Genomic DNA, 288358 nt, shown 5'->3' on the forward strand with positions numbered 1-288358 from the left:
CATTCATCTATGGATGGGCATTTGGGTTGTTTCTAGTTGTGGGCTATTATGTGTAAAGCTGCTATGAGTATTCATGTACATGCCTTTGTTTTTGGATACATATTTTTATTTTTCATGGGTAAATACCTAGAGTGCAACTGCTAGATCTTAGGGTAAGTACAGTGCATATTTATCCGTATAAGAAATTGCCAAACTATTTTACAAGATGGTTATGCCATTTTACACTCCCACCATAAATGTGTCACAGTTCCAATTGTTGCATCTATTAGTTATCTATTGATGCATAAAAAGTTACTACAAATGTAGAGGGTTAAAACAACACATACTTATTATCACACAGTTGATGCCGGTCAGGAATTTTGGCAGCATTTAGCTGGGTCCTTTGTTTCAGGGTCTCTCGTGAGGCTGCAATCATGGTGTTGCTAGGGCTGTGGTTCACCAGAGGCTCAATTGGGTAAGGATCCATTTCCAAGTTTATGTGGTTGTTGGCAGGATTCATTTCCTTGTAGGCTGTCAGGCTTCGGCAACTGCTGGATGCTGGCCAGTGGCCACACTCAATTCTTTGACCCATGGGCCTCTTCATGTGGCAGCTTACTTCATCAAATATAGCAAGGGAGATAGCCATTAGAGATGGTCGGCTAGCAAGATAGAAGCTATAATCTTATGTACTGTAAACACACAAGTGACATCCCATCACTTTTGCCATGTTCTATGGGCTCACCCACATAGGTCTCACCCACATTCAAAGGGAGGTGATTACACTGGGCATGAACATCAGGAAGCAGGGATCATGGGGGCCATGTTAGAGCCTGTCTGCCACACTCCACATCCTTGTCAACATTTGGTATTATCAACCTTTTTTATTTTAGCCTTTCTAGTGGATGTGTACTGCTATATTGTTGTGATATTAATTTACATTTCCCTGATACTGATATGTTGAACATCTTTTCATAAGCTTACTTGCCATTTGTATATCTTTTATTACGATTTATTTATTTATTTGAGGAGGGAGGGGCAGAGGGAGACGGAGAGAGAGAGTCTTAAGCAGACTCCACACTGAGTACAGAGCCCAGCGTGGGGCTCAATCTCACAACCCTGAGATCACAACCTGAGCCGAAACCAAGAGTCAGATGCTTAACCGATTGTGCCACCCAGGCACTCCTGTATAGCTTTTTTGATAAAATGTATATTCATAATTTTGGTCCCACCCTTTAAAATTGAATTCTTTTTTAAAAATTTATTTATTTGAGAGAGAGAGCACAAGCAGGGGGAGGACAGCAGAGGGAGAGGGAGAAGCAGGCTCCCCACTGATCAGGAAGCCCGATATGGGGCTCAATCCCAAGACCCTGGGATCATGACCTGAGCTGAAGGCAGATGCTTAACCAACTGAGCCACCCAGGTGCCCCTAAAATTGAATTCTTTTTATTTTATTTCTGAATGTAGGAGTTTTTATTTATTTTGAATATAAAAGTCCTTTGTCAGATAAAGGTTCCATTGAGATTTTATCCTTATCTATGGTTTGCTTATTTATTTTTTTTAGTGGTGACTTTTGATGAAACGTTTTAGATTTTGATTAAGTGTAATGTATAATTTTTCCCTTTTATGGTTATTGACTTCTGTGTCCTGTCTATGAAATCACTGTCTTCTCCCTAATGAGTAAGATATGCTCCAATATTTTCTTCCAAAAGCTCTGTGGTTTTACTTTTTATATTTCGGTCTGAGATACATCATGAGTTTTATTTTGAGTCTATATGTTTATGCTAGGAGGAAGGTAATGAGTTTCTTTTTCACACACACCCCGAATATGAATATCCAGTTGTTCTAATACTATATGTTGGAAAAACTCTTTTTCTTATTGAATTACCCTGGCTCTTTTGTTAAATATCCATTGATAAGTGGGTCTCTATCTAATCATTTTTTGGCCCTATTGGTCTATATAGCTATTCTTGCACCAATACCCGATTGTCTTGATCACTGTAAACTTCATGGTAAGTCTTTAAATCGGGTAATATAGGTACTCTAACTTTGGTATTCTTTTTCAAAATTCTTGGGATAATCTAGATTCTTTGCATTTCCATATACATTTCAGAATTATCTAATTTTTACAAAAGAAATCTGTTGAGAATTTGATTGGGATTGTATTGAATCTATAGATCAATTTGAGAATTGCCATCTTAATAATATTGAGTCTTTTCTCCCATGGATACGGTACAACTATCCATTTATTTAGGTGTTCTTTAATTTCTGTCAGCAACATTTTATAGTGTACACTGTATATTTCTTTGACATATTTGGCTTAAATTTATCCCTAACTATGTCTGTTTTCTGGTGATACTCTAAATAGTCTTGTTTTAAAATTTCAATTTCCAATTGTTTGTTGCTACTATATGGAAATACAATCCACTTTGTTTATTGATTTGTAAATTTCATCCTGTGTCTTTGCTAAAATCAGTTATTCAGTTCTAATAGCTTTTGCTTTTTTACAGATTCTAGTGATTTTCTTTGTATACAAATATGTTGTCTCCAAAAAATGAGAGTTATATTTCTTCCTTTCCAGTCTATATACCTTTTGTATCTTTTTTGCTTTGCCTTTTTACATTGACTATGACCTCCTGTACGATGTTGAATAAAAGCAGTGAACAAGGATACAGCATACTCTTTATCCATCAATACTCTCAAGATAGTATTAGTTGTTTTAAGTTTTTCATAGATGCATTTTATAAGGTTTAGGAAATTCTCTTCTATTTCTTGTTTGCTGAGAGATTTTTCATAAGTGTGTTTTCAATTTTGTCAAATGATTTTCCTAAATCTATTTGGTCTTTATTAATTTTTAGTTTATTGATATAGTGAGTTACATTAATGGATTTTCCAATCTTAAATGAAACTTGCATTCCTGGGATAAACCAAATTGGTCATGATGTGTTATTATTTTTATATATTGCTGGAATTGATTTTCTAAGATTCCTTAAGGATTTTTGAATCCATGTTCATGAATGATGTTGGTCTGCAATTTTCTTTTCTGGTAATGCCTTTATCTGGTTTTGGTATCAGGGTAATGCTGGCCCCATGTATAAGTTGGGAAGTGTTTCCTCCTCTAATTTCTGAAAACAACTGGGTAGAATTGGGGCATTTCTTCCTTAAGTGTTTCAGAAAACTTGCCAGTGAAGTCATCTGTGCCTATAATTTTCTTTGTGCAAACACTGCAATTATGCAATTGCAATTCCTTAAATACATATTCTTTAGTTGTCTGTTTCTTCTGGAGACAGTTCTGATATTTGTATTTTTCAAGAAATTTGTCCATTTTATTTACCTTGCTTGAATTTATTGGCATAAAATTGCTCATATATGCCCTTATCTTTCTTAAAAAGAGGCTTTATTGAGCTATAATTAACATGCAGTAACTGTGCACATTTAAGTGTACAGTTTTTAAAGTTTTGACATATGTATACCCCTGTGATCTCTGGAGTTCTCTCTTCATACAAGTCTCGCCTCTCTGGCATTCTGTCCTGTAATCTCCAGCTGCTTTCATCTCCCTGGACCATCAGCTCTGTGTCCTCCATTCAGTGAGTCACCAGGCTCCACCTGTGCTCTCCATCCCTGCACCAGGGCCTGTAGATGAGGCAGTTATTGGGTTCACCCCATTTGTTTCCTGTCGGTCAGGGAAGCACTGTCCTTTGTTGCCTGCTATCTAATGCCTTGAAGACCACTGTTTCACATATTTTATCCAACTTTTCATGTTTCATGCAGGAAGATATGTCCAGTGTAGTTTTGAATCTGTTACTGAGTACTAACATGTCTAGTATTTTTAAATCTTCTTTAGTATTAAAGGTTTTTAAGTAAAATGAGTCCTTTACCTTTTTGAAATGTTCCCTTTCATCCTTGGTTGTGTGCCTTATTCAGAAGTCTGCTTTGTTTGACATTAATAGAATCACTCCAAATTTCTTATAATTAGTGTTTGCAGTGTATATCTTTTTCCATCCTTTAACTTCTGACCCTCTCCATCTCCACATATGTGTGCACACGCATGTGTGCCTGTGTTTTATTTTGGAAGATACCTCTTGCTTTTCTATTCAGTTTCATAATTTTGATTTTAATTGGAATATTTAGACTAGTCTTTTCCAATAGACCTTTTTCTGATGTGCAAATGTTATAAATTATCTGTTTGATATGCTAGCCACTAATTAGGTGGTTACTGAGCATTTGAAACATTGCTAGTGTGACTGAAGAGCTAAATCGTTTATTTTAGTATATTTTAAACTAATTTAAAGAGCTCCATGTGGCCAGTGGTTAGTGTATTGGGCAGCAAGGGTTAGGCCACTTAATTTAAGGTAAATGATATATTTGGGTTGTTTATCACCTCATTATTTGTTTTCTATATTTTGTATTTTTTCATTTCTCCTTTGTTCTTTTTTTCTTTTCCTCCTTATTTTTTATTGAATATATTTTATTATTCTTTGTTATCTCCACCATTAGCTTATTAGCTATATCTTTTTAGTGTGTAAGTTTGTTCTAACGCTTATCATATTCATCTCTAATGATCAAAACTTACCTTTAGATGATATCATATTTCCTCACACATAAGAAAAATATAGATATACTTCCATTTCTTGTACATTTTTTGTACTACTGTAGTACATAACAGTACTCCTACTCCTACTCATATTATGAACTCTGCTATATGTTGTCATTATGTTTGCCTTAAACAGGTAACTATCTTTTAAGGAGTTTGTTTTTTAGAATAAGAAAGTATTTTATAGTTTCCCAGATATTTAAAATTTCTGTTGCTTCTCATTTCTTTGTGTAGATCCAAGTTCCCATCTGGGATCATGTTCCTTCACCTTTACTACTTCTCATGGTACAGGTTTGTGAAGAATTACCTTAGCTTTTATTTGTCTGAAAAGTCTTCCATTTTTCTTCCTCTTAATGGGTATATAATTCTAGGATGACCCTTTTTTATTTTATTATGTTAAACATTTTGTTCCATTCTCTTATGTTTTTTTATAATTTCTTACTAGAAATCTATAGCCACTCTTTGTTTCTTTGTACTTAAAGCATCTTTTTTGTCTGGCTCTTAAGATGTTTGTTTTATGACTTGGGCTCAGGAATTTATTTTTATAATTTGTCTTTTTTTCTTTAATCACACCTCATTGTGATCTAATTCACATGCCATAAAATTCACATGTCATAGTTTGTAGTATATCCAGAGTGTGCATCAATCACCACTATTGGATTCCAGAACATTTTCAACACTCTGAAAAGAAATCCCATTCCCATTAGCAGTCATTCCCACTTCGTCAACCCTCTAGTCCCTGGAAACCACTCATCTACTGTTTGTCTATATTGATTTGCCTATCTGGATATTGCATGTAAATGGTATCATACAATCTGAACTTTATTCCTTTTTTTGGCCAAATAATATTCCGTTGTATAGATACACCACATATTGTTTATCCATTCATCAGTTGATGGATACTTGGGTCGTTTTTACTTTTTGGCTATTGTGAATCATGCTACACTGAACATTTGTGTATGAATTTTTGTGTGGATCTCTATTTTCAAATCTCTTGGGTATGTACTTAGGAATGGAATTCCTGGATCATATGGTAAATCTATTTTATCTTTTTGAGAAATTTCTAAACTGTTCTCCATAGCAGCCACACCATTTCACATTCCCACCAGCAATGTATGAGAGTTCCAATTTCTCCACATGCTTGTTATCATCCATCTTTTCTATTAGGGCTCAGGAATTTAAATATGGTGTGATTTGGTAGTGGTTTACTTTGTGTTTGTCTTCCTTAGGGTTTCTGATCTTCATAGATCTCTGGGTTTATAAAGTCTTTATAGAATTTGGAAAAAATTATTCTTTCATGTATTTTTCCCCTCTTCCCTCTCCCCCTTCTCTGGGAGTTCTGATTGCATGTAAGTGGGACTGCCTGATTTGTCCTACAAGTCACTACTGTCTGGTTTCACTTTTTAAAGTTCTCCCCTCTCTGTTCTACATTTGGGTAGTTTATCTTGCTATGCCTTCATCTTCCAGTGCATACATCTTCTCTTCTGCAGTGTCTACTCATGGCTATTCCTATCTGGTGTAGGGCAGAGACTGAGCAAAGGCACAGAGATGTGAGGAAGCCAGGGGGGCTTTGGGAACTGCAGGAGTCCAGTGTGGTCTCACCATGCTCAGCTTCAGCTCAGCCCATGGAGAAAGGAAGGCCTAGGTTTTGGTCCCCTGCATGGATCCCTTGCAGGAAACTGAGTGAGGATGTCACTATTTGCCAACTGTGAAATCTCCCCCAGAGGGTCAAATTCTCTTCCCTTTCATAGTGCAAAGGGAGTAGTCATCTTCCCATCTCTCTTGGAGGCAGCCTCCTACTCTTGTCTAATTGGAAATATCTCCAGATCCACACAATGCTGCAGCTGGCAGCCCACCAGTTCCCTCTATGCAGCAGAGCTGCTTAACTTGACTGCTGTGAATGATGAAGAAATCTGAGCTGTGTGAGAGGAAAATCAGAAATGTCCCTTGCCAAATCTATTGTGCTGGAGTCTTTGGGATTTGAATGAAGTTGACTGAGTTCTGATAATTTCGATCAATGCATTTTAAAGTGATGGGATCCAAGAATGAGGCAAAAGGCAATGTTTTTTATTCAATGTGCAAATCATCTGACTGTATCTTCCAGATGACTCTGTACCTTTAATTAATCATTTGTAATTTTCCTGTGAGAAAATGTGAAATTGATGGAGCTGATGACCTTCCAGAAAAAGTGCCATGCTGTTACCCTGAGACCTTCCAGTGCCTATACTAAATGAATGCCTATGCATGGGCTTGTGTGGGAAAAGGTGTGACCCCATGAAGGGTGTTGTTAAAGATGCAACAGCACCCAAACCCTCATGATTCCTGAACCTCCTGTGCTCACAGCAAACCAAAGGGAAAGAGCAACTCAGCCCAGCCCACATCCACATTGGCTCTCTAAATTAGAACTTAGAACTAAAGCTAGAAAAGTGTGCTTACTTTATGCAACCAATCTTCTCCAGAAAATGAATTTCAACTTGTTTTTGTAAATAGTATAATTTTTTTAATTAGGTGCTAGGTGAACAATATATGTTTAATAAACTCATTCAAATTGGGACTATCATGAATGAAGCATTTTAACACAACAGAGAAGGAAAAAAATGTAAATTTTATGATTAAGCACTTGGGAAGACTAAACCAACCATGCTGACACCTACAGAAATGAAATGGTCAGGTGGCAGGATATTGTCAACGGGAATCTGCCATGTAGGGCAGGAATTGAGAGCACTTTGGAGGAAGGAAACCTGGACTCCAGACCTGTTAGTTACAGGTTCAGGGATCTTTGCACATCATTCAATATCCTAAATTTGTGGCTTCTCCCTTTGTAATATGATTATAATATCTGCCTCATTGGGTGCTGAAAATATTAAATGTTGGCACTTTATAAATTGTAAAACCCTATTACTACTCATGGGCCAGATTTCAAAAAAAGGGCCGCTGTCACCAGAGAAGAGGTTTGGAAGCAGAAAGTCTGAAGGTTGGTCAGACTTAGAGAAGCCATGAAGAGTAGAAGAGCAAGTGTTCCAGGCTAGAGGGATAGCATGACCAATGAACTCTGCACGACTGGGAAGCAGCCTGCTTCTCCTGTGGGAATGTTTCTAGTCCCTCCTCCATCATGGCCATCCTCCTCTAAACTCCAGGGACAGAAGTGACAAGCTGGCTCTACAAAGGCACAGCATCTGGACCATTCCTGCCTGGGGGCAAGAAGTGGTCTGTGATTTGGTTTGAGGATGGAAGTTGGATCTGGAACCAGTGGCTTTGAACACTGAGGGCACGTATAAATCACCATGGAACAAGAATGCCTGGTCTCCATCCCTGAGTTGCACTGGAGCAGACTTTCTGGGAATGCAATGGCTTAGGTGGTATTTTTTTTTAAATCTAGACATGATTCTGATAAATAACAGAGTCCTGAGAACTGCTGTTTAGCTTTTGATCCACGAATAGAGAAATTCTTTCTCAGTAGAAACAACCTGCTGTCCATTCAGTTGGAAAGTTAAGTCTATTCTCTAGTGGCCCCCAAAGGGGGCTAACTGTGCTCCCAAGAGAGGGTCAGAAGTTCTGAAACCCTGTTGGTGTACCAGAGACTTCTGCCTCCTGCCCTGTAACTGCAGGGCTCTGACAGGTGAAGGCTTCAGCCATTCTCAGCAATGGAGAACACTTCACATAGAGAGCAGGGCACCTGCCATGGCCCACGAAGTTTTCATTGCACGAGCTCTCCTGTGTAAGTCCTTTCATGTCGTCACTGTTCATACCCACCCTGCCCAGCTCTCTGCATAGACACTGCAGAACTGAGGGAGGAAACTGGAGCCAAACATCCTCACACATGCCCAAGCTATTAGTGTTACTAACAATAAGCCAGTTTCCATCTTAATTTCATCAGATCTACTATCATTTAAAAAATTTTGTTTATTGCCTGTCTCCTCCACTGGAAGGTAAGATCCAAGAAAGCAAGGATCTTTTTTTGTGTCACTCACTGCTATCTCCCCAGTGCCTAGAGATGTGCCTGGCATATTGTAGGTCCTCAACATGTGGTGTATGAATAATCGACTAGCCCCCCATTTCTGAGAACTTATTATGTGATAGGCCCAGTGCTCTAATTATGTCTATCATCACATTTAATTCAAACAACAACCCCATATGGGAGGTGCTATTATTCATTCTCATTTTAGAGCAGAGGAAACTAAAATTCTGAGAAGTTAAGACACCTGCTCAAGGTTACACACATAAATAAGAAGTAGAACTAGGCCTTGAACCCATGACTTTCCAGCTCCAAAGACCAAGCTCTTAAGGATTTTGAACTAATTTCTCTCACTCAAGGTACTACAGGAACATGTCCTCCTCAAGAACTGGTTATAAATCTGGTTTCACTCTGACCCTGAGTAGTAATGTGTTAATGGCACAATCTCCAGGCAGTGGTATTTCCTGGGAAGGGGGGTGGGTATTGAAATCTAAAGGGGAATTTTATCCCTATATCCTCCCTCCCAAATCCAGGATTCTTTAAGAAATCTACACAATACCAGATAAGCTCATTATCTTTGGAAGATTTCTTTTTTTAATGATACCCTACCAGCATATCGAAAGGGCCAAGGTGAGATCAAGGTGTGTCTCGGAGGGTAAGACTCTGGATGACTTTTATTTTACCCTTTATATTTTTCTACAATGAATAATGTGTATTAATTATGGTAAGGATTAAGCTGGTCTAACAAAGGGACTGCAAAATGCATTATCCTACATTAGTTCAAAGTTTCTTTTTCTCTTACCTACCAGTCCAGGGCAGAAAGTTGGGCTCCACTCCATGAGATCACCCAGGTTCCCAGCTGGCCCCACATTGGTCTAAGGTGCCTGCTCCAGTTGTCCTCATCTTTGTGGTTGAGAGTAGCTCATCAGCACCACCTCCAGGAGAAGAGGAAGAAGTAAAGGGAGGGCATAAATTGCCTTTTTTTCAAGGAGGTACTCTTATCTCACTTGGCAAAACCCAGTTACAGGGCTACATCTAGCTGCAAGGGAGGCTGGGAAACCAGTCTCTGGGCAGCCATCTGCCCTCCCAACACTCACAGAGAGAAGTCCATTATTAAAAGGAAGAAAGGGAGGATGGATATTAGGGGACAATAATAATTTCTGCCATAATGTGTATTTATTTATTCTAATTAAAAAAAATCTGTCCCCCAAAAATATGACTTTTTAAAATTAATATACATCAAAATTGACTTTTTTTTGTATGGACAGGTCCATGGGTTTAAGCACACCAACGGAGTAGTGTAACCTCCACCACAATCAAGATACAGAATAGTTCCATCACCCAAAAAGCTCTCTTAGACTGCCTTGCCTTAGTTACACCCTCTTCTCCACTCTTAACCCCTGATGAACACTTATTTGCTCTCTCTCACTATACTTCTTTTTGAGAATTTCAAATCTTGTATAAATGGAATCATATAGTATGTAACCTTTCCAGACTGGCTCCTTTCACTCAGCATAATGCCTTTGAGATTTATCCCCATTGTTATGTGTATCAATAGTTTCTTGCCTCTTAATGTATAGATGTCCCACTTTGTTTATCCATCTACCCACTGAAGGACATTTAGATTGTTTCCAGTGTTTGGCAATTATTCATAGAATAGCTTTAAACATTTGTGGACAGGGTTCTGAATGAACATAAATTTTCATTTCTCCAGGGCAAATACCTAAAAATGGGATTGCTGGGTGAGATGACACGTGTATATTTATTTTTTATAAGAAACTGCCAAACTGTTCTAGACCAGCTGCACCAATTTACATTTCAACTAGCAATGTACACAGGACTTCTGTACTGCTGAATCTTCACCAGGTCCTGGCACTGATAGCATTTCTTATTTCAGCCATTCTGATAGGTACATGGTGATATTTCATTATAGTTTGAATTTACATATCTCTACTGGCTAATGATGTTGAACATCTTTCATGTGCTTATTTGCCATCCATATACTCTCTGGTGAAGGGTCTGTCTAAGTCTTTTGCCAATTTTTCCACTGGGTTGTTTGTTGAGTAAGACAGTTTTTTAACATATTTTGGATACAAGCCTTTTGTTAGATACATGATTTGCAAATGTTTCCTCCAAGTTTTTAGCTTGTGTTTTCATTCTTTAACAATCTTTCACAGAACAAAAGCTTTCAGTTTTGATTAAATCCAAATTATCATTTTTTTTCCTTTTATGAATTGGGCTTTTGCTGTCATGTCTAAGAACTCTTTGCCTAACCTCAGGTCACAAAGATATTCTACATTTTCCTCGAAAAGTTTTAGAGTTGTATATTTTCTTTTTTTTTTTTTTTTTACTATTAGGATCTATGATCCATTTTGAGTTAATTTTTGTATAACGTGTAAGGTTTAGATTGAAGTTCACTTTTTTGTTTGTATGAATGCCAATACCATTTGTTAAACATACTATCATATCTCCACTGAATTGCATTTGCATGTTTGGCAAAAATCAGCCATTCATATTTGTGTCTATGTCTGTACTCTCTATTGTGTTCTATTAATCTATGTATCTCTCTCTCTGCCAATACCACACTGTCTTGGTTATTTTGAAGTAAATCTTAAAATTGAATAGTGGGATTCTTCTAAGGCCAATATTCTTTTGGCTATGCTAGTTTCTTTGCCTTTCATATTGACTTTAGAATCAGCTTGTCAAATATCTATAAAAATTCTGCTAGGAGTTTGGTTGAATTGCCTCCAATCCATGGGTCAATTTGGGGGAAAACTGACATTTTTCCTATGTTGAATCTTCCAATCCATGAACATGGTATGGCTCTACATATATTTAGGTCTTCTTTGATTCATTTCATCAGCATTTCAGAGTTTCAGCACATAGATTCTATGTATATTTTGTTAGAATTAAACCTACATATTTCCTTCTGAGGGGAGTTATTTTACATGGTACCCTTTTTTTTTCCAATTATTCACTACTAGTATTTAGAAATATGACAGATTTTTGTGTTTTGACTTTGTATCCTAGAATGTGACTAAACTCAGTGTTATGGAATGAATTCAATCCCTTCAAAATTCATGTTGAAGCCCTAATACCCAGTGTGAGTGTATTTGGAGATAGGGCCTTTTAGGAGGTAATTAAGATTAAATGAGGTCATAAGGGTGGAGCCCTAATGCAGTAAGAATGTTGTCCTTATAAGAAGAGGAAGAGAAATGCACATAGGAACCTGCACACAAAGGAAATTCCATGTGAGGACACCGGGAAAAGGCTGACAGTCTGCAAGCCAGAAATCAACCTTGTCAACATCTTGATCTTGGACTTCCAGCCGCCAGAACGTTGATAAAGTAAATTCTGTAGTTTAAGCCACCCAGTCTGTGGTATTTTCTTATGGCAGCAGCACTAGTAGACTAATGCACTCGCTTATTATTTATAGTTTTTGGTAGATTACTTGGGATTTTCTGTGTAGATAATCATGTTATCTGCAAATAGGGCAAGTTTTATGTCTTTCTATTATATATGCTTTTTATTTTTATTTCTGATCTTATTGCAGAGCCTAGAACTTCCAGTAGCATGTTGAATAAGTGTGGTGAAAGTAGACATCACTGGCTTGACTTGTTCCCAATTTTAGGGGGAAGGCATTCAGTCTTTCCCCACTCACTATGATGTTAGCTGAAGGGTTTTGTTGATGCTCTTTATCAGGTTGAAGTGATTCCCTTCTATTCATAACCTGCTGAGAGTTTTTATCATGAGTTGGTTTGGGAGTTTGCCAAATGCTTTTTCTATTTCAATTTACATGATCATATATTTCTTCTTAGCTTATTGATATAGTAGATAAATTTAAATTATTTGTTTGAATGATGAAACCAGCTTTTATGCCTAGAATAAATTCTAGTTGGTCATAGTGTATGATTCCTTTTATATATTCCTAGATCCAATTTGGTAATATTTTGTTGAGTATTTCTGCATCTAAATTCATGAGAGATGTTCATCTGTAGTTTTAATTTTTTGCACACTTTGTCTGATTTTGATATCAGGGTAAAGCTGACCTCATAAAACTAGCTGATACATTTTCATTCCTCTATGTCCTGGAAGAGATTGCATATATTCGATTTTATTATATGTTTGGTACAATTTGCCAGTGAAACTATCTTGGCCTAGAGATTTCTTTTGTGGAAAGTTTTTAATTATACATTTAACTGGTTTTATAGTTCTAGGACTATTCAGGTTAACTATTTCATCTTGGGTAAGTTTAGATTCTTTGTGGATTTCAAGGAATTGGCCCATTCTAAATAAGTTGTTGAACTTCTGTATGTGGAGTTGTCCATATTTCTTTATTACCCTTTCAATGGCTATGGGGTCTGTGATTGATTCTTTTTAAAACACATTCCAGAGTCACCTGGGTGGCTCAATCGTTAAGCATCTGCCTTTAGCTCGGGTCATGATCCTAGGGTCCTGGGATCGAGCCCCACATCAGGCTCCCTGCTCTGCGGGAGGCCTGCTTCCTCCTCTCCCACTCCCCCGCTTGTGTTCCCGCTCTCACTGTGTCTCTCTCTGTCAAGTAAATAAATAAAATCTTAAAAAAAAACAAACCACACATTTCATAAGGAAGCATGTTCTATTGATTCTTACGACTTCTCAATTTGCTAATAAAATTCTTTTATGGTCTTTTGATTTTACATGTCTTTAGGGATTATAAAATGGATTTGCAACAGGAATGGCATCTTTAGTCTAGATATAAAATACAAGGTGATGATTGATTTCTCTGGTATGTGGGCTTTTTGAGGCTGTTAGGCCTCTATTCCCCAGCCTTCCACCAGCTAGCTCCCAGGAAAAGACTGATACAAGCTCAACCACCAATCTGCAGTTCTCCCTCCACCCTCTGTTTTGAATCTCCGCCTCCTACCACAGGAAAGAGATGAAAGCACAATACTTCTTAAAAAATCTTCAACCCTGCCTCAATATTGTTTTCAAGTCCTCATTTAGTAATTTGGAAAGAAGCTTGGAAGAAATTAATAACTTGATTATCTGCTATTATGCCCTCTCTGGAGTTGATTACCAGAATAGTTAAGCCTACTTCCCACAGCGAGGAAGGGCCTCAGGGATTGCCTTCCTATTACAGATCAAGAAGCTGTGGTCCTTTAAAGTAGGTATCTTTTATAGAAAGTGTACAATATACCTGGCTGCTATAGATATTACCTTTATCAGTAATAATATCAGGGTGGGCTTTATATTTTCATTTTATAGACAAGAACAATAAAGCTAAGAGATGTTCAGTTCAAGAATGTTTCATGTTTCTGGCTGGCTGTATGACCCTGGGAAAAATAATTAACTAGTAATTAGGCTTCAGTTTCTTTATTTGTAAAATTGGGATACTAATATAACTTAACTCATAGGATTGGTTGAGGATTAAATGTGTCTGGCATATACTAAGCATTCAATAAATTTTGTCATCATCCTTGCTGTTATTACTATACCATATACTATTTCTTTGAAATTTTTCTATAAAAAACCACATACTGAATTTGTACTAAATATTCTTTAAAATTTATAATCATTAAATTAAAAAATAAAGTTAAGGAGGGCACATATTACAATGAGCACTGGGTGTTAAATGCAAATAATGAATCATGGAACACTACATCAAAAACTAATGAAGTACTGTATGGTGACTAACATAACATAATAAAAATAAAATAAAATAAAAAGTTAATTTGTATTCAATTAAGGAAATCTTGACTAACCAGACCACACAAAGTATTCCCTAAGTTAACTGTTTTTTGTTTTTTTGCTGCCTTCAGATCAGGTTCATAAGAAATGAGCAGGGTATATTTAAAATAACAGCCTCAGCATTCTGTGAAGAAGCAGCCATCTCTGTGCCTGCTTACATTCTTGGTCCTGGAGAGTCCCTGGCTGGTCAGAGCCTTCATCACCCTAGACAGCTTTATACAGGTTCATTAGGTTTATCAAGGCAGGAAAATGGGCTAATGTGTTGTGCAAAATTGGATTTTATTTCTCGCCCTCTGACTTCTTTTGCCACATGACCTTGCACTGCTTCTCAACAGAGTAGGTGGAACGTACATCCACACCTCCCTGGACTTGGCCATGTGACTTGCTTCAGCCAATAAAATGTGAGCATATGTGATGCTAAGCAGAGGCTTTAAATGCCTGTGTAGTTTGGCTTGGATGCTTTGCTTCTGCCATCTGCTATCTGCAATAAGAGGAATGTGCCTTGGGGAGCTCCTGGTACTGCAATGAGGAGACACGTGGAAGAGATGTAAGCTCAAACTGTGGCTTGGGGTCAAGTCCAACTGATTCCTGCAGAGCCACAGAGAGCCTGAAGTCCATGGGCAAAGAAAAGCAGCATTTGTTGTTATAAGCCACTATGATCTTGAGTTTGTTATGCAGCAAAAACTAATTACAAATGTTTTGGTAAATTTTCAACAATAAGAATTAAAATCTATTGTGTGTGGTGATGATAGGGAGTAGGTATTTCACACACAGCTTGTCAGAAAATCCATTTAATCAAGTAAAGGCTATAAATTTCCTCCACAGCACTCAGGTGAAAGACACATCAGATTTCCTTACATTTTGTAAATTCACCAACTCTGCTTCAAGCCATCACCTTTAGGGATGGTGGGAAATTCCATCTCAGTTGTATTTTGGAGGTCCTCCACCCCCCCCACCCCCCCACACCCCCGCCCCTGCGGGTTGTTTGGAAACACTGGTGCTTACAACATCCAGAAAATTGGGGGAAGGCTTATGACTGCTGTCCCTGAAGTATCTTGTCCAAGGCCAGTGGGGAGTGTTCCAGTGTTGCAACCCCACTCTCTTCCTTTGTGCAGAGTTTGCCTGGGCATCCCTGCTGAGGCTCCCAAGCAGTAGAACCTAGACAAGTACTCTCAAACTCCAATATGCACAGAAATCACTTGACAATCCTGCTAAAATACAACTTTGGATCCAGTGGGTCTGGATTTCTGATGAGCTCCCAGGTGATGCTGACATTGCTGGTCATGCACAACATGTTGAGTAACAAGACCCTAGAGTCCAGCCTCCCCTGGCATTCCAAGAAGCCATCCTTCCTCATGAGCATTCTGAATAACTGGAGCTCTGGTCTCCAGCACATGTGGGCCACCTGCCCTCCCCCCTTCCCAATACCCTACACCTAATCCCACCTTCTAAGGATGAGCCATTACCTCTGCCCTCTGTCTTTCATTCATTGGAAACATTCCCTTTTCAGATAATGAGCCTCACAGCTGAGTTAAATCTAAACCAGGATTTAGAAATTGAAGTCTGGATCCTTCTCTCCTTTGCCAAGGGCATCAGAGACCTCCAGGACTCAAAGGCCTGGCTGTTTTTCCAAAAAGGGAGTCAAAGGAGAAAATTAACTTGATTGGCACAGTAATAAAACTGAGTGAGTATCTCAATAAGCCATCCAGCCACATTGGAACAGTCCAATTCCCTGGATTGCCAATGAGAGAATACTGTCCTGGAGACAGGTCTTTGGCTCAACCTGGTAACTACACATGCCTTCTGTCAGCTCAGAATTCTTGGTCATTTCACATTCAGGGCCTTGGAAATGCTGATTTTTAGAACTGGCAGTCAAGATAATTAGCATGTAAATGACACCTAAGGGTTCTAAGCAGAGCTGATAGGAACCCAGCCTTCAGGGCAGCCTTCCCAGTCCTGCAAGTTTATGGCCAAGAATCTGTTCTGATTGGTTGCTTTATTTGCTAAATGTTTTGAATTTAACAGGTTACTTGGGGAATAACTTTGCAAGCATGTATTTGCAGTGCCTATTCTTATATACCTCATTTTTTCCCTTACAACAAAAGTATTACAACACTTTTCAAATACTGGTTTAAGCACCCAACTAGTGCATAAGGTAAAATATCCTTCTATCAAGTCAATCTGTGACTGGTTTGCCTGAGAATCCCAAGAAGCCAGCAGCCTTATTTTACCAAAACACTGGGGAGAATTTATCCTGGTGGGTTGGTGAGGCTGCTGAGTCCTAGGCCCACGGAGGAGACCCAGTGGTGGTCTCTGGAAGAGGGTAGGAGGTGTTGTAGAGATGTCAGATACTACATCAGGCTAAAGACCCTCAAACAGCTAAGGGTGTCTTTGTCTCTTTTCTGGCTCTTTCTTTTTCTTTTTCTCTTCCCTCCTCTTCTTCTCCTCTCCCTCCCTCTCCCCGCCCCCCCCTACTTATCCACACATCCTCTTCCTCCTCCTCCTTCTCCTCCTTCTTCTTCTTCTCCTTCTGTCTTCTGTTGGCTCCCCTTGAGAGGCAGATTTTCAAAGACCTGGGGCTGCTCACTGGGGCTCCAGATGGGGGCTGGTGAGCTAAGTGCTGCAAATCATCTGAGTATAAGAAGGCTATTCCAGAGTCGCCTGGGTGGCTCAGTCATTAAGCGTCTGCCTTCGGCTCAGGTCATGATCCCTGGGTCCTGGGATCGAGTCCCACATCGGGCTTCCTGCTCGGTGGGAAGCCTGCTTCTCCCTCTCCCACTCCCCCTGCTGTGGTCCTCTCTCACTGTATCTCTCTCTGTCAAATAAAATCTTAAAAAAAAAAAAAAAGAAGGCTATTCTAGCAAGATGGCCTCCTTAGTCTGGAAAGGGGTGGGAGGTGAGGAGTGCAAAGGGAGATTGGAGATTAAAGGCCTCTGGGGGCATTATGGGAACTCCATGGGCTTTGTGTAACCCCCAGTCTCAGTTTGCCTGTGTTGAACCCCCAAAAAGGTGTTCTTGTGCTTGATGGAATGGGTGGCAGAGAAGTGAGGTGTTAGGGAAACTGTCTTTAACATATCCAGGCTGGGGGAGAGGAAGGAAGAAGCTAGAGAGTCCAGAGTGTGGTGGAAAAGCTGAGAGAAGGTATGGAGGCCTGGAACAAGAAAGAGAGGGTCACAGAAAGCTGGCTGGGCCTGACCAAGGTTTCTGGGGCTGAGCAGCAGAAAGGCCAGTGTTCCCAATCCAGAGTCTGCACTCACAAGAAGTCTTCATGGGCAGAAACTCACCCTTCTTGCTAGCTCTGCTAACCCACTTATCTCATGTTAGTTAAGCCAGGACATGAGTCAGTGTGTTTTGGACACATGGGTGTGAGGACTGGAAGCCATTCTTTGGTACGCCTTCAGTTGTAAGGGAGGAAACAGAAGCCCACTGGTAATTCTCTTCCTTAGCATTTACTGAGCTCCTACACATTCTAGGTACCAGGGTTTCAGAGGCGAATTAGACATGAACTTGGCCACAGAGTTTTCAGTCTAATGGCCTTGTTCATGTGACTTACTCTAAGTCACCTAATAGTGACAAGGGTTAATCCAGAGGGTCTGGCTTCAGTCTCATGACCTTTCCACCCCTTACACTTCCACCTCTAAAGAATATTTGTTCCACCACTCTAAGCATATTCTCTCTGTTTATCAGGGGAAGAAACCCCATGCTTTGCAAAGCTCAGTGTGCATGTGGATTGCCTAGAAACTTATAAAAATGCAGATTTTGATTTGGTAGCTCTGGAGTGAGGCTGATGTTCTGCCTTGCTAAACAGCTCCAGGGTGATGCCACTGCTGAGGGTCCACAGATCACACTTTGATTATCAATGCCTTAATCACCTGTAATCCATTGGTACAACTCTTGATTGAAAAGGATTCAGAATCAGTCCCTTCTCAGCAGTGATGGGGGTAGAGGAAAGAGGAGCTAAGGATCTGGGAGGATTAGTCTGCCTTGCAGAAGTGTGGGAGGGAGATGCATGGCAGAGTGCCCTGTTTGCCATTCCATAATAAGATGATCTCCAAGTTCCCTTCCATTTCAAGGATTATAAGAGTTCCAGCCAGACCCTAAGGTGGTATGGTGGGTGAATTATTATGCAATTCAAGCCTATTAAGTAAACAGCCGAGCTGACAGCCTATGTGGTATGAAATGAGGAGAACCAAGAATGTTTTCCTTTAATTCCTAATTTTAACCTCCTTTAACTCACCCTCTTATGCCCTAATTGGCTAGTGGTTGACAGTTTCCTTTCTCAGTAAAACTTCAGATACTCCAGGATGGCAGGATTAAGCCATTATTAGTCACTAACACCACAGTGTAAATGGATCAGCTCTTCTCCGCAAGGAGAAATCTTAGTGAACCTAGGAATGAGGTCATCTGAGTTCTAATCCTGACCCTTCCACCAACCAGTTGTGCAACCTTACATAGTTTGTATAGCTTCCTTGGACCTCAGTTTCCTCTCATGTACAATGAAGGGGGTAGGCGAGGTCAGCACTAAGGTCCTCTGGGCTTTACCAGCTCAGTATTTTGTTAGAAACAGCAAAAAGGGAACTACCATCAGCCTCTGAGGGAGAGGGAGGTTGGAATCACTAGCTTGTGTCTCATATCTCTGGGCCTGGAGGGTGCGACTCTTAATTCCTAAATGAGATGAGAGGTATTAAACCCTCAGGAGAGTGCCAGGCCATGGTAAGAGCACAATGACTGCGAGATAGCATCGTCACTTTGTAGGACCGTGTGAGGGTTCAGTGGCCTGTCTGCAGTAGGTCCTCGATGAGGAGGGTGCGGGGACACCGAGTGGGAAGGGCAGCTGCAGACAGGGGCTCTGAACATGGGGCCTGGGGGAAAGCCAGAGAATGACGCCTGAGACCAGATGCCAGCTTCTGAGGTTGCCCCAGGCCAGCCCTGCTGTCCAGAGTTCCCACTCCAGGTTTTTACTTTTCTCTCTTTTCCAATCAAATTTTACCTCAGGTTAGAGCTACTCAAGCAAGTTATTCAGATAATCAAGGCTAAAAATACATGACTTTCACCAGGAATATCCAGCTAATGATGTCTAGTGCTTCTGTGTTGGCCCCAGTTAAGCAGCCACCTTCATGCTGCCTTGATCACCAGGGCTCTGAATGACCCATCTCCAGGTCATTCTTTCTCCTATTCTAGAGACCAGGACCAGAGTTTACTGCTGCTGTGGGTCAGTAGCTCCCCTCCTCCTCTGTAGCTCTCCTTCCCTCCTCACCTACCCCTCTCTTCTTCTCTCCAGATGTGCTGGCAACAAGGCTCCTCCCAAACCCCTGCCTCCTCTACAGTTCCCCACCCGCCTTTGAGTCTTTGCGATGGAAGCCCATTAGAGAGAACCACTTTCCTATTTTATGCAGTGCTCTAATATTTCCCATGGTTTCAAAGTGCTTGACTTGCCTGTTGGACTTGCCCCAGCTCTTCCATTACACTCCTAGGACCATGGCTCAGGGGGATCAAGTTGGCTGAGTGCACAACCCTCAGAGTGTATGGGTGCAGATCAATCCAGAACTCTGGTCACTCTAAGGCCCTTTGTGGGTTTCTCTGGGAGTTGGTGTGTGTGCTCACACCTGTGTGCTGGTGGTGCTACTGGGAGGATGGGGTGTGTGGCACACACAAGTGGGGTCTGGGGCAAGATGTGCTTCATGGAGTAACACAGCTCTGTCAGCAGAGCCACCTCCTCTCATACCTGTAGCAAGAAGCCAGTTTGCTCAAACACAGTTGGAAAGAATCAGCTTTCTCCCCAGCAGGCCACACCAGCTCTTGACCCTGACTCTGATCGAGGTCAGAAGCAGGAGTACTGTGGCTGCACCTCTGTCTTGTTTTCCTCGCATCAAGTCCAGCTCAGCAACAAGCCTGTTTGTAAACACAGATCCCCAGCCCCATTTCTGGGTACTTCCCTGCCCAGCTGTGATCGTTAATTTTATGTGTCAACTTGGCTAGGCCATGGTATTCAGTTTCTGGACAAACATGAGACTAGATGATGCTGTGAAGGCATTTTTAGATGAGATTAACATTTATATCAGTAGACTCTGAGTAAAGCAGATTACCTTCAATAATGGGTATGGACCTCATCCAGTCCTGGATGTCCTAGAGGTCCAGGAATTCTGCCAGATGACAGTTTTCAGATTTAAACAGCAACACCAGCTCTTCCCTAGGTCTCTAGCCAGCCAGCCTGCCTGGCAAAATTTGGACTTGCCAGCCCCCACAACCGTGTGAGCCAATATCTGAAATCTCTCTATCTCTCTCCCCTACTATCCATCCATCCATCCATCCATCCATCTATCCATCCATCCATCCATCCATCATCTACAGAGAGATAATAATATACACACACATCTTATTGGTTCTGTTTCTCTTGAGAACCTGACAGATATGCCATCTGAGGTGACCACAGAGTCCTGAGGGATAACCCAGAGGCAGCGCCAATGGCAAACTGATGAGGATTACTCTCTTCATCTGTCTGAGGTGTGACTGGACACTGGCGGTTAAAATTCTGGACAGAAAGGCACAGGGTGCATCCCTGTCATCCTAATAGCATTTTGTTGCAACTAAGGGCTGTTGGGGGTGGGACTGTACTCTCATAAACTCCTAGCTGGGTGTATGTCCTAGGTGTCATTTTGCACATCAAGCTTAAAGACTTAATTTATCTTAAAAGTGGGTAATTTCTTACTTTACTCTTCTTTCAGAGAAGACCATCAGTATCTCTTCCAGGGTTCTGAAGAATCATACCAAATCAATGCAAATTGGGGATTGCTTTTTGTTAAATGGCCATTTTCCAGGAGGAGGCCCAAAGAGACAGGATCCAGGTCTCTACGGAGGTGTGGGTAAGCATCTGTAAGTCCTTGTTTCTCCATCTGTAAATATGGCTGCCGCCGTCATCATCATCATCATCATCATCATCATCATCACCATCATCATCGCTGCCCACTGGACTACTAGGAAGCCACCTATGGAGAGAGAGAAATGATCATAGAAATGTTCTCCTTCCTCCTCATTCTTTATCCTTTCTTGCTCTCTTTTCATTCTTTGCTTCTCAAGGGATGAATAAAGCTCCCCCAGGACTAAGCTAGGAGTTAGCAACCAATACAGTACATCAATTTCAGCGAAAGTGTGAGGTTTTTAGGCCAGTAGGTTTTAATATGTTTGTCCCCTCCAACTTCACCAGTGCCTGAGTAATTCTAGCCTCCTTACAGGGTTTGGAAGGGGCAGAGTGATCTTGCTGATACTGCAGAGACCAATGGTGACTGACAGGAAGCTCAGGCACTGTAGCAAGCCCAAGGTGGGGGTGGTTCTAAGGGGAATGGGGGCTCTCTGCACCTCTCAGACCACACCTCATAGATCAAGGGTCAAGAGACTTGAGTACCTATCCCAGCTCTGCAATTAATCTTCTGTGTGAAATTGCACAGGCCACTAAACAGATCTAAGGCTTAGAGCCTTAGCTTCCTTTTTGTAAAACAGAGGTGATATTACTGCTCTACACACACACACACACACACACACACACACACACACACAATTTTTTGATACCAGCATTAAAAAATCTTCTCCAGTTTTATTGAGAAATAATTGACATATATCACTATATAAACTTAAGGCCTATGGCAGGATGGTTTGATCGACATATATTGTGAAATGATTATCACAATAGGTTTATCTAACATTTATCTTCTCATATAGATTCAATGAAAAGAAAAGGAAAACGAAAAGAGTAAAGGAAAACATTTTTCTATTGTGATGAGAACTCTGAGGATCTACTCCCTTAACTTTCTTATATATCACACAGCAGTGTTTGCTATAGTCATCCTGTCATACATTGCATCCCTTGTACTTATTTATCTTATAACCAGAAGTTTGTACCTTTGACCACCTTCTTGCAATTCTCCCTCCCCCTGGTCCTCACCTCCAGTAACCAAAAGTCTGATCTCTTTTTCTATGTGTTTGATTTTTTTGTTTTGTTGTGTGTTATTTTTTTAAGATTCCACACAAAAGTGAGATCATACAGTATTTGTCTCTCTGTCTGACATATGTCACTTAGCATAATTGCCCTCTAGGTCCAACCATGTTGTCAGAAATGGTAGGATTTCCTTGTTTTTTTTTTTAATGGCTGAATAATATTCCATTGTACATATATACCACATCTTCTTTATCCATCTATCCATTGATGGACACTTAGGTTGTTTCCATGTTTCAGCTGTTGTAAATAATGCTGCTATGAATATGGGACATCAACATTTTTCAAAGCGAGGTTGTTAGAATCACCAGCACCAAGTCCCCTGAGGAGCTTGCTAACATGCAGACTCTTGGACCTTATCCTGGGCTTTACTGAATTAGATTTTCTGGGGCCAGGAATCTGCATTTTAACAAGGGTACCAGGTGCCATATTTTGTCCCAATTATTCATGTTTATGTTATTCCACTGAGAGACTGGAATTCCATCTAATTCTAGTCTTATTAGAATAGTGAACTATCCACACACAGGCCACCTTTTCTTTTTCTTTTTTAATTTAAAATATATATACCTTTATTATGTCCATGGGGAAAAACATGTTTTGGATAATTTGCTCTTTTGAGCAGAAGAATGTTGTGGTAGAGGGGCTAGGAAAAGTCTCCATTTCTCCACTGTTTTTTGTATCCACATCACTTGCAACGTGACATCGCAGTACCTTCCAGCAAAAGGTAGTCTATTTCTTTCCCCCACAAACCTGGGCTGCTCTGTGACTTGCTTCAGCCAATAGAGTGCAGGAAAAGTGATGTGTGTTCCTTCCACTGGAGGCTGGATGAGGTCCCGCCCCCTTCTAGTCTCCTGGATCCCTGCCTCTGCCCTGTGACAAGCCCAGGCCTGCCTGCTGGGGAGTGAGAGATCACAGGAGGGAGAGCCTGGATGCCCAGTCGTGGACATCCCACAAGTTTATAGTTGTAAAGCAGACAGCCCCCAAACAAATGAGGCAGCACAGTGAAGACCAACAGAGCTGCCTGCTGGACCCATAGGTGACCAAAGATGCCCTAAGTCCAGAAGAGCTGCCTAGCTGACCTGTAGACTGTAGTTTTAAAATATGGGTTTTATTCACAAACAATGAATCATGGAACACTACATCAAAAACTAATGATGTAATGTATGGTGATTAACATAACATAATAAAATTAAAAAAATATATATGGGTTTTATTATGATTCCGGTATGGTAAGGCCAAGAGATCATCACCTCCTTGCTGCTTGTTCAGAAGTGGTTCATGGGATGGATTTCAACTGAAACCATTGAAAAGATAGTCTGTTATTCTTACAGATCCCAAGGAAAGGGGGCACACCACCCCACCCCACAGAGGGCCTCTTGGGGAAGCACCAGGGTCATCAGGAGACGGAGGGAGAGGAGAGAAAAGTGAGCAAGAGCCGTTACCGTGGTTTCCATTTGGCTGACGCAGGTTAAGCAGACATAAAGCAGGGTTGTTTAAAGTGTTGTAATTTTAGCAGGCTCTGAGGCATAAGGACTGTCCCTAGTTGTCTAATCCTGGCCCTGGGGTGATTAGGGCTGGTGGAAAGGGGCCCAAGTGTGAAAGCCAGGGAGGTGAACATTTACTCTCCCTATGAAATAGCTAACCCTGGAAGGGCAGTCCCTCCAGGTCAGCAAGGCCCCAAGATGTCCAAGCATCAGAAAAGAAAAGGCATGGTTAGTTCAACTGTGAGTAATAGTAAATAGATATTGTTTTAAGCCACTGAGTTTTGATGTAGCTAGTGATGCAGCAACTGCTAACTCCTACAAATGTCAATGAGGAACACTGACAATGAAAAGGTTGCTACTAACACGTTAATTTGGGCATATCGTGGGGGCGGAGCGGGATGGCGGAGGAGTGGGAGACCTGGATTTCGTCTCCTCTCAGGAATTCAGCTGGATAGGGATCAAACCATTCTGAACACCTACAAACTCAACAGGAGATCGAAGAAAAGAATAGCAACAACTCTCTGAACAGAGAAGCGACCACTTTCTGGAAGGCAGGACGTGCGGAGAAGTGAATCCGAGGCGATATTCGGGAGGATAGACCGCGGGGGAGGGGCCTCCGTTGGCCGCTTCTGACAAGTGATAGAGCCACGGAGCACAAAATCGGAACTTTTATAAGTCGGCTCCGCTGTGGGACGTCGCTCCAGTGGCTAAGCGGGGGGTGGAACCCTCGTGGGACAGTGTGGTCTCAGGACCCTCGGGGTCACAGAAAGACCGGGGGTGCCTGAGTGCGGCAGAGCTCCCAGGTATCGGAGCAGGGAAGCCGGCTGCAGAGACGGAGCCCAGGCGTGGGCTCTCAGCTCGGGGTTGCCATAAACCATGATCCGCGGCACAGTCGGGCCACTGCTCCTCCAGCAGGGACCCAACAAGCGGCAGATCCGGGGAGACTCACCTTCTTCCCCCCGGGGAGGAGAGGTGCGGGAGCGCACCGCGGGGATCTGCTCGGTTTGGAGACTCCACCCGGGGTCGGGTGCCAGATAGAAAGGCGCGGTCACAGGCCGGGTGAGCGCTGAGTGTGGCCGGAGACCGGGGAGACGGGAGTGACTGACTGCTTTTCTCTGGGGGCTCGCTGAGGAGCGGGACCCCGAGTTCTCGGCTCCTCCGGGGCGGAGACTGGGAGGCCGCCATTTTCATTCTCCGCCTCCAAAGCTGTACGGAAAGCTTGCAGGGAACAAAAGCTCCGGAGAGCAAACCCGAGTAGATTACTTAGCCCAGACCCGGCAAGGGCGGGGCAATTCTGCCTCCGGCAAAGACATTTGGGAACCACGGCAACAGGCCCCTCCCCCAGAAGATCAGCGAGAACAGCCAGCCAAGACCAAGTTTACCGATCAATGAGAACGGCAGAACTCCAGCGCTAGGGGAATACTGCACATAGAATTCATGGCTTTTTTTTACCATGATTCTTTAGTCTTTCAAAGTTAATTATTTTTTTTTAACTGTCTTTTTTTCTTTTTTCTTTTTTTCTTTTTTTTTGAATTTTTCCTTTTCCCTTTTTCAACCAACATCTTATCAATCCCTTTTTTAAAAAAAAAAACATTTTTATTTTTCATTTTTAAAGTCATATTCTATCCTTTCATAGTAGTTACCCGTATTTTTGGCATATATATATAAGTTGTTCTCTCTTTAAAATCTTGAGATAGTTTCTTCTAACAGATCAAAATATACTCTAAATCTCTAGTGTATAGTTTTTTTTTTTTTTTTTAAGATTTTGTTTATTTATTTGACAGAGAGAGACACAGTGAGAGAGGGAACACAAGCGGGGGGAGTGGGAGAGGGAGAAGCAGGCTTCCCGTGGATCAGGGAGCCCGATGTGGGGCTCGATCCCAGGACCCTGGGATCATGACCTGAGCCAAAGGCAGACGCCCAACGACTGAGCCACCCAGGCGCCACCGTGTATAGTTTTTTTCTACTCCCCTGCCTGATCACATTCTCTCCCTTTTTTCTTTCTTTTTTTTTTTAAATCCTCTTCTTTCTTTTTTCAAACAACTTATCAAATCCTTTTTTAAAATTTTTTATAATTTCCATCTTTACAGTCATATTCCATCCCTTCATCATATCAACCCTTATTTTTGTACATATATAAGTTTTTCTTTCTTTAAAATTTTGGGAGGCACTTTCTTTTAACAGACCAAAATACACCCAAAATCTAGTGTGTGGCACTGATCTATAATCCAGCCTGATCATATTTGATCACATTCTGTTTTTGTTTTGTTTTGTTTTGTTCTGCTTTTGTTTGTTTTTATCTTTATCTTTATCTTTTTCTTTTTTCTTTTTTTCTTTCTTTTTCTTTTTTCTCTCTTTCCCTTTCTTTTCCCACTGCTTCAGGTCTTTTCTGATTTGTTTAGAGTATATTTTCTGGGGACGTTGTTACCCTGCTAGCATTTTGTTCTCTCATTAATCTATTCTCCTCTGCACAAAATGACAAGACGGAAAAAATCACCTCAACAAAAAGAACAAGAGGTAGTACCGACTGCCAGGGACCTACTCAATACGGACATTAGTACGATGTCAGATCTAGAGTTCAGAATCATCACTTTAAAGATACTAGCTGGGCTTGAAAAAAGCATGGAAGTTATTAGAGAAACCCTTTCTGGAGAAGTAAAAGAACTAAAATCTAACCAAGTAGAAATCAAAAAGGCTATCAATGAGGTGCAATCAAATATGGGGGCGCTAACTGCTAGGATAAATGAGGCAGAAGAAAGAATCAGTGAGATAGAAGACCAAATGATGGAAAATAAAGAAGCTGAGAAAAAGAGAGATAAACAACTACTGGATCACGAGGGCAGAATTCGAGAGATAAACGATACCATAAGACGAAACAACATTAGAATAATTGGGATCCCAGAAGAAGAAGAAAGAGAGAGAGGGGCAGAAGGTATAATGGAGCAAATTATAGCAGAGAACTTCCCTAATTTGGGGAAGGAAACAGGCATCAAAATCCAGGAAGCACAGAGAACCCCTCTCAAAATCAATAAAAATAGGTCAACACCCCGACATCTAATAGTAAAACTTACGAGTCTCAGAGACAAAGAGAAAATCCTGAAAGCAGGTCGGGAGAAGAGATCTGTAACCTACAATGGTAGAAACATTAGATTGGCAACAGACTTATCCACAGAGACCTGGCAGGCCAGAAAGGACTGGCAGGACATATTCAGAGCACTAAATGAGAAAAATATGCAGCCAAGAATACTATATCCAGCTAGGCTGTCATTGAAAATTGAAGGAGAGATAAAAAGCTTCCAGGACAAACAAAAACTAAAGGAATTTGCAAACACGAAACCAGCCCTACAAGAAATATTGAAAGGGGTCCTCTAAGCAAAGAGAGAGCCTAAAAGCAACATAGACCAGAAAGGAACACAAACAATATACAGTAACAGTCACTTTACGGGCAATACAATGGCACTAAATTCCTATCTTTCAATAGTTACCCTGGATGTAAATGGGCTAAATGCCCCAATCAAAAGACACAGGCTATCAGATTGGATTAAAAAACAAGACCCATCGATATGCTGTCTGCAAGAGACTCATTTTAGACCCAAAGACACCCCCAGATTTAAAGTGAGGGGGTGGAAAACCATTTACCATGCTAATGGACACCAAAAGAAAGCTGGGGTGGCAATCCTTATATCAGACAAATTAGATTTTAAACCAAAGACTGTAATAAGAGATGAGGAAGGACACTATATCCTACTTAAAGGGTCTATCCAACAAGAAGATCTAACAATTGTAAATATCTATGCCCCTAACATGGGAGCAGCCAATTATATAAGGCAATTAATAACAAAGGCAAAGAAACACATTGACAACAATACAATAATAGTGGGGGACTTTAACACCCCCCTCACTGAAATGGACAGATCGTCTAAGCAAAAGATCAACAAGGAAATAAAGACTTTAAATGACACACTGGACCAAATGGACTTCACAGACATATTCAGAACATTCCATCCCAAAGCAACGGAATACACATTCTTCTCTAGTGCCCATGGAACATTCTCCAGAATAGATCACATCCTAGGTCATAAATCAGGTCTCAACTGGTACCAGAAGATTGGGATCATCCCCTGCATATTTTCAGACCACAATGCTTTGAAACTAGAACTCAATCACAAGAGGAAAGTCGGAAAGAACTCAAATACATGGAGGCTAAAGAGCATCCTACTGAAGAATGAATGGGTCACCAGGAAATTAAAGAAGAATTAAAAAAATTCATGGAAACCAATGAAAATGAAAACACAACTATTCAAAATCTTTGGGATGCAGCAAAGGCAGTCCTAAGAGGAAAGTATATAGCAATACAAGCCTTTCTCAAGAAACAAGAAAGGTCTCAAGTACACAACCTAACCCTACACCTAAAGGAGCTGGAGAAAGAACAGCAAATAAAGCCTAAACCCAGCAAGAGAAGAGAAATAATAAAGATCAGAGCAGAAATCAATGAAATAGAAACCAAAAGAACAGTAGAACAGATCAACGAAACTAGGAGCTGGTTCTTTGAAAGAATTAACAAGATTGATAAGCCCCTGGCCAGACTTATCAAAAAGAAAAGAGAAATGACCCAAATCAACAAAATCATGAATGAAAGAGGAGAAATCACAACCAACACCAAAGAAATACAAACAATTATAAGAACATATTATGAGCAACTCTATGCCAGCAAATTAGATAACCTGGAAGTAATGGATGCATTCCTAGAGATGTATCAACTACCAAAACTGAACCAGGAAGAAATAGAAAACCTGAACAGACCTATAACCACTAAGGAAATAGAAGCAGTCATCAAAAATCTCCCAAAACACAAAAGCCCAGGGCCAGATGGCTTCCCAGGGGAATTCTACCAAACATTTCAAGAAGAATTAATACCTATCCTTCTGAAACTGTTCCAAAAAATAGAAATGGAAGGAAAACTTCCAAACTCATTTTATGAGGCCAGCATTACCTTGATCCCAAAACCAGACAAAGACCCCGTCAAAAAGGAGAATTACAGACCAATATCCCTGATGAACATGGATGCAAAAATTCTCACCAAAATACTAGCCAATAGGATCCAACAGTACATTAAAAGGATTATTCACCACGACCAAGTCGGATTTATCCCTGGGCTGCAAGTTTGGTTCAACATCCGCAAATCAATCAACGTGATACAATACATTAACAAAAGAAAGAACAAGAATCATATGATCCTCTCAATAGATGCAGAAAAAGCATTTGACAAAGTACAGCATCCTTTCTTGATCAAAACTCTTCAGAGTATAGGCATAGAGGGTACATACCTCAATATCATAAAAGCCATCTATGAAAAACCTACAGCGAATATCATTCTCAATGGGGAAAAACTGAGAGCTTTCCCCCTAAGGTCAGGAACGCGGCAGGGATGTCCACTATCACCACTGCTATTCAACATAGTATTGGAAGTCCTAGCCACAGCAATCAGACAACAAAAAGAAATCAAAGGCATCCAAATTGGCAAAGAAGAAGTCAAACTCTCACTCTTTGCAGATGATATGATACTTTATGTGGAAAATCCCAAAGACTCCACCCCAAAACTGCTAGAACTCATACAGGAATTCAGTCAAGTGGCAGGATATAAAATCAATGCACAGAAGTCAGTGGCATTCCTATACACCAACAAGTCAGAAGAAAGAGAAATTAAGGAGTCAATCCCATTTACAATTGCACCCAAAACCGTAAGATACCTAGGAATAAATCTAACCAAAGAGGCAAAGGATCTGTACTCAGAAAACTATAAAATACTCATGAAAGAAATTGAGGAAGACACAAAGAAATGGAAAAACGTTCCATGCTCATGGATTGGAAGAACAAATATTGTGAAGATGTCAATGCTACCTAGAGCAATCTACACATTCAATGCAATCCCCATCAAAATACCATCCACTTTCTTCAAAGAAATGGAACAAATAATCCTAAAATTTGTATGGAACCAGAAAAGACCCCGCATAGCCAGAGGAATGTTGAAAAAGAAAAGCAAAGCTGGCGGCATCACAATTCCAGACTTCCAGCTCTACTACAAAGCTGTCATCATCAAGACAGTATGGTACTGGCACAAAAACAGGCACATAGATCAATGGAACAGAATAGAGAGCCCAGAAATGGACCCTCAACTATATGGTCAACTAATCTTTGACAAAGCAGGAAAGAATGTCCAATGGAAAAAAGACAGTCTCTTCAACAAATGGTGCTGGGAAAATTGGACAGCCACATGCAGAAGAATGAAACTGGACCATTTCCTTACACCACACACAAAAATAGACTCCAAATGGTTGAAAGACCTCAATGTGAGACAGGAGTCCATCAAAATCCTAAAGGAGAACACAGGCAGCAACCTCTTCGACCTCAGCCGCAGCAACTTCTTCCTAGAAACATCGCCAAAGGCAAGGGAAGCAAGGGCAAAAATGAACTATTGGGACTTCATCAAGATAAAAAGCTTTTGCAAAGCAAAGGAAACAGTCAACAAAACCAAAAGACAACTGACAGAATGGGAGAAGATATTTGCAAATGACATATCAGATAAAGGGCTAGTATCCAAAATCTATAAAGAACTCATCAAACTCAACACCAAAAGAACAAAGAATCCAATCAAGAAATGGGCAGAAGACATGAACAGACATTTTTCCAAAGAAGACATCCAAACGGCCAACAGACACATGAAAAAGTGTTCAATATCGCTCGGCATCAGGGAAATCCAAATCAAAACCTCAACGAGATACCACCTCACACCAGTCAGAATGGCTAAAATTAACAAGTCAGGAAATGACAGATGTTGGCGGGGATGCGGAGAAAGGGGAACCCTCCTACACTGTTGGTGGGAATGCAAGCTGGTGCAGCCACTCTGGAAAACAGTATGGAGGTTCCTCAAAAAGTTGAAAATAGAGCTACCATATGATCCAGCAATTGCACTCCTGGGTATTTACCCCAAAGATACAAAAGTAGGGACCCGAAAGGGTACATGCACCCCGATGTTTATAGCAGCAATGTCCACAATAGCCAAACTGTGGAAAGAGCCAAGATGTCCATCGACAGATGAATGGATAAAGAAGATGTGGTCTATATATACAATGGAATATTATGCAGCCATCAAAAGGAATGAGATCTTGCCATTTGCAACGACGTGGATGGAACTGGAGAGTATTATGCTGAGCGAAATAAGTCAAACAGAGAAAGACATGTATCATAGACCTCACTGATACGAGGAATTCTTAATCTCAGGAAACAAACTGAGGGTTGCTGGAGTGGGGGGTGGGGTGGGAGGGATGGGGTGACTGGGTGATGGACACTGGGAGGGTATGTGTTCTGGTAAGCGCTGTGAATTGTGCAAGACTGTGGAATCTCAGATCTGTACCTCTTAAACAAATAATGCAATATATGTTAAGAAAAAAAAAAAAAGATGATAGCAGGAGGGGAAGAATGAAGGGGGGGAAATCGGAGGGGGAGAAGAACCATGAGAGACGATGGACTCTGAAAAACAAACTGAGGGTTCTAGAGGGGAGGGGGGTGGGAGGATGGGTTAGCCTGGTGATGGGTATTGAGGAGGGCACGTTCTGCATGGAGCACTGGGTGTTATGCACAAACAATGAATCATGGAACACTATATCTAAAACTAATGATGTAATGTATGGGGATTAACATAACAATAAAAAAATTTTAAAAAAATACATAAAACACTCTCAGATGAGAAGGCTATGGGAAAGCCGATGTATTCATAAATTGATTACACTAGTGTATTTGTCACAACTCTTGTGGAAAATAACTTAATATTACATTTTAAGGCTCAAACATTTCCATCTTCATGGGAATTTATCCTTATAAAGTAGACCAAAAAAAGAGCTATACATAAACTTCATCACATAATATTTACAAATACTGGAAACATCACAAATTATCAATCTGTAGGTGAATTCTGACTTAAAATTACAATGCAGTCACTCAGTGAAACTCTAAAATGTAATGCAAAAATGAAAAGCTGCCTATTCTGATTGTAAACACAAACCTGTCTACCCCCAGGCTGATCCACATATCTGTTTATACCTTCAGTTTTTTCTTAGTACTATGTGTTATGATAAAAAAAAAAAATATATGGGCATATCGTCCAAAATTGAAACTCAGGCAGTAGGAAGCAGTGGGGCAGGCTGCAGTGCCCACTGGCCATGGGCAACTCACTCCTGTTCTTTTTTTTTTTTAATATTTTTTTAAAATTTTTTTATTGTTATGTTAATCCCCATACATTACATCATTAGTTTTAGATGTAGTGTTCCATGAGTCATTGTTTGTGCATAACACCCAGTGCTCCATGCAGAACGTGCCCTCTTTAATACCCATCACCAGGCTAACCCATCCCCCCACCCCCCTCCCCTCTAGAACCCTCAGTTTGTTTTTCAGAGTCCATCGTCTCCCATGGTTCGTCTCCCCCTCCGATTTCCCCCCCTTCATTCTTCCCCTCCTGCTATCATCTTTTTTTTTTTTTCTTAACATATATTGCATTATTTGTTTCAGAGCTACAGATCTGAGATTCAACAGTCTTGCACAATTCACAGCGCTTACCAGAGCACATACCCTCCCCAGTGTCTATCACCCAGTCACCCCATCCCTCCCACCCCACCCCCCACTCCAGCAACCCTCAGTTTGTTTCCTGTCACTCCTGTTCTAATACAACTAATTTGCTGATTATTTTCCCAACTTGATCGTTCCAGTCAATTCTGGATGGAGCTGTCATGGCCACTTCCCCATGTGGAGCCCTGCTGTCTCCTCACCCCCTTTTCTCCCTGCAGAAAGTAGAGGTAGTATAGGCTTAAGGATTTGTAAAACCAACGATAAAAACACTAAGCAGTTTTCTCTCAGGAAGTTATTTATTAGAATGATGATTGTCTAAAAGGTGGGGTCTACCCACATGTCACCCCCAATCAGGGACACTTAAGGAGCCACATGTAATACAAAAAAAAAAAAAAAAAAGCATATTTAACAATACAGAACCATTTAGCATTACGAAGTGAAAAAAAGCTATTAGTATTTTTTTGGCAGCACAAACTACCCAAAGTAAAGTTCAACGAAGTTTTTTGGCCAAAGGAAATATGAAAAAGATACAGTGATTTTCAGCTGGGGACCTTTTAGGACTTGAGGGTAAGGTGGGAACGGTGTGAGACTTGTGCATTCACAAGAAGAGGACTGGGTAAAAAAAGTTTAGATGCTCTGTCTTAGAGGAGCAAATGGTGCCCTGTATCCCCATCATGGTAAGACTTGAGTGGTCTTCCAGTGAGGACACTGAGTGGGATCTTAATAATGGAAATTACCGCTTCATATGTAGCATGTGGTTTCTGTGAACCACAGCTCATGCCTTAGTATTATCCCTGAAATGCATTGAAATCCATTAAAAATCCCTTCTGCAAATTCCTAACTAAGAACATTTATTTCAAGGCAGGAGATTTAATGGAATGTAAAGCAAATACCAAACTTGGTCAAAATTAATCAAGTCCTCTGAACATTACTGGCAGATCTCTCTGAAATGAATACATCATGCAAATGACAAATGTGTCTCTAAAGGAAAAACTCAGTTCAGTCTCCTAAGTAGGGAAAAACCCAGTCCTCCACCTCCTTCTGTGTTTCTCTTTCCTGTGTGTCTCCTTCACTACTCACACAGAACACTCACAATACTCCTGACACCAGATGTGTGTGGGGGTTTCCTGTACATCAAGCAACTCTCTGTGACACCAGCTGGGTATCCTACAATATGACTGGCACAATTCTGACACCATTTACCTGGAGATAGCATCACATCCCACAGATTAGGAGCTCAGTCCCACAAGCCTGCTCCCACCGCGCTTCAGATGCCAATTGCAAGTAATATGTCCCCAGGTTACCCACAACTTCCATCCTATTTGGTTACAAATTGGAGGTTCCCATGGCCCTTCCTCGGGTTTGATCAATTTGCTAGATTAGCTCGCGGAGCTCAGGGAAACACTTACTTGTATCTACCAGTTTATTAAAGGATATAATAAAGTATATAGACATACAGCCAGATGAAGAGATACATAGAGTCAGGTCTGGAAGTGTCCCAAGCATAGAAGCTTCTGTCCCCATGGATATGGGTGTGTTATCCTCCTGGTGTGGATGTGTTCATCCACCTGAATGCTCTCTGAACCTCCTACTACTAGGATTTTTAGAGGCTTCCTCATGTAGGCATGATTAATATTAACTTCATTTCCAGCCCCTCTCCCCTCTCTGAAAGGTTGGGGTGGAGCTGAAAAGTCCAAGCTTCTAATCATGGCTTGATCTTTCTGGTGACCAGCTCCCATCCAGGAGCCCACCCAGAGTTGACTCAGTAGAACAAAACATGCTCCTAGTGTTCCTATCACTTAGACATTTACAAGGGTTTTGGGAGCTCTGTGCAGGGAATGGAGAGGCAGGACAAGCATATGTTTTCTGTTATCCAATAGTGTCTCACCCAGCTCCCAGATACTACTCCAGGACAAGAGTTAACACTGCTTCTCAAGTTTACTGCACTGGTGACTGCAGTGGCTCAGGCAGTAAAAAGTTCATCTTTAGTTTTCTGCAACCAGCTGGGAAGCAACTCCCGGTACCTGCAGGGTTTCACATTATTTACCAAAGAGTTCAGTTGAAATCCATCCCATGACCCACTTCTGAACAAGCAGCAAGGGGGTGATGAAGATGGTGTCAGGGGAGGGAAAAGTAATTGCTGGAGCACAGAAGGAAAGTGTAAATGAGTTAAACTGTTCTCGAGAGGGTGAGAGCTGGGAAGGCAGCTCTCCCGTGCCTATGATTCCTGGCAGGTATTTCCATGGGCAAAAAGGCCAGATGCCCAAGGATGCAGCTGCTGTGCTGGGTGGGGGAGGGTGTGGGGACAGGGATGGGGCTGCTGAAGGACAGAAGATACACATATGGCACTGAGAGTCCCTGCGTCAATCAGATGATCTTAGGGTAGCAAGGTTCTTTGGGGCCTGACTGTGTTGCTATATTCAGGGGAAAAATCCAATTCCGTGGCAGTGCCTAGGGACAAAGTGGCTATGTTCCATACCAACAGCCCCGGGCCCCTCCCTTCTTCCTCAGCTCTGTGTGTGCCGGTGCACCACACCTCAGTCAATCCAGACCCTACAGTGACATTCAAGTGGTCTGTCTGGAGATGCAATGAATGAGCATTTGGTCATAAGAAAGTGAGTGTATGAAAGGAAAAAAGACATGGTGTGGCCCCCTCTCCATGTCTTGCCAGAGGTCAGGGGCAGACAATCTCCCCCTGCAGCACTTTCTAGACAGTTTGCCCTCTATGATGAGTCCATTGTAAAAGTGACATCTTCCTAAATCCACATTGTTCGGGCTGTTTCTAGTATCTGCCAATGTCCCTTGAGTAAACGTGATACAGTTGTTTTTCTAGTAGAGGGAAGAATTGGGAGTGTTATCCAGTCCCTCCCATTAGCCCTCCCTTAGGTTGTCGATAGCCTTCTGCGGGGTGGCAAAAATGGGGGGGAAAAGTGTATGGAAACTATAAAGAAAACAATCTGACCTTTCGAGGTCGGCTTTTCAAAGAGTCAATTACAGTTGAAATTAGGAGACGGAAGGAAGTTAAAAGACTAGAAGCAATAGCAAGGCATGAGATTCATCCAGCCTCCAGCTATATATTGAGCACCAACTCGAGCCAAGCACTATTCTAGGTCTTGAGATTACAGAATCTAAATTGGAATTTGAAACTGGATTCAAATGTACATAAAAACGGGCCAACGTAGATAATTGGTGTAGGGACTGAAGATATTTCTGCAGACTTTGAAAACCCTACTGGGGGTGGGGGTGGCTGTGGAGGTGGGGGTGGCAGTCCTTAATATGGATTTTGCCTTTGTCACTGGGGACACCCCCAGTGCCCTTGTCCTGAAGTGCCCAGAGAAAGACCTGTGCCATCTATTTTCAGAATACGAGGACATTTGGTGGGCTGCTCTGACGAATTTCCTCTGCTGTAGAAGGAGTGGGGCTGTTTATGGATTTCTGGAGGAGGGACTGTTGCCTGATTCTCTTTGCTTGCCCTACTCAGAAAAATGTTCAGATTTCTTTTTAAGGCAATACATGCAGGATCATTCTATTGCAAGCTATGCATATGTATCTGTTTAATTTTAACTCAAGCTCTTTACCAAAAAGCAAGTTCATTTACTCAGAGCCTAGACAGAAGGCTTTCCCAGTCCTGACACCTTGCTTATTTGCTACTTAAAGTCTTTTGGAAGAAAAGAACAGATTTTTGCATTTTGTTCCCTTTCTTACTTCAGAAATTAAAAAAAAAAAAAAAAAAAAACCCACACAACTGTCCTAATTGGAAAGGATTCTTGATCTATTTCATTGCAGTCTGTTTATTTCTGGTAAGTGTCCAGAACACTTGGCCCCTACCCCTGCCAAGGCTGCTCTCCAACAACATTTCAACTTTGTTCCAGAGCAGTTGGAGTTTCACAGCAGCCCAGAAATCTCTGCAAAGAGCCCCAGGTGACATGCTGGGGCATAGGTCTCCCCGCCCAGGCCTATCCTCAGCTTCCCTTTAGGCCCACCCAAGTTGCTCAGTCACAATGGTGCTCCTGTCTTCTCCATTCTGCTCACCTCTCCACATAGGGCTGCCCCACCGAGCTGCTGCCATACTCTGGGTGCAGGCATGGGAACTGCGGGGTTGTGGGGATCAAAATCTAATTCTGGAATCAACTAGAGTCCCTGGTGTATGGCACAAGCCCAGGACAATTCCAGCCTGCACAGAGCTGCATTGGGTTAAGGCCGTACATAGTAGGGAGGTACCTGTTAAAGGCAAAGAGATCAGATTGGAACAGGGCCAAAGGTGAGGTTGTAGGATACAGGCAAAAAACAAGGCTTCTCCACAAACACCTGTGACGCAGATGAAGTCATCATCAGGAACAGCCTTAGGGATTGGTGGAGGGCTGGAAAAGCCACCAAGATAATACGCAGTTGTGATAGGGATCCTTACTATAAGGCACCAGAGAAGGACCCTAGAGCTGATTTCGACTGGAGGTGGTGCACCAGGAGCCTGCAGATATGTTCTATTTGGCCCACAAAGTGTGTGTGTGTGTGTGTGTGTGTGTTTTCCCCTTAGTTGAAGTGGCATGTTTTTGGTTGACACATGTGCTCTCTACTTTGCTTCACTAATGTCTTTTACCATTATTACCTGCTGGAACAGTCATGCAGGGACCAGAAAGGGAGATGGAAATTGATGCAGGGAGAATGTACCTCCATCATGCCTCAAAATGCATCCTGCTGAAAGTCTTTCAAAGGAGAGCACAGATGCTTAGTATTAATTCCTCCAAATTATCGGACTTGGAAATGAGCATGGTGGTAGTGTGTCCTTCTCCTCATGGAAATCATAGCTCCAAGGAGTTCCGTATGCTATAGTCTCCAACACATACATATAGGCTGTCAGGAGGAGAACCCTCACAGGAAGAAGTACAGGTGTGTCTAGGGGCCAGTGGCTGCAGGGCTTAGAAAATGCAAAAACTATTAACACTTCTTGAAGGTGAGCTGCACACCTGCCCCTTGTTGCACTGGCTGGTGAAGGAACTAGAGGTTCAAGGGCTGGCCACAGAAGCCCTGTGGACCCAGCTTGATTCAGAGAAGCCAAGGAAGCAGAGTTCTATAAAGAATCACACAATATTTTCAGGAAGCAGTCCGTCTCTGTGGAAACAGAGAGAGAAAGGTCCTTTGGGATCAAGAATTCTAGAAGGCTGCTCCTGTCCCACTCCTATTTAGAGCCTCCCACAGAAAGTTTTATTCGGGAAAGTCCAACCCATACACTCTATAAGAAAAAGAAAATAGAATAGCTTCCATGCAAGCGTGCTGTAAAATACAAAGAACAGCAAATCCTGTCAACAGAAGAACATGCACCAGAAAAATGTGGCCTGGAAGAGATGAATTATGAACAAACATTCCTCCATGAATTAGAGACAAAGCACAACCAAAAAAATCTTAGCAAAACAATGTGATCTCTAGAGGGAAACTACAAAGCATAAATGTAAGAACTCAAATACAAGAAGACAAGGCAAGGAGAGGTGATGAGATAGGAGCAGAAGAATCAGGGAAGAGAGAAAAAAATAAAGCCATCATCACATGAGTGAAGACAAATTGGATGGGGCTCAAAAGGAGTGAAGTCACTGTAGCAAATGCTGTACAGGAAGCAAAGGGAAGAAATATGAAATGCAACTACATGAAATAGAGATAGAGTTTCAAACAATTAAAGGGAACATGACTGTGATAGCAGAAAGTCAAAAGAAAGCCAACATATGCAAAATTGGGGTCCCTGAAGAAACCAAATGATTCAAAGTAACAAATATTTTAAAATATAATTCAAAGCATTTCTTAAAATGAAACAAGACTTGAATCTACTTATTGGATGTTCACACAACTTCCCAGGGAAACCCAATCCAGGACAGTCACTGTATGAGACATAGCCTAGTCTAATTATTGACTTAAAGAGAGTATCCTTTGAGCAGTAAAGCATAAAAAAATCGAGTTACTTACAAGAGAAAAAAAAATCAGATTGAACTCAGACTTCACCCAATAGCATTTAACATTAGAAGAGAATGGAGAGGGGTGTCTGGGGGGCTCAGCTGGTTAAACATCTGACTCTTGGTTTCAGCTCAGGTCACAATCTCAGGGTCCTGAGATCGAGCCCCACATCAGGCTCTGCACTCAGCGTGAGTCTGCTGGAGATTATCTCCCTCTGCTCCTCCCTTTGCTTGTGTGCTCTCTCTCGCAAATAAATAAATAAAAAAAATCTCTATAAAAAAAGAGAGAGAGAATGGAGAAACACTTAGAAGATATTTAAGGAAAGTGCAAACCAAGAATTTTCTATCATCCAAGCTGTTTGACAATTATGAAGCCTATTGCAAACCATTTAAATATGCAGGAACTCAGGAAGTATTGTTTCCATGAACCTTTCTTGAGGAAACAACCAGAAAATGAACTTCGTCCAACTGAGACTCAACTGCAGAAACTTTAGCCAAGAGTGTGACTGTAAGCCTTGATTATATTTAGGTTTGGATCTAAAAGGAAATGTGAAGTGGGGATTGGAGTAACAAAATAGAATGTAAGTGTTGTATGTTCTGACAATGTAGAAATAACACAACTGGCAAACACTGGGATGGGAAAGGGTAAAGATGTCAGGAAGCTCAGCGATGGCTTTATCTATAGAATCAGGGACACAGGGAAAAGAATTTAAAGACTCAAATAGTAGAACATACATTTTTAAGAGTCCAAAGTAAAAACTAATCAAGATAATATGATTGACCAAAGTAGGAAGTGGAGGAGAGATAAAAGAAAGGGAAGAAAATACATATGAATTTTATTACTGTTCAAAATAGTTTAAAAAGCAGATGATTGAGTATTTTGTCTGACAATTATAAAGATAATCATTAAAACAATATTACAATTTGTCTTAAGTATCAGAACTTGTTTCTCTTCCCTTCTCTTGAAACCTTTTCTCTTCTCTTCCCCTTCCCTCCCTTCCTCTCTCCTCTATTTCTCACCCTATGCCCCCTACCCAAGAAAAGGAAACAAACAGACCTTATATTGAAAGATTTAAAACACTGTAATCAGAGAACAAAATACAGACCTTCCAACAAATATTGTTAAAATGTCTATGCTACCCAAAGCAATCTACACATTTAATGCAATCCCTATCAAAATACCAACAGCATTTTTTACAGAGCTAGAACAATCCTAAAATTTGTATGGAACCACAAAAGACCATGAATAGCCAAAGCAATCTTAAAAAAGAAAAACAAAGCTGGAGGCATCACAATTTCAGACTTCAAGTTATATTACAAAGCTATAGTGATCAAAACAGTGCAGTACTGACACAAAATAGACACATAGATTAATGGAACAGAATAGAAAACCCAGAAATGAACACAAAATTATATGGTCAATTAATCTTCAAAAAAGCAGGAAAGAATATCCAGTGGGAAAAAGAATATCTCTTCAACAAATGGTGTTGGGAAAACTGGACAGCAACATGCAAAAGAATGAAACTGGACCACTTTCTTACACTATACACAAAAATAAATTAAAAATGGATTAAAGATCTAAATGTGAGACCTGAAACCATAAAAGTCCTAGAAGAGAACACAGGTAGTAACTTCTTTGACATTGGCAATAGCAACTTCTTTCTTGATATGTCTCCTGAGACAGGGGAAACAAAACCAAAAAAACCCCCTACTAGAACTACATCAAAATAAAAAGCCTCTGCACAGCAAAGGAAGCAATCAACAAAACTAAAAAGCAATATACAGAAGATATTTGCAAATGACAAAGCTGATACAGGGTTAGTATCCAAAATATATAAAGAACTTATAAAACTCAACACCCCAAAAATGAATAATCCAATTAAAAATGAGCAAAAGACATGAAAAGGCATTTTTCCAAAGAAGACATGCAGATGGCCAATAGACACATGAAAAGATGTTCAGCATCACTGATCATCAGGGAAATATAAATCAAAATTACAATGGGATATCACCTCACACCTGTCAGAATGGTTAAAACCAATAACAGGTGTTGGCTAGAATGTGGAGAAAGTGGAACCCTCTTGCCACTGTTGATGAGAATGTAAACTGGTGCAGCCACTCTGGAAAACAGTATGGAAGTTCCTCAAAAAGTTAAAAATGGAACTACCCTACAATCCAGCAATCACACTACTAGGTATTTACCCCCAAAATACAAAAATACTGATTCAAAGGGATACATGCACCCTGATGTTTTATAGCAGCATTACCTATAATAGCCAAATTATGGAAATAGCCCATATGTCCATAGGCTGATGAATTGATAAAAAAAGGTGCTGTGTGTGTATATGTACATATATATGTGTGTATGTGTATATATATATATATATATATGGATATGGATATATTCCATATATATATGGAATATTACTCAGCCATAAAAAGAATGAAATCTTGCCATTTGCAACAACATGGATGGAACTACAGAGTATTATGCTAAGCAAAATAAATCAGAGAAAGATAAATACCATATGATTTCACTCATATGTGGAATTTAAGAAACAAAACAAACAAGCAAAGGGGGAAAAAAGAGAGAGTGAGGCAAACCAAGATACAGACTCTTAACCACAGAGAACAAACAGATGGTGACCAGAAGGGAGGTGGGTGGGGGATGGGTCAAATAGGTGATGGGGATTAAGGAGGGCACTTGTTGTGATGAGCACCCAGTGTTGTATGGAAGTGTTGAATCACTACATTGTGTACCTGAAACTAATATTACACTGTATGTTAACTAACTGGAATTTAAATAAAAACTTAAAAAAAATACAGATCTTCCTCAACTTACTATAGTGCTATATCCCGATAAACCCATCATAAATTGAAAGTAATGTAAGTTGAAAATGCGTTCAATGCACCTAACCTCCCAAACATCACAGCTTAGCCCAGCCAACCTTAAACATGCTCAGAACAATTCCATTTACCTACAACTGGGCAAAATCATCTTACACAAAGCCTATTTTATAAGAAAGTGTTGAATATCCATGTGATTGATAGAATACTATACTGAAAGTGAAAACCAGAATGGCTGTGTGGGTACAGAGCAGTTGTAAGTGTGTTGGTTGTTGACCCTTGTGATCATATGGCTGCTGCAGATCTGTGGCTCAGTGCCTCTGCCCAGCACTGAGAGAGGGTCGGACCACAAATCGCTAGCCCAGACAAGAAAATTTGAAGTATGATTTCTACTGAATGTGTATCACTTTTGCAATATCTTAAAGTAAAAAAATCATTAACCCTAACCATTGTAAGTCAAAGACCATCTGTAATGACACATCTAAGATCAAACTCATACCAAAAAACATAAATGGGATAAATTCAATTATTAAAATAAATGATTTTCACATTGTATCATAAAGCACAACCAAATCTTATGCTGTTTAAAAGCAACATATCTCAAAAAAACCTAAAAAATAAAAGCAACATATCTCAGGCAGTAAATAAATCATAAAGGTTGAAACTGAAAAGGATGGTCAACGTGTACCAGACAAGCACAACCAAACAAAAGCAAGTACTGTCAATTTACCCTCAAAGAAGAGGAAATTCAGGACAAAAACCATTAAATGAGACAAAGAAGGGGATGTTATAATGCTAGAGAATGCATTGCACAATGAAGACAGAGTAGTGAATGAATATCTATGCATAAAACCACATGATAGCAATATTCACAAGGCAGAAATTCCAGAAGATGTAAGGAGAAATAGAAATACACTTGTCATAGGAAACTTTTTAATCCTGTTAATTCATGTCAGAATTAATGTCAAATAACAAAAAGAAGTCAAAACTAAAAAAGTTGATCTGATTAGTATATGTCAAAACTTATATACTGAAAATGGAGACTTTACCTCCTTTTCAAAGGTCAAGGGAACACATATGAAAACTGATCACATGACAGACCATAATGAACATCTCAACAAACTCCCAAAAGGAGAAATGGTACAGGCAAAGTCCTCTGCTGATAATATGGTTAACCTAGACACTGATAACTAAATAGAGAAACAGAAGAAGATTCTTCTATCTGAAAATTTAAAAAGGTAAACAAGTCTCTACTAAACATCTCTTAGGTCAAAAGAGAAATGCATACCAAATTGTAGAGATTTTAGGAAATGACAATTGAAAAAATGATACAACATAACCTGTGAGTTATGGCTGAAGCAGTGCATATCCTTAAATGCTTGTGTCAATAAAAATAGAAAGAATAAAACAAATTATTTAAACATCTAATTCAATTTTTAAAACCCTCACTTTTTTTAAACCCAATCTTCAACCTTAATGTGTTATGTTAAAGTAGACTTAGAGTGGCATAATTGATGTAAAATCAACTGCACACACATTTAAACTGTAATTTGGTGAGTTGTGACATACATAGCCACCTGTGAAACCATCGCCACAATCAAGATAATGAGCATATCCATCACTCCCCAAATGTCTGATGTACTTTTGTAATTCCCCTCTCTTGCCTCTCCCACACCATCCCCAATCACCGATTTAATTTCTGTCAATATAGATTCGTTTGCACTTTCTAGAATTTTTTTTAAAAAATAGAATTATAAAGTATGGTGTAGCTCCTTTCACTCAGCATAATTATTTTTAGATTCACTGAAATATTTCTAGGTAATGATATGATGTATTGGGATATGCCTCAAAACTACCTGGCAGTGGGTAGGGGCAATGGGTAGAGGTGGGATGAACCAAGATCGTCTATAAATGGATAATTACTGAAGCTGAATCATGGACACCAGAGAGTTCATTTTACTATTCCAGCACTTACATAAGTGTTTCAGATTCAAATCTTTAAAAGTTAGTAAAATGAAAATGGCAAAAGGAAACAGACTAAAACAGTGCTCTGACTTCCTCTGGTGTTAATGAGAATTTGCCTGTTAAGGAGAGCTGGCTACTCTTCCCCTTATACTCAATGGGCTCTACGTCTGCTCCACTTTCCTGTCTGAGAAAAGCAGACACCACAATTTGCTTATGGTGTTTAATGTGTGTCAGAGTCCGTTATCCCTAAGGGAGCTGCGTTTGTGGAATGGTTGGTATGGTAGGCTGTCTGTTATATTTGTAGCTTCCAAGGAGCCCTGGCTTTCAGTATTGTCACAGTGTCTCTGGGTTTGGCCATACGACAGCTTTGGGCAAATGGTCATTTGCAAGATGGGTGCAAGCAGAGGTTTGATCCATGCTTGCAAAGTGGGGCTTATCCTCTTGGTAGGCTCACTCTTGGAGTCAGCTGCCACACTGTAAAGAAACTCAAGCTAGCCACATGGAAAGAGCACGTGGACTGAACGAGAGGGCCCAGCCTTTCAGACAGCCCAGCCAGGCACCAGTCATATGAGCAAAAGACCATCTTGGATCCAGTCAACCCAATGAATCATGAGAAATAATAAAATGGTTATTTTAAGCCAGTAAATCTGAATGATTTCTAATACAGCACTAGATAACTGAGTCAGTACATACATGATTGTGTGTGTTTCCAGAAAGTTAGTGAAAATTTGCACAAGTGAGCAACAGGTTAGGAGAATTAGTCATGAAGACAAAACTTCTACAACTACTAAGATAATTATTTGCTTTCAACACAAAGTGAAATTTAGAAAATCCCTCTCACACATAACTTTCCTGGAATACATCTACTGGGTGGTGGTAGCTGCCCAAGAGAAAGCATGCCCAGAGATGCCCAGAGAAGGGGATGTTGGAAAGGTCTGTGGATAATGGGCATTAACCCAGGTGAACACGACTGACCACAGCTCCTTGGCATAATAAAACACCATGGTGGAGTCAGCCTTGTCCTGCTCGGCCCATTTCCCAGAGCCACGCGGCGCTGTTCTGGGCAGTGCTGTAGAGAATAAAACCAGGTCCAGATCCAGAAAGGCTCCGGAGGTGTTGGAACCCCCAGCTCTGGAACACACTGGCTTCCAGACACCAGGTTAGGGAATTGAGCCAAGGTTTGATGGGAGTGCTTCACATCAGTGGAGGCCAGAAACCCCTAACCCATGGGCCTGTGCCACTGTACGGGCAACCCTCACAGCAAGGCCCCCATCACAGAAGGAAGAGCCAAAGAGAATGAAATCATTCCGTGAGAGCCTTGCCCTTGCCTGCATTGCATTCACTTCCCATATATATTCTTTTACGAAGTGAGTGAAATTGTTCTAGCTCACCGCAGTGGGTGAAAACAGACTCCGCCCACCATTTCCTGGGTGTGGGTGCTGTGGGCAGATGCCAGGAGGAATTTAAAAGAAGTCATGCTATTTCGGGTATTATAATTTGCCAGAATGCCAAGGCAGCAATACATCTGCCTGTGTGAGATTCCCACTCTTTAGACAGGGAGCTTCGTCCCGGCATTCACATTGTTCCAGCATGCTCCTTTGTGAAGTCATTCCATGGCTTTTTCCCTTACAGGTCCTGGTTCAGCCCAGGGGCTTGTGCCCTGACCCTGTGCAGCCTCCTGCCTGGCCTGGCTACATTCAAACCTCCAAGTGCTTTTACCTAATGGCTCATGTGAGGGGTGGGCAGGACTGGGGTGGTGTCATCACAGCGGCAGGCAAATCTGAAGTTTGCCAAGAAGGTTCCAGATTGATCAGCTCCATCCCCAGTGGTGACTGGATCATGAATCGAAAGAGAAAACCCAAGAAGAGTGGCTGAAGGGGTCAGGCAAGGCCAGCACTGCCCTGACCAGTGCAAATCAGGAAAAAGAGGTCATTCAGAAAAGAAGGGAAGGCTATTTTGGGGAAATAAAAGGCAAAACGGATGTCACTAGATGACAGGACAGACCTCCAGTAATAGGTATATACATATATTTCATCTTGGAGAATTCTGCGGAGCTCGGAGGCAGAGCCCTATTTTTAGTGTCTATTGTGTGAGGCTTTGGCAGGGATGTGCATAGCTGCAGTTTTCTTCTGACAATGATTACATTTTAAATAGAGAAAGAAGGTAATGAGGGCAAAAATAATAACTATTTTCAGGCCTCAAAATTCAGGGTGTTTGAAACAGGGTTTTCTAAAATGCCAGCCTTGGTAGAAGAACCATTTTTCCTTCTTGCCTTTCATCCAAGACCTCTTAATAGATGACGCACGTGGGGGAGGCAAGGCGGTGTTCTTGTTTTCTTCCCTGTGTCCTGCTCAGGCCCAGTTGTCTGATTTCCACTATTTAACAAGGCAGGAGGAGAGAGGAGGCAGGGACCCACCCACCATGGAGATTCTTCAACTTTGTGCCTCAGAATGCCTGGGGGCTGCTAGAAGTGCAGATTCCTGGCCCCAGCTCCGCCAGGGTCTGATTCCACTGGTCTGGGAGAGGACTAGAAAATGGAATCTGCACCCACCCAGCACCTCCCACCCAACTGAGTGTCTCCAGGGGACTGGGTGTGGACAGTCCTGGACCCCATTTTGAGAAACCTCCCCTTGCAGCTAGTGCCCTATAAATTGTACTCATGAGTTCACGAACTTGAAGGAGTCTGAGATGTTCAGAAGAGGGCACTGACTGTAGAATTAGATGAGGTTGAAAGATGGTGTGGGCAAGACCATTGTGATATTGTGATTTATAATAAGAAATAGATATTTGGTCTTTGTCCCCATTTCTGAATCAAGCTCCTAAGATGCGTGGAATTTCCTAAGTGAGAAGAGCCATCAAAATGTCTTTTGTTATATTAATAAGGTGACTTTTGGAGGCACCTAAGGTTGGGGGCTTGTTGCCAGTGGAACCAAACCTGAGATTAGAGGGTCGGAATTTTCAATCCCAGCCCAGGACCTCCCAGGAGGAGAGAGGGGCTGGCGATTGAGTTCAATCATCATCAATGGCTAATGATTTAACCAATCATGCCTGTGTGATAAAGCCTCTGTAAAAACCCAAAAGGACCGGTTGGGAGAGCTTCCAGATTAGTGAAGTGGAGACTCGGGGAGAGTGGTGCTATCAGAGAGCATGGAAGCTCCATGTTCCTTCCCACATAGCTTGACCCACGTTTCTCTTCTATGTGGCTATTCCTAAGTTACGTCCTTTGTAATAAACTGGTAATCTAGTAAGTAAAATGTTTCTTTTGAGCTCTGTGAGCTGGTCTAGCAAATTAAACCTTGGAACCTCCAATCTATAGCTGGTCTGTCACAAGCACAGGTAACAACCTTAACTTTCGATTGGCATCAGAAGTGGGGTAAGGAGGCAGTCTTGAGGGACTGAGCCCTCAACCTGTGGGATCTGATGCTATCTCCAGGTAGTGTCGGAATTGAGTCAAACTGTAGACACCCAGCAGGTGTGAGAGAATCCCTTGATGTGTGTGTGTGTGTGGGGGGGGAACCCACACATTGGAATTGGGTGCAGAGTTATAACTATGGACCCCAGAGTCCAGCTGAGCTGGTTAGAAGCTGGATAGCTGAGGCCACTACTCAGAGCACCCTCTAGTCAGAACAGGCATGAACAGAAACAGTGCACTTTCCCTTCTTCATCATATACCGAATCACAGCAAAGAGGACTTCCCATCTTTCTCCTTCAAACATGGAAAGGGTTTCGGCTGAACAAAGATGTCATTGGAGTGCCCTTTGAAGAAGAGAGGAGGGGTTGGGAAAAGTCCCCACTGGATGGAGAAAGGCAATACCCCCTGGTTCAGTAGGGGTTGGCCAGTCTCTTCCAGGGACTGAGTGTGGAGGGCTCACAAACAAGACCTGTCTGCAGTTCCTGATATTGTGTGGGCTGACCACAGCAGGGGGAGGAAGCAACCACCATCACACTCAGAATGAACGTGAACCAAGGGTTGATGGAAATGCTTTTGTAGTATTAAAATGCTATATTAAGATATCGCTGGTTGCATCAAACGGAAGATCATGATTATTACCAAAAGAGCCCAATTCTTACCAAATATAAAGGTGATCTCTGACTGCTTTACAGGATTCTGGGTGACATTCCTCATTCTGATGTCAGCCTGACAGCACCAAGCTTCTTTCTCCTCACCATGACCAAGATGCCCTGGATCTTCCTGGAAGTGCCCAGTTCCTCATTCTTTCTTTACTACAACAGAAGGATGCCCAGACCCCCTCCAGTTGGATTGACTCAGAATCTCTGGGGATGATGGGATCTAGACTCTGTAGTGTTTTAAAAGCTCAGTTGATTTGGGTGCATAACTGACAACCAGTCATGGCATTCTCCACCCTGAGTAGGAGGATGGTATGCATTTAGTCAGGTTAGTGGCAAGAGACAGAACACCAACTTAAAGTAGCTTATGCCAAAAGGAGGGTCTAGTGGCTGCCATAATTGGAGTGTTTCAATGGGTGGTGCTGGTGACCGGCTTGGCTGGATCCCAGGTTCTAGACAGGCCTTCCAGATTCTCTCCCTCCATCTCTCAGCTCTGATTTCTCCCTGCTATCTTTAATCTCAGATCAACTGTTTTTAGGAAGAGGCAGGGATGACCCCTCAACATCATGCTACAGAGGATAATTCCAGAGACATAAACATCACTAAATAGGGCTTTCATTGGCCCACCTGACCCATACCTGTGTTACAGGGTAAGGAATGGGTTGATTGGCCAAGGTGGTCAGGTGTCAGATCTGGGTGGGTAACAGAGAGTTATTCACTAGAAGGGAAAGATCTGCAAAGGAAAAAAGCAGAGACAAAGAAGTGATAGTATCTACTGGAGACCAGAAAGATCATGCTAATAGCCAACTTTTTTTTCCTGAGCACTGTGTATGTATATCAGGCACACTGAGATAAGCACTTTACACACTCTATACTTTAAAATTCTATCACACATCTCACAAGATGCATCCCTTGTACACTTTCATTTCCTAGAGGAGAGGAGAAAGGCCTAGAGAGGTTATGTGCCTACACAAGCTTGCCAACTAGTTGCTGGCAGAGCTAGAAATTCAGTGCAGGACCGTTTAATGCCAGAATCAAGCAGTAACCAGAATGGCTCTCAGCCTCCAGGACCAGCATGAGCACATGGCTTCCCCTCCTCCCCTGGCTCCCCCATGGGAACGTAGCTGATCATTACTCCTTTCTTATTCTTTTGACTTAAATAATGCCCTCTTCCTCATTTTGAAGTATCCTGAAGGGCAATTATTATGCTACTGACCCCTTCCAGCAGTTTATGAATTCAACAAACCATCTTCAGTTCTGCACAGAAGTGCATTCTGGCTCCTCTCTAGCAGGCCCTCATGGTCAGCTAGCTGTGGGCCCAGCACTGGATCTGCTCACAGACTTGAAGGTAGTGGAGGCCTGGAGGAACTACCATGTCCACTCACAGATGAAGTATTTCTGGAAAAATTGTTATAGGGGGCTTAAAACCATTTTTTTCATTACAAACCCTGTTTCACAGAAAAGGAAAGAGCGGCAGTAGGTCAAGTGAGAAATTCAAGGGGACTGCAGATTTAGAGAGAGTTCTTTTCTGCCCCAATCCTTGCTTTCCTCAGTTCTCCCCTCCCCCACCCCCGCGAGCCCCAGCATCTTTCTCTTCCCCTCCCCCAATCCCTCCTTCTTTCCCTCTGCAGCAGCTCTATTATTTCTAAAGTACATTATGTGCTTTTATGATTTGGTCTTCCTGCTGTGACGTCAAGAACGAACTTTAATAGGAGTATAAACACCATTTGAAAATCCTTTTGCAGGCTTTCACTTTTTATATTCTACTGTGTGCTTGTCTCTCCTTGAATAAACAAATCATGCACCGACAAGTAGCGAGAGAAAATGCATTTCCTTTGTTGTTACAGCAGTTCTTGCTGGAGGCACTGTGACTTGTAACACAGATATATTTCTACCTTCCTTCCCTCTCTGACATCAACAAGAAAACAAGAGCCAAAGCCCAACCATTCCTTTCTCCACAAGGATGCAGAACAGTAATGTCATCCATGCTGAAGGTTCCCCAGACTCTGGTTGTGACTGACACTCTGTCTGTAAACTCCAAATTGAGTAACTGGGTTCTCCTGTGTGCTGCCCATCAACAGTATCAGACAGGGAGAGGCAATGTGCCTGCAGGGTTTAGATGGGCAAGTTGTTGATGACCATGGAAGAAGAGGGTTGCACAACTCAGAGCTGGCATGCAATAGAGGTGACATGTCCCTGGATCAGTCCCATCAGTTTTATGATTGGGATGATATTTAGTGGTAATATAGTATGTAATTACCTAGAGAAAAGAATGGAGTAGTTTTGAAAGCCTTTAGTCGTGGTAAGTTTTTTTTTTCCATAGTTTTCCAAGTTGCACAGAGAATTCTTGTCTCATTTGGGCTGATCTGCATTGGGGCTCAACTCATCTGTGATTAGGAAGCAGTACTAGTGACACTCTCACTAAATGTAGTGATAGTCCCAAACTGCACACTCATTTTAGAGACAGGAGAGAGGGCATGAGGTTCCTTCCTCTATACCACAATATTTTATTGGAGGGACATATAAAGAAGTTCTATTTCGAACATGTGGAGTTTAAGGTGCCTGAAAGATTGCCAGCCTCCAGAAAGACCTGTCCAGTGGGTAGTTCGAAATCTGCCCTCCAGAGCTCAGCTGCATTTGAGAATAAGATTCTGATTGTACTTCAAGCTGGAAGAGGGAGGAAACACTCTCTAGTAGAGGTTGTCGAGAAAGGGGATGAGAAGTTTTATCTGGAATTTGGGGAGGGTAGCACCATTTGCACACCAGTCAGAGAAAGAGCAAAAAGCAGTGAAAGAAAGAGAACCAGAATGAGGTGCCCTGGGGGAACAAAGGAGAGCAGAGTTGCTAGGAGTGGTCAGTCAAACCCGGCCGAGGATCTGATTATGGTAAAACCCCTGGAGAGAACCATGGATCCAACAGTTTGGAGCTGGCTGTGATTTTGCTGAGGGTGTGTTGCAGGGGGTGTGGTGTAGTCTAAGGTCAAAATCAAGACTGCACTGATTAAAGATGAGGAGAGATGAAGTGCAGAAAACTCTTACAAGAAATGTATTCGTGAAGAGAAGAAAGATGGCCAATAATCTGTTGGAAAGAAAATATTGACAGGTGATTGCCCCTGATGGGAGTGCCTGGACTATGCATGCAAGAGAGGCAATGTAGGAAAGTCTAGAGGTACAAGAGGAGGCTGATAACTAAGGGCACAGGGCATGGGTGAGGTGTGGTGTGTACACGTATATGCTGGGGTGTGTGTGTATGTGTTTGTGTGTGTGTGTAAGGCTTAACCATGGGTGAAAGTAAAGTGAGCTGGCTGGAAGTGAAGTGATGAAGGCTCTGTAGGGCTGGCAGCAGCTGTCTTCCTCTTGGACTCTAGTTCCTGTGGGTGTGTTTGCATCTCCTCAGCTGCTTGGGCGAGCCCTGCCAATGCCAAGCCTGCCAGTGCCAAGTCTGCCAGTGCCCCACATGAGAATGCTGTGTCAGGGATGACAATAATGTCCCCTGATGTTCCCATTGCCTCCTGTCCCTAGGTGCCAGGAGGACCTGGGGTCTCAACATCAGGGTATAAGGGGGGAGAATGGCCCTCTCTCCAAATGCATACCTCACTTTATCTGCTGGTTTGGACCCCTTTGAAAACAATTCTGATACTTGCTGTGAACAGTGCTCAAAGAGGAGTCCACATGCATTTCTTCCTCCTGATAGCAGGAGCCCATCTGTCACATCCAAATTCCTCCCTGAGAAATTGTGGCCTTCAGAGATGCCTGTTGCTGGCCTCTGAGTCTACCTTTAACCTGTTCACCAAGCTTTACTATCTCTGTTCTTCTTGTGAAGGTTTAAATTCTTAGGCCAAAGTCCTAAGGCCGAGTTTAAGCTCAAGGCTTCTGTGCTCCCTCTCCCTGTAGCAGGGACTATGAAAGTGAAGCCCCCTCTCCCACCCCAGTACCTGCCTGGGAACGGAAACCCCTGCTGGAAATGAGGATCAGAGGGTCTATTCTCTTCCATAGCAATGCCTTTCACCTGCTCAGAAGTCTCTGTCACACAGACACAAATGGGTTCCCACTCTCACATATAATGAGACACCTACACATTTTCTCTGAGTTAAATAGAAAGGGAGGCTATCTCCTGGGAGAGAGGGGTGTGTCAAGGGTTGGAGCAGTAGCTGGGAGGAAGGGTAAAGAAAGACAATTCAGGATGGTGTGGGAAGTAATGTAATGAGAACCTGTTAAGAGAGTTGATAGATGGGAGGTCAAGGGATTGGGGTGTGTGGGACACAGAAGAGTAGATTTTGCTTGATTCCACCCTGCAGGTGAGGCCAGCTGTACAGACCAACAGGGCTAAATGGGAAGGCTGGCTAATGAGCGGGATATGGGGATGAATAGAGCCTGAGGGTGCATGCAAAAACCCCACAGAGCAAAGGATCAAGATCAAGTCTAAAAAAAGAGAAAATCTGTGTTCTTATTCAAGGGTAAGGGGCAACCAAGACTGAGGTCAGGGACCAAGTGGACATTAGAATGAAGTTGTGGATAAGAAGTAATGTCTGGCCAGGAAAGTTGGATGCAGATTTGTAAAGTGGACCTTAGCGTCTCAGAGCTCCTTATCCTAAGATGGTTTACTAGTATCTAGGAGGACTAAAGGTGGTGAGATAGAAAGGTTCAGTGGGACTGGGAGGAAGAAGGCCAAGAGGCTGTAAGAGAGGAAATGCCAGAAGAGGAGTAGCTCCCAGTGATGAGGAGTCCAGGGTGTGACCATACTTGCAGGAGCTGAAGTCAGGGGAATGAACCTTGAAGGTCTCAAGGCACAATCAGCCTGGATATTGGAGGGACCAGCAGTGTGGACATTAATTGTATAAAGAGGAAGCCTTGGAACCAGGGGTCAAAAACCTTAAGGAATATGACATAGTGACATAGAGATTGTTCAGTGATGAGAATGAAACTGGGAAGGGACTGGATGCCAAAATCGAGCTGGTCTGAAGAAGAGGTAGTTGAAGAAAAGACAATAGAAGAGAGATCGCCTGAATGGGGTTACAAGGCACCTGGCCAATTTGACCTCATTTTATATTTTATCATTACCCACATAATCACCTTTACTGGGATTCTTTGTTGTTGTTGTTGTTGTGTGTGTGTGAGAGAGAGAGGGAGAGAGATAGAGAGAGAGAAAGAATTTGAATTACCATATGGCATCACTTGCTTTCAGACTGAGGAACTACCTTTAGTATTTCTTGTAGCAGAGATTTGCTAGAAATCAATTTTCGGTTTTTATCTGGGAAATATCTTAAGTTGACTTCGTTTTTGAAAGACAGTTTTGCTGGTTATAAAACTCTTGGTTGACACTTTCCTTTTTCTTTTTGTATACTACCTTCCTGACCTCAATGATTTCTGTTAAGAAGCCAGATGTTAAGCTCACTGAAGATCCCTTGTATGTGATGAGTCATTTTTCTCTTGCTGCTTTGAATACTCTTTACCTTTGGCTTCCAATATATTGACTATTATGTGTCTGGGTGTGAATTTGTGCTTATTCTACTTGGGGTCTGTGGAGATTTGTGCATATGTAGATTAATAGTCTTAATCAAATTTGAGATGTTTTTACTACCTGTTGTTCACATTGCATAATCTCTATTAGTCTGTTTTGTATTTGTTGATTATTTCTGCTTTCAGCTCAAAATACTACTGAGCTCCTCCTATAGAATTTTTTATTTCAGTTATTGTACTTCTCAACTCCAGAATTTCCATAAAAAATAATTTCCATCTCTTTATGATAATCTCTTTCTGTTGAGAACATTGTTGTCAAATTCTCCTTTAATATCTTAGACATGATTTCCTTTCTTTCTTAGAACATATTTATAATAGCCCGTTTAAAATCTTTGTCTAGGGGTGCCTAGGTGGCTCAGTCAGTTAAGCATCTGCCTTCAGCTCAGGTCATGGTCCCAGGGTCCTGGGATTGAGCCCCGTGTTGGGGGTCCCTGGTCAGCAGGGAGTCTGCTTCTCCCTCTCCCTCTGCCCTACCCCCCTACTCATGCTTGCTCTCTCTCTCTCTCTCAAAAATAAATAAATAAATAAAATATAAAAAAAAAATAAAATCTGTGTCTAGTAAGTTCAAATCTGGGTAACCTCAGTTTTACTGACTCATACCTTTTTTACAAGCCTCATAATTTTTTGTTAAAAACTTGATATTTTAGATAATGTATTGTAGTAACTCTAGATACCAACTCCCTGTTGCCTCCCCCTCGCTGGGGCTGATGTCATTGTTGTTTGCTTGGTCATTTTTTCATTTGTTTAGGGACTTGGCTGAATTAATTCTGTGACATCTATTTTCTATGCACTGGGCAGCTTCTAATGTCCCTGCTCCAAATTTTTGCCTGTATCTATCTAGGGGTTGCTCTGGGTCATCACAAAACATTTATTGGTTAAAGGTTGTGCTTAGGTTCTCTTTACCTGTTATATTTTTTAATCCTTTACTATGTGTGTGGCTTGGAGACTGCTATCACAGTTCAAGGGGTTTGTGGTTTTGCCCCTTGTTCAGCCAAAGAGTAGCAGCTTGGATGGTGCCTTCCTAATCACAGCAGAGAGGGCAGAGCATTGGGCATGCATAAAGTCTTCTGGACTGCCAGGGGTGTATACAGTATTTTTTTATGTCTGGCTTTATAAAAGTTGCCCCTGGATCACAGAAGTTTGTTGTTCAGTCAGTGTTTAGTCAGAGACTGTGATTATGCTTCTTGTGATGGTTTCTGCACATTGGTTGGTCTCCTGATCACAGCTACCAGGAACAGAGCTATTGCAACATGGGACTGGAGGAGATGAGAAATGAGAATGACCTGCCCTCTTCCCTGCCCAGGGTGAGACTGCAGCCCCAGGTTGGGGATCTGGGGAGAGAAGGAGCCTCCATCTTCTTGGCTGTGCTGGCCTGGGTAGAGCATTTAAGTAACTGGAAAGAGGATGGAGGAAGAGCAGGTCATGTCTCAAATGTCACAGACTCTTACTTATTCTTGGGATTTAGTAGATTTCTTGAATGAATATTTTTTCATTTTCTGTATGTCCTTATGACAGTTTTCAGAGACTTTTAGGTAATTATTATTACTGTTTTAAAATCTTCTCCAGTTAAATGATGGTTTTGTTGGGAAGAGGGCCCACTGAGCTCCTCATTCTGTCATTTTGGAAGTTCCCAGCTCATGCCTTTTGCATTATTTTCTTATTCAGACAATTTCCTCCCAGTTGGAACATAACCCTGTTCCCATGTAAAGGGCCCTCCCTAGTGTCAGGGCTGGGATAAATCAAGTAACTCCTCTACAAGGGGCATATTAAGTCACATTCTGGAGCTGGCACATTTACTGTCCTGTCTCCTTATACTTGCTTTGCTAATAAGACAAAAGAAAGGTCTGTGTGGCTCAGATTTTATAGACAGGTTTCTTATTTGTTTTTAAATTCTCAGCACAGTGAGATGGCTAAGAGCAGCTACTCAAGCCAGTTTGACAGGGTGCAACTCTGGCTCTACCACAGGCTCTGTAGGTCTTCATGTCCTTGCTATAAACATGTGAGGAGGGCAAAATTTATTCAAAGGCCTCCCCCAAAGAAGGCTATTTCACAACTTCTCTCCATAATTTCCTTTAATGGCTATAGTTCTCTCTTTCTAAGAACCTGGGGGTAATTGTTGGTCAAAGAAAACAAATCAAGTGTTTTGTTTTTTTTTAATCAGAAACTATGTTTTTTCCTATGCTTATATTTTAACTATACTTCCTAATAGCATTTTTCATGATGTAGGGTTTTTAAGAATCAATGGGTTTGGAGGCAGAGTAGTTTTACAAGATTTCCTGGCCTTGGTCCTAAGCAGTTAGATATCTATAAAGGGTCAAATTCTGCTGAACCTCCCCTCCCCAACTTAAAATAATGAGCATAGGGTACATGTGAAAGGGATAGCTGGTTGATTTTTGTAGGCATGTATAAGCAAAAAGAGATGCTAATAAAATGAATGCTAAGGCTTAAAACAAAGTGCTTGCCAGGTTGGGAAACTGGCTTTTGACAAGACTGAAAGCCTAACAAAGAGAATCCTCATGGCCTGAGACAGGTTACACCCTTCAGCTCTTGGATAGTCAGCTCTGCTCCTCTAAGCTGAGTTGCTTCCACAGTGGACTCTCTCATGGTAGTGCCTATCAGTAAGCAGCCTCCAGCATTCACAATGCCCGCACCACTAACCCACCCCCACACCTTTCCTCCGCAAGCACCCTTATCTAGCATTTCCTTAATTATAGAACAGAGAATAAGGGAGCCGGTAATTCATAACTTCATTGCTGACTTACATTTTAGTGAGATAAAGGGAAAAAATAACATAGCTAGAGGAAGTAAAGGTATTTATAGAACTGCATAGTGATTCAGAGATATTAATAATACCTGGGACTCACCAAGGGCTGTTGTTTCAAAATGCTTTCATAAACAAAACAACTCCAGCTTGCCATGTGTATGGAAAGAGATAGAACAGCATTTGTTAGTTGCCAACCCCCAGTTTACAGAATCTAATTGGGGTTGGCTCACATTTACGGAGCATGTCTCCATGCCAGACACAATGCTGAGCTCTGAACACTTGATTACTGTATATCCCTCACTAAGGTGAGTGTTTTTATCCTCTTTATATAAATAAGGAAATAAGGGGATGGATGTGAAGCCCTTAGCTAAGGTCAGTCAGTTTGTACGTAGAAGATCTGATTCCAACTCAGGCCTACAAGACCTAAAGCCTGCCTGGTACACTTAGCCATCCAGTCTCCAAAAGATTGAAGCACTAGTACGGTACATACCAGGCACAATAACAGAAAGCTCCCATTGCCTGAACTGGTATGCTCTGATATAAGGTGAAATGTGGTACAGAGAGATTTGAAAATAAAGGTAGAATCAGGGCTCTGGTCAGGATTCTGACACTTGCAGCTTGAGTGACCTTCATTGGGTAAAAACATATGGAGTTCATAAGTCTCTATGATCCTATCTGTAAAATCAGGACTAGTGGAGGCTTCTAGTTCAGGCCATGATGCAGTACTGGGTATCAGACTTATTTTCCTACCATAAGCCCTATGAAACCTGAAAAAAAAAAAAATTGTAACAACTGCTTTCAGTCATTGGACAACAGAAACTGCAGGGCTGTGGCCCTTGAGAGAAGAACACATGGAATAACTTCACATTTATGCCAGAGAACACTTTCTAAATCATGGCATGGAAGTGGATCTGAAATAGAGAGTAGTGTTCTCATTGGATGGAGAAAGAAGATAAGAGTTTGGTGTTGAAGAGGCAGATGGAATTTGAGGGGCAGGATACCAAGAAGAGGAAGCTATGCAGGGGAAAAAAAATCTCAGAAATACACATAATAGACCTCTTGAGTCTGTGGACAAATGCTACATATGCACAGGTCAGACTCCACAAGGTCTGGCAGAGAACAGCTACTGGGAGCTGGGAACTTGGTGGAGATATCAGAGATGGCACAGGGTTGGTAAATGCTGGAACTCCAACTTGCCAGAGGGGAGAAACTGCACTGAATGTCCTAGGCATTCAGTTAAGACCCCAGAAAAGCCATGCCCTAAATTAAGAGCTACTCTTTCTTATCCTGCCAACTCTTAGTTTCTCATACCAAAGCCTAAAACTAAGCTGTGCTGTCAATAAATTAATTGCCTGTCAAAAAAAAATGCAACACTCTTTAAAGAAAGAAAATATAATTTGGGCCTCTAACAACATTGTATACACTTACTGTACAGCATACAATCAAAAATCACTAGACAAATAAAGAGAAAAGAAATATGTCCTAATACTGGGAGAATAGCAGTCATTAGAAAGAAACACAGAGATAATACAGATAATTAGATTGGCAGACAAGAAATTTAACTGTTACTGGGATGCCTGTGTGGCTCAGTCGGTTAAGCGTCTGCCTTTGGCTCAGGTCATGATCCCAGGATCCTGGGACTGAGTCCTGCATCAGGCTCCTTGCTCAGTGGGGAGCCTGCCTCTCCCTCTGCCTGCTGCTTCCCCTGCTTGTGCTCTCTCTCTCTCTATGGGGCTTTCAACAGAGAAATGACATACATTTCCAACGTGCATAACTGTGGACTGAGAAGGAGAGGCAAGAGATATTAGAGTCCCCAAAATGGAAAACATAATGTCAGAAAACTTTCCAAATTTGATGAAATATGTTAATCCAATAAGTTCAAATTCAAAAAGCTCAACAAATCCTAAATCTCATAAATAAAAATAAGACTACACCTTGACGTAAGTTAGTAAAACTTCCCAACACCAATGACAGAAAATTTTAAAACCAAGCAGATGAAAAATACTCTGATACAGAACAATAAGAATAACTACAAATGGAATGGCATCTTTAAAATGCTGAAGAAAAAACCACCAAACTAGAATTCTATTTCTAGTAAATATATTCTTTTAAGAAAAGTGAAACTATAACATTTTCGAACTAAACAGAGACTGAAAGAATTCATTAATACAATGCACTACCAGAAATGTTAAATGAAGTTCATCTGACTAAAGGTAAATGAAAGCAGATGGGAATCTAAAATCTATGCAAAAGAGTAAAAAGAAAAGAAATGGTAAATGTAACTTTTTGTTTCTTAATTTCTTTGAAGACAATTGACTTTTTAAAACAAAAATACTAAGAATACATTATGGGGCCTATAACATATTTAAAATTAAAATGTAGTAAAAATAGCACAAGGATGTAACAGAAATAAGGGAATATTATTGTAGGATTTTTACATTTATAATATATAATAAATGTATTATTATATATATGACATATATATATAATATTAACAAGATAGTCTACAATAAATAAAGAATGCATATTTTAAACTCTAGAGTAACCACCACAAAACCCAAAGCCAATGGAGGAGATATATTGGTATACTAACAATTGTTCAATTAATTCAAAAGGAGAGAATAAAGAACAAATGACCAGGGAATGGATGGGACAAATAGAAACCAAATAGCAAAGCTGGATAAACATTTCAGTTAATAAGTACAGCTTGTCAGACTAGATAAAAATACAATGTTCAACTATACACTATTTAAAAGATGCACACTTTAAAAAGAAAAGACACAGAGAAGTTAAAAGAGAGGGAAAGATATGCAAACACTAACTATAAGAAAGCTTGAGTAGCTATATTAATATGTCCAGGTAGGTTTTAAGGAATATTACCACAGAGAAAGAGGAATATTTTATAATGATTAAAGGGTCAACTCATCAAGAAAATATAACAATATGTGTGCTTTTAATTAAAGAGCTTCAAAATACATCAAAATACATTCAGAGAAAAAGTGACAGAACTAAAGACAGAAATAGATGAGTCCACAATTATAGTTAGATATGCTAATACTCCTCTTGGCATTGACAGAACAATATCAATCAACTTAATTGGCATTTGGAGAACACAATATCCAACTCCGATACACATTCATTTCAGGCACAAATGGAACATTTACCAAGACAGACAATAAAGTACTGAAATCATAAGGAGTATCATCTTTGACCACAATGGAATTAAATTAGAAATTAATAATAATTTTTAGAAATCTCTAAATATTTAGAAATGCAGCTATATACTTCTAAATATGCTAGGAGCCAAAGAAGAAATCACAAAAGAAAAGAGAAATATTTGGGGCGCCTGGGTGCCTCAGTCATTAAGTGTCTGCCTTCGGCTCAGGTCGTGATCCCAGGGTCCTGGGATCGAGCCCTGTATCAGGCTCCCTGCTCTGTGGGAAGCCTGCTTCTCCCTCTCCCACTCCCCCTGCTTGTGTTCCCTCTCTCCCTGTGTCTCTCTCTGTCAAATAAATAAAATCTTTAAAAAAAAAAAAAAAGAAATGAGAAATATTTTTAAGTGAATGACAATAAAAATACTACATATTAAAAATTGTTGAATGCAATCAAAGGAGTGGTTAGAGGGAAATATAAAGCTTTAAGTGATTATTTAAGAAAAGAAGAAAGATTTAAAACTAATGATATACGATACCACCCTAAGCAGTTAGGAGGGAAAAGAGCGAATTGGCAGAGACAAAGTAGAAAAAAAAAGATAAGAAAGATGAAAGAAAATAATGAAAGAGAAAACAAGCAATAGAGGAAATCAATGAAATAAAAAATTATTTTTAAAAAATATTAATACAATTGATAACTCTATTATCATACTAATAAAGGGGGGAGGGAACTGCAAATCTCAGAAATATAAGTGGAATCATCACTACAACCATCACTACAAACATTACGGACAGTAAAAAGATTATAATACAGGAATGTCATGAAAATTTTACACCAATAAATTCAACATTTTGTGTAAATGAATAAATTCCTTGAAAGACAGATATATTAAACTGAACCTAAAAGAAATAGAAAATCTAAATTTTCTTTTATTTGCCAAAGAAATTGAACTTATAACTAAAAACTTTCCCCCAAAGAAAACACTGATGAACTATATCAAGCATCTCAGAATGCAATAATGCCAATCTTACATATTTTTTTTTCAGAAAATAAAGGAGTAAACACTTTCTGGCTCAAATTATGTAAATACTGAAGCCTGCCTGACAAGTATGCCACATAAAAGAAAAATCTCAGACAATATTACTTGTACATGTAGAAACAAAAATCCCAACAAAAATATGAACAAATAAAATTTGGCAATATGCAAAATGATAACACATTATGAGCAAGTGGGTTTTATCTCAGAAACTCAAGGTTAATTTAGAATTATCAAGAACATACTTCACCACATTAACAGAATAACACTTACATATATAGTGAGAATATGTAGCAAATATGGTAGAATGTGGAGCAAGTGGAACTTTCATTCATAACTGGTGGGAGTGTAAATGATGAAGCCACTTTGGAAAACTCTTTGGCAGTTCCTTATAAAAATTAAACATGTATTTCTCTTACAGCCCAGCATATCATTCCTAGGTATTATGCCAAGAGAAATCAAAAACATATGCCCACAAAAATACCTGCACAGAATGTTCATAACAGTTTTATTCATTACAGCTGAAAACTAGAAACAATTGAGGTATCTATTTAATGGGTAAACAAATTATAGAATATCCACACAAAGAACATGACTCAACAATAAAAAGAACAACTAGTACACTTAGCAGCAGGCATGAATCTCAGAAACATTATCCTGAACAAAAGAAGCCAAGCACAAAAGAGTACATCTTGTATGATTTCATTTATATGAAGTTCTGGAACTTGCAGTGATAAATGATACCCCTTGTGGATGGGGGAATGCATGCTTAACTACGAAGAGAAACGCAAGGTTATTTTCTGAGTGGTGTAAGTGCTCCCTAACTTGATAGGAGTGTTAGTTACACCATTACACGCTTCAAGTCATCTGACTGGGCACTTCAGATCTGTATATTTCATAGGAGGTAAAATTAAAGTAACACAAATTGAATAAATAAGAGAAAAAAATAGTAATTCCTTCCCTGTCTACCTCACATGAGAATGCATGTGAACACACTTTGTCATTATTAAGTATGGTATAAATGCACCTCGCTGCATAGCAATTTTGGTGTCTAGGGAGAGGTTAGTGCTTTCAGAGGATTTTGGAGCCATTGAGAGCAATGTGGCATTTAGAGTTATTGCACCTTACTGAGACTCTTTAACCAACTACTCTGGTAGAAGATGGAACAGCTAAAGAGCACTGAGGTCTCAAAGTGATTACATGCAGAGGTGGCCATTTTGATGGCACTTTTAGAAGCAACCCTCATCTTACCCTGCCAGGTTGGTGACCCTGGCTCCCCACATCACCACCCAACCCCCATCTGATCTTGTTTGGCAAGCCTGGGGAGATGACCACAAGAGCCCTCTAATCTTGGGGGAAAATCCGTTCATTTTATTGGGACTTTGCAGTGGAAGTGAACCAGATGGTGCCTGGATCGTGTGGCTCTTGCCCTCCAATCAGAAAGCTGATATATCCTGCTTGAACTCCCCTCAGTGAAGGACTGACCCAATCACCTAAAATAAATATTTAATGACCTCCTCTTTCGAAGACCCCCTCCAATAAATACAGTTATATTGGAGTAATCTCATGTTCCCCTCTATCTTCATATGTTATCACTGGGCAGTGGTGAAATAGAAGGAGCAGAAACACATAAATGGCTGTGACTTAGGGTGACGATGAGCCTAACAGATGTTAATGTTAAAGGGTTTTGGACATGCATTCCTAAATGTACCCACTGTTCCTCTCTCCCAAACATCCTACCCCCAAACTCCACTTAGACACACTTGTACAGGAAATGTGTATGGGGCACTAAATACAATTCAGTTCTTTTTTGGGAGGGGGTCTAGGTTGACCAGCTGTTGTTGGTAATGAGAATAATGTAATCTTCAAGGGGACATCATGCCTGAAAGCCCACCGTTTGTTATTTAGTATTTGAGGTGAGCAGGTTCTCTTTCCAGGACTCTCTTTTAAGACACACATGTTCCTTGCCAACTCTTTGTGACCCAGTGCAAAAATCAACCAATGCCAAGGTCAGGGATTCAAGGGAGGCTGCCCATGAGCCCACTCCCCTGGACCCATAGCAAACTATTAAACTCCTTTTGAGTCCTTTTCATAGTTAAGCTCTTGAGGTAAAGCCCACGTCCACTGAGCTGTGCCTCAAGTGACAGATTTCCTGATTCCAGGGCCAAGGGGCAGCAGCTTGCTGAGCCACCTTGGCCATTGGCATCTCCATCTACCTTGGGGGAACTGGGAGAATAGCACGGCATGTTAGTCCAAGACCAAAGTCCTGTTTAGTTCCAATTCTCTCTTCTCTTAGAGCTGGGTAGAAGCAGTGTGGGGTTGGGGGAAAGTGCAAATATGGGACAGTTTTGCATTCAATTCCCAGCTTTACCACTTACCATATAGACAGGCTATGTAAGCTCTGAGCCGTACTTTTCTGATGCATAAAATTCAGGGTAATACAACATGTTTCAAAGAATTTGTTGTGAAGATGAAATGACAAAAGCCCTGCCTAATACAAGTTTTTTCAAACTTTTTTGACCACAACCCATATGTTTTTAAAGACACATAGAAAGCATCATAAATATACATATTTGAAGCAAATGCACTATGTATATTACACCGGGATTTTCTTTCTTTGCTACATAATTCTATTTTATTTTATTTTGTAAAATGAAGGTCTATATTCATCTTGTAACCCACCAATGGATTAAGACCCACCATCTGAGAAACCCTAGCCTAGCCAACTCCCAGCTTGTTCAATAGCCCTAGGGGCTCCCAGACAAAGGAGCACAAAAAAGAACAGGGTTTTTGCATTCAGGTCTGCAATGAAAAATCTCAGCCACCCTGGCTGATGCTCATCTTCCCACTCATCCTAAAATGGTAGTGTATTTATTTCCTAGGGCTGCCATAACAAAGTGCCACAATCTGGTCACTTGAGCCAACAAAAGTTTATTTTCTCACAGCTCAGGTAGCCAGAAGTCCACAGTAAAGGTGTCCACTGGCCAGCTCCTTCTTGGAGTCCAGAGGGAGAATCTGCTCCATGCTTCTCTCCTAGTGTTTAGTGGTTGCAGGCAATTCCTAGTGCTCCTTGGTTTTCATCTTCATCACTTCAATCCCTATCTCCATAGTCACATGGCATTTTCCCTGTAGGCCTTCACATTATCTCCCTGTGTGTGTGTGTGTCTCTGTGTCTCTCTTCTCTTCTATAAGGACACCAGTCATATTGCATTAAGGGCCCATCCTACTCCAGTATGACCTCATCTTAACTAATTAATCAACAATGACATTATCAACAATGAGGTTCTGGGAAGGACAAGAATTCTTGAGAGACATCATTCAATCCAGTATAGCCAGTATTTTTGTTTTTCCATCCTGAGCCCATGGCCCGCCAACCTCCCTGATAACACAACCGGTGAGGGTGGGCTAATGGAGACTCTTATCAGGACCCAGATGTGCATTTCAGAGTTATCTTCTGAGGCCCCCTCCCTCCCCTAGGTGGATTGAGGTTTAAAGTTACAAATGTTGGAAAGCTCAGGTCTTGGGAGTTATTTAGAAAAAAGAGTTCTGTGTGCATTCAGGTGGCCACCCACTGAATCTGCTAATCTCAAAGGCGGAGGCAAAGCCCCTTCAGGCTGAATTCACTCCCAGGAAATGCTGCAAAGTAGGCTTCTGCTGGAGCAGCAAGCACAGCAGGTAATCAGCTGCCAGAGGATGAAAGACAGGCTGGAAGGGGCTCGAGGGGGACAAGATGCAGACTGATAGGGAGGAAGGCACTCAGCATTCTGAAGAAGGAGGGATTCCAACAAGAAAGTCTGACCTGCCGAACAGACCAAACACTCCTCCGCTAATTCTAACAAAATGCACAAGCTCCTATCTTCAGGAGAGACAAATGGGCTGAATGTATCTGCAGAAAAGGAGCTCTATAAAATAGGATTTATTCACCTATAACTCACAGAACAGCCAAACGCAAGGGAAGTGGCTAAGAGCTGAGAGCCACTGATGAAGAATTTATTGGAGTGGTTGTAAGACTATCTCAGGATGCAAACCCATTTATTTTCCAATTTGTAAATCACAAATGTTCTGGGTCAGGTAGAAGAGCTAAATCTGATGCTAAGAGCAGCAGTGTGTAAATCAAAACAAAATTTGCTGTCAGAAAATTTAGAAACTCGAGTAAAAATTCCGTTGATATCCTATTTCCTCCAACATCAAGGAGCCTCCTCTCATGTCTTTCATGACTCTGCTGCTGTGGGGACGGCCACTGTGGTGCTGTAGACATCCCTACCAACACCCAAAGGGGCCTCTGAGCTCTGAGCTCTGGGTTGTCTCAAGTGCAAGTGTCCTGGCTTCTGTTCTGGGTTTGGAGATAGAGGCTACATGGTGTTGTTATTACAGACTCAGGGAAGCTCAAATCTATAGGATTTTTCCTACCCAGGGCTACTAGGGCTGGACCTGCTCAGATGAAGTCCACTGACCACCCCCCACAGGCTTCAGCTTGAGGGAGTCAATGGCAAGAAGAGGAAAAAGTGAAGGTTGGCAGCAACAACTAGAGCAAAACCATAATAACAATAAGAACGGTGGCAATAGTAACAGCAGCATTTATCAGGCCCTTACTAGGGGCCTGGCCCTCTTCTAAGCACTCCATATATGTTAACTCATTTCTTCTTCAAAGCCACTTTGGCAAAAGGTACTATTAGTCTTTTTTTACAGATGAGGAAACTGAAGCACAGAGAGGAAAAGTCCAAGGGAGTCCTCTCATTCATTCTGGGGTCCCTCTCAGAGCCTTGGTCATTGGGGGTTCCTTCTTCTTCATCAGACCCCAGTCTTGAGTCATTAGGCAACCTCAGAGCCAGGCCTGGGGGGAAATGGGCCACATTCAATTGGCTGTCTTGTAAATAACTGCAGGAGGCGTGCCTCTGCCCCGATCCCAGAGTTTCTTTGATGTTCAGCTACAACAACCATTTGAGAGCCATTTGCCACTGGTATCCCCTCTGGTTGCAGACCCAACAATAATTCAAGTAGGTCAGGCCCATGACCAAGCATGGGGACCCACAACTTCTGCTGTGGTCTCTGTCTCTGTCCCTCTCTCTCTCTCTCTCTCTCTCTCTCTCTCTCACACACACACACACACACACACACACACACACACACACTCTGGAATGCTCCCCGAGGGCTTCCGGAATGGATACCTACAAGCCTCTCCTCTTAGACAATAAGCTCTCTGAAGATGCTTTTCAAAGATAAAAATGCAGACAACCTGCCTGCAATAAATGCACAATTGAGGGAAGTCCTGACCTATACACCCCACTCAGGAAAGTGCTTGCTGAGTCTGCTATGTCACACGGAACATCATTGTCCATAATAAATAAAAATACTTTGCTTTGTGGGCAACACTTGAGAGCCTTGCCAGGAGTGGAATGCAAACCTCACTGCTGGGGGCTCTTGAGAGACTGCCCTGTGTGAGTTCTGTACTTTTCTGAAAACAAGAGACCCCAGCTGAGCCCAGAACTGCTGCTGAGGACCTAGTCCTCTCTGCCCTCTGCTGAATATACACCCAGTGCCTGGTTCTGCCTGCATGCTGCTGTGTGCTCCCCGCCCTCCCTCCTGCAAGGACCTGGGGCAACTCATCCGTCCAGCCTCCCCTCAAACATTTCTGCCTCAGGGAGGCCTGCCCTGGTCCCAGCCTAGGAAGAGGGTTACACAGCATCCAACTTTCCCCCTCTCATAACACTCAGCATATTTGTGTCTCATTTCATGTCAGTGTTCCCCACCTGCCTTTCTAGCTGCTTTCCATGATAGCAGAGACCAGGTCTGTCCTGACCCTTTCTGAGTCCCTTGTGCCTTGACACAGGTCGTGACACATAGTAGATGCACCATACATGATTGCTGAATTGACTTCAACTAATCAGACGAGCTTACTTTCATTAGACACATACTATATGCCAAACACTGCATTAAATACTATCCCCATGTCATAGGTGGGTAGTTTTGATGCCAACAGACTAGGTCTGGGGGATCCAGAGAGGGTCCCCCAGAACTAGCGAAGCGGGTCCTTGGCTTCATGTAGGATGGAAATCAAATGGGAGCCAGCAGGAAGTGAGGTAAGAGTTTATTGAAACACATAGAGAGAGCAGACACAGACAGAGTGTCCGGGAGACTCAAAAAGGAAAGAAGCATGAGTCTCTTCTTTGTTCAGGGTCTGAGGTTTTCGTTGAGGATAGTATATGTATCCCCTCAGGCACCCAGCAACCAGTTAGAACACAGATGAGGGCCCAGGTGTTATTCCTTGAAGCTCAAGGGCCTTGGCTTTGAGATGTCTAGCACCCGCGATCTGGAATACGCATATGATGGCTTCCTCTGGTCATTCTCACCTGGTCTTTCCTTAGATGTTATCTATTCTAGAGAAATCATTAATTCCTTGTCCCTCACAAGGAGGACATATGCTATTTACATAGGCATGAATAAAGTGGGGTGAGGGTACAGATCCTAACAAGGAAAGAAGCATGAAAAGGAGCAAAAAGCAGATTCTTATGGAGTCTTTCAGTTTCCCCATCTCAGTGTGAGGCACAGAAAGGTCCAGTAATTTGTTCAAAATTGCACAACTGGAAAGGAGAAGAGGTACAAGGAGGATGTGAACTCAACTGGTCTGACACCAGAACCCAAGTGCTAGACCATGACATTTTATATCTTCCTGGACCTCCTGGCTAATACCCTGCTCACTAGACTCCTAGGCCCTTCCATTCCCCGTAAAAGAAGATCTGTCTTAAGAGGGACCACACGGGGCGCCTGGGTGGCTTAGTCGTTAAGCGTCTGCCTTCGGCTCAGGTCATGATCCCAGGGTCCTGGGATCGAGTCCCACATCAGGCTCCCTGCTCAGCGGGAAGCCTGCTTCTCCCTCTCCCACTCCCCCTGCTTGTGTTCCTGCTCTCGCTGTCTCTCTCTCTTCAAATAAATAAATAAAATCTTTAAAAAAAAAAAAAAAAGAGGGACCACACATTCCAGCAGCCCGTCCAGACTCAGAGCCCCTTGGGCCTGAGAGACAATGCCCATTTTATTTATTTATTTATTTATTTATTTATTTATTTATTTATCTGAGAGAGAACGAACAGGGGAGAGGCAGAGGGAGAGAATCTTCAAGCAGACTCCCCGCTGAGCATGAAGCCCCACATAGGGCTCCATCTCACGCCCCATGAGGGCCTGGGAGACAATGCCCATTTTATTTATTTTTATTTATTTATTTATTTATTTATTTGAGAGAGAACGAACGGGGGAGAGGCAGAGGGAGAGAATCTTCAAGCAGACTCCCCGCTGAGCATGAAGCCCCCACATGGGGCTCGATCTCATGCCCCATGATATCATGACCTGAGAGAAAACCAAGAGTCAGACGCTTAACTGACTGAGCCACCCAGGCACCCCAATACTGCCTTTTTAATAAAGAATACCACACTCTGTCGTCACAGGACCTGACCGCCACCAGCTGCCTCAGGCCAGCTACTTAAATTTCTTGGGCCTCAGAATCTTCCACACAGGACCAACACCTTCTCAGGGCATCCTTCAGAAGACCCAGCTAGAATGATTCAGGCTCCACAGGACTGGACTGAAATTTTCCCACACCACATACTAGCTCTGTGACTCTGAGGATAGACAAATGACATTTTGAGCCTCCACTCGATTAATGACTGAAATCTAAAGTCTCTAGTGAAGCCCAGTTCAAAGTTTCCATGAATTCAAAATGCTGCCTTTAAAATTGATATTTTTAAAACTAGAGTTGACCAATTTTGTCTTTGATATCTGTATAAGTTTCCAGAGAGACTGAAAATAGTAAATGCTTTTGAATAAAAGAAACATTACTATAATGGGAACACTAGCAACAACAACAAAACAACAGCAACACCAGCAAATACAGACCTTGAAGGAAAAGGACTGACATGAAATCTCCCTTATCTCCTCCACCCTTTAGCCCCGGTTCCTCACCCTGCAGGGAAAGTTCTCTGACGTCTCTTTTTAAAAGATGGGGTAACTGACAGGGTCAATGCATTCCACCTCTGATTTTAAGTTGCCAGAATTTCTTTAAGATAGCTCACACATTTGCTAATTTTCTAACTCAGATTTGATTTTTCTGATTCTTACTGACTGAACTTTTTTGGGCCAACTTATATTCTATTTCCTGAGGCAAGGTTCATTCTGTTATACTTTTACATCTGAATTCTCATCGGGTCTTAGATCCAGATTTTAGTTTTATATTTGGAACCAGGGGAAGGGAGCTAACATTTATTGTGGACCTACCCTTTGCCCACACTTCACATAATTCCTGTTATTTAGTCAGTGGCTGCGTGAGGTAGACAGTGTTGTTCTCATTGGATGGGGCGAAAAGTGAGGTCCAGAGACATTAAATAGCTAACACAAAGCAACCATGGGATGAATATCTGTGTTAGAACCTATTCAGTTCTATGTGTCAGAAACCCAACTCACACTGGCTTAGCAAGGAATTGGCTTATTGATTCACACCACTGAGTGACACAGGGTAGACTCAGACACAGCTGGATCCTGAAACGCTCCACTTAGGACTCAGTCCTGGCTCTGATTCAGGAGCCAACAGACTGGCCCTCACCTTGTGGAGCCAAGATGGCTGCCAGCATGCCCAGTTTCCACCTGATGTTCTCAGTGACCCCAGCAGGAAGAACACTTCTGTTTTTAATTAATCCATCAAAGGTCCGGAACTGAATCTCACTGGCCTGGCTTGGATGCCGTGCTCACCCCTGGACAAGTCTTGTGGCCATGTCTAGGTGAAGTTCTCACTTCCTTGGGCTCAGGAAGGAGGGTGGGCAACACATCTGAGCCACATGGCCTGAACAGAGGAGGGGTGTGTTTTCAAAGTAAAGCTAGGGGGCTATTTTCAACTCAAGGGGAATAGATGCTGAGAAGGCAGCAACACATGGTAATAGTGCTCGGCCCAATATCCACAGCTGTCCGCCCCCAGGCCTCCCCTGAAGGGGGATGCATGGTCCTGGCCTGGGTAGTCACTCCATCCAGGAGGCAGGAAAGATGGGGTTTTCAAACAAACAGCTCTTTCTCTGCCCTAAATCCTTAAGCTTTCCGAATTATCAGGTAGAAAAAATGGAAAGCAGACCTGTTTTTCCTCCATGCCTATTCCTGTAGTAGAACTACAGCTCCAGAACTTCTCTCCTTTCCAGAATACGCTATGATATGAAGCCCTTGTCAAACTGCTGACCCAGAGGCTCTGAGCCCAGATCAAGCTCCTCCTCTGAGGAAATGAATTACACGGCACACGGTCAGATTTCACCGTCAGCACTGAGGGCCTTTCTTCGAGTCCCTTACATACCCCAGGGCACCCATCTTTCACCCAGGCTGCCCTGGGCAAAGCCCTCAGGCTCTGGAGCAGGGTTACCTGGAGGAGTGTCCCAAATCCTTCACCTTCCTTGATCCCAGGCAAATTACTTAACCTCTCTGTGCCTCAATTTGCCTCTTCCATAAATAAATTAATGTAGGTAAAATGCTTAGCACAGTGCCTAGAGCATACCCAGTGCTAATTAAGCATTAGCTCTTATTATAATTATTACCTCATCCATGTGTTGTAAAAAATAAATGGGTTAACACATGTGAACAGTGACAGGCACATAGTAAATGCTTAACAGATGTTTGTTGTTACTGTTACTTAGAGACCAGTAGGACATAGGGACCTTTACTTTGTGGTCGGTCTCACAACCTCAGCTGGCTGTTAAATTTGGGAAGCTTTTAAAATGCTCATATTTGAGATCTGAAAGTCCACTGGGCCTCAGCCTTGGCAGCTCTGAAACCGCACAGAGGAGCTTTAATAGCTACAGATGCCTGAGCTCTGCCCCAGAGACTCTGATGTAAACAGTCTGCAGTAGCCTGGGCATTGGGACAGTTCACAGGTTCCCAGGTGGTTCCAAGGGGTGGCCAGAGGGGAGAACCACTGCCTTTGAGGGAACTGATAGGGAGAGAGGACATCATAGGTAACCCAGTAGAGACAGAATAGGTGAGAGAAGACATGCCCGGTGATTCTGAGACTGAAGGGGTGCCAGAAACTCTGAGAGTCCTGAATATGGTCCCCTCAAGGACCTCCAATGAGTGTCAAGCCAACAAGCAACCAGTGGTGATCACAGACTCCAATCAAAGGCTTGGCACCCCAAGAGCAGGGCCCTGCTCAGCCGGCTCATGCAAACATCAGCATTCCAGGGGAGGAAGAAGGTACTGTTCCAACCAGCTGCCCTGCCTGATTTGGGAATCTAGAAACCCTAGGTCTGACTCTGGCCAAGATAAAAGACTTCAAGTTTTCTAGATATGATTTCCTGGGTGAGAGCTGTCTCTCTCGCTCATTGATATGTGGGCTGCACACTCTAGAGAGGGATGTGGAAATGGAAACAAGAAGGCCCTGTAGAGGGACCTTGTTTACGCAGTGTCAATGCTGTTTGCTGAGACAGGGTGCAAAGCCAAATCACAGGTTTGGAGCAGGGTGTGTTTGGGGGTGGGGATGTGAAGTACAGAGTCATTCATCTTTGCATCTAACATAATAGCTGTCATCCTTGGCTACACATGCAAAGCCGCCGGGGGCCTTTACAAATGTCTGCAGTCCAATCCCTGCCCCTGGACTTGCTGCTTCCTGCACCAGTTGACCCTTGAACAACATGAGTTTGAGCTACATGGGGGTCCACTCACATGCAGATTTTTAAAAATTGTTATTGTTATGTTAATCACCATGCATTACATCATTAGTTTTTGATGTAGTGTTCCATGATTCATGTTTGTGTATAATACCCAGTGCTCCATGCAGAACATGACCTCTTTAATACCCATCACCAGGCTAACCCATCCTCCCACCGCCCTCCCCTCTAGAACCCTCAGTTTGTTTTTCAGAATACTGTAAGTGTATTTTCTCTTCCTTATGATTTCCTGAATAACATTTTCTTTTCTCTAGCTTTCTTTCTCATAAGAATACAGTATATAATACATGTAACATGCAACATATGTGTTCATTGACTGTTATGTCATCAGTAAGGCTTCCAGTCAACAATAGGCTATTAGTAGTTAAGTTTTAGGGGAGTCAAAAGTTACACACAGATTTTTGACAGCATGCGTGGGGGAGGGGGAGTGTCAATGCCCCTAACCCCCAGGTTCTATTTGGTCCAAGGGTGAGGCCTGGCCCTGAGAATTTAAACTCCTCCAGGTGCATCTTGCATGAAGCCAAACTCACAACAACTGCTGAAATCCTTAGTACAGAACCTGAACAATGGAAGGACAGGGTGTGGCAAGTGGCATGAGAAGGGGTCCTTGTTATGGGGAAATCCAGGGGCACAGCCTCAGGGATGGCTTCCTGAGGGGCACTGCTGTGGGGAGGAGGAGAGGACACTTAGGACTGAGTGTGCAGTAGGGGGAAGGGCTCCTATTTGTGGGGGCTTGTCCATTTTGAACATATTTGTTCTGAACTCTTAGGTGAGACAGGAAGAGAAGGACTAGATTCAGATGACACCCTTTTACTCTGAGCTCAGCTGGTGCTGGAGTTGCTAACCTAAGGATCCTGCACCAAATGACCCTCCCCTATAAACTACCCAAGGACCCCCAAAGTGTCCTGACCTTTAGAAATAGGAGGCTGGTCTTGAGAGCCAGGGGAGATCCTGGATGAATACTTATACAGATGGGCTCAGTCCTTGGGGGGAAGGCAGGGCTGGGCAGAAGCTACAGGCTGCAGACGCATTTTTCCTGAAGCACCTCTCCGAAGGCGCAGGCTGTTCCCATGGTAATTTGAGTCAAACCATGGGGGAAGTAGCTCGTCACTGCATGGTCAGTTAGACATAATATGTGATTTTAAATCATTTTCTTTGACTGCATCTGTTATCAAAAATCACTTCCACCTTTGGAGTTTACATTGCTATTTTTTAAAGGGAAAACTGTGGAAATGTGCATCCTTATCAAAATATCCCCCACTTTCTATTCTGTTTCTCCCTCCCTCTCTCCCTCGCTCTCTCTTCTCTCTGCTTTGAATCCATCAAATTGATTCAGCTCAAGGCTAAATATAGGGATGACTAACAATGATTTCCACAAGAGCCTTAGAAATCGCTTGTAAGCGAGCAAACGGAAAATAGATTATCCAGCAACCACATCAACCAGCGTTTGAGACAACAGCCTAAATCCAGCCACTGAAGCGAAAGGAAAAGTAATGCTCTTCCCTCAGATGGCCCGTCAGCTGCATCACCTGAACAGGAAGAAGGGAATCTATGGATGGTGTGTAATGCCCTCAAGGCTGGGTCTGGCTGTGGTGATAATTCCTGGTCGGAGCTGTCACCTGGGAGGGGCTGGGGGTTGGGGTGAGCGTCCATTTCCACTGTTGGCACCACAGTGAGTTCTCTAGAAATTAGGTAGTTTATGAGATGTGGCTATATTTATCAGAAAGAAAGAGACCCTCCACACATTTCACATCCCTGAAGAGGCCTGGAATATTGGAAACAGCAGGTCAGAGAGGGAAAAGGTGAGTGAATGAGTTATGGCGTAAGGCTCAAGAAGATGCCACTGAAGAGGCTGGTCCAGAATTGGAATCAAAACAGCTCTTGTTGATGGTGGAAGCTTCCCTTAACCAATTCCCCTCATTACCCTGTGCAAAACACCATGACAGTTCATGCCTGGCAGGCTGCTTTAGTCCCACCCTGATACCTGGGCAAGCAGGGCTCCTGCCCTCAGCCCTGTGCCCTCGAGGGCCCTACTCTGTATCCCACAAAGTAAGAGGTCCGGGGCTCAACAGGATATGTCAACCTAGAGGCCCTACTTCATCTTCTCTAAAAAACAATGTTCTCTAAAAGGCTCTCTAAAAACAATGGTTTGCAAACTAAAACTGTGGACCAAGTCACTTGTTTTCATACAACTCATGAGCTAAGAATGGTTTTCAGATTCTTAAATGGTTGAAAAAGCCAAAAGAAGAATAACATGGAAATGACATAAGATTCAAATTTCAGTGTCCATAGGTAAAGTTTTATTGGAACACAGCTATGTTCTTTCATCTACATAGTGGCCGCAGCTGTTCTCACCCACAAGGGCAGAGTTAAGTAGTTACGATAGAGACTGCAGGGCCCACAAAGCCCAAAATATTTACGATGTGCCCATTTACAGAAAATTTTGCAAACCCTGGGTCGACACCATGCTCATGTACCTGGGACCCCATATTACCTGTCCATGGGGCCTGAAGCCCCTTCTGTCTCCAGGCTTCTTCATTGGGTTTTCTTCTTAAGTGTGGAGCAGGCCTCCTGAAGGTGGCCAAGGGGTGACTGTTTGCAGGGAGCATAGACAGAGCTTCGCACCATCAGTGCCAGGCTGCCCTGGCGTGTAAGAAGTGGGGGTGGGAAGATAAAACCGGCAGGTTGGGGGTGGGGGCCTCAAACTGGCCCTGTCTGGATAACAGTATTCCAGGATTCAATATCAAAACTTGTCCTCCTGGGTTCGTCAGGACAGAAAGACTATATTCTGTGTTAGGATTAGCTTGATTTGTAAACTTTAAATAGGGGCCTCCATTTGTGCTCATGTCCTGGGGTTCCAAGTTACTCATGCAATAGCGGGGGTAAGGGTCTCTAGATTACTCCTTTCTGTTCCCACCAGTGGGGGTGCTCTTCACCCAGAGCCACAGGGATTCTTCCCAATCCCATTCTGGGCTGGATGTACTTGCTATTACATTTACATAATTTCTTTCAGTACTTACAAATTAATGAAACATGAGTATCAAGAGCTTTGTTGTTGATGTAAAAAAGGCAAATTTCTAAAAAACAATGGTATTGAAATAAGTGCAGGCAAGACAAGCATACATGATTGGGAAAAAATTTAAGTATTCAGGGGCACCTGGGTGGCTCAGTCTTTAAGAGTCTGCCTTCGGCTCAGGTCACGACCCCAGGGTCCTGGGATCGAGCCCCGCATCTGGCTCCCTGCTCCGTGGGAAGCCTGCTTCTCCCTCTCCCACTCCCCCTGCTTGTGTTCCCTCTCTCACTGTCTCTCTCTCTGTCAAATAAATAAATTCTTTAAAAAAAAAATTTAAGTATTCAAAGGATTCTGCACTTTGTTTGCTTCTTATATGCGTATAAATCTTTGCTTCATTTTTAGAACCCAAACTGAAAGTACAGCCTATTTATTACACTTGCAATTTATATAAGGGAGAGAATATGAAGTTCCAATCAAAAGGACAAGACACCAGGCCATGGTCTTGACCCTATATCAAAAGACAGGCAAATCAGTGTGCATTCATGTGCTTTACATGAAAGGGTTTAATTATCTTTATCATTGCTTGTAATTCCTCACTTAACATTTTTGATGAACACTTCAGTGAACAATTCATATAAGTTGCCATCTTATACTATTACATGGGACACTGTACTAAAAGGTACTAAGAGCTTTACAGGCTTCATTCCAGTTAATTCTCACGAAAGTCCAATAGGATAGATGCAAGCATATAGCCACAGATAATGCAATGAAACTCAGAGAGGGTGAGTCACTTGCCCAAAGTCATACAGCAGTGAGGAGAGATTTGAACTCAAGTCCACCTGACTCAGCCTTCAAGAGCTTAACTTCTATGCCATGCTCCACAGGTATGTGCAGTACATGCAAACAGATGAGTGAGGACCCACAGACCCGAAGCTCCCACTAACTGGGTGCTAGTGCTCTGGGGGAGTCAGGGTGCCATAAAAAAAAGCCACAGGCAATACACGGCACAGTGTCCTGGAGCATTGTTTCTACTTGATGGTAAACAATAGAAAACCAAAAAAAATACTGAAGTGAATTTGTAAACACCATGGAATGAGATGCAAAATACTGAATAACTTCCAAATATAAAACAGGGACTTCCCAGAACTCTGAGGTTCTGGGCTGCTTTGGCCTATGTCCCCACATCCCGAGGGGTCCACTATTGTTATGGGCCCTTGGGTGGAAATATTTGGGGAAGCCCAGTCCTGTGGAGTATTATACAGAATTGCCTCAGGGTCAGGGAGGAGGAGGAGAATGCAGTCGAGAAGGCTTGTTTGAACCTTGTCTAGTGTGCCTAGGTCTTATTTGGAAGGGATAGAGGGGGCTTGTGGAAGGGCATGCTGAACTGTACCATGCCAGGCCCCAGCATGGGCTCACAGTGAGACCTGGAGGATTCGCCATGCATAGGAAGCTAGGAGGGCTGGGATGGCCAACAGCCCACGAGGAGCTAGAGAGAGGAAAAGGTTGCCGAGGTACAGACTCTCTGGAGGCTGCTTCATGATTCTGCTGAATGTGAAGTGTTCTCCAGCAAAGCTAATATCACCCACTTAAAGAAGTGAAATTGGGGAAGGATGACTTTGAGACATGTATGCCCAGTGTGAATCTCATTCTGCAAGTGTAGGCCATCAAATCCAGGAGGACTGGGGCAGCGTTCCCCTAAGCCTTGGTCAGTGGTCAGAGTCCCCATGCTTCCCTCTAAAGCCCCATGTCACCCTGGGCTCTGGTGAGGCTTTAGGGCAACTGGAAGTCCTGACATTGTGCGTGGTGATGCGTTGTTCTGGGGAACCAGTGCATAGGGGCACAGGATTCCCCAATAGGTGAAGAGCCATTGCCTGGAAGAGCCTTGGGGTGGAAAAGCCAGGCATGGGAGTTTTAGGTAAGCCAGACCAACAGCCAGGGCCCACTGTGCCCTGAACCCGCTGGGCCTACAGAAGCCTTTCTAGCAAGTTCTCTGATCTTCACATAGCAATTGGCTCCAGCTTCTCCCATTGACAGAAACTGTTGGATTTATGACTTATGTAAGTGTCCTGACCTCTGTCTCATTTAGTACAGGCCCTGGCAATGCATGTCTGATGAACTGATCAAGGCACAGGGCATGGAGGAATGAGTGCTGAGCTGTTCCTGGAAGTGAGCCAGGAATAGTGATGTCTACTTCTGTGCAGCTGTGGAATACGTTCAGTTATTCAGTGCACATGACAACGTTGTAAAGTCTGCATGAAGAGCCTAGGGTTCTGAGAACTTACCTGTCTGGCTCAAAGTCATAGAACTGATGACTTCAGACTCAAGGCACTTATGAACTCGGCTACCTTGAACAAGTTGGACTGTCTCCAGGACTCAGTTTCCTCATTGAGAAAATGGGATTAACAGGGCTGTTAGGAAGATTCCATGGCACAGTGTGAAGATTAAATGATACAAGGTGTGTAAAGTGCCTCCAGAATGAATGGGGACATCACCGCCTGATAACTGTTAGCTATTATAACACAACTAAAAGCTGCTCTTCTTCTTAAATGCTTCTGAGAGAGGCGGCTGGGGTAAGGAGGAGATACAGTACTGTTAGATATAATCCTACAAGTGGTTTGTAACATGGATCTGACCATACTGAGTAGAGTTACTGACCGAAAGAATAACAATAATAATTCTACACAGAGCTCTTCTGTGCCACCCCCCACATGCATTCATGGAATTATTCCTCTTAATATCCCATCCTGTGAAAGAAAGCTGGGACTCAGAGAAATGAAGTAATTTTCTTAAAACTCCTCAACCTGAAAGAATGGAGGCAGGACCATAACTGCCTCTGTAAGCCTCTGGGCTCCATTGTGGAGACAGAGCTGGGCCTGGACAGCATAAGGGCCCTGGGGTCACCAAGGATGAGCCAGCACCTGCCCGCTGCCAATAACAACTGGAGTTGTATGAGGTGAGGGACTCCGCATAGGGTTGGGAGAGAGCCCATGTTACCAGACTCAATTGCTGAGTCCCCCCACCTCCTTCTTTACCTTAGTAGAAGCTTCCTCTGAAATCGTGTACCTTGCCAGGATGCAGAACTAGAAAGTTCATAAATCAGAGAATCACTGAGTGGCAAACAAGCTCATTTCAGAACTGCAAGAAAGGAAGTGACACTTCCCCAAGGGCTGCAAAGATGCTGTTTGTGAGAGAGAAGTGAGAGGGACCTGGCACCATGCCCACGAAGAGACAGGTTGTGCAGAAGGGCCTGAGTCCCAGTCCAAGTCTGCAAGCACCCTCATTATCCATGGCTCCATGAGCCTCTACGTTGGCCCCCACGTCCGCCCCTTACCCGCCACCTGGCTGCATCACATCCTGCTTTTGTCTGCTCCCCACCTCCTGTCACACGCAGGATGAATTCACACTTTATGCCCACACTGCCCACTTCTCCCTCCCCTTCTCCTGCCACTTTTACTAGCTCACTGGCTTCCACACTTGTCTGAGAAACCCCAGGCTTGCTCCTGCCCCAAGGCTCTGCACTGGGGGTTCCCTCTGTCGATATCCCTCTTCCTCTAGCTCTTCAAATAGCTGATTCCTCTTGTTGTTCAGGTTTCCATTCAACTGTTACCTCTTCAGAGAGTTCTTCCCTGACCTCCCAATTTAAATTATACTCTGAGGTTAATCACCATTTTAAATCTTCTTCATGAAGCCTTCAAATCACCACCTAGAATGATTTTGCTATTTCTTTCTCTCTCTGAGGCAAAGGCCTTGCCTGTCCTGTTTACTCTGTGCTTTAGGGTTAGAACACTGCCTGGAACAGAGTAAGCACTCAATAAATCCTTGCTGAATCAGCAAACAAATCAGCACAGGAATGAAGGTTTCTGGTGCCAACCATGAGTTCACTTTGTTGGTGGGTGCCACATGGCTCTGGGTAGCCCTCATGGCTCTGGTCCATGCTCAAAGCATCCCCTAGGTTTGCTGCTGGGGGCTACAGGAAGGTGGAACAGACGGGTAGGTGGGAGAGGGCATCAATGTTCCTTGAGCTTTGATTCAGTTTTAATTCTGAGGGACTAGCTGTCATCATCTTGAATTAACTGTGTATGTCCAGTAGCCCAAATCCTAACCTTAAAATCCTAACCTATTAGTCATGTGAGATGGGAAGTGATGCAGAATGGAAGCTCAGTTGGCTTAAGACATGAATCTGGGTTCCAACTCCATCTTTACATGCTGGGTGACTCCAAGTAACCACAGAGCATCTGGATCTCCTCTCTGGAAAATGGTTGAGTGTGTGAATTTGGAAGTCAGGCAGCCTTAGGTCTGAATTTGAATTAGGCCACTTACCAAGTGAGTTAGGCAGGTTACTTAACCTCTCTTTGTTCCAGTTTCCTTACCTATGACATGGAAATCTTAAAACAATCTCAGTGTGGGGGCATCAAGATTAAATAAATTGATGCTTGTCAAATGCACTGTTCTGTGACTGGCACATACTGTCTTCACTGCTGTGACCTCTGGATACCCAGCAGAGGATGTGGCTGTCATCTTCTGAGCTGACAAGTAAACCCTCACCATTTACATAATCCTTTAGCTGGGGTAGTTCTCAAAGTGTAGTCTCTGGACCAGCAGTATCAGTATCACCTGGGAACTTGGTATGATAGCAAATTCTCAGGCCCCATCCCGACCTAATGAACCAGAAACTCTGGGGGTGGTACCCAGCAATCTAGGTTTTAACAAGCCCTTGCACATGATTCTGATACCCAAGAAAGCAAAAAACCACAGCTTCAGCCCCAATCTTCTTAACACTAACTTCACATTAGAATCATCTGATGTACTTTAAGATTATGCTACTGCCTGCCCCCACATGCAGTGATTCCCATTTAGTTGGTCTGGGAAAGAGACCTGGGCATTGGTATATCTGAAAGCTTCCTGAGTATTTCATAGGCAGTTGGGCCTGAGCACCCCATCTGCCCCCTGCCCAGTGGAGAAACGGAGCTTGTTTCCATCCCTGGAGGCACATCACTCTGTGACCACTTGACATTCCTTATGATGACAGACTTCCAAATCTTACAGCAGAAACTGGTTAATTCATACTATGAAAAATTATATGCCAACAAATTGGACAGTATAGAAAAAAATGGATAAGTTCCTGGAAACATAACCTTCCAAAACTGAATCGGGAAGAAACAGAAAATCTGAATGGACCAATTACCAGCAATGAAATTGAATCAGTAATCAAAAAAATCCCAAAAAACAGAAGTCCAGAACCAGATAGCTCCACAGATGAATTCTACCAAATATTTAAGAAGAGTTAATACCTATTCTTCTGAAACTATTCAAAAAAATAGAAGAAGGAAAGCTTCGAAATTCATTCTACAAGGCCAGCATTACCCTGATACCAAAGCCAAACAAAGACACCACACAAAAAAACTAGAGGCCACCTATTTCTGATGAACATAGATGCAAAAATCCTCAATATTAGCAAACCAAATCCAACAATACATTAAAGAAATCATTTACCATGATCAAGAGGGATTTATTCCGGAGATGCAAGGGTGGTTCCATATTCACACATCAATCAATCAATACGATACATCCATTAACAAGGGGAAGGATAAAAACCACATGATCATCTCAACAGATGGAGAAAAAGCATATGACAAAGTACAACACCCATTCATGATAAAAACTCTCAACAAAGTAGGTTTAGAGGGCACATAGCTCAACATGATAAAGGCCATATATGAAAAACCCACAGCTAACATCATATTCAGTGGCGAAAACTGAGAACTTTTCCTCTAAGCTAAGGAACAACACAAGGATGTCTATGCTTGCCATTTTTATTCAAGACAGTACTGGAAGTCCTAGCCAAGAGGCATCCACATTGGTAAGGAAGAAGGACAACTTTCATGATTTGCAGAAGACATGATACTATACAGAGAAAATTCTTTTTTTTTTTTAAAGATTTTATTTATTTATTTGAGAGAAAGAATGAGATAGAGAGAGCATGAGAGGGGGGAGGGTCAGAGGGAGAAGCAGACTCCCTGTTGAGCAGGGAGCCCAATGCGGGACTCGATCTCGGGACTCTGGGATCATGACCCGAGCCGAAGGCAGTTGCTTAACCAACTGAGCCACCCAGGCGCCCTATACAGAGAAAATTCTAAAGACTCCACAAAAAAACTACTAGAAATGATAAATGAATTCAATAAAGTCACAGTATACAAAATTAATATACAGAAATCTATTGCACTTCTATACACTAATAATGATGTAGCAGAATGAGAAATTAGAAATATAATCCAATTTACAATTGCACCAAAAAGAATAAAATACCTAGGAATAAACTTAACCAAGGAGGTTAAAGATCTGTACTCTGAAAACTATAAAACACTGATGAAAAAACTGAAGACACAAACAAATGGAAAGATACTCCATGCTCATGGATTGGAAGAACAAATATTGTTAAAATGTCTATACTACCCAAACCAATCTACAGATTTAATGCAATCTTTATCAAAATACCAACAATATTTTTCACAAAACTAGAATAAATAATCCTAAAATGTGTATGTATAGAACTACAAAAGACCACAAATAGCCAAAGCAATCTTGAGAATGAAGAACAAAACTGGAGGTATCACGATCCCAGATTTCAAAATAGACTACAAAGTTGTAGTGATCAAAACAGTCTGGTCCTGGCACAAAAACAGACACATAGATCAATAGTGCAAAACAGAAAACCCAGAAATAAGCCCACTATTATATGGTTAATTAATCTATGACAAAGGAAGAAAGAATATACAATGGGGAAAAGACATTCTCTTCAACAAATGGTACTAGGAAAACTGGGCAGCTACATGCAATAGAATAAAACTGGACCACTTTCTTATACTATTCACAAAAATAAATTCAAAATGGATCAAAGTCCTAAATGTGAGACCTGAAACCATAAAACTCCTAGAACACATAGGCAATAATTTCTTTGACATTGGCAATAGAAACATTTTTCTAGATAGGTCTCTCTCCAGGTAAGGGAAGCAAAAGCAAAATTAAACTATCAGGACTACACTAAAGTATAAAGCTTTTGCATAACAAAGGAAACCATCAACAAAACAAAAAGGCAATCTACTGATCAACAAAACAAAAGGCAACCTACTGAATGGGAGAAGATATCTGCAAATGATATATTCAATAAGGGGTTAATCTCCAAAATATATAAAGAATTTATGCAACTCAACACCAAAAAACCAAATAATCCAATTAAAAATAGGTAGAAGACATGAATAGATATTTTTCCAAAGAAGACACACAGATAACCAAAGACACATGAAAAGATGCTCAACATCACTAATCATCAGGGAAATGCAAATCAAAACCACAATGGGATATCACATTATACTTCTCAGAATGGCTAAAATAAAAAACATAAGAAATAAAAGTGCTGGCAAGGATGTAGAGAAAAAGGAACCCTTGTGGACTGTTGTGGGAATGAGAACTGGTACAGCTACTGTGGAAAACAGTATGGAAGTTCCTCAAAAAATTAAAAATAGAATTACCATATGATCCAGTAATTTCACTATTGGGTATTTGCCAAGAAAAACTGAAACAAAAACACTAATTTGAAAAGATATATGAACCCCTATGTTTACTGCAGCATTATTCATGATAGTCAAGATATGGAAGTAACCCAAGTGCCTATCCATAGATGAATGGATAAAGATGGATAAAGAAGATGTCACACACACACACACACACACACACACACACACACACACACACACAATATGAAATACTACTCAGCCATAAAAAAGAATGATATCTTGCCATATGCGGCAACATGGATGGACCTAGAGGGTATGATATTAAGTTAAATAAGTCAGAGAAAAGACATATACCATATGATTTCACTTATATGTAGGATTTAAGAAACAAAACAAATGAACAAACAAAAAAGACAGACAAAAAACAGTCTTAAATATAGAGAGTAAACTAATGGTTGCCAGAAGGGAGGTGGGTTGGGGAGGGGTAAAAAAACAGTTAATTCAACTAATATTTATGGAAGGCCCATGACCCAGCATTCTCCTGGGTCTTGGAGGCATAGAAGATACTCCCAGTTCTTTTAAGAACTATGTGATTTAGGTGTTCAATCAGAGAACAAAGAACTAACAGTAAAGAGTGATTGTGTTGCCCTTTCTGTTGTGTCTGCAATTAACTGGGTGACCTAAAGGAGGTCACATGAGCTCCCTGGATTTGCACTGAGAACAGTCACATTGTACTCACTTCTTAAGGAAGGTGAGAGTATAGAATGGGAAAATGGTTGTGAAAAATACAAAGCATGACATACCTATAAGATGAAATTATTATTTATTATTTATTGGCTTTATTTTTCTCTTCATAATCCTGAGCACAGACTGCAGACAGCCAGTTAGAAACTCATGGCATTAGCTGGGGATTCATCTATATTCCAATCACTTTCTTCTATAGATGAGGAAATGGAGGTTCAGAGGGAGCATCTGCTTTGCCCAAGGAAACATATGGTAGGTCACAGGGCCAAGACATGAACCTCTGGCCAGAAGTTCTGAGCCTCTAAATACATCACTCCCAAGAGAGACCTATGAGAAGGATACTGACAGACCCACCAGGCCCTGAATCCATGTGCCATCTGGAGGATTGCTGCAGGGAGAAGGCTCTGGATGCACATTGTTTTAATATTTGAGGAACTGGCCTGAGGAAGAACAGAAATTGTTCTGCAGGATGCCAGAGGGTAGCAGAGTAGAACAGAAGGTTACAGGGACACAGAGTATATCACAACTTACAGAAAGCAACCAAAAATAGAATGGAGCTACCTTGGGGGCTATGACTTTCCTGGGACAGGAGGTGTTCCTATACGCTAGTCAACAAACTCAGAAAGTCTATGACCTGAATCCTTTAAGCCACATTGTAGCATGGGGAAGAGGTTGGGCTCCATCAGTGCTTTTCAACTGTGGCTGTCCATTAAAGTCACCTGGTCCAGATGCCCAGGCCCCAACTACGGTCATTTAAAATCAGAATTTCTGGGGTGGGGAGCAGGCATTGATATTTTTCACAAGTTCCCCCAGATGATTCTAATGTGCAGCCAGAGTGTGGAATGAATGAGATTCTTTGATTCTAAGAAATTCCCTTTAGACAGGAAGGGAACACCACCCCCACCAACCAATATGTCATTTCCTTCAGTGGCTGTGAGTGGGTGCTAATTCTTTTTTTCAGGGGACCAAAAAGGCACTCATGCAGACAACCTGAGCTGGAAAACATGGATTTCACTTCCTAGCATGATGGTGATGAGTCTATTCCTAAAACAGAATATTATGGAAATCCAGGGTCTTTGTTTTTCAGCTTAAACCAAAGTCTGACTTCTCTGAAAATGTTTTATGTGAGGGTTCACTGGGATTTCCCAAGGAAACATTTTTGCAGACAAGCTGTCATCAAACCTAATCCACATCTCCATCCAGATTGCCTGTGTGTGGTACTTTTTAGAGTTAGGAGACCCTAAGGGCCATACCAATCTCTTTCTTACTGAAGATGAGTGCCTTTGCTTTACAAAAGAAAGCTCCCTCATTTCCTAGGGAGAAAATGCCTGCAAAATAAGAGGTCTGAGGATGATGCTGCTGATGGAGAGAAGACTTTGCTTCAGGAGAACAAACATGAGGCTGTGCCAGAGGAGGCCCGGGTTTCAAACCAGGGTTGCTCACCCTGATCCTGGAACCCTTCTCATGGTGCTTTGGAGTCTGGGGCTGAAGAGAGACCTCCATGGTTCATAGACTGTTAGGAGATTAAACAGATGTAAGCTGGTATGTTAGAGTTCTCCAGAGCAACAGAATCAATCGGATATGTATGTATATAATGTGTATTGCAATGTATCCCATGGCCACATGGGATTTATTCCACATGCAAGGCTGGTTCAATATCTGATAATCAATCAATGTACATACATTATATCAGGGGCCAAAGAAGAAAAATATGATCATATGATCATATCAATTAACACAGGAAAACATTTGACAAACTTCATCATCCATTCAATTAACACAGGAAAACATTTGACAAACTTCATCATCCATTCATGAAAAAAAACCTCTCAGTATATTAAGAATAAAAGGTAACTTCCTCAACCTCATAAAAGCATCTACCAAAAACCTAGAGTTTCCATCACACTTAATGGTGAAAGGCTGAATGCTTTCTCTCCACAGTTGGGAATAAAGCAGGATGTCTTATCTCATCCCTCTTACTCAAAACTCAAAACAGTACTGGAAGTTCTACCCACTGCAATAAAGCAAGAAAAAGAAATAAAATGCATTCTGAGTGGAAAAGAAGAAAGACAAGTGTCTTTATTTGCAGAAAACATGATTGTCTACTGAGAAAATCCCAAGGAATCTATAAAAAAAGATCTTCTATAACTAGTAAGTGAGTTCAGTAAAGATGCAGGATATAAGATCAACATAAAATACAACTGCATTTCTATATACTGATTATGAACAAATGGAAACCAAAATAAAAAATGCAACACAACTCTTAGTCTGAATAGTTATAAATTTAACAAAACATGTATAGGATCATTATATTGAAAATTATAAAGTGCTGATGAAAGAAATCAAATAAGACCTAAATACCTGGAGAGATATACTGTGTTCATGGGCAGTAACACTCAACATAGTAAAGATGTCAATTCTCCCTAAATTGATCTATAGGTTTCATGCAATTGTTATCAAAATCCAAGCAAGATTTTCCAGCAAGGTAGATGAGATATCATTGAGACAATCTTATTCTAAAATTTATTTAATAAAGCACAGGCTCTAGAATAGCTAAAACGATCCTGACAAAGAAGAATAAAGAAGGAGGACTCATTCTACCCATAATTAAGGCCTGTGTATAACTACAGAAGTCACGATAGCATGGTAGTGACAGAGTGCTAGACATATAGATCAATGGAACAATAGCAAATAGACCCTCATAAACATGCCAACTAATTTTTGACAAGATGCAAAGGCAATTCAATAGCTTTTTCAACAAATTATGTTGGAGCAATTGGACATATGTAAGCAAAAAAAAAAAAAAACCACCCTATATAAAATTAATTCAAATGGATCATGGATATAAAAATAAAACCCAAAACTATAAACTTTTTTTAAAAAACTGTAGGAAAAAATCTTCATGAACCCGAGCTATGCAAAGAGTTCTTAGACTTGACACCAAAAGGGTGATGCATAGAAAGACAAATTGACAAGCTGGACCTTATCAAAATTAAAAACCTTTGCTCCGTGAAATCTCGTGTTCAAAGAATGAAAAAACAAGCTACAGACTGGGAGAAAATATTTGCAAATCACAAATTTGACTAAGGATGAGAATCTGGAATATATAACAACTCTCAAAACTCAACAATCCCATTATAAAATGGGCAAAAGGCATGCACAGACATTTTACTGAAGAGCATATACAGATGGCAAATAAGCACATGAAAAAAACATTTAATTTTAAATACATCACCTGTAGAAGGCAATTATAGTGAAAACCACTAATGAGTAGTGTTCCTGGGAACCGGCAAAAGCATACACAGGAAATGGGATGGGTCTCTAGCAGCTCCCCACATAAACAGAGCCATCAGCTCTAGTTCTGCAAAGAAAGCAGGCTCTAGAGGGCCACCAAGTAGAGGCACTCCCTCCTCACACCCCTCTTGCCACTTTTGCAGGGGCTGAAGGGCTCTCTCTAAGCCACACAGCATCCTGAGGATTGTACTAACTTTTGGCAAGATGCAAAGGCAATTCAACAACCTCTTCAACAAACTGAACTTCTAAGCTGGTCTAGAAAACCAACCAGCATTCCTTTCCTGCACACACCATAGCCTTGCCTGCTTTAAAGGGTAGTGAGAAGACAAATGAGTTAATAAAGGCAAACAGCTTTGCAACTTGCCTATAGACAAGAGCATATGTAATCACTAAGTGGCTCATGTTCCCCTTACTGTTATCTATGCCTCCTAAGGCCACTTAGGCAATGTCAAGAGCCTGCAGTATTTCATCTCCAGTTCCTGCTTCATCAGAGCAAAGTCCTAATCACTGTGTAGTAATTGCCAGTTGACCAGGCAGCATCCGACCCTGTCGCGCAAGGGAGGATCATGGTGTCCCTGCTCCATGGCCCTCCAGAGCCTGCTTTCCTTGCGCAGGGTGGCTCTGTTTATGTAGAGGAACTACTAGGGACCTATCCCATTTTCTGTGTGTGCTTTTGTCTGTTTCCAGAAACACAACCCATTAGTGGTTCTTACTTTAATCACCTTCTCCAGATGACGTATTTAAGATTAATGAGGAATTTGTTCTCATCCAACTAGTTAGTTAGGGCAACAGACCTATTTTCCCCCTTCAAATGAATCTTGTAGGTAAAATAATGAAAAAACACATTTCCCTCTCCCACCTTGGCCCTCCTTTGAATGTTCCTGGCAGCTCTGAGCAGAGCCGATATGTAAAAATCAGATCCTTTATTGCTCATTAATTAGCTCAAACTAGCCCAGGCAGATGGAGTCTGCTGGTGAAGAAAAGGGATGGTCATGCGAAGGGTGCCTGGGATGTGGCAGGTGCTTGTGTGTTATGAACATCTGAACAAACAACTTCTTGTGTTGGGTTTCTATGGGCAAGAGGTGCCCCTGGGTAGGCTGGGCTACGTTATTTCCTGAAAATATGGGCTTTTGGAAAAAAAAAAAAAGTATTTTTCCTCGGTCTCATAGTTTGAAGTGACAGGTATTGACTGCTTCTTGGGGTCTGTGTCAGGGAGACCTCACTCTCTGAGGCAGTCAGGAAAGCTTAGGTATGTGTCTGGGGCTCCCACGGTGCCCTGCACCTTTCGCTCTTAGCACCCACCTCACAGGCCTGAAATGTCTTCTTCATGTGTCTCTGTCCCACAAGGGAATGTAGGTTACTTGAAGGCAGAAACTGCATCTTTCTCAGCCTTGTCACATGTGCCTAGTATTGCACTTGGCACATAGCAGATGCTCCATAAAGATGCTTTGAACTGAACTGACGTGGAGTGGCTCTTCAGATGTCATGTGATCACACAGACCCTGTTCCCTTGGGACTCCCTTGTGAGAGGTGAGGGGATAAATGGGAGGACCCTGCACCCTCTTTCTTTGGAGCAGATGCATCTTGGCCTGGTTTGAGAGGACTCGACACTTTTGCACTTCTGGGAAACCATGACAGGCTACCAAGTGGGCCTCACTGTCCTCTCTCCTCCCTCCCTCATTCATGCTAACTCCTCCATTCTTTAAGGCTTGGTGTTCCATTGGTAAAGAGCCCACTTTCAAAAGGACTGTCCCAGTGTGGCTGATCTTCACCCAGTAGGACCTGTGGCTTTCAAGCCACCAGATGGAATACACAGGGGCAGAGAGTTAATGTGTTTCACCCTGTCCACCTCACTCTGACCTGGGAGGTAGATGTACCCAAAGAGGTCAGTGAACAAACCTCTGAAGGAAGCAAACACTAGCTCCCCACCTGGAAAGGACAGAGAACTACCAACCTGGGCCCAGAGCTGGGGCTGAGCATGAGGGGGAGGGAGGGAATAGTAGCAATTCTGAGGCTGAAGAAGGCCAGTGTGGGAAAGACGCAAGCAATGAATCCTTTTAATTCTTGAAATGCATCAGCCTCCCACTGCCCTACTTTCAGCACAGGGAAAGCCAATCACATCCTGCTTTTCACAGAAATGAAATAAAAAGCTCCGCTGGTTAAAACAGCAGACAGAAGCCCTCTGAGATGGGGTTGCCAGAGTGAGCAAATAAAACACAGGACACCCAGTTAAATTTGAATTTCAGATAAATGAGGAAATTTTTTAGTATACGTATGTACTGTGCAATATTTGGGATGCATTTATACCAAAAATCATTGCTTGTTTATCTGAAATTCACATTTACCTTGGTGTCCTGGCAACTCTGAGAGGTAAAGGCCACTACCGAATGGCCACAGTGCGTTCTGTTCCCATGCAGGTGGTGGCCACATGGAGGAGGGTGGAGAGGTGGTGGACCTACCCCCAGGGGTGACCCAGAAAGGCCACAGAGAGTTAGGAGGGAAGGCCACCTCCATTATAGGAATGGTCGGGGCGTCAACCACTATGGAGGGAGAGGGATTAGCAGAACATGATGGAAACACAGACATGTTCCTGTCCAAAATACTGAAAGCTCAGGAACGACATAAATGTTTCACATTAGGGAAATGGTTTTTAAATTATTATAGTCACATGGTGGGTATCAGAGAGACATTAGATAACATGTTTGGAAGCAGATTTTTACAAGTTTGAAAAAAGGCCCATCCTCTCTCATTCTGAGGAGCCCTCAGCTCCCTGGCGCAGGCCTCCCGACAGGCCTGGGAGCCCCACAGCTGAGTGAGAAGGGCTTTCACCCCGCAGTTACGCCTGAACTCCTCAGGCCCAAATCTCAGCTCTGCTGCTTCCTATAATAATATAATTGGTGCTCATAGCAATTGTATTCAAATGTAACACCTCACTAGAGATGTCACCAAGAGCTTTTTCTAGCATAGCAAGGGGGGAGAAGACACCAGCAATGCCCAGCACAGACTTCTAAAACTGACCCAAAGCTGTTCTCCTTGTGGTGCCTGCTCTCTCTCCACTCCCCACTTTTCCACTCACCCTACCCTCCCCCTGCCTTCAAGAATATTGTCTTCCTCCTGAGATCTCTGTGCCCTTTGCTCTGTAGATTAATGCAACCCCTTCCTGGGTCTCCGCCCCACCCTCTCTCTCTGTGCAGCACATTAGTGGGGTGAGGTGGGTTGGCAGGATTACACATCATAATAACACTGTTTTCCTGATAAACAACCATGTCATAGGTTGATGTGATGATTAAAGAAACCACAGATGTAAAACCGCTAACAATAAGCCTAAAGCATGGAGCAAACTCAATAAATGTTAGTTTCCTTCCCCCACCCCCAGATGCAAAGATCAAATAGGTCTGAAAGCATTTTCAAAGTAGAGCGCACAATAGGAATGTCTTCTGATGAAATCACTGTTCTGATGCTGAGATAAAAAGAGGCAAAGAAATGGTCTAACCCAGCTGGGTATGGGGGTCAGCTGTCCTTATATGGGCTGACTCCCATATGGGATGGGCACCCCACCCTAGAAGGGGAGGCCCCAAAAAGGTGGAGATGGTGGGGGGGAGCAGGGATGCTTTAAGGCTAAAAGGGTGAAAAAAAGGAACTGTGTCTTGGGGGGGGGGAGCAGTTGAGACACTGATCTGTGGGCCAAAGAAATCCTTCTAGAAGAGTGGGTTAGCAGGGCACGATCTTTATCTATAGCTGGAAAACAGCATGGTTGGGGTTATTTGTTTCTCTGAAGTCTATTAAACACATACATATATGATTCACTCCCTCTTTTTCAAGTGTTTTCCTTAATGATACAACAGGACGCAGAAAGAACGAAAAAAGGCAGTGCTTTGCAGTGCTTTCTAGAAGCCTGGATTCTTTCTCCATGAAGAAAATTAAATCCTGGAGCCCCACGGGGTTTCAATCAGTGTTCTTGTTATGGGCTGAGCTGAGTCCCTCCAAAATTCACACGGCTGTGGTGATACCTTGTTCTGCTTGGATGAGACCTGCTGTGCTTGGTGGGCCAAAAGGGAAGCAACAACCTCACTGGGTTTTCAGACAGTTGAAGCCTGGAAAGTGGTCATTTTCCTTGAACCAGCTGGGACAAGCTGAGGACCACATAAGCCTCACTGCCATGAGCAAGGCAGAAGCCCTGGGTCAGGACGAGACCATGGCACCTCGCAGGGGCTCAGGCCTACAGGACAGGTGTGGGGATGTGGGGAGGCTCTATTTCAGTGCTTCTAAAGCAACTGAAATCTGGCTCAGAGGCCCCACCTTGCTGAGCAGGCCTAAAATCTGCCTTCATTGGAACCTCCCACCCCCACCCCGGCAGGGTTCCACAAGAACCAGGAACCTCGTGGAGTGCCAGGAAACAGGCGGGAGCCCTCGTCCTTTCAAGCCCCAGGACTGCGCCACCGTGCACATTATCTCATGCATGGTCCTTTGGAGGAGGCTCTGCTGCTTAATGGTCACATAGGACGAGTCAATGCTGGGAGCTATGGGGTCTGTGGTCAAGTCCCTGCAGGACACCATAGTCTTTCTCCTCAGAGGTCCTGCCCTCTTGCCAGAGCATTTTGAGGGAGCAAGGTCTGGTCACTGATGAGAACCTTGAACTCTTTCCTTCCCAGACTTGGGAGTTAGTTCACGTGCTTTCTCTCTCCCTCTCTCTCTGCTCTCTCTCTCTCTCTTTCTCTCTGTTCTCTTCCTCCCTCCCTCCATCCCCCTCTCACACTCTTTCTCTCCCCCTGTCCTCCCTCTCTTCCCCGAGGAGAAGCTCAGGATTGCAGAAAAACAAAAGCCAGGAGGATAAGGCAAAGTCAAGCAGGAAGGTGGGGTGCGGGTGGGTAGTGGGTAAGAAAGTGGGGACAAAATGCAAATACACACTTTAACAATCCCCCCCACCACACCCGTTACATACAGCTTTGCTTCCTGGCCCTGGTCTTGGGTCGAGAGAGCCTCAGGGTCCAAGTCAGGCCCAGCAGCCTGGCAGATGCACTCAAGGCCACTGAATGGCATCTCCCTCTATGCATGGACCGTGTCCCGCTCATTGTGATAGCTGCTGTTTACTGAGGGCATTCCATGTGCTCAGTGGTTTTGCATCCATTATCTCTAACCCTAATGGTATTTGAAAGTAGGTGTTATATTACCACCTTTTAACAGATGGGGTTGTTGAGTCACAGGCAGGTGATGCCCCAAAGACCTCACAGCAGATAGTTGTTGGAGTGGGTTTGAAGCCGGATCTGAGTGGCTCTAAAGCTGCCCCTCTCAGCGCCTAGCCCAGTGCCTGCTTCTGGTGCTCAGCAAAGGTGCTCAGCAAATGCAGCTCCATACGTTTCCTCCATGGGGGAAATGCCCAGAAGGCAGGAGTCAGGACCAACCCCACACCGTGCCTCTCTCTGTCTGCTGAGCTGAAGCAATCCTGCGACAAAAGGGGATAAATGGTGTGGGGAGAAGAGCTTATTCCCATAAATTTCAAGAACCCCAGCGCCTGTTGAATGGGAACCTCCATCCACTTCCCGGGCAAAGGTAGAGGCACATGCTCAGGGCCCGAAGCAGCAGCTGCTTTGCCTGCACACAGGCTGGAGAGCACTGTGTGAGCAAAGGAAATCCATGGGTGCTCCTACTCCAAACCTTCTGGAGTTCAGCTTTCTGGCTCCAGACATGGGGAAGTGTCCCTATTCTCTTTCTGCACAGATCACATTATGAATGGCATCTGTTTCAGAAGAACATTTCTAGACAACAGCTCATGCTTCAGAAGCATTCTCCTTGTAGCACCATATATAGCTTGGGTGAGTGGGGGCGGGGCTTGTGACTGTGCACCTGTGGGAGTGGGTGTGTGTGAAGTGTGTATGAGTTTATGCATTTGTAGGTCAGCCCCTCTGCCTGGCTCCAGCATTACCCACCTCTGCAATATCCAGACTATTTAACAGGGGCACAGTATAGCATAGGAATCTTCAGCAAACATGCCATTTGCAAGAACACCTTTATTTCTGCCCTGACAACAAAGTCTGTCGAGTTGGAGGGCTCCTGGGCCGCTCTCTTTAGGCATTCTTCAACTTTGTTTCCTCTGGTGCTACCTTCTCTGAAGTCGTTATTACTCATCAGGTATATTGCACACAAAGAAAAAGTAGGTCAAGGATTAAAAAAAAAAAGAAAGAAAAAATCACCTTCAGGAGAAGCACTCATATTGTGTAAAGCTATTTTGAACTTGCATGAGATTTTTTGAAGGGGGAAATACTTCGTGTAGGGCTGGCTGCTGTCACAGCTGTCTTACGAATAAGTGCCCATCCCAGAGCCTTTCATATGTTAAACACGTGATCTCAGAATCCCATTTTTAAAAGATAATTCTGCTCAGTGGGATAAGCAACTTTTATGTCTAGGTTCTATACAATATAGGCCACCTTGAGGATCCCCAGCTGAACAGGAACAAGGGAATCCTGAGAACTCCCCATAAATGGACAGAAAGAATGAGAGAGAAAAATGTGAGCCCAACCCTCTGGACAGTACGTGCCTCTCAGGGTCAGAGCAAGGCCACTGGGCACACTGTGCCCAAGGGAGTCTTAGAAAGTCAGAAGCTTTGGAAAGAAACATCCCAGATCACTCTGCTCTGACCTACACCTGCTCCATGCTGGAAGCTCTGTTGCTAAAATAAGTATATTTAGGAGGAATAAAAGGTACATTAGGATCAAGGTGACAGGTTGCAAGGTGTCTAAAATTAAGGCTTCCTGGCTATGATGGTTAATTTCATTAATCTTGTTAATTTGTTAAACTGATGGTCAATTTGGCTGGGCCATGGTGCTTAGCGATGTAATAAAACATTCTGGTTATTTCTGTGAGTGTGGTTTTAGATGAGATCAGTGGACTTTGAATAGAGCAGATTGCCCTCCATAATGTAGAGGGCACTCATCTAATCAGTGGAGGGCCTACATGAAACAGAAACCTGACTTCCCCTGAGGAGAATGGAACTCTACAGACAGATGGCCTTCAGACCTGAGCTGCAGCCCTGGCTCTTCCCTGGTCGTCCAGTCTGCCAGCCCACCCTGCAGATTTTGGACTTGCCAGCCTCTATAATCACACAGATAATATAGGAGATATAAATAATCTCTCTGTGTAAGATAGATAGATAGATAGATAGATAGATAGATCGATAGATAGATAGATAGATAAAGATATATAGCTCTCTGGAGAGAGAGAGAGAGAGAGAAACATACAGACATCCTATTGGTTCCATTTTCCTGGAGAATCTTGACTAATACACTGGAAGAAGAGGGCCTTGACCTAGGACTTAATGGAAGGAGGAATGCAGTAGGGAGTTTGGCACAGCCATGGTATCTGGGCTTGAGTGTGAGACCTGGTCCTAGGCTGCCCTGGGTGGGGGTGTGCTCCACATGCCCAGGCTGATGTGGCTGCTTGCTGCTCTTGCTTTCCAGGGCATAACCAAGCTGGGCTACCTTTCCATGCTGGGCTATTATGATGGTGTCCAGAGGTCTATAGGCATTAGCTCAGGCAGTCTTGTTTTTCTCTCTTTCATAAAGGGAGTAAGGGAGAGAGAGGGAGAGAGGGAGCAAGAAACCTGGACTAGCATTTAGCTCTGCTAAATGGTTCTTGCTTAGTTATGCTTCCCTGGGAAGGAGCCCATGGTGTCCTGCACGTCCTTCACTCTACAGTGGGATCACATCACTGTAGTACGCCATCACTGAGCTGGCTGGCTAAGAAAGCAGCATTCCTGCTTTTCTAGAAACTTCCATACAATATAATTCTCTGTGGAAAGTATTTAATAATTGTGGGTTGTGACTCTGATCAAGAAGTAAGCATTTGATAAAACAACAGCATGTGGTTAGAGGCAAAGACACCCCCAAATCTTTAATTATTTTAAATAGTGAAAGTGTGTGAAAAGTCTTATAATATTAGAGCTAAAATGTACCATTAGGGAGGATTTAATCTATTTTTTCAAATGAAGAACAAGATCCAGATAATTATCTGACATATTTATAGTACTTACAACCCATCTCATTGAGCAGATCTGAGAATAGAACTTACATTTCCAAACAAACACATTCCATTTACCACACTTTAAGAAGGTCCTTGAGAAGGGTTATTCGTACACTGTCTACAGATGTGTGGTAATGGCTATAATGTTTTCTGACTGCATAAAATAGAAGTCTACTCTCTATTCATGTTCTCACTAAAATTAACGTGCTCACTGTAAAATCCTCTAATTGTAAAAACAATGATTGCTGTTCTTTCTTAGAGTTTACCTGGGCTTTGGGGAGACAGTTTGGATAGCCAACATCTCTTAAAATTGCAATCCAGGGGACACCTAATTGGTGATTTTTCTTCTCTCAACAAAAGTTTCTACAATAGGAAGTGACCTTCAGAGTCATTCTGGAGAGGATTCCTTTCTAAAAGTAGCTATTATATTCTTTCAACACTGCATGAACTGACTGGCAAAATGGAAACTTGACTGTCCAGTGGGGGAAGGCAAGCCAGAGCATGGAGCAATATGTGATCAAGTGGTAAATCCATGGGCAGAGGGTGTAAGGGCCGTGGGAATGCTACAAATGTGAAGACAACAGCAGGAAGGATCGACTGAGAACTGGAGGATGGAGTCAGGGCAGGGCCTCCAAAGATGACTGTAGAGAACATTGGGGACCGTAGAGCACACAGATGTTGATTTTAATGCAAATGGCTGCAGTCTCTTATTGTTCCTTTTTTTTCTCCTACAGTTGCATCAGCTCTTCTTCCTATTTGCATGCAAAGAGATACCTTTGATTTCCAGGCATCATTCTCTTCTCACTTTCCATGCTGGAAGCCTTGCATTGCTACTGTGGAAGCCTTAACTAGAGAGAATATCAAAATCTTCAAACTGCTTCATTCCAGCCTCCACCTCACCACTCCATCAAAATTGCCCTAGCCAATGACCACCATACAACTATACAGCCCAATCCAATGAAAACTTTTCAGGGTTCATTCTTATATGACTTTTCAACAGCCTTTGGTATAGCTTGGCCACTCTCTCCTTGAAATACTTTTCTCTCTTGTCTCTGGGATAGTGTACTCCCAGCACCTCTACTATTCTGCCCCTCCTTCTGCATTGCCAGAAACTCTTCCACTACACAATGTTTACATGTTGGGGGTCCCTCAGGGTTTGGCCCTGGGTCATCTTCCCTTTTTCCCCCACTCTCTCGCTCTCTAAGAGAATTGCCTGCCCTGCCCAGAAATATCAAGGTATCTAGGAAGTAGTGGTAGATATAACCCTCCCCACTAAAAGAAACCCAACATCCAGGTCTGGCAAAAGCCTTCCTATCCCCTCAGGCGGCAGCAGCAGCAGGAACCAGCTGGAGCCCAACAGCGCCAGATAAGACAGGCAGGTCAAAGACTCTTAAAATTAAACTGTTATTGGAACTAGAGCCTATAAAACTAGGGCAAGAGACACATACTAAACCTAAACTGGGTATACAACTAATATAAAGGTAACAGAACTCAGTCTCCTAATATAATAGACAAAGTTTCCAAGATAGAATAAAAAAAAAAAATCACCTGTCAGACCAAGAACCAAAAAAATCACATCTTGAATGAGGAAAGACAAAGGAACTAACACCCACACTGAGATGAATCAGGTATTAGAATTATTGATAAGATTTCTAAAGTAGCCATTATAAAAATGCTTCAATAATCGATAACAAATTCTCTTGAAATAAATGAAAAAAAATCTGAGTAAAGAAACAGAAGTCATAAAAAAAAAAAAAAAAAAAAGAACCAAATGAAAATTACAGACCTGAAAACACAATGACAGAAATCAGAAAAACCTTACTGGATGGGCTCAATAGTTGAATGGAGGTGAAAGAGGATAGAATCAGTGGACTTGCAGACAGACAACAGAAGTTACCCAATTTGAAAAACAGAGAAAATAGACTGAAAAAAATGATCAGAGATTCAGAGAACTGGGAAATGTTAAGAAAGACCCAACCTTTATAACCTTAAGAGTCCCAGAAGGAGAGGAGAAAGAGGGCAAGGAAAGAGTATTTGAAGAAACAATGATAAAAATGTCTTGAATTTGGCAAAAGACACAAACCTACAGATCCAACAGCATAAGCCCAAAGCAATCCACATCAAAACACACCATAATTTAACTTTTAAAACTAAAATCAAACAAAAGTCTTGAAATCAGTCAAACAGAAACAATACCTTACCCATAGGGGAACAGCAATTTGAATTTGATTTCTCATATGAAATCATGGAAGCCAGAAGAAAGTGGCATACTTTTCAAATGCTGAGAGAGAAGAATTGCCAACTGCAAATGCTGTATCTGGTAAAATTCTCCTTCAAGAATGAAGAGGAAATAAAAAAGATTCTCAAACAAAGGAAAATTAACAGAGTTTATTGCTAGCAGACCTACAATGAAAGATTGGCTAAAGGAAGTTCTGCAAACAGAAAGTAAATGATAAAAGAAGGAATATTAGAGTATTGGAAAGAACAAGGGAACAATGAAAAAAGCAGAAATAAGGATACTATAGACTATCTTTTTCTTCATAAACCTTAGAAATCATATTTGATTATTGAAATAAAAATTATAACACCCTCTGATGTGCAAGAAAATGATATTTAAAAATGAGGAAGGTAAAAGGACCAAATGGAACTGAGATTTCCATACCTCAATTTAAGGTAAAATATTGATATCAGTAGACTGTACTAAGTCACATGTATATATTGTGATACTCAGAGTAACCACTATAAAACTTATACAAAGAGATATTCTCAAAAACACTATAAATAGGGGCGCCTGGGTGGCACAGTCAGTTAAGTGTCCAACTCTTGGTTTCAGCTCAGGTGGTGATCTCAGGATTGTGAGATGGAGTCCTGTGTCAGGCTCTGCACTCAGCAGGGAATCTGCTTGGGTTTCTCTCTCCTTCTCCCTGTCCCTTTCTCTCTCAAATAAATAAATAAATCTCCAAAAAGAAAACACTATAAATAAATCATTATGGAATCTTAAAATTATTCAAGTAACCTGCAGGAAGTCAAGAAATGTGAAATAGAGGAATGAGAAGCAAAAGAAACAAATAGAAACCAAATAATAAAATGGCAAACTTAAGCACTAACATATAAATAATTACCTTAAATATAAATGGTCTAAACACTCCAAATGGCAGATTGGATTTTAAAAAATAACCCAACTGTTTATATAAAAACTCATCTCAAATTCAGTGACACAGGTAGGTTAAAAGTAAAAGATGGGGAAAATAAGCCATGAAAACAATTTTTAAAAAAATCAGGACTGACTTTATTTTAATATCCAGTAAAGAATACTTCAGAGCAAAGAAAATCACTGGAGATAAAGAGGAACATTACATAAAGGTAAAGGGATCAATCCATAAAGATGATATAACAGTGCTAAATGTGAATGCACCAAACAACCGAGTCTCAAAATACATGAAGCAAAAACGATAGAGCTAATAGGAAAAATAGAAAAATCCACAATTACAGCTGAAGACTTCAACACTTCCCTCTCAGAAACTGAAAGACCTGCTGGATGGAAAATCAGCAATGATACAGAAGATCTGAATAACACAATCGAACAATAGGATCTACTTGGCATATACAGTAAACTCCATCAAACAGCACTAAACTAAACATTTTTTTTCCAGTGCCCATGGAACATTCACCAAGTAGACTATGTTATGGGCCATACAACAAACCTCAACAAATTTTAAAGAATTGAAATCATAGTGTGGTCTCTGGCCACAATGGAATCAAAGAAGAAATCAACAACAGAAAAATAATTAAGTAAGTGGAAAATGAACAACACAATTATAAACAATTCGTGGGTCAAAAGAATCTAAAGGGAAATTTTTAAAAAAATACATAGAACTGAATGAAAACAAAAATACAGCATATCAAAATTTGTGGGATGCAACTAAAGAAATAATGTGAAGAAATTTATGGCCCTTAATGCTCATGTTAGAGAAGAGGAAGATCTAAAATCAATAATCTGAGTTCCTACCTCAAGAAACTAAAAGAGAAGGGCAAAATAAACCCAAAGCAAGCAAAAGAAAGGAAGGAGTAGAGATGAATGAAATTTAAAATGGGAAAAAAATAGAGAAAATCGATAAAAACAAAAGCCAGCTTTTCAAAAACAATCAATAAAATTGATAAATCTCTAACAAGACTGGAAAAAATAAAATGAAAGACATATCATCAATATTAGAAATGAAATGGGGTATATCACTACAAATCCTGCATCCATTAAAAAGATAATAAGGGAATATTATGAATAACATTAAACTCATGTATTTGACAACTTCAAAGAAATGGACTAATTCTTTAAAAACCACAAACTACCACATCAACCAAAAGTAGATAATCAGAATAACTCTCTAACTATTAAAGAAATCAAGTTAATAACTGAAAAGTTTCCACAAAAGAAATCTCTAGGCCACTACAGAATTCTTCCAACATTTAAAGAATTAACACCAGTTTTATACAATCTCCTCCGGTAAGCAGAGCAAGAAGGAACATGTACCAACTCATTTTATAAGGCTAATATTACCCTAATACTAAAACCAGAAAACAACAGTACAAAGAAAATACAGACCAAAAACTCTTGTGAAATTAGATGTTAAAACCCTCAACAAAATATTCACAAACCTTATCCAATAATGTATGAAAAGAAGTATATACACCATAAAGAAGTGGGATTTCTTTCAGGTATGCAAGTCTGATTCAACACTCAAAAAAATCATTCAATGTTAGGCTTCACATCAATAAGCTAATGCAGAAATATCATATAATCATATCAGTTGGCACAAAAAAAGCATTTGATAAAATCCAACATGATTCATAATAAAAATCTCAGCAAGTTAGGAATTGAAAGAAATAACCTCAACTTGACAAAGAATTTCTACAAAAAAGAAATTACAACTAATCTTATACTTAATATGGAAAGACTGAATGCTTTCCCCAGGAATCTATGAAAAACCTTTTAGGACTACTAAGTGAGCTCAGTAAGCTCACAAGATACAAAATCAACAAAGAAAATGAATTGCATTTCTATATACAAACAATGAACATGTGGAAATCAAAAGTTAAAAAATATAATACCATTTATAATGACTCCAAAGAAAATGAAATACTTACGCGTACACTTAACAAAACCATGTACAGGATCTCTATGCTGAAATTATAAAATGTGATGAAAGAAATAAAGAAAGACCTAAATATATGGCAAGCCATATTGTGTTCATGGATTGGAACACTCAACGTAGTAAAGATGCCAGTTTTCCCTAAATTGATCTACAGGTTTAAGCAATTGCTAAGAAAATCCAAGCAAGGTTTTCTGTAGATATAGACAATCTTATTCTAAAACTTATATGGTAAAGCACAGGCCCTAGAATAGCTAAAACAATCCTGACAAAGAACAATAAAGTGGGAGGAATCATTCTACCTACTATTAAGGCCTGTGTATAACTACGGTAGTCAAAATAGCATGGTAGTGATATAGGGCTAAACACATAGATCAATGGAAAATAGCAAACTCAGAAACAGACCCACACAAATATGCCCAATTAATTTTTGACAAGATGCGAAGGCCACTCAATAGAGGAAGGACAGCCTTTTCAATAAGTGGTGTTGGAGCGACTAGACATTTGTAGGCCAAAAAAAAATGAACCACGAGATAAACCTCACACCTTACACAAAATTAATTCAAAATGGATTATGGATTTAGAAAGTAAAATGCAAAATTATAAACTTTTAGAAAAAAACTGTATGAAGAAGTCTTCAGGAACCAGAACTATGCAGAGTGTTCTTAGACTCGACACCAAAAGCATGATTCATAAAAGGAAAAATTGACAAGTTGGTCCTCATCAAAATTAAATACTTTTGCTCTGTGACAGCTCATGTTCAAAAGATGAAAAACCAAGCTACAGACTGGAAGAAAATATTACAGACCATATATTTGACAAAGGACTAGTATCTAGGCTATATAAAGAAGGCACAAAACTCAATAGCAAATACCAAAAAATCCAATTACATACTGGGCAAAAGACATGTATAGACATTTCACCAAAGAGGATCTACAGACAGTAAATAGGCACATGAAAAGATGTGCAATGTCATTAGCCATGAGGAAAATGCCAATTAAAAACAATGAGACACCACTTCACATGTATCATAATGACTGAAATAAAAAGTAGTGACAAGGGGCGCCTGGGTGGTTCAGTCGGTTAAGCATCCAACTCTTGGTTTTGGATCAGGTCATGATCTCGGGGTCATGATCTCAGGGTCGTAAGATCGAGCCCTCTGTTGGGCTCCTCACTCAGCTGGGAGTCCATTGAGAGTCTTTCCCTCTGCCCCTCCCAACCTCCCTCCGCATGCTCTCTCACTCTCTCTCTCTAAAATAAATAAATAAATCTTAAAAACAAATAGTGACAATACCAATAGCAGGAAAGGATGAGGAAAAAACTGGATCTCTCATGCATTGCTTGTGGTAATGTCAAATAGTACAGCCACTCTGGAAAAGAGTTTGACAGTTTCCTATAAAAGTAAACATGCAACTTCCATATGACTCAGCAATTATACTCTCATCTTTTATGCCTGAGAAACGAAAACTTGCATTTACACAGAAACCTGTACATGACTGTTCACAGCAGCTTTATTTGTTATAGTCCAAACTGGAATTCACCCCAATATCCTTTCATAGGTGAATGGTTAAACAAACTGGTACATCCATACCACAGAATACTACTCAGCAATATACAGGAATGAATTATTAGCACACTCAATAACTTTGGTGAATCTCTGGTGATTTATGATGAATGAAAATAAGCCAATCTCAAAAGGTTACATGTTGTATTATTTCACTTATATAACATTTTTGAAATGACTAGTGGCTGCCAAGGATTAAGGATGGGATTGGGGGTAGATAGAGGTGGGTATTATTATGAAAGAGAAAGAGGGACCCTTATGATGTTGAAACTATTCAACATCTTGACTGTGTTGTGGATACATGAACCCACTTAGGTGATAAAACTGTATAGGACCAAATACACACACACAAACACACACAAATACAAGGAAAATTTGGGAAATATGAATAAACCAGTGGATTGGAGCAGTGTCCATATCCTGGTTGTGTTATTATACTATAGTTTTACAAATTGTTACTACTGGGGAAACTGAGAAAAGTATACAAAGGATCTGTTTCCTGGATGTGGGTTCTCAACAGGACTAAAATTTTCTCAGTGTCAAGGATAGCTGCTCTGGCTTTTTTTTTTTTTAAGATTTTATTTATTTATTTGAGAGAGAGAGAGAGCACAAGTGGGGGGGAGCGGCAGGCAGAGGGAGAAGCAGGCTCCCTTGCTGAGCAGGGAGCCCGATGTGGGGTTCAATCCCAGGACCCTGGGATTATGACCTGAGCCGAAGGCAGACGCTTAATCAACTGAGCCACCCAGGTGCCCCTGCTCTGGCTTTTTCGTTCTCACACAACACTTAGCACCAAGCCCACCATATAGTAGCTTCTCAGTGAAGCCTGCGAATTCCCTTATAATGGATGATATCATCTGATGAAGTAGGCATGGAAGACTGTCAGGACATTTATCAACAGATACTTGGAAAAGTTTCAGTCATGGGTATTTACCTTTTCCAAGGACAATCTTACATGTCAAGAGCACTGGTGTTTACTTTCAGTACATGCTCTGCATCTGTCACACGTACACAGGACATGCACAACTGTGAAGACTGTGGTTGGACAGGGCTTCCGAGTGCTGGTTCTCATAGCAACCAGCAAAGAGCCACTTCACATGTGTACTTGTAAAATCACTGGACATGATTCAGACTTGCAATACAGCTTCTGCTAGGAGTACGTTTCTTTCTTGGGTTCATATTTTATTATGCTTACTATGAAGCACATCGTGGTTACAAATTCAATACTCAGTGTTGTTTAGTCTCAAAGGACCCTATGTTGGGCCCGTCTATTAACCTTAGATGAGAAATGAGTACATTGAATTCAATTAAACACTTGAGCATTTCCTACATGCAAAGCACTGGCCTGGAATCTCTTGGGGCAACAGAGAGGAATAAACAATGGTTCCTGTTCCCAGGCAGCTAACAGCTCATGTGGAGGGTCTCCACCAGTGCTGTCAGAAAAGACTGGATTTGGTATGAGCTGTCAGTCGGTGCTGATATGAAGCCCTGGGACCTTGGAAGTGATGACTTCTGGTCGGTGGTGGGTGCCCTGGAGAGAGGCACAGGTTTACGGAAATTGCTATGGGCTACAATGGTTAGGAGCCTGTTTGCCAAATCACCCTGTCTCATATGAATCCTCACTTCATCACTCACCAGTGGGTAATATGAGGCCTGTTCCCCTTCTTTAGAATCAGGAAAACATTATCAACCACCCTGAATTGGTGTGAGAAACAAAAGGTAATGTATGTGACCTATTTAGCACAGAGCCTAGCATACAGTAAGTGCTGCCTAAATGCTGGCTATTATTACTTAGCTGGGGGAAAAAGATGAACAAGACATAAGTCCTCTTGAGCTGCTTTCCAGCCAGTGGTGTGCTAAACACGCATGCAGAGAGATTACAGGGCAGTGGGATCCATGTTATTGCAGACAGGAAGAGATGAGTGTGGCTTGCACTCAGGAGGCCAACAGATGCCTCGTGGTCATCACAGTGCCCTTCACAGCTGCCTAAAGGAGGTTTTATTTACACCGCCACCAGCTTTTGTGCTCACCATTGAGTAAGACAGACAATGTGGCCTGAGCTCACTGACTGCTCTGCCCGCTCACCGTGTTCATCTCCTTGTTGCTGGCTCCCCGTGGCACTTGGCTGTTTGCAAAGCTGCAGAAGGAGAAGTGTTTTATGTGGGCTCCCCTGCAGGATATTTGTCCCCTGGGTTACCCAGTATCGATGTGGTCCCAGAGAGAAATCTGCTGAGGACCTACCATTACCACACCCCCTTCAAGCACAGGCACATCCAGCTTGTTTCTAGCTCCCCACCTTTGGTGCGAGAACAGTATCTATGCAGTTACTGTTTCTTATCTCGAGGAAGGGCCCCCACTTCCTGAGGGGGGGGAGCTCAGGGTGGCAGTGAGATTGCATCTTGTAGCTCAAGGCATCTTTTTTCTCCTTGCTCTGAGCCAGCTTTGTGGGGGCTGTGATACAGAAAGTGCCTTCTAGGGACTCACTGTCCTGTGGTCCAAACCACTTCAAGGTACGAATCCTCTCTGTGCCCAGTAGCCCCACCTCAGACCCTGGAACTTGGCAGAGCTGGGTGTGTTCACTTCTAGCATCCACCAGACACTGAGTTGTCATCCTCTGCACAGAGAACTATATAGAGAATCAGTCCTAATTTACAATCTGAGGTAGGAACTCTTAGAAATGCCAGTTTGAAGTCCTAGTAAATTTTGTCTCAACATAGTGATCAAGAGTGATATTTTAGAAGGAATAACAACAGAGTGGAAAGCTGTGCCATTTATTTGCTTTCTTGATTAATATCAGTGTACAGGGAGCATGGTGGGGTCTGAGGGCTCCACACAGTCCACCTGCCCCCGGGGTGTGGGCAGTAACTGCTGGTGAAATAGTTGTGGGGACATGGCAGTTTAAGGTTTGCCAGGTGCAATCTAGAAAACGGGCAGAAGCCATGAGAGCAAGCATAAGGAAAAGGATCCTTATCAAGGGGAATCTGTGAGATAACCTGCCAAAGAAACACTCAGGTCAGAGTTTGAGTAACCACAGTGGGCGCTGAAGCCCAGCGTGCATGGGCCTCTGACCGAGTCGGGGGGACCCCAGTGTCCTCACAGAAGACTCCAGCATGTGACGGTGGGGTCAAGCAGGCTTAGAGCAGGAACTGTGGGGTTCTCTTCTCTGAGCTGGGAGCATGCAGGAGGTGAGCCCAGGGTCCCATCCTGACCCATGCCACTAACATGAAGAGTATATTCTCCTGAGGTCCCAGGATTTGAGACCCAGATATTTTCTCCAGGTGTGAAGGAAAACTCCTGGTTTAGAGAGAATAGCTCCCTTTTTCCCCTTAGCCAAAGTCCCCAGGTCTAGAGACTCTGCTGCTGATCAAAAAGTAGCCCTGAGATGCAAGGCTACAGCCTGCACACAGGTAAGGTCTCCCTGCCCCTGAAAAGCCTCTGAGGCCCAGGGCAGTTCCAGCCCTCCCGTGTCCCTCTGCTGGCCTTGGCGCCCAGGAGACCATCCTCCTCCTCAGAGCCACAACTCTCTAGCTCGTGGGACTCTGCCAGTCTTTCTCAACCTGTCCTGAAGAATCATCAAAACTGCTAACATTGTTTTGATCCAAACCCCATTCTGGAGTTTTAAATGTTCCCAGTTTGTTTTGTAAAATAAAAATCCATGCTCCTAGGGTTGGAGGAGTGCTAATTAGATAAGGAAAATGCTTCTGGGTCCTCTGGATGCACAACTCACACTTGGGGAACGGAAAAGAGGCAGAGCCAGACCAGAAGGTCACCAGGATGGTGAAGGTGCCAGAAGCCATGTACGGGAGAAGCCACCAGTGTGGGTGAGCAATGGGAAGACCAAGGGGCACGTGGCAGGCAGACTCCGGGTTTGTCAGGTAGGAGGGGGAAGGACACCAGTTCTTGTAGCTCCAAGGGCAGAAGCAGGACCAAACAGGTGGTCATTTGGAGGGTGGGGGACAGATTCGGTATCCCTAAGTGGGCCTTGAGCCCCTGTTGCTGGTTTCCATAGGGGATGTCTATATGGGAAGGCTCATGAACAGGATGTGAGAAAGGAAGGGGACATTCCTCAGTCCAGCAGATTAGCACCAGCCACTCTGCAGGCGGGCAGACCCTGCAGGCTGCACCCCATGTCAAATCTTCAGCCTGGTAGACAGCAATGGAACCCACATACCCCTGAGTGCCCATTACTCCTTGAGTTTGGTGGAGTTGGATATTCAGGACCTCTGCTGGGGGTTCTGGGGAATGAATTCCTGCTCCGGGTGGGAGGTTGAGCTAAATAAACCCCCAAGCTCCCTGATAGCTCTGAAAGGCTATGATTAAACCATGATTCAACTACTTGTTCTTCAAGTAGATTCAAGTAATGCACTTGGAGTCTAGATCTGTACAGGAAGGAGCAAGCCCTCCAAATCTGGGCACCCCACTGCTCTGGGCACCAAACATCCATGGCACTCTTTTCTTTTCTGTGCCATAGATGTCTGGATTCTCTCAGTCCCATCTTTCACTCTTCCTGCAGCTCCACAACACTGGCTTGACTCTGTTTTTCCTAGGGTCTTCTTGCTCCCTGGGATGCAGCTGTCTTGCATCCAGCCCCCTTGACCCAGGGTTTCCACCAGTTGCTGACCGGGCTCTGGGAGCCCTGGGCCTCACCAGGGTCAGACAAACTTTCCTTCTGTTCAGGCTTGCACAGGTGACCCACTGACCTACTTTTCTGTACTGCTTGGCATAACTCAGCATCCTTGCAGTCAAAGTGCCCCTCCTCCGCGGAGTTGTGATGTTTAGATTCTGTGACAGGAAACATGAGGGTAACAGCCCTGCAGATAAAAATGTAATGCACTGAGGTGTTCATGGCCACCAGGCTGGCTCTGTTTAATTGCACAAACATCATTTATCACGAGACATGTGACAAATTCATCTGCAGTTTTTTCCAGCTTACAGCTCTGCGTTCTCTCATGCATGTCCATTAGGTTTGCTTCTCCTACTTACATATTTAAATGAAAACAAATTGGCTCATTTACTCTGAGACGTTCAGCTTGACAGAGATTCAAAGTGTGTGTGAGTGTGAGTGTGTGTGCGTTGTATTTGTTTTGCCTCAAAGGGTTCGGATGTCTGGGTGGAATGGATCATTCAAAAAGAAATTTCCAGAATGTCTTCAATCATCTGCACAAAACAGAGTCTGAAATTGCTCAGGAAAAACCATTGATAAAACCACCACCACAGATAAAACCCCATCAATGTGGCAGTCTGTTGCAAATGTCACAGCGTCACATATTCTTTATACCTTCACAAAGAGCTGCAACCAATTGTGGAATTACTTTTCCCTGCCTGTCTGAACTGGTTTAGAAGACGGCTGTGAGGGGAGTAAGGCCCCTTGCAATGCAGAATGGGGACATGCTGAAAGGGCTGGACTTCGGAGTCAGCCCCAGGTTGGGGAGGAGGAGGGATGCCAGTCTGGGAGCTGTAAGCCCTCCTTATAAAAGGGAAGTGGGAAGTACAAGGCAGGGGGCCCAAGCAAGAAGAGACCCTCTCCCTGGGAGATAGTTCCCCCCTTTTAAATTTATTGTTCTTTTTGAATGACATGAGTAACCAACAGACACCTGATATAGGAGCATGAAGAAGAAGTTCCCTTTACTTCCTCCTCCAATCCCAATCCTTAACCCTGTAGTATGTATTCTTCTGGAACTCTCCATGAATCTACATGTCTGGTGCTGAATATATATGCATAAGATTATATAAATATAATCTTACATATGTGGCATTGGCAGAATTTGTTATAACTGGTTACTCCCTCCCTCTTGAAGCTCTTTCTGCCCTTGGTTTCTGGGGCCTGACCTTTTTGGGCTCTCCTCCTACCTCACTGCTCACTGTCTGGTCCTTCTCCACCTCGCATGCTGGGGTCCTCCTTACACGAGTGACCTCTGGATGAGGGATGGTCCCTGGCTCCATCGGGGACCACTTCTCTACCTCTTTGATCTCTCCCGGCCCTACAGCACTGCATAGCAGTTAGAAGATGGCTGGCTCTCAGTATGTTCCTCCAGCCTGAAGCTGGACCACCACCTGCTCACCTGACATCTCAACTGGGACCTCTGACAGGCCCTGCAAACTGGTCCAAGGCAGAACCCTTGATTTTGCCCCTCCTGAACCTGCTCCTCTCCCAGTCTACCCACCACTTACTGGCCACAGATTGGGAATCCTCCTTGGTTCCTCTTTTCTTTCCATAATCCGAACTGTCAACAAATCCCAGGGTCACTGCCGTCCAGAACCTGCTCACTTCTCACCCTGCCCCCACCCCCATGGTGGGGCCACAAAGTGCCACGCCTAAACTACTACAGTGGCCTCCTAACCTGCTCACCGTGCTTCGCCACCTCCAGAAGCAATGCTTTTCACACTAGCCAGACTGAGCTTTTAAAAAGTAAAAGCCATCATGTCATGGCCCTGCTCAAAACCCTCCCTGCCATCCTCAGAACTGATCCAAATGGCCCTGTGTGGCTCACCCACCGCATCTCTCAGTCCCAGTTCCCACCATGGCTCCAGGGGCCCAGACTCCCAGGAGAGGGACTTCTGTTTTGCTCCTTACTGCTGCCCCAGCACATAGCAGAGTCTCAATATATGTATTTCAATTAAATGAACTAATTTTTTATTTTCCTTTTCAAACTTTACTGGCTTGGAGATTTTTCCATATTGTTATATATAATAACTATCTCTTACTTCTGAATTATTACATAGTATTCTATCCCATGGATTTGCCCTGATTTACTCAACTATTCTCTTACTGATAAAAATTTGAGTTGATCCATTTTCACAGGTTTGATTAACAAATAAATCAAGTAGAGAAATTTAGGAGAGGAGTCCCAGTCCTTACATAGGGAACCCCTGGATGGGTTTCAACATGTCTGGGAACTCCCAAAAGTGTATGTGAATATGTAAGTCCTTGACTCAGCAGGAATACTGGTTTCTTAACCTCCTGAAAGTTATAAATCACTGGATCAGGATGTTTGCTTAAACTGATCCAGGCCATCCTCTCTGCTGGCCCTGCCAACCCCTAGTAGGAAAAACTAACCAATTTAGAAGAACACCGCCATCAGTCCAGAGACCTTGAGGCAGTGTATTTTGGGTGAAGGGGCCAGAACTGGGAAGGGTAAACCCGCTGCTACTCCCTAGTGATCTATGGCTGCCTCTAGACTTCCTCTGGCCTCCTCTCCCCTTCTGACCATGGGCCTGATAAGATCTGCCTACCTCCAGGTAGCATGTAGGAGATGCCTTTATGACTGTAAATTGCTCTTTTGCTTTTCAGACTTCCCAGTTTCTCCATCTCCTAATCCCATACAAATGATGGTATACGAAGGTAAAAAAGAGAAATACAAAACAAGACCGTGATGAGATGAAGTTGACGAGATCACCGTGAGCTCTTTAAGATGCAAAGAATCTCTGAAAATTCTGCCGAGGAGCGCAGATGCCCCCAGACCCCTGCCTTGCTGAAGGATGTGTTAGCCGTGCAGCTTTGGGCTGCTGTCAGTTCTTTCCTGCCTCTCAGCAGCTCCTGCTGTGGCCATCAAGTCGCTTAAAGCATCAGAAAGGAGTGTTGCTGGTCAGAGTTGAGGGAGAAGGAGGTGATATTCTGTACCAAGCCCTGAGCAGCAGGTCCCCTCCCAGCCCTCAAGGAGCAAGCCTTGCCCACTGCCAGTCTCTCAGGAGACCCTTGTCTGTCTGCTCCCTACAAGCTCCTCGGGGCTCTAAATGCCAAGTCCTGGCTCTCACTCTGGACTGAAGAGTATGGGTGATACGCAGTTCTCCAATCCAATGTCAGATATCTCAACGTATCTTACTGACAAATGAGTGGCTTCGATGCTTTGGGATAGAAGAATATAGTGAGTGGTCAAATTTGAAGATCTGTATTGTTAAAACTAATATTGTATTATAAGTCTAATACAGCATAATGATTAAAAGCATAGACTAAAAGCCAGACAACCCAAGTATGAATCCCAGCCACACTGATTATCTGTGCTCTCAGAGGAGTTTCATTGTTCTGTCCCTCAGTTTCCTCTTCTGTAAAATGTCAAGATAGTGGCTCTCCGTGGTAGAAGTCCCTGGCTGCTCCCCCTTCTCTGTAACGGCAGAACTGTGGAGTGGCACGTGCTGGTGGGCTCTACCACGTTTCCCAGCCTCCCCAGCAGCCTGGCCATGTGACTTCATCTCTCACTGAATAAGTGGGACTGACTCGTGCTATTTCTAGGTCGGGCCTTGGAAGAGCAAGTGTCTGCCGCTACACTCTTGTCCTCTGCCTCTGATGGCTCGAGTAGCCGGGATCAGAGCAACTTTAGAAGGCACGTGTAGACAGTGGTAAAGGGGCCATCAGCCTGACCATGTTGCCTTCCAACTTGGAACAGAGGTGGTCACAGAGAGAGAGATAATCTTCCATCTGGTTAGAGCCACTTCGTTTTTGTTTCTCTTCCTTAAAGCAGCTATTGTTATTCTCACTAAAGCCCTGCTTCACAGAGGTGTTGGGAGTATTCAGTATGTTACTAAATACAAAGGGATTAGGACAGCGCCTGGCACAGAGTCAGGGCTGTATACATGTTGGCTAATAGTACTGGTGATGAAACTCATAATAAAACATCATCACGTAATTAGGAAGGAGGAGCGTATGTAAAAATCATGTGGTGTATTTCGATGCTCTGTATCAACAATGCATGCCTGATGCACAGTTTTCTACTGTCCAGGCCATAGCTCAGCACCATTGCCCAGACTGCCCACAACTGGCTGGTAATACAAAATAGTAAAGCATATGGCATTTTGGATTGTGTCTTTGATTACAAAAGTTCTTTAGGATGACTAAAATAGTGTACCCTTCTTAGAAAGTTCCCAAGAAGAGTGATTAGAAACTTGTGCCAGGGAGACAGGAATGGAGTGATAACTATCATGCCGGATGACTTTCAGTTACTTAGAAATATAAATGTGAAGAAAACTGATATGCCACCCCTTTTCTAAATGTGACTGCGTTAGGTATTTCTTTGTGTCTTCTTTCCTGCTTGGCCACCCTTACATTGACACTTTGGGCAAGTGCATTTCCAGAAAATGCGGGGTGTTCATGACCACTGCAGAGTTCACAGCCCCTACAGTGGTCACCCTGGGACGCATGCTCCCCTGGTTGCCTGGTTACTGGAGGAGAGGGAGCTGCAAACGAGAGGAGCTGGGAGAAGGTTGTCCAGAGGAATAGCAGGTATGTAGTTCACGGGGTGGCCAGGAGCCTTTTGTTCTGATAAGTGCACGGAATTGCTGCGGCTTCACCATGTGATGGCCCAGGCAGAGATAGCTGCCCCCGCTGTCAGTCCATAATAACATACATGCAGCACCCACGGGGTCGCCACCATGTCAACTGTGTTGATCCTTGCTTTGAACAAGAATGAGAAACGCCTGAACTATTTCCAGCTCCCCTGTATGACAGTGTTGACAAGGACCTCCCACTCCCCAGCCCTGGATCTGAGCTGGAGATGGACAGCTCCCAGACCGAACCCTAGGTGGCAGGAAGGCTGCCATGCCACAATCACATCCTGCAGCCCAAGACCAGAGTACTCCTCGCATCACACCGGCATTTGTGAATTAGCTCTGGAGGTCCATGTAGAGCTAGATAAACAAAGGACACTGAGAGCTGTCTGACTTCCAACCTATTAAGGGATCCCAGAATTCTCCATTACCTGTGTAGCCCCTATACCTAGCCAAGTGCCTGAGTAACGTGGCTACCCACACATTTGATATGCCTGAGTGCAGGACTAAGTGAGCAGAAGGCAGGTCAACATGTGGTCACAGGCCCAGACTATGGGTGCAGACAGCCTGGTTCTGCCACTCACAGGTGATACAACCTTGGCCTAGGTCCTTTTTATTCTCATGCCTCAGTATTCTGATCCATACAATGGGAACAGATAGAACCTAACAGAACGTTGAATGGATTCAACACAAGGAAGGCACAGTGCTTAGCATAGAGTCTTCCAAACAGTATTTGATCAATAAATAGGGTGACAATCTCAGTTGGACGCATCTGTTGTCCTGGAGTAATCATCAACAGCACCTGCTTTCACATTTAAAAGTGTCCCAGTTTGAGTGATAAATGATAGGTCCTATCAACAGATGATGATGGTGGTGATGATGATGATGACAACTACTAATTGGGTCAGGAGGCTAGTCAAGCACCAGGAGGGATCCCAGCATGTGAGCTTGAGCCAACAACCAAAGCATCTTCCCTCTTGACAGCATTCAGCTGTACCATGCATAAGCAAAGTGATACAGGTCATCACACGTAGCACAGATCAAATCAGAGACTACATATGTGATGTTCTGTTCGAAAGGGATCTTGTCCTTATGGAGCCTCTGGCCCTAGCAGATGAGGACAGTGAGGAATAAATAAGGCAGACAAGAGCAGACGTGAGCAGGACAGTGAGCAAAACAGCATGGCAAATCCCCAGGGTGGGGAAGCTAGTGTGCTTGCTCACACAGATGCAGAAATACTCCTAAGAGCTCAGGGTGGGACTGGGTTATGGAAGACCCTCTGAAGATAATCCCATGACTTTCTTCCTGATCTTGGTTTCTCTCAAGGACTTCCCTTTGTTTTCTCCTCAACAAGGAGCCTTGCAGAGATATCACAGATGATGACAATGACAAGCATGTGTGGGGTAAAGCCACTCAATAACCCCCAAGCACTGCACGTGCCACCAGTCATTCCTTTACCTCAGCAGTCAATAAGGCTAGTGCGGTTATCACCATGTAAAGATGGGGATGTGGAACTTGGGAGATGAAGCCATTCTTCCAAGGTCTCCCTGCTGGAAGGGGCGGGACTGGGACTTGAACTGGGTCTCTCCAGCTCCTGGGACATCGAGAGGTGTGTGCCATGACATAGTCAGAATGGGAAGGCTCCCTGCAGCCCAGGCTGGCTACTGCCCCCCCAACAGTCACCACTGCCATGGAATAAGCCAGAGAGACAGGTATGAAAAGACCAGGAATGCCCCATGGAGGGAAGTCCTGCCTTCAAAGTACAGCCCACAGAGAGACACAGAACACGTGGAGTGTCAGCTTTGTGGGAGTGCCAATCTGAGTCTCGCCCACGTCCCCTCTGGGCAGTGGGTATCTCCCTTAAGGATAATAGCTATACTCAACATTACATGAGCACATATTATGTGCCAAGCTCTAGGTTTGATGCCCCGCTTGAGTTATTTCTTTTAATGTTCACAGGAACCCCCATGATGTGAGTGTATCTGAAAACACGTACAAACCCCCATCACCAGTCCTGGCTAGCTTCATCTCATAGGCAGAAACCCAGTGCCCAGAAGCTTCTGGAAGTTAGAGCCCAGAAGTTCTAACTCAGGGCAACAATTTTAACCCCCTCTGAGTATGAAGTGGGACAAATTCCCACCTAAGAGCCAGTGGGCCACGGGTGGTAGCAGGTGTGAGTCCTGAACAAGTATGAATCTTTCTGGTCAGTTGGTTTCCTGGCACCATCTCAAATTGTGTGTGTGTATGTGCACGCGTGTGTGTGATGAACGCTCAATTCTAACAAAGAAAACCACAAAATGTGGAAAATAATTTTTCTCTCCAGCAGAGAAACATCAGGGATTACAAAGTACATTAATGGTATAATATGCAGGAAGGGGGTCAGGTTGCTGGCTTTGGTCTTGGAACATAGGAAGGAGCTGTAAGAATAAAGATATACCCCAACAGGCATCCAAGAATAGACTGTGTCAGAACCTCAGTGTGTTCCTGGGGTGAAAGGCAAGGCCCCAAATGCAGAGGTACAGGAGTGGGCTTCCAGTTCCTGGGGCCTGAGGCAGGAGGCATAGGCAAGGGCAGGGCCAGGAAAGTCTGAGGGAACAGAGATTGTCCAGGCAGGGATTCAAGCACAAGGACCCAGTTATCCACTTGGCTGCAAGGTGGGAACTTAAGAGGAGAAAGGCAGGAGCCCAGTTGTTAGGACTGAACTCCAAGAGAAGAGCAAGAGGAATCAGACAGTGAATCCCGTTTCCATATGAGGAGCTCCTCCAGTGCCCCCGGACTCGGGCTGAAAGAGCTAAGGGCTGCGCTGTAGGTGCAGGTCATGGAGAGGTGTGGGAGCAGGGCTGGGAGAAGAGAGACCTGACAGGTCCCACAGGAGGTCTCCAATGTTGGAATGGACATTGTGCAAGTAAAACCCAGCAAATAGCAGGACTGGACATGACTGCTCATGCATTGATTTTCAGAGGGGCCCCCAGAGTGCCCAGCTTCCAGTATGCTTCTCTGACAGCACACTGTGAAATCTTTGGAAGCGGTTCCCTTGTTTGTACTTCCAACAGGAATTGGTTTCCCCAAAAGTAGGTCAGGAGCTCCTGGGAAACTTATGGATTCTGACTTTGATTTTTCGAGCTTGAAGTTCAAAGAGCATGAATAAGTTCACTGGAAGAAAAAAAACATTAACTTTTTTTGCAATCCAAAACATGCTTGGCATGAAGTGAACTAAAAACTGAAGGAGTTGGGAAAACCCTAGTTGTGGCCTTGCAAATACCCACTCTTTGGCCCTACTGGGGACAAGTGGGACAGGTACAGCCCTAGATACAGACACCATGACACCGGATGACCCAGCATGTTCTTGTGCTGCCGCCCTCTGTCCATTTCCACTTATTGAAACTGCCTGTCTGCATGAGTCACAAGAACGATTTAATATCTCAGTGAACATCCAAAGCCTCCTGTATAATGGACAGGTTTCTTTATCTCTCTTTGCTAGAAAGAGGAAACAAGGGGATTCCAGCAAGGGGGTAGGCATCACTTCACCCTTGGCTCATGGCTCATGATATTAGTATGAGTATGAGCCAAGGAAAAACCCAGATCTTTAAGAACCAGGACCACATCTTGTTTATTTTGCATCCACAGCAGTATTTAGCTCAGGACCTTGTCCAGAGTCAGTTCTTAATGAATAAATGAGCAAGGAACAAAGCTTGTGTCCTCAGTGTCTGGCAGAACAATATCTGCCTATTGGAGGATGGGGTTAGGCGTAAGGCACAGACAATGAATCCCACTCCACTTCTTGCCAACTTCAGTGGGCTTCTATAGTTTAGGCCTGACCAGCATCACCTCCACCTTCTTCAGGCAACAGCATCCTGGATTTTCCAGTGATCTACCATCTCTTCTCCATTTTTGATTTAATTAATCAGATTTGGGCAGACATGACTACCCTAGATTCCCGTGGTCATGTGACCTAACCCAGAAAAATCACAGAACCAAGTGAATGACTTATAAATGATTTCATTTTTGGAGGCCAAGAACTCCTACATTAGAAAATGATTTTATTCAAGTAAGTCCAGATGGCAATATTCATAATAAACTGCTTTCAATGGCCCTGGCCTCTCACCTTGAAAATGTTAGATGATTATAGCAGTAGATACAGGTTACTGTGTCCTCAGACATCAGAGAACATTTATACAAATGAATAAGTGGGAACAAATTAGATTCCATCTCATGTTGATAAAACTTCAACAGGAACAAGCACCCCTTGATCTGATTGTTGGAGCCAGCTCAGCTACAAGGATATGTGTTTCGAAGTTTGTGCAGGAATCAGGGTGGAATTTATAATGCATCTTGAAGATCTTATTCTTCAAACACATATATTAATGCACAACAAAGAAAAGCAGCCTCATCCACAGCGTGGTCAACTTGCTGACTTTGGAATGAGGGTCTCAGAAAAGTCTGTGATTTCGTCACCTGTGATCTTCTCATTTCTGGCCAGGTCCTAAGCTTTTGGTTGGGGTGCTGCCAAGAATTCAGTTCAGTTACCTCCCACCTGGACATGGTCTCTGTTGGCTCCATGGTTGGGAAGGCCTGATCAACGACCAAGAGGTGGTGTCATCATCTGCATTGTCTATGGGATTTGCCAAGGTTGGCCACTCCTGGGTGGGGAGCCAGACACCAAGCCTAGGGCCATCAGATTCGCAGTTAGGTCTGTTAAGAGTCACTTTTGTTCCAGGGTAAGTGGCATTGAGTAGCTCCTCCACTAGGCTGAGTAAGGGGGCAATGGCCTCATCTTCTGAAACAACCCCTGGTTTCAACAATTCCTTAGGCCAACCCAAGGGTCACATGGGCTTTTCACATAACTACTGGAGAAGGGCGGCCTGACTCTGGGCTGGGACCCAATGTCTTGACTATGTAGTGTCAGGCTGTGGGCACCTCAGGAGGGAGAGGGTCCCCAAAATGTCTGCCAATGTGGAGCCTCCACAGAGAAGAGTCCATCCCAAGGGGCTTCCGATGGCAGAAGACACAATAAAAGTCATCCTCATTCCTTGGAAATGTTTCAAAAATGAATATGGAAGCAGAATTAGTTTCCATCCTTCTCATTGGAGAACCAGTCCTTTGGATTTGCCAAACTTAGTTTCCAGGTAAAAGGTTGCCAGCTTGAGACTCATCACTATTTATCAAAACCAAAAGATGACATGATTGGGGATTTGACCCAGTACATTTTTTTCTTCTTTTATCACTCCAGTATTTTTTTTAATACTAATATTAGTCATCTCTAAATTGAAAACAGGGGATGAGGGTGCCAAAGTCACATTGCTTAATTATCCACAAAGAACCAGAACTCACAGGAATTCTGACTTCTGGACCATCTGGATCCACCAGGGAACAGCCCCACCTCCTGAACACACTGCATGTGCTCAGCAGAGATTTGAGTGGAGAGATGATGACAGGACTACCCCCTTCCCAGAGAGAAAAGTCTGCACGCTGTATGACTATGGCTATAGTGCCGGAGTTACATCCTCTCTCCATTCATCCAAAACATCCTTTCCAAAAGGAATTCCTTCTATGAAGCCTTTTAACAAGTCCAATGCTCAGCTCAGGAGACCCTACCAGAATTTACTGACTTGAAACTACAATTTTAGTTGAGGGGATCATAAGAACTAACCAATTCCAGTGTGTGTGCACCCTTCGTTATAATCTTGTTTCCCCCTGCCTTATTTTCAGAAGGTATTGATTTTTTTTTCAATTTATTTTTAAAGATTTTATTTATTTACTTATTTTAGAGAGAGAGAGCATGTGCTGGGGATGGGAGGGGCAGAGAGGGAGGGAGAGGGAGAGAGAATCTCAAGCAGACTCCATGCTAAGGGCGGAGCGCAAAGTAGGGCTTGATGGCACAACCCTGACGTCATGATCTGAGCCCAAAGCAAGAGTCAGACACCCAGGTGCCCCTCAAAAGGTACTTAAAGCAGCTTCCACCTTTAGTTCCTTTCTATCTTGTGCTCATATTTACATGGTTTAAGCTTCCACAGTGATTGGCACAGCTTGTGAGAGCAGCTGCAGGAGAGTAGGCACAGTGTTTGCAGTACAGGTGTGGGGGACCTGCCTGGGGAACAGCAGACAGAGACCTGGGTGACCACTCTCCCAGCAGAGGCCAGGAGTGTGGACACATGGTGGGCAAAACGCTAGCTGGTCTCATGGCATCTGTTTGTTTCCATGCTTCTGGATTTAGCATTTAGGTGCACACATCCCACCTTGCTCTCTCTGACTCTATGTTCAGAACTGTGTGCTCCTGCCTGTCCTTCCCCTTCCAGGGAGAGTGAACTCACTCAGTGAAGAGGCATGTCACTCTGAAGGTGCTCAGGTACTACCCCACGCCAAGACCAACAGGACGGTGACACACCCATCAGCACAGGAAGCATGCAGCCTGGGGCCTATAATCCTGTGAGGAGCTCACAGAACTGTTTTAATTTTAATTTATTTTAAAGTCAGAACTAAAAAGGACTACAACAATAATGAATATAAGATAATGCATCCAGCCTGGATTATATTCACCTTTATACAATGCAGTCATAAAATATAATTTTTAATATTTCTTTTATAGAGGAAGCAGCCCATAAAGGTAAAGGTGCCCAGGGTGTATGAAAGCCCTATGTGGCCTAAAGACCTGAAATCTTCTGACTAGAGGAAACTGGAAAGCCAGAGCACAGAAATGCCTTTTTCCTTCCTTCTTTCAATCATTCAATCCTTTCTTTTTCTTTCTTCCTTTATTTCCTCTCTCCTTCCTTCTTTCCATGTGCCCGAGGGAAAAAAAAAATGTGCACCTGAAATAGTAGCCAGACAGCCTGCTCTGTCAGGGAAGGTGTTGAGAAGGAGACACACTACCAACCTCCAATGACAAAGAAGCCTGTGGGACACCGTGGGAGATGCCATGCCTCCAAGACCAGGCCTTCCTTGGGATCCTCGCCCTACCTCCATCACTCCTCTGGTTGATATTGTTGAGCAACTACTCTGTGCCAGGCGCAAGGATAAGGACCCCCCTCTGCCTCCTAGGCCCTCCCTGTTGGGAAGGGACATGGAACAAAGAGGCAATGACAAAGCAGTGTGACACACACAGTGAGTGATGCCATGGTCAGGTGGGCCCGGCTACCGAGGCAGGACTATTTTCCAGAGAAGAGCCCCTGGAGCCCAGTGATGAAAGGTGTGGGAAGGCCAGAGTGTGAGAGCAACATAATCAGGTTTGTATGTCAGACCACTCATTGTGTGGCCTGTGGAGAATCGATTGCAAGGAGACAAACCGGAAGCAGGAAGGCAATTAGGGAAATGGAAGTAAACCAGGAAGGAAGGATGTGGATCTGAATGAATTTGGAGGTGTCAGGATATAGAGGAACCAAGCAAACGTGAGAGACAAGGACGTGAGATCTCTGAACCCAGATGGGTGGGGTGGCTCAAACCCCCTGGGTCATCGGGAGGAGGGGGCATCTCCTGGGAAAGGCCCAGAGAGGAGGTTGGGTGGCTGGGTCTGGAGTGTGTTGATTTTGAGAAGCACCTAGATGGGCTTCAGTGGGCACATGGGAACCTGGTAGATAGTCTAAGTCAGAGAGGAGCAGGTTCCTCAAGTGAAGGAAGGCTCCGGTTTGGATGAGCCTACCTGTTCTGTGGTTGCCTGAGGCAACCAGAATGGATAGTCCAAGCTCTAGGAATTGTTGGCTTTTTATCATGTCAAGAGAAGAGTTGGTGCAAATGCCTTCCCGGGCCCCTTGATGGAGAGTCTGTGACTCTGAGGACCACTGGGAAACAGCAATGGGCTGCTGTCCATAGGACAGCGATCCCTCCATCTCCCCGGCTGTGCCTGGAGCCTAGCACCTCAGGCCTCAGCCCCCACACCCACTGCCTGCTCTCTGCAGCCATCTGTTCCCAGGCTGAGAAGTACTGGGCTCTGAGCTCGGTACCCACAGAAGAAATGGAGCATGAGGAGGGTGAGTGAGAAAGGAGTCAGGGTGGGGTGAGGTGGGCGGTAGTAAAGGGAGTGGATGGGAAGTCAAGGAGACTTGATTACTGGCTAACCTCGTGCGACCTTGGGCAAGTACACTGCCCCTCTCTGAATCTCCATCCTCAAACATTAGAGGTTAGATTGTTCTACTGATTTCCTCAGTGGCCTGCAGTGTTAGCATCCTGCAAGTCCCGGAGCTCATGGATCTGCAGAGCCTGGGCCATGGGCGCTCGTTGGCTCTCACACCTATATTTGAGTCCTCCCGTATAAGGCATGATATGATCAGAGCTTCCTGGTTGTGGGGTGAAAGGTCCCTCCCCTAAGCCCCCTCACACTTTTCCTAACCAGCTGGTCCAACAGAGAGAGCAATCTCAACTGCTTTCAGCTTCAGCAAGATGTTCCCTGTGCCTGGTGGGGCAGCCCCAGCTCCTTCCCCAGCACTCCTTCCCTATAGAGCCCCTGCTGGCCTGGAGAGGTGGATGGGCCCTGCAGCTCAGTGCCTCCTAAATGCCTGGAAGATGGGCAAAAACCTCCCCTCTGCCACCTTTCCTAGCCCACCAAGTGTTTCCGTCTTCCAGGAGCCTCTGTGAAGCTGAAGGGAGCATCCCCCAGGCCCTTTGTCCAGAACTCATGAGCCTGTATTACTGTCCAAGCAAGACCGCAAGACTTGGTGGCAGGAGCCTCAGCCTGGGTCCTCCTCCTCGGTGTGCAGGGGTGCCACACACAGGGGTGGGCCGCCCACCTTGTTCCACATGCAGAGGTAACAAGGCTAAGAGTGCATAATGGCAGCCAGGAGTAACAAAGTCCTCCCATGCTAGGGAGGGCACTGAGATGTTGCCATGGTGAAGGGGAATCAGCAGACTAGCTGGTGCTGGGAAGAACTGTCAGCATTTAGACAGATGTGATACTAAGGCCGGTAGAGCGCACAGGACAGAGCTTTGTTCTGCTCCAACAGCAATAAGGGAAGAAAGGCCCTTTGACGCTTGAATAGGTTTTACTGTGGCCTTGGCTCCAAGTTCAGTTCTAAGGACTCTGAGAGTTTGCTGCCTGTTCGTGAACTTAGGAGAGAGGATAAGAAACAAACAAAACCTAATGCTTGACAACCATACTCTACTACGGGAAATCACTTTCCCAAGCTCCGAGGAAGCAGAGAGGGAAAAGGCAGAGCCCCTCACATCCAGGCATTTATTACCTGCTTGAGAGACAATGACATAGATTTCAACGCCAAGTGGCAGATAAAGACCTGAGCAGTACAGAGAGGGACAAAGAGTCCCCGACCCTCCTGGTGTCCATCCTTGTGGTTTAGTTCCCTCCACCTGCTCTGTGCAGGAACAGGGTCGGGCTGATGTTGCCTCCCCAAGCCTCCCAGCAGGTTCTGATTGGTAGGGGCCAGACAGCACACCAGCTGACCACTCTGTTGAGCATAACCCCCTCCCAGGTTGGCTCATCATTCCCATTTTCCATCAGGGGAGATGGAAGCTTGGAGAAATCAGGGAACCCACACAGCTAAGGGGCAGAACCCACATTCACAAGCTCGTTCATCAGATTCTTAAACCCATGAGGGATGGGAGAGAAGAGACTGGCCTACAAGAGTTGGGCTCTGAGAAGGCAGAATTTAGTAGACAAATGGAAGAGGAATATTCCAAGCAAAGGGACCAGAGCAAAGAAAAGATTTAAAGGATTAAATTCAACATGAGAAACGTTTTGCTATTTGTTTGAGTCAAGTAATTTATGCTCTAGACTTGCTTCTGCTTAACTCCATGGAATGCTTAATCTTTCTGAAATTTACTTCCCTCTCTTGCAAAGTGGGGTATACTTACAGGGTCATAGGAATGCTGTGCTAAATGTAGTACCAGCCATGAAGGTGCTTTCAGATGGTTAAGGCGCTGTATAAGTGTAGGACACTGTTGTTAAATAGATTAAGTTTACAGGTGACTACCAAGTCAAGCGCAATCTGTGTGAGAAAGGACACAGGGTATCAAGACCTGCCAGGAAAGGACGCGAGAAGAAGCCTCTCGTGACGCTGCTCCCTGCACCTGCCCTATCCCCAGCTTCTCTGAAGCTCTCCACTGCCCCCTTCTTCCACAGGGTGAGTGGCTATAAGAGGAAACATCCCGCAGAGGGAGCAGGCACAGTCCCCAGGTGGAGCGCACCCTCACTGGCCACTTCCCTGCATGACAGCTCTGCCTGGGGTCTGGGCTGTGAGTGCAGAAAATACATGTCAGAACAGGTCCAGGGAAACATGTGGTGGGTGAACCCAAGACTCGGTGATCCTGAGGCCCTCCGAGCCACTGCCCAATGTCCCTGCTCCCCGTGGCCATGTCCAAATCACGCCTACCTTAGAATCCCCTCACCATGGGCCCTGCGGCCTCTCAAATTCTGCTGCCCCAGCTGCCTTGGCCTCCACAAGGAAAAGGCTTTTTTATTTCTATTTCTCCCTGTGTGTTTACTAAATTTCACCTTATTTCTGGAAAACTATTCAAAAAATAGGGAAAAAAATAGAAAGTTGCAATTACCCCACAGCCCACCACCTAAAAATAACTTAAAAATTTTGTGTGCATGTGAATGCTATTCCAGAGGTTCCCCAAAACTATATGCAGAAGAACAGATTTCTGGAAATAATTATGCAAAATGGCATTTTAATACACAGCTTTTTAAAAAGCAAAAGCATTATATTCAGTTTTCACTAAATGAAAAATATGAAAAGGACTAGAAAATTTCAGATGAATTTTTCTTTTGTTTTAGGCAGATAACTTTATATTCTATTATTACAAAATACTACAAACATATGGAAAAGCAGAGTGAACAATAAAATGACCTTACTGTCCACTTTTAACAAATCTGGGCGTGTGCCTGGGTTGAGAAGTTTTCCTTTCTTTCTTTTTTTCAATGAAAATGTTAATGTAGAAATAATTCATTAACAGAACTATACCTATAGGCCTGACTTCCCAACTAGTCAAATTCCGTTCCTGGATGCTGGACACTGGGCTCTCGACACCTACCCTCCCGCCCCACACCTCCACAGTCAGACCAGTGCTTAAGTGAGACACCAGGCCCCACAAGCATTTTACATTCGTAGTCTTGTACGCTCACCCTTATCTAGAAAGTCTGCCCTGTTATTGCCTCTGCTCTGGGGAAAAGAGAGCTTGGAGAGCAAAACAACCAGTTCAGGTGTAAATGGCAGAGCTGGGATACGAATTCAGGTCCGTCAGACATCAGAGGCTGGGTGCTGGAGCTAATTTCTAAATGGATTTTGGGCTGTATGTATACTGTCCAGGTACTTAAGCTGACAAGGAACAAAAACTCTGGATGAAAGAAGATTTCAAGAGCAGCTGGTGACATCAGAGCTCCACTATCCCCAAGCAAAGTGAGAGGAAATTTCTGTCCAGAACATCATCTCCTTGGGTTTCCTGCAAGAAAAGTTTGTTTGGGAGTCCTGTCCTCTCCCTACCAGGGCAGGCAGTGAGACTGAGTAGAGCATCGTTCAAAAGATGATAGGACCTGAGCACGGCTGGACCACCCTTGCTGATGGTTCCAGAATCCCAGTGAATTTCAGCTATTAGCTACAAATGAGGGTATTTTTAAAAAGTTGGACATTCAAAATGATCCCTTTGGGGGATCATTTTGCAGTAATGACTGAGATTTAAAACCAACAGTAAGTACGTATTTCCTGAGAGCTTGGAGCTCAAAGCCAGCCTGATGGTGCCAGCCACCAGCTCCAAGGGCACAGAGGCAGTGAGATGAGCCAGTCTGACACCATGTACACTGGGACCCCTTCACCCGCCACCTCCAGCTACAGTCTCCCTCCCTCAGTCCTCAGGCACCAAAGGACCCATGTGCGAATTCTATCAGTCAGGGTGCAAACAGGAGACAGAAATCACATCAGTAATTTGAACAGGAAAGTGTAACATAGAAGTGTATTAACTAGTAAAAGAGATTCACTACTGAGAAGGGATAAAAGAACTCTAAAGAATACTGTAGGGCTAAGGGGGAGCTCCAAGAAAGGAGCCAACTTGGCTGGGACTCAGAGCTCAGGGAGAGGGTGTTCATGGGGCTTTCGGAGCCACTTCTGGTACATAGCCTGAGCCAAGGCTGGTGAGCAGGAAGCCTCCCCACGGTGTCAGCAAACCTTGGTGGAAGGTAAGAGCCCGTGGGTGCCACACACACTACTGGCAACCATGCCATAGGAGCCAGAAAGGGGGAAACACCTGTAACCAAGCAAGAATAGAAGCCTTTTCCTTCTACAATGTCTCTCCAGAACCTTCTATTGACAAATCTAACAACAACAACAAAATGTTTACAATGTCCAGCTCCAGCATCACAAAGCAGGGCAGAGAAGCGTGGATTTGGAGTTGGGAAGCAATAAATGGGCACCTAGCTGCGGCACCGTTACAACAGCCCCAGACTGGAAATAACCCTCGTGCTCATCTATAAAAAACGATAAGTAAGCAAAATGTGGTAGACACACACAAAGGAATAGGACACTGCAGTAAACATGAGTGAATTCTAGCCACACACGATCACATGGCCGAACCTCAGAAACATAAAGTTGAGTGGGAAAAGAAGTTGCAATAGACAACATACTTATAAAGCTTAAAAACCAGTAAAACAACATGATACGTTGTTTAGTAATACATTTAGACATAGAGGAGCTATTTTTAAATGAGCAAAATAATGAAAAAAAAAAAAATAGCCAGGAGAGTAGTTACCTCTGGGAGTGAGATTGATATAGGACAGGGGAGAAGCCCACAGTAGTTTCTAATATATTGGTAATATTCTAGTTCTTATATTGATGGCAAGTTCACGGGCATTCATTTGATCACTATGCCTCATAATTTACATGAACCTAACAGTTGTTATATATGTACCTCTGTACATGTCAGATATTGCTTCATAAAGTACAAGGAATCAAATTGTATGAGGTGGGTTGGGAGTTACCTGGTCTCACAACAACTCCTGTTCAAAAGGCCTAGAGATCTTAATTGACACAGCTCCGTATGAGCCAGCACATGCCAGGCTGTTGGCAAAACAAATGTAAACCTTGCAGAAACATAAACAAAGTGCCCAGGACAAAGGAAGCTGTGCTCCTCCCTCACTCTGTGAGGATCAGATTACATCGGGCTATCTGTCCCCAGTCCTGAGGGACCTTCCAGGAACACAGACCATCTGGAGCACTTTCCAGTAATACACAAATGACTTTCTTACAGCATGAAGACCAGATTTAGCCCAGGTAGTTCACAACCTGGAGCAATGGCAGGAGAAGGTGGAAGGTACTGGATCTTGGCTCAGTTAAAAGAACCACGTGTACAAATGAAAATAACAAATGTTGGTGAGGATGTGAAGAAAATGTAATCCTTGTTTCTTGCTGGTGGGAATGTAAAATGGTGCAGCCATTGTGGAAAATGGTACAGCATTTCCTCAAAAAATTAAACATATAATTATGATATAATCCAGCAATTCCACTTTGGGGTGTATATCCCAAAGAATTGAAAACGGAGACTCAGATACCTGTACACCAATGTATGTTCATAATAGCATATTCCCAGTAGCCAAAAGTGAAAGAAACCCAAATAGTTATTGACAAATGAATGAATAAAGAAAATGTGGTCTATACATACAATGAAATGTTATTTGGTCTTAACAAGTAAGGAAATTCTGACCCATGCTACAATTTGGCTGGGACTTGAGGACATTATGCTAGATGAAATAAGCCAGGCACAAAAGAACAAACACTGTATGGTTCTACTTACCTGAGGTACTAGAATAGTCAAATGCATAGAGACACAAAGCAGAATGGTGGTTGCCAAGGGCTAGGTGGAGGGGGTAAGTGGAGGTAGTGTTTAATGGACATAGAGTTCCAATTTGGGAAGACAAAAACGTTCTGGAGATGGACGGTGGCGATGATTGCCCAACAATGTGAATGCACTTAATTCCACAGAACTGTACACTTAAAAAATATTAAATTTTATGTTATGCAGATCTTACCACAATTTTAAAAAAAGAATTATGTGTACTGACTAGAATGCGCTGTCTTGGCAAGTTCCCTGCTACCGAGAAGGTTCACACAGAGCCTGGGCAATGATCTTGTTGGGAATACTCTAGCTTGGGAGCTCTAATGGTTCTGGCCAAAAGCTGTTTGCAGGAACCCAGTGTGGAGTTCAGTTGCAGGGAATGGAATAAAAGCAGGCTCCCTCCATTGCAGAGGGCTCAGCCTCCATCTAGGAAAGGTAGATGCAGCTCAAGAGCAGACTGAGCTATACCCAGTCATAGACACCCAGGGCGCCTGGGGAGGAACTGCCTGAGGATGCCTGAGATCCACCTGGAGGAAGGGATGATCTGGAGACTGCCCTCTCCCATTGACACAGGTCCCCCAGGAGTGAAATTAACCTTCTTTGGGGCTCAGGCCCAAGCCTCAGGCCCTCACTGTTACCAAGCACACTCCATTTGCATCCATCACCGTGTTGATCTCTGATAGGATCAGGCCCTTCAGTAAGTCCCAAGGCAGATTACCTGGTATTGGTCCCTGACCAGGTTTCTGGCCTAGCCCAGTACTAACCACACAATTCTCTCCACCCTGGCCGACTTTCACTGTTTCCTAATAGTGATCAGGGCCCAACGAGGGGAACTTCAATGCAGTCTTATTGGTAGTGTGAAAACTTAGAAATCTAAACTCTGAACTGCAACTTACATGCAGACAGTAAAAAAGAAATTAGAAGCAAACCTTTGCCAAAACTTCCTGACAAGTTTAAAAGTTCAGTCCTCAATAGGAATAAAACCTGGACCAGCTTTCAGGTCACCCTTCTGCCTTGAATTCCCTAAGAGAAAATGTTTTTGAAAAAATGAATTGAACTTCTTACCTGTCCTTATCCTTCAAGACTCATTTGCAAAGCCACCTCTCTCAGAAGCCAGTCACATTACTCAAGCATAATCAGGTGTCTGTCCTATGTGTCTTCACAGGGTTTTTGGCCCTGTCTCAGCATCTACTGGGGTTTTCTTGCCAACCAGGCCCAGGAGCTCAGTGAGGGCATGATTTCCAATACCCAGCACGGTGCCTGGCATGCAGCAGACACTCAACACATGGTTGCTGAAAAAGTGAATGCATGCATGCATAAAAATGAATACAGTAAAAGCATTAATTTTTAGCTACGAGCACAAATTTTGCTTGACTCATTATGACACCTAGTGGTGACTAGCCTCCATTGCAGACCCAACAGAATCCGCATTAAGTGCATTTCCTTTTGTTCCAGCAAAGGCCTTCTGAGTGCCAGCTAGGTGCCAGGGACCATGTGAGTGCTGGACACTTAGAGGTGCTGGTCAGTATCTATCCTTGAGGGATTTTAGGCCAGAGGCACCAAGTGCTGCTCACCACCACAGAGAGTCAGTATTGGCATTAATGTTACACCATTGTAGAGACAAATGAAGATGCTGAAGCTCCAATGGCCGGTGGCTCAGTGTAGAGATGAGCAGCTTCTGAGGGAAGTAGAAACCCTATTACCTGAGCTACCTTGTAACATCATCCTGTATATCATTCCCTTTGAAGCTAATTTCGGTTCCAAGTTTCAGGGTATTGTCCCAATATTATTTCTGGCTTCAGCGAACATTCCTGAAAAGTTAATACCTTAAGCCACCCTGGCTTCCCATATGCTTCCTCCTATGTGGAGAAAGGATGCTGGGGAAGGAGACGAGAAAGGGAACCTAGTCCTGCCTTTTAGTCCCTGTTTTCTTCAGCCCTTTTGTCCCTCTACTTCTCCAACCAAGCTTTAAAAAATAAATCCCAACTGGATAACCATTTGGAAAGCAAAAATAGAGTTGGGCTTCTTACTCTAAAATATATATATTTATAATATAATATAATATAATATAATATAATATAATATAATATAATAAATATATATAAACTTGATATCATTTGTCTTTCAATTATGTGAAGGAATAATTTTTAGCTATGGGCCAAAATAATACTTGGCTCATTATGACACCTAGTTTCATCATTAAATAAATAAGCTATGGTATATTGATTCTATGGAATACCAGTTAGCCACTAGACATCGAGATGTAATGCTATCTTATTAAAATGTGTCCAGAATATATTGCTAAGCTTTAACAACAACAAAAAAAATGTTAGAACTATCTCTAAATTCACAAAAACACTGTGAATTGAAAGGATGTTCATCAAAATGTGAACAGTGCTTTATCTATGTGTATTTAGAATAGTTTACTGTCTTTGTATATTTTTAATATTTTATTTGGAAAGCATGCATTGTTTTAAAATCAGAAAAACACGAGCTATTTTCATGAGCAAACAATTAAGCCCTGCCTTTCAAATATGTCCAATACACCTGACTGCTGAGGCAGGAGGTAGATATATAGAAACACATAGGTATATAGATTGATAGATATATAGAAACATTGCCTTGTGAGCACAACAGAAAAGCTACATTCTGAGTTTCAAGGTGAACTCTATGGTTCTTATTTTCCTTGGGAGTGACAGTACTTTCTAATGCCCCTAACAAGGCCAACGGACAGTAAGAACAATCTGTAACAATATACACTATAAATATTCAAAACATAAAAGCAGTTATCAGTGGAGGCCTTGGGTTTTCCACGTCCCAGGATCTGGTAGAGCTTCTCTGCCTAGAATAGACTCATCCCAAGGCTCACATTTACAGTAAATGTAATTACACTTTAATGGCATTCATCTCATTCTGTCACTTTTTCCATAGCTCCTATTTTTAACCAGCACAATGGGAACATTTGTCCTCTGATTCACTGACGAGTTTGCAGCCCAGGAGTCTGGCTTTTAAAATGACAGTACCCTTAAACCTATCGCTGATTTTTTTAAATGAAAGAACAGCCTGTAATTAAAACAATGGAGTGCAGGCAACCTCAGTGGGATAACAATAGCAACTCAGCACCAAATTCAGGTAGTGGGCTATATCGGCCACTGTGCTAGAAGGCAGTAAATGGAGAACAAGATCCTGGTCCTGGCTTTGTGGCCTTGAAAGTCACTTGAAAGTCCTGCACCCCAATCCCTATGGAAAGCGGCACTGATTTGTAGATTCCATTAAGCGAGGCCCACCCAGTGGGAGTGATGAAAGTCATCCCAGGGCTTTTGCTCTTTTGGAAGAATCCTGGGGGACAGTTCTGCCCACTCAAGCAATGCAGTGGGAACTACCAAAGCTAATGGGGCTGTTGAGGCTCTCCTGTCCCATTATATACCATAAAGAGGTAGAATCTATATCACCTCCCCTTAATTCTGAGCTGGTGAGCAACAGCTTCAACCAATACGATGTAATGGGAGTGACTCCCTGAGATCTCTGGGGCCAGGTCACAAAAGGCTACATCGCTTCCTTCTAGCTGTCTTTACCTGCTCTTCGGACACTTCCTCCCAGAACCCAGCTATCAGGATGTGCAAAACCGGGATATGACCAAGACATGAGTAGGTGCTCCAGCTGAGCCCAACCTTCAAGCCACCCCCACCTGGCCCCAGACATGTGAGTGAAGGAGCTCCAGCCACCCAAGTCCCTCCCAGCATGAGTCTTCCTCACCGACCAACATTGGGGAGCAAAGGCAAGCCGTGACCACCACCATGGTCACGATCCACGGAATTTGTGAGCATAATAAAAGGGTGGTTGTTCATGCCACTAGATTTGTGGTATGTTGGTGGGAAGCAGTAGCAATTGGAACTCCATATCCTGATGTATGAGTTCAAGTAATAAACACTTACCTAGTGCTTACTGTGTGTGAGGCCCTGTCCTAAGCAAGATACAAATATTCATTTGTATTATAATATTAACCTTTATAACAGCCCTGTGAGACCTATACTATTATTGCCTATATTTTACCCACCTCAAGAAGACACTTGAAAGACACTAGAAAGACACTTTGTCCTGATGAAAGGATAAGTTCATTATGCACCTTTCAGACAGGCCTCATGGTGACTCCTGGTCCTGACCTGATTTTTCACAGGCCCCAGGCAGGGGCTAATTTACATTGCTGCAGCCACGCATGCAGCCAGAGATTGCTTCTTGGAGCTGCAAGCCCTTGCTTAGTAGTCATTTTATTTGGGTACACATTGAGTTCCTCAAGTTCTTGTGTACTTACTCAGCAGGCCTGCTGTCTCCAAAAGAGGACGCTGCATGACAGTGGCCTTCAAGAGCCCTTTGGAGCTCTTAGGCATTGGATTTCTTTGCTTCTGTAAACATTTATGTACACCCGCTAGCAAATCCTGATCAATAAAGGATAATGCTTTGTGGTCTTTTAGCAGAAACTCTCTTTCCTAAACTCTACTCCTGCCATTTAAAAGTTTTTCCTAAAACCACGGGGTCAAACTGATTGTATGCCATTAGCTCAGGCAAAACTCCTGTGCAGATGTCTCCTCTACTCTAGGTATCAATCAAAAATGAACAAAACGTTCCCTTTGGTTGATCCTTTCCAAACAAATAAAAGCCCTGGATAAAAAGGACATAAATAGCTTCCCTTGCCCACCTACTGTTCTATTTGCAAACTTAAAAGTAATTGCTAACCAACTTTACAGGCTCTTCTCTCCTCTAACCTCCCTCCCCTTCCACCTCTCTCCTTTTCCGTCTTTCCTTCCCTCCTTCCCTCTCTTCCTCTTCACCTCTCTCCCTTCCTTTTTTCTTTCCTTAAACTCTGTGCCTACTGGGTTTGGGGGTAAGAACTATGGGAGGTCACAGCTACCAGTGGACACTGGGAGAAGGCGGGGATCAAGCCTATTTGACATAAGCCACATGCTACAGACTCATTAGAGGCAGATCCTGTACAATTCAGAATTCATTTTGAAGAGACCCCACCCCTACCCCTCCACTATTCACTGACAAGCATACAAACGTATATCCACTGACACTCAAAGTTCATTCTCCCAAGACCTCTCACTGCCAGGAATATCAGCAGCAGGATCTGCTGTGTCAAAGCCAGGAGTGATAAAACAAGAAGCCTGGGAGGGAGTTCGCAAGTTCAGAGAGCTTTCATTCTGCTTCATGTCCTGCTCCTGTTTGATTCTATTTTCTCTCTCATACTCATTCTAACACAATGAAAAACGGAAAATGTGCCTTGAACCCCAGTGATAATCCTACCGTCTCTGAATGCAATCATGAGCTGCTACGAGCTGTACATTATTCTAAAAGAACTCACATTTTAGAATCCCCAAAGAGAAGAGGAATGGCCCAAATGCTACATAGCCCAGTACTATGGCCTGATGTGGCTCAGATCCCCTCTCTTTCCATGTTAATGCCATTCCTATAGGTTAGACGGTGCATCCATTCAGAGGACTGATGAATAGTCTGAGCCATCCCCATCAACCAATATGTAGTGGAGACTTTAGGTAGAGAAAAGTCAATGCAAAAACACAGCATTTCATCCACATGGAGGAGAGCTGTCTTGGAAAGTGATAAATATCACACTGTAAGAATATAAAATCCTCCAGGGCTTTATAATAAGAATTACTTGCTAGGACTCCAAGAAAACAAAGGATAACTTAGAGAGAGAGAGAGAGAGAGAGAGAGAGAGAGATGGGTATTTCTTAACATACTAAGAAAATGTAAAAGAGCACAGAAAAAAAGTAGATTATACAAGGAGGATTATGTAACGGTGGAAATGTAAAAGGGAAGAAAATGCCCCAAAGCTGCCCAAATAAGAAGGTTAAAAGATAAAATTTCAGATTCTTCCCAAATTGTACTGACAAATTTTACCTTAAGAGTTTCTGGGTCATTTATAATTCCAAGTGTTAGGACCCAGCAATCAGTCTCAAATGAGTGAATTTATCAGGATGCCAAAGTATTGAGGAATGCTTTAAAAAAAAAAAAAGGATGCTGGTGAGGATGACCATGATGATGTCAATGAGGACTACTACTATTGCTACATCAACATCAATAAAACATCAGCAAACTGTTCTAAGTACTTTATAAAACTTAGTTCATTTAATCCTCATGGTAACCATATTACTTGGATGCTTGTTGCATATTAGAAAACCCAAGACACCATGACAAGCCACCAGCTCAACTACAGGTGGTAATAAAGAAAAAGCTGTCTGCTCCATGAAGATTGGACTTTTGGGGGTAATTTGGAGTCACCGCAGGTTTCAGGGTGCAGTACTCATCCTGACAGAGTCAAAAATATCCTTTGTTGAGTTGACTTAGGGGTAATCACATCTCAAGGATGGACTGGAATCAGCCAACATGATTTCGGATTTAATTACAAACCAGAATACCAATTTATTAACTTAGAGATTCCTAAACTTCCACTGGTTGTTGGCTCAGTAATTTTTTCACTGTGCCCCTAAGAAAAAAAGGAAATATCTAACCATTTCTTTTATTAAGTAGTTAGGGACAAACAACTTAATAAGCATTTATGTTCTAAATACTTTTAGCTACTTGGAAAAATATGAACATTGAACAAAAAATAATATACTTACTTCATTTCTTATTAATGCGATGTGAGTGCCTGTTGGGCCCTGGGCTTTGTCCAACCTTGAAATGTGATCAGACTCTGTCACCCTCGTTCCCTGCTCCTTGTTGATTTTTGAGCTATACCTGCTTTTATCACAGCAACTGCCAAAAACCCTGCTTTGGAAAGACATGACATCATCAAAAGGAATGCAGTACAAGCTAATGCTTAATGTGAGCTATTTGAGCTAGTATTTCCTGCAGTGTTTGATAAATTGCGGCATTTCTGTGCTTCCCTTGAAAACAGAATATCCCATTCCTGTGAACTTGCTGTGGGAAACCGGGGCACCTCAGTGCAGTTTGGGAACTGCATTAATCGACACTATGGAAAATAACTGCCAAGTACTGTACTTCTCACATTTTCTTCCAAGTAGCCTTGGGAAACCAAAACAGAATCAGAAAGCCTTTGGGACCCAGAGTCAGTATGGGGGATAACCTGAGGCTGCCCAGTCTCCTCTTTGGTTACTGCAATTACAGCAGAGTCCAGTACAGTAACAGCTTGCGTTAGTGTGTGTGTATGTGTGTTTACTATACTATTTCCCTTGGATATCTCAAATCCCAGGATAAAACAAAAAGTTGCAAGTTACTTATTCTCTTCTATAACATTTGCTAAAAGGCAAAGGATTGATTTGTTAACTATTACTAACTACAACTTTTTATGAAATATATATGTATTTTTTAAAGATTTTATTTACTTATTTGAGAGAGAGACAGAGAGAGCGAGAGCATGAGCAGGGGGAGGGGCAGAGGGAGAGGGACAAGCAGACTCTGTGCTAAGCACGGAGCTGGACATGGGGCTCGATCCCATGACACTGGGATCATGACCTGAGCCAAAATCAACAGTCGGACACTTAACCAATTTAGCCACCCACCACCTCATGAAATATATATGTATTTTTAAATGTTTCTTTAAAAATTTTTCATCACCTGAGAGAGATACTTACAAAAGCAGTATTGGATTTTAATTGAAAAAAACTGTATTCGTTTTAATCAGTATGTAAGGAAGAGTAGCAGCATTTTTCCTATGAGGAAGTTTGTATATTCAATATTTTAAATGTCAATAAACAGAAATGAGTTAATGATCTGCTCTCAAACCTAAAAGCTAGAATGGTCAAGTTAAAATAATCCACTGTGAGATATAACAACTTCATTTCACCAATGCTAAGCACATGTTTCCCCTCATTTTTAACATCCCTGAGGTCAGGGTGCCTCTTGCAGTCGCTGTTGGCAGGCAAGTGGCAGCAGCGATCACGTTGCTATTGCTCGCCACCTTCTGGCTGCATCAAGAAGTGCCAGCTCAAACCTAGCAGAACATGGCGTCAGAGCTGGACTCAGGCCATTTTAGGAATGCCATACCCATTGTGTTTTGCTTCTATTTCCCTTTTTATCTATGCAGAAGAGTGATATGTGACAAGAATCTATGTTTGAATGTCTAAGAAAGCTCTTTCAAATATATAAAATAGGACTAACTTCCATGCACGTTCAGACTCATCTTGTACCACCAGCATCCCACCTGAAAGGCACACCAACCGTTGTCTGTCAGCCCAAGCTTGCCTCCCAGGCATAGACACTTGCTCAGTCCTTGTGCATGCACAGCCCAGAAATGCAGGGGAATTAACTTCTCTAGAAGCAGGCTTCAAGGGGTGGGCAGGATTGAGAGATAAATAACTCAGGCTCCTATCAGTGGGTGAACAACTGGGGGCTTCTTTGAGGTCCTAAAGGGATTGAGTTCCTACTGTCTACCTGCATCACTGACCTGATTCTCAGCCTTATACTGGCCTTTCCCCTTCCTTCTCTCTCTCTCTCAGCTCCTGCCTCCTGAACCCTGGGATCTCCTCTCAAACTCTTCACTCAAATCCTTGGCTCAGGCTCTGCATTTGGGTAGATCCAAACTAAGAACTGTGCTTTTTATTACAGACTATCAAGAAATGAACACCACCTTCCTTACAGTAGTTTCAATTTCCATTTTGCTGTGATTCGTGAGCCACCGTATTTTAAAAAAACAACAACTTTATTTTGGGGGTATAGTTTTAGATTTACAGAGAAATTAAGAATATAGTACAGATTTCCCATATAACCCATACCCAGTTCCTCCATTACATATTACATTAGTATGGTACATTTGTCACAATTACCAAATCAATACTGATAATCATTCATAATCATTCATAAGGTACATATTTTATTCAGAATTCTTTTGTTTTTAGCTACTATTCCATTTCTGTTCTAGGAGCCCATCCAGGACACCACATTACATCTAGTAGTACTGTCTTCTTAGGCACCTCTTAGCTGTCACACTTTTTCAGATTTTTTTTTTTTTAATGACCTTGATAGTTTCGAGGAGTTCTGGTCAGCTATTTTGTTAGAATCTTCCTCAGTTGGGATTTGTCAGATGTTGTAAAGAACACCAAAGAAGTAAAGTAGCATTTCCACATCATATCCGGGGTCCATAATAATAAATGACATCACTGTTGACTTTGACTGTGACCACCTGCCTGAGACAGTATTTGTCTCTGTAAGGCTGCTCTTCCCACCCACCTTTCCATATTATAAACTTTGGAAGGCAATCATTACATGCAACCCATGCTTAAGGGTGGAATATCTTAAGTCCAGAGTATCTATATAAATTATTTAGCAGTCTGCTTGAGAGATTGTCTCTTCTCCCCCACTTACCTATTCAACCATTTATCAGCATGGACTCATGGATTACTTTATACTTTAGGTTGTAATCCAACATTTACTTTGTTGCTCAAAGGGTTCCAGCTTTAGCCATTAGACCTTTTAATTGGCTCCTTCATCCTTTTGACATATTCTCATCATTGTGGGGTTTGTTTTTTAAGACTTTTTTATTTATTCATTTGAGAGTGCACGAGCAAGAGCGTGAGCAGGGGGTAGGGTCAAAGGGAGAGGGAGCAGCAGACTCCCCTCTGAGCAGGGAGCTCAATTCAGGGCCCAATCCCAGGACCCTGAGATCAGGACCTGAGCCAAAGGCAGCGCTTAATCGACTGAGCCACCCAGGCGCCCCCATTTTGTTTTTGTTTTTGTTTTTAACACTTCTTTACTTTCTGGTGCTACAAGATGCTCCAGCCTAATCTTACATATTTTCTGCTCCAGTTTTAGAATCAGCCATTTCTCTAAAGAGCCCTAGTTTCTTTTTGGAGACTGGTATTAGAAACCAGTATCTGAGGGTCAGGTGCGGCCTTTGCTACTGGGGTCATTGCTTTTAGGCCTGGTTAGCTGATGGAGCAATGAAAAAAATGTTTACTAGCCTGTGTATGTTCACTACCTAAATATATAATCATCTGTATCTATATTAAACTAAACAGGAGTTTATACTGATGTCTCCAACTCTAATCCATTACCCCATGGATCATTTTAACCTCCTCTCCTTGCTATCTATAACCTCACACTCTAACAGTGAAACCCGGCTCTCACCATCTGTTATCCATATATTTAATTGTTCAATTCTAGTATATAGCCTAGCAGTATCAGAATTGTTAAACCACACTGCTGTGAGAAAAACTATCAGCTAGAATACAGTGCTTATGCAGAGATACTTCTACCTTTCATCTTACAGACTCATTTCCAAGGTTACGTCAGAACTCTTCCCCGAAACCCCTTCCATTAGGTGGTTTCACACATTTGTAATATAGTTAGATTGTTTTGTCACATCCTGCATTCCACCCAGGGATCTCCTCTCTAAACAGATACTTTTAAATACGCATACATTAAGACTCACTCTTTGTGCTATATAAAGTTTTATGGGCTTTGGCAAATGCATATTTTCATATCTCCACCATTATTATATCGTTCAGAATAGTTTCACTGCTCTAAAAATTCTGTGTGCTTTATCTATTCAACCCTCCTACCCTACCCAATCCTCTGGCAACCTCTGCCCTTTTAGCTGCTCCATAGTTCTGCCTTCTCCAGAATGCCATATAAAGGGAATAACAGAGTATACAGCTTTTTCAGACTGGCTTATTTCACTTAGCATCCATTAGCTCATTTCTTTTTATGGTCATACATCATTCCATTCTGTCAACGTACCACAATTTGTTTATCCACTTATCTATTGATAGACATTTTGGTTGTTTTGGCGATTATAAATAAAGCTGCTAGCAACATTTGTATGCAAGTGTTTGTGTGGATATGTTTCGCATCAGTTGGTTAAATAGCTACAGGCATGATTTCTGGATCATATGGTAAGACTAGTAGGAGTATTATCCATTTACATTTATTGTAATTACTGTGTTAGATTTATTTCCAGCATTTTGGACTTCCTACGGTTCTTTTTGTTTTCTTTTTATTCTTTCTTTTGGTCTTCTTTTAACTTAACTGAGGTTGCCCCTCCACCCCACGCCCCCCACTACTTTAAAAGTTACATACTCATTTTCTTTTACTGTTACCTTGAATGAAATTTTTTTACATGATTATCTTTGCCAACCTCCTGAATGCTTAAGTCTAAGAACATCTGAACTCCAATTAAGCCTTCATCTTGTACCCTATTTTGTCCTATTTTTTAGTTCCATCTTGCTCTTAATATCACAAATAAGGCATTATTTGTATTAAGTCAATGTTCGTTCAGATTTACCCACATTTTTTTGGTCACCACCCTTTCTTGAACCTCAGACCTTTCATCAGATGGTTGTCCTTTTTTTTTTTTTTTTTTAAGACAGAGAGTGCAGGGGACAGGGAGGGGCAGGCAGAGGGAGAGAGAATCTCAAGCAGAATCTGAGCCGAGCTCAGGGCCCAACATGGGGCTCGATCCCACGATCCTGAGATTGTGACCCGAGCGACTGAGCCGTCCAGGTGCCCCTGCACCTTTCATCTTCTAAACTTCCTTTAGTGAGAGTCTATAGATGACAAACTTACTCATTCTGTCAGAAATTTCATCCTCATTCCCAAAATATACCTTTGCTGGGTATTAATTCTTGGTTAGTAGTTTTTGTTGTTTTTTCTTAGCCCACTGATGATACTACCAGTCTTTTTTGCTTTCCTTGCTGCTGAGAAGTCAGTAAGCCCTACAGCTACTCTGTTGTGGGTAATATGACTGTTCTGCTTGTACAAATCTGATATTCTGCAATTTTACATATATATATATATATATATATATATATATAACATATGTAACAATATATATTATTATATATATACACACACACAGAAGTGTAGATTTATTATATGTAACTCACTTGGGATTTGCATAGCTTTCTGGAGGTTGGTCTCTTTCACTGGTTCTAGAAAATCTATCTTTATCTTTTCAAATATTGCCAATTTCCAATTCTCTCCTTCTAAAACTCTAAGACACGTTAGACCTTCTCAGTCTCTCCACATCTCTTTCCTAATTTTTACACTTCTACCTGCTTATCTCTGTGTGTTTTCTACTGGGTAATTATTTGGCTCTATTTTCCAGTTCATTCTCTCTTTCACTGGTTATTTGACACGGTATTTGTTCTTACATAAGGAACTCTTTTTCTTCACTCTTACTAAATACGTACTAATGTATTCATCTTGAGATGCCTGGGTGGCTCAATCAGTTAAGTATCTGCTCAGGTCATGATCCCAGGGTCCTGGGATCGAGCCCCGCACTGGGCTCCCTGCTCAGCAGTGAGTCTGCTTCTCCTTCTCCCTACGCCCCTACCCCCACTCATGCTCTCTCGCTCTCTCTCAAATAAATAAAATCTTTAAAAAAATGTATTCATCTTATATCTGACAATTCCACTATCCAAAGTCTTTGCAAGTCTGACTGTATTGTTTTCCGCTGGCTTTCCCTCAGGATACCTTATTTTGAGGCATCCTGTGATTTCGTGGGTTTGTGATTTAGGACCATGAGCTCACGTTCCTTTGGAGCTTTATTTGTAAGGAGTGTTTGAGTAATAAATTAAAGTTGTGTTCTTACAGCATGGATATGCAGTTACTTTAGCCATAAGCTCAGGGGCATTACCAACTTAGGACCACTTTAAGAAATTGGTTTGAGTCGGGGCGCCTAGGTGGCTCAGTTGTTGAGCGTCTGCCTTCGGCTCAGGTCATGATCCCAGAGTCCTGGGATCGAGCCCCACATTGGGCTCCCTGCTCCGCGGGAAGCCTGCTTCTCCCTCTCCCACTCCCCCTGCTTGTGTTCCCTCTCTCGCTGTGTCTCTGTCAAATAAATAAAATCTTTAAAAAAAAAAAAAAAGAAATTGGTTTGAGTTTTTAGACCACACATACCATGAGAATTCAAATTGCTTTTGACCTCTGAGAATGCTTTTCTTTCTTGTCAGTTCAGCGACAATTTAAGAACATTAAAAAAAACCTTTTATCCAACATTTTGAGTTATTATCAGGAGTTGTTCAGAGTATCTAGTCCTTCACAGATTGGAGGTGTAGTCCTAAAGTCTAATTCATGACATCACTGAAAGGCAACAGTAATGAAGTAGAGGCAGGAAATCTAGACTGCTCTTCTGTTTTGTCAAGCAATTTGAAAGTGGTGAGTAGAAAGCCAGAGTGCCTGAAGTTTCCTTTGGCGATGGGCAGGTGACTTTATCAGGAAATGTGTCAGCTACTAACAGAGACCAGGATGGAAGTTACTTCTTTCCCAGTAACAGAAGTCCAGAGAAGGCAGTCAAGAGCCATCTTATAGTGGCTCCACAATGTCATCAGCAATATTATCCTTCTGGCTTTGCCTCTGTAAAGACACCCCATGGCCCAAGTAGGCTGCAATCACATCTACACTTCTGTCAGAAAGTAGAAGGGGGCTAAGTCCAAAAAGGGCACATGCCAGTTGTCTGTCCCTCTGAAGAAGCTTGCCCAGCCAACTTTTGCCCACCTTCCATCTGGCAATCCGTAGCTCCAGGGAGGCTAGAAGCTTAATCTTTTAGCTGATCCCACTGCTGTTGGGCGTAGAACTGGAGAATCCTGGATATTTGATGGGCAAGTAGTAGTCTCTGCCACAGAACCTAAACGTTCTCACTGTCTGAGGCTCCTCATTGAGGGAAAGACTGAAATCAAGATGATAATTTACTGGAAGAAAGTCCTAAGAAATGTGGCAGAGAATAAGGTCAAAAGCACAGAGGGAGGGTTTAAACTTGGAGCGCAGACACATCTTCAATGGAGACTGAATGGAACAGACCACTGTGTAGGTGTGTGGTGGTTAAGACTGGAAGCCAAGGGGATTCCTCGTAGCATGCAAGTGACAAGGTCTCCTGCGGAGGTCACTGAGTTGTGGTGGGAGGGGGTCCGCGTGCAGAAGGCAGAAACCTGGACCATCTGCTGTGTGCATGTAAACAGTATCAAAAATGCGTGTTGAAAGCCACATGTCAAAAAGGTTATATTTATGAGTAACAACCGGTTTCCATAAGCAGGACAAAATCATTTCATAGAACATGTTTCTAAAGTAGGCAGCACAGTCACAACACATCTGGCCTGTCACACTTGAAAAGCACTGTTAAAATCTAGTCTCGTTACATAAGAAAACTGAATCTAAAGTTGGAGGTAACAAATGACAAAAAAAATTTAGGCACTGGTGACAGAGGACACCCTTCTTAACATTCCTTTCATAACTCTCCTAAAGTGCCTTTTGTATGCAGTACAACTTTTCTCAAGTACTTCTGAGCCACCCACCTTGGAAGCTCTGTGGCAGACACCTGCTGAACCAATGCTTTGCAACCTTGGGGAGTGAAGATATAAATTTAGGTTTGCAATGAGATAGGCGTATACAACTCATCTACATCCTTTTCTTCCTCTAGAAATAAGGAAAATAAGGAAGAATAAATTGTATTTGATTATATAGTCTTACTCCACTTCACTTCTCCCAATTATTATCCCAACTTTTACCAATCACTTAAGAAAGGGCTACCTTGCATTTGCTTAACCCCCTTCCCCATAATCCTTTCCTCCGAACACTGGAAGACAGAGAGCCTAGGTATCATTCTTGTTCACTTTCCCTGATCACTGTGTGTTGCTGCTGTGGAATTAGATGAACTCAATACTTAAGCATCGAATTGTATCACCTCGGTCACATCACAAATACTCCACATGAAATAGAAAATTAGTGGGGGTGCCTGGGTGGCTCAGTCGTTAAGCGTCTGCCTTCAGCTTAGGTCATGATCCCAGGGTCCTGGAATCGAGCCCTCCATTGGGCTCCCTGCTTGGGGGGGAACCTGCTTCTCCCTCTCCCACTCCCCCTGCTCGTGTTCCTGCTCTTGCTCTCTCTCTGTCAAATAAATAAATAAAATCTTTAAAAAAAAAAAAAAAAGAAAGAAAGAAATAGAAAATTAGTGGTAAATATTATAGCAAAGTCTCCCAAAATTTACTTACAGAAATTTGCAGGTCAGGTTCTAAATCACAATACTGATTTTAGGAGAGAGATGTTTCTATTTAAATCAAGTTCAGTCAGCATGACTAAACAGCTGCCTGGGGCCTGAGTGCCATGTGGCCAGACAGGGCTCATCAGACACTTCCAGAGGCACCCGAGCTGGTGTTGAGCTCACACTACGAGCCTCAGCCCAGCATGAAGGCAAGATTATGAGGCAGTTTTCACACTTACAGAGATCAAAGTAGCATAGTGAATATTTAGAACTACATCCTGCATGGGCTCCACAGTGGAATAAATCCTGCTGTTTTCCATCACGGTGAACATTGCCCCCCACCACGCTCAAGTACTGTTCTCTCGAGAGCTGTGCGCACTGCAGTTCTCAAGGAAATGCAGCACTCAAGCTTTTCACCTTTATTCTTCCCAAAGCATTTCATTTTAATGTCAGCTAACAATAGAAAATCAAAGGCGGCAGCTCTCCCACAAAACCCATGGAACTAGCATGTGAGTGATAGAACTGACCACACTTTTATCAGCCTGCAATTAAAATTTCATGAAAAATCTTTCAATAAAATGTTACACGGAGTACATTTTTAAAAGCAGTGCTGACTCTCATGTGTGTAGAAAAACAAATATTCACTAACACAGACACTTCTGACAGACAAAATGGGTCACAGCTGTTTGTTACTCTTTGAAGTACAGCAAAAATGAATTTTGTAATATAATCTGAAGGAACTCCAGGCCCTCTATAATTCATATTTTTAAGATTCAAACCCGCATTAAATACTGCACCATTCAACATAAACATGAGAGAGTATTTACCCTAATTTTTCTGTTAACGTCAACTTGATAAGAAATGTTTAAATGCTAAGAGGATTCTAGTTCAGAAAATACCTTGATGCTTTTTGCTAATTGAGATACAGTTTATGTGTTTATTATCTGTTTACAAAAAAGAATTTAAGGTGGCCTTTTACAGTATTAACTGTATCTCAACAGTCTGAGACAAAAACTATTTTAACTAGAAAAAAAACATTTAACCAAAAACGGCAATAAACTGGAATCTTTCAGTTACTGCTTTGACAAGACAACGTTTTATAAAAATTATTGCCTATTTCTTCTAAATAGGACAAATACTAAGATTTTTCCTATCAATCATTCCTTTAATAATTCTGTTGCTATCCTTATAAAATAAAAAAATAAATGATAATGTAACTACAAGGCTTAGTTTGCAATTTTTCCACTGTATAACTTAGTCACATTATTAAAAAAATCACTCCACATTCCCTCTTATGTAGTTATATGTGGACAAATGGTGAACAGACAGTTTTATAGCTTAAAATATAAGTGAGGAAAACATAGACATCTGCCATACCAATAGCTGGTTTTTATTTTTTTAAGGAAAGGTTATTAATTTAAAAAGAGAGCTCTAAGAAATGTAATAGGATTCCCAGCAATGATGATTTCTGAGATCTATGAGATTTGAAATGTAATTATAAAAAGGCTAAAATCCAAAGAGCATTTCTACTTTCTCTTTTTTAAAAAAAATCCAGATGATTTGTCACATCAAGGAAGTCTGGCACATTACCAAGGCCATAGTCTTAGTCATCCTCAGAATCGCTACCCCTTCTTGTGTGGATGGAGCACCTCACTGAGGATAGCAAAGCATCTTCAACTGGTTTCTTAGGGTTTTCCTCCAAGTCTGTCTTGATTGCTCCAGACTCTGACAGTTTCCACTCCAACTCTATGTGATAAAGAAAAACCAAATTACCTAAGGCAGTTGGCATGGGACCCTCACCCTCAAGCCCATTAAGCCAGTTTTCTCTAAGCAGAAACTATGCAGTAACATTTGATGATAATTTTAGTGCTGTAATTATAAGGTACCTAGAAGGAAAGCAAAAAATCAGACCTTTAAGAAGGAAAACAAAATACTTTCACTTTTTCAGAAGAGGAAATCAAATGAGATACTATATATATATTTGAATCTATATGGTAACTAAAATGAAAAACAAAGACTAAACCTGTCTTCTAATGACTACAGTTTCTGGACTTGCACAATTTCTCAGGAAAGAAATCAGCATGAAACATTTAAAGGAAATACTTTTCACAGTCCTGCTGGCAATCTAATTTTAGTTAACAAAAGGAAATTTTTAGGCCTCATGTCCAGTATCTCAATCTATTAGAGTCAAGGATAAATGTATGATGACATCCTAGAACTTATACATTTGCTCCAAGTAATAAAAACAGTACCAAGAAAATAAAGAACCAATGACTAAAGCCTTGGTTCCTGTATGTCACTCTCTTATAATCAATGAAACTCCACATGGGTGTGAGACCTTATGAAGTGAAATCAAGGGATGTCTTTTCCACTGCAGAGAAGACCCCAGGCAGAACTAAGGGATTACATGAGACACTCTACAGCAAAGAGACTGGTTTAAGTGATTCTCTGCTAATTAGGTACCTCCATTAAAATGTGACAACCAATTTTATTTAAGTCATATTAATTTAAAGTGCTCCATGAAGATCAATAACACCAGTATTTAAAGTTCTTGGTACCTCAGCTGAATGTTATGAAAATTCAACAAATTTCTTAAAAAAAAAAAAAAAAAAAGAAAGAAAAAGAAAAACCTTAATTCTGATTCTTGACTCAAGAATATATTTAGATCCACCATTCATATGTATTGGTGTAGGTATTAATGTTATTGTTCACTTACACACAATAATTATTATTTTATAAGTTCACTAATGCTCAGATAATACTTTTTCTAGAAATAAAGACAGGACCTCCTATCCTACATCCCTCTTTCCCCTCAGGGTACATTCAAAAGACCAGAGTAAGATGCAAGCATATACTTAGTTTGAAATGCAATATGCCTCTGAACACTGGCATAATGCCTAACTGTTGTTAACGTGCGTGTATGTACGTGCAGAGATGTCAATACTTATCCCAGTTGAGTATCTTATATAGTTATATAAAATAGTATATAAAGTCATATTTTAACATATGTTTTTAAAGCACAGGTGGACATATTATTTCAATAATGAGTGACTTAGGAGGATGCCCTCGGGCCTCAGTTTCTCTCTTTCATGTTATAAGTGTATACATATTTTGACACCTCATGTAACAGGTAGAAAGGAATAAAAAAAAACATCCTTCAGGAATAAAAGGATACATCCTTCAGGAGTTAAGAGGCAGAACTCAATAAACTTTTAATTTAACTTAAAAGCCACTAATATATTCAAATGAGAAAATATTCCCATAAGTATTATATACATATATATGTATATACACACACACACACATATAAATATCTATCATATAAATATCTATCAATAACTTGTTCATGTGATTTTTCTTTTCTTTTTTTTTTTTAAGATTTTATGTATGTATATGGCGGGGGGGGGGGGCATGAGCTGGGGGGAGGGCCAGATGGAGAGGGAGAAGCAGACTCCCCAGTGAGCAGGGAGCCCGATGTGGGGCTCGATCCCAGGACCCCAGGATCATAGCCTCGAAGGCAGGCGCTTAACCAACTGAGCCACCCAGGCGCCGTTAATGTGAATTAAACAAAAAATGAAGGTTGAGCTATAACTTAAAACGTATCCAACTATAGGGACAAACAAAATATATTAGACATTAATATTAAATATACATACTTTAAAATCCAGTGTGCCCCCTTTTAACAGAATTATTAGAGCCCAGTTATAACTGCCCCCAATGACTCATTTAATGAGAGATCAAACGTGTTTCTTCCCTTTTAGCAATCACTCACACAGTGGCAAAGGTGACTTTGACAAATCATCATCACACATGTCTCTTCAAAAGAACCATCCCCTCATCATCTCTAACACGCACTGGTCATTGCTCACGTGCCCTGCACCATCTCAAAGAGGTCCTTACCCTCTATTGTCAGGTTCATGCCACCAAACACCAGAGGTCCAATAAATTGAGCCTTGATATCTCCTTCAAGGTAAACAAATACTGTAGGCAGATTCCTGTCAGGATAATTGGGTATGCAGGTTGTTGAAATGGCTTTGATAAATTTGACATCAGGAAACTTCCTCGCAAGTCCACTGAAGTGCTGATTTATGAGGGCACAGAGGGGAATCCTGTGAAGTAGAAATGCGAAACAATGGTGAAAGAGGACCCCTATAAAACAGAAATAGAAGCAACTATGATTCTGCATTTACACAGGGCAAAGCTCTACTACCCTTCTACCTACGTAAACCCTCATAATAGCTTCACAAGTGATTCTGCTACTCCAGCCAAGATGAATTAACATTTTTTTTTAAGAAACGTTCTAATATGTTCAGGGAAAATGAAGAACTCAAAATCCAAAATCCATTTTAATTTGACTCAGTAAGTCAGAAAAACAGCTTCAATGTAAAAGATAATTGTTTTGCCCATCTATATGAGAGAACATTCAAGATTCAGAAGGTGAGAAGAAGGTGAGAAAGCATTTCCTGCTTTAAAAAGAACTCCCACACAAGTACAGTAGAATACAGCTGGAGCTGAGAAACAGTGGAGGGCCACTGCATCACTTGCCTGGAACAATTATTATAAAGGTCACCCCCCGACATCTATGAGAATGATTCACTACATGGAATTTTGAAATGTAGAGTTTCTCTAGAAGGATAAATAAGGAATTTGTTTTCAATAAAAGCAATCTTCATTGCTACAATGTAACAAAGGCATTCTTTTTAGTCACAAATATTAATTTTAAAGTCTGAAGACAAAAATTAGGCATGAGGTTTGGGCAAATCAGCAACAAAATACAACACTAGTAAAAAACAAAACAACACAAAACAACAAACCTCCAAAGTGGATTAAGCCCAAGATGCCTAAGACATAAATTCAAATTAACATTTAAGGACAGTGCATAAGATCAGCTCACCCTTGTTTGTAAAGGTGCAAGATTACCCACAAGCCCTCACCGGCTTTGGTAACTTCTTGAACATAATCCTTTCCTGAGATCTCCAAAACTTCTCCAAATTTATTCGTCAGTTGAGTTGCTTTCCACTCAGCCAGTCTTTGCTGCCTGCACAGCACAAAGAGGAGAGAGACATCTTACACGTACACCCCACATATACACACACACCTTTCACACAGCAACCTTTATAAAGATCCAGGTTTATTTGCCACACAGCAAAAGTCTAAGATCAGTTCACCAAGACCTGCAATATTACTACTTAATTACAGTCCTTTCCAAAAGCTATCTCAGTAAGAAAATTAACTTTGCAAAAAGACACACATTTTAGTGCCACACAAAAAACCAAACAGTCCCTCTGGGTGGCACTAACCTGTACATTTCAATAGCACGTTCATCTTCTTCATTAAATTCATCTTCATTATCCTCCAGCTCTTCCAAAGTCATATCTTCGTATGTTTTCACTGAATGTAGTTAAGTTAGCAAAAACCAAAAAATGTAAAAGATGAACAAACTTGCATTTTGTTTTCCCTACTTTATTTTTCTCCTAAAGATGTGCATGCAACACCAAGCCAAAGTAAAACTCATTCACCAAAACCAAAATAAAAAATACTGAAGGTCTTCCACTAGTAAGAACTTGAGGGTGTTTTAAAAAGAACCATGTTGACAAATGCAGCAGGATTGACTCTCCTACCTCCACACAATAGTAAGGATATGAATGATAAGTTGCCTAAGTTTATAAAACCAGAGAGTTGTATTTGCCTGAACTCACCTGGTCTGCTCTTCAAGCACATACACCCATGGACCGCCGTATTAACAGTTCTATCTCTGAGGGCAGGGGAGGATACCAGTGGGTGTCCCCAGCATACTCTTTCTAGAGTTAAAGGGATTATTGTCTTGTTCTTCTCTTGTGAATGGTAGGCAGCTCTCTTTTAACCAACTGCTGTAAAATCTTGATTTTTTATTGCCATAAGCATTCTTGCTTCTTGACATCAAATCAGATTTTTGTCCCCCAACCCCAACTCTATCACTATACAAACTGCTCTTAGCAAAGTCAACAATGACCTCCACTTCCTGACTGATGAGCAGCACTGATCCAACCCACCATTGCCTCCTCTTTGAAAGATGGCCCTCCTCTAGCTTCCAGGATGTCTTCTCTCCTACTATCTCTACAGCTGCCCCTCCTCTGGACCTTTGCTGACCTGACTCCTTTTTTATCTATACCCACACCCTTGGTGATTGCATCTCATGGCTTTATGCCTCCAGCCCATATTTCTCTAATTTAGAGAAAAACATAGCCAACTGCCTACTTGCCATCTCTATTTTACTAATAAAAATTTCAATGTTTCTATGTCCTAAATAGAGCGCTTGATCCTAGCTCCAAACTGTTGCTCACCAAGCCTTCCTCATCTCGGTTGGTGGTGATGGCTATCCTTCAGGCTGCTCAAGCCCAATGCCTGACAGGCATCCTTCACTTACTTTTTCTCACAGCCCTCACAGGATCCACCAGCAAATCCTATTGGCCCTACCTTCAAATTATTTCCAGATCTGACCACTTCTCCTCACCCCTTCCACCAACACCATGTGGGCAGGTCTAAGCCAATGGTATACTTCTTGCCTGAATTACTGCAGTAGTTTCCAGACTAATCTCCCTACTTCCTGACTTGATCCCCATCTTCCATACTTGGAAAGGCAGGAGCAGGAGGGTGCTGTCAGCATGTCAATCCTCTGTTCAAACCTCCAGTGACTTCTGTTCAAACCTCCAGTGACTTCCACCCGACCAGACATAAAAGCCAAAGTCTTTGTTAAAAGATACCAGGTCCTCAATGGTTTGACCCCTAGTTGCCTCTCTGAACTTACTACTCTTTCCTAGTCATACTGGCTTCCTGGCTGGTTCTCCAATGTGTTCTTCACTCACTTAAGTAGTTCAATTCAAATCCCTCAGATCTACTCAAATGTCACTCCCAGTAAGCCTCTCTCTAACCCTATCTAGAATTATACTCACCCTTCCCACAACCCTTTCTCGGCTATTTCCCTGCCTTATTTTCCTATATTTACTTATGTATTGCTTATTGCCTGTCTCTCCCACTAGAATATAAGTCCTCTAAAGACAGGGATTTTTGTCCAGCCTGTACATAGCTAAAGCCCCAATGCTCAGAATAAAACCCGGCAGACAGTCATCATTCAATAAACATTCACTGGATAAATGCTTTCTAGTGAATCCATCTCTAAATTAGCTTTAACATGTAAGAAGACAAAAGTACTAGCCCCTGTGATCAGTGGGGCATTAAGTCCAGACTCAGAAATATTTTCTCCAGGATTATCATGTGCTCATCTGATGCAGACAAGAAACTATGGAGATGTGGAAATTCTATAGCCCAGCAAGATGAAGGTTAGAGACAGCCTGTGACTCCCTTGAGGTCCCAGAATAGTGTCCACCCCAGCACTCCAATGCCGGTTCCCAATTCCTGCTCAGAGTATCCTTCTACCAAAGCAGTTAGAGGCTATCTTAACCCAAAGAGAGACAAAACAAATAAAGAATATAAACAATCTCACCAATTGACTGCTGAAGGACTCGCTGTTCTTCTTCTTCTGCCTCCTTTTCCAAATTTTTCAAACTTTCCTTTGAGGGCAAGATACCCTTTTTGCGTAAGATGTCATTCCACTCAGTGTCTGCATTGGGGTCCTAGTGGAAGTGGACCAAGAATACTATGAGTGCAAAGTCCATTACAAAGGGTGCCATGTTGGGAAAAGGTGGTGGGAAGAGGAATTCAAGTCAAATTATTCTACGGCCTATCTCTGAGAAAGTGTCAAAAGATCCACAGCCCCTATTCTTTTCCTGTCCTCCACTCCACTTCACCCTCCCCACACAGGACACACACACCCAGGAACTAGTCTTGGGTAAAAATCAGGGTATGATGCGCAGATCGGCATCAATGCTCACACCAAGGCCCTAAGCTGGCTCCTATTCAATTTTTATTAATGACTCAGAGCGACTCATTCAACAGATACTAAGTACTTGTGGCAAGTGCAATGATCAACAGGCTGTTGACCTAGAGAGTTATAAGGGGTCTGCATTCCACAGGATAGGCAGGGATATTCTCTCAGAAGTGGACATTTAATCATCACTGGAAGTTGAGAAGGAACCAGACGTGAGGAATGAGAACTTAAGAACTTACTTTCCAGGCAGAGGGACCAGCATGTGGAAAGGGCCCAAGAGCAGAGATAGGAGGCTCTCAAAGTTCTAAGTGGCTGCAATAGAATCAGAAGGAGGAGAGCCTGAAGGCAGGCTGACAAATTCTCTAATGGCCCAAACCTGAGAGGGAGAACTGAGACCCTGAGGAACAGCTCACAATGCCTAACACTTACTGAGTACTAGGTGCTGGGCACTCTGTGAAGCCCTTTACCTGTACCTACTTAGTTAATCCTCACAAGCCTAGGAGAGACAGACATTGAGGAAGACACTGCCATGCTGGAACAAGTCAAATTTACCAGGATCAAATGTCAGAAGGATAAATGTCAAAGTGGGCTCTATTTCCTGAAGCCAGCTAGCCAAACACTGGTTTTGCTTGGCTTGGCAGGAACACTGCTCATGGACCGGGTTTGGAATAAGAAATCAATGAGCACTGTGGAAAGGGCACTAGCACAGCCAGGCTCCAGCCCCAACTCCATGTCCCTGTCTTGCTGAGCTGTATCAAAAGAAAACGAACAGAATCCTTTCAACAGGGTGGTCAGGGAAAGCCTCTGAAGAGATAACATTTCCAAGCAGGGTCCTGAAGGATAGAGAATACAAAGGAGGCCAGGGCAGCCCGGGAGCTTCCTCTTCAACACTGAAGAGTGTCTGGCTTCTGGCAGACTGTATTTGTAGATGCTTATCCTCTCCAGCTCCTAAGGCCTCCCGTCCCAAACCCGTACTAACTCTATTTCTCATTGGCCACTAAGCCAGAGATGATTTAACCAGAATTCCTGACTACAGTGAAGTCTGGGAAGCAGGAGAATGACCTTTGACAGAGGGTCCTTCGACAGTGACAGAATTTAGTTGTCACAGATTTTTGTTAATTCCCATGATGTCTTCATTTATTTTCTTTCATTTTTAGTCCAATTCTATTAGACAATTCCTGATACAAAAAAAGGGGACAAAAAGAGGGGATTTGGTTTTATCTATTTTAAGACAGAAAGTAACAAAGGAGAGGGACCCTAGGGATGAGCTCTGGGAGCCATGGAATCCGAGAGGGAGTGCACCTCAACCTGCACATCAACGTTAGGGGGAAATGGATGTTAACTAAACCTTCACCCAGCTCTAAGTGACTCAGGAACATAAGTTCCGCCACTGTTTTACGTTATGAGACCTCCAGGCGGGACCCTTCCCTTCTTCGAGCCTCAGCTTCCATCCCCACACAACGTGCCCATAACACACCAGCTCAGGAGCTAAGAGAATTAAGGAACAGGAAGTAACACTGTCCGGTGGGATGCCGCGAGTCCTTCAGACTTCACGGGATCCGACCTTAAGGAAAGATGGCCCCAAAAGACTGAGATTTGAGGGGTGAGACACACAGGGTTGGGGAGACCCAACCCGCGGCTCCTTGCCGGACCACGCCTGCCCTGTCGCACTGCGCCTGCGCTGGGCCTAGAATCGCGTGATCTTTCGCGTGCCGGTGGCGCCCAGCGCTTCCCACGATCCCAACCCCGACGGTCCGCTGCTGCCACGGACCCAGCGGGACAAACGAGCTGCGGTAGATTCCAGGCCTCGGACCCCCAGGTTCTTTACCTGCATCTTGTCTAAAATCGCTCAAGTCAGGCCACAGCGTCGCCCCCACCCCGCCTCTTCTGCCAGCCCGGCCTTCGCCCCGCCCCCTAAGGGTGAGCAGGGCGGAGCCAGGGAGTAAGCGAGGTCTCTGAGTCTGCGCCCGCTCCTCAAGAAACGGGGCAGAAGCTGTGCGCATGCGCAAGGGGGTGCTGCCCGCTCTCTGTTGGTGTCGCTGGCTTCACGTGACCCGGAGCCAGTTCTCGGCGCTACCTTATTAGGGCAAGGCTCCGTACTTGGAAAGGTGGAGCGGGTTGGAGGAGGTACTCAGTTTTATGCGCCATGTCCTGCCGCAGAGCCAATCCTAGTAAAAGAGGGCTTGGCTCAAGAAGTCAAATAGAAATGTGTTTCAGTGATTCAGTGTTACAACTAAAAATGATGCAGCGTCATCTGGACTTCACTCGCTATCATTTCAGCGTCCGATAAGGCGATTAATTCATAAGACACATATTTATCAAGAGCCTGCTAAGTACCAGGTACTATTCTAGATTCTGCGGAGACAGCAGTCGTCACAACAAAAACAGAAAGGTGAAAGTCATTTCACCTGGTTAAGCCTCAGGCAGTCCATATATGCAAAAGTGCTTAGCTCTATCCAGGCACACAGGAGACAGGAGTAAAAATCAGAATCTGAATTGTAAAATGCAGGTGCTGGACTCCAGGCTTCTGCCTACACAGCACTCCGATTTGAGTTAAGAAAGCAATATCCCTCCAGGGACACCTGGGCTAACGTGCCGCCTCTCGGCAATGAAGCAGACACAGATAATACACATCCACACATCTGTGGAGTAGGCATACGGCTCCCAGCTTTGGCAATGCATTAGAACCACCTGGGAATCCAAACACTGCAGTTATGCTGGGGTTCCATCCTCAGTTAAATTCCTGGAGATGAACGCTGGAAATGGTATTTTCTTAAAGATCCTCAGGTGTTGCTAACATGCAAAACCATTGATACAGAGTGAATAAAATGATTCCTTGAGGGCAAGGAGCTTTGATTTTATAATTTATAAGGATTTTTAATATTTCCTAACTACTTACCACAGAATTATAGGTCTCCAGAAACATTTGTTTATTCATTTATCTGCAGCAAACTGTGAATGAATTGTCCCTGGTCTTACTACCAAAATCAGGACCCAGACTAGTTCGGGGTGGGTTTGGCTCTATGCTAAGCTTTGCGTCCCCTCCAGAGCAATAGAGTGGGTGCTGTTACATCCTTTCTTCATTCCCAACCCTAGCTATTTCCAGAGCCCAAGACCTACCCCCACCTCGTGATCCCTCTCTCCAGAGGAGATTGACAAGCCAGTCTCAAACTCTACCACCTCCTCTGCAGAAATGTGCCTCTCCCACTTTTGTCAAACACTCTTCCATTATACTAAATCACAGTCTCTCCCACCTCCCTAGAGACCTCTGTCCATCATTCTGTCCATCACTCTTGGATCTGGACAAAATAATTAGGGCTCAGGAGAAAAAAATTAGAGACATAAGAAAAGAATTGGAAAATAATTTTGTTTGTAAGTCATATGACATGATAGCATACTTGGAAAACCTGAAAGAATCAAGTCTTTTTTTTTTTTTTAAAGATTTTATTTATTTATTTGACACAGAAAGCACAAGTAGGCAGAGAGGCAGGCAGAGAGAGAGGGAGAAGCAGGCTCTCCACTGAGCAGGGAGGTGGACGCGGGGCTCTATCCCAGGACCCAGGGATCATGACCTGAGCCAAAGGCAGCCGCTTAACCGACTGAGCCACCCAGGCGCCCCTGAAAGAATCAAGTCTTAAATTCATACTATAATATGAGATTTCTGTATAGGAGCAGCATATAAAATTAACATACAAAAAATAGCCTTTGTATTTACAATGACAGACTAGAAGATACGGACATTAATTACAATAACAACAGAAAAGAAAAAAGAACTTAGGAATAAACTCAAAAAGTGTACAAAAACCTACATGGAGAAAATTATAAGACGTTTCTGAAAATACAAAAGTAGACTTGAACAAATGCAAAGAAATCGCTCCTCTTTGGATGGGATGACTCAACATCACAGAGATGTCAATTTTCTCCAAGTTCATGCGTAAAGTTTAACACAATCTTAATTTTAAAACCCAAATATTTTCTGAGGCTAGACAGGTTGATTCTCAAGTTTTTATAATGAAATAAACAGCAAGAATGGCAGACCGAGGGGACAGCCAGCCTCTACCAAATATTAAAACAATGTGCGTGAACAGACAAATAGATCAATGGAGCAGCATGTTCAGAATTAATCTAAAAATAGGCAAAGTACATACAAAATTAGTGTATGCTTAGGATGACATCTCAATCTGATGGGGGGAGAGGTGGAGTTTTTAATAAATGGTGTTGGGGCCGTTGGACAGCCGTTTGAAAACAGATAAAATTGGATATGTACTTCCTGGTATATATCAGATTAAAAATTGAAAACTAAAAGCCTAGAGGAAATAATGAGATAATTTCTCTATAACCCAAAAGTGGAAAAAGCCTTTGATGACTATTACTAAAAATCCAGAAAATCAAATGAAAATAATGAGATTTGACAACTTAAAAAAATTTTTTTCTGCCTAAGAATAATGAACACCAGCATGCCACCTTTTGTGTAAAATAAAAGGTTAAATAAGAATACATATGGGGGGGCACCTGGGTGGCTCAGTCGGTTAAGCGTCTGCCTTAGGCTCAGGTCATGATCCCAGAGTCCTGGGATCGAGCCCCGCATTGGGCTCCCTGCTCAGCGGGAAGCCTGCTTCTCCCTCTGCCTCTGTCATTCCCCTGCTTGTGTTCTCTCTTGCTCTCTCTCTCTCTCTGACAAATAAATAAACAAAATCTTAAAAAAAAAAAAAAAAAAGAATACATATGGGTGGCTTAGTCAATTAAGCGTCTGACTCTTGATTTTCACTCAGGCTGTGATCTCAGGGTTGTGAGATTGAGCCCCATGTTGGGTTCCACGCTGAGCATGGAGCCTGCTTAAGATTCTCTCTCCCTCTACCCCTGCCCCCATGCTCAAGCTCTCTCTCTCTTTAAAAAAAAGAAAAAGAAAAAGAATACATATGTGTGTATATTCATATTTGCTTAATTTTGCGAAAAGAATCGGAGAAAGAGGAAATCCGAAATTAATGAAATGGCTAACTGTGGCAGTGAGGCGGGGTAGGGGTGGAGATGAGGTGGTAGCAACAGAAAATTAGGTGAGAATCCTCTGATAAACTTTTATTTAGGGGCAAGCAAGTTTTGTGGGGCCTGAAACACATTCAGTCTTGGAGGATCTCTTTAAGAATCTATCACTTACATGTGGAATCTAAAAAAAAAAACAAAAACAAAAATTCATAGAAAAAAGAGATACAATCTTTCTTAAAAGGAGAAGAGTTTTTTTCTTTTTTTCTTTCATTTTATTGTATCTATATGAGAAGATGGGTGTTAGCTGAATCATTTCACGGCATATGTAAATCAAACCATCATATTGTATGCCTTTAACTTATATAATAATGCATGTCAATTATTTTTCAATAAAACTAGAAAAAATTATAGGGAAAAAAGAGTGTAAAGGGGTCCTGAGACCCCATTTGAGAGCTTTTGAAAATTTTTGTTTAGGGATTAAATGTGATTATCTCCTAGAATAATGTCTACACAGAATACGCAGGCATTCAACAAATGTTTTTTAAAATGACATTGACTTAGAGGGGAGGGGAGGTGCGAGGATGGGTTAGCCTGTTGATGGGTATTAAAGAGGGCCCGTTCTGCATGGAGCACTGGGTGTTATGCACAAACAATGAATCATGGAACACTACATCAAAAACTAATGATGTAATGTATGGTGATTAACATAACAATAAAAATTTTAAAAAAATAAAATGACATTGACTGTGATATGGCAAGAACAGTAAGTTTATTATGCTATCTTTCCTGTCCTTATAATTTGTTACATAATACAATGTAAACATACAAAAAAGGAAGAAATGAAGTATAATTTCTATGTTGAGTAGAAATTAGCCTGTATAAATATTATGATGATGTTTGACCCAATAAAAATAGAAAGTTTAAAAAATACAAAATTATGAATATAAAAATGGGCATGAAAGTAGACATTTATTTAGAATGAAGAAATAGTAACAAATTACCAATTTTAAAAAGCTGACAAATACCACAGACATCACAAAATCGAGAGAAATAACATAATATTTCTATAAATTAATTCTGACCCATCTATATGATATCATAGATTAACTTCTGGCTTGTGTATATTGTTGGAGAGGGAGAAATTTCCTTCTCTACCCCACTTCCCAGTGTTATGCTCCCTAGTTTAGGAATTAAATTGATATGAGATAGATTAACAAGAAAAAAACCAAAGTTGTATTAAGTGCACATGAAGGCCCAATATTAAATTGAGACCTAAAGAAATGACCAAGGCAGGCAGTTTTTATACATATTGGACCAACAGATAATAAATTTGTAAGAAATTGACAGGATAATGAAAACAGATGCTTGGGAGGTTTAACTAGTAAGGAATTCTAAGCAGAATTTGGGCTGAGGTAGTCAGAATAAAAAGTAGCAAGGTTGGGGCACCTGGGTGGCTCAGTCAGTTAAGTATCCGACTCTTAATTTCAGCTCAGGTCATGATCTCAGGGTCATGAGATTGAGCCCCACATGGAGCCGGGTGTCAGGCTCTGTGCTCAGCAGAGTCTGCTTGAGAGTCTCTCCCTCTGCCCCTCCCCCTGCCTGAGCTCTGTCTGTCTCTCTCTCTCAAACAAATAAATAAGTAAATAAATAATCTTTTTAAAAAAATAACAAGGTTTATTTCCACAGCTTTCTCAGCTTTGAATTCCCTATCTCTGGTGATAAGGATGTCATTTTACTTCTTAGCTTGGGGAGGGTATTTTTCATATGGGAGATTTATTTCCTGCTTTCGGGGGGGACAAAGGAGGGTCTGAGTGTCTTTGTACTGGCTGTTTACTAAGTAACTTTTACTTAAAATAATCAATATGCCAAAGGGGCACATCTGGGGGCAGCCTGCTCTTTGCCCCTACAATATTAAGCCCTGTTTCTACCAGAACTACCTAAATACCTCATTCAAAGATAGACTCCATATGTTCCATTTATATCACATGACGTTCACTGGCCCTGGAACTTCATGTCACATCACTGGGTGAGAGGCCAGTATTCCTGCAAGTCATTTGTCTCCTGGTTGCAGCAGTAACCATGGGTGGAGATAACTGCAGGTACATAAACGTGTATCAGTAACTATATCCCCCATTCAACTGTCCCTTAGCCAAATTCCTAAAATACGTCGGACTGCTCTAATACCGTCTGACAAAGAGATGTCACTGTGAATACAACTGGAACGTGTGTACCCTGATACTATATGTGGCCTTGGTAACTGAAATACTACAGGCAGAGTGAGGATTTTTTAAAAATAGTGAACAACTTGGTAAAATTCCAATCAAAACAAAGTACAGTCTTCCCTCAGTTTAAAAAAGAATTGCCGTCCTAGTAAATTTGGTGTATTCCTAGAAAAATTCAGCTAAAACTGGACAAAAATATATGCTTAAATTTAAGTAGGTTTCACAGCTATGGGAAAGTCCTATGCCTCGTAGAACATCTAGCATTTCTGAGCCCCAGGGATGCCAGCAATATTCCTCTCCCTATTCAGTCATTGAGGTGACCAAAAAATTCTCAGAAATGGCTGTCCCTGCCCTCCTTGGAAATCATTGCCAGAACTCAAACTTGTCAAGTTGACATACTCAAAATCAAGTTCACTAATCCTAAGGTCAACAAAGAGGACATTTCTTAAAATGTAAACAAATGCTAAGAAGGATATGGTGTTTTCCAAAGCACAGGATCCTTATCTTATTGGTATAATTTTCCCCAAAACAAACAGCCTACCCCTTCCATAAGCCCCTTTCTACTACATACAAGGAGATAGTTTTGTGCCGTATCAACACTATAAAACTACTTCCAAGAAACAATGATCATGGCTTGTTTGTAAAAATTCACACATGGAAAAAGCCAGTTAATCTCTTTTACCAGTTTTCTCAACTGCAAAATGAAGACAACAACTTCATGAGGTTGTTGTAAAGATTCAATGATTTAGTACATGTAAAGACTGAAAACAGGGCTGTTCCATGAAAAGGATGTGCAAAATGACCTCCAAAGACCAAAGGAGCCATAAGACTGAAGGAAAAGGGAAGCCCAGTTTGATGAGAAATGGTTTATTAAGGGGACCAATACACAGAAGCATGTCTTGGGCAGCTGTCAGACCAGTAGATCTCTACAACATCACCTCTCATAAAACCTGCTTTTATAGACCCAGAGGCTGGGGAAGAGTCAAAGTAAACTCCTGGGAAGAAATGTCTGAGAATCATAGGCATACCTCCAGAGCAGATCAAGGGCATTATTTTCCCAGGGTGTACTTGAGGGTGTGATTAAACAAAAAGAAAGAAGAGTGGAGGGGATGCTGTGCTCAAGAACACTTCAGGTCACAGAGTGGTCATCATGGCAGATTTGTCCAAGATGGCATCAGTCAGGTTCACGCAAATGCCCAGCATGTGGTAGGTGCTCAGTGTTAACTGTTGTTTTCATCATACCTTGCTACAAGACTTACATTACGAATAAAATAGGTTGAGGACTTCTTAAACATGAAGTGGAATCTCATGGAATGCTCTTGGCTTTATATTGTCTGACAGGGTTGAAGGACATATTTAGAGCTTCACCTGCTCCTTGTAAGATGGCCCCCCTCACCCATACCTCACCCCAAACTCAAGCAGGATCTAAGATCTAATAAAAATTCAACCAAGTAAATGTGACGATCTAATTGGCTTTATTAAACAATTTGTGTATCAACAGCATCCCATCTAGCACATAGAGGGGAGCTCTGAGGAGGCATACAAAATGAAGGTCTTTCTAGAAGGATGGAGCAAGAAAATTATTAGCAGAAGAATTATTCCAGGCAAGGTCACTTTCCCTTAGGGGGAAGAACAGAGGGTCTTATCAGGCTGATTACCTTATCTTTCTTTGGGAGATGAAGAGGGTCCATGTGGCAGACTCACTGGTGCCTGTCAAAAAGATTTCTGACTGGCCTATTAAGACTACATTTTGGGGGAGGTTGAAACTGCAATTAGATTATGTACTAAGCCCCAGTTTGGAGACTAGGCCTAAGTGACACCATTTTGGGACTGTGGGACTGATATCTGCACTCCAACCATTTTGGATCCATTGACCTATCAACTTTTTGCTGTTTCTCAGGCCCTTCAAGCTGCAAGGAGGGAAGTGAAGATTCATGTTTTGTGACCCTTCATTCTGATCACTCTAGACTCCCTTGCTCTTTTATCAAACTTGCACACCATACCCCAGTACTAGTTACATCCCATCCCTTGCCCACTTGGGGCCCAAACATAGCTGTAGAAACACACACCACCAATCTGATTTGCTTTGCTTTACATTTATAACCACACACTCCCAGTGAGCTCCCAGTACTTCATTTCCTAGTCTATTCACTTTCCCTTTTGTTAAAAAGGAAACCACAGGCCCAAAATGGCATCACTTAGGTTAAGGCTCCAAGTCAGTAAACCAAGATAGTACCTAACCTAACTGCAGTTTCCACCTCCCACAAATGGAACCTTTAGCCAGTTAACATGGAATTTCCTAGTCAATAATAGGAAATTTACTGATAGAACCCTTCTGCTCTCCCTTGGAGGATGACCTGGCCTAAACAATGCATTCCTTGCTAAGAAATTCCTTTCCTTTTTTATGCCCTCTCTCTGTCTTTAAAAATCTTTCTTTTATTTGGCTCAGAGAAGCTCCCCCCTACTTGCTTTTGGGACGCTGCCCAATTTATAAATCATTTAATAGAGCCAATTATCTTCAAGTTTACTTGGTTGCATTTTTTTTAACGCCCTGTTCAGAGAACTATTTTACACCTTCTCTTTTCTCAAAATCCCATTGCCCTGTTCCTCTTCTGATTCTCAAAAGATGATCTTGAATCTATTACACCTGGATAAGAAAAGAAATCAGAAAAGAATGTCCCATGCTCCCGCTGGCAGCTCTATCCATCCACATACACTTGAGCCCATTAACTCTACTGTCCTTCCTTGCAACTGTCCTGTCTATGCTACTGAAAAAGGGAAGCACCCCCACCCCCAGCCCTTTATGCAGTGGAGCCCCTGCCATCTTTTGTCCACAGCTGGACTTTGTTCCAGCAAGTATTCGCCCTCCCACTCCTGTGCCCAGAGTGGATTTTATCCTTTCTAGTGGCTCATTATGTCAACACATGAACATGCTGCAATATTTCTAATGTTAAAGACAAAAAAGCCTTCCTTGACCCCACATTCCCCTCCAACTACAGAGCTTTCCAGCGATGCTCCTGGAAGACTATGTTCATTGTGTTCATCCCCTCCCTCCCATCCTATTCAACTCACTTCTGTCAGGCTTTTGTTCACACATTAAATAGGCTTTTGTTGAAGTCACCCTTGACCTCCATGTTGGGAAATCCAATAGCTCATTCTCTTTGCACTTCTTCCTCAGCTTTCAATAGATGTGACTCTGTTACTCACTCTCTCCTTCATGAATCCCATTCTTCGCTTGGCTACTCCAACTCTCTGCTCTCTTGATTCTCCTACCTTACTGGCTGCTCCCCGTGCTGCGTCCTCTTTTCCTCCTAAACTCTCAGCTGGGATTTCACAAAGACTCTGTCCTCAGCTGTCTTCTCTATCTATAGAGATGGGGGATCTCAACTGGTGCATGGTTATAAATATAAATGCCATCTATATACTGAAGGCTTCCAAAATGAACTCCCCACTCCGTCTCTTCCCTGAACCCCGGCTCATAGACCCATGGCCTACCTGGATGTCTGTTGGGTGTCTCAAATTTAACAAGTCAGCCTAGAATTCGGGGTACCCAACCCCCAACCTTCTCCCTCCAGTGTTCATATCCTGGTAGCATTAGGCTCAGCCCTAATGCCTCAGTTTCTCTCATATCTCACATGTAACCCAGCCTTAAATTCTGCCACCCCCTCTCCTTCCTTCACCCCTCTCACTCCTATCAAGCCACCTTCATGCTCTCCTGAAAACTGCAAGGTCCCAGTGGATGTCCCTCCTCCTACCTTCACTCTACTTCCTACAGCACGGTCAGTTCTCCTCAGAGAAGAAAGGGACCTGTCCTGTTATAAGATCAGATCATATCAATTTTGTCAACCTTCCTTTGGCTCTACATCATAATTAGAATAAAGTCCAGAGTCCCAATATGCTCAGGCCCCTGGCCCTCCCTGACTTGCCTGCCATTCTCCCCATCTTTATGTTCCAGCCACACTGGCCTCTTGCTGGTCTGTGTACATGCCAAGCATGATTCTGTCTGGACTTTTGCATTTGCTGTTTCTACTTCCTGAAAACCTGGCCCCAGATTTCTGTGTGGGTCACTTCCTCGCTTCTTTTAGTTTTCTGCTCAGATATCAACCTAGAGAAGACTTCTCTGTGACTCTTTCTACAATTGCAGTCTCCCCCCTCGCCATCACACCTCTCTTTCACTCATCTTCGTAGAACTTACCTGCCACAATGTTCTAGAGTAATTGATCTAATGATTATCTGTGTCTCGTGTCTGTCTTGTTTACTGTGCCCCTGAAGCCTAAAGTAATACTTGGCACATCACACTCTGTTGGTAAATGGGGATTCAAAGTGACAGTGGCTTTCAAGCTTGGTTTTAACAATGAAATCCTTTCTTTCCTTCCACATCAAGGCTGAGTATCTGATTGACTTGGGATTTTTGTGGTGGCTAGGGGATGGGATGAGGGGGGCCAGTGAGCAGGCTATGGCCTGTGTGGTTTGAGCTGCCTGCTGCTACCAAAGAAGAGAGCATTCAGGCTTTCTTATCAGCTTGTAGAAGTGAGATGCAGAAGGGGAAGAGTAATGGATGTGGCTTAAATCCCTTAGCAGTCAAACATAAAAAATGGAGTCTGACTATTTATTATAGGGGAGAAGAAGTGTGCATAAGATAAGACTGGTGATTTGTCCAAATTAAAGATAAGAATCCTTGGATTTCAGAAGCACAGGGAGTCCTGAGCCAGAAAAATAAAGATAAATCCACACACAGAGATACTGTAGTAAAATTACACAACACGAATGTGCTAAATATTGTGTATTCATTCTCAGACTCTCCGACTACCCTTTTATGATCTTACTTTTACCACTGGGGCTGGAAGGCTGCAAACTACATTTCACATTTCCCAAACTCCCTTGCCAGCTAGGTTTGAAGGAGATCCTCCCAATCTAAAATGGAAGGCACAGAGAAGCTCTTCTGCTTCCGGTAGTGCCTCTGTCGGTGTTGGAGGCACTGCTTCCCGCTCAGTGATTGCAGCACTCCCTCCGGCAGCAGCAGTGAAAAGTGCGCACCTGGGGCTCCAGCCCAGGGCTGTTAGCAGCTTCCGATCACTCGGTAATACCCCCTTACCCTTTGGTTCCCTTTCCCTTCTAGTTGTTTTGTAACCAATTCCCTGTTTGAAATCCTTATTTTATTGAAATATCTGGGACAATGGTATCCAATAGAACTTTCTACAATGATGGAAATATTCTGTATCTGTGACGTCCTATACAGTAGTTATAGCCACTGATGGCCACTGAGTACCTGAAATATGGCTCATGTGCCTGAGGAACTGAATTTTTAATTTTATTTAACTAAAATTTTTAATTTAAATAAGCACACCCAACTAGTGAGTACTTGATTGGACAGCACAGTTTCATTTAAGCATGCTGTGTTATTATTGCAATGAAGAAGTAGAGGATGGGAAGATTCCCTTCTTGAGTGATAGGACAGTGGAAGACATATGTTAACAACTAGAGAAAAAAGATCTGTAAATCAAAGATGAGAGTCCTAACAAACACTTTAAAACCCCCATGGCCATCTTCCTAGGTTATGATTCCTGTCATGCACTTAGCTCAGCGTCCTACACAGCCCAGGGTGCTGCCTATCACAGGCTGGAACCAAAACCCATGATAGAGAGACCTATGAAGGGAACGGCAGTTGACACGTGGCCCAGCCAAAGCCTGAATCAGGTGGAAGACACTTGGCTTTGTCACCCGGCACCTAACACCTGTGTCATTGGTTGGAAGGGTGAATATTAAGGAGGCAAAGAAGGAAGCTCATTGAAGAAGTGCAATATGTGGTTGCCGGTATAATCATTTGTGCCAAGGAACACTATGAGATCTCTGGTGGGTGAGGGGAGGAATTGAAGAAAAGGCAATTAACTACTAAACTATTTTGAATGATATATGTATTTATTATTTGAGATGAACATGAAAGTAACCTAGCTGTTTCCCCCTGTGTCAGTCATCTCAGACAAGGCTTTTAAATCAATGGAAACTCATACTTACTGAGAAAATTTACAATGAGCCATGTTCACTGCTTTGCAATTCTATTTTACCAGGAAAATTACTTAAATGTCTCTTATTCATTCGTTGTAGCATTTGTGCAGATTCAATAAGGAAATGTGTTTACTTGCCTTTGTGAAGGAAGAAAACTATTTGAACTAATCACATCAAAATTTGAAACTTTTCTCAATATTCTTAAAGCAAATTTCCATACTACTCAAAATAAAGCTATTCTAAGGAATTAAAATAAATTTTGCTCATTTTCAAAGCAAGAGTTTGTCACTTCTGACTTCTCTTTAAGCGAGTGAAATTAAGGGAGTCAGAACAAGGATGTTCATCTCCCTATCCTGACTACTGGATTGAGCAGCCAGAGGCCTGATGGATGTATGGCAGGGCCTTGAACCAGGTGTTGAAACTTGTTGCATCAAGTCTACCCTGTGTTGCAATGGACTGCAGCGGTGTTCTCTTTAAAGCCGGGTTCTGAGCCAAGGTCAAAGTTTGTGAACTGAAGGAAGCTGATACTAGGGAAGGGTCCAGGGATCTGGAGGAAGTGGAGGAGTGTTCTTCCTGAGCCAAATGCACCAATGACTGCTGCAGATTTTTCTGTGATGTCCCTGGCTGATGACATTGGAGCATCCAATGATATGGAGCAAGGGTGGTCAAACAGAATAGACAGACATAACCAGACTCACTCGGGCCCATTCCCTTTCAAATTCTTAGTTCTTTTGTAGAAAACAAAATCTGGAAATTTAGGAGAAAGAAAGGGAGCATTAAGTGTTGTCTTTCATCTTTGTATAACAAATCACCTAATCAATAGATAATTGTTTAGAAAATTTCTATGTTTCTTTGTTTAAGAACATAATGAATATTTATTGAGCTCAACATTTATCAAGCTTCTACCTACCATGTGCTATACCCAGTGGCAGATGCTAAAAATCCAAAGATGAATAGAACACAATCCCTACTCTCAAGGTACTCACTATCGAATAGGCAGTCATATAAACGAATAAGTTTAATCAAGTGTTAGTTATGTTACATCAAAATACTGGTATTTTGTAATGTAATACTATTAGTTCAGGGTTTTATAAAACTAAAATCTGATTCATTTAAATCATTAAATCTTGAGACCTACTTAGAGTTTGGGGTTACATTGACACTTAGAATAAAAAGACGGCCTTCAGCCTTCTCACTTGTTTAAAACTTTAAAACTTTCTCACCTTTTAAAACTTTTCCAAGGTTTCTTGTTACTGAGTCAGATCATCCTTGCATCCTCCAGGCCACCTTTGAGTTCAAGAAGGGACTATTTGGGAAGGAAGGGGATGTGGGAGGGGGCTGGGACACTAGATGGGAGGAACAGGGAAGTAAGGGTCTCAGGCCCAGTGGTGCACCTGCCTCTGAATCCAACCACCTTTTTCTCATCAGAGTTAAATTGCTAGTGTCTTCCTCACCCTCTTTGTCTTCTAGGGCCAAATTCTATTCTCTTTAGCAGGGCTTCTTAAGCTTTAAAGTGCATGCAAACCATCTGGGGATCATGTTAAAAGACAGATTTTGATTCAGCAGGTCAACGGTGGAGCTTAAAACTGCATTTCCAACCAGCTCCCAGGTGAGATATACTGCTGATCTCCGGACCACACTGTGAGTGGCAACGTCAGTACTTCTCAACCTTGGCTGTCCATTAGAACCACCTGGAAATGCTGAACATATGCAATGGCTGGCATCTATCCCAAGGGCTTCTTTAAATTAGCTTGGACGGGGGCGGAGAGGGGGGTTAGTACTGGAGCCTGGCATTATTTTTAAAACTTTTCAGGGTGGGGGGGGTCAATATGCAGCCCGTGTTGGGAACCACTGTCTCCGAGCCTACCGTCCGCCTATAACGGATCAAGGTTCTCTTCCCCAGTCATCCTGCTTGGAAAGACTCACACCAGAAGGCACAGGAACCTACTTCTGGGATACTGGCCTTCTTTCAGGTAGATCAGTAACTGAGGAGCGAAGTACAAAGGAAAATATGTTACTATTAGGTGAAATAAAAACCAAGAAAGGTATTGTCATTTTGGTGTGTTATTGCAGTCACTTGTGACTGACTGAACGATTGCTTGTGCATATCTGGGTGTGTGGCATGATGGAAAGCAGGCAGAACCAGAAGACAAGAGACCTTCCCCACTTTCTGGATTCAAGCTGCTTCATGGTAAAAAATTATATGATAATTTAAGGACTTTGTAAGCCTCAGAAGGCTGTGTGTGTCTGGGTCATTGACCATTGTCTGATAGAGGATGTGTGACCATTCTTCAATTTTGTATGGAATTTGGCTTTTAAAACTTTTTCAATAAATAGTAAATATGATATGATACACCATCACAGCAGCTATGCAAAAGAGGTATTTTCATTTTATTGTGTTACTGGTCAATGTCTCACAGTTGAGGACAAAAGATGGGGAGTGGGGAGATATACATATATATATGTATATAACATCAAGGTCTTCTGAAACTAAATCCAGGGCTATTCTCACTATGTGATTCTGTCACAAAAGTTCCCTGTGAAATTTGTTATTGGCTCAAATTTATACAAGAACAGTGGCAGGACTTGTCTGGGTTTGTTGTTGTTGTTGTTTTTTGAGAATCTAGAATCCATTTTATAATAATGAACACAAGCCCCTTTGTTGTGTCAAATAATTCTCAAAGCCTCACAAGTGCTTAATATTCCATTATCGAGCCCTGGGAATTGAGTGCAAAGGCTTTGTTATAACTTAAAATATCAAGACGAGTCATATGGTCGGATAGATGGAAGGAAGGCAGAGAATCAGAGATTGTTACTGTAAGTCAGTCTCAAAATGTAGTTCAGATCATGGAGCACTGGGTATTATACAAAAACAATGAATCGTGGATCACTACATCAAAAACTAATGATGTAATGTATGGTGACTAACATAATAAAATAAAATTTTAAAAAAATGTAGTTCGGATCTTACCATAGTGAACTCATCGCCAGCACTGATCCCTTGTTAACCCACTTCTTTAGACCCCAAGAAGACTTCCTCACAGCAAGGATAAGTCATGCTAGGTTCTGGCTGCTCCCCTGGCAGTGATGTTTTCAGTGCAAGGAGAAGTGGAGTGGGACTTTTCCTGGTGTCTAGAGATTGGTGCTTGAAGCCCAGACAAAGACCAGAGGGAAATAAACTCCTCTTGGTTTAAAGAGCTGATCAGTTGGGGCCAGGCATCTCCCTTGGACTTTCTAAGATGTGGGTTACCTGCCTTTGCATTTTGTTAACTAGCTAGATATCTGCTGACACTGTGGACAAGCATGTTTGTCCCTGTGGCCACTCTGAGCAGGGAATTAGAGAAGCCTGTATGGCCATCATTTGGTTGCCCAGGAAACAAAACTGGGAGCCGGAAATAGCCAGGATCAAATCCTTGCTTGAGGAGTCTCTGGAACTTAAGAGGTGCCCAGGCTTCTGCTGGGGCGAAGAGACCAGTAGGGATAGAAGTTGAGCCAGCTCTCGGGGAACTGTTCAGAAAGGCTGCTCACTATAGACCTCTGAGGGGCTTTTGTGGGTGCCAGAGAATACTGGCAGGAAAAGCATGAGAAGACACCAACTGCTGGTTGTTAGGTAAAAAGAAGCTCACCCTTCCCCCATTGTCATTCCCAAACCCAATGCCGGAGTAGTTAGGTGCTATTAATGAGGAAAAGGCGGTATCCCAGAACGAGGCCACCTTCTCCCCTTTCCCAAGGCACCTCCTCATGCCTGCACTTGGAAAAGAAAGAAAGGTATTGTAGGCTGCACTGTGTCCCCCCCCCAAATTCATATGTTGAAGTCCTAATCCCCAGGACCTCAGAATGGGACTGTATTTGGTCACAGGGTCTTCTAAGAGGTAGTTAAGTTCAAATAAGGTCATTAGGGTGAGCCCTAATACTCTGTGACTGCAATCCTTAAAAGAAGAGGAGCTTAGGACACAGACACACACAGAAGGAAGCCCACATGAAGACACAGGGAGGAGATGACCATCTACAAGCCAAGGAGAGCAGCCCCAGAAGAAACCAGTCTTGCCAGCAGTTGAGCTCAAACTCCCAGCCTCCATGATTGTGGGAGAGCAAATTTCTGTGGTTGAAGCTGTTCAGCCTGTGGGACTTTGGTATAGCAGACTGAGCAAACTCCTACAGAGGCCGTGAGATCTAAATTGGAGGGGCAAGAGTTTAACCAGGCTGGATTTAAATAACTTGGTATATCTAGAAAAAGTGTATTTGCCCAAGAGATAGGGAAGGGGAATTTGAAAGAGCACAGGTAAAATCAGTAATTGACATGCAGTAGTTTGAGTTTTTTCAAACCCCCCACTGTGTTTGGACTACTCACTCCCCATTTCAAGTCTGGCTTCTCCTGTGAACTGAAGCGAACGCTGCTTTCTTTAAAACTTGTGGGGAAACTGGGTCTGTGCTGTCCACCAGTCCCCTTGTGAGAGGGCCCGAATGTCCACCCTGGGCTGGTTCAGGTGTTGGAGGTGCCAGGTGAGAGGACCACCAGAACAATATCTGGGGTTCTTGGATTGTGCCCTGTTTTTTCTCTTGTCTGCTTTGAGGGCTGACCCTGGCCACTAAGGCACAGGAGTCTTTGGGCCAGTGGTCTGCAGGTAGGTGAGGAGGCAGCTGACCTATCCCCGTCATCAGCTCACACAGCTGCATAACACAGAGAAAGGGCTCTGAGCCCTGAAATAAACTACCCACATCACCTTGCAAGCACCAGTCCCCCAAAGAGATTACACCTTGAATATTATCTTGTAAGTGACTGACTTTATCCTTGACTTTCTTGGTGCTGATGGCTACAGATATGTGATGGCCTTTGTAGAGATGATCATTTTGTGGGAAAACCACAGGAGTTTTTTTTTAGTTTTTATTGAAAGTATATATTTTTTGAAAGTATGCTTTTATTGAAGTATAGTTGACACAATATTACATTCGTTTCAGGTGTACAATATAGTGATTTGACAAATCTATTCACTATGTTAGAGAAAACCAGTTTTTTGCTACATAATCAGAACTTGTGTGTGTGTGTGTGTGTGTGTGTGTGTGTGTGTGTGTGTGTGTGTGTAACCTGTGTACTGTTCTCTGAGCTTCCCAGATCTGTCATTCATTTTGGAAAATACTTGGTCTCCTCTTTTCCTCTGTTACACTTTGGATAGTTTCTCTCCCTATGTCTTAAGATTTACTCATCTTTTATTCTGCAACACTGATCTCTTATTAACCTCATCCAGTGTAGTTTTCTTCTTACGTATTGTAGTTTTCATCCCCAGATATTTGACTTTTGTCTTTTTATCCCTTCTAGGTCACTCAATTTCTCTACATATGATGCTCAATCTTTCCTCTTTCCTTGTGGTTTATCCCCATTTATTAGTCCTTTACCAGCACAGTACTTAGAGGAAGGGGCACTAAACAAACATGTTCAAAATGCCATGTTTCCCAAAAGCCCAGACCTTTTGGTTTTGAATTAGGAAGCAACCGATTGATTAGCTGATTTCTCAGCCTACAATAGAACAAAGAGAGAAGGTTTCTGCCATTGCTGCAAAAGTGACTGAATGAGTAGAGGGGATTCTTTCCTCCTTCATGCAACTAAGAGTGACACAGTCAAGACTAGCCTCCTGTCCCAAATCCTGCTCCTTCTACAGTAAAATCACTTGGTCTTTAGTCACTATTATAAAGTCATCACCCAAGTGGTCCAGTCTTGGAGAAGTGTCAAAATCCAAGAAACAGAGTCAATATACCAAAAAGGAAATCCAAAGTGACTTTGCCCTTTTTTGTCTTGCCCTGTTGACCACAGGGAGACTTATAAAAACTTCATTTTCTATCCCAACGACTGCTATAATTTTGTAGCTGCACCCACAGCTCTCTTTTCAAAGTAGCATGGAAAACACCCCACCCAGCCTCACTTTTAGACTTTTGTCTTTTTCATCCCCATTTCCTTCCAATTCCATATGCAAAAAAACAAAAGGATAAGTTGAGCAAGGCAGGACTCACCTTAGGACGGTTAACTAAGGAGCCTCGTTGTGGTAACAGCTCTTTGTGGTAACAGCTAGGTAGAGGACAAGGGATTCAGAACATAATTACATTTTCCCCAGCCACATAAATATTCACAGTGGGGTGAGTTTACTTCCTCTAATTCTGGTCCTTTGGAATATCCCTTCAGTCCCTTCATGATGACCTTTCTTCCAGGGCCTTTATGTTTTCATATTTGCACTCCTGCCCCAAATAAAATCTCTTTTACTAAGTTATATGTGAAGGATAAGGCTAATTATCTTCCAGGGGCATTTACATTTTTAGGAGCAAAGCTTTAATCCAAGGCCCCCTCTTCCCCCAGCAAGCCTAGGAATGGGGCTGAAATATCATCCATCTCTGGAAGAAATTAGACCATAGAAATATCCATCCACCAAGAGGCATATGGAGAACTCTGCCTGAGGTGCCCCAGGGATACATAAACCGGAATTAGAAAATCATGTTAAAGGAGCAATGGTTGAGCTCCTTGTGCTTCTTCTCTAGAGAAATAAAGCTCCTAAACTCAAAAGAGCATGACATAACTTGGAAAGGACTGCTCAGCATTATGCTTGGAGAGACAGCTTCTGCAAGTTGCTCAATGACTGGTCAAATTCATGTATCATTTATTTTCATCCTCCATCCTACAGCCTTAGTAAGGTCATTTTATTCTCTAAAATGAATGAGGGATGAAGATTCATTTTGTCTTAATGTACAGAGAACCTGGGTAAAAACCTCCTAGGAATTAAAATAAAGCAACCTATTTATTGTCGAAGACACGATAGGGAATTAGATGCAGCTACGGGTAAAATAAAAGTTCAGAGCTCATATCCTAAAGACACTGGAGTGAGTGGGAGGCAGAGCTATTTCACAAGTCAACTAAAAGGAATTACATACTTTAGATACTTAGGGATGCAATCTTAATTTAGGAATGAGCTGCTCCTTATTTAAGAATGAATATCTGCCAAGTATCATTCTATGTGTTTTTACAAGTATCTTTAAAGTATCAAAGTTATTGTACGAAAACAGGTGATCTTATCCTTCCTTTGCCTATGGAGAAACTGAGGCACAGAGAGGTCAAATGACATCCTTAGGTCACACCATGGCTAAGCAGATCTGTGTTCCAGTCCATGTTTTCTGAGGTTAAAACATGGGTTCCTTTGTCCCACATCATTAATCCCACTTAATGAAATCACTCTCTGAAAGAGATATCTATACCCTCATATTCATTGCAACATTATTCGCAATAGCCAAGACATGGAAACAACATAAGTGTCTATCAACAAATGAGTGGCTAAAGGAAATGGGATATATATAATGGAATATTATTCAGCCATAAAAAAGTCCTGCCATTTGCAACAACATGGATGGACCTTGAGGGCATTATGCTAAGTGAAATAAGTCTGATGACGAAAGACAAATACTGTATGATCTCACTTACATGTGGGATCTAAAAGCATAGAACTCATAGAAGCAGGGTAGAATGGTGGTTGCCAGGGGATGGGGCGTGGGGGGAACAGGGAGATATTGGTCAAAGGGTATAAACTTTTAGCTTTAAGATGAATAAGTTCCAGGGGTGCCTGCGTGGCTCAGTCGTTAAGCATCCGCCTTTGGCTCAGGTCATGATCCCGGGGTCCTGAGATCGAGTCCCGCGTCAGGCTCCCTGCTCGGCAGAAGGCCTGCTTCTCCCTCTCCCACTCCCCCTGCTTGTGTTCCCTCTCTCTCTGTGTCTCTCTCTGTCAAATAAATAAAATCTTTTAAAAAAAAAAAAAAGATGAATAAGTTCCAGGGACCTAATGTACTGCATGATGACTATAGTTGACAATATGGTGTTTTATATTTTAAAGTTGCTAGGAGAGTATTGTTTTAATGTTCTCGCCGTAACAACAACAAAAGAGCAATTCTGTCAGGTGAGGTATGCTACCTAACCTTATTGTGGTAAACATTTCACAATATATGCATGTACTAAATCATCACATTGAACACCTTAAACTTAGACAGTGTTATCTATCAATTATGTCTCAATAAAGCTGGGAACACATACAACAAAAAATATGGGCCTTTGCCATTCTACCATTCTACCTTTCCTTTGGTACCTAAATGTGCTAGGGGTCCATAAATATGTTAATTTAATTCCTGTTTATCAGAAAGGACTTCTCATCACCTCTAACACTATTTAAAATGATAGATTACAAGATTTGGGGCTATCATTAGCTATGTTTTATTTCTGTTTTTGCAACACATATACTCCGATCTACATTGTGTCTAGAAATTTCTCAGGATTGTGGTAAGAATTGTAATTCTATTAACATCAAAGAAAAAGAATATGATTTTTAAGAAGCAACTTGACTTTACTGTGGAAGAGTTATTCCTTCTTAAGAGCCCTGGTGAAAACACGGGGCTAGTGCTTACCATTTAACATCTGAAAAAAAGAAATAAATGTATTAACTTGGCCTTGACTACCACGGCAGGCATATTTCATTGTCCAGCATTTCCTGAAGTGGTAGAAGCATTTTTTAGGCTGCTGGGACTTACTTTACTAATGGAGGCACTTTGATACAACTCAAGCACATGGCCCTGAAAAATGACACTGTTGTTCCTATCGCTGAAATGAGACCTTCTCCCCAGCATTAACCACAGACATGGTCTGAATTCAGCTCTGAGGCTGTATTAATCTGTGAGTGGAGGAGGAAAAAAAATCCATCATGGAACCTGAGAAAACTGCAAGATCACTGGGGACCCTGTGATTATGCCTTGATAGTTAAGACCCAGAAAAGAGATAGGGGCAACAGAAGATAATGCAATGCTGGGGGCCCATCTCTCTACTTCCAGGCTTTCCTTAAAAATGTGTATGTGAGTGGGAGCTGTAAATGATTTACTAAAGCTGAATGAGTCTCTTCTACTTTTCACCTCCACACTGGGCTCATTTTGACCCTGCTATCAGGAATCCCTTCCTTAGCTCCCACATACCCTGCTGCTCACCTTGTCCACCTTTGCTTGGCCAACTCCTTTCCAACTGGCTCACTCTTCCAGAAGCTTCCACTCAAGTTGAGACTGTGCTTTTGTGTGCACATCTTATCTCTGCGTCATTGCAACATAGTGTGTATCTGTCTCCCACACTGCAATGGGAATTAATTTGGGATAAGACTGGGCTCCTGTTTGTTCTTCAAACACAAAGCATAGAGCTTGGCATCGAATAGGTGTTCAGTAAATATTTTGAATAAATGACTAAATACATGAGTAAGTCTATTCCAAAGCTAAACATCAAAGCTCATTCAAAAATGTCAATCAAGAAAGAATCAACAGAATAAAAACAGAAATTTTATTTCTGGATGGGAAACTGCCTGACCTGCAAGACAAATGCGGCAGGGGCAATCTAAGGTTCTGAAGATATGTCTTCTCAGGAACTGAGTCCCAGGGAAACAATTAGGGTCCTGTGCTCCAGCTGTTCTTCTAGGAAAAACTGAGACTGAGTGCGTGCACATGAAGTTATCCAAGGAGGTTCAACTGGGGCAAGAATAACTTAATTGATTTAGAATAAATAAATGTTGATCTTGCCCTTAAAACCCTCTTAGTTTCCTTTCCCAGCAATTTGTTCACCCTATCTCACTGCTCATTACAGACAGATTGACTTGCTGTCTGTCTTCTGCTGCTCTGCAGCAGACATTGTGTCCCCTTGCACATCCTGGCCCCCAGCTCCTTTAGGTACATAGCTCTCAGGGGAAAATGAGTATAGGGCACCAGGGATAACTGGGAGTGGTAGCTGGAGATTCATGTTGTCCAATGACTTTGATCCCAAGTGTGTAACTTTCCCCAACAGGTCAATAATTGACACTATGTTTATCACCCAGAAAGATATTAAAAATCAGAGATAATTGTCATCCTACCTTGGTCAAAAACCTTAATAATAAAAATGCTTCATGGGGTGTGGGTACTCCCCTTCAGAGAAACATCATGGAAATGAAGTAAATCCAGAAAAGGGAAACAAGCTGACATGTAAGTATGTTGTCAAGCCACATTTCCAAAACACATTCCAGAATGCACTGGGCCCTTGAGATGTTGTATGAAAAAAATCCCAAGTCAAATACATTTGGAACCCTGTGGGCCATATTCCTTTTCTGACTATTCATAATGTATTTCAGTCCATTAAAAGTGCCAAGCTCCTCTTCAATAAAAGAAACCACTCTTGTTCTATGAAGTACTTGCCAAATTGATTTAGCAATGGAATCTTGGTTTCACATAAAAATCTATTAGGACTCCAAAAGTCCTAATAGACTTTTGAGAAATGATGCATCAAAGAGACTAGTCTCTTCACACTGTAATAATGACTGTAAATATACATCACGGTTAAAATCATGGACTTTGGGGCAGGTATATCCGGGTTCAGGTCAGATCCTGTTGCTTAATAGGAGTGTGTTCTGAGGAGTCAATAAATATAGAGTGCCCAGCATGATTCTAGTAGATAATTGACACAAATAAATGATAGCAGCTTTCATTAAAACTGTATGATGTTAAGACAAATGTTTACATATCGGGAAGCAAGGAATAGGGAGAATCTAGGTGTGTTCATCAAATCCACATTAAATCCTAATCCGGAGCTTAGAGAGATAAGTTTTTGGATAATCAACAAGCAAGTTAGGGATCTCTAGGAGCTCTCCAATGGGGGATATAGAAGTTTCAGAAGATGTGGTCTCTACTCTGGGAGATTTACTGGGGGAGAAAAGAAACAGTGAGTGATAAATGATGGCACAAAGGGGCTGATATGTTTCTCAGAATGAAAACTTGCCATTTGGGTTTAAAGCAGAAGGAAATCAATGGACTGGAGCTGGGTTTTCAGAGATAGGGAAGGTGTGGAAGTTCGAGAGAAGAGGCTGTCCAAGGGAGGAGAAGTGTAAGTAGAATGGGTTTAAAGTGGGGGTGAGTTCAGTGAGTGAGAATGCAGAGCAGAGGGGCATGGAGGGGAGAAGGAGTCAGGTGTGGGACTAGGACAGATGATGGGGAGATTTGAAGGGGCTGGCAGAACTGAGATGGGAATAATTGAAAACAGGGATCCATTGAAGGTTTTTGAGATGGGAAGTGGTATTACTGAAACAAGGCTTAAAGCAGATGAGGCTGACAGCTGGGTGCAGAGTAGGTAGGAAGAGGAGAGATCAGGGAGTTTGGACTACAGTCTAAAATAGAGTAAAACCACTGCTAATGAACTAGGGAGCATGATAATCCTAAGAGATGGTTGAGGCACAAAATAACTTCTAAAGGGTTTGGTTATAAAGTTAAAATGTAAGGGGGTGCCTGGGTGGCTCAGTTGGTTAAACGACTGCCTTCAGCTCAGGTCATGATCCTGGAGTCCCGGGATCGAGTCCCTCATCAGGCTCCTTGCTCGGCAGGGAGTCTGCTTCTTCCTCTGACCCTACCCCCTCTTGTGCTCTCTCTCTCTCTCTCTCAAATAAATAGAATAAAAATCTTAAAAAAAAAAAAGTTAAAATGTCAGGTCCACAATGGGTTGTTTCAGAAATCAGTCCCTTGGATTCACACCTTCAGTATCCCCCATCTGAACACAGAATGGCAAATGCTAAGTGTGTGTTCAAGATGATTATCTTCACCTCTACCTGCTTAACTTCTGTGTCAGTCTTTCTCTCAGTTGGGTCAGAACTTATGAGGGAAATAGAGAAATGTATATGTTGACCCATGCTCCCTCAACAGGAAGCATCATGTTCTTGACCGTTTTGTAGGCCTGGGTCTGGAGCATCAGTGAAAGCCCAATGTGGTCCCCAATCTTGGGGACCCTCCTCATGGTGATGCCCCAAGGACAGAGAGGAGGGGTGTCACATTGAAAAGCTCTACAGACTTTCCATTTCACAGCTTCAGGCTGGTAATGGCAGCTACTTCATGCCTCAGCCACTTCTATAATGTACTATAATGGCTTTGCTGAGTACTAGGATCATGGAGGAAGGAAAGGAATTTAGTAGATGAAAGTAACGAGCAGCCATCACATTCTGCTACATAGAGGAAAGAGGGTTGTAAAATAAGGTTTCCAGATAAAAATATAGGATGCTCACTTATATTTGATTTTCAGATAAATAATAAATATTTTTTTTGGAATAAGTGGTCTCAAATATTGCATGTGACATACTTATACTAAAAATTATTCACTGAAATTAGAATTTAACTGGATGTCCTGTATTTTACCTGGCAATCCTGGTTTGGAGTCAAAAGTCCTAGTTCTCAGAGCCAAACTTACCACTCACCTAGATGTATGGGCTTGAACAACCAGGTAACTTCTTTAAGCCTGTTTTTGCAAGGGACATATAGATGTAAAGGCATCTTGTAGGTTTAAAGTTCTGTAAATGCATTTGTTGTTGTTGTGCTTTTGTTATTTGGCCCTTCTACTTTGCAAGCTTGGTGAGAAAGGCCACGTGTTATTCAGTTCTGACTCCTCAAAGCACCCCAGAAGGGCCTTGACCTGTGGAAGGAAGTGTCACGTGTTTATCAAGACAATAAGAACATTATTCTTACCTGCAGTCTATCACCTGTTGGAGTCTCACCCCAGATGCTCTAAAGACTCAGGCTATCTGTCAAAGTGAGACAGGAGCTGTCTGTCCCCAGGTAGTAAGGCATTGGAAGTCATGCTTACATGAACCCAGGGAGGAGCTGGATGTAAGACTATAGCAAGAGTTGGAGATGTAGCTGCAGGTTTCAGACAGGAAGATCATGCAGAAGTGTCTTTTATACCAGCACTTCTCACACTTAAATGGTCATGAGACTTACTTGGGGATGGTGTTAAAATGCAGACTCTGACTGCAGGGCAGATCTCCTCTCCTTCAGGAGTGGAGGATCTAACACAAAGTGACTATGGCAACCAGTGTGGGCTCTTCACTGCAGTGTCTCGCCAAAGGAATGATGACATTATTCACAGGGGAGTCGAAGCCAGTGATTCTGAGGAATGACTGCACACTGAAGTCACCTCAGAGCATTGAAAATCCACCTGTGTTCAGGCTTATTCCCAGCCAATTTACTCAACCTCTGGGAGTAGGACCTGCAGATCCTTTTTTTGTTTCTGTTTTTAAATCTGCCCCTCTTCTAAGCTGTTTATGGTGATGTCATCTCCCTTCCCAGGCATTGATTTGGACACAAGGTAGGATTCCATTCTGACCCACGAGACACAAAGAGCTGGGTGGTTTGGGGTAGGATTTTGGTGTTGACAACACAGGGGAAGAAAGACTGCTCTTCAGCTCAACATTGTCCTATCTGCTTTTGATGCCATCTTGTAAACCCAAAAGGTAAGTCTCAACACACTAAGGATGGAAGAACCCAAAGATCCTGGGTCCTTGAGGTTAACCTTTAGGACTGCTCTTCTGTGAGACAATAAATGTCCTTGTGCTGGGTTTTCTGCTACTTGACAGCCAAAAATGTTTATCTGTCAAGCACTGGACTGGATACTTTGTACACATCATATAATTTAAGCCTCACAATAGTCCTTCAAGATAAGGATGATTATCTCCATTTTACAGGAAGGGAATGGAGGCCCAGAGAAGAATGAACTGTAAGCATATCTCAGATTTAACTGGTGTCATGGTCACGGAGAAGACTCCGTATTTTAGCAAGGGTGGACCTGTTGGATATGTAGAGTGTTTTCTCTGCACCCTGATCTCTGCTTTCATCACTCCAAACAGCCAACAGAAGCTGACCTGAACTCCTTTACCTGTGGTTTTCAACCCTGGGTGCACATTGAATCCCCTGGGAAATTTTTTAAAAATTCCAATTCCCAGGCTAGATTTTTTTCAATAATTTTAGAAGTTCATCAATGGCACTGCTTTTTTTTTTTAAAGAGAGCTTTTTGTTTCATTAATTTTCTCTGTTTTTCTGTTTTCAGTTCCATGACACCTATCCTTTCTCATTTTCTTCTTTCTGCTTGATTTGGGCTTATTTTTCTCTTCTTTCACTAATTTTCTGGCTTTCTTAAAGTAGAAACTTAAATTATTGACTTGAGGCATTTCTCTCTTCTAATCTAAGCATTTAGTGCTATAAATTTTCTTGTTAGCCTTGCTTAAATGTGTCTTAAGAAATTTTGATATGTTGTTTTCATTGTCATTCGGTTCTATTTCCTTTTTATTTCTTTTGAGACTTCCTCTTTGACCCATTGATGATTTTTTTTTAAGTAGGCTACATGCCCAACGTGGGGCCTGAACTCATGACCCTGAAATCCTGAGTTGTATGCTGCACTGACTGAGCCAACCAGACATGCTACCCATTGATTATTAAGAAGTGTTGAGGTCAGAGACTTGTTTCCTGGACCTGTTTTGAAAGCATAATCAGAACTATAGTTGTATTAGTTGCATTAGTAACTTAGCTCCACATTCTGTTTTGTTCCCTACTTAATTATGTTCTGTGCACCTCTTAACCTCATGTTTGATCAATCATTACCCCTACTCATGTACCCAGTAGTTGTAGAAAGCTAATGGGAACAGGATGGTATCATTTGTCTTGACATATCTGATTGTACCAGGTCCTAAATCGTGCCCCATTGTCCAAAAGAATGCTTACCTCCAGACTGTTTCAAACTGCTCCCCTCGTCCCCAGTTTCAAGAAATCCCTTACCTTTTTCTCATGTATATAAGCTGTGCATAGGCTCAACAGGGCAAGGCAGCTTTGGGGACGATTCCCTGCCTTCTCACTGGGCTGCTCTTCTGATAGTAAATCTTTCTCTGCTTCAAAACCAGTATCTCAGACATTGCCTTACTTATATCAGGTGCACAGACAAGTTTGAGTTTGGTAAACACATGCTGTTAATTTTTCAAGTGTTTGGAGATTTTCACGTGTCTTTTTATTATTTATTTTTAGTTTGATTCCACTATGGACAGAATATACTCTGTATAATTTCAGATTTTTAAAATTTGTTAAGGTTTGTTTTATGATCCAGGATATGGTCAATCTTGGTGAATATTCTATGGGCAATTAGAAAAGGTGTTTCAATGTCCACAATAGCCAAACTGTGGAAAGAGCCAAGATGTCCATCCACAGATGAATGGATAAAGAAGATGTGGTATATATATACAATGGAATATTATGCAGCCATCAAAAGGAATGAGATCTTGCCATTTGCAATGACGTGGATGGAACTGGAGGGTGTTATGCTGAGCAAAATAAGTCAATCAGAGAAAGACATGTATCATATGACCTCACTGATATGAGGAATTCTTAATCTCAGGAAACAAACTGAGGGTTGCTGGAGTCGGGGGTGCAGTGGGAGGGATGGGGTATCTGGGTGATAGACACTGGGGAGGGTATGTGCTATGGTGAGTGCTGTGAATTGTGCAAGACTGCTGAATCACAGATCTGTACCTCTGAAACAAATAATGCAATATATGTTAAGAAAAAAAAAAAGAAGATAGCAGGAGGGGAAGAATGAAGGGGGGGAATCAAAGGGGGAGACGAACCATGAGAGACGATGGACTCTGAAAAACAAACAGGGTTCTAGAGGGGAGGGGGGTGGGAGGATGGGTTAGCCTGGTGATGGGTATTAAAGAGGGCACGTACTGCATGGAGCACTGGGTGTTATACGCAAACAATGAATCATGGAACACTACATCAAAAACTAATGATGTAATGTATGGGGATTAACATAACAATAAAAAATTTTTTTAAAAAAAGGTGTTTCAAGTCCTGTTATTGGGGAACTCACTCTTGACTGACTGCTCCACCTGGATCCTCCTTATGGAGCAGGAGCTCTGTGTACTGACAGTGGGGAGTGAATGCGGGAAAGTGGTCCCATGCTAGGCTGCTGCCATTCCCACGTTTGTTCCCAGTGTGGATTTTCGGCAACACAGGTCCAAAGAGGATGAGATCTGAAATTTACTGGTTGCCAAATCTACCTAGAATAGGTCTTCAGCCCTGGGAAGCTAGGGAAGATGGGAGCTATCTTGCATCTGCTGAGCCCACCAAAGCATCTCTTCTGCAACATAGAGCTGTGTTGGAAAGGCAGGTCTTACTCTTTTTTCTTTTAAGATTTTATTTATTTTTTTGTCAGAGAGAGAGTGAGAGAGAGCAAGCACAAGTGGGGAAACAGCAGGCAGAGGGAGAAGCAGACTCCCTACTGAGCAGGGAGCCCGATGCGGGGCTCGATCCCAGGACCCTGGGATCATGACCTGAGCTGAAGGCAGATGCTTAATCAACTGAGCCACCCAGCCGTCTCAAGGCGGGTTTTATTCTTCAATAGCTTCCCTGCCACCCGGGACTCATTGGTCTGGATCTTCTCTATGTAGTAGAAGTTAAGAGTAAGGAAATGGATGCCACCACTCACTTGCTATAGGCCTTCAACAGCATAGAAATATAGAAAATGGAATCTGCCCATGTTCATTGTCTGCCAAAAGCACTGGGAATATCTGTTCCAACCCAGAGAGCTGGGGGAGACGTGAACTGCCATGTGATTGCTGAGCTCACTGGAACAGTTCTTCCATAAGGCAGAGCTGTGGGAAGATGGGCTTACATACCATGGATTTCTACTCTTCCTGCTAAGTTTCCACGGATTTTGTTGAATTAATGTTTCTCCATTTGTTGTAAACCCCTCCATCTCCAGAGAGTTTGAACAATTGCCTGTATTAATTTTGACCAGCTTAGTAAGGGTCTCCGTCAGGGAATGGTTGCCCTGAACACCTCATACTACCATTCCAGAGGTCCTCACTGGGGTCATTTGTCACGCAGCAATAGATAACTGATAACAATGGCCAAGAAGGAGGTATAACAAATCAAGACAAGCAATCAGTTGGATGGAGAGCAGGGAAGACATTTCAAGCAGGAAGAACAAAAAGTGCAAAAGTGTGGAAGGTTGAAGTACTAAGGAAGCTCTGGGGGAGAGAAGTGCGTCTTAAATGTGCTCCCTGTGCCAGCACCAGCAGCATCACTGGGAGCCTGTTACCAACGTGAATTCCTGGGCCCTATTGAATCAGAATCTCCGCAGTCTGGTTTCAGCAAGCCCACAGGTGTTTCTGAAGCATATTAAAGTCTGAGGACCACTGGAATATGAGTTGTTTTTCATCAGCCACGATAGCTGGGCTCCTCTTGTGTCCAGATTCTAAGTGGTTTTCCTTTTTTCCCTTTTTTTTTTTCTTAAAAGAAGCGGGAGATAATGAGGTAATAAGCACTTTCTCTGAGCGAATGCTTTAGGGCCTTATTAGAGATAACCGTTCCCTGACACCAGTCAAGGGAAATTGGTCATGCTACAGCAAGTAGATAGCTCGCTCCCTTTTTTGCTGGGAATAAGTCCCCTCTGATTTGAGCCTGAGTTTTATTTGACTCCACTTGTTTTAATGAAGCATCCTGCAATTGCCCTGCACATGGCCACTTCAGGCTTTGTGGGGCCTTTGATCCTGTGTGTGGTTGGTGGTCATCGTGGCAGAGGGAAATGTGGATATCTGACTTTAGCATGATTTAAAAGAGAATATTTCAATGGGCAAAATCCAATTAAGTGAAAGAGTTAAAACGTACCCAGGCCTAAAAGAATGAAGATAAGCTCAGGCTGAAAAAATGGAAAAGCAGCTCTGTTGTTCTCCAGGCTGGCATATCAGACCCATATAAAGCCAAATGCAAAGTTCACAGAAAACCACATTTCTTCCAAAGTCTGGCTGTAGCTGTAAAATGCCATAACAACCCTTGCTTTTAATGGCCACAGCTTTCTTACCAGCGATGCTCCCCAATTTGCTTTATTACCCCCATCTTTTACTAGGGACATCCAGACGCCAAGCCATCCTTGCTCACCATGGTACCCAACCCCTGCTTAATTCTACTTTCTCCTAATTCTGCCTCAGGAACTACAACCAGCACAGACATGCTCCCCACTTCCTTTAGACTCTCCAGCAGGAGTCTTGACCTTATAAACCTCAGCGCTCCTATTGAGCAGACTTCACAGCTCCTTTGAATTGCCTCCCTCACTGCCTCACATCGATAAATCCAATTTTGTTGGCTTGTCTCTGGAGGTCTTTGATGAAGCTTTAATAGAAGCTTGGCCCTGTATTTGGGGGAGGGGGTGCCGTGATGTTTATTTGTTTGTTTTATTTGACTTCATTCCCAGTTTTAGATCCCAGGTCACAGAAAGGAAGCCAGAGGACTGAAATTGTCCATGATGACTTCTCATCACATTTCAGATTAGACCCTACCTCTGCCTCCCCTTATCAATAGTATTTTCTTATAACAGTCTCACACAAAGATCTAATATTATCAGCTCTGTGGAGGAAGAGGTCAAGAAATCCAAGTCCTGAGTGTCAGATGTTCACAGGGGCTTTGAGGACGACACGGACAAGAGGTGGGGAGGGAGACCAGGAACAAATTCCTGTATCCCTCAAGGGAAGAGAAAAGTGCAGCCAGGATATCTGTAGATGACAGAACCGAGGAGGGGCGGGTTGGCTTAGCTGGAACAAATGAGCTGCCAAGAAGTGCTGAGTTTTAGGGGAGGATGGAGGACAATTGGTCTGGAATTCTTAAGGTAGTGAGGAGGACCTCCCCTGGGGGCATCCTGGAAACCTGGTGCTGGACACTGAGCAGCCTCTCCCACCCCACCCCCTGCCCAGAAGTCCTCAAGGAAGAGAAAGGAAATGGAAGTACAGAATTTGGGGAAGAGATTGTGGATAAAGAGGGCTTTTTATCCTGGTGCAAAGGTCCAAAGAGCCCAGAGGGAGTGTTGGCCCTGGGAGACAGGGAGGCAATGGGAAGATGGCTGGGAGAAAATTCCAGGGCAGTGTGATGCTTCTCTCCTCTTCTGGGAAGGCAAATGGCAGCATGTGCAGAGACCATGTATGTGGGGAGTGAATAGGTCCATTGGGTTGGGCTGCTCTGAGAGATCCTAATGGCTGAGAAACTGGGCTGAGCAGTCATGAGCAGCTAGCGGTGACTAGCCTGGGTGGGTGCTCAAGGCCTCAGTAGATCAAGTACCCTGTTTAATGTCCTGAGGTTGATGTAGGCAGATGCCAGAGGTGGCTCTGAATCTCTGGGAGGGATCTCAACTGCATTGAACTGTAGTCCCTCCATTTGTATTATTACAAGCCCCTCCCCTGTTTGGCAACAAGCCATAGGACCTGGAAGAAATTCAGTTCCGTTATTAATTGAGCACCTACTATGTGTTGAACATGTATTAGGAACTGTATGTATAGCATAGACCTAAACAGTTGGGGTCCATGCCCTCAGGCCCTTGGGCCCTCATGGTGTTTTAATATCTGGATGAGAAGACACATTAAATCAGGAATTATGAGTAATGAATTGTTCAAGGGTGAAGCACAGCTTACTAGAGGAGAATGTCAAAGAAAATATGCCTTGTGTGGACCAACAGAGTCCCTGTAAAGAACTTTCTCACTAAGCTGAAGAAGCATAGTCCCGCACATGCTCCTCTCACCCCCACCACAGTAGAAGAGAATGGAACAGTCCATCCCTAAATAAATCACTCAGGATCCAGAAGGATTTCAGTTTTTCACTTCAGGTTCCAGTCATGCCTTCTCATCCTTTGAGAGAATATTCACAGGAATGTTCAGGAATAGAATCTTCTTACCATTCAACTTACCTTCTCTCACCAGGTATCTCTTCAACAGACACAGCTTTCACTTCACTTCTGGGGCAGCTCCACACAGCCATCTCTTCTTGCAGCCACTGGGTCACTGACCCCTCCCCTTTACATCCTCTCTCTTCCTTCTCCTGGGTGGTCTGGTCTGCAGAATCCCACCTCTTCTCCTTGACCTCCAATTTCCATAGACAGCCATTAAGTTCATCAAATTCCACTCAGTGAGGTGGAGAAGAGATGCGTTGGATCCTGCTGGTAGAGCATCTACCAGCCCGTGACAGGCTTTTGCACTATCAACATCCTCTTCCCCCCTCACATATTAATACTTTGCTAAAAGAATCACTTCCCTTTCCTCAACGTTGGGTCCTGTATTAGTCAGCTGGTTTGCCCACCAGGCACCCTTCTCTTTTTCTAAATCTAAGGCAGCAGGGTTGCAGTGGGACACGGCCACCCAGGTATGGACTACATCCCCTGAGGGAGGCCCTGTTGCTGATTTCTCTCCAAGGGAGGGAAGCAGTGTTTGCCATTTCCAGGCCCAGACGTTAACACATTGTGATGTGCCTCACCAAGCTGGAGCACAGACTGGTGGCAACTCAGCTTCGATAATGCATGGGATAGTGGGGCAGTGATTTTCAGGGCCTTGTATCTCTGAATGGCTCACAGAACAGAGCTGCTCCATAGATCTGGATCATCCACTTTGAGATGGTAAGCTAGAGAGAAAAATCTTACTTGCTCTTCAAATCACAATATTGTTGGGTCTCTCACTCTAAGTAAAACAAGTCTCATTATCCAAAGGTCCCTGTTTTCTAGTTCAGTAGGAGGGGTCCCTATCCCCTGATAAAAAGGTAAATTTTGTAGGGTTATCCATCGCTGAAGCACCAATCAAGCATAAAATCTACTCTCCTGAGGCTCTCCTTCCCATAAATGTTCCTCACACTTCTTCCACTGCTTGAGGTCATGGTGAGTTTTCCCTGGGAAATGGTGAAAAGTGGTAACTTTTCCCTTTGGCCACCTCTCTTTCTGAGTCTGCAGCCCACTGCCCCGTGCTCCAGCATCCCTGTAGCTGCTTTGCAGTGCAAGCCTCTTCTCTTGGGCTCTGCTTTATTACAGCAATTTCCTAAGTTCCATTTCGCCAATGTCTGGAAGACAAAGACTAAGAGTATAAATAATGTTAAGTCCTATTACCTTCTCCTTCAGGGTTTCTATTGATTGTGACTTAATCTCTTGAGGCAAATTGATGGTTTTAATATTAAACTGAAATGCCAAGAGTCAGCAAACAGATGAGAGAATTGAACAAAAAAATAAAATTGTCCAGAAGTGGAATTTTTCCAACTCTCCTAAGGGGTTTGTTTGGGCCAGGCACATCTGTTTCTTTCAGGGATTGAGATACACAAGAAAAATAACTTTATAAAGACTAATAAAGCCAGAGTCTCTAAACACCTTGAATTGGGAAAGAATATGAGAGCCCAAGCCAAGGTGGGGAGTCCCTGCTCGTCCTCCCCCAATTCATCCAGATCCCTCCCTCAGCCCCTAATCAGACATGGCCCTGGAATTACTTGGCTGCAGTGGACTCTTGCTTCACTCCATTCTTGCACAAGGCACATCTTCTCTACCTAGCAAGTCAAAGGCTGAGGTAGCAGCGATTATAGCTTTGTAACTTCATATACAACTAAACCCTCTACCCTAAACCCACCCACTCCTGCACCCAGCCAAGGTCTAATACTGTGTCCCTGAGAGACAGCCGGCAATGGTGAGTCATGAGCTATACATATCAGAGCCAGTTATACCCGGGTTTGAATTCTGACTCTGCCATTGAGTCAAAGACCTTGGGCAAGTATTTAATATCTATGAGTATCAGTTTTCTCATGCCCTAGAGATAATGCTTTTACTACAGCAGAAACTGAGCAGCTGTTTACCAAATCTGCCCCTCCTTCTTCCAGGCCACTAAGCTAGGTTACATTTCCAGGCTCCTTTCCAGTCAGGCATGGTCACATGACTGAGTTCTACTAAAAGGAGTGGTCTGGCCCCTAAAAATCCTCCCTCCTGAGAGCCTCTTATCTTTCCCCATCTACCCACAGAATAGGCCTGGAGGCCCTTGAACTCATCCTAGACAGAGCCTATAGTGGATGAGAAACCTGGAAGAGTCCAATAATAAGGAGCACCTGCAGTGGACTATCTAAGAATTGGAAGTGAACTTCTACTGAATTAAGCCAACAAGAGTATAAGATTTTTCTGTGGCAGTAACTAACATTTCTCTAATACACTATTTTGCAGGACTGTGAAAATTAATATAAAGTACCCACCATAATGCCCGAAAGAGTGCATGCTCAGGAAATATAACTATTTCAGGTCTCCACAAATGGAAACGTACTGCACAATATCTATGATATAGCATTAGCATGTAGATACGTGTTTGTAAATTGTGCATGCACCACACTTACTGAGACCTTACATTCATTCCTATGTTTAGTCATAACAGCACTATTATATAGTAGATTCTATCATTTGTCCCATTTTACAGCTGAATATACTAAGGCTCTGAGAAGCTAAGTAAGTTATCTAAGACTGTAAGAAGATATTATATACAGGGAGTAGCCAATGACAGAGCTGAGCCCTTAACCCAGTTCTCAGTTACTCTATTTTTTTAAATTCAGAAAGGAGAAATCTATAGGGTACACAAAGGCTAATCACTAATTTGATGTAGGAGAGAGAGAGAGATTTTAGAGCCCAGTCAGGGTGACTTCCCTGGCAACAGGCCTCAGACAGTCTCCTTTGCTTGTGCTGTAATAACAACAATGAAGATAAATAACAAATACCAACAGAATACCTATGAGATATCAGGCACTGTTCTAAATTCTTTACAAGTATTAACTCATTTAATACTCAGAACAACCGTACAGGATAGGTTCTATTATTGTGCTCACATTAATGATAAAGAAACTGAGGCACAGAATGGTGAGGTAATGAACAAAGATACACAAATAGTGAGAGGCAAATGTGGAATCTGAACCCAGGCAGTCCTGCTCATATAACTCCACTCTGGCTTGTCATAGCTCCTCAACATAGGCCATATCCTGATATCCCAGTTGCTTGAAATCTCACCTCTCCCCAGTTTCAACAAGTGATATCTACCTAACAGGAGGGTTTTTCTTGTGTGTGTGGGCTGGGGTGGGAGAGCAGGAAGATACCATCCTGCTACTTGCAGTCCCTTGAACATGCACTTTCCCACCTATCTTTGTTATTCTTTCTGTCAGGGATGATCTTTTCCATTGCCATCTATAGAAATCCTACAGATGCTTCAAGAACCAATTCAAGAACCACCTCTCTCTTGATTTTCCTGGACACAAACAATCTCTTCCTCCTCTGTGCTTCCACATAAACTCATTTATAAATTATTACTTTTTACTAAAATTTAAATTTTATAAATTATGTGCTTCCACATAAATACATTTATAAATTATTAATTTTACTTTTTTAAATACCCAACATACAGATTACCAATACAGTTGAAGTCCCACTGTGGCCCTCCTAGTTTGTGTCAGTCTTCCTACCCTCAGGAATCACTGGTCTCCTAAATTTGGTATTTGTTCTCATCATAGTATTCAACTCATATAAATGTTAACTTGCTATAAAAAGCATCTTGCTTGTTTCACTCAACATCATGATTTTAAGACTCTTCTAACTTTATGCAAGTGGTTCATTCATTTTTTGTTGCTGTATAAATGTCATTTATATGAACATTGTAATATTTCTTTCTTCTCTTGTTAATGGACACCTGGGTTCTTTCCGACTCTTTTGCTCTAAGAAACCATGTTTACACTCACATCTGTGTCCTCATGGACTTTGAAGACTTTCTCTGGTTAAATAGGTATCAGGAAGGATAATGTGGCAGTTAAGACTTATAGGGCCAAGAGTTGATTAAGATGTAAACCCAGAAAGGTAAAATAAGCCTTGGTGGCTAGTTTATTTCTTATATGAATATCTGGAGGCTTCAGGAAGGCAACTGTGAGACTGAAAAACTGGGCAGCAGTTTTTGTCCTCCTCTAAGGACCAGGGGACAAAAACCAGAGTATAGGGTATGCAATGGAGGAGCCCATGAAAAACTCTCAGCTATTTCATCAGGGCCCCAAAGAACCATACTGTAAGAGTAAGAATGGATAACAAGCAAAAATCGAGATAAATATCAAACAGTGAAACAGACATAAAGGGAACCTAGATAATTTACTCATTAGAAAGATTCTAAAAATATCTGTTCTTACTATGTTAAAGGAGAAAAATGACAAGATTGAGAATCTCATCAGAAAGCTAGAAAATAATGAAATTAGCAAATAGAAAATCTGGAACTGAAAAATATAATAACCAAAACTAAGAACTCAGGTGGTGGCTTTAATAACATAATTGACACAGCTGAATAGAGATTAAGTGAACTGGAAGATAGATCAAAAGAAAATATCCATAATGTACACCAGACTGACAAAACAATATGGGAGGTCTATAGATTGCAGCGAAAAGAACTAATATAAATGTGATTGGAGAAAAAAGAGTAAGAAAGTGTGTGTCAATATCAGTGTTTAGAAAGTATCTGTGTAAGAGATGAGAAAGGGAGAAGACAAAGGGAACAGGCCCCATGAACATAGGGGCAGAGATATGAGTGAAGCTGCACAACCAAGAGGAACATCTGGAGCCACCAGAGGCTAGAAAAGGCAAGAAAGGATTCTCCACTAAGGTCTTCAGAGGGAGCATGGCCCTGATGATCCCCTTATGTTGGACTTTTGGCCTCTAGAACTATAAGAGAATACATTTCTGTTGCTTGAAGTCAATAAGCTTGAGAAAATTTGTTATCCTAGAAAACTAATATGGGATAGTAAAGTCAGAGTGAAGAAAGTAATTAGGCTTTATTTTTTAAATATATTTTATTTATTTATTTGAGAGAGAGAGACCACAAGCAGGGGGAGTGGCAGAGGGAGAGGGAGAAGAAGACAATACACTGAGCAGGGAGCCCAACGCAGGTCTCGATCCCAGGACCCTGGGATCATGATTTGAGCCAAGGCAGATGCTTAACCAACTGAGCCACCCAGGTGCCCCAGCAATTAGGTGTTAATTGAAAGATGTGAGCTTTGTTCTGGACATGCTTGCCAGTAGCCTTGTGGCCGTGAGTAAGTCACTTGGCCTCTCTGGGCTGCTTTCCTCAGCAGCCCACGAGAAGGTGGGCCTGAATGATCAGAGGCGTCTGCCCACTCCAAGTTTCTGAGAGTTCCTTTCAAATTCTGTCCTGGCTAGCCTCAGACCCCTGATCTTCCTGAGGCTCTCAGGGGCCTGGACGATGGGCTGAGGCATGGCCTCTCCCTACGAAGTGACCACCAGGGCTAAGAAGGCGGGCATCCTCCCTCTAGAGACCAACATTGGGCCTAGGACTCGGTCTTATTTGATGGGACACCTGGATAGAGTGGTATCATAATGCTCCTTTTCACAGGACACCAGGCTAAAAATAGGCCAGCACTGTACAGAGGGAGAACCAGTTGTCACAGTGTGGAAGTTGAAGGCTAAATCACAGTGTGCTTCCTCTCTGGATTTATTGGTGCTGGTGGAGCGTCCCTGGTCACTGCTGTGGGGGCAGGAGTGAGGTGATGGCTGAGATCGCAGTCTGTCTCCGTCTTCCCATCATCAGAGACTGGCTTGGGCAAAGGAAGAATTTTTAGCTCAAACAGTGTTTCTTAGAAGCAGTGGCCCTCTTTGCCCATCCCTCGCCCCCATAAACATCGTCCTTGCCGGCTGGCCCTTGGCAGGCCCGTGTCAAGTGTATGATCCTCCACTGGGGTGGAGTCAATTATCACTGATTGAGTGAAGAAGTTTCTGGGGCTTGGTTTGGGGTAGAAACAGCCATCTTTGGTCACTTGAAAATGTCGAGACTGTTCCGCAGACTCGTACTGGAGCATTACGCACCACCGCTGTGCTCTGCTCACACTATTAGGGAGGCGTGAGATTGAGTCAGCACGGCCTGTGCTCCGAGGATCTGGGATGTACCAGGAGGCCAAACCCGCCCTGTCTCCTACCTACTGCAGGGTCTCAGACCAGTGCCTCGATCCCTCCACCTGCAACCCGTGCTCAGCAAAATGTCACACGGAGTCAGGTTTGCTCCACTCATCTCTGCGGGGTAAGATCTACTGAGGGGGCTTAAAATACCCTATTTGGGAGAATAGGCTTGAGACTTATTACAAGAGCTTATAAATGCTAAAAATAAAAACTAATCCCAAAGTGTGACATCTACATTACATTTTAAAAGGAGGACTTTTAAATTTGATGAGAAGCTTAAAAGAAGGATGTTTCAATGCAGCTTAGGTTTGTTGCATCTATCACTAGGGTCCCTCCTTGTGTTACTGCCCATCTTCTGCATCATCTACCCCTCCGAATGATCTGGGGAGGTCTGGAAGTCAAATACTGTTTACAGAGGAGGAGCCTGAGAAGGTAAAAGGGCTAAGCCTCCTGGTTTCCTGGAATTGTTATATGGTAACTTGGTGTTGTAACCTCAAGTCCCTGGTCAGTGAGATAGAAGCGGTGTCGTTAGGGCAAGTCGCTCTGGTAGTATTTGCGTCATGAAAATCATCTTTGAAGTGTCATTAGCCAAGGCTTATCGAGCACTCCCTATGTACGACCATGCTAAGCCCTTTCACAGATGGTCTCCTCCGTTCTCACAAAAACTATGTGAAGGTACTATTATTACCAACCCTATTTTACCATGGAGGAGAATGAGGCACAAGGATGGGAAGTGACCGGCCCACAGTCCCCCAGCTAAAAGGTGAAAGAATCAGAACATAAAGCCTGCCAGTCTCTCCCTAGCCCGGGCCCTTGATTATCAATAATAACAAGATATCTGCAGCAGGCTAAAACAGTGCCAAACCCAGCACATTATTATTTAAAATCTTATTATTTTAAAAAGACATCTAATCCCTCCTGCAAGATTTCCCAATAAGAAATGAAAATATTGTGTCCATGCTGCTTTATTTTTTATGCAACTGAATATTCTAGTGAATATAGAGCAAGAGAATTATCTTTTATTGTTCACAGAAAGAAAGTTGACATGTGTTCAAAATAATTGCTCAGTTTCTTTATCTGATCCAGTTTCTCTTTGCCACTGAATTCTGAAAAAGAAGAGAAAAATGCACTACTTGGATCAAATCATTATCAGAATCGAGACAAGGCCTGTGGGCATGTTATTGCACAACGTATTTTAAAATTACGCCTCAGTTTGACAAGTCATAAATGCCCCAAATCGGTACTTATTTATTTTTGCAGTATCTAATTGGGCCATTCAGGCTGTGTGAGTGCTGTGGCCTCAGGGAACCTCTTCCCCGGCTTTCACCCGTGGCGCTCTGTCTCCCAGCATCTGGGCAGCTTTCTCCGGCACCCTGGGCTGCCCATGCCCCGGCTGCTGTCAGCAGGTCAGCATCAGGCCCCAGGGAACGCACCATCATGAGAGACGGAGGAGGCCCAGAGCTGCCCTCGTACATGGACTTCACCTCCACAGGCCTGAAGACCAAGGAATCTCCTTGGATTTAAACTCTGGGTCTCAGAACACTGTTGAATGGGAGGGAGTGGGCTGGCCTGGCACTACTCCGAGATGTTCTCGCTCTAAGGTGCTCCCCCTCTCGTGCCAAGCCTGCCCGGGGGGGCTTTTCCCTCATCAGAAGGGTCAGGTGAGAAGTCCTGAGGATCAGCTGGGCCAAGGGGGGCTCTCATTCCCTCACAGCCCCTGCCGGAGACGCCTGCAAAGAGCTAGCATGGGGGCAAAAGCTGCATTGTGTGCCAGGTGGGGGGTCTCTGTGGTGTGCAGAGCAGGGAAGGGAGGGGGTGGAGGGCCCTCCGAGGTTCCAGGTGGCCCCCATGCTCTTGAACTGCCACCCCTCTGGCTGGCTCTCACTCCCCCTCAGTCAGACAGAACGTTTGCTTGGAGGAGAACAGTTGCAATGGCACTGACCTTGGACTGTCCTACCGGGTGTTATCGTCCGTGTTTCTTCCGTTCCTTGGCTAGAAAAAAAAAAAAAAGGAGCAGCTTACAGATACTGAGACAAAACTGCCTGGAACCTGTTTCTGGGCTTCAGATCCTTCCTCACCTGGGCCCTAAGGCCTCGTTCTAACTGGGATGTCAGCAGCCTCCTTGGGAGTTCACCTGGGAGGCCCTTGCCTGGGGCGAGGAGGTAGGTCCCTTGTGGCAGTGCCCCAGGACCCTTGCTGTTCCTCCAGCCCTGACATTGACCCCTCCCCTTCCTCCCCCGCCCCCCCCTCCAGCCTCCACTGATGCAGCAGGACGGTCTTCAAACCATTTATCAAAGGACTTCTCACCCTGAAGACATCATGGAGACCCACGGTTTCTCAAAGTACTTTCTAGAGAACAACCACTAATAGGTCATACAGGCAGCATGGAGTGGAAGAACTTCCATGATCAAACACGGTGGAAACTATGTTTCCCACAGCTTTCTTATATAGTTCCTGCAGGACATGCCGGTGTGCACTGTGAACCTTCGAGAGTGTTGGGTGCAGTGTTTCCCAAGCTTGTCTGATCTTTGCACCAGTGACCCACAGAATACAGTTTGAGGGGCAGGAGTCTGTCTGATTCGTGGTCTGATTTTTTGGATGCAAACCCTTGAGGATCTAGGGGATGAAGCATAGCTAATGAGTGGTGGATCACAAACTAAGACAGTTTCTGATTCTGTGACCTTTGCAGGAGGCTCGGAGACCCCAGGGAAGGAGGAGGGCATGGCGCCTATGCTATTTGGGGGCACGTATCCTGGACCTTCATGCTCAGGGACACAGATGCCAATTCTGGCTGGCCCCCGTGTCTGTCCAACAGCAACATTCCTGCCTCCCACCCACGCTCCCAGAGCTCTGGTTCTCTCAGCCTATGTCCTTCTGCACCCTTTCTTTCATAAACATCAGGTTTCTAGGAGGAGACTTTGAAATTCACCCCTAAGGAAAGGATGAGAGAGTCCCCATAATTATTCACCAGTTTGCCATGGGGTGCTGGGCTGTGCTCATTCTGGAGGAATCCATAATTGTGTGGCAGGAGGGAACTGGGGTTAAAAACAGAGAAAAAGAAATGCTATACCCTGAAAAGGAAAAATGGTCGTCCCCGGGAGGCAGTGTGATCCTGCAACATAAAAACACAAACCATTATGCAACCAGTTTGTGCCAAAGGTCTGACGATGTCTATGACCACAGTTTTCAAAGTGTGGTCCCCAGACCAAAAGCGTCAATGACACCTGAGACTTGGTTAGAAATGCAAATTCTCAGGTCCCTACTGACTACCTGGAGTTGGGGCCTAGCCATCAGAATTTTAACAAGATCCCGAGGTATGGATGACTCATGGTCAACTTGGAGAAGCGCTGGTGTACGGGGCTTATGCACTCGCAGTACCTCTCCCCGAGTTTGTACAACTGCCACGTGGGCCCCTGAGTCACATCAAGCAGATCCTCAGGAACAGATGGGTACAGGTGACTCATCTGCAAGGCTGGAGATGAAATATAAACAGCAAGAAGCATTGCTCCGGGAGTCCTCTCTGCCTCAGGACAAGCTCAGGAAAACCTGAAATTAAATGCTCAGCCTCAGAGAAGATTTTCAGGGGCATACTGTGAGACCGGTTCTTTCCAGAAATGATCTAAAGGGGTGACAAGATTGCCCATCTCCAAGCACTTCTCCACAGGGCTTCCATACCTTCTTGGTGAAATCCACTGTGGCAGTCCCTGAATCCTGGGAGGGAACGAGGCACAGGTTAAGGTAACAAGAACCACATCCCCCAGGCTTGCAGTTATTCCACTGCGACCCTGCGCCTCCCTGGCTCCATCCTCAGGTACCAGAGATCGGGGGCAAAAAAGCAGTTTAGGGGAAGGGCTAACTATGTAACCAATTATAATTGCCTGTTCCGGAAGACAGGCATGTTCTTGATTGAGGTACCATTTGCGTCCAGGACAATGTTAAATTGGCTTGCTCTTCCCAACAGCGTCAACTTGAAATTGACCCCCCATCCAAGGGTATACCCTGGCAGCTTCTTCAGCTTGTCTTTGCTTGTGGGTCTGGCCTAACAACAGATCAGACTCACTCGGGAAGGCTTTGGGGAGCAGCGGGATCAGGTAAGACACACTGCTGCCAGTGCTTAAGATGACCAACCCATTTCCCAGGAACTGAGCAGCTTCCTGGGGCTCTTGGGATTTTCAGAGCTAAAACCAGGAACGTCCTGGGCAAACCCGGATGAGTTTCAGCATTCGAAAGAAAATGTTCTTTTTTTTCTTTCCTTCCTTTCTTTCTTTTTTTTCTTTTTTCTTTTGGCTACCATGTAATAAAACTTAAATTAGCTTTCGAACAACTATACCTATTACTGAAGCTAGTAATTTCTAAACTGAAAAAAACAAAAAAGAAAGAACTATGTCTAAAGAAACAAAGTTCTGAGATAGGACAAAAGGGCAGGTGGAGCAACAACGGGGAGCCCAGGGGATCACCAAGGCAATGTCCATGTCAAGAGGAAGAGGAAGGGTCGCGAAAGTGAAAAAACAGCACGGAAACTAAAAGGAAGCAAATGGAAGGAAGAGGACGGCTTTGTCCTAGGGGCGTGCCCGGGCCCTGCAGCCACTCTGTGCGGTTCAAGGGAGGGGACTGTGGCGCAAGGTAGGGCCAGCTCCTTCCCAAGGTGGAGGCTGAGATTCAAAGATAGCATGCAAGTCAGCCTCCCCTTCCCCCTATTCCCCCCTCCCCCCAGCGACCACACGCATTTACCACGGTTAAGTGAACTTGGGGTGGCATAAAAAGAGGCCCCAAGAGAAAAGCACCTACCCGCTGTTGCGGAAATCTTTTCACCCTCCGGTCTGCGAGCTGCGCGGCCAGGCGCATTAACGGGTGCACGGGAGGAATCTGCAACAGAGGGGGGGAGGGGGTTCGGACGCCCGCCGGGACGCAGCCCCGGCTACACTGCCCTCTACACTCCCTCCCTTAGATGGGTTTAATGTCCAGAATAAAATCCATGTCCACGCCTTAGGTTTTCAATAAAGAACTGCTTGCCTTTATAGGAGGTTACAATTCCAACACCTCACTTACAACTATTCCCTTAGGGTAAATCAGACTTTTCTCTGCCTTATCCCCAGGCGTTCTGGCTTCCTAGGGTGGAGTGCATGGTCCTTTTCCGCTCTAGGTGTCTCTCCTAGTCCAGGGGAGGAGGTGGAAGGACAGTTTCCATCCATGGAACAGGAGTTTCAGTCCCCTCTCCCTAATGCGTTGGATTTTCCTGCACTTCCTGTCTGTGGCTGGGGCACACACTCAGACGTACATACCCGTGTCTTATACCTAGTCTTTGTGAATCCTCCCTGAGTATTTTGGCTTAGAGTAAAGGTTCATTCGTGTCACAGAGTTCATCTTCCTCCTTCCATTGTCTTTTTTCCCTTTGTAGTGCCCTTAGCCCTTCCTGATACTATCCTTATCCTCACCTGATCCTCATTCCTAAACCTATACTACAGATGAGTCTTTGCCTCTTAGGGAAAAAACACTTCACTGGGTATTTTTTTAAGGTATTTTTCTTGAAGATGTGGAAAATCTTGATTATATAAGTAAGTGACTTTCTAATGGTAGAATTTCAGTTACTAAAACAGAACCCCTGAATTAAAAATTTTATGCTATGACCTTCCTAAATTCCTCAAATCATGCTCTGCAGAAATTCACTTACACAACCTGCTTCTGAGGGTAACTCAAGTTTCTAATAACAAAATTAGAGGTGATGCATGTTATTCCCATAGCACATATATACAGTGATGCTTATAGAAGGTGCACCTGCATGGATCACTATTGGGGATATGGCACTTTACACTTCACAAAGCACTTTTTAAAATTAAAAAGAAAAAGGTAATATGATAAATGTAAATTGAGCTCAGTATTTATCAGGTCTTTTTCAAACATCTGTTGAAGTGTGTAATAAAAAGTTACTCCTCACTTATTTTTCCTTTTCTAGAATATAGTCTCTAACTTTTCAGATTTGTCAGCCTCCCACCACCCCAGCCCAGACCGGGACAGAGAATCCCTGAAGCCCCAGGAAAAAGCTCTTAGAAAGCTATTACATAGACAGTGTCTGCAAGCTCCCTGCTTTTCTACTTATCTGCAATATTAATTATGACAGGATAAAAGACAAGCAGAGGAGAGTCACTTTTACAGAAAGATGAGTATGGTAAAATACTGACCCCACTTTTAACTGGCTGTGTCGGCTTCTGAGTTCTGGAGTAGTGAAATAAAAACTGAATAAAAAAAAAAAAGTTGAGTTTAGTACAAGTGTCACTTGGTATAAACGTGAAAGTTACATGCCTGCATTGCCAACTGGGTGGTACTCACCCTTTTGTATATGTCTTGATTATCCTAGAAAGAGAGTTGTGAGGGTAAGTTACATGGAATTTTACTGGGGTAGGCAATTGATGAAATTTTCAGTATAAGTTACACCATGGACCTTATTGAATTTATCTGATTATTATGAAATAAATTGGCAGTCTAAAAAGAAATCCAAACTTAATAAGACTATAGTTGATGCAGGGTGTTACAAAAAAGCAAGTTGCCAGCAATACATCATTATTTTAAGACTGAATCTCATTTTACCTTTCCAATCTTGGGGAGAAAAACATGCTCTGTGGCGCATAGAAGCAATCCCCTAATTAATTCCCAGATAACCATCAAAGAGTTGGAATAAAATTAATGATTGCAATTTTTAATTTTTTCCTGGGTGTACTCTAGAATTCAGTTTTTTGGGGGGTTGGTTCAAATCGACCAAACTCTCCCTCCCGCCCCCGCAAAAAGCTTTCTACATGAATCTCCACTCTTCTTGCAGAAAGCCCAACTTTTCATTTCTAAATCCTTGTTAGAGCACCACCTTGCCCTTGTTTACATGGATGACAGGTGGGGATGGTTGTATTTGCAGCATATTCCACTCCAGGATCTTGTTGTGAAAAAGACATCTTACAAAATAATAAATAAGGTTTCCATGTCTGCATTTTATAAAATTGCTTGAAATGATTACTGTAAATGATATTTTAAATCTGCTGATCTGGTTAATATTGCTCATTCACATCTCAATCACACTGAAACCTTTTTGAATCAGCTCAAACTTCAATCAAGACAGAAATGAAAGTTGTTGATAACACTTTTAATTTGTTGCTGTTGATACAATTACATCTTCCTACAAACTGTGAAGAGTTTCTAACAGGAAGCAGCCCATGCTTATGTATACTACACACACACACACACACACACACACACTTGCCCTGTCATGTATGTGTGAGTGTATGTGTGTTTCCTGGGCACGCATTGGGCAAACAATTGATTTTATGTACCGTATTCATCAGCTTTATACTGTTATGTTTCAAGCCAAAAAATAACAAGCAATATGAAGATGCTTTTCCAGGTGCTCAAACACCACTCTCAACATTTCATATGCACCTTCTTTGCTTCAATTTTTTCTTTTTACAGAAAAAAATATACTTACCTATCTAACTTATTATTTATTTCCCCAACTAGAACTTAAGTTTCATGAGAGCAGGTAGTTTTGTCTGTTTTGATCACTACTGCATCTTTAGCACTTAACACATGCCATGCTCTCAATAAATATACTTTTTTTGAACGGATGAATAGTAGAAATGTGTTCACAAGAATCTATTGCCCCCTTTCCTATCTAAACTTCTGCTCTCACCAGGAACACAAAACAGAAAGACTTTTTGCAGGTTTCATTATTTGTAGAATGTAACTCTGCTTTCTGAATTGCTTAAAGATAAAAGTGCCCTGGAGACACAGACCTGGCTTTTCTGGAGACCAGAACTGGTAGTGGACTTAGAGCCCAGGTGGCTCATCTGGACATGGGATAGTTGAGGGAACCAGAACCCCAAGAGAGGAGGTGACATGCCAAAGGTCCTATTTTAATGCAGCGGCAAGACCAGGAAGAGCCACAGTGTCTCTGTTAATAGATTTAAAATATTGATAGTTTTGTTCACTGAACAACCCTTTGCTCTTCTATGACTGGAGATAGTGAACAGGATCAGCTTTGGGAAAATGGAGAAAGTGGGCAGAAATTCATTCCAGGTGGGCCTTTCCTATCAGGGAAATGCACAACCCAATTTACTACTGTAGGTGGCCCATGTGACAGCTCCACTCCACTTCTGCTCCTGCAGGGGACCCCTCACAGCCTTCATGTGGGGGACAGGGAAGCCCATCTGTGCGGAGTGAAGAGGCAGTGGCAAGGAGATGGAAAACTTTGAATTTTTGCCCTGAATTTTTGCTCTGGGTAGCAAGGCTGTAAAGATTGGTTCTAAAAATAAGGGAGGACAATTGTCCCCAGACACGTGCATAAGGATAAACTGAAAGTAAGGAGAAATAAGCATGATATATTTGTGAAGTTTAAGATAGAAAGTAAGGGCGCCTGGGTGGCTCAGTCCATTAAGCGTCTGCCTTCGGCTCAGGTCATGATCCCGGAGTCCTGGGATAGAGCGTCGCATCGGGCTCCCCGCTCAGCGGGCAGCCTGCTTCTTCCTTTCCCTCTGCTGCTCCCCCTGCTTGTGCTCTCTCACTCTCTCTCAAATAAATAAATAAAATCTTTTTAAAAAAATTTTAAAAAAGAGAGAAAGAAATGTTTGAGTCTTGAGGAACGGCCATTAGTTGCATCAGGGACAAGGGTAGCAGCTGGTACTTAAGTGCTGTCATTTACTGTGTTCTAGACACTGTTGAAAACACTTCACAAGGATTCAAGCACTCAATCCTCACAATAACATTATGAGGCTAGTATAACTATTATTCCCATATTATAGATGGGGAAACCAAGACACAGAGAGATTAAGAGATTTGCCAAAGTTAAGGAGATGTAGGTTTTGAACCCAGGTACTTTGGTTTTAGAGTCTGAGCTGTTAACACAGCCTGCAAAGGCATTTTTGGCTAAGGAAACACCTGTGCAAAGATATAAGTGCCTGATGCATTTGGGGAATAATGAGAAGTTCAATGTGGCCAGGACGCAGTATGCTGTGGCTTGGGAGAGGGGAAGGAGGAAGAAAAGATATAGCTCAAGGTGAAAACATGTTAAACATGAAAACATTCAGTTTATGCTTAAGAATCACGGGCTCCACCCTAATACCACCCTCTTGCACTCTTGATTGAATCAGCATTTACTTTGTAACCACTGAAACATTTCTGTTGTGGTTACTATCAGTGTTAGGTCCTTTACACAAGATCTATTGTTTTGAAGAACTATTATATTATAGTATATCAATTGTAATGTATGTCATGATATATCATAACATACATAATTAATGTAATTATACATGTATACATTATTATGATAATTATAAAATATACATGAACTACCAATATTTTATGGTATTTTATATTTGAGAGATTCACTTGTTATTTCCTAAAACTACATTCTTACCCATGGACATAGATGTTCACATAGACTTCTCCTATAGGTAGCTTATTACAGATATCAATTATGGTATAAACATGTGCACTTATAACTAAAAGAATTATTATATGGGGGTGCCTGGGTGGTTTAATCAGTTAAGTGCCTGACTCTTAATTTCGGCTCAGGTCATGATCTCAGGGTTGTGAGATGGAGCCCTGTAGTCAGGCTCCAGGCTCAGTGGGGTGTCTGCTTGAGATTCTCTCCCTCTGCGCCTCCCCCCCCCACAGGTGCGCTGACTCTCTCTCTCAAATAAATTAATAAATCTTGAAAAAAATAAAGATAAAAATAAAAGAATTATTATATATATACTTTTTTTTTTACCTTAGGTTGCCTAGAAAGAGTTGCCCAATATGCCAGACGCTAAAGAAAAATATGAAAAATGAATCAAAGATCAGAATAAATTCCTTAGTCAATAGCAATCTATTAACACACATATAAAATTCTAAAATTGTCCCATTTATGAACCTTGCATTATCTTCTCACACAGTGGCAGTAAATTTCAATACAACTCTCAGGATGGCTTAAATGAGGCCATGAAAATGGCAACATGAATTCCTGCTGCAGCCAAGAATCTGATCTTAAAATAGTTTCAAGTGAACATTAGCCACATGATATTTTCAAGGCCAAGACTAAATAAAAATCTCACATTACTGAACAGCAGTGTACCTCAAGCTGCATGACATCCAAGCCATCTGGGGGATCAGCTAGAGGTCGAGGAAATCCTACTGTGAAAGAAACCATAAAAATAATATTGGGGAGGGGGGGAAGGTCATAGCATTAACTTTTAAATCTTTACCATGAAAAACATACAGAGATTCTAGAAATACAATATTTTTAAAAGGATTTACAAAGAAAACACACTTCTACCTACCAACAGTAAGTTGAGATTTGTACCAAAATTAGTGAAAAACAGTGTTTTTTTTATTTACAAGGAGTTAGCAGTATAAGAGTTAGTAGCTCAAGAAAGAGGGAAAAGATACCTGGGTAACAACTCAATTTGTATTTTGATGGAATTTATGAAGATAGGATATCAGGAAATGGTGTCAAGAAAGTATGTGCATCAAAATCACTCTTGGAAATTTTAAGAAATTCAGATACTCATCTCTGTGCCTCATCAGACTCTTCAGGGGTGGGTTCTGGGCAAGGCTGTTACCAGCACGCGGCAGCACCCTATGCCAGTCAATCTTTAGCTGGCCTAAATGAAGTCTTCTTCTCATTTGGGCATGATACAATACTTGGGAGAATAGCTAATACAGCAATTGAAGGAACCAATTGGATAGATGAAATTAAATGGGATGAATGTAAAACCCTGAACTTAGATTTTTAAAATATAGGACAGGGAATATCTGGCTCAAGAGTAGTATATATATATTTAAAATACTGATATTTTGCTTCCTGTAATCTCTCTATGAGCCAAGAAAAAGCTAAGGCAATGTTGTGCTACACAGAAATAATAGTGTCCAAGCCTTGAAAGGTAATAATCCTACTTGAAATGATAGAATATGTAGTTGAGTTAGAGGTACAAAGAATAGTTTTCTTTGGCAAAGAGGAAAATTAGGAAGTGTATGCTAACTGCCTTCAATTATTTTGAGAACTGTCATAAGAGATATTAGTCCTATTCTGTATTCCCAAAGGATAGAAGTAGGGCTTGTTACAGTTAGAAGTTACATGTGATCAGATTTCAGCTTAGTGTAAAGAAAATTTTGATGATTGGAGCCACTCAAAAAATGCAAAGTAATTTGAACCAATCCTATAAGGATTTATCAAGAGGTTCTGTGTTAACAGTACAATGATAAAGACCATAGGGACCTACCCTCAGGAAACATAAAATCAAAGAGGAAACGGGGGAGGTGGATATAAATATATAGACAGATAAAAAGTAATAACAAAGTCCCAAAAGTGTAACACAAACAGATGCTATTGGAGCCCAGAAGAGGCAGCTACTGGCTCTCTTAGGCTGGTATTGAGTTGGGTGTCACTGAAAGTAATCAAATAGGGAAATCATAGATCCCTGCTCTCCATGAAAGGTTAGATGACTTTCAAGGTTCCTTGCAATGCCTAGGTTTTGTGATTACACTACAGGACATAGCAAAACAAACACACTATTTGAAATATATTTTCTGTTTGAATATATTTTCAAAGATTTTCTGCACCCTGAGATCAAAATTCTAATGACAAAATCTGAAATTTTGAAATAGTCCCTGCTTCCAATTGGAGCTACCACCACATGCTTCCCTGCATCAATTGGCAATTACCTTGAAATGGGTAACGCATTCTGACTACTGACCCTATACCCCACCCCTGGTTCCCTGCAATCCTGCGGGTTCTCAGAAGTTAGTGAAGCGACACTCGCGTCCAGTCAGAACCTCGGACAGCGCCCAAGCCCAGGAAGACTCGGGGCCTCCGCAGCTCTGTCTGGGATCCTGCCTCCTGCGACCCCACAGAAGGGCTATGAAAATATTCCCTTTTTCCTGTTTCTGCTCCCTCCCCGCCCCTTTCCAACTGTCCCTCAATCCTCAGTCTTTGGGTCTGTAAACTCAGTCTCACCGTCTCTGTTCTCGTCTCTTGAGAATTCCTGGAGTACAGATGGCTAAGAAACTGGGGTCCTCAACTCATATCCCTCACAGTTTTAGCGGCACATCTTTGGGACAGCCCTGAGTCAGGAATTGTTTAGAGTTCCACAAGGGAAAGTCGCCTCCTTTGGTAAAAGGCTGCAGCATCTAATTCTGTCCACCTTCTCTTAAAGGTTAGAGACAAATGGAAAGCCATTTCAAAAGGGTGGAAATGGGGGTAGGTGAGGGTATTAAGTTTGACTCCCTCCAGAACCACCCTGAAGGATTAAGGTCTGTCTCAGTCTTCCTTAGAGCTCAGGCTAGCTGGGGGTCTGATGAAGGGGTACCCTTACCTGAAGAGGGAATCTGTAGCATGCAGAAGCAATAGATGGCCAAGACGGAAGGGAATTGAGGAACAAGGTGTTTCATCTTCAAAGCCCAGTTTCTCTTTGCTGGCCACAGATGTAGTCTGCTAGGCCAGGAGTTGAGCATTTCCTGAAGTTCCACAGGCAGAGGCAACACTCTGCCCTGCTTCTTATCAGGCCCAGTGGAGAACGTACCTTTATTTGCAATGCCCCAGAGCCCATTGGCTGAGCACCAATCAGTTTTGCGCAGAAGGACCCTGGCTTTCTCATAAATGTCATGCTGGGCCCTTATTTGTAGAATAATATCCTCCTGGTGTAGGCATTGTAGAGAGTCATCTTTTTCAATCCAGCAATAAAAATAAAAAGTGGAGACTCATAATTGTTATTCTATAGTGGTTTGAGAAACATTTCTGACTCCGGAAAGGCTTTTTCTCTTTTTTTTAATCAAAGAACTGGACATAAATCTATATACTCTTGCATGACGAAGTCTTATTTCCTAAGAAGCTGTTTATTTTCCACCATTAACAAAGGACTTTTTATAGTCTTTGGTGCATCTGAGAACAAAATTTGGAGTCCTAGATATAATATTACAAGAAACTCAAAAGTTCAAGTAGATTTTTTTAAAATCATGGTTGGAAATTAGACTCCTTAAGGTTTCTCCACACTCATTTCCATGAACAAGTTAAATATTTCAAATTAAATCAGTATGCAAGAAAATATGAGTGTTTATTAATAATAATAATATTTCCTCTACTGAGCTCCTATTTAGGATTTCACATAAGCTAACTCATGTACTTCTCACAGAAAATCCATAAGGAATGTATTATTATTCCTAACTTATTATTATTATTCCTAAATTATTATCCTAATTTTATGAATGGGAAAATTGAGGATGAGAGAGAATAAGGAACTTGCCAAGGTCACCAAGCCATAATGGATGCAGAGCAGGGATTTGGATACTTAAGGGTATCTGAGCCCAGTCATGTCTGTAAAAGTGTGGGATTTTTAGTCAATGTGTTCATTTTTTTGTAAAAAGCCCCTCCTTGATAGGGAATTCATTCAATCTGTAGATCGCTTTGCATGGTATGGACATTTTAACAATAGGATATTATGCTGAGTGAAATAAGTCAGACAAAGACAAAGACTATATAATTTCACTTATATGTGAAATCTATAAAACAAAACAAACAAACAACAATGACAACAAAACCCAGAAAGAGATAGACTCATAAATACCATAAATACAGAGAACAAACTGGTGGTTGCCAGAAGGGAGGAGGGTTAAGGAATGGGAGAAACAGGTAAAGGGAATTAAGAGGCACAAACTTCCACTTACAAAATAAGTAAGTCATAGGATGAAAAGTATAGCATAAGGAATATAGGGAATAATATTGTAATAATGTCATATGGTGACAGATGGTACCATGGTGAACATTGTGTAAGGTATAAAGTTGTCAAATCACTATGTTGTACATCTGAAACTAATATAATATTGTGTGTCAACTCTACTTCAATAATAAAAAATGTTAAAGAGCCTCCTTGAGATTAGATATGGAATAGAAAGAAGGAGAAAGAATGAAATCTTCTGTCTTGCAGAAAGGGTAACCTATATAAGGCATATATCAAATAAATATCCTTTTATCATCATGCATATCTTTAATTTTTGCTCTTTTAAGGATTAGGAGGTAACTAACAATTGTTGAAAGTTTACAATGTGCTTAGGGGCGCCTGGGTGTCTCAGTCGTTAAGCGTCGGCCTTCGGCTCAGGTCATGATCCTGGGTCCTGGGATCGAGCCCCGCATCGGGCTCCCTGCTCTGCGGGAAGCCTGCTTCTCCCTCTCCCACTCCCCCTGCTTGTGTTCCCCTCTTTCGCTTTGTCTCTCTCTGTCAAATAAATAAATAAAATCTATTAAAACAAATAAAAGTTTACAATGTGCTTAAAACATGTTAATCCTTTACCTAAGTCATCTTATGTCATTTTTTTTCAATGAATGAAAGTTTTAAGAATAATTTTGGGTGGGAGTTGCTCAGAATGCACTGTTTATTTATGACTTAAAATGTGATATTTTGCCAAAAAATTTCTAATTCATAAGGGACTGGGAATTATAAACTACTGGATCACCGTAATATTTTGTTGACTTCCTTGAGATAGCAAGAAATAGAGATTTCTATTTATTACAGTATTTACCACTTTAGTTCAAGGAGAATAACCTAAGGTCTTCAAACACCAGGAAAAGATGATGTCTTTGTCTTGAAATGCATCCACTGTCCAAGTCTTTACTAAATGAATAGGAAAAAAGGAATGATTGTTTTTTGAACATAAACCACCTATCTATACAGTATTAAACACAATTACTTATGGGCATTTTAGACACAGCACACACATAATAGCAAAGGTTTGTGGCAGTTCTACTGTCAATCAATAAATATTTTTTAAACATTTGGTCTGTCTCCACCATGAACTAGGTGCTCTATGCACAAACATACATTTTTCAAATAAACCTTTGTGGTAACTCTGATTTGTATCAATTTGATTTTGTTTCTTTTGCACATTTTGCACACATTATTTCTCAGATATTCAGAATAGAAAAAAGAAGTATTATTTTTATTTTTTTTATAGATTTATTTATTTATTTATTTATTTGAGAGAGAGAGTGAGATAGAGATAGAGAGAGAGCATGAGACGGGGGAGGGTCAGAGGGAGAAGCAGACTCCCTGCCGAGCAGGGAGCCCGATGCGGGACTCCATCCTGGGACTCCAGGATCATGACCTGAGCCGAAGGCAGTCGCTTAACCAACTGAGCCACCCAGGCGCCCAATAGAAGTATTATTTTTTAAGCCATTTTTTAAAAAAGATTTTATTTCTAAATAATCTCTACATCCAACATGGAGCTCAAACTCACAACCCCAAGATCAAGAGTCACATGCCTCACCACCCACTGAGCCAGCCAGTCACCCCTAAAAATATTATTTTTAATGCTAATTCAGAAATGGGATTATATTAATATCCCAGAAATGGAATATGTTGAAGCCCTGATCCCCAGTGTGACTGTATTTGGAGATCTGGCCTTTAAGGAGAAAATGAAGGTTAAATGAAGCATAAGGACAGGGCCCTAATCTGTGAGGATTGGTGTCTTTCCAAGAAGAGGAAAAGAGACCCCAGAGCTCCCTCTCTGAGCGCACACAAAGAAAGGGCTAGGAGAGGACACAGCGAGAAGGCACCGTCTGCAAGCTGAGGGGTGAGTTCTCATCAGAAACCATCTTGCTGGCACCTTCATCTGGGACTTCCAGACTCCAAACTGTGAGAAAATAAATTTTTGTTGTTTAAGTTACCCAGACTCTACTCTTCAGTTATGACAACCTGAACTGACCAATACGAACACACAGGGGGTTTAGCTAATTCAGTACCAGGAAAAGAAAAAAAAAGTAAAATAATGAAATGAAAGGTAAAATAAAAGTTAGGAACTCTCATCGTTTTAAATTATATGATTAGCTACCCAGAAAATCCAAAGGAATCAAGTGGCAAATTCTTAGAATAAATGAGTTTACCAAAATGGTCAAATTTAAAGAAAACTATTTTCAGGAAAAATTTTCTCAAACATGAGCAAAAATAAATTTTAAAATGTGTTAGAAAATGTAAATAGCTTAAAAAACCATGTAATTCTGAGAACTAAACCAAAGAATAAGCATGTAATATATTAAAAAAGAAAACTATAAAATTTTACCAAAGGACATAGGAAATAAGTGAAAAGGCATATCATGATCATTGACAACAAAAGTCAAGGTTGTTAAAAGTTCAACTGACGGCAAATTAATCTACAAAGTTAATGTAAGCCTTATTAAAATTCCAAAATGACTTTTTCATGGATTTTTAAAACTGACTCAAATTATTTTGAAAGAGAAAATATTGAAGAATATTCAAGACATTTTTGAAAAAAAGAAAAGATACTTTGCCAATGTCAAAACGTACTATAAAGCAGTAGTTATTGTTACATTGCAGTGGTCATTTTGTTACTGATCTGGTAACAAGCGAATAAATAGATCAATGGAACAGATTAGAATCTTGAAGCAGATAATCTAAATGCAGAGTGGAGGTGGTATTTCAAATCAGTGCAAATGATTGAACTACTCTAAATGGTGTTTAGAACCTTTGGCTATCCAGTTGACAAAAATATTCACTATTTCACACCATAAATTCAAATAAATTTCAGAGGATTGATGAATTAAATCTAACACACCCACACATACACATAGGCACTTACATAAAATTCTGTATTAGAAAGAAATAGAGTATACATATGGTTGGAAAATTGCTCGTGAGCAAAATTTAGAATAGGAAAGCCACTAAGGGAAAGATTGATACATTTTATTATATATTTTAAAATGTCTATGAAAAAGATAACCCATATTAGCAGAGAAAAGACAGAGTAGGGGAAGTATACAACAACTATAGAGATACTTATAATACAGGAGATGGAGAGAAGGACGGAGGCAGGTAGGCACAACCTAAATGTCTGGCATAGAGAAAATATTAAACTGTAGAATATCCATAATATGGAAATTCACATAACTCTTAAAAAGAATAAGATGGATCTTTATGCATTGACAAGTCAAACACTTTGTAACATAGTGAGTAAAGCAAAAAAATTATAGAACTACATACTATATGGTCTAGTATCAGTTTGCTTTTGCTCATAATACAACCAGTCCCCACACTTAGTTGTTTAAAACAACCATTTATTTAGCTCAAAATTATGCAGGTCAGTAATTCAGGCTGGACTCAACTGGGTAATTCTTACGGTTTAGGCGGGGCTCAGCTAGTCTCAGGTAGGCTCACTTAGACATTTACATTCATCTGGTAAATAGACTGGGGTGGGACCACTTTCCATGTGGTCTTCCGGTCTCCAGATGGCTGGCTAGTCCAGGTTTGTTCCCATGCTGGTTTCAGAGTGCCAAGGCAGTGAGACTAGAAGCTAGGAGGCCTCTAGGTTTGGAACTGACACAACATCACTTCTGCATTATATTGGTCAAAGCAAGTCACAAGGCTGGTTGGATTCAAGGGGTGGGAAAAAAACCTCCATCTCTCAATGAAAGTAGCTGAAAAGTATACAGCCAATTTTGCTATCTATGGATCTCCATTTCTGTACAAGTTTTTTCAAAACAGCCAATGCAATCCACGAGTGCATACGTAGGTAACACAAAGAAAAAAGGTTAGGATGTCACACAGATACACAAATAACAGTGGTTCTAGAGAAACAGGATTGTGAGGGGGTCATAAAAATCTTTTATATTATTTGGACTTTTGAATTATCACATTGGCTATCTGTGAATTACCTGTATAAGTAAAACTAAATTTTAAAAATGTAATAAACTCCAAACACGATTATGAGTATATGGGTTCATATTTAAACATCTGAACTTACATATATGAAAGAGCAACTTCTTTATTTCATTACATTTATTTTTCCGAAGTGTTTCCTTTGTTAGGCATTATTGAAAAGGTTGTGACCAGTGGATTTGTCAGTGCCAAGCCAATTTAATTAGATATTTTTTTTTTAAATACATGAACTCACCATGTGGAGCTCCCACACCATTTGAAACAGAACTGAATGCTGATAATTACACTAAAAATTCCTCTTCCTTCCCACATCAAATTAGCTCCCGCTTTGTAAGTGGTTATTACAAAAAAACTCAGCAGACTTTTAAGGAACTGGACTTTAATCTATAAGACATTTAAAAAATGTAATTTCAAAATTGATTATAAGTTTCTGTATTCAAAGCATAACTTTCTGAGTTCTTCAGTGGCATCCCAACATCCTTCAAGAACGCTCTGAGTCTAAGCAAGTGAAGATGCAGGTATGCGGATTAATGTTTGAGGGCTTCTATCCCTAGCAGGGTTTCACAGAAAGTAGTGACAGGTTTATTTGAGAGGCAGGCTGTTAAATCCCCAAAAAGCTGTTTGGTGACAGACAGGCCAGCCTCCCACATCTGCTAGCACTGTCCCCCCTCACCTGAATATACCCTATCTTATCCTCCCAGCTTCTGAGCCTGTATTCTGTGCTTTTCTCTTGGCCTTTACATCTGCTCTTATGGTGGGCTACTTAGTGGAGGCAGGGGATGGGAGAGCTGTGTAATCTCAGGAGAACCAGGATATGCTAATAGAAAATATCCATGAAAATAAGAACTGTGGCTTTACTTACTGTATATTTTCCTTTGCCCAGAGTAATATATCAGACAGTTGGGCCAGTAACTTGTCCATTGGCCTTCTGCTCCATAAATGCCTTTCCTTATTATTCCCCTCTGATCATGAAGAGCTAGAAACCTACAAAATAAACTCTCTTCCCAACTGGCTTCCCGGTAGTTTCTGTCAATGAGAGGAGAGGATGGAAGGAGTTTGGAAGATGGAAGTGAGAGCCATTTTTGTTGTTGTTGTTGTTGTTCCCCGCTTTGGGTGGTGCCTCCAGCAGAGGCAGCTCTCCTGGGCTCCACGAGCACTTCACAAGCAGCAACACTTACACATGACTTCACCCTCCCCGGGTCCTCTGGTGTAATGAGAGCGCGTGCTCCTGGCTTCCTGAGGAGGAGCAGAGAGGTGATAATTGAAACAGCAGTTCTAACAGAGACTCCATTAGTCTTAGTGGCCAAGGAACATGGGCTCTGTGAACACCATTTTTCCTTATGTTCCTCCAACGCTAGGGGTAGATGGGGGCTCTCTGCAGTTGCTAATCTCTGGGTAATGTCACCACTTTTCAATTCCAGTCTCCTTTTGAGATTATTTATATACAGTTTTGTTGAGATATATCACATGTATTTAAACTATATAATCTGATAAACTTTAATATAAGTATATGCTGTGATACCACCATCACAATAAAAATAACACATGTTATTTCTCATGCCCCAAAAGTTTCTCATGCTCCATTGTAATCACCACAGATCTGCTTTCTGTCATCATAGCTTGTGTTTTCTAGAATTTTATATGAATGGATTCATATAGTATGTACTTTTTTTTATTTAAATTCTTTTAATCAGCATAATTAAACTGACCCACATTGCATATTTTAATCATTCACTCCTTTTTTGTTGCTGATAGTATTCAGTTGTATATATTTATCACAGTTTGTGTTTTCATTCACCAATTTTTTTTTTAATAGAGAGAGAGAGAGAGCATGTACCTGCAGGGGTGGGGGCAGAGGGAGAGGGAGAGAGAAAATTTTAAGCAGGCTCCACGTCCAGCATGGAGCCCCCCATGAGGCTCGATCTCATGACCCTGAGATCATGACCTGAGCAGAAATCAACGGACACTCAACGGACTGAGCCACCCAGGCACCCCTTCATTCACCTTTTGATGGACTTTTGTTTCCAGTTTTGAGCTATTACAAATAAAGCAGCTATGATCATTTGTGTAAAAGTCTGTGGATGAATATCTGATTTCATTTCTCTTAGGGAAATACCTAAGTGTGGAATGACTTGGATTATAGGGTAGTAGTAAGTCTCACTCTTCAAGAAACAGCAGAGTAAAAAAAAAAAAGGAGAGAAACAAAGAGCGAGCAAAGTAATTTTCCATAGTATTATTTTACATTCCCACCAGCAGTACATGAGAATTCCAATTGCCCTATATCCTTGTCAACAGTTGATATGGTTAATATTTTTAACTTTAGCCATTCTACTCCTTCCAACACTTTTGTAACCAAATCTCTAAATTAAATTCCTCTGTTTACGATACCTAGAATGATTTCTTTTTTTTCTAGTTGGATGCTGATTCAATACAAAAATTTAGTGACTGAACACTCAATATGTATTAGATGAATGGATGAGTAACTTATTGAGAAGAAAGCTCTCAGGATTATGAAAGGATGAAAAATCAAGAATCATGTCTCAGCAGGCAGAGACTAGGATGGAATGAAAATATAAAGGTTCTCTTTGAAGTGTAGGCACAGGAGGGAAGCAAGAAAGAATCTCTAGCAAACACATGGGGGAAGGTTCAGAGGTATTGGATGGGAAACATTTTTTTTTTTTAAAGATTTTATTTATTTATTTGACAGAGAGAGAGACAGAGAGAGAGGGAACACAAGCAGGGGGAGTGGGAGAGGGAGAAGCAGGCTTCCTGCTGAGCAGGGAGCCCGATGCAGGGCTCGATTCCAGGACCCTGGGATCATGACCGGAGCCGAAGGCAGACGCCCAACGACTGAGCCACCCAGGCGCCCCCGACGGGAAACATTTAACAGAGAAGAGTAAATTGCTAGTGTTTGGAAATAGAGACTAAATAATGGAAGAGTAGAGATGAGAATCAGTAATTTAGCAAGCAAGAAAGAGTAAATAGGAATGGCAATCAATAAAAAAGATAATGGCTTATGTTGAGTGGAGTTCTACATAAGGACAGATTTGAATAAGAAGGAGGGGTTTCATGGGGGCCAATTAAAATAACTGAACGCAAGAAAACAGAAACAATCAGCCCACATGCCCCAGGGCAGCCTCAGGAGATCAGAACAGTGGATCTGACCATGACACAGGCACTGGCTCTAGTCCTCCAAGCCTGTGCCGTCTGGACAGGTGACTGGGGAGGGTGGGTGGGATGAGTCAATTTGCTGTGGGCAGGTACACGGGACCATCTAGCCTGATGATTCAGGAGCTGGAGGAGAAGGGAGGACTACCAAAGTGGGAAAGAGGAGATGACTCTTGCTTGGAACGTGGAGCAACCTGAAACAGTGCCTACTCCTCTCAACCTCACCATTTATTAGTTAATTCCACTGCCTTGTCTGTCCATGGCACCTGAAACAATGATAGTCATTCACTCACTCACTAACTCACTTATTCATTCATTTCTTTATACATTTACTGAGCTCCAACTATATGCCAGTCACCAGGGATAGGAAGATGAGTAAGAAAGAATCTCTGGGGCGCCTGGATGGCTCAGTTGTTGAGCGTCTGCCTTCAGTTCAGGTCATGATCCCAGGGTTCTGGGATCGAGCCCCACATGGGGCTCCCTGCTCAGCGGGAAGCCTGCTTCTCCCTCTCCCACTCCCCCTGCTTGTGTTCCCTCTCTCGCTGTCTCTCTCTCTGTCAAATAAATAAATAAAATCTAAAAAAAGAAAAAAGAAAAGAAAGAATCTCTGAGCTCAAGGAGTTCATGGTGTAGCAGGAAAGGGAAACTCATCTATAATTCCCTACGAGAGCACCGGAGAAGGGTATCCATTGCAGGGGAGGCAGGGAAGACTCTACAGTGGAGCTGACTTCGACAGGGGGTTTGGAGGCCAAGTGAGTTTGCCAAGCAGAGTGGGCAGAAGAGAGGCAGTAGCCATATGAAAGGTACATAGGTGGGAAAACATCAGACAAAAGTGAAGTTTGGTGTTTCCAGAGGCTGGGACAGAAACATGATTGATGGCTGGAGTGGGAGGAGAGATAGTTGTGGCATCTTTAGGAAGGTTCTTTCGACAATGACAAAGATGTTAAGGGAAACAGAAGAAAGGGTGAAATAGAACCAGGCTGTCAGGTTGCAGACTTGTAGAGAGAGTAGGAAATGAATGGTGTCATTTTTATAAGCTTACTCTCCCCATCTGCAAACGGAGTGCCTACCACCAGCTGGGTACCTCTGATATTAGAACTTGGCCTCACTTCTGATGGGGAAGGGAAGTGAGAAGGAGAGAATCACACTGGTTAGAGACACGGAATGCTGTACTGGAGAACCTGATATGCCATTTCAGGAGTCGGATGTATTGTGTAGGTATCAGGAAGTCATCAAGGATTAAAAGCAGGGGGTGTTGGGATCTGACCCAGCTGTGACTACAGAGATGCTTATGTGAGAAAGCTTACATGGAAATCTACCAGGGAGCATCTGCAAGTGAAAAATAGTGAGGACCAGACCCAAGGTAGTGTCAGCAGGAACAGAAAGGAGGGGGAGGACTCAGACATTTTAACTGGAGAATTGGCAAGAATTGGGATGACTATCTGGAGGCTAAAGGAAAGGAAGGAGCCAGAGAGGCCTCCAAGGGGTCTGGCCTGTGATGCAAGAGCAGAGAGTGACTGTCTTCACAAGACTGGGAATGGAGAGAAAACAGTGGGTTGATGTGTGGGACATGTGCCTGTGGAGGACGCAAATGGAGGTGTCCAGGATGTAGCTGGAGATGAGTGGCTTGTGCTTAAGAAGGAAACTGAAGTCACGTGTGTATATTTAATCATCAGGAACACGTGTGTGGTGGCTGACGTCACTAGAGAAGATGAGATCGCTTTGGGAGAATGAAGGGAGTGAAGGAATAGGACACCCTGGTGAATATCAAGGCTTGAGCAGAAGCCAAGAGCAAATTGTCAGGGAAAGCACCCTGCAGGAGAAGAGTGGATTTAGTGGTGAGGTTGTCACTGGTGAGCAGCTTTGGTAGGGGCCGGATTGAGGGTGTGCAGAGGAGGCAGATACAGATCATTCTTTCAGGAAGGACAGAAGGTGAAGGGCTTGGGAACAAGGGAGGCTTTATAATAAATGCAGGGTGAGGGAGACGTGAACGTGCAAAGGAGAGGAAGTGGGGGAGACAGGGAAGAGAAAGGAAACTGAGGAGCCAAAGTCATGGAGTAATCAAGAGGGTTATAATGACAAGCCAAGAGGAAGAATGAGTCTTCTACCCCTGAAACAGGAGGGAGGGAGGTAAAGACACACTCAGATCTGGAGGTGGTAGGAAAGAATTTGAGCAGGTCACATGATGGGGAACTTCTCCTTTCTATGTAAAGAAGAGGCTACGTTACCTAGTTGGAGGCTGGCGGGAAGAAGCAGGGAGCCAGAAAGGGTAAGCTACCTGCTAAAACTCACATGCTTCATATCCAATTTGTTGAATTCTCATTCTACTTTTTCCTGCTCTATATTTTAAGTTTTTTTTTTTTAAGATTTTATTTATTTATTTGAGAGAGAGAGAGCGCGAGAGCGAGCATGAGCCGGGGGAGGGGCAGAGGGAGAAGCAGACTCCCTGCTGAGCAGGGAGCCCGATGGGGGACTCCATCCCAGGACCCTGAGATCATGACCTGAGCCAAAGGCAGACGCTTAACCGACTGAGCCACCCAGGTGCCCCTGTATTTTAAGTTTTTAAATATATTAATAAAGCAGGTCTGCATTATTTCTCACAGTGCTAAGTAAAGGAAATCTAAGTCCTGAAATAACAGACCCTTCTAATTGCAGGTGAGAGAAATCTCAGCTAGTTAAGAAGAAAATATATCTTCTAGCTGAAACAAACAAAACGAAAACACAGAGACGTATTCTTTGACGTCTTTACGCTTGTCAATGTTATTTCTAACTCAGGAGTAATAAAATATCTGAATTTCAGAGGTTGTTGCTATGGCTTGTAGATAGATATAACTGTAGCTTCCAGGAAGGTGGTGATCCTCATTGGTCTTGTTTAAAAATGTGTGGTTCTGGTAATGTCCCATTTGAGACATGTTTTTCTGAAAGGCATACATATTTGTGAGTCTCCTAAGTCAGAAGAGGGTTATGGACACTCCTCTCATCTCTCATTCGTGCAAAGGTAAGAAAATAATAATAATGATAATAAAACTAACTCTATGATTCTTTTATCTTGTTTAAACAGAGTTTGAAAGAATAATTCATGTAAATTAACAGTAATAAATGCTTGAGAAGTCATGTGGTAAATGAAAAAAAAGTCTAAGGGCAGAGTTAAGGTTAGCATGGTCAATGGGAGTGCCCTCTGTAACTGTGGGCTGTTCTTTGCAGTTTTACATAGCCTGAGGGACAGGAGAGGAAGGTTCTGGAAGCTCAAGGAGCTGTGGAGGGGGTTCTGGAATTGAAGCCAGAGGACTAGAAAGACCTCTTTCTAATCAGACCTTTGACTCTGAGGGTCTTTTCCCAGGCCCTGACTGAGGAGAACCAGCTCCTAGGGGAGCTCCATGCTCCTCTGGCTATCTTTAGAAGCCATTAGCAAGGCAGTCTGGTGCACAGAACTGAACTGCTATCTTTGTTTGCAGAGACAAGCTGCTTATCCCTCTCCGTAGGATGCCCCTTTGAGTCACTTTCCCAATAGTGACAACAGAATAACAAGGACCCGGCCATTCTCTCTGACCAGAAGCCTCTCAGGGCCAAGTATGTTCATAATTCTGTGAGATGCTGGATGGGTTTGGGGGAGTTATCTGAGGTTGGAGGTGGAAAGAAGTTAAATACCTTCTGTAGAAATAGAGATCCAATCATTAGCTTCGTGGACACTGTATGCTATCATGGTTTGTAACTTCTGAAGGGACATGGATCCTTCCAAATATGTGAGGAAAGGTATGGATTTTCATCTCTGAAAAATGCACAGGCGTATCTAGATGCCCAAGTTTTCATAGCATTTTGGGGGGTTTGGGTGCATGATTCTTTTCCATAGTCCTTTTTCATGAACCCCCACTACAACCAACCACCCACGAGCAGTAGAATATAGTCTTCAGACCACATGCTTCAGAAGCACCTGGGATGCACAGGTTTCTGGATCCCATTCCAGACTGAATCTGAATCCCTAGGTGTGGGGCATAGGAATCTGCATTGTAAAAAACTTCCCTGGGGATTCTGCCCCAATCTGAGTTTGTGAACTCCTGCCTACGGGTTCAGACTCTAGGTTGAGAATCTCAGTTCAGCAGAACTAGGTATTTTCTCGTTTGCTCAAGAGCTCATTCTCAGCCCATTTTGGGCTCTTTCTGCATTCTGTCTCTAGCCAGCATGATCCTGGACTCTCCTCTCTCCATCACCTTAGAGATGCTCAGGACATGCAAAGGTATTTGTATACTGGTTCCTGAAAAACACTTACAAAGATAAACCTTATGCCCCAAATAAATGAGTAAGAGAGGACTCCCCGGAAGCCACATGGACTGTCTTGGGTGATCGGTGCCACAGCCCGGCCCCGCCACAGCTGCTGGCGTCCATATGATCTGTGCACAGCCATCTGTACATGTAAAAATATCATTTGTGCACTTGCCTAAGCAGTCCTGGTGAATGGAAAGTTTCGAGAAGCCTTTGATGACTACAATTTGTCATTTAGAGAAGCAGTATGCAAACACCTGAGTATTGCTGGCTGCTCTGCTCAGTGGGCATCCTGGCCTTTCCATTTTATGACCCACTATGAATAATTCTCACTATGCTCCATCTCCCTATTAGTCAGATGTCACAAGCTCATTTTTTTTTCATCCCAGAGCCATATTTTAATACCGTGTAGCGATGTTCTTCCTCAGGATTCTGTGTTTCTATTATCCATCATGACACCATAGCAGCATGCTTCCCAGAAGGCATTGAGGCACATATTGACCTCTCCCAAGGAGGCAATCAGTTCACAGGAAATTAAACTGGACTATAACCACACATTTATTCCTCCACTTCTCATGTTAATAATTTTCTATGTGGAGAGTTTGCTAACCAATTCATGGACTGACTTAGTTCTCTACTGTGGGAAGGCTACAGAATTATTGCAATTATAATTACCCAGCTATAATATCTGACACCACTGTATTTATCAGAAGGCACAAATCCAAGTCCTAAGCCCACGTCATACCATTAGGCATCTGTATAAAAAGGCTCTGGATGGTGTCATGAATCTTTAAAAACTGGAATGTGTCATCAAAAGGAAAATGAGGATTTAGTTTTCTTTCACTCTAGCTCTGAAGCATTTGGACTTTGGACATTTAGAATCCACAAACCACAATCAAGATGGCCAACATTTGAAGTTGTCTGTTTTACATAAACATTAGCTATTGTATTATATTATTATATTAGCTATTATATAGCTATTGTATTCACGGAGAGACATTAGCTTTTAGGGGTATTTGGTGTGAGAAATGTTACCAATCATGGGGAAGGACTGGTCAATAAATGGAGCTGGGTGTGGTCTCATGGCACGGAAAGCTCAAGGAGGCCCAGTTAGAAATGGAATAGAAGGTGTGCGTTGTACCAATATCTGTATGAGATCACAGGGTCATCCTTAAGTGTTGATGTGACATGCCCCACCAAAGCCTTTTCAACCTCCACGCTTATATAAAAGGCAGGCTGCCTTGATTCTGCAGCCTCTGGCACTCTTCTCTCCCCACAGGCTGCTGAGACCCCAAATATTCAGATGCACTTCCACACTGACAAAGGAGATTTTGGAGAGCTGTTTCCTCGAAAGCATGCCCTTAACCTCCTGTGTTCCTTTGTCCTGGGTGTTGACTGGCTCAGTAGTAAACAAGAGAGAAAGTAACCCAAGCTAAGTGAGGTCACCACTCTCACCAGTCCTATACCAGCACTTGTGGTCTGGCCTCACTCAGCTTTCTACATGGAAACAAATTAGATGTATACTTCCTGACACCATAACAAAATAAACTCCAGGGAGGTTAAATATCTAAATGTGAAATTCAAAATTTTAAAACAACTGGAAGAAAGTATGTCATAACATTTTGTTATTTGAGAGAAAGATGATTTCTTTATAATGACTGTGGATGAGGTGCTTGGCTGGCTCAGTCAGTTGAGCATCCGACTCGTGGTTTTGACTCAGGTCATGATCTCCTGGTCAGGAGATTTATAAACTTATAAGTTAAGTTTAAAGATAAGCCATGTCAGAGAGAACATATTTATAACAGAACAGATGGGAATTTATATCCAAATACAAATTAATATATGTTATGAATTAATAATAGTTAACACACTTGAAACAAATGAAAAAAAAAACAGTCTCAAGAAAGAAATAGAAAGTCTCAAAAGAGAAATAGAAGATATATATAGGAGGCAAATAGAAATTTTAGAACTGAAAAATGTGATAACCAAAATTGAAAACTCAATGGATGGAGGGGAAAAAGGAAAGAATCAGTGAACTGAAAAGTATAACAATAGAAATTACCCAATCAGAACAACAGAAAGAAACTGAAAAAAAATGAGCAGAGCCTCAGGGATCTGTGAGACTATAACAAAAAATCTAACATATATATAGGACACTCAAAACTCAACAATAAAAAAATTCAGTTAGAAAATGGGCAAAAGATTTGAAGAGTCATTTCAATGAAGAGGTATACAGATGCCAATTAAGCACATGAAAGGTGTTCAACATCATCAGCCAGGAAGGAAGAAAGGAACTATTTATTGAGGATTGATGTGGCAGGTATTGTATGAGGCATCCGTGGGGAATGCTTACATACTAAGACAAGGATCCTTCTTTCAGGGTCTTTATAGTCTACCAGGGCAGGGAAAGTCTCAGATAAATATTATGTAAAGATAGAAAGTGGTAAGTGTCCCACTAGAGAGAAAATAAACCCTTTGGGATTTAGAGTTTCTAGCCAACATGTGCCAAGAAAGATGTTGTGTCATGGCTGACATTTGACATGAAGAATGAGTAGGTTTGGGACAAGAGGAAACGTGGGAGAGGACATTTCAGGTGGAAAGAGAATCAGAAGCAAGCCTTGGAATTAGTACAGCGTAGAGGGTTCATTTGGGCTGGTGCAGCCAGGATGAAAAGGAAAATGACAAGGAAATGCTGAACCAAGGAAGTGAGGCTGGAAAGATGGGGTGGAGCCAGAGCCCGGAGAACTGTACAGATATGAGTTAGCAATGTGCTCCTTGTGTTAAAGTTGGCATGATCTATGCTGGTTATATATGAAAATAACTTCCTTTGGTAACTATTCCACAGTAGCAAACTAAACAGACCTTCTACTCTTAGGCTACTCTTAAAACTTGGAGAAGAGAGGTGCCAATCGCTGATCCTATTGCTCTAATGGCAGATAAAATGTGGAGCCTGGAGCTAATGGAGGCAAGCTAAGGACACAAAGAATATGTATCCATCTTCTCAAAAAATATATGCTGCAGCAAATAATCAACCTGTCATAATTTCATTCGATTTCCAAGCTCCTCTTTTAAAATGCAAACACCCTCAGGAGTTTGGGATTGGAGGGATGGTGGGTTTAAATAATTTCTTGAGTGAGGCTTTATCTTCTTTGACCAATTCTTTTCTACAGTGGCCTGTTCCATTTGCAAGTTCTTAGATAATCCATCATATTAATAGGTAAGAAAAAGATCACAGACAGCTCTCTAAAAGGAAATTCAATCACCGTGTTGCTTATGTCTGTGGAATCTTCAATCATGTAAACTCAACATAAATTTGTGTTATAGGTATGCTACTCAGAGCACACAGGGGAAATAGATGCTGTTCTGGAAGCTTAGGTTAATCACTGAAAATCAACAAAGCCACCTTCCTATCAAGCCCAGCAAATAATTAGTTTCAACACTGAATATAAGAGTATTTGATCTCCCAACACCATTTTGTGGAGAATAGCAATGTATGTATAACAGTGCCTCTCAAACTTTAAGGCACATGCAGATTACTTGCTGATCTTGTTGAACTGTAGATTTTGATCCAGTAGGTCTGGGTAGGACCTAAGATTCCACATTTCCAACAGCTCTCAGATGCTGGTGCTGCTGGTGTGTGGACCACACTTGAGTCCTGAAGATAAAGCCTAGGTTGGGGCCCCAGACAGAACTGTCCAAATTCCAGCTACACAACTTATGAGTTTTGTGGCCTTGGGGAAATCACTTAACTTTTCTGAGGCTCCATTATCTCATCTGTAAAATAGAAATATGAATACTTATCTTGCAGAATTAGTGAGAAAATTAAATATTATGTATTAAAGGGGCAGGGCATGACACATAGTAGTGACTCAATACATGACAACAGGTAGTATTTAGGCTCAGTGGGCAGCATTACTATAAAAGACAGTCTGCTTGCTACGTATTTGCAGCTTGGTGGAGGAGAGAGTTGTGAGTTATTTAGTACACAGATAAGAGACATATTATCATTGTTTCCCACTGGAAAGAGAAAACCTCAAGGTATTCATTTGCTTGTCAGGAATATTGACATACCCTTATGAGCTATTCTTGGCTTATATACATGTGCTTCTGTCTATTGAATCTTAATATTTTATGTATTTTAATAGTTGGCTTAACAGTAAGCAGTACATCCATAGGAAGGTCTATGTCAGAGAACAGTGAACATAAAACAACTTAAAATGATGATACAAAGTTAATCCTAACATTCACCCAATAATTTTATAAGTCTAGTCTTTCTTCCCCTATATAAAAATATATATACACAAAGCAAAAAGGGGCTAGTGCTGTTTTATTATTATTATTATCTTGGAGAGGTTTGGAGAGCCACACAGGATAGCTAACTTGTTCATGGTCCTCCAGTGGGTCAGTAGCAAATAGAGGCCACGGCAGCTTGTACTATATCAACTTAGTTCAGCTATGTGGCTAGACTTCCCTTTCCTGTGTGGCACAGGACAGTCTTGTGTGGGCTTGAAGTGAAGCAGAAGCCATGCTTATTTATACTCAGAAGTATACGTCTACTCCATTTGGGTATACCAGTTGACCCTTGAAAAACACAGGGATCAGGGGCACTGACACTCCCCCACCTCCCATGCGGTCAAAAATCTGCATATAACTTTTGACTCCCCCAAAACTTAACTACTAATAGCCTACTGTTGACCAGATGCATTACTGATAACATAAACCATTGTTTAACACCTATTTTGTATGTTATGTGTATTACATACTGTATTCTTACAATAAAGGAAGCTAGCGAAAAGAAAATGTTATTAAGAAACTCAGAAGGAAGAGAAAATACATTTACAGTTCTGTACTGTAAAAGAATCCACGTGTAGGTGGACCCATGCAGTTCAAACTCATGTTGTTCAAGGGTCAACTGTGTGTCTCTACCTGGTTTGTAGAGAGTCCGGTGTGGTTGCAGACCATGCCTGAGACTGTGGATCGGCCCCCCACCTTGGTGTGAGGCAGCAGCCAGACCCACAGCTCTTCCAGCTCTAGCTGCATTCCTCCTCAGGCTTCCAGGCCTTCTACCTCCTGCCAGGTGCACATCAGCTTTGTGACAACGGGCACAAGTATCTTCTTCAGGTCGTCACTGAAGTCAGAGGAATGAAGGCAGTGAGAGGCTGATACGGGTTTTAGTTCATTCTTGCAGCTTCCAGTTTGTCCCTGCTCTCTCATTTCATGCCCTTTTTTTCCTGATGGCCTTCCCTAGTGACATGAGGCCCAGCTCTGGATACGGAGGCAACCTCTGTATAAGAGCTGTTTAATTAGTTACCACAGTTGTGTAAGGCCAAATTCCTATAATAAATCCCATATTCCCTATCACTCCTCCTGGCGTGCTGCTCTGATTGAACTCTGATGGAAATATCCAGATTTTTCCACCTTCCATAACCATAATCATGGTTAACATTCTGTCAAATACCTTCCTATCTAGGCCTACAGATGAGGTAATTAAAAAAGAATTAAATGCTTGGGGTGCCTAGGTGGCTCAGTCAGTCAAGGGTCCGACTCTTGGTTTCAGCTCATGATCTCAAGGTCATGAGATTGAGCCCTGCATCGGGCTCTGTGCTCAGCGCAGAGTCTGCTTGGGATTCTCTCTCTGCTCCTCCACCCCCCCCCCACCCACTCGTGTGTGCCATCTCTCTCTAAAAGAAAAAACAAGAAGGAATTAAACACTTTTTAAAATGTCACTCAATGTCAGATATCTGGAAATTCTCACAGCAAGGGTCCATATTCATTTATTTTTCAATTGCTCTAAAGCAATTTATAAAGCAATAGCTTCTGTTCTTCAAAATCACAAACATAAAGCATGGACTTTTTTTTAGAAGTTATTTTAAGCTGCAGAGAAGCCAGAAGAAAATATAATCACTATAATCCCCAGTCTAAGAGATATCCACTGTCAACATTGGGTATCTATCCCTTCTGGTATTTTATCAATGCCTAGAGTATATAATATACCATATATTTAAAAAAATAAAAACTGAATTACATCATATATATTTTTCTCTAAAATATAGTGTGAATGTTTTATATATCATGAAATACTCACCAGAAGCATCATTTTTGGCTTTATCATATTCTAATATAATAAACTTCTATTACCTAATTGAGAATACCTAGGCTTTTTGCAGTTTTTACAGAATTCTAAGCAACATTATCATGGACATCCTTATGGCTAAATCTTCACACACATAAATAGTTATTTCCTTAGACCAAATCCCTAGATATGGAATTGCTGAATCAAGGGACTGGAAAATGTTGTCTTCTGAAGCAAATTTTCTGACTTCCAACAACCAAGACCATGTCCTGCTCCTTCCTAAAGACTGTACTTCAGTTAACTGGGCCAGTTTTTATCCCACTGGTTCCTTGAGTCAAAGTAATGTCTGTTGTTTCAGGATTTCCTTTAGTTCCTGTGGTTCTTGGTCAAGCTGTTTTGAAGAATGAAAAGGTAGATCAGACGAAGAGTGGTAGGCAGCAGTGCAAAGTTTATTGAGTGATGGAAGAAGGCTCCAGAAGAGGGAGGGGACTCGAATGGGTTAGAGTTTCTAGTCTAGGGTTTTTATGAGATTGTTGGCGGGCTGTTTTAATCTGATTAACCCTCCATTGTCTGTCACCCAATCAGGTTTTTGTCCACACACTCATCTACCTATGAGGTAGTTGTTCATGTGGGAAAGGGTGGAGGGCTCCTTTCAGGGTGGTGCAGACTAACAGGATGGGGTCTTTTTCCTTTTAAAGGTAGTTTCCTCTTAGGACGGGGCGGCCCTTGCCCCTGCCAGCCTTTTTTCTGACTATCCTCCAGTTTCTTTATCAGAGGTAAAATTATTCTTTTTTTTTTTTTCAAAGATTTTATTTATTTATTTGACAGAGAGAGACACAGCAAGAGAGGGAACACAAGCAGGGGGAGTGGGAGAGGGAGAAGCAGGCTTCCCGTGGAGCAGGGAGCCCGATGTGGGACTCGATCGGGATCATGACCTGAGCCGAAGGCAGACGCTTAACCGACTGAGCCACCCAGGTGCCCCCAGAGGTAAAATTATTCTTTACGGGACATTCCATACGTGAAATAATGACTCAGAATTCTAGAGGCAAAACAAACCAGCTCCACATTCCATTTGCTAATAATCCTATTCTGCCCTCTTTTCATATTTTAAATTTTGAGTCTCCAGGGCTTGCCATTTTCTCTCAGTACTAATGTAATTCCAGTGCTTACACTGCAGGAAGAAAAGAAGAAAGCATCTTGTTTGTCTCCCACCTCTGGATAAACAGACTGTTTTGCATAATAAAACTGTTCTTACAGGGGTGCTTGGGTGGCTCAATTGGTTAAACATCTGACTCTTGATTTTGGCTCAGATCATAATCTCAGGGCCCTAGGATTCGATTCAGCCCCATGGCAGCCTCCGGGCTCAGCGGGGAGTCTGCTTAAGGATTCTCTCTCTCCCTCTGCCCCTCCCCCTATTCATGCGTGCAGACTCCCTGTCTCAAATAAGTAAATCTTAAAAAAAAAAAAAAAAAAGCTGTTCTTACAGATGTAACTGGACTTCAGAAATTGTTACCATGAAAGTAAACTTTTATATCAAAAAGTATGTAATTCCAATGGGTTATCTTAATAATGTTTTGCCCTAACTATAATATTTAGCATTTCCATTTTCTGAGAAGTTTAAATACATTGAGTTTTATTAATTCAGACAAAGAGGATCATTGTCATGTCCTTATTTGCCCTAAGAGGTTAAGAAGAAGCAACACTTAATAGTTCATATTTTTAAAAAAGTTTGAGATGCTATTTCTCATAGATTTTATAGAAGCAGGGAAGAATCAAAATGTGCTCTTTGTAGAGGCTACTTTTAGGCAGCAGGCTTGAGCAGTGGAAACCTAATAGGGCCCCCAGTGACCACTAAGTTGAATGCAAAAAGGCTCATTAGGTGACCCACCTCAAAATAGCCATAGGTCCTAGCTGACCAATGGGTTACTTACAACTGGGCATAGTTACCAAAAACATAAAATTCCATAGGTTCCCATACCTCCTCACTCCCTCCCATAATACAGCCCCTCCACCACTGCTTCCTGGGAGATAGTCTCTTCTTTGCTGTCCTGCCCCCCTGCTCTCTTACAGTGTATTCAATAAACTCCTACATCCTTTGTTCTGCTTTGGGTGACTTCTTTCACTGCCTGTGCTACTGGCCTCCACTCAATTGGGTCACCCCACACTCTCCTGATCAAAGCCATTTCATAAGATTCAATGCCAAACATGTTTTGTTAGATATATTTTAAGTAAAAAATGATTTGGGAAATTGTGTGAATATTGTTCTGATGGTCACAAAATTATGCTGCCATACTCCCCAAGATGAAAGAAATTAAATAGAACAAATCAAGCAGAATAAGCATTGAGTTATTGATGCCAGCAGGCCAGGTCCAGGGACCCAGAGGGGGTCCTGCAGGACCAGCCAAGAGGGTCCTTGGCCTCACAGAGGGTGGAAATCAAACAGGAGCAAGCAGGAAATGAGAGCAGAGTTTACTGAACATATTGAGAGAGCAGATATAGAAGGAGCATCCAGGAGACTTGTAAAGGAAAGGAGCATGAGTCTGATTTTTGTTCAGGGTCTGGGGCTTTTTATTGAGGACTGTAGCCTGGTTTAGGTGTCCTCTCAGGCATCCAGGAGCTGGTTAGAACAAAAACAGGGGCCCAGGTGTTACTCTTTAGAGACAGGGAGCCTTGGCATTGAATACACATTCAACAGTCTAGAATACACATATGATGGCTTTGTCCAGTCATTCTCACCTGGCCCTTCTTAGATGTTATCTATTCTATAGAAATCATTAACTCCTTGTCCCTTACAAAGAGAATATACACTATATGCATGATGAAGCATGTGTAAAGTGGGGGTGCAGGTCCTAGCAAGAATAGAAGCAGGAAAAGGAGCAAAAAGCAGGTTTTTTATGGAGTCCTTCAGTTTCTCTGTCTCATTATGACCTGGGAATACTTACAAACTTTTAGAATGTAACCAAAGTTGTACTTAGAGGGATATTTACAGCTTTAAATGTAAATATTAGAAAAGAGAAAGGTTGAAAATAAATGATCTATGCTTCTATCTTAAAAAGAACAGCAAATAAATAAAAAGATAAAAGATAAAAGCAGAAATCAATAAAATAGAAAGCAGACATACAACAGAGGAAATCAATAAGATCAATAAATCAATATCACTAAATCAATACATTTTTAGAAATTAATAATAAATTATAAACATTAGCAAAACTGGGCAAGAAAAAAAGGAAGAAAACACAAATGACCAGTATCAGGAATGAAAAGGGAGACATTAATGCAGATTCCACAGATATTAAAACAAGATAAGATACTATGGATAACTTCAAGCAGATAAATTTGAAAACTTAGATGAAATGGAAAATCCCCCCCACAAAACTCAACCAACCAAAAGATAACCAACCAACTTACATAAAAGAAAATAAAAATTCTGAATAGCCTTATATATATCTGTTTAAAAACTGAATCCATAAGTAATGCATATTAATGCTTCTAGTAATAATGTTCTAGACGAGTGGCTTTAAAACTGTTTTGACCAAAACAATAGGAAATACATTTGATATGTATTTATATGGGCATAGGTGTGTGAGTGTATATGTATATGAAATAAAAATTTTATGAAACAATTCTTACTGTTGTTGAGGAGGAAGAATTTCCTCTGCCCTTCAAGACCCTTCTACCTGGACTAAGAATCAAGTTGACTTGACACAGATTAACAGGAAAAAAATCATAGTCATCTGAGGAGCTTTTAAAATTAGGGTCTCCAGGCTTTACCTGGACCTATTGAGAAAGAATCTCTAGGGAACAGAGCCACTGATCTGCATTATCTTTACACATTTCCCTGATGATCAGCCAGATTTGAGAATCAGTAGGAGATGGGAACCAAGTAGTACTCTCCTGGTCTGAAGAATCAATCAACACACCTCTCTAACTTATTACTAATGGAAGATTTGGATGGTAATGAAAATAAAGCATATGTGTGGTGCATTTCCAACTTTCCATCTGATGTAGAGTTTTTGTGATAACAATCCTAAAACAATCTTTAGTCATAAGGCATCAGGAGTTTGTTACTTCTTGATACTTATAGTCTATTCACGCTTTGTTATTAACACATCTTATCTGAGAAGAATACATTTTTCCATGCTTTGTGAACTCAGTATCAGAAGTGAGGGCCAATTTTTCAAAGGGCCACCCTAGCACTACATTACTTACCATGTTGCCTTCTGAGACTCATTGCCTGTATGAAAAAAGATAATAGTAACTTTATTTTAACTGGCAGTTTTCTTATCATAAGTAAGAGATGTAAAAGTAGGTCCCATCTTGCCATGATTGAAAACAGTAATTATATTTTCAACCAGCTGAATGGATAGTTAATTATGTAACCGTATGCCACAAACACAAAAAATTTACTTACTTGTTTTTTTCTTCTCCTTATTTCTCCATATTATTTTCTTCTTAGATGAATGTTTCTGACATTTTTCCTTCCACACTTTGCTATTTTCATTATAGGACTTAAACCCAGATGTAAATGTACATCCCCCACAACAACTTTGCACAGATTGAGATCTAGCTTCCATAGAATAATTGGCTATTAGAGCTGGAGGGGAACAGAGAAGTCATCCAAAATAACATATTGATCTCCTATTAGAAAATTGGGGCTCAGAAGTTAAGTGATTTACCAGACTCTACACAAAAGTCAGATTGGAAATCACATCTCCTAAGTATTAGCTGAGCATTTTTCCACCCACCATTCTGTTCAACAGATACATACAATGAAGTGAACCACAATATATGTGAGGGTAGTTTTCTAAATCACTACACATCCACATTTTTAATGAACACTTTTATTGAGATATAATTCACATACCCTAAAACTCACCCATTTAAACTTCAGTGGCTTTTAGTATGTTCAGAGTTGTGCAGCAATCACCACGATCTAATTTCAGAATATTTTCATCACCTGTATCTATTAGTCACTCCCAATTCCTGACCTCTACTCCAGCCCCCAGGCAACCGCTATTTTACTTTCTGTCACTATAGACTTGCTTATTTTGGACATTTCATATAAATGGAGTCATAGGGTATGTGGTCCTTTGTATCTGGCTTCTTTCAATTAGCATAATGTTTTCAAGGTTCATCCACGTCATTCCTTTTTTTTTTTTCTAAGTCATATTCCACTGTATGGATATACCACATTTTGTTTATTCATTCATCATTTGATGGACATTTGTTTCCACTCTTAGGCTATTATAAATAGTGATGTTAACATTTACATACAAGTTTTTGTGTACACTTAAGTCTTCATTTCTCTCAGGTATACACCTCAGAATGAAATTGCAAGATTATATGATAACCCTATGTCTAACATTTGAGGAACTGCCAAGTTTTCTGAAACAACACCATTTTATACTCTTACCAGCAATGTATGAGTGTTGCATTTCTCCACAACTCTTTGTTTTCATCTTTTTCGATTTTAGCCATTCTAGTTGGTATAAAGTGGTATCTCCTTGTGACTTTGATTTTCATTTCCCTACTGATTAGTGATATGGAGAACCTTTTCATGTGCTTATTGGCCATTTGCATATCTTCCTTGGAGAGATGTCTATTCAGATCCTTTGCCCATTTTTATTGAGTTTTTTGTCTTTTTGTTACGGAATTGTAGAAGTTCTGTATATATTCTAGATACTAGTCCCTTATCAGATATAGGATTTGCAAAAAATTTTTTCCCATTCTATGGATTGTTTTTTCACTTTCTTGATAGTGTTCTTTAAAGCACAACATTTTTCAATTTTGATGAAATGCAACTTAGTTATTCTTTTTTTGACCTTGGGCTCTCGGTGTCATATCTAAGAAACCATTGTCTAACTCACGGTTACAAAGATTTATGCCTATTTTTCTGCTTGTTTTTTAGTTTTAGCTCTTGCAGTTAGGTCTATGGTCCATTTTGAGTTAATTTTTGAATATGTTATGATGGAGGTGTTTAAATCCATTCTTTTCCATATGGATATCCAGTCATCCTGACACCATTGGTAGAAAAGACAATTCTGTGTTCATTAATTTTCTTAGCAACTTTGTCATAAATCTATTGACCATAAATGTGAGGGTTTATTTCTGGACTCTCAATTCTACTCCATTGATCTTTATGTCTCCTCTTATGCTGGTACCACACTCTCTTGATTACTGTAGCTTTGTAGTAAGTTTTAATATTGCGAAGTGATTCCTCTGACTTTGATCTTATTTTTCAAGATTGTTTTGGTGACTCTGAATTTCTTGAATTTCCATGAGAATTTTAGGGTCACACTGGCAATTTCTGCAAAGAAGCCAGCTGGAATTTTGATGAGGATTCCAATGAATCTGTAGGTCAATTTGGAGAGTATTGCCATCTTAACAGTATTAAATCTTCTGATACATGAACATGGGATGTCTCTATACTTATTTAGGTCTTCTTTAATTCCTTTCAGAAATGTTCACAGTTTTCAGAGTTTAAGTTTTATACCTCTTTTGTTAAATTTAACCCTAAGAATTATATTACTTTAGATGATATTATAAACGGAATTGTTTTCTTAATTTCATTTTTGGGTTGTTCATTGCTAGTCTATAAAAATACAATTGATTTGTGTAGGTTGGTCTTATACACTGTAACTCTGTTCAACTCATTTATTAGTTCTAATAGTTTAGTGAAATCCTTAGGATTTTCTGTATGCAAGATAGGTCACCTAAAATAGAAATAGCTTTGCTTATCCCTTTCCAATACAGATACATCTATGTCTTCTTCTTGCCTAGCTGTCCTACCCAAAACCTCCAGCAAAATGTTGAGTAGAAATAATAAAAGCAGACATCTTGTCTTGTTCCTGATCTCGGGGGAAAGCTTTCAGTCTTTCACCATTAAGTATGATGCTATCTGTGGGGTTTTGTAGATGCCATTTATCAGGCTAAAGAAGTTCCCTTCTCTCCCTAATTTATTGCATGCATTTCTCATAAACGGAGTTGAATTTTGTCAAATGCTTTTTCTGCTTCTAGTCATGTGATTTGTCTTTATTCTATTAACATGGTGTATTACATTGATTCACTTTCAGATGTTAAGGTGATCTTGCACTCCTGAGCTATATCCCACTTGGTCATGGTGTATAATCCTTTATATATGTTGCTGGATTCAGTTTGCTCGTATTTTGTTGAGGATTTGTGTGTCTATAGTTATAAGAGATATTGGTCTGTAGTTTTCTTGTGATGCCTATGTCTAGTTTTGGTATCAGTGTAATACTGGCCTCACAGAATGAGTTGAGATGTATTCCATCCTCTTCTATTTTTTGGAAGAAGTTATGAAGGATTGGCATTAATTCTTCTTTAAATGTAGGATTCAACAGTAAAATCACCTGGGCTTGGATTTTTTTTTGTAGGAAGTTTTAAAACTACTAATTCAATCTCTTACTTGTCATAGGTCCATTCAGATTTTCTTCTTGAGTCAATTTTAGGTAACTTGTGTCTCTTTAGGAATCTGTCCATTACGTGAGGTTATCTAATTTGTTGACCTACAATTGTTCAAGTATTCACTTATAATCCTTTATATTTCTCTAAGTTTGGTAGTAACGTTCCCCCTCTCATTCCTGATTTTAGTAATTTTATTCCTCTCTTCTTTTTTCTTGGTCAGTCGAAAAAAAGGTGTATCAATTTTGTTGATCTTTTCAAAGAAACCAATTTTTTGTTTTGTTATTCTCTCCATTGTTTTTCTATTTTCTCTTTCATTTATTTTCACTTTAATATTTATTATTCCCTTCCTTTTTCTTGCTTTGGGCTTAGTTTGCTGTTCTTTTGCTAGTTTCATAAGGTGAAAGGTTAAATTTGAGATCTTTTTTTCTTTTTTAATGTTCTCATTTATAGTTATAAATTTCTGAGTACTGCTTTCAGTGTATTCCATAAGTCTGGATATGCTGTGCTTTTGTTTTCATTCATTTGAAAGTATTTTCTGATTTCTTCTTTGACCCAGTGGTTATTATGTTATTTAATTTTGTGCATTTCTCAAATTTCCTCCTGTTATTGACTTCTAATTTAATTCCATTGTGGTTAGAGAACTTTCTTTGTATAAATTCAACCCTTTTAAATTTATTGATGATTATTTTATAGCTTAGCATATAGCATATATATCCTGGAGAACGTTTTCTGTGTTCCTTGAGACAAATGTGTATTCTGCGGTTATTGGGTGGAGTGTTTCAGAGATGTCTATGAGGTCTGATGTTTGATGAGAAAAATGAGATACAGAAGGGATTAATGGATTACTCAATGTTGCATACCTATCTGATCACAGAGGTGGAAATACTAGGGTGAATCATGTGAAATTGCCATTCTTGAACATCAAAAACTAACAATTACCAGCAATTTCCTATAGTTCAACCTCACACAACTTAAGTCTCCTAACTTTCAGTCCAGTGTTCTTACACGTAACTAGAATATTATATTAGGATAGGCTGTGCTACACAAGGCGTATGTATACCCTGAGCTATTCTTGGCTTACCACAATGAATACTGACTTTGTGCACATCTTATTCTATTCAGGTACTGCAACTCTCCTCCAAATGGTGACTCAGGGATCACAGCTGCTTCTATTTTGTGTGCCTGCCTTCCAGGGCACATGTTAGGGGAAGAAAACTTCAGGATCACCTGGCATATTCTTAATGGTGAGCCCTATGGATGGCTTAGATCACTTCTGTGTACATCCCATTGGCCTAGTCACATGGCCCAAACCTACTCTGTGTGGCCACCTTACTTCCAATAATTTTCTACCCTTTAGTCAATTACATGGAGAATGTATTCTAACCTGACAATGGGGTGTGCCTTCCCATCTCAAGAGCCTAGCACCTCTTTGGCTTTCCTCATTTTAATCATATTTAAAATATATGTTCAACAATTCAAAATGTAGGTCTTAAAAATGACTCAGAATTAAAATACGAAATAAATCCTCTTGGCGAATTTTTCCAAATGTGAAGCCCTATCATATTTTAGCTAATTTAGGAGAAGTTATTAACAAGACAAAACAACCCCCCAAAAAGACCGTAATAAACTCACTGGAGGTTTTCTGAGGGTCAGAGCATGGAATCCAGCCTATTTCACTCCACTGTCCCCTGGTAAACAAACAAATGAACGAAAACCTTTGAATTACAGGGCCATCGATAAATTGGAAAGGGACATCAACTTGTGTGGGTCTGGATAATTCCTATCTCTCTACAACATGTCTACTGAGAAGAACCCTCTACGTAACTGAACATTTCACAGTTCTAGGACTACATAGAGATGCCTGGTTGTGGCCACTACAGCTCTTCTAAAGCCTCAACCTGGGGGAAAAAAATCTCACTTCGACTCTGTTTAAAAAATCTCATTTCGACTCTCTTCATATATCCACCAAGGGAGCCAAGTGCAATTTTTCAGTGGGCTCGGGAAAAGGAACTGGGATGTGTGCTCTCTGTATGCAATTTCCCACTGCCTTTACAGTCCAGGGTGGCTGAGGAATAATATCCAAACACATTCTTTTAAAGAAAGCCCAGGGAAGTCTGTGAGTGGCTGGTGTCAATTGTGAAGACTGAGATGAGAGCTCAGGAAAGGGACAGCCAGTATTATGGGAATTGTCTCCTGCCTGGGCTGACATGGAGAATGCATGTGGCATAGTGAGGAGACGGGGAAGTGGCAAGAAGAAAAACAAGGTATCTGACACTTGGACCCCAAGTCCACTTGTGCTTAGGCCAAAACGAAGTACTGGAGAGAAATTTATAAAATCTTATTACCAGAGAATGCTCAGAGGAACTGGCAAATTCTGACTCTCATAGGATGGTTCTTCATATATAACCCATATCCCCATAAGGGCACCTAGGTTTCTCTAGATGTATCTATTTGCTTATTCCACTGGTTTGGTTCAAACAGATGGCACTATTTTGGGTCAGTGGTTAACTTCCATTATTTCATAGTATCATCTCCAGCCTTGACTTTAAAGATATACACTTGGCAGTTGTGGAAGGTGAAAGAATCTGGTACATTTTTCTTTTACAATTAAGAATTTGGGTTTCTTTTAGAACAGGAGTTCTCAAACATTTTGGTCTAAGGATTCATTTACACTCTTAAAAATTATCAAGGAAAGCAAAGAGCTTTTGTTAATCTGGGTATCTATCTAAACTTACAGATTCAGTAATGAAAACTGAGAAATTTAAAACATGTATTTATTAATTCACTTGAAAATAATAACTCTCCCATTATATGGTACCATAGATAACATATTTTAAGGAAAAATAGCTATATTTTCTAAAACAAAAATTAAGCATTGTTTATCTTTTTGCCAATCTCTTTAATGTCTTGCTTAATAGAAGATAGCTGGATTCATATGCTTGTTTCTGCATCAATCTGTTGCAGTGTTATTTTGGTCAAAGAATATGAAGAAAATCCTTCTTCATGCAGATAAGTAGAAAAGGAAGAAGTATTTTAATAATCTTTTCAGATAATTTTGGGTGTTTTTCTTTAATACTAAACCTGAACTCAGCAAGTCATAGTTTCTTAAAGTTTAGTACAACATGGAATCTAAAACCCTGTCAATGAACTTTCATACTCTGTGACATTAAAATTCATCAGCCTAGGTGTTTTCTAACACCAAAAACCAATTCTCTGATTCTCCAGACACTAACTGAATGTCCTATAATTCAATTTTATTCTGACACTCCCTGGAGTTAGCGTAAAGCTCCACAGGATTAAGGGCTCAGTCCCACAAGGATGTTCCCACTTCAGACGCCAGTCACAAATATTGGGTCCCCAAGTTACCCACACTCTCTGACATGGCTACAAATCAGAGGTTCCCACGACGCCCTCTCCTCAGTTTTGATTATACTAGAACGGCTCACAAAACACAGGAAAACAGCTTACTTATTATTAGTGATTTATTATAAAGGACACAACTCAGAACAGCCAAATGGAAGAGATTCCTAGGCCAAGTTACGGGGGGCTGTGCGCACAGAGTTTCCATGCCCTTTCTACATGGCCACCCTTCCAGCACCTCAGTGAGCTTACCAATGTGGAAGCTCTCCAAACTGTCATTTAAGTGTTTTTATGGAGGTTTCATCATGTCGGAAGGATCGATTATTAACCATTCTCCAGCCCCTCACCTCTTCCCAGAGGTTGGGGGATGTAGGGCTGAAAGTCCTAGGCTTCTAATCAAGGTTTGGTCTTTGCAGTGACCAGTCTCCATCTGAAGCTAGCTAGAGTTGCCTCATTAGAACAAAAGATGCTCCTATCACCCAGGAAATTCCAAAGGTTTTAGGAGCTTTGTGTCAGGAACCAGAAACAAAGGCTACCTATTAGAACAAAAGATGCTCCTTTCACCCCTATCATTCAGGAAATTACCGAGGTTTTAGGAGCTCTGCGTCAGGAACCCGGGAAAAGGCCAAATATATTTCATATATATATATATATATATATATATATATATATATATATATTTCTTATTGAGCCACAATCTATCAGCATACAATATACCAAGAAAAGAAAAAAAGAATGAAATAAAAGGTTGTTAGTATCACCACTGATTTCATCAGAAAAATTTTTAAATATTAGGATGCTGTCAAATTCCTAGTGGCAGACCCAGGTTTTCCAAAAGCTTGAATTTTCACTTGAAAGCTTGAATTTTATCACTGGCAACAGATACCATCAGTTGTTTTGCTGAAGTGACAGGCTCATTTCATTCATTTTGGAAAAAATGTCTGCCAAATACCCAAGTCTGTGTAACCACAGTTTGTCTGTCAGTTCTTCTTTCAAGTAAAAATGGTGTTCCATGAAAAAAAAAAGCATCGCAAACCATCACCCAAGAGCTTTGCCTCCAGACAACGGCCATACTTTTGGTATACAGCAAGAGGCCTTGCGTGCACTTCCCATCCCATTCCAAATGGTATGACTGCTTAATGGAGGACATTCTTCAGTGGCATTTTTTGTTTGTTTTTACTGCAAGTGTTTGGTGGTGACATATGCAATGCCCACCAACCCCATTTTATTCCACTGCCTAGATTCTGGCTAAGTGTCATCAATTTTACCCACCATTACTCTTGTGCCATCAGAACAAATAAAGACAACCAATGTCCTAGCATTACTGGGAAAACAGTCTTGACATTACAGACCTAGGGGTCCAAGGATCACACTTTGAGAACCGCTACATTACAAACTATCCCTCTGTTATAAAGACTAAACATTAATACTTTCCTGAAGTCCATTTATAGAAACAAAAAGAACTAGAATAATTTGGGAAATACCCTAAGAAAAATACTCAGTTAGGGGCGCCTGGGCGGCTCAGTCGGTTAAGCGGCTGCGTTCGGCTCAGGTCATGATCCCAGCGTCCTGGGATCGAGCCCCGCATTGAACTCCTTGCTCAGCAGGGAGCCTGCCTGCCGCTCCCCCTGCTTGTGCTTGCTCTCTCCCTCTCTCTCTCTGTGTGTCAAATAAATAAAATCTTTAAAAAAAAAAAAAAAGAAAGAAAAATACTCACTTTAGTCACCAATGTGTAAGGCCCTAAAAAGAACTATATTTTTTAATATTTGAACAGCAATTAATTGCATAGGAATGCAATTAATAAATAATAACAATGAAAGGAATTTATGTTTATCGTAATATTTACCACTGGGAGAGAACTGTGCTATGCATTTTAAATGCATTATCTCCAATATTCTCTAGTACCATATCCTCATATTATAGATGAAGAAAATGGGGCACAGAACAATAAAAGAATTTGACAGGGTCACAAGCTGTATGTGGTGCAGTAAAGATTTGAACCCGCAAGGCCTAATTCCCTTGGACCCTTCAACCCTGCATTATGTTCTCTGTCTCATCTGAGCTCCAAATTTACTAATTGTGTTTCTCCCGTGTCTGTGTATACATTCAAATCCTCAAGGACAAAGGAGATGGTCTCATGTCAACCATAGTGCCCAAGGAAAGGGCTTAATAAATATCAGGATGAGTTACCAAAAGACCAGTAAACCACCTTGCCATCTTGAAGCCACAAGGGTTAGTAATCATGTTAAAAGTGAAATTCTGAAATGGCCAGCCCCATCCATATTATGTTTTAACTCCTTAAGAATGGAACCAACAGGGTAGGCAAAAACAAACAAACAAAAAACCCAAAAAAACAAAAAAAAAATGAAACGAAAAACAAAACAAAACAAAAACCCCTGGTTCCTTGAAAGCTTGACAAGTTTTATGTGCGCATGCGTACGCATGTGTGTGCACATGTATCTATATTACTTTCTTTGCTAAATAGATACAGATACAGCTAGGTAGTTAACAAGCATGTAGGTTAGATCAAAACAAAACTAGTTTACCTTTTCCAGGGTAATAAACCCCCCAACAGCTTTGGGACTGGCTTCTCTACCAGGCTCTAAAACCCCAAGGTCTTATTCACTTCTGCAGGTTAAGAAGGCACAGCCCTATAGGGCAGTAAACGGTTGTGGCTTCTATCAGTTCTGCATTAATCAGCTACACCTAAGACAACAAAGTTACGTCCCCCAGACTGTCAGCCGAGGGGGTCTGCAAAGAACAGAAAGTCCTGCTTTTACTAGGAAGGGTGATCAGAAAATGCTGGGCGGTACCCCAAACTCAACCGGTTTTGCCTTTTTCCAAGTTTGGATTTTTTTTCTTCCTTTTTTCCAAGTTTGGGCTTTTTTTTTTTTTTTTTTTCCCTTCTCAAACATCATACCTGTTTTCTGGATGGAGACCTGGCGGGATTTGGTTCGGCCGCACTTCTCTGTAATTTCCTGGGATGCAGTTTCTTTCCGGGGGGTGGGGAAGGGGGAGAGAAGGTAGGTGCAAGGCCTGGGCGCCGGATCAGACCGCGGCGACGCGCCAGGGTAGACCAGGTCCTGGGGCCCCTCGGCCGCCCCGCCCCGCCCCGCCCCGCCCCGCACCGCCCCGCGCGCGGGACGGCAGCGGGTGCGCGCACAGCCAGCCGGGCGGCGCGCGCGGACGGGCGGGGTCCGCGTGGGGCGGCCGCGGGCTCGCCCCCCGGAGAAGGCCTCGCGCGCCCGGCTTTCTCCTTCCGGCGCGCCGCCGCCACATCCCGGGCCGGGCGGGCCGCGGCGCGGAGGCCGCCAGTGGCGGCGCCGAGGCCTCCGGGCGGGGCGGGCCTCCCGCGCTCCCGGGACGCGGGGACCCCGCGCGCTTCGCCCCCAGGCCCGCGAGGCTGAGCTTCGCCGCCAACGGCGCGGAAGGGCCCGAGGACCCCGGCGAGCTTCGGCTCCACAGTGGGTGAGCTCTGGGACCGGCGGGTGTGGGTTTCGTAGACCCCCGGGCCCCGACCCCCACCCCCATCCCGGGTGGATGGGAAGACGGGGCGAACCGGTGTTTCTTTGTGAGCACCATCCCAGTGTGTTTTGGTGACTTGAGGACCTCTCTAGTTGGTGGGATTAATGAGAAGAACCTCCATCACGTTAATTATGCAATAAGGCGGCGTCCTTGCTGCGGGATGGTGTGACCAGTGGAATGATTGATACTTGGTGATCTATAATTTACTTCTTTCATCTTTGGCTGAGAATTGGCATTTGTGATTGGGTACAAAGAGAAAGAAAATGTTCCAACTTGGGTGCAGGGAACATGCAGAGAGAGAGGGCAGGGAAGAAGGAACATGTGCACCCTTTCCTAAGTGCACAGTTAAGTATATCTTTGGTGGGTGAGAGGGGAAAGGATGGTTGGAAATGCATGTTTCCTGCCTGATAGGCTGCAGAGTGCGCTCAGCCCTGATTTTGACAGTGGAGAGGCCGGTCAGAAGTTGGAGCTTGAAGTATAAATTTCTGCACTTCTGGCTGGGAAGATGAACCAGGTTTTCCAAAAGCTGTCGTTTTTGTTTTCCAAGTCTCTAAAGGCAGGAAAGGGCCAGTCAGTGAATAGAAAGCAGTGCAGCCAGGTTCTGTCTGGTTAGCTAAGGGGGAGGACTGTCATAAAGGGCTTTTTTGTCTGAAACACCCAGAGTCTGGGCCTTTGGGCCGTAAAGAGTTGGGTATTGGTCAGTTTTAACTGCCAGGGTGAGAAATGTCTCAGACATTCTTAAAATTAGGCAGCTTAGTTTAGGCCCGGCTTGCTGATCTCCAGTACCTATTCACGCTGAAATTTTCAGTGACAGGGTGAAAAAGAAAAGACAGAAAGAGAGAAAATAGTCTTCTCCCTTTTCTACCATTGTAATGATGAGTCCATCTTGGCTCAAAATTGGAATTTCAAGATGGAAAGAAAAATCTTTCCTTTGCCTTTCACCCTGAAGAATAGAATCTCAAAGAAATACCTGAGAGAAAAATTCTTTCCCAAAATGAAAACTGGAGTGTTTGCAAAACTGAACAAAGGAGGCAAAGAATCAGGAAATATCCCAGGCAATTTGCAGGTATATTCAGATCAATGTTCAAATGCTTGAGGTTAGACAATAAAAAGGTGGGAGAGAGCCAGAAATAGAAACGGGAGAGAGGTGAATTCAGGACCTCCAAGATTGCAGAAACGAAGAGTCTGTTTTCTTCTGATACAGGTCTGGAAGAATCTGGATGTGAGTACATAAAGCTTAATCTTTCCATCTGCATAACATCAAATTGCTTTTAGTTTTAACGTCGAGCTCTTCAGAGTAAAAGGAAACACAGCTAGACTGTGCTATATGCATCCCAGGCAGTTTGGGCTATATTATGTGTTAAATGAGTTGTATGTTTATTTTGCCAGCCAACTCTATTAAATCTGTAATCTCTCTAATTCCACGAGTTCGGCTTGTTTCCAGTTATTCATTCATGATGTGTCATTTGGCTAGAATTTGCCAGGGTGTTAAAGCCTAAAGAAATGCAAAATCCAGAGAACATCTTGCATTGGAAGATTTCATCATCTCATCATCCTCTGCAGGAATCCTTTACCCAATGTCAAAGATATAAAATAGATATAATAGGATTTGATTCTTTTTGCTACAAAACTTACTTCATTTTTCCTTTGAAGTTACAGGGAAGAGTCTTTTAAACAGCTACCTCTTTTGGCACATTTAGAATATTTATTCATTTGCCAAGAATTCCAAATATACCCACCTCTGTAAGAGACCTGTTGTGCAAAACATACTTGAATAATCAAAGTGGTTAACTATTTCCCAAGTATAAACCAGTTTGTACTAAATAAGTCGATCTTGTCACTTCTAATGATGCTTATTGTTTTTTAATTATCCTGTACAGTGATAGGAGGAACCAAGAATCTCAGGCAAAGCAAATACTGCTGCAAGCAAATGTGGATCCCAGGCCTCAGAAGGTATGTGAAGGAGAATGTGAGCTTACTAGTTACTTGAGATTCATGTCATTTACTAATCTCATTGTCTCTTCTCTTGCTTGTGTGAAGATTTAATGAAATTTAAAACTCTTAAATAGGAGTGTGTACACTTATACTTAGAAATGTTTTCTTAAATATAATAGTAGAAGAACCCTCCCAGGCTGGGGATTAGGTGCGTTTGGTTTGCTAAGAGCAGTGCCTGACATGTAGATAACCCCAGGCAGATGTTTGCTGTTCATTATTGTTACTCGTGAGAATCTTTTTTTTTTTTTTTTAAGATTTTATTTATTCATTTGAGAGAAAGAGAGAGCAGAAAGAGAGAGAGAACACAAGTCGGGGAGAGGGGCAGAAGGAGAAGGACAAGGAGACGCCCCGCTGAGCAGGGATCCTGATGCAGGGCTCGACCCCGGGACCCTGAGATCATGACCTGAGCTGAAGGCAGATGCTCAACCGACTGAGCCACTTAAGTGCCCCCATGAGAATCTGTCTTAACCTCAGATACATTCTTCAGTTGGACAGAGTAAGGAGTGTGTTTTCATGCTGGTAACTAAGGATGATCAGTCATTCTAAGACAGCAAATTGTAATGATTATGACCAAGTAGACAAAGGAAATTTCTGAACTTAGATTGAGAGAAACCCTATGAATTTAAAAATCACCATGACCGTTGTGGCACTTTATGTATATTATAAATTCGTATGTAATATTTTATTACATTGTAATTTAGTAATTTTATTGATTAGGTGATGATAACATTTTAGTTCAAAATCCAAAGATATGGAAGGTTTGATTGTAGAATGTTTCTGATTGCTCCAGCCCTTAGCTACCGAGTTTCCCTTCTTCCACTTAATCCCCCCCAGGGCTACCAGCTCCTTATGCATTACCAGGCTTTTTTTTGGGGGAACTTTCCTTTAGTGTCTGGCTGTGTTTTGAGTGAATGTTAAAAACTGAACACTGGACACGTGGTCCTTTCCCTGGGGTATGTATGTGATGGGGGTGGGGGATCCAGGAGTTTCCAGCTCAGTAAAGGACCCTTGACAGGATTCTTTATCTGGGCCACTTCCTAGACCTCTAGCTCACTCGGCATGAGGGACACTGGGACACCGACCAAGCTGTTGGCTCAGGTGCTGCATGATTTCCCTCACTCTGTTCCGTTTCTTCTCAAGATTCCCCTTACCCTTCTTTGTTATTAACCGTGGCCCTTCACACTTGGTGTGATCATATATATTAATAGCTCTATTTGTTTATCACCCTGTCCGCCTCTATAGAAGCACCATGAGAGCAGGGAGTGTATGTTGCCATATCCCCAGGGCCTAGAACAACTCCGGGCTCAAAGTGGGCACTTGGTCAGTATTGCTGAATGAATGAAAGACATTTGGAAAAAAGCTATTTAAACAGAGTTAAAGGGGCTTATTTACCACAGGACTTTTCAGAACCTTTAATAAGTGAGTATGCATAGCAAAAGTAGAACAAGGCAGGTGGAAGTCAAGCTCTTCCACACAAACCCAGAAAGGTTTTGTGCTTTTGGAGGACAGCTCAAACACAGGGAAAAGCCACTGGCAGGAATATTGGCAGCTGACCAAAATGGATTTACAAGCATCTTTCTGAAAATGCAGGGGAGAGAGAATTTGTACCAAAAGATGGTAATAATACCAAACCCATTGTTAGTCTTTACAAACATGTAAAATGTGTGCTGTCTTTCTTTTAGTTTAGAGGAAAAAAATAAATAAAAAAGGCTGAGATTTCTGGTAGGTTCAGCTGTGTTCTTGCTTTCCTAACTCTGCTTTCCCCATAAGAAGGGAAGTCACCTTAACCACCAGTTCTGATTGTGGGTTTTCTAAGAGTCCAGCCCTCTGGCTTGGTTTCAGAACCTGACATCTGCAAGTGAAAATCTCCTTCAATGACTGGAAATAGGAAAGCTCTGAAGATGGGTATGCTGACTCCTGGGGGCCCAGGGGCTCAGTTCAGGGCAGCACACCGTGACCACCGGGGGCCTGGGGCACACTCAGATTTGCCACCATTAGCTGCAAGAGGCAACTTGGGAGTTGCCTTGGCTCCTTGAACAAAGGAGAGTTAATTACAGAAAATGTCAGGCTTTTTAAAGGCCATTTGTCACCAGGCTACAGGGAGAGCAGTGGCCCTTGGCAGAGCCATGGAGGAAGGACTGTTGATTTCAGGCCCCAGTCTCTCTGCACACGGAAGTCGTGAGCCTTGAGGGTGTCATCCTTGTACAGGAGGCAAACCCCATGGAGAACTGGTGTACTCAGGGAAACGATGGAGATAGTGGGGTGGGCTTAGAGGACCTGGGCCTAAGGGAATTTGGAATGCCTTTCATTTTGTTTAAACAAAAAGGGCAAATTATTGTAATTTTTCCAAGGTCAGACCAAATCCTAATTCTACAGAGTAATTACCTATAGGTAGGAAGGCTGGAAAGAAGAGTAAGTGGGAATAATGCTGGAGGTCTTTGATTCTAATTAAACCTCTTTAGGCTGTTTTTTCAAAGCATCAATGGATGCTAATTGACAGATAGTCTTTTGCTGCTAGTTTTCATTCTTATAATGGAAGGAGGTGGTAGGAGAATGGCTACTATGTCAGCATGCCTAGAATCTGCATTTTAAAGGGCTGGGGGCTTGGACCAACAGTTCTCAGCCCTGGCTGCTCATTAGAATCTGTGCAGAGCTTTTAAAACAAGCCCTGGATCCATCTCCAGCGATATGTGTTGTCTTGGGTTCAGTGTTCTCGGGGCCCAGGGCATTGCTGTATTTTTTAAAAGCGCCCCAGGTGATTCTAATGTACACCCAGGGGTGGAAGCACTGCCCTAAACGTAAAATCAGCCATCGTTAGGTGCATACCTAGATTCAGAGTGCATGAACTTCCAAAGCAGAAGCATGCTATGTTGGAACCCCTAGTTCCAGTTGGAACCCCTAGTCTTCAGGATTCGTGAAAACCCAACCTGTCAGATATTGTGGATCTTACGCGTTAGTGTGCTGGTTTTTAGAGACCTTGACGGAGATGATGATGATGATGTGATGGTGATGATGATGATTATGGTGGCGGTGGTGGTCGTCATCATCTAGGAGGGTAGGTCTAGGTGGTTATGCAGAACACTTAGCTGTGTTAGAACATTCCTGCTGCACTTGTGGAAATGATGTTGAGGCTGGGGCGTGACCAAGTGGATAGTGCTTTACATTTTTGACTGTGCTGTCGGAAGAATAGCTTCAAAATTTAAATCGAATCATGACACTGCTACCCCTCTTCTCATGGAAAAGTCTCTTCAGTGACTTTCCATTGCTGACAAGGTGAAGCTAAATTCCATAAATGCTCTATTAAGATGCAGTGTTCTCTGACCATAGCTGCTTTTGCTCATCTCTAACGTTGATCTGGAAACTCCAGCCACTGGGGCTTCCTTTAGTTACTCAAGGGCCCCTGGCTTCTCCTGCCTAACCCCCAGGGCCTCCATTCCCTCCTGGTCCCCTGGCCCCGGGGACCTCCTTACATAACTGCTGTCCCTGACCTCTCCACCCAGGTTCTGTCCTTTTGTATTTTCCTTTCATAGAGCCATGTCTCCACCTCACACCACTTCTGGGATAGACTCTTTGATGCATGTGGGTTAGATGGCAGGCTCTATGAGGAAATAAGCTGTGCATATGTATTTGGTTTGGGACTCAGGGTCGTATCCCTGGCACCTATTTTGTTGGATGGATGAATATACCTTTTCGTGATGAAGTTGGCAAATAATTATTTTTAGGTTATTGTGTCCTTAAAAGTATATGCAGATACACATCTACTTGTGTTTGTGTGTCATAGGTTATGAACTGTAGAGGGGAGGGGTACTTGAGAGGGACCAAGCTTTAGTCTTACTGGTTCTGGTTGGCACACATAGCACAGGACTCAGAGAACAAGTCCTGGTTTATCTAAATTTTCTCCTCAACAGCCTTTTTCTCTTAAGTCTGTGTGTAATTTGTGAATTTCTTCACTACAGACCACGAGGAAAAAAAGGTAGGCGCTTAAAACTAGTGCATCTCTCCGCCCCAGGCTTTCCCCGCCCAGCAGGGGCCTCCCTAGAAAGCACCCATATGTAATGCACTGTTTCCTTTCAGGCCCTGGGTGAACACGCTTTCCCACCTTCTTCTGCAGCTGGCCCCGCCTTCCTGTGTGCAGGGAAGACCGCCTTCCAAACCCCTGCGGCTGCTTCTGTCAGAGGCCTCCTCCCTGATGGAGGAGTAAGTCTGGGGTGCAGGGCCAAGAGCCAGGTGGGGGCAGAGAGGGGCCCCAGCCTTATTTTTCTAACACTTCCTTTCTTTTAAGAACACTCAAGTAAGTACAGCAAAACTATTAGAGCCAAGAATCTGTTTTTCTTATATTAGTCTCTGCACTTTATGTTTTAAATATTAAATCATTTTTAAAAGCTAAATACAAACTAATGAAGACAGGGGCTCCTGGGTGGCGCAGTCGGTTAAGCATCTGCCTTCAGCTCAGGTCATGATCCCGGGGATCAAGCCCCACGTCGGGTTCCCTGCTTGGCGGGGAGTCTGCTTCTCCCTCTGCCCCTCACCCCGCACGTGTTCTCCCTCTTTCTCTCTCTCTCTCTCAAATAAATAAAATCTTAAAAAAAAAAAAAAAAACAAACTAATGAAGACAGAGGTGTATTTATTAAATATTCAGATACATGTTGATTTTGTCACTTAACCATTTTCTCCCGGCTAGAAAAGTATTTACCATCTTTTCCCACACTTTACCAAGTGGTAAGGAAACTGCAGTCAATAGTGGTCAGGTAGAAAAAATAAACAGAAATAAAAACACCAGGGGACATGTATGTAAGTGGCATCTTTTATATTTTATTAGTTTTTACTATAAAATGGAAACATGTTTGTTGCAAAAGTTTTTTTTAATATTTAAGTGTACAAAGCAAAAAATAACTGCTTTCGTCATCTCAAGATTTTAGTCTGTGCATTACATGCAGGTATGTGTTTGGATATGTGTATAATCATGTACATTCACATATATAACTTTTTTACAGAGAGGATCATACATTCAATTTTGCAACTTGCCCTTTTTGTTTACGGATATAAATTGACATTTTGGATCTCTGTAATTGGCTTGCCCTTCAGCACAGAGTTTTATTTAAAATTAAAAAAAAATTTTTGGACTCCAGTGAGATTTCTTAACCACCCCCCCGAGTCAGTATATTTAAGTTGTATATCTGTTCAAATGCATATTAAGTGCTGTAATTTATAAAATATAATTTTATTTTCAAGTAATACTGAAGTCCTAGTAGCTTTTAATTGTTTTCTAGTCTCAGGTAATAGGTATCAAATACATAACTACTCTTATGTGGATACTGGAGAAATATTTTGAGGTTGTTGAAATTGGGGGCCTCATCCTTTAAAGAGTTTGGGAAGTCTCGGGTAGAAGATTGGGAAAGGTGCCTTCAGAAATACCTTTCATCTCTCCTGAGTTTTCCTAATAAGTTTCTAGGTGGATGTAGGCATTCAGCAAATAATGGTTGTTGTCTTACTGAATGCCGGGCACTATTCTAGTCCTTGGTGTACTCAGGGGCACTTACATTCTACTGCGGGGGGGCAGATGGTGAACGAGTGAAAACAGGCTGTAGTAGGTGCAGTGCAGGATGTGAAACTAGGTGGGGTGATGGAGAGAGGCTTTGGGGGGTTCCAACAGAGTGGGCGTCAGGGAGAGCTGACTCTTCCTCTGCTGTGCATGGGAGAGGAGCCAGCCCTGCTTACCTCCCATTTACAGAAGCCCGCCGGCTGGCAGAGAGCGCTCCCTCCCGAGCTGCCTTTCACAGTGACCTCTCTTAGGCTCTGTGGCCTGCAGAGGGACCTGCAGCAGGGCACAGGGTCATTGTCAGACCTCAGTCTAGTCTGGGCGGCTCTACCCAAGACACTGGTGAGGGCCTGTGACTTTATACTCCTCTTCTCAAGAGAACATTTTTTGGCAGGGCCTAGGCTTATGCACATGAACCTTTCCACATCTGCAGCCCTCATCAGGGTCCCAGGTGTCTTGGGCTGTCCCTGCCCAGTCCAGGTGGGCTGTGACAGGGATGAGAGGGAGGTGGGGGCCTTGCAGACCTCCCTTCTCCCAACTCAGTGCGCGGCCAGGCTCAGAGCAGGAAGGGGCACTCCAGATGTCCTAGTTCAATAGGGGTTTAATTGAAGTCACTTTCAAAGTTGAACGTGTTTGAAGTAAAATTCCCCATCAGAAAGAAGACATTGGCTGGTGGATTTTAAGTTGTAGAGGAGGTACTTTGGCAGGCTCTGTCTCAGGGGGACCTCACAACACACTGGTAGGTATGCAGTGGTGGTTTTATCCTTACAGATGCGAAAATTGGGAAGATTTTCTGGGAGAAGAGAATTAGACCGACCCCCACCCCCTGACCCCAGGCCTGGGTGAAAAAGTAAAGCATTCCTGGCTTGAAATTAAAATCCAAGCCTTAGGAAGGCAGGCATGGCCTCAGGATAATGCAGCTCTCACGTCTCAACGAGCCCAGATGCAGAAATCCTATCCCTGAGCCACTTGGCTTCCTGAAGAGCAGATGATACGACCCTTCATTTTCATGTAAGACTGTTTATTCATCATCTCCCTACTTTTATGTAGAGGTGAGCTCAGTGGGCACACTCAAATTAGATCCCTTCAGAAGACTAGTTCCCACTGGAAAGATTAGATTCTTAAGCCATAAAACCTTCCCAAGTGCCGCCTTAATGCCCAGGAGGGTGCTCAGGGGCCGGAAGCCTAAGTCTGAGCAGAGCAGGGCACCATGAGCGAGCAGCGCCGAGAGGTTCTCTTGCTCTGCAGAGTAAGCCTGTGTGAGGGAGGCAGCCCCAGGTGGCTCCCCTCCTCCGTATTCGCTTGTCCACAGCACTTCTCTTAGCAAAGCATGGGTTGCAAGCCCCAGGCCACTCAGCACCCAAAGTGTTCCTCAGCCTCTGAGGCTTCCTGAAAACTGGTCCAAAGGAACAAATACTCCTCTGTTCTGGCTGCGTACCTCCTGCCTGGTACTTGTCTCCTTTCTCTTTACTCCCTCCCCTGTCCACACTGGTCCCTCTGCCCCTCTGCCCTTCTGCTAGAAAAGGCCTGCAGTTGGGGTTTCTCAGTGGAGTGCTCTCACTATGACCCATGGGGACGGACCCCCTCTGGGAGTATCACTGTCCCTCAGTATCCCTATGCTGCCGGGCACAGTCTGTGCCTCACTTGTCTCTGGAAGAGAAGAATTAGGAACTTGAGCCCCCTGGGATGAGTCTGCCTTTCTTTTCCCCTCTTCTCGGGGCAGACCATGCTGTCGCATTCATTTCTGGCCACTAGACTTAGAAGGCTGTTTGCAGATCAAATTGGAAAGTCAGAGAGGGTCGGTTTATGTTTATAGGGGCACGGCTACAGGCCCTTTAATCCTCGCAACCACCCTGGAAGGAGGAGGGCCTTGTCTCAGTGTTGGGAAATCAAGGTTTAGGGAGGTTAAGTGACTTGCTGAGTCACAGAGCTGGTGAGTGGTGGGGCCATCTAGGCGCTCTTCTTTGTGCCGTGCTGCCTCAGATGAGCAGGACTGAGGGAGAAAGGAAGACTCACCTCAGGCAGGCCAGCTTCAGGCAGCTTGAGAGGGGTGGGTATGCCCCGTGTTGGGCAATGTGGCTGGATAGAATACAGGACTCCCAGTGAAATTTGAAACTCAGAGAGACAACAAATCACTCTTTAAAGTGTATGTCCCATATAATATTTGGGGCATACTTCTACTAAGACATTATTCACAATAGTCCCCCCTTATCTGCGATTTCACTCTCCATAGTTTCAGTTACCCGCAGTCAGCCGCGGTCCGGAAGCAGATGATCCTCCTTCTGACGAATGGTCAGAAGGTCGGTAGTAGCCTAATGCTATGCCCCTGTGCCCACGTCATTGCCCTCCCTGCAGCTCATCTCATAAGCAGTTTCCCATCTCACATCATCACAGGAAGGGTAAGTACAGCACAATAAGAGAGAGAGAGAGTCCACATTCACATAACTTTTGTTATGGTATGTTGTTATAATGGTTCTATTTTATTATCATTGTTAATCTCTTACTGTGCCTAATTTATAAATTAAACTTTCCCATAGTATGTATAGGAAAAAGCACAATCTACAGGGTTCGGTACTATCCGTGATTTCAGGCATCTACTGGAGGTCTTGGAAAGGATCCCCAGTGGATAAGGGAGACTACTGTGTTATTTATCTGAAATTCAAATATAACTGGGTGTCCTACATTTTTATTTAGTTAATCTGGCAACCCTGTTTGAAGACCCCAGGAAACACACTGGGTCTAATGTGTGAGCACGTGAGGTGACAGAGGGTGGCTCCCAAACCACCCAGTAAATGTACAGGCTGCATCTCCCCATTACAGGATAGATTCAAGTATAGGCTGGATAACCACTTGGTGGAGGGAATTCAGGTTTCAGATGCCTGGTTCCAGTGAGATTCTAGGAGGTAATTGTTGTTGAGACAAGGAGAAAAGTTGATTACCTGGGTCCCCGCAGAGCTCTGTCCCATCCAGCATTCAGAAGCTGTCTGAAATCATATGTCATCAGCACCTTGTTGAGGGGACCAGTTCTCCCTGCTGCCCAGGAGTGATGGATGGCCTCAGTCAGCTAGTGGAAACCAACCCAACCCAGCATGGTCTCTTTAAGTGGTTTGGTTTGGCTTGAAGAAGCACTATGGTAAAGGTGAAATGATACACTCTCTTTTTTTGTCTCTCTTGCCAAGAATTGACTGTGACTTCCCCGCTTTTTATGTGTCCCCTGCAGCATGACCTGCTGAGGACTGACATGCCCTGCATCACTCCCGGGCAGTGACAGCATGAAAAACACCCACCCCCAAGGTTCTGCGCAGACTCTTGCAGGCAAGTGAATGGAGACAGAGAAGCCCCGGTGTTCATTTGCACTGTTTTAGAGATTCTGTAGGTGTGGCTACATCTATCTTGTCAGCATGTCAGGATTTTACACAAGGCCTGCTTGTAATTGCCTCAGCATGGCTTCTGCCCTCCACAAATTACCACAGCCAAGGTCTGACCCTTGGAGGACTCCTTCTGCCCTCCTGCTTCCAGGCGCTGGCTATTGCTGGGTACCAGGAGTATGTTTTGATGTTCGCTTGGGCCAGAAAGGAGTTACGAGGCAAATCTACAAAAGCAAAATCTTACCGTGTATTCCAAAAACAAACAGAAATGGCTCCTCTCCATTAGAGTGTTTTAAATCTGTTTGAATTACCAGATCGACAACTTCATATTATTAATTAAGAATAAAATTTAAGTACTAAGTCAACATACCCCTGTATCAATAGAAAATTTTTTTCAAATATTCATATTGATGCTGTTAACTAAAACCACCTGTTCTTTTTATTACTTTATGTTTAATTGATTTATTTATAAGCACCAGGGGCATCTCACTTTTGTTTTCCAGGAAGAATTACTGAATGGCTGACATTTGACAACATGCACCACCAGTGGCTTCTGTTGGCCGCATGCTTTTGGGTGATTTTCATGTTCATGGTGGCTAGCAAATTTATCACGTTGACCTTTAAAGACCCCGATGGTAGGTATGCTTCCTTGTGGAATGGATTTCAGCTAATCCAGACAATGCTGTGGTATTGTTTCTGGGTATATGCACGGATGACCTTTGTCACACGATCGAAGGAACATTAACCTCGAAGGTCATGGCATCCAATTCATTCATGTTACAGAGGTGCAGAAGAGGAGGTGGAAAAGGACAAAAGTGTCTTCCCTACATCTCCCTTGGGGGCGGGTGGAGCATGCTTTCTCTGTGGGCTTCTTTGGTGGCCTCTTCCCAGCAATACCATTTGCTAGGTCATCTCCTGGGCCCCAGGCTTGGGATTTCGCCCTGCTTGGTGTCATCATGAGACGCTGCCGTGATTGACCAGCATCCCTGTGTTCTAGTTGGTGCTGCATGCTGGTAGCCGTGCGTTTGAAAGTCACCTTTGATTCACTGGGAGGAAGGTGATTTAAATATTGTGTCTGGTAGTCTTTGAGGTAACTCCCCTTGACTTGATGATGTAGGTGTTCAGATGAAGATGTACAAAGAGCACCAAACCCAGATTCAGAAGAACTTACTTTAGTTTATGCCCTTGACTTTTGCTTACCTAGGCGTTAGTGGTTTTTTTCCTACAAAAGGGACATGCTCTGACAGCTCCAAGATTGACCTGAGTACAGTGAGGCTCTCTGATCTGTGAGGTTGCTGGGTGTACGTAAGGAGGTGCACCTGGAACCCTGAGGCGACTCCTTCCATGGCAAAGGGAGGCAAGACAAACGGGAGATGTTGAAAAGGCTCATGAGCAGCTTCAGGTTGGCCTCATGATGTTTGCCTAATAGGGAGGATGCTTGCGAATGTGGGTGTGCACAGCATCTTCACTCTGTACAACCTTTCACACATTCTCCTGCAGGCGGCAGCCCTTAGGAAGGGGGGACCAGGAGAGTGTCCATCCGTTCCAGCAGTTTTCCCCACTTTGTCCCAGCAGCTGCACGAACGGTGCCCTCTGAGTGGCCAGCAGGCTCCAGGCTCCACTGCAGCCCAGAGAGCTCCCTGCTGTGCCGAGGGCCGCACAGCACCCCACCCTGGGGGCCAAATGCTCCCGTTCATTCTCTCTCCCTCTCCCATGCTGTCTGTAGAGGAACAACAAGGCTGGAAGGCAGATGTGCAGGCCAAAGAGGGAGGCCCTGAAATGAGCCCCAAGAGCTGGTTCTCAGATCCAGGGTTTCCACTCAGTAACTCAGCTCCTCTGTGCCCGAGCCCGACAGGCCATCATTACAGGTACCACCCCCACCTTTCAGGAGCTCTCGTGAGGACCTGAGAGGTTCTTACAGCCTCGGGACGGCGGCATTAACTGCAGGAGCATCACAGAGCACTGTGGGTAATCACAGACAATCATGGCTCCCACCTGGCTCCCACCAGGCACCAGGGCCTCTGTCAGGACAGCAGGCACCGAATCTAGGGGGTCGTTGGAGTCTGAGACTGTGATCTCCGCTTGACCGTTTAGCTGTTTCTCCAGCTGCTCCAGTCCAGTTCCACTTAATTCTGACGGAGGTCCCTCCTCAAGAGTAAGAGCAGTGGTTCTCACCCCGTGGCACTCTAGAACTGTCTGCGGGACTTTGTAAACCTTTCTCTGCTGGCCCGACCAGAGACCAAGTGAGTTAGAATCTCTAGGAGCGCACCTCTAGAGAACTGCAAACGTAGAAAGAGCTGCAGCTGCTGAGAATATGAATCTGTTGTTACAACAAGTCCACACGTTTTACTTCTGCTTCCCTTAAATGTCACCTCCTGGTAAGGAAGGCACTTCAAAGGCAAGTCATGAGGTTAAATGGTTAATGGTTTACTTTGTTTCAAAAACTAGGAGTATAGCTAATGTATTTTATGAGACTTCCACCAAAAATAATTGAGATGTGTGCCCTTTGAATTGTAATGTTCTCTGGCAGAGTAGCCTCTGAAGAGCATGGCATTCCTCAGTGGTATCTGATAAGCGACGTGTCATTCTGCTAGGATGTGGCAAGTTTTAAGCTGAACACTTTCAGGAAAGTGTAGAAGCTCTAGAGGGTTTTGTGAAGTGTGGAGCAAACAGTTAGAGGGATAGAAGGTGAAACCTACCGGGAAAGATGAAAAGCTTTAGGATTTTAAACCTGGAGGAAAGATCTGTGGTCGTCTTGGGTGCTGCTCAGCAAATAGCTCTTACACCCTTGGATGTTCGGTGTGGTTGCTGTGGTTAGTGAATGGGAGCACAGTGGTGCGGACAACTTCTGGTGGGAACCTCAGAGCATGCTTGGCCCCATTGCCCCTCTCCTACCTCCAGGAAGTGAGGACAGTGTCAGTCCCACACTGTGCAGGAAACTTAGAGTGAGAACCCTTTGTTGTCAGGCTCAAATTGTAACCCAGCCTTTCTTGAGCACACAGAAACTATCTAATTGTCCCTACGTTCCTGGTTGGGATCACGAAGATGGATGTTCACCGGCTGAGTTCTGAATGAAGGAAACGAGCTCACAGGCAGGGTGTCTTACCAGTCCAGGTGACGGATCAGGGATGGAGCTGCTCCCCTGAGAAGTTAAACACAGCCTCCGAGGACGCCGTCCGGGAGGGCATCGCCTGCCCCTCTAGGGCTGTGGTTTGGTGGCTACAGTCACTTAGCCTTAGGGGGCCCCTTTGTCTAGGAAGGCATTTAAACCCCCCTGGTGGATCTGGGAGCTGTACAGGAAACTGAAAGAGGTTTGTAAACGTGTGGCTGGAAGAGATTTTCCTCAGGTGCTGGGATTTATTTTACTCGTGTTCACAGTGTTTTGGTTTTTGAACCAAAAGCCCAGTATGAAGTGTCATCACAAAGAAGTAACTGATAACACAGCGGTCTCCTAAAGATGAAGTTCTGTGTCCTGTAAAGTATAGGGCAGATCGCTGATCTCAGCGTTCAGGGAGCCGATTGTAACTCCGGTGTCTGTGGGGCTGCTCCTTCCGGCTCTGACCTCTGGGAAGCAGGGCTCTGTTCCAGTCTGTCGCTGGGCGTGTGTGTTTTCTTCTCACCCACCTGTTCCTAATGATTTCCCTGCCACTTACACTGATAGGAAGAGATTCGTCTTGAAATGCTGTTTGAAACCTCACTTACCTTTTTTTTTTTTTTAAGTAGTGTTCAGCTCAGCAATGAAGCCATAGAGATATTTGTAGCAATGACTCATCCTTGGTTAACAAACCTCAGTGTCATGTGGAACCAGGTTCAGGTGTTATAACTAGACTGTATCACAGGGAAATAAAGCCCATTCAGTGATGGGAATTTGATGGCATATGGTATGGTGAGACTAGAAATGAAAAACGACATCCTTGTGAATCTGGTGTGTATGTGTAGACACGGATTTTTCTTCTCAGCTTAGTTCGGCTTCCTCTTCCAAACTTTTGCCTCCACTCAGCCCCTCACCTTGGCTGTAAGCTACTTGAGGGCAGAGCCCATGCCTTGAATGTCTTTGCCTGCCTTCTGCGTAGCGTGTGATGGGGAGGTGACTAGCATTGGGGACTGATGCACAGTGTGGTCAGGGAGATTCGCGGATGTGTTCACTTCTAGAAGAACAAGGTGGTACATCACTTGGCAAATGTAAAGACATTTTATAAAGCACTGTAAATATAGCAGTGCCTATAACAAAAGTGATCTGATACCTATAGGCTCAGAATCCTTGATCCTGGAGCTGGAGGCTTGCTCCTAAGGGTCAGGGTGGGGAAAGAGACTGTGCCTTGATCATAGTGGGGATAATAGCATCTGCTGAAAATAAATGGTTGTCAGCAGAGCAACAGAAAAAAAACAAAACCAAATGTAAACTGTGTTACCAGTTTTACTTGAAGCTATTTGAATTAGGGCCCAGGGGAGGGGGGGGAAGCAAATACCAAGAAGTTTAAAATCATAAAAATGATAAAAATTGGTGGATGACTGTCTGATGTGTGTTGTGTTGGAAGATGAGATGTTTCATGGCTGCCAAAGCCTGTTCTCTGGGCTTCTGAGTATGGGAAATGGGTTGCTTCAGAAATTCATTGATAAGTCAGCTGTTTAGAATTCAGGATACATTGTCCCATCTAAAATGTTATTAAGGAAGTTTAGGATCCTGCAAAACCCATTCAGCCTGGGGCAGAGCTAAGCATTGCAGTGCTCATCTTAGAAGACACCGTCAGAACACAAAGTGACCAGACAAGCATAGAATGTGCATTTTCTTGTTAGCATGTGAGTGCTCAAAGATGACAGGGTTGCAGAGGAGGAGGATGGGTAGAGCGTGGTCTCTTGGAGTCCTCAGAGTGTATTCAAGAGCTCTGGGGCCTAGGGCACTGATGCTTTGTCTGTTTCATACTATAGATAGGGCTCCCTGACCTTGTTGCAAGTACAGAACAGGTCCTGCGCACAGCTTTGGTTAGGATGGCGTTTTAAATCACACATAGTCCAGACAAAAGATTTCAGTGGCATTCCTAAAGGTGTGTGGCAAAGAGGTTTATATTGGAGTCCAATAACTCAAAAGTGTGTAACAGATGGGGAGATGGGATTATTAGTGTTGTCTGTACTTGGAGGACACGAGGCCATGGTGCACACTAACAGCATGCTGGCTGGGCCCTGGGTGTGGGGGGGCGTAGCAAACCCATGTAGGTGGAAGGTCCAGTGTGTGCTGTTGCTATTCTTGATCCAAGAGGAGGAGGTTTTGATTGTTTTTTAAATGAAATAAATGTGCCTTTGTTTATGCTTTGTTATGCCGATTTTTATGCTTTTTTTGCTATCTACTTTTTCTAATTATGTTTTTAGACTTCGCAGAATTTTGAAAGTAAATGTTTCTTTGATTGTAGAGATCTGAAAATTATCTTCAAATTCTACCCAAGGGTTTCTCCCAAAGCAGTTTTTTGTAAATTATTACTCTGGACTAGCATTTTGTAAGATTGGTCTGGTCTCATCTCACTTCCCATGAATTTTTAAACTAATGTGTAAATACTAACTTGACTGCTAACTTGGGTTTGTTGTTGTTGTTGTTGTTGTTTTAGATTTTATTTATTTGAGAGAGAGAGGGAGGGAGGAGTGGGGAAGGGGCAGAGGAAGAGAATCTCAAGCAGGCTCTGTGCTGAGCGCATCTCACAACTCTGAGATCATGACCTGAGCCGAAACCAAGAGTCAGACACTTAACTGACTGAACCACCCAGGCGCCCCTAACTTGGTTTTTTAAAATTACACCTTTAATTTTGAGATCACTGTAGTATTCATATGCAGTTGTGAGAATGCAGATTTCTATGTACCCTGTACTCAGTTTACCCCAATAGTAACATGTTCCAGAACTATAATGCAGAGTTGGAATCACAATATTGACATTGATAAAGTTAAGATGCAGAACATCTCCATCACCACAAGGAGCCCTGGGTTGCCTTTTTATTTTTATTTTTTAAGATTTATTTATTTGAGAGAGAGCATGAGAGGGGAGGCAGAGGGAGAGGCAGGAGCAGACTCCCGCTGAGCAGGGAGCCAATGCAGGGCCTGATCCCAGGACTCTGGGACCATGACCCAAGCCGAAGGCAGACACCCAACTGACTAAGCCACCCAGGCGCCCCATAGCCACACCTACCTCCCCTCCCTGTCTCCCTTCCCTGGCCTCTACCCCCCTTGGAAACCACTAATCTGTTCTCTCCATATTTTTTTTTTAAGAATATTATATACAGTGTATGACCTTTTGGCCTTGGCTTTGTCTATTCAACATAATTTCCTCGAGATTCATCTAGCTATTACTGTGTGTATCAATACTTTGTTCCTTTTTATTGCTGAGTAGTATTCCATCATATGGATGTCCCACTGTTGTTTATCCATTCACCTGTTGAAGGACATCTGGGTTTATTTTTTTCCAGTTTGGGGCTATTACAAATGAAGTTGCTATAAACATTTGTGTATAGGTTTTTGTGTGGATATAAATTTTCATTTTCCTCGGATAAATGCCTAGGAATGCAATTACTAGGTCATATGGTAGTTAAATGCTTAGTTTTTAAAGAAACTACCAAACCATTTTCTAGAGTGGCTATTCCATTTTGCATTCCCACCAGCCGTGTAAGTTCTTCAGTTTCTCTGCATCCTCATTAGCATTTGGAGTTTTCACTATATTTTATTTTAGCTATTTTGTGTGTAGTGGTATCTCGTTGTGGTTTTCATTTGTATTTGCCTGATGACTAATGACATTGAATATCTTTTCATGTGTTTATTTGCCATCTGTAGATCCTCTTTGGTGAAATGTAAGTTCATGTCTTACCCATTTTCTAATTGGATTGTTTTTTTTTTCTTTTTGCTGTAAAGTTTTGAGAATTCTTTACATATTCTAGGTACTAGTCCTTTGTCAGATATTTGATTTGCAGATATTTTCCCCCAGCATGTAGCTTGTCTTTCCATCCTCTTCATAGGGTCTTTTGCAGAGTAAAAAGTTTTAAATTTTGATTAGAGTCAGGAAAACAAGGAAATATTTTCCAAAGATTTTCTTCTATGTTTTTTAAAGTTTTATTACATTGAAGTGCTAATCCATTTTGAGTTTGTTCTTGAATAAAGTGTGAGGTCAGGTAAAGGTTCCTTTTTTCTTTTTCTCTATAGATGTCTCGTAGTTGGATCACCATTTGTTGAAAGGACTCTCCTCCACTGAACTGATTTGGCACCTTTGTCAAATGTCTGTCCGGCATATTTGTGTGGGCTTATTTTTGGGGCCTCTCTTCTGTCCCGCTGATCTGTGTGTCTGTTCCTCCATGAGAAGACGCTTTAACCTCTCTATCTCCTAGCATACAGCGCCAAACAGGAGTTCCTGTTCCTGACAGCCGTGCCGGATGCGGGGAAGTTGCCCGGAGAAAAGCACTTTTCTGAGGAACTGAAGGTGGGCCCGGCAAGGCAGAGGGCACTGTCCCCTGTGACTCGGTCAGTTGGGGGGAGGGGGGCAGAGCTGCTGCTTCCCGACTGAGCTGTGGCGGCCCCTCCCCACCCCCTCTGGCCCCAGTGGGTACCCCCATCCCATGGAACTAGCCTGCCCTCTGTCTGTGCTCCCATCAGCTGGTGTCCTCTGACCATCCCATTCTGCTGCTGTGGAGTTGTGGCTTGTGTCATTTTGGCACATTTCTGCTCATCTTTTTAGCTTCTCTTTGGAGGTGACATGGTCACATCGATTTTTATGTTCCTCACAGTGCTTTGTACATCATGGATCCTCTGTAAATGTTGATTATGTTGAGTTCCTGGCCCGTGGAGAAGGAGCCTTGCCAGGGGAATGAAGGATGTTGGGCTAGGTTAGGAGAAAACCAAGGGGGTGGGGAAAGGTCTGCGACCCAGAATCATGGACTTTTAAAGTTAGAAGGGTTCTTGGACAGAAGAGCAGCTAATCTCACCTCTGGATGGCATGGATGAGAGAACAGAGTTTAGGGAAAAGGTTAATCATCCCAAATTGTGTGGGAGTTAGTGGCAGGGCCCAAGGCTGCCAACTTTTACCTGGTGCTCACCTTCCTTGGTATTCTGACTTTTTCTCCTCAGGCTCCTTTTACACAAAAATTCCTAATCGTTCCCCAGCCGTGATGGGGGGCACACTCTTGCGATTCCCCTCTCACTTGCTAACCCCCATTCTGGGTCTGGAAAGTTTGGGTTGCAGGTATGCCTACAGGAATGAAATGGGTAGACCAAGCTTTAAGACATTGATCAGCCCAGCATTAAGCCATGGAGAAAGAGACAGTTCCTGTCCTTAATTTGCAGGGTAAGGACAACAGATTAGAACCCAGCAAATTCTAGAAAGTGTGCACCTGGTCAGAGTGAAGTGCTCTTGGAGTTTACAGGTTGCAAGACACTGATTGATGGGTCAAGTCTGCAGAACTCCCTGAAGCAGGCCTGGAATGTTGCTTTTAGGTTGAGGCTTTCTGGGGCAAGGAAAGAGAGTGGATGGACCCCAGAGACAGGAAACCAGAAAAACCTGTAGGAAGTAGGAGGGTGGCCTTAATAGAAGGAGGTAAGGAAATAAATGTTTAGTTACTGGGATCAGGAATACCACAGAGGTGGGGCGAGAGTTTTGTAAGAGGAATGCAGTGCTCTGAGACCAGGGTGCTGCTAGGATGCCAAGGCTCGTGAAGAACAAAAGTGACCATCCCAGGGGGCACTCTTGAGGGACAGAGGAGCACTCTTCCTGCCAAGACTGTGGGCCTGCGGGAGTAATCATGATTGGAAATACTGCACCAGAACATGCTTTGCGGTCTACAGAAGACTTTGCTGGGTTTTAATCTTGCTGGTCCTCAAAAACAGCCCTCTGAGCTGTATTTTTTACTCTCATTTTGCATTTGGAAAGTGTGAGGCTCAAGGAACAGAGCCAGTATGTCAGGGACAGCAAGTAGTGGGCTGGGACTTTCAATTACATGTCCTCTGTCCCCTGTTCTTGCTACCCTGCCCCCTTGATGCTCATGAAACTCAGATGCAAGGTAAAGGGAGTGGGAAACAGTGGTCAGACATGATTCTCTGAAACCAGGAGTCATTAGATGTTTAAACTCAGCATCTGTCTTCCCAAAAGAAAGGTGACTTACAAATGTGATCAGGTTGTGTAGCTTACTTTTAAAGTTTATTTTGTGCAGCTGTTGAATCAATGTTTGTACACCTGAAACTAATATGTGTTTTGCTTATACTTCAATTTTTAAAAACTGCAAAAGAAAGTTTATTTTGTGCATAATATAGCTGAATATTTGAATGGAAAATAATGGAAAACAGTATCAGTCATTAAAATTGGTTTAGTATATTTGCAAAGGAAGAAAACAGAAAACCATGCCAGTCCATATGCACAATTGGATGAGAAATGGTTTTTCTTTATATACAGTGCTTAAGCTTGAAGAAAAACAGGTTTGAGAATGAGGGAGATTTTTCTGCAGTTTCTCAAGAGAACTTGTTTGGAGGTAGGTACTGCCCTGTGATTCACACCTCTTGAGTGTCATCCGCAATCCAGGTTAGATCTGAGGTTTGAAGCAATTGGAGTAGAGTGAGAAGAGGAGAGAGAGACCATGTCGATACGTGAGCAAGAGTTGGGGTCAGGGAGGGAATGAGGTTAAATTAGACTCCATTTATGAAAGCAGAAAGCTTAAGGGCCAGTGTGGCAGGCTCGTGCTCATGCTCCCTCGGGAGGAAGGATCAGAGCTGAGTAAGTCTGCAGGTGCCCACTCTCACTTCCAGAATGTGTTGACCTCAGGAAGTAGCCCTTAGGAATTCCCAAGACACTTCCCTTCACCAGGGAAACCCAGGAAATTCAGTCAAACACGTGAGAAGGTGTGTCAGGGAGTTTGGTTATGGCAGATCCATGAGGGAAGAGCAGGGAGCTGAGTGGTGGTGTGGAAACCTCTATCGTCCCAATATTTCCAGTGTTCTTGTTCTCATGTGTTCTGGAAGGCCATATCCTTCTCCCCATTTTGTAACTGACCCAGTCCCTGGGGGAGGACTGGTTTTACAATTGCCCCATAAATGGATTACCTGGAAACTCTAGTGCATTTTAACAGATAAAAGGGCATTTTGGTCCATTCTGTAAAGTTAAGTTAGGGGACTGTCTGGTTTGAACTCTTGGGAAGAAGTTCTGTGTAACTTAAAGGGAATGAATAGATAATAAACAGCAGCAGAAACATTTCAAAATGCTGAGGAAAAGGGCCACAACTAGAGTTGGCCAAAGGAGCGGGGTTGGAGGAACAGACTCTATTCAGAACTGCCTTTTGGGTTGCTTCTTGGAAAGCCAGGAGATCTCTGTGGGCAGACATTCCACCGTGATGTGAACAGGGAGGGGTTAGTAAGTAACTGAGGACTCCTGCTGCTTGCTCTGTCTCCCTCACCTCCTATCCCCCCCACCTCTGCGTTTACAAACACACACACACACACACGTACGTGGACAGTGCCACACACGTTCTTCCTCAGCTGAGGCTTTCCCAGTGTCTCCACAGAACACTTGCAACTGCATCCAAGCACAGAGTAAAGACTCGATAAATATTTGTCAAACAGTTCATTCTGCCAAGTGACAGAGCAGTAGAATTTTGAATCGAGTGTTAACAAAAGCTCTTTTCATTGTGTTAGGTTCTAAAGCAGTCCCAAAGACTATGTGTCATGATTTGGAACTTGAGCTTTTTCATCTTTTTTGTTTTTTGTTTTTTTGTTTTTTTGTTTTTTTTAAAGATTTTATTTATTTATTCATGAGAGAGAGAGAGGCAGAGGGAGAAGCAGGCTCCCAAGGAGCAGGGAGCCCAATGCGGGACTCGATCCCAGGACCCTGAGATCATGACCTGAGCCGAAGGCAGACGCTTAACCATCTGAGCCACCCAGGCGCCCTTTTTTGTTTTTTTAAGTCAACTTTCTCGTAAGAAGGAAAGTCAACTGAACCCATTTTGTGTCTACTTTCCTTGCCAACCATACTGACTCATTTCTGCTTTATTGGGCAGTGGAAAGGCCCTGAGGCCACTTCAGGAAGTGGCTGGAAATAGTGGCCGTCACTCTGTAGAAAAGGGGAGGAAGGACAGATGAGAAGGGGTCCATGGCTGGTAAGAAAGGGACAGGTGCGCCCTGGAAGGAAATTCAGAGGGGGTTTTGGCAGAGTAGTGGCTTTTAGTTGGTGAAGATCATGCTGACGGAAGAGAGACAAAAATGTGCTGTGTTTGCAGAGCCACCTTTGCATATAGAAAGTACCCAGATGTGGTAGAAATCATCCACAGAGGACTTGGAACAGTTTTCTAGAACTTTCTAGAAGTCTTTCTAGGTGCTCCCCCCCCCAAACAGCCAATATTTTTAAGTCAAGTTTTTTATGAAGAAGGAAGATATACTCGTGTATTTTAAAGAAATATCCAGCATTAAAAGGAAAAAATAACTACAGCCCATCGCAATCCATCTCTCTTCAACCACTGTCAGAACTTTTGTAAATGTTTCTTTTTTTAAAGACATTCATTGAGGTATAACAAATAGATGGTATAAGACTCCCATTTCCTGAGTAAGCGCATAATTATGCCTCTTAAACTGTAAGCAGAGGGGGCGGGTTCTACTTCATAGTGGTGTCTGTCGAACGTAAGCGTAGCCACTGTGAGCAAATGCTGGGGCACATCGGCGCTGGTTTCTGTTCTAAGGAGTCCTCCCACCAGGTGGCAAAATCCATGTGAGCCGTGGGGCGCTCTGACCCAGAAACCCCTGCCCACCTCCTCACCTCAAATGACTTCCACCCACTGTGGCATATGAGCTCCCCCCCTGCCTAAGTGTCCTGAGGAAAAAGGACATTTTCTGAGCCGAGGATGCAGGTAGAAAGGGCTCCCTGCCTTCCAGGCAAATCAGCAGAGAAACCCACACTAACTTATCCTGGCAAAATTTGTAATGTGCTGGAACATTACTGAAAAAATTGACCAGCACCCAGGTATTAAAAATGGGTTGCCTACAAAGAGTGGCAGTTGGGGCAGGGGTGGGGTGGGGGGGCCACGGGCTTTTCCGCAATGTTCCGTGCTAGCTGGAGCCATTGTAGGGAGAGCGACGACTCGGTATTCGCACTCGAGTCGTATTCCATAGGTGAAGGCTACAGGAACCGTTGTAGCTACACACGCGTGGGAAATTACGCTGTTTCTGAGGGGGAGAATGACTGAGAGACCTGTTCCAGATAACTCGGAGGTGATCGAAACAAACACTTCAGAACTGCGACGTCACAGGGTAAAAGCAGCCGCAGCAGTGCCCTTGTGCAACCTGCACCCCAACCTCAGAAACCCAGCTGGAGGCCGTGCCCCCTGCGGTCCCCGTGGTCCCCGCGTCTGCTCGCTTCCAGGAGGCCCACTTTCCTGGCAGGCAGGGGTTTCTGGATCAGAGCCTTTGCCCAGCGCTCACGTGGACTTTCCCGCCTGGTGGGAGGACTCAGGCAGAAACCAGCGCCGACGTGCTCCAGCGCTTGCCCGCCGTGGCCACGCTTCCAGCACGACGGACGCCACTACCACGCAGCACCCGTTCCCCTCTCCTTAAACTGCACGACAGAGAAGCGTAACCACGTGCTTGTCACTGAGGAGATGGAGTAATGGCTTTGGCATTTTTAAAACCCATACTGAATGACCTAAGGTATATTTTTCTAGTTAATAAACCATTCTACCCATATACCAGAGTATTTTCGGAACAGCACGTGTGTAGATGACTGGTCCTCAGGTATCGTCCACATAACGTACACTCAGAATTATGTGGAGGGAAATGCTAGGGAGAAGGAATGGGGCCGAAACTGGCCTTCACTAAAATCCCAGAACGCAAAGTATCCTGCTGTGTCCAGGACGCTCTGGGCCCTAATGCCTGCCGTCAGCAAAGTAGCAGGCACCTTGGTCTGAGCGGCTGAGGATGAAGAAACATCCTCACGTCTCTGGCTGAGCTTTGGTCCAGCCCATCCATGTAGCATGAATCCCAGGCCCCTGAAGGTGAATGGTGCCCGCAGAGTCCTGCTCTTCCTGTGAGGCAGCTCTGGTTCTCGCCCTCTTCGTGTCAGCATGCAGCACCAGGTCGGGGGGCAGGGCCTCCCTGGGTGGCTCCTTCGGGGCTCACTCCTGTTTTCTCTTGACAAAGCCCTTGTGCCCCTTCTGCCTCCTTGTTACTTGCAGCCGACTGGGAAGGTGCTTTCAGACAGCCGGCTTGTTCAACCCCTGGTCTATATGGAGCGCCTGGAACTCATCAGAAACGTCTGCAGGGATGAAGCTCTGAAGAATCTCTCGCACACAGCGGTCTCCAAGTTTGTCCTGGACCGGATATTTGTCTGTGACAAGCACAAGATTCTTTTCTGCCAGACTCCTAAAGTGGGCAACACCCAGTGGAAGAAAGTGCTGATCGTTTTAAATGGTGCGTGCAGTGCCTGGTGGATGTCTGTGGTCGGTGGACAGCAGAGTTTGCCCTGGGGGTTGGGGGGGCAGGGGTGTGGCCTGGGCAGGGGAAGCGGAGGGGGGCAGCAGAGAGGAGCCAAAGGCAGGGACAGTTGTCCTGGAAGGGCTGGTAACCTTATAGACGGTTCTCTGTTGTGTTTCCCCTGTTGGTGGTGTACTTTAAAGTCTGGTGGCTTAAAAGTTTTAGATACTGAGGTTTTCAGAGGGCCCTCCCTGTGGTCAGAATCTCCTCTCCTCTCCTCACTTTCCAGAGCAGAATCCCTGTCTCAAGCAGCCTGCCCCACCCCCAGGCTGATCCCTTTCCTTCTCTTCAGATGCATTGCCTTGTGTCTTACTGGTTAACTCTGTACTGGTAAGTCGAGGCTCCACACTCACTAGCCTCCTGGCTGCCCCTTTGTAGGGGAAGGGCCTGCACCCATGCCAGGGAGGGGAGCCCTGCCAGGTGGGCCTGGGGGCCCCTTCACCCACAGATGAAGTATTCTGTGCCACTTGGCTAGAAAGAAGGCATCTCTATTTTACACTGAGCTTCCATATTCAGAGGATTGAATTGACTTGCTTCAGGAAATCGGATGTTTATTTGGGAACAAATTAGATCATTGAAAAGTGACCTCATACTCTACAGGTTTTGATTACTCACTGCTCTTTTCAGATCCCATGTTTGTTTATTTAAACTCCAATTACCCTGAATTGGTCCAAGATAATTATGGGCTCTGTCTATTAACTTCAGCTTCAAAAGGAACATAATTCCAGTCGACAGCAGTGTGACTCCAGGACCAGGAATCAGCCCTCAGAGCTCTGTGGGAGGTGGCCCTGCGGTCTCTGTCCTCCAGCCCACCACTCCTACTGCTGCTCTCAGAGTTGGTGGTCAATGGGCCTTTTCATGGTTGCTTCATTTGGCCTTTTCGTGGTTGTTTGGGGGGGAAAAAGGGAGACACTTGCCTCATCTTACGGTGTATAATTAATGTGCTTCTTGAGTAATCTGACAGTATGTTAGATTTTTGACATCAAAGAATGAGGTCACAAATCAAATTTAAAACAATAAATACACAAAAGTCTTATAAATCTGCCACCACAGTACAAAGCATCAGACTTTAAAGAAGTAAACACCAATTTACAAGTGCAGGATAAAAGGGGGCAGGTTTGCCAGGCCATAGAATAAAGGATGGTCCTTGTGGCTGTCTTCAGTCATCCCTGGGAGCACCTGCACGGGGACAGGTGCTTGAGCAGGTCCAGGTGCAAATCTTCAGAGCTGGTTCTTTCAATATCCCTTCGAGAGCAGATGTTCATCTTGCTTATTTCCTGGCCATCCGTAGCACTTAGCACAGAGTTCTGGACTGGTGCTTACATTTGGGGAAGGGATAAATCAAACAGTCAAGCCAGTGGCCACTGAGTAGATGGCCCAACAGAGATCCTTCCCTGCCGGACTCTAACACAACAGGATTAACACAATGATGGATGGGAAGGTTTACGGAGTCTTGGCTAGAACCTTCATGGGTAATGATGTTTTGTGTCTATTTGTCTTAAGTTGAGAAGAGAATGAAAAACCTGCCCAGTCCACCAGCCTGAGGATGGGGTGCACCCAAGGTTCTATTCAGCAGCCCCGACCTGGGTGCTGTGGCATTGATCCTGCCCTGCCTTCTTAGACACTTTTGTCCTCCTTGTCCCCTGCCTCAGCTATATCACACTGTTCCCACAGCATTCGCCAGGTTTTCCCAGCACCAGTCAGCTTTGCCACTTGCCAGTCTGGGATGTGGTGAGGTTGCCTAGGAACCACCTTAGGCTTAGGGATGTGGAGCTGAGAAAGCCAAGCCCATTGGGGGGAATGGGCCCCTGATGGGGCATCAGCCAGCAGTATGTTTCACGGTCCTGCTACTCTAGGATTTTCCCCCAGTTTCAGAGTAGGATGAGTATTGCTCGTTTTAGGAATCCTTTCAGCACGCAGGGATCTTTTTTGAAATGTCAGATTTCACCAATTTAAGTGTGTTGCCAGGGTAGGTATTGGCAGTGTTTCTCCCCCTTGTTCCCCACTCATCAGTTTCCTCTAGTTGGCTTATGGATTACCAGAAGCTTTTCTTCCCTCTCTCATCCTACTGGCAGAAGCAGTTGGAATTCAGAGACCTAAACTGGGATTTAAGGGATGGGCTTGTGGGGAACTTGGGGCCCAAGTTAAGAGACCAGGCATCTTCCTTTAAGGGTAGCACTGAGGCAGCCAACCTGTCCTCCCTTGTTTTCTTCCCAGGGGCTTTTCCTTCCATAGAAGAGATCCCCGAAAATGTGGTTCATGACCATGAGAAGAATGGCCTCCCTCGTCTCTCTTCCTTCAGCGATGCAGAAATTCAGAAGCGGTAGGAGTAGGTTTCTAAGGGGAGGGGAATTTTGGTAAAACCCAGGGCTCAGTTCTGTCCTTGCCATCCGTCTCAAATTGCTCCAAAGACTACTGGGGCTTTTGGTTTACATTGGCAAGAGGCAGCTGAGCATATGCCCAGTGTTCAGTGCATTTAAATTGACAAACCTTTATGAGAATTTCAGAACGTCTTCACCCTTACCTTCATACAGTCCATTAAAACAAAGGGTACATAATTTTCTTAATAGAAATGAGTAGTCATTTTTGTTTTGCTTTGGTTCTGTTAAGTTTTATGGATTCCTTACTGAATATGACCTTTAGGTCATAGGAAAGGGATGTGGATTACAGGGGAATCCCACTTAGTTTTTTATTTTCTTCCAGAGGCCTTATACCTTCTTTCATGGTAGCTGCCCGGCGGGGAGAGGTGGTGGGGACTGGACCTAACACAGGCAGAGTCAGACCTCACTGATCACAGCAAGGGTGGACACTGGGCATGTTAAGAATGACTTAGCTAGTAAATTGAAAATTCCTTTCTGTTAGCTGTGAAATGACCCTGCAGAACAAGGCTCAGAAGGAATCCGAACGCATGAGCAGCAAGTAGATGTCAGGGCACCAGATGAACTTTGACCTCCCGTGCTTTTCAGCCATTTGATTCTCTCGTTACTTCTGGTGCTGGTTATTTAGTCTTCCCAGTCTGTGCAAAACCTGTAGAACGCAGGTGTTAGATGCGGGATCAGAGAGCCTCCCGGGCAAGTGCGGTCCTGTTGTCCGCCTGAGCGCTGATCTCATGGGGGCTTTTGTGAGCGAAGACGAGTTCAGGTGTGCAGGGCCCTGAGCCAGTTTCTGGCGTGGAGTAGGCCCTGGAATTATGGTGGCCTGTGTCATCATTGCTCTGTCGGCACCGTTACCGGCCAGTCACGCGGCTGTCACCGTGCCACCCACCCCACTGCTGGCAGCTCCCCCAGGCCGCCTTCCCGCCAGTTGGAGCCACAACCTCGCCCCCCCCTTTCTCTTACCTGCCCCCTGCTCTGGCTTGGCCCTCCCCGGGCATCTGTGAACTGAATGTATGCAGAGGTCCCCTAAAGTAACTTCCTCTGGCCTCCACTGCTCCTACCTCGCTCAGAGTTCCTGCCCGAGAACAAGACTTTCAGACACCCTTGAAGTTGTGAAATGTTCAAATATCTGTTGAGCTAAGTAGGTGTCTTCACGGTGGCCCTCTGGGACGATGAGTCCTGTGGCCGGGGACAGTTACGGTTTCTGAGACTCTCTCCTCCCCGGGAGATGGGCCGGTAACAGACTCTGCTTCCAGAGGCGGCTGCGTGGATTCAGAAGTGCGTGGAACTCGCTCCTCCCTGGAGGGCGCGTTCTAGCCGCCGTGGCCACTGCTGCTCCAGCAGGCACTCTGCCCTCATACCACCTCACCCGGGTTGCCACCGGCGGGCATCGGCCTAACTGCTTGTTCTCCTCATTTTTCTCCCTAGCTTGAAAACATACTTCAAGTTTTTTATCGTAAGAGATCCCTTCGAAAGACTGATTTCTGCGTTTAAGGATAAGTTTGTTCACAACCCCCGCTTTGAGCCGTGGTACAGGCACGAGATTGCCCCAGGCATCATTAGGAAATACAGGCGGAACCGCACGGAGACCAGGGGCATCCAGTTCGAAGATTTTGTACGGTACCTGGGCGATCCAAACCATAGATGGCTGGACCTTCAGTTTGGGGACCACATCATTCACTGGGTGACGTACGTTGAATTGTGCGCACCCTGCGAGATCAAGTACAGTGTGATCGGTCACCATGAGACCCTGGAAGACGACGCCCCCTACATCTTAAAGGAAGCCGGCATAGACCACCTGGTGTCCTACCCCACCATTCCTCCGGGCATTACCGTGTACAATAAAACCAAGGTGGAGCGCTACTTTCTAGGCATCAGCAAACGAGACATCCGGCGCCTATATGCACGTTTTGAAGGGGACTTTAAGCTCTTTGGGTATCAGAAGCCAGATTTTTTGCTAAACTAATGTGTAGAACTGTGAATTCAAATATCTGTTAGACCAGAGGCTAACCAGGTGGGAGATGTGAGCACAGAAATGACCTGTCCTCCATTCCACTCTTTCTGGAGATTCTGCAGCCTCCCATGGACCTGGACATGCCTTGGCCCATGAAGCTGGACCCTGACTGTTACAACTTAGTTTGGACATAAGGTGCACTGAGGGCCCTGGCAGATCCCCCCTTGGTCCCCTCTCCTATCAATGCCGTTAGGTCTTTACTGTCCTCAGAAGGGGAAAGGGACTAAATATTTGTAGTCTGATAGTCCGCGAAGAAAAATTACATGGTGGAGGAGTCATTTCCCTCAGTTGTCAAAGAGGCAGATCCATTGGCAGCTCCCCTGGTGGGGGGGCGGGGGGGAGTAGGTGGGGGGGTTCCCGCCTGTCACTGAGGATTGCAAGAATGGCACCCGGCACTTTGAGGAGACATGGAGAAGCTAATGGTCTGCAAAAATCGCATGGGGCTAATATAGGATCAAATCTGAGTAATAAAATCACACCTCTGGCTTTCATCTTGGCGCTGCTATGATCACAGAGGCAAACCATTCTTTCCAGGACGATTTTGTTCCTGTGAAACTCAGAGGTGACCCGAGGGTACTTTTCGGCAGTCCATCATTCCAGGATCTCTGCCTAGGTGGGCTAGTCTGTATTTCTGAACCGCCTGCCAAACAGTTGTCTCCCTCAGCCCAAGAGATGCAACTTTGGAAAGAGGGGAGTGTACATTTCTTTCCACCTGAGAGAGGGAACATCTTGCAGGGCCTTAAAGGGACACGTAGCATGGGGAAAGGGAGAGCTGGTTGGGTTCTGGCGCGCCAGCTGCTGTGGGTTTGAGCACATCCGCCCTGATGATTGCTCGCCTCTTTGTCCCGTCGGGATGGACAATGCCCACCTCGGGGCCCATCTCCGGAGCCCACCCCCGCGGCCAAAGGCAAGCCCGGGCCACACAGGCCGGCGCCGCAGGATTGGTGCGGTGTACACATGGCAGTTTCCTTTCATCTCTGCAAAATGCTCACCACTGGACCCATTTCTGATAATGCCATCATCGTGGTCTATAAGTTGGATAATCACGTTCACCAGCAATAAAATCCTGGGCCGAGGCATCTTCCAGGCGTGGAGGAGCAGGCCACAGCTACTATTTCAGATGTTGCCTGACAGTGAGGGCGCTTGAGATATAGGCCAGGTTTCCCAGTGAGAAGTCCAAAGTGCCCGACTGGACGGTGCCCACGAGCCCAGCTTTTCTTCCAGGCAGCCTCAACTGCCCCATTCTCCAAATGGCTCCCTGAGTTTGTAAATGTGAAAGTAAAAGCAAATAAATATGTGCCAAATCTGTCATGCGCTGCAGTTCCAGGGAAGGTGCTCCGTGGCCACGCATGGCCCCCGAGGCCCGGCGACAGGGACGGGCAGCCCAGCCCAGGCCTGCTTAGCTGGCTGCCGGTGACAGGACTGTGGAGGGGAAGCGAGGCTCAAGTGTGATGGTTGGCAGCGATGACGAAGGGCGGGCCGGTGTGGTAGCCTTTCATCCTCAGCTGACACACAAAGGTTGTAACAGGAGTTATTTTTCTATAAAGTTTTAGCAAAGTCTTGTTAAAATCATTTCCTACCTAGCTGATTACCTCTTCTCTATTTGAAACGTAATAGTCTGAATAATGTTTGTGAATTTAAGGCCTTAAAGTTAGTCCTAATTTAAAAAGATAGCACTTTCAGAAACAAAAGGTTGGACACTGGGGTGCCAGCCCCCACCCTCCCCGCCCCCTACTTCTGGCATTTAGATTTAGGTTATTTTTCTCTAGCATTTGGTTCATTTTCCTAACATTTTGCCAAACGGGGAGAGACTGCCACCACAACATCTGGGCATTCCGCAATGTGTCCAAAACCTGTGTTCCCACAACCATCCCTACCCACCGGGGCTCCTGACCCTGCATGGTGGCCCCCTGGAATCATGCAGCCCGTTACCTCCCACCGAGGTCGTCTGACTTCCTTCCACCTCCAGAACCCACTGCCTCCCTTCAGGGCCTGAGCAGGTGTCCATGCCTCTGTCTCCTGAAGCAGTTTTTTTACCACACTCTGCTCCTCAGGGGGAGCTTTATGGAAGGAACCTGGAGCAGCCTGGCTGCATCCTTCCTGGTGTCCTTACTGGCAGCACCCAGCACCCAGGACCTCCCTCTCCCAACAGTCCCAGTCAGCGGGGGCCTTCTCCACTGCCCCCCACGCCCCTACCCCGCCACTGCTGTGGGGCTGGGGCGGGATCAGCCAGAGAGGTGCCACCACCTGCCCGGGAGCACAGCCTTTGCCTCCGGGTAAGGAAGAGGTGGGCCGCCAGAGGGCAGCCCCTGGGAAATGTCTAGGTGAGAACTCGGAAGTAACATTAAGCCTGGATTTAAGAAACAAGACACTCTGCCTCCCAGGAGTGGCCTTAAGATAGGGAGGGCAATCCCTAAATTTAAAAGTTTAATGATTGGAGGTTGACTTAATAGGCTTGTATCTTAAATTGCTTTCTCTTATTGGATTTCTGTCCTCATACATTTTAGTTCTATTGGTCTTAGCCCTGAAAACCATTACAGTGAAGTGTTTAGAGCCAAGATGAAATTTGATTTTCATAGTGGCTAACGATACGCAGAGATTCAGCAGATCACCACATGCAGGTACTCAGCCTCCAACTCAGGGGTCTGTGGGGGGGAGGAGCCTCTGGCCAGGGAGGGGTCCCAGAGGTTCTCAGGGATGTTGATTTCCCAGCCCCCACACTCAACCCTTCACCCTACTCCCCCACCCCCCCCCCGCCCCCGCCCCGCCCCGCCCCGCTTCCCTCCTCTAAACCCCAGCATGGCCTGTTCAGCTGGAATCTCCAGAAGCAGGAAACAGCAGAAACCTGGATTAGGAGAGGGGCATAATCAAAATGGCCTCTGTGTGAGAGGAAACAAGCCTCGCCACCCATTGGATGAAATATAAGTTGTTCAAGGTTCACTTTCCAAGCCTTGCCACCAGGGTTGTGGGGTTTCAGACCTGAACCCGGAACGGCAAGCTCACAAGAGACGAGAGGCATGGGAAGTGCTGGAACAGGGCTGCACAGGCCCCCTGGTAAGTGGGGAAGGTTTCTGTTGGAAGTGGCAGGCACATGGGGAGGATCAGGGAATGTGTAGGGAGCAGGAATTACAGTTTAGCTTCCTTGCCCCCAAGCCAGTCTCCCTGACAATAGTAGTTATCCTAAAGCCATCTTAAACAAGGCTTGGATGAGGATATCACATCCATAATCTTTTCCTCAGGCTGAATCCCTGTTTACTTGACAAATCTTAATGGGGCTTTGCTTCAGGTCTTTTTCAATCTTATTTCCTATTGTCTGGAATCTTTAAACACTCAATTTTTGTAACAAAGCAGTCTCTGTTTTCTCTTTGTCATCCTTATCCCAGGTGACAGTTTCACTCAATATTGTACCACAGCATGACCTGAGTCTCAATCCTTCTAGACTACAGTATCTTTTTTGTGTGTATGTACCACTCAGCACCTAACTAGTAGGTCATGTATGTAAGTAACTAGCCCCAATATCAAGGTATCAATTTCTTTATTAGCTCGGGTAACACTAGCTGTTGTAACAAGTAAACACCCAAGATTTCAGTGGCTTAAGACAATAAAATGATTTTCTTGCGCACATAACAACCCAATAGTCTATTCCTTGTAGGCAGGAATTTTTCCATCATTTCCAGAGTCTTATCCTCTGCTTCTAGGAGAAGGGTAAAGAGCATGGAGGAGCACTGGGGACATTATTATGGACCAGTTGTGCACATGTCTCCTACTTCATTCTTCAGGAACAGAGCAATTTCAAGGGAGCTAGGAAATGTTATTCCTGGCTTAATAGGTATTTCCTGGTGACAACACCACAAATTTGTGGGGGATGTTGACAAATTGGTAATAACCCCTATGTAACTATAGTGCTTTACTATTTATAAAGCATTTTAATGTAAATAATGAAATAGGTGTAAAATGTTTATTATCTCCATGTCATAAAGGGAGAAATGGATTCAGAGACGTTAACTGGTGCAGGATTATACTACTAGACTTCTGGTTTCAGATCCAGGTGTGTAAAGAGCTTGGAAGTTATCACTCCTATCCTTACAACAACAACAACAACAAAACTTGAAAGAAAAAAAAAACCCTGAAAATCGATACCTTTTCTTGTGCTCATCAGAGAATTGAGGTTGCAAGACAAACTGCTGTTGTGAAATCTGTAGAGAAGGGTGAATACAGAGATTCACAGGTGAGATCTCCTTACCTAGGGTGGAAGCTACTGGAGCCATAAACTGGTAGGATCACTCAGATGGCAATTTTGACAAATTACTGGGTGCTAAGTGTGGGCTAGCTTGAGAGTGAGAAACTCCTGGAGGCCACAGTTATAGGGGATTTTCCAGAGTTTCAAGGGTGTTACCTCCAGGAACCCCACCAGTTTCTTATGGTAAAGAGTCAAGAGATATCTCCTGCTGGCTCTGGCAGGTGGAGGAGAAAGATAACCATTTTGAGATATGCCCTAAACATTCTCCATAAGAAAGGCCTACTTTCTAGGGGAAGAGACTTCAGCAGACCCTTATCCCACAGCAGAGAAGGGCTTGTACCCAATTCCAGCCCCCTCAAGCCTTCCTATCTCACCCTACGGGTAAAATAATAATAATACCAAGAATCCCTTGTGAAGGTCACAGCCCAGAGACACAGGCCCAATAAAAGACTGAGACTTAATCATTGAAATTATAGAATGCTTCCCCTCCCCTACACCTTGCCACCACATCAACAGGAATCAAATATAATTGAGTTACAATTGAAAGAGCAGAAAGAGCAAGGTGCAGACTCTGAGGAGGAGTTCTTAGGCAAGCCCCCAAACAGCAGAGGACACAGAAGCAGGGACCCTGGAGGAAGCTGAAGCCTCTGGCACCTACAGTTACAACAAATACTAAACACAGCCCAACTCCTAGGCATATTAACATAAATCCTCACACTAAAGGCCTTTTACCTCAGTTCCTGTTACCTGATACATTATGGCTGGAGTTTAACAAAAAATTGCAAGGCATGATAAAAGACAAGGAAAAAAACACAATCTGAAGAGCATCAGCACCAGACTCAGATAAGACACAAATGTTGGAATTATCAAACAAGGAATTTAAAATAACTGATTAATACATTGAGGGCTCTAATGAAAGAAGTAGACATCATGAATGAACAGATGGGTAATGTAAGCTGAGAGATGGAAACTCTAAGAAAAATCCAAAGAAAATGCTAGAAATCCAAAACAATGTAACAAATTAAGAATGCCTTTGAAGGGCTCATCAGTAGACCAGGCACTGCATCTGCAGCTGTATGGTGCTGTTTGAAGGCAGATTTAGGTTATTTATTCATGTATATGCAAACTCAAGGGCAACTGCTAAACAATATAAAAAGGAAATGTAATTGATATTCTAAGAGGAGAGGTAAAATGGAGAGAATAACACTAAAGAATTAACCATCAGCATATTGCTCTGAGAAATTATCTGGAAAGTAGGATAATAAGAAAAATAGCGGTGGTGTATTCTCTAGTCTCCAGTGGGTCAGTAGATATTAGACAATTGTGACCAAAAGCTGTGGACTTCCAGGCCAGGGACCACCCCATGGGAAGGCGTGGTCACCCCTGTCTAGGTCAGGAAGTCAGGAGAAACCCCAGGACCTCCAATCCGCTACAGCAGAAAGAAGTGACAACCTGTTTCCTCCTCCCCCAATATATATGCACGAAACCTCATGATTCATTAATTTCCTGATGTTTTACAATTTTGGCATTCCCATCGATGGTATCTCTTACTGATCTTAAAAATAGCCAAATATGGGAACACACAAAATTTTGGATAAATCAAAAGTGGTTCCTTAAAAGGAAAATGTCAAGGGCCTCTGATCTGCATGGTATTATTACACTATCAAGTATAAGAAGATGAACAGGAAGACTGATGTGAGAATACCTATTTTACAGTTGGGGACATTAAGGAACAGGAGCTGCACAAGTTAAGGGGGCTTTAGGGCCACCCCTCATTCACGGGCAGTTTCTCTACCAGCTTTGTTTCACCATCTCCCTCCAGGGGGCGCTGTTACCTATTCTCGCCCCCGCTAAACCTAGGTTCCCTTAATGTAAGCAGGGAAGTTCGCTAAGATATTCTTCCTAGCTACAGTGATGACAGTACAAAACACTACTGTACAGAAATTAGGCCCAGGATGTACATGGACATATTTTTCTCTGCTAAAGAGCAGGTAGAGAATAGGAGATCAAACCAAGTCAACAGAGGGATCGCTGAAAATCTCTAAGCCTTGGAAATAAAAATCTTGTCTATTTCATTAAATGGTAAGCTCTAGAAACAAACAGTGGAAGGCTTCCCTTCTCAGGAGGTAATTCTTAGTAAAAGCTGCTAAAGCTTGCCGTTGTTGTTGTCGTGGGGGGCGTGTGGTGGTAGTGGTTCTTTTTAAATCTGGAACCCCTTGCTTTGGTCTTCATATGATTCCCCTGTGATTTTACTCACACTTGCCCCAGTGATAGTTGGAGCAAATCAAGCTAACTCTATGTCTTGTTCTGAAAGGAATGGGGACCCACTGTGGGCCCAGAGTAGCTGCTCTGTTTGTGGAGGGTGGTCTTCACCTGCAGTGGAGAAATCGACAGTCCACCGCAGAGGGCTCAACCTGCGTCTGCCTGAAGAGACACTCCTCAAGGCTTTAGTGTGAGTTTCAAAAGAAGAAATCTTTCCCCATGTCTGTCAACAATTGCACACTCACTGACATCTATAAAACCCAGCTAACTGAAACCGAACAATGGTTAAGCATGTGGCATTTGTGAGCAGTTTTCCTATTCAATAGCTGCTCAAACTTGCAGATAAACTAATTATTCTATAGAAAGGCTTTCCTGCTTAACAAGAGCCCAGCAACCAGTAAAAATAAGATACGCAGTAAAAGCTTTCTGTGTGTGTGTGTTTGTCTGTATGTGCATGTGTCTATCTATACACATATACACATATCCATATAGTTGTAGTTTTGTGTAATTTAGGTTCATTTCAATAAGCCTGCAGCTTCCAGTCTTGGCAAACAGATGTGAAATGTATGCTTTACTTTCATGTGCTCACTGGGATTTTCCTTCTTTAAAAGCTGTGTGCTCCATACAATGGCTGGTTGTTGCTTCCCGTTATCATGTACACACTTCGTTGACAACCTTCAACCTATATCACCTAAGATAATTGTCTCCTGTGCACGGAAACCACAGCAACTTGTTGATTTTGCCTTCCCAGTATTAATGGAAGGTGGCTTTAAAAATGTAGGTGGGAACCTGCATGTGAATGCAGTCACCTGGAGAGGTCTAGGGGATATACTCCTTTAATGCCATAAGTAAAGAGCAGAGAGGTGTATAGTGAGTGAGTCCAAGAAGTGCGTACATGGCCCTTTCAGAAGGAGCTGTGAATGAAGACGATGCACAATAGGTATGATTGTTTTATGCCTTTAATTTCTTCTTAGCCTACTTGCTTGCTTTTTTACTAGATGATTCTGGAGAATGGAAACCAGTCGCTAGGTGGTATATGAAACTGAGTTACATATTTAAGGACTACTTTGTGAAGAAGATTTGCCAGGACATTGTGGAAAGGATTTGTGGAGAGAAATGTCCATTGTAATGCTGTGCATGCTCAGGCTCAGGGAGTTTCCAAAGAAGAAAAGGGCCACAGAGCTTTTGTCCAATCAGTAGCCTCATTACCGCTCAGCCAATAACTCCATTAACACTGAGAGCTGGTTTCCGCTTTTGGCAACAAGTTCCAAGCTTGAAGAATGACCGATGGTTACTTTCTACAGAAATCCACACCATCTCCTGCTCACTGTGCATCTGTGTCACAGATGGTTGCAATGTTTCCCATAGTTTATTTTTATACTCTATGAAGCCTGTAATGTCTGTGCCTGATTTTTAAAAAAAAACCATCTGCCAAGGGCCAGTATATAAATGCAGTGATGGGAGATGTTAACCGTGTTGACCAGCTTTCACATCACCATCCTATAGGAACTCCTCATCCATCATTCAGCTTTAATGCATAGAGAGTCCTACTCATTTCGGCATCAGTGTGTTTTCTCAATACAATTGTAATGTAGGTATAATTGTGAAAATAAGGAACAAGTACACTCAGTGCTCATCAAGGGCTGGCATCAGAGTCTATTGGGTAGTATAGGGGTTTCCACATACAAAACATCTTATTTTGCTTCTTTCCCTGCCTTAGCATATGATTAATTACTTCACCGCTGTGTGTTCCTTAGTTTTGTTTTGTTTTTCCCAGTAGGAATAATAACACCAGCTACTATGCTGGGATGTGATACTATAAAACCTAATGACATTTACTCAAGTTTTAGTGTTTAAGAGGTGATATAGGCTAAAAATATATAAGATCGGGAAGACTTTGGATGCTTTAGTAAATAATAAAGCTATAGAATTTATAATGAAAGTATTCTTCACATTGAGGTTGATAAATAGACACCAATAGGCTTTCCAAAATACTGTCAGCTCAGTGACCCTGTCAGAAACAGAAGGACGCATTGAATAGAGCATCCCAGTATCCTCATCATCATTACCATCAAATAGGAATCATTTTGGAATGCTCAACACAAGACCCACAAAGAACTTGTAATCTAGTGATAGGGCCTATCTCCAGGGAATGTACACTCTAAAATGAACTAATAATGTCCTTTGGGTAAATGAGAAAAATGTAAATTTAAGCAAATATATTTTTGGAGAAGTTGAACCCCTTATAGGAAGTAATCTCAGGATGGCTATTTAAATGCCAGCACCATAAGTCTGTAGTGGGATGAAGTTAAGGTAGTTGAAATTAGAATAGACATAAAGATTGGATCAAGAGGGCTGACAGCACACGCACTTACCCCTCCTTCCCACTTCTTTCATTATTTCTTTCCAACTTTCTTGTTGCCCAACTCCCCAGGGAGCAAGTTTTCCTCCTTCCTCTAAAATGCTGGAGGCAGGGTACCATAAACAAGAGCAGCAGCTACTGACATGTGAACAGGGAAACTTAATGATGAATGAGCACACAATCAAGAAACATCAGATACTTGGAAGAAAACAGCCCAATCAAGGGGAAACAAAATTCCCTAGCAATAACGGAAAAAATTATATATTTATAGAACAAATCATTAGCAATGCCAGGGAGAGAGCATGAGTGGGGGCAGGGGGAGAGGGAGAGAGAGAATCTTAAGCAGGCTCCATGCCCAGTGTGGAGCCCAATGCAGGGCTCAGTCTCACGACCCTGAGATCAGAACCTGAGCCGAAATCAAGAGTCAGATGCTTAACCGACTGAGCCACCCAGGGGCCCCTGGTAGCTAATATTTTTAAACCAATGATTGAAAGCGAGAAAGATAATTATCTTTCTTTGTCTCATCTGAGCATAGAGCAATGCTGCCCATTATTTTCTGTGCTCTGGAACAGTTTGTATAAGATATTTGTTCCCCAGAGATTTCAGAAACTACACCTAAACCACTAAATGTACCTTAAACCTTTGGCAGGGAGAATAGCATTTTGAATTTTATTTCATTTTTTTCCTATGGTTATTGGTCTGTACAAATTTTTCACTTTACTTTTGGCCAACTTTGATAATTTCTATAATCATATATCTATTTCATCTAACTTTTAAACTTAATGAAGTAAAGTAGTATCAATTTCTAATTTAAAAATCTTTTCTGTATCTGTAGTTAAGCCTCCTTTAATTCCTTTTGTTCTTCATTACTATCTTCTTTCTGTTTTTCTTGATTATACTTTTAAATATTTGTTGAATATATTGGTCTTCTCAAATAATCTGTTTTTGATTTGTATTCCTCAGCTCCACTCATTTATTTTATCGTCTGTTATATCAATATTTTGCTTTTCCTTTATGATTACTTCAGTTTACTTTCTTTAAACTTATCCTCTTGGGCTTTTCCCTCCATCTTTTGAGTGAAATTTATTAATTTTTCAATCTTAAGGCTCTAATTTTTTCTCTCTCAGCACAGTTTTTGAGTTGAAGTTCTTTTTATTGTTATTATTATAGATTGAGTTTTTATATTACCTTTTAACATAACCCTGTACAATTACTAGAATTTCATATTTTGTTTGCTTGTTCAGTACTTTCAACGATTCCCAATGTCATCACACTATGTCTAATGAATCTGGACTGTAGGACAAAAATTTTGAAATTTTTGATGAGATTTCCTCTGTGAATTTCTGTGAATATTCGTTGTATGAAAAGTATGTGTTTGCTTTTGTGTAAAGAACAATTTTTTATATTCTCTATTTGGCTAAGCATTGTTCTCATACTTTCCTTTAGTTCTTTAGACATGGTTTCCTTTAGTTCTTTGGATATATTTAAAACAGCTAATCTTTGTCTAGTAATCCAACATCTGGGATTCCTCAAGGACATTTTCTATTGGTTGCTTTATTTTCCCCTAGGCATGGGCCTTACTTTCATATTTCTATGCATGTCTTACAATTTTTTGTTGACAACTGGACATTTCAGAGAACATAATGTGGCAATTCTGGAAATCAGATTCTCTTCCCTCCCCAGGGTTTTTGTTGTTATTGTCATTTGTTTTTTCAATAACTTTTCCAAGATAATTCTGTAGAGACTACTTTCTGCCATGTGTGGTGGCTGAAGTCTCTGCTTGGTTAGCTTAATGATTAATTAGACAGAAATTTCATTAAATGCCTAGAACCGGTGAGTCTTCCAATCTTCTCTGAGGTGCTCTTTGTGTGTTAGGGCATACTTTCAGCACTTAGATAGGCACCTGACAACTCTGCCTTGTCTTTCCCTTCCCCTTTTCACAGAACCTTAAGTTCAGTGAGGGTGAGAGTTTATGGCCTTCTCAGGTCTTTCCTGGGTGGTATGGTCTGAATGTTTATACACCCCCAACCCAAATTCATGTGTTGAAATTCCAATGTCCAATGCGATGGTATTACTACGTGGGGTCATTAGGAGTCAGGAAGGTGAAACCATCATGGATGGAACTAGTACCTTGTAAAAGAGGTTCCAGAGAGATCCCTTGCCCTTCCACTATATAAGGACACAGCTAGAAGATGCCAATTACAAACCAGGGAGAGGGACCTCACCAGAAGGTAATCATGTTGGCACCTTGATCTTAGATTTTCCAGCCTCTAGAAATGGGACCAATAAATTTCTTTCATTTGTATGCTACCCAGTCAGTGGTATTTTGTTATAGCAGCCTGAACAGAACAAGACACTGAATATATGCACAGCCCTGGGCATGTGCACAGCCTTATGCCTATGTGTAGCCTTTTCAATTCCCAGGAATATATAGGAGCTTTTAAAAAGGCTTATGGATATCTCATTCACCAGCTTTTACTCTTAGGCTTTATGGTTAGTCTGTTGTTTTCTCCAAATACTACCCACCTCCTCGGGCAGCTGTAAAGTTGAACAATTGCTTCTAAATATTTTCTACAACTGCCCATAGAGGACAGGCTTTTCTTTACTGGGTGAGCTACAAATCTTGTCAAATAAAGATAACCTTGCAAGTAGGATCTTCTAGAGAACCATCAGACTTATCAAATAATGACAATTCCCTGTGAATAAGTCTTTAAAGGAATTCCAACCCTTCTGCCTTCTTCAATGGCTGGCAGGTGCTGAGTTTCACCATGACTGTGGGCTCTTGCTTTCCAGGGTTACTCTGGGGCTGGCAAGAGGGGAGGGGAGTAGGGGCACCTGAGTGGCTCAGTCAGTTAGGCGTCTGCCTTTGGCTTGGGTCATGATCCCGGGATCCTGGGATGAAGCCCCAAGTCAGGCTCCCTGCTCAGTGGGGAGCCTGCTTCTCCCCCTCCCTCTGCTTGGGCAATCTTTCTCTCTCTCAAATAAATAGATAAAATCTTAAAAAAAAAAAAAAAAGAGAGGGGAGGAGAGTAGATCAAGTTAAAACACCAAAGAGCTCACTGTTCTTACTGAGATTCCAACATTTATCTTAAACAAATACATCCTGGATTGCTGCAAAACCTTGCCAAAGTTCTAAAAAAAAGTTGATTCTAAAATGTTTTTGCCAGTTTTCTCATTGCTTTTATGGAGAAGATAATATTTGAAGGTCCTTACTATGATATTTCCCCTCATGTCACCCTCTTATGAGCTGTTTAATGGCTGTAGGATCTGTAGTGATGGTCCCTATTTAATTTCTGATGTGTGTCTTCCTTCTTTTTATTGTTGTTGATCTTGCTAGAGCTTTATTAATGTTAATGAGTTTTTTCAAATAAACATTTTTTGTTTCATTGATTTTTCTCTTTTCCTATTTTTAATCTCATCATCTTCTGCTTTAATCTTTATTTTCGCCTTTCTTATACTTTTTCTGGAGTTATTTTTCTTTTCTTTCTTTTTTTGTCTTTGTTTTTTTGAGATAAGAACTCAAATAACTAATTTGAGACCTTTGCTCTTTCCTAGTGTAACCATTTAGTACTATGAAATTTCCTCTCAGAACTGTTTTCAGGGTGCCTGAGTGGTTCAGTCAGTTAAGCATCTGCTTTTGGCTCAGGTCATGATCCTGGGGTCCTGGAATCGAGCCCCACATCGGGCTCCTTGCTCAGTGGGGAGCCTGCTTCTCCCTCTCCCTCTGCCTGCCACTCTGCTTACTTGTGCTTTCTCTCTGTCAAATAAATAAATAAAAGCTTAAAAAAAAGAGAACTGTTTGCAATGTATCCCACATATTTTGATATGTATTTTAATTTATATTCAGTTCTGTGTATTTATTTTAAATTTTCTTTGAGACTTTCTCTTTGACCTATAGATTATTTAGAAGTGTATTGTTTAATTTCCTCATGTTTATAACTTTTTCTGTTGTCTTTCTGTTTCTAATTTGTAGCTTGATTCTGTTATGGTCAGAAAATATACTCTTTATGATGCAATTTATTTTAAGTTTGTTGAAATTTGTTTTATGACCCAGGTTATGGTCTATCTTTATAAATGTTCATGGGGTTTTGATGAGGAAAACGTGTATTCTGCTGTTATTGGGTAGAGTATGCAATTATATATATCATTAGATTCATTGGTTGATTGTGCTGTTCAGATTTTCTATATCCCTGTTAATTTTTAGTCTGGTTGTTCTATCAGTTGCTGAAGGAGGATGTTGAAGTTCCCAACTATAACTGTGGATTTGTTGGTTTCTTTTCTTTTCTTTTCTTTTCTTTTCTTTTTAGCTCAATAAGTTTTTGTCTCATTTCTTCTAAGGCTCTGTGGTTTGGTTGATACACACTTAGGATAATTATGTCTTTTGGTGAATTGATTCTTTTATCGTTATGCAATGCCTCTCTTTGTATCTAGGAATTTTCTTTGCTCCAAGTCTACTTTATCACATATTAGTGAAGTCCACTGTCTAAAAAGTTAAAATTCTAAATTACAAATAAATAAATTTTAATCATTTTAATTTAATATCAAGAATGAAGTAGGAGATATCACTATACATATTTTTTAATGATCTTATTACATTTTTTATTTTTGAATTGACGTTTCCATGGGATATATTTTTACATCCTTTTACTGTCAACCTGCCTAATGTCATTGAATTTGAAGTGAGTTTCTTTTAAACGGCATATAGTTAATCTTTTTTTCATACATTCTGCCATTTTCTGTTCTTGGATAGTAGATCAGCTAGTGACAAATTCCTTTTGTTGTCCTTTGTCTGAGGTCTTTATTTCCCCTTTATTCTTCAGGAATATCTCACTGGTGATATTGAACTTGCAGTTGAATTTTTTTTTTTCTTTCATCACTTAAAAATATGTGCCACTTTCTTCTGGTCTCCATGGTGGCAAATGAGACACACTGTCATTTTAATTGGTGCTCCACCATTGGAAGTGCTTCATTTATCTCTGCTTTCAAGATTTTTTTCTTTGCTTTTGGTTTTCAGAAGTTTAATTATGATGTGTGTGGTAGGCAAAATAACAGCCCCAAAGACATCCAGGCTCCAATGCCTATTACCTGTGAATATATTACCCTACATGGCAAAGGGACATTGTAGATGTATTTATTAGGTTAAAGTCTCTGAAATGGGAAGAGTATCCTGGTTTATCTGGGTGAGTACAACCAAATTTTCCCAGCTATAGTCAGAGAGCAATGTGACAGCTGAAGAAGGCATAGAGAAATGTGACACTGCTGGCTTTGAAGATGGAGACAAGAAATATGGGCAGCCTCTAGAATCTGGAAAAGGCAAAGAAAAACATTCTCCCCCAGAGCCTCCAGAAAGAAACGTAGCATTGCTGGCAACCTGATTTTAGTCTGATGAACTTTATATTGGATCTCTGACTTACAGAACTATAAGGTAATAAACTTGTTATGTTTTTAATTTGTGGTAATTTGTTATGACAGCTATAGAACACTAATACACTATGTCTTAATTTCATTTTCTTTGGGTTTATTTGAGGTTCATTATGTTTCTTGAATCTGCAAGTTTGCATCTTTCACCAAATGTGCACTGATTATTTCTTTGAGTATTCTTTTAGTTCTACTTTCTTTCTTGTCTTTTTTTGGGATTCCAATGGTAACTATGCCACATCTTCTATTAGTCACAATAATTCTGTAGGGCTCTATCCATTCTTCTGAGTCACTTTTCTCTCCGTTGTTTAGGTTGGGAGAGTCCTATCGATCTTTCCTCACATTCATCAGTTCTACCCTCTGTCATCTATACTCTTAGAGTATAAACTATGAGCTCACCCAGGAACTTTGAGAATTTTCTGTTGTATTTCTGTGGAGACTACTCCCATTTTGCCAGTTGTTTTCACACCCACTTGTAGAGGTTTCCACACAAGTTGGGGGTCCATTGTTGTGCTCTTCTTTCCCCTCCACAAGCTGCATATCTCATGTGGGACCTGTGAAGGCCTTCTTGTTGGCAGATGGTCCGTCCTACTTATACATACTTTAGGTCTTGTGGGATATCTTGTTACTTAGTCTTACTGAAGATGTGGTCCATGGGTTTTCTTTTGTTCGCTTCATTTTTCTATCCATTTTTAGGAGGAGATTTAAAGGAGAGAGAAAATTATGATGCCATTAGAATTTTGCCTCAATAAGAAATCTTCCTTTTTATTTTTTTCCTCAAATTGTATTACTCTGAACTTAGTCTTGAGTTGGAATTTTTGACTGTGAGGTTCAAACTTTAATTCTAGCTCTTGTCCCTCAGACATGGTGTTTATGTTGGCCTTTCTAGAGCCTAAATGTAGCCTTTTCAAGTAGATAGACTTGATTTGCCCCTCGTTCTGGATACTTCTCTTCATCACAGAACCCAGCTATTACAGTGGCCATCCTGTCCCAATTCAGCTATGCCCCCAGGTTCCCTCTGAGTCTCATGGAAGAATCATTTTGTTTATTCTCCTTCTTTTATAGATGAGAAAATTTAGGCTTAAATAAATTAAGAAAAATATGCAGATTCCCAGAGTTTCTTCATAGCAATATGAGCTAACTTACTGGTTTATCTAATATGCACCAGTAATCTCTGGCAGAAATAGGTCCTGCACTACTTCCCACTGAGCCTGAACAGAACCACAGAATCCTTGTGAACACAATGTACATGGCAGTCATTTCTAGAAACTCCTAATCCCTGTCCAGTGCTCTTTCTAAAACACACTGTATTCTTGTTTTTAACCGTGGCAACAAATACACTTACCTTTTATCTAAGTATACCATAATGCTGCCTTAATTTTTTGTGTGTGAGCTTCACTGTGATCCCTAGATCCTTTTCTTTTGTTATTTCAAATAGAAGGGAATTCCCAATTTTTTCTTTTTTACAGTTTCTCTTCCCCCCCCTTCCTCCCTTCCTCCTCCCTTTTTTTTTTCTGAGCATTTCTCCCCCAGCCCTTTTTTAACAACAAAGTGAATGATTTAGAAGAGGAAAACTAATTTAAAACCCTAAATGTGTACAAAATTGCCCACCAACATCTGTGAGCAGATCAGCATATTTTTCACTAAGGCATTTCATAAAATCTTTTAACGATATCTTCAGCATGATTTACATGGATATGAGTGTTTTTTCTACCCACTTGTTTAGCCATACTATTTATTAAATTGCACATCTTTATGCTTCAGTACATCTTGTCCTGACTATCCAGTGATAAGAGGCTTTTAATGTTTTATTAATGCCTCATTTATTTGTGGCCTATACCTTCCTTGCTCTCACTGCTGTTGCATTATGTGCTGCACGAATGAATATTCATTTGGCTCAGCCTGTAAGTTTATAAAATCTGCTACCTAAGTCTTATTTTGTAATCAGAACTTCTCTCAGCGATTTTGTTCATCTCTTTTCTTCCAGTTGATTTTTTTTCTTTCCATTTCACTCAAGACTAAAAATAATACATATAAATTTTCTATCTGCCTGATACACTTGATTATTTTTTCTCTTCTGATTTTCTGCTGAGATTTGCAATATATCAGGATACCCTGAATCCTTTTATATGATCAGGTTACCTGTAAAATAGAATTGAGAGGAGTGTATCTAGGTCCCTTTGGGCTATGAAAAAGCAAGTTCTCCATATTAGGCAAAATTGCAGAAAACATATAAATACCTGGAGAAGAGTGAGGGAGTTTCATGTTTTTCAAAATTGGCTAGGAGAGATGATCTTCACTTTTGTCTTGGATCTTTCTGGCCAGTACAAGGGCTGGGATGGGTTCCTATTCTTGGGCACATTAACTAGAACTCCACCCAAAGACCTGAAAATGACTCCTTTCTAAAAGAGAATGTTTGATGTTACAAGAGAGAGGAGTTTGTCCCCATGCCCAGGAGTGCAGCCAACCCCAGGCCCTGCTAAGAGCAACATCATCTCGTATTGAGGAATGAAGGAATGAATAATATAATGTGCACTGACAGAGGTGCCTGGCAAAGTTGGTGTTTCCCAGCCATCCTGGCTGATTCTCACAACACCCCCTTGAGGCTCATATTTTGAGCCTATTTTATCAAAGATTGTCAACAAAGTTAAAGGCTTGAAACTATTAAGTATTAAGGTGGAACCAAAATTCAAAGCCAGGTCTTCTAATTCCTTATCTCAACTTTTTTCCACCATTCCTCTGTGATGGCATCTTCTTGTCTGTTCTCCCTGATACCAAGAGGACAAACACTTAACAATAAAGTATATAAGTGTCATCTATTTTAATGTATTCTTATTAGATTTTGGCACTTTTTTTTTTTGTGCTTCATTCTATACACTTCATTCTGTACACTCTTGTTCATTTTGCTTCATTCTGTACACTCTTGTTCATTTTTAACTTGTTTAAGTGTGTTAGATGAATGTTGCTGTTTTGGAATTAGAATTATTCAGAAACCAGTGTTTATTCATATTAATATGTCTTAGAGCTTACTTGGTTAGGTGGGCTGCCCCACTCAAATTGCCACTGCCCCACTGTTGATAAGGGAAACTTTCCCTGCAGGTAGTCAGAATCCTCTGGTTCTGGCCTCGGGAGTGATCCAATGCCTTCCCCTCCTTGTAGGTGATAACTGTCTTCCCCTTCATTCCTCCAACGTGGTCATTATCCATTTGATCTCCTTTTCACACCATGGGAGATGCTGTCCTTGTATGCTTGCTGGTGCCTCTGGCAACTCCCCACTGCTCTCTGAGGGGTATGGCTTGGTCTAGAACAGAGCTTCTCAAACTCAAAGCACTTGCAGCTCTGGTTAAAATGCACAATCTGATTCAATATATCTGAGGCAGGACCTGAGATCTTTAATTCCTGAGTAGCTCCAGGTGATGCCAGTGATGCTGGTTGGTAGACCCTCTTCTGAGCAGCAAAGTTTGAGAAGCCCCGCCCTGCCCTACCCTATAGCATAGGCTATTCCCAATTATCCAGATTACCAAGTGGAAGCCAATTTACAGATAGTCAAACATCATGGTGAAAACAAGGCCATTGTCAGCCCTTGATTATCCAGGAAAAAATTAACTGTGACAGCTACAGCAGGAACCTGGATGGGGGGGGGGGGGGCGATCTCCATAGCAGGTGTCCTTAAGTAGGTTGATAATTAGGCAGCAGTTAATTAGAATTTCTGACTGTCACAGTACAGAAGAATGCCAACTGGTTGGGTGGGCAGCCCAGGAATGACACTTCTTAATGGGGGTGGAACAACAGGGAGAGGCCCTGAAGCCCAGCCAGCCCAGGATGTTGTGGGAGGGAGCTGGGATGGGCCATGAGCACTAACTGGGAAGGACAGAGGTTGCAACAATAATGAGTCCACAAAAGGAGACCTTAAAACAGCAAAGAGGTGATAGCATTCAAAAGAATGATATCTGAGGGTTAGCTTCTGAGGGGTCCCATCATGACAAAATAGGGGCTCCTGCAATCTGGCCTTGGGGTACTCACCCACCACTGTGCTCAGACTTTATTTGTATCTGAGACCCCTTGTCAAGCCTAGTGACCCCTGCCATGTTCATGATGTGTAATCTGACTGGCTTCTCCTAATTGGAAGTATCACTATGGATGCCCTAAATTACTCCAAAATGATATAACCTTGATCATTCTAATAATGATAATCCTTCTATCTGACCCTTTATACTTTATAAGCACTTCTATGTATACTAGCTTATTCAATCCTGAAAACAATTTGGGATTGGGCAGAGCACTGGTCATTGCCTCATTTATAGATAAGGGAATTGAAGCCACAAATCACAGAGTAACAGTTTATAATTGAAACTAGAATCCAAGTTTCTTTATTCCCAGGCTAGTCATCTTTCCATCACGTTGCCTGCGTTGTCATTTCTTTTTTTTTTTTAGGGATTCAGTCAGATTTAATTTTAAAAATGGAATGTATCTTACATAAGGATCTCGTTAGAAATATTATATCTTCTGGGCACTACAGGAGATGCACAGACCTACAACTCATGGGGGTGAAGAGTGTATAGACAATTTTGATAAAGAGTTGAAGAATTCAAAAATAGTTTACAAAGAGAATCAGGAGGCAGAAGATGCTTCAAGAGGCAAGGTCCTCAGAAATTGTTATGGAATGCTGGTTCACTTGTATCAATGTCATGTTCCTGGTTCAATTTCTTGAACTCCACCACTTAGAAGAAGATGTGCTTCAGAATATGTTTGGCATCTTGTTGGTCCTTTGGTAGTTTATTGGTTACTCCAAGAATGTCACCACATTTTCTGATGTAGAATTCAGGTCTTCTTCAGTACACTTATTGGTAATCTGAGCAAGGCGGGCCTTCTCAGAAGAGAACGTCTCATCTAAGTCAAATAGCTCCAGTAGAGGAGGTGGTAATTCCCTGAAACTGGGAGGGAAAACTGCTGGCTGAAGGGCTGGCAGTGGCGTCTCAAACTGAGGCTGGATGAGCTGGAGAGGTTCATGTTTCACATTTAGCTGTTCCTGGGCCCAAATACCGCTTGAAACCACAGGAACTGCTCCCACCAGTCCTGCCTGTCAACCCTCCAATCTGCTGTTAACAGTCTCCTCGTGTTGTCATTTCTCTTAACATCCATGCTATACTGGAATAGTTTTAAATTAATCTTACTTAGTGAAGATCCTGAACAAAACTTTAAAATATCAGTTTCTTTTTTTCCCTCCTTCTCTTCTAGAATTCCTGGGGGAAGAAAAGGTATTTGCTTAAATAGCTTTCTTCCATGGGTTTACTTCACCTATTCACCAGATTAAGCTTAAGCTTAGATAAACTTAGATCCTAAGATAGCAGAGGGGTTGTTTTTGTTTCAGTAGTAAATATTGTATATATGGGACAGCTTATTCTCTATTATTCCAAGCTTGCAAAAAGTATATATATATATATTTATCCCCATGATACTCTAACCATCTACTCCAGCTTTTTGTTTGGATCATGGAGCAGGGAGGGTATCCCAAACAGAGAAGAAAATTCTCATGGAGTTTAGGAGACAGAGATAGGAGTACAGGCCACTGGAGGTTGTGGGGCAGAGTACAAGAGAGAAGAGAGTAACAGAATGAAAGAGACAAAGGGCCACAGAAATTTGCATGGATGTCTCCTTTAGTTTTTCCTGAATAAGATAGCATGTACAGGATGAAACTCCATGAGGTAGAACAAAAGTCAGAGAGTAATGAGTTGAATGGTTCCCAGAATTCAGACAGTTCTAGAAATTATGCAAGTTCACCATTACCCAGAGTGAAGAGTCCTCCATTATCGTTCAAGGCATTCAATAGAAACTTCAAAAAGAGCCACACCTTAGAAGTGGGGCTGCCCTAAAATAAAAAATAAAAATAATAAAAATTAAAAAGTCAAATACACAAATAAAATCTTTAAAAAATAAAAAAAATTTTTTTTAAATGGGGCTGCCCTATCCCTAAAACAAAGGCAACCCCAGATGAATCATAACAAAGCTTAAAAGAAACGTCAAAAGGAGCTGAAAATAACCTATCAGAAAAATGCCCTACAGACATTTAAGAACAAACAAAAATCCAGATACTTATCAAAATAAAATCTATAATTTCCAGCATCTAATTAAGAATTACCAGACATGCCAGGAAACAGAAAAATGTGACCCATAACTAGGAGAAAAATTAGACAATAGAAACAGATCCATAAATGATAGAATTGATGAAATTGACAGAAAAGTACATTAAAACAGCTACTGTAATTCTGTTTATTTAAAAGAAAATATTAATATAGTAAGGACAGAAGAGAAAAATATATAAAAGAACCAAATGGAATTTCTAGAGATTAAAAACAATCTCTGAGATTACTGGGTGGGGTGGGGGGCAGGGGAGAGGCTGGGAAGATGGTGGAGTAGGAGGACCCTAAACTTACCTTGTTCCATGGATACAACATAACCCCAAAATAACCTCCAAAATGACTGAAGCCGGGCAGAACAAACTCCACAACTAAAGATAGAGAAGAGGCCACATCAAAAAAGGTAGGAAGGCAAAAAAATGGTTCAGGACTGAAATTGACCATGGCTGTCTGCAGTGGGGAGGGAGCAGGTGGCATGGAGAAGGGCAAAACACAGACTATCATACCACAGAGTCTGCACTAGGAAAACAAATCCCCATAACATTTGGCTTTGAAAAATGAGAGAGGCCAAATCTTATAAGTTCTTATAACCAGCAGGACTTAAAGCCTAGAATTTTAAAAATCAGAGGGTTTGGCTCTGGGAGAGCCTGGAGGGTAAGAAGCTGAGACCCTGCTCTTAAGGAGACAGCATGACAAAAACAGCAGAGATACAGCAGAGAAGAAGCAGTTTGAAAAAATGTCATGGGCAGACGGGAGGGAGAGTGTTTACTCATCTTGGAGTGTGGCCCAGATAGGCAGGAATCACAGGGAGACCCCTCCAGGAACAAAGGAATTGGCAGGCACCATTTCCCTCCTCTGCCCCCCAGCATAAACACAGTACCACCTGCAGGAGCCAGCATAGCTCCAACACTCCCTACCTAACTTGCGAACACCAAGCCCTCCTCTCCCATGCTTCAGCAGATCCCCATTTCCCAGTCATGCTTGCCTCAGTCCTGGTACTGCAGGGTCTCTACCCGAGAAGAACAACACAAAACTTGCCAGCACCCTGACTTCCCACCCACAACTTTTGCATGGCTTTGTTTCCAGTGGCAGTGGTGGCAGGTCTTATTTTGCAAGCAGACCAGCACACACCTTGTTAAAATGTACCCCACTTGGCCAGGGATGAAACACTGCTCACAACAGGCAAAGAGAGCTTTTGCAGACAACTGAACTGAAGGGAAAAGAGGCCAGGACTAAAACAGCAGGGTACGGGAAGCACACATAAGAGTCATTCCCTGAAGCACCAGTTTCTGGGGAACAGGGCACACTGCACTGCAGGGCACTAAAGGACCTCTTCTTCATAAGGTCATTACTTTCAAGAGCAAGAGATGTAACCAACTTTCCTAATACACAAAAAACAGACACAGAGTTAGACAAAATGAGTAGATAGAGGAATATCTCCCCAATGAAAGAACAGGACCAAACCACAACAAAAGACCAAAGTGAAAAAGATATAAGTAATATGCCTGATAGAGATTTTAAAGTAATGATCATAAAGATACTCACTGGACTTGAGAAAAGAGTGGAGGACATCAGTGAGACCCTTTACAAAGAGATAAAAAAGAACCAATCAAAGATGAAGAACATAATAAATGAAATTTAAAATACACCTGATGGAATAAATAGCAGGTTAGATGAAGCAGAGGAATAAATTAATGACCTGAAAGACTGAGTACTGGAAAGTAATAAAGCTGAGGAAATTAGAGGGAAAAATTATGCAAATTGAGAATTGCCTTAGGGAACTTGTGATTTCATCAAACATAATAATATTCAGATTATAGGAGTCCCAGAAGAAGAAGAGAGAGAAAAGGGGGTAAAGAATTTATTTGAAGAAATACTAGCTGAAAAATTCCCTAATCTGGGGAAGGAAACAGATATCCAGAGCCAGGAGGCACAGAGATTCCCCCTAAAAAAATCAGTCCAAGGAGTTCCAAAAGACACACAGTAATTAAAAGTAGTGATAAAGGAAAAGTTTTAAAGCAGCAAGAGAAAAGAAGACAGTTACATACAAGGGAAACCCCAAAGGCTGTCAGTAGATTTTTTCAGCAGAAACTTTGCAGGCCAGAAAAAAGTGGCATGATATATTCAGAATGCTGAAAGTGAAAACTCTGCAGCCAAGAATACTCTATCCAGCAAGCCTATCATTCAGAAGAGAAGGAGAGAGAAAGAGTTTCCAGACAAAAAAAGCTAAAGGACTTCATTACCACTAAACCAGCCCTACGAGAAATATTAAAGGGGACTTTTAAGTGGAAAGGAGAGACCATAAGTGAGAGTATGAAAAGTAAAGAACACAAAAGCAGTAAAAATAAGTATTTCTGTAAAAATCAGTCAAGGGATTCATAAAATAAAAGGATATTAACTATGACACCATACACCTAGAACATGGAGTGGGGGAGAGAAGTAAGAAATGGGTTCAAACTTGAGCAACCATCAACTTAATATAGGTGGCAATATGCAGAAGATGTTATATACAAACATAATGGTAACCACAAATCAAAAACCAGTAATAGATATGCAAAGAATAAAGAGAAAGGAATCCATGTATATCACTAAGGAAAGCCAACAAACCATGAAAGAAAGCAAGAGATAAACTATAAAAACAACCACAAAACCAGTAATAAAATGGCAATAAATACATATCTATCAATAATTACTTTGAATGTAAATGGACTAAATGCTCCAATCAAAAGACATAGGATGACAGAGTAGATTAAAAAAAAAATAATAATAAGACCCATCTATATGCTGCCTACAAGAGACTCATTTCACACCTAAGGCACCTGCAGATTGAAAGTGAGGGGATGGAGAAAATTTATCATGCAAATGATGTCAAAAGAAAACTTGGGTAGCAATACTTCTTTCAGACAAAATAGACTTTAAAACAAGAGAAAAAAAGGATACTATGTAATAAAGGGGACAATCCAACAAGAAGATATAGCAATTATAAATATTTATGTACCCAACATGGGAGCACTAATACATAAAACAGTTAATAACAAACATAAAGGAACTAATAGATATTAATACAATAATAGTAGGGGACTTTAATAATCCACTTACCTGGATGGACAGAACATCCAAACAGAAAATCAATAAGGAAACAGTGGCTTTGAATGCCACGTCAGACCAGATGGATTTAACAGATTATTCAGAACATTCCATCTTCAAACAGCAGAATACACATTCTTTTCAAATGTACATGGAACATTCTCCAGAATAGATCACATATTAGGCCATAAAAAAAGTCTCAACAAATTCAAAAAGATTGAAGTCATACCATGCATCTTTTCTTTTTTTTTTTTTTTAATTTTTTTATTGTTATGTTAATCCCCATACATTACATCATTAGTTTTAGATATAGTGTTCCATGATTCATTGTTTGTGCATAACACCCAGTGCTCCATCCAGAACGTGCCCTCCTCAATACCCATCACCAGGCTAACCCATCCTCCCAACCCCCTCCCCTCTAGAACCCTCAGTTTGTTTTTCAGAGTCCATCGTCTCTCATGGTTCTTCTCCCCCTCCGATTTCCCCCCCTTCATTCTTCCCCTCCTGCTACATTCTTCTTCTTCTTTTTTTCTTTCTTAACATATATTGCATTATTTGTTTCAGAGGTACAGATCTGAGATTCAACAGTCTTGCACAATTCACAGCGCTTACCAGAACACATACCCTCCCCAGTGTCCATCACCCAGTCACCCCATCCCTCCCACCCCACCCCCCACTCCAGCAACCCTCAGTTTGTTTCCTGAGATTAAGAATTCCTCATATCAGTGAGGTCATATGATACATGTCTTTCTCTGTTTATTTCGCTCAGCATAATACCCTCCAGTTCCATCCACGTCGTTGCAAATGGCAAGATCTTATTCCTTTTGATGGCTGCATAATATTCCATTGTATATATATACCACATCTTCTTTAGCCATTCATCTGTTGATGGACATCTTGGCTCTTTCCACAGTTTGGCTATTGTGGACATTGCCCATGCATCTTTTCTTACCACAACACTATAAAACTAGAAATCAACCACAAGAAAAAATCTGGAGAGAGCACAAATACAAGGAGGTTAAATAGCATGCTACTAAACAATGAATGGGTCAACCAAGAAATCAAAGAAGAAATAAAAAATTACATGAAAATGAAAACAATGGTGCAAAACTTTTGGGATGCAGCAAAAGTGGTTCTAAGAAGGAATTTTATAGCAATTCAGGCCTACCTCAAGAAGCAAGAAAAATCACAAATAAACAACCTAACCTTATACCTAAAGGAGCTAGAAAAAAAACAAACAAAGCCAAAACCAGCAGAAGGAAGGAAATAATAAAGATTAGAACAGAAATAAATGATTAAGAAACTAAAAAAACAATAGAACACATCAATGAAACCAGGAGCTGATTCCTTGAATAGATCAAGAAAATTGATAAACATCTAGCCAGACTCATCAAAAAGAAAGAGAGAGAGAGAGAGGACCCAATAAACGAAATCAGAAATGAAAGAGAAATAGCAATAGATACCACAGAAATACAAAGTATTATAAGAGAATATTATGAAAAATTATATGCCAATAAATTGGACAACATAGGAGAAATATGTAAATTCCTAGAAACCTATAACTTACCAAAACTGAAGTAGGAAGAAATAGAACATTTGAACAGACTGATTATCAGCAATGAAATTGAATCAGACAGTCTCTTTAACAAATGGTGTTGGGAAAACTGGACAGCTACATACAGAAGAATGAAACTGGACCACTTTCTTACACCATACACAAAAATAAACTCCAAACAGATTAAAGACCTGAAATCATAAAATTCTTAGAAGAGAGCACAGGCAGTAATTTCTCTGATATCAGCCATAGCAACGTTTTTTTATTTTTTATTTTATTTTATTTATTTATTTTTAAGATTTTATTTATTTGTTTGACAGAGAGAGAGAGATAGCGAGAGCAGGAACACAAGCAGGGGGAGTGGGAGAGGGAGAAGCGGGCTTCCCGCTGAGCAGGGAGCCCAATGCAGGGCTCAATCCCAGGACCCCAGGATCATGACCTGAGCCGAAGGCCGATGCTTAATGACTGAGCCACCCAGGCGCCCCACATTTTTTTAAAGATATATTTCCTGAGGCAAGGGAAATAAAAGCAAAAATAAACTATTGGGACTACATCAAAATAAAGTTTCTGCACAGTGAAGGAAATAACAAAACCGAAAGGCTATCTACTGAATGAAAGAAGATATTTACAAATGACATATCTGATACAGGGTTAGTATCCAAAATATATGAAGAACTTATGCAACTCAATCCAAAAACCAAATAATCCAATTAGAAAATGGGCAGAAGACATGGACAGACATTTCTCCAAAAAAAGACATCCAGGTGTCCAACAGACAAATGAAAAATGCTCAACATCACTCATCATCAGGGAAATGCAAAACAAAAATACAATGAGATACCACCTCACACCTGTCAAAATGGCTAAAATCAACAACACAAGAAAGAACAGGTGTTGGTGAGGATGTGGAGAAAAAGGAACCCTTGTGCACTGCTGGTGGCAATGCAAACTGGTGTAACCACTGTGGAAAACAGTATGGAGATTCCTGAAAAAGTTAAAAATAGAACTACCCTACAATCCAGTAATTGCACTACTGGGCATTTACCCCCAAAATACAAAAGTACTAATTCAAAGGGATACCTTCCCTCCTATGTTTATTGCAGCATTATTTACAATAGCCAAACTATGGAAGCATCTAGGTGTCCATCAATAGATAAGTAGTTAAAGGAAAGGTGATATAGGGGCACCTGGGTGGCTCAGTCAGTTGAGCATCTGCCTTAGGCTCAGGTCATAATCCCATGGTCCTGGGATCGAGCCCCATGATGGGCTCTCTGCTCAGCAGGGAATCTACTTCTCTCTCCTTCTGCCTCTCCCTCTGCTTGTGCTCTTTCTCATTCTTGCTCTCAAATAAATAAATAAAATCTTAAAAAAAAGAAAAGGTAATATATAGATACAACTGAATATTATTCAGCCAAGAAAAAAAGAATGATATCTTGGATGGAGCTAGAGAGTATAATGCTAGGCAAAATAAGTCAGTCAGAGAAAGACAAATACCATATGATTTCACTCATATGTGGAATTTAAGAAACAAAACAAATGAGCAACGGAAAAGGACAGAGAGAGAGAGAGAGACAAACCAAGAAACAGACTCTTAATCATAGAGAACAAATTGATGGTCACCAGAGGGGAGGTGGGTAGGGAGATGGGTGAATAGGAGATGGGGATTAAAGAGTACACTTATCATGGTGAGCACTGAATAATGTATAGAACTGTTGAATCACTATATTATACACCTGAAACTAATATAACAGTTATATGACAGTTCTCTCAGTGCAGAAAATTATTTCTAATTTTGTGTTTAAACAATGGGTTTGATTTTATACAAGCATTTTGAAGCCTGCTTTCTCTCATTAAGAGTATTGCACAGAACTTTCTTATGTCAATGGACTTCATGCACTTTGTGACATTTAGTGGCTGTCTACTTGTTGATCTATGACTTCCCATAATATGTTAAAGTAATGCCTTCTTGATGACCATTTAGGTTGTCAGAATCACCTTTTTATCCATTAAGCACTGTACAGACAAAAGCACATCTTAAAAGAAGCACGCAGTTCAAAGCTTCCTTTGAAGTTCTGTACTGCTTTTTTAAGAAGGGATTTTCATTCTTATTTTGAGCCCAATAAAATGCTCTCTGTGGAAGTTTTGGAAATAGTAACAGTATAAGGAGACCAAAGAAACAGTTAAAGTACTCATATGATCCTGTCTCCTGGGAACAACACCCTATTCTTAATATTTGCAATATTTTCTCCTGGTCATTTTTCTTTCTTTCTTTTTTTTTTTTTTTTAAAGATTTTATTTATTTGACAGAGAGATAGAGAGCACAAGTAGGCAGAGAGGCAGGCAGAGGGAGAAAGAGAAACAGGCTTCCCGCTGAGCAGGGAGCCTGATGCGGGGCTCGATCCCAAGACCCTGGGATCATGACCTGAGCTGAAGGCAGCCGCTTAACCAACTGAGCCACCCAGGCACCCCTCCTGGTCAGTTTTCTAAGCATTTTAAATTTTGAGGTCATACTGTATAATTTTGGTTTTATTTTTTAATTTATGCTTTTATTGTGTATTATCTCATAAGCTTTTGTCTATGTCATAAAAAGTCCTTTGTAAGTCTCATTTCTAATAAGTGCGTAACATTCCTTTAAGGGGCAAAAAAAAAAAAAAACCAACCAAAAACTCTGAAAATTAAAGAATTCACTGGATAGGAAAAAATGTACAGATTAGATTCTGCAAAAGAAAAGATTAGTGAATGGGCGCCTGGGTGGCTCAGTCATTAAGCGTCTGCCTTTGGCTCAGTTCATGATTCCAGGGTCCTGGGATTGAGCCCCTCATGGGGCTCCCTGCTCTGAGGGAAGCCTGCTTCCCCTCCCCCACTCCACCTAATTGTGTTCCCTCACTCGCTGTGTCTCTCTCTGTCAAATAAATTAATAAAATCTTTTTAAAAGAAGAAAAGATTAGTGAACTTGAAGACATAGCAATAGATAGTAATAGTATCCAAAATGTATATATAGTGTCCAAAAAATTATCCAAAATGAAGCACAGAGATACAAAAGATTAAAATAAATGAACAGGGCCTCAGTGACCCATGGGACAATGTCAAATTGTCTTTTTTAAGTCTTTCTCCAAAAGGAGAAAAGGAGGGACAGAAACATATATTTGAAGGAATAATGGCCCCCAAATTCCCCAATTTGATCTAAACTATATATATTCATTGAGTCTAAGAAGCTCAATGAACCCAAGAAGTGAAAACAACCCCCCAAAACACATTAAGACACATCAAATTCGTGAAAATAGTGTTAAACAGAAAACCTTAAGAACGATCAGAAGAAAAAAGACATATTACCTAAAGAGCAACAAAAAATAATCATAGACTTCTTATCAGAAACTATGCAAGCCAGAGCAATGGAAAACATCTTTAAATTGCTGAAAGTAAATTTCAACTTAGAATTCTGTGATCACTAAAAATAATTAAAGGCAAAATGATTTTTTTTTCAGAATAGCACAAAAGGTGGGGTGGAGAGTGGAAGTATGTTGTAAGTTTCTTACCTTATTGAGGTTATATAATAACCTGCTATAGGTTAACATAGCAACCAGTGTGAACATTTTAAGTCAAATCATGTCAGCCCTCTGCTTAAAACCCTCCAATGGCATCCCACTTCACTCAAAGCAAAAGCTAAAGTCTACAACATCCTGTGAGGTTGGGTACAATCTGAAACTACCCCCAATTCCCACTACCACTGTGACCTCAATTAATAATACATTGGCAGAAATTCATGTTTGTGACTCTTCTTTCTTTTATAAAGTTTCATCATAATTCATTATTATCTTTTCTTTGGAAATTATGAAGTATTCTTTTTAAGATTTAAGGCACATGCCAAATAATACCAGTTTCTTTTTCCTTGTCTATAATTCACTCTAACATAAAGAATTTCTTGCAAGTTCCCATCATTCCCACTTTGCCAAATAGTCCCTTCCTCCTAGAATTGAGGTCAGAGCAGAAGTTCCTGCTTGTTGCCTTAGTTTTCAAAATGATTTTTTAAAAATAGAAACCAAATACCTTCAAATCACATTCTACTTGAGCAGACTTCAGCAGCTGCCAATATATTGCACTCTTGTGATAATTTTGAGTTGTCCTAATTTTACAACCTGTATTAGGCAATTATAATCTATCTGGGCATCTTTTCATGTATCTATTTGCCATCAATATATCTTCTGTAGTTAAGTGACTGTTCAAATCTTTGGCCTAATTTTTAAGTCAGTTATGTTTTCCTATTATTGAGTTTCCAGTGTTCTTTATATATTCTTGATACAAGTACTTGATCAGATACATGATTTACAAATATTTCTTCAAGTGTGGGGCATATGTTTTTTTATTAAATTCAAGTTAGTTAACATATAGTACAGTATTGGTTTCAGGAAGTATAGGGCATATCTTAACAGTCTCTTGTGAAGAATAGAAGTTCTCAATTTTCATACATCCAATTTATCAACTCATCAATGCCTCAAACCACCAGGCACACTGTGTTTTGTATTTTTATAATTTATATTTTGGTTTATTATTCATTGCAGTGAGGGAGAATACTTACCATGGGGAACCATGGGAAGTCTTGGTGAGAGGATGTTAGAAAACCTATTATGGGGTTTGGACTTTGGTTGGGTAATTTGGGCTTTGGTAGGTACAATTTTATAATTGGGTATCTTACTAAATCTTATTTAAAAGGAGAGCAAACCAGAACGAGGATGAAGCTGCACTTGCTAAAGAAGTAGTAATCATTCATTTTAGATGGG

At 42.3% G+C, this 288358-nt stretch overlaps 3 protein-coding genes and 1 long non-coding RNA gene across 12 annotated transcripts; 1 reads left to right on the forward strand and 3 right to left on the reverse strand.

Annotated features, from left to right (window-relative positions):
• Positions 1 to 212: 212 nt before the first annotated feature.
• LOC118535433 (uncharacterized) lies at positions 213 to 123926 on the reverse strand. The gene is made up of 4 exons (XR_013442203.1): positions 123710 to 123926; positions 20965 to 21241; positions 9328 to 9460; positions 213 to 594 (listed from the first exon to the last, which is right to left on the reverse strand). It is a non-coding gene; the product is annotated as an uncharacterized LOC118535433 (long non-coding RNA).
• A 15043-nt stretch (positions 123927 to 138969) lies between these two features.
• Positions 138970 to 147443, reverse strand: PDCL3 (phosducin like 3). The gene is made up of 6 exons (XM_036119594.2): positions 147296 to 147443; positions 145084 to 145213; positions 142901 to 142991; positions 142495 to 142638; positions 141501 to 141709; positions 138970 to 139346 (listed from the first exon to the last, which is right to left on the reverse strand). The coding sequence occupies exons 1-6, from the start codon at positions 147299 to 147301 to the stop codon at positions 139204 to 139206; spliced, it is 723 nt and encodes a 240-aa protein (XP_035975487.1). The 5' UTR covers positions 147302 to 147443; the 3' UTR covers positions 138970 to 139203.
• A 37775-nt stretch (positions 147444 to 185218) lies between these two features.
• NMS (neuromedin S) lies at positions 185219 to 202901 on the reverse strand. Its single transcript, XM_078056808.1, has 12 exons — positions 202813 to 202901; positions 198802 to 198893; positions 196602 to 196949; positions 194363 to 194421; positions 194018 to 194056; positions 190597 to 190620; positions 190449 to 190502; positions 189058 to 189135; positions 187945 to 187980; positions 187340 to 187381; positions 186212 to 186261; positions 185219 to 185375 (listed from the first exon to the last, which is right to left on the reverse strand). The coding sequence occupies exons 3-11, from the start codon at positions 196738 to 196740 to the stop codon at positions 186223 to 186225; spliced, it is 510 nt and encodes a 169-aa protein (XP_077912934.1). The 5' UTR covers positions 196741 to 196949; positions 198802 to 198893; positions 202813 to 202901; the 3' UTR covers positions 185219 to 185375; positions 186212 to 186222.
• Positions 202902 to 207319: 4418 nt separating this feature from the next.
• On the forward strand, positions 207320 to 259828 carry CHST10 (carbohydrate sulfotransferase 10). 9 transcript variants are annotated; one of them, XM_078056806.1, is made up of 9 exons: positions 207370 to 207387; positions 231642 to 231714; positions 235831 to 235953; positions 240516 to 240614; positions 241171 to 241298; positions 248022 to 248113; positions 253833 to 254067; positions 256348 to 256453; positions 257934 to 259828. In XM_078056806.1, the coding sequence occupies exons 4-9, from the start codon at positions 240568 to 240570 to the stop codon at positions 258469 to 258471; spliced, it is 1146 nt and encodes a 381-aa protein (XP_077912932.1). In that variant the 5' UTR covers positions 207370 to 207387; positions 231642 to 231714; positions 235831 to 235953; positions 240516 to 240567; the 3' UTR covers positions 258472 to 259828. The 9 variants fall into 9 exon arrangements, with proteins under 9 accessions (XP_077912930.1, XP_035975483.2, XP_077912932.1 ...); XM_078056805.1 differs by lacking the exon at positions 207370 to 207387 and adding an exon at positions 229421 to 229704; XM_078056804.1 differs by lacking the exon at positions 235831 to 235953 and having other exon boundaries at positions 207320 to 207387.
• Positions 259829 to 288358: the final 28530 nt, after the last annotated feature.

The sequence above is a fragment of the Halichoerus grypus genome, chromosome 10 (genome assembly GCF_964656455.1).
Source record: "Halichoerus grypus chromosome 10, mHalGry1.hap1.1, whole genome shotgun sequence".
NCBI classification, from domain to species: domain Eukaryota; kingdom Metazoa; phylum Chordata; class Mammalia; order Carnivora; family Phocidae; genus Halichoerus; species Halichoerus grypus.

Bases quoted from the DNA above. Each gene is read 5' to 3' on its own strand.
- PDCL3 (XM_036119594.2), bottom strand. The intron at 141,710-142,494 runs GTGAGCTGATCT...TCTACTTCACAG, and splicing joins TTGCACCTTTACAAACAAGG to GATTCCCCTCTGTGCCCTCA. The intron at 139,347-141,500 runs GTAAGGACCTCT...TTTATCACATAG, and splicing joins CATGAACCTGACAATAGAGG to AGTTGGAGTGGAAACTGTCA.
- NMS (XM_078056808.1), bottom strand. From the start codon at position 196,740: ATGCTCAACTCCTGGCCTAGCAGACTACATCTGTGGCCAGCAAAGAGA. The intron at 194,057-194,362 runs GTACACTGCTGT...ATTTTTCTTTAG, and splicing joins TGGATGTCATGCAGCTTGAG to CGTCTGGCATATTGGGCAAC. The intron at 190,621-194,017 runs GTAAAAAAAAAA...CTCTCTTTCTAG, and splicing joins CTCTTTCTAGGCAACCTAAG to GATAATCAAGACATATACAA.
- CHST10 (XM_078056804.1), top strand. From the start codon at position 240,568: ATGAAAAACACCCACCCCCAAGGTTCTGCGCAGACTCTTGCAGGCAA. The intron at 241,299-248,021 runs GTAGGTATGCTT...TCTATCTCCTAG, and splicing joins GACCTTTAAAGACCCCGATG to CATACAGCGCCAAACAGGAG. The intron at 248,114-253,832 runs GTGGGCCCGGCA...TGTTACTTGCAG, and splicing joins ACTTTTCTGAGGAACTGAAG to CCGACTGGGAAGGTGCTTTC.